Genomic DNA, 226,417 nt, shown 5'->3' on the forward strand with positions numbered 1-226,417 from the left:
ATGCTTAATGTAATTTAAATGTGTTTTTGAAACACTGATGGAACATTTCTTTGCAGATTTTTTTTTAATCCCAGTCTCATACACACACTGTCTCACTAAATTCTGGTAAATATATTTTTACAAACACATTAGGTGAGTAATTGTTAATCATATAATTTTCAAAACAACAGTTATTTATGTCTGGAATTTCAAGACCTTTCCTTGATTTACAGTTTCAGTAGAATGAACTGTTCTTCTTTCAAAGCTTTGTGAAGAGAGACTAAGCATATAGTTAACATTTCAATAATATTCACAGAAGAATCCATAGTATGTAAAAAATGATTGTGTTTATTGCTGCCTCCCAAGCATTTCTTTTGTCTGCACCTGTACATGTGAGGATAGCACATTCTTTCAACTACACCTCCAGAAACTGCATTTCAATGTACAAATGGGGGACTGAAGGCAGTAATTTTGAGATTATTGCCACATTGCCAACAATAGTTAGAATCCAGACAGTTCTACTGCCTATGAAATGATTTAAAGAAGTAGAACATATGTTAAGAGTGTTACAATTTTGAATAATAAACAGTAAGAATGGGATGCATATTTCTTAGCAAAATTTAGGAGCCATCAATGTTTTTTTGGAATCCAGATAGGATACATCTTCTTGACTTTTAAAACAATCCACAAGCTTCTAACCAATGTCAATGTCTATTAAGTAGGGTTTTTTTTTGTCCCCCTGCATAAGAACATAAAACAAGTTCTATAAAGACCATAATGTGTATTTTATGATTACGGAGCACTTCAGTCAGATTACTAAGTAAGTAGCTGTAGGAAAAATAAGTGTTGATAAAGCCCTCATTTTGGCTTGGCAAAATTATTTAAAATTAAGTACTCAGAGGGATAACATTTGCTTAAATTACACATAATAGCTCCTACTTCAACTGATGAAAACATTCATTGCTGTTATCCCCATTTGAAAATTATATATATATTTATATTTATATGTATATCTCAAAATAGCCTTAACCCTTTGAGGATCATATTAGCAGCAAATCACAATTTAGACTAGGCTTCCCCAATCTGGTACTCTTCAAATGTGAAACGGGAATGCTTGGAAATTCTGAAAGGACAGTCCCACCACATCTGTGGGTGTCAGGCTGCAGAAGGCTAGTCTATACAGAAAACAAAGACCATCTCAAACATATAGGAAACTATTGTTCTAAAGATACCGTAAAATTCCTTTCTGGCATCTTTGTTAAGCAACTGATACAGACAAAAACCAAATGGAAAAATTGCACATGGTTTCAAGAATTGTCAAAATCTCAAAGGGTTAAGCCAAGACCTTCAACAGAAGTGATGTATTAAAAGGGTGAATTGGGTGAGCGAACAGTCTCAGATGAACTTGGTGAATAGTCTTCTGATTCAGAGTTGAGTTCAGGAGGTGGTGGCTGTGGCTTAAAACGTCCCCTCACATCCGGGTTGCGTCTTCGTCGGAAAACCTGCCTCTCCTTATCAAGAGCGGTGGTCTGGCAGGGGCATAAAATGAGAATAGATGAGATTAGGCTGTGCATGAAATAGCAAACCTGACTCTCATTTTTCCTCTTTTTCAAAGCAAACCTCAACCCAGGTCAAATTAACCCCACCCCACCCTCCACAATCACCAGGTTTGGCTAGTTTTGCAAGCTTTAATCCATTACATGACTCAATTCATATCAAAGTGCATAATCCAACCTATAAAGAGGCAGTGTGATCTCATCAAGCATGTACAGTATGAGTGCATGTCTCTGTATGGATGCCATATGTTAGACTTCTGGAAGCTATTAATTTTTTTCTTTGAATAATGGGTTCAGGTTTCAGGCAAGATGCAGACTAACCTGCTTTTTCAAATGAGGACTTGGTTCTGAATAGAAATTCAATGCAATTTAATCAAATGAGAGAAGTAAATATTTGCCAATGTTCAAAATAGTGAAAGTATTCATATAAATACATTGCTACAAACATTGGATTTTGATAGAACGATCAGACAAGAGAGGTGTTCTCAACATGCTTACTCCTCTCACAATGCTCTCACTACTCATTACTCCGCTTTCCCCTTTAACTCAGTCACTTGCACACACATTACAAAAGCACACAGACCATTTCTCCTTCCCATAAGTTTGCACTAGGTTTTCCTGTTGCTCTTTTTATACCTTTTCTAGCCAAACAAATTACTCTTCCCATTCTCTTCATCTCATGTTGGCCATGTCTCAGTGTGAATTAAATTGCTACCAAATTCCAGTGTGAGCTGGAATTTCTTGGGCGACAGGCTTAGTACTTGTTTTCTAGATCATTCCAGCTAGATTCTCCTCACCACTACCTATTTCCTATTTAAACATAGACACAGAGAGACTTTTGGAAAGACTTAAACTACATCTACAAAAATTCAAATAATCATTTAATAACCTGATATAATGTTGGCCCTAATAAGCATGTTTTCAATTTTCAGAGCCAGTCCAAGTTTTGTTAGTTTGGGATGTCTTTAAACATGCAGTCAGAGTCCCAAAATGTAATAAAAGCTGAAGATGGACAAAGTTTATAAAGCAAATGGATTCAGTTAAGCTAAATTGTTCCACTAATAGTTTTATAGTTAGAATATTTAAAGGACTGATAGAAAGTGGCAATAAAAGTTCATCTTTGGATCTTGGGGGAAAAAAGACAATACTAAACTTCAACTGCTATCATTTGCCAAAAGTTCTTTGTTTACAGTTGGTCCTTGGAAAAAGCCTAAAACGGTTTTCAAAGTTGTGCTTTAAAACCAACTTTATGATTATATTTTAATAGAAAGCAGAAGCCATTTGGAAACATATTCACATTACAGAGATAGAATTTACAGTATATAATTCTCTGTAACAAATGGAGAGAATGGCATACATTACTATTCTATGACATACAGATTTGCATTTAAAATATTTCTGTGCACAAAAGGAGTTCATTTAAAGATTGACTCACATCACATCATTTTTATATTGATCCCAGATTCATGAAAAATTCTTCCTTTCAGCAAGAAAGTCTAAATTAAAATCTCCACTACAATCCAGAATAACATTCTCCTGGTACAAGGATAAACAACTTTTTGTTTTGATTTTAAGGATGAATTAATCCTCATATTTCTATGTGATTGGGGTTCATATTGTTTAAATCAAAATCTTTTGCTCTTATGTCTAACTCAACCCTTTGTTTTTCTAGTTATCCAGATCAATAAGCAACCCACACATGAGAACTATAGCAAAATCACGATCTGTGACACATTCATGATGCAGGAGTAGTATATTAGTATTAATATGTTTGCAAAAAAGAAAAAAGATCCTGGTTCCTCTTTAGCATGATTTTGACTTATAATGAGAAGGAGGAGGAGTCTTCTATCTTCTAAGACAAAGGCTGGAATGGTAGAGAATATGAAGTTGTGTATGAGGGTTGGGAGACACTAGAAGAAAAGTTATGGAGCAATTACAAATTTCCTTTGGCACTATTAGCTTAAAAGATTGTTTATTCCTATATAAATCTTAATAAGCTCAGTTGAAAATTGATCCATCATGTAAGTGGCAGGCTTCCATGAAAGTGACAGCTATTGAAGTAGATGTTGAGACTTCAGATCCTCCTATTTTTCTATCTTTGCAAATCATACTTTTTTCCCAAGATGTCCTTACACCGTTTCATATACTGCCATATATATTGAAATTTCTCATCCAGTTTGTGGATGGATTTTTTTAAACTTTCTCTTCCCTGAGACCTATTTACTCTTTCTTCATATATTTATTTTGCAACTTTATCTTCATTTATTCTGTTGTACATAATAAATATACTTCAACATTCTTATTTTATACGAATAATTCATTTAGCAGATTTAACCTGCATTTTTCAACTCATAGACTTAGGTACCCCATTCTGATGGTTTCCCATGTTTATCCTGATGTATACAACAGTATGGGGTCCTTGCAACAAATCATATCATAGAAATATGCTTTTTTCTGCAAGCATCTGGATGTTTCATCATTTTCCCATCTTTTTCTACATTCTACCAAGATACACGTCATTCTACAATACAAATTCATTTACTTGCTCTACTTTTTCCATAATCTATGAATAACTACTTTATTTTTCTGGTAAGTACAACCTTACTGGACTTTGATTCATTACATGGCATGGGTCCAGAGTACCTTGGGGACCACCTGCTGCCGGCGTCAACTTCCCTCCGCCCTGTGCGTTCCCACAGAGGGCCTCCTCAGGGTGCCACCGGTCAGAGAATGTCGGCTGGTGGCCCCCAGGGGGAGGGCCTTCTCTGTGGGCGCTCCGGCTTTATGGAATCAGCTGCCGGTCGAGCTCCGGATGGCACCTGACCTTCGCTCCTTCCGACGCGGTCTGAAGACCCATCTATTTGAACAAGCTGACCTGGCCTGATGGGGGATATGGTGGGGTTTTAATGGGGATTTTTATATTGTTTTGATTGTTTTAGCTGGGCTACTATTTAATTCTTTTTTAATTTTTGTATTTTGTATTTTTTATATGTGCCCTGTTCACCGCCCTGAGTCCTTCGGGAAAAGGGCGGTATACAAATATAATTAAATAAATAAAATAATGATCAGGCTCCATTCTCTTCACTGAACTATAAAAGTTAGTATTTTCTGTAAAATATTCAGGTTCTCAGTCAACAACACAATACAAAGTACAGCCCTATTCTTATTCTCCAGTGAATGTACCTTCAATGTCATCAAGAGTAATCCTTATATGATTATCCATGAATATATTTAACAACTTAAATGGCCTCATACATCCTTGTCAAGATGGTAGAAAAACTAATTACTAACTTGGATAGAAACTGAGGAAAGGAAGACTAGATTTAATTACCTATCCTGTCAGGTGACCTAATGGCTATGATCGGAACTAGGCTACGCATGCCATTTGTGACACTAGTCTAGATTAAAAGCTAAATGAATCTAGGCATATTTTCCTATGAGTCATTCATACACTAAACATATACTGAAAGATCTAATATACTAAACAATTTATTTATTTTTCACAGAATTGCTGTGTGTTTCAAGAAAAATATAGAGAACTAACAATTCCAGGTAACAATTGATGTGGAAAATGTTTACAAAGACAACTAAGAAGCCTCTATTGATGTTCTCCAGCACCTAATTGACTTTGGCTGTTCTTGAAAATAATAAGCAGGGTCAGGTCTGGTCATTACTAAATATGACCACCAATAAATCCCAGGTCTTGAAGAAGATAGTAGAAAAACTGTTCCATTATTGTGAAAATATTCCTATAGGCACCATAAATTGCATCTGACTTTTTAAAAAACTTGCTTGAGGTAAGATTTCCAAAGTAAACAGAATATATTATTTTAGAATGATTTGCACCAGCTAATTGGTATCAAGCACAATTTGTAACACTGTTATTAAATTGTAAATCCCTGTCTTCAAGTGTAAGAATAATTGAACTACTCAGTAAAAGACAGGAAATAAATCTAACTAACAAATGAATAATAGCCTCCTAGAGTCTTTTGGAGTGGGGAGGCTATAATACATCTAATAAGTAAATAATAAATACTTTTTTTTACTTCATGCATGTCCCCATGGCAATTAATACTAAATAACCTACAGTGGTACCTCAGTATTCAACTGCTTTAAAACTCATTGAATTTGGTACTTGATACATTTTGACACAGAAATGTTGTCCCAGTACTCGTTTGTTTGGTACTTGATCTGCTGTGATTGGAAGAGGTAGATGTCCATGGAGAACAGACAGAAAGTCAGCCATGCCAGGAAGGTCATTGCAAAAGGAAGCAGAGGACGACCGCAGAGGACAGACAGGAAGTTAGCCTTGTTGGGAAGATTGCTGACATAGGAAAAGGGACAGATAGGAAGTCCTTCCTGGCCAAAACAAAGGGTCATGAGGTAAGTCATGTGGTTTGTTTAGTACTTGTTTTTACTACTGTTTGTGCCTTCCAGAATTAATTAACAAGTGCTGAGGTACCGCTGTATTCCAAATTCCATCAGTATGTGAGATTATATTGACATAAGTAAGATAATAGAGCTTGATCAATTAATTAGTTAGAATAAAAGATACTGTGTATAATACTATAGTATATACCAAGAAGGGTTCATGAAACTTCCACACTCAAATCTATATAATGTTATTCAGTTCTACTAATGTTAAGTTCCAAACATACTTTATCATTGTCTCTGTCAGCATAAAACTAAATGGCAGTTTTCTCACCATTGTTCTTTCCTTTTTTTTTCTTTTGAAAGAAGCAATGTTCCCATTTAAATTCTGGCAGGATATAAAGCTAAGATTTTCTTCCTTTTTATTTCATCATATTCATATCTTTTAAATGGGGAACTTAAGGAATGTGATTTGACAAAAACACTCTAGCTTTATAGATTGAAGCTCAACATAATATCTTCATCGTTTTATTATGATTACACCATCTACTAGACCTATAATTATTTCATTATATATTAATCAATCCAAATGTTGTTATGTAATAGAGAAAGCATTGTACTTCTGTATAGATTCCCTTACTATATGAGTATTACACATTTGATGATATCAATGAATAAAATACACTTGCAAGGACTGGTTTTTTTTTTTAAAAAGAATGCACTCGTTTTTAAGGTTTCCTCCCCAAAATGAAAATACTAGAATATCCAAGTTAAATTAACATTTATATGTTAAATAAATATCATGAAATGATTAAACATGCTGGCTAAGGAATTATGCGAGTTGAAATCCACTCATCTTAAAGCTGCTGAAGCTGAGATCTGATCTGTATTTATTTTATTTTATTTTTATTAAATTTATATACCACCCTATTCCGGAGGACTCAGGGCGGTGTACAGGGAAGATTAAAACAAACATACAAAAATTAAAATCAGATTAAAACAATTAATTAAATAAAGTCCCCAAAATTTAAAACTAAAGCCTAATAAAAATTAAAACCCCCCAGCCTGGGCCAGACAGCTCAAAGAGCCAAGTTTTCAGGTCCCTGCGGAATGAGCGAAGGTCGGGGGCAGTCCTAAGTTCCATGGGGAGCTGGTTCCATAGGGCCGGCGCGCTCACAGAGAATGCAAGGTGTAGGAAATACATGACTGATTATAATATAATATTTTAGGCTGTTTTTCTTTGGAGGACCTGACTTTTTCTTTCTTAATGCCATTCATTTTCTCTTTTTAAAAGCTTTCTTCATCTATCTGTATGCTTCAGAAAAAGCATAACTTCCAGTGTAACATTATTTCTGCTGTTGTTTATTATAATGTGCATACTTGTTCCCATTACTGATGTTAAAAACAATTTACAATATATCATTAATATGTGATAATATAAGCTATACTGTATATAGTTTATCTATTATGAATAAATCAAATAAAAAATTAATTATGGTCCAAGACAGAACCCAATAAAAAGATCAGCATGCAATACAATAACTATACAAATGAAATTTTAAAATAGCAAGAAAATCCTAAAATGATTAGCAGCTAAGGAGTTAATAACATGCGGGAGGAACCAGATAGCTTCTATAGTTATGGATAAGAAGTTTTCAATCTTCTTAGATATTTCTGAGGGGCGGTCACCCAGGAGAAGGGTAATAGCCTCCTGTTCACAATGGCAATTAGAATTGTTAACAATTGGAAGTATTAAACTTGATGGCAATCTATAATGGGCATTTTAATAGCACATGTAAGACAGATTCCACCTCTGAGTCTGAATAGAAAAAAATTGGCCCTCATATGGAAGGCTTATATTAGCTAACATCCTAATAACACCCCAATTTGGCTAAAATAAATAATCTCCTTTGTAATGTTAACAAAATATCTATTGATAGTCCAGGGAGAAGGAACAGAAGATTTTGGTTCTGTCATTTTGGATATCTAGGTCCCAAATCCTCTGCTTTGCTAAGGTCAGGGTTTTACCTAGTATATAAACAATATTATAAATTATATAAACTATATTACTATTTATAGTTCGTAATAGCAAAAAAGCAGACCCTACAACAAACACACACACATCTCATATATGAACTCACAGAGACAAGTGCATAAATGTATTTGCATACACAAATACAGACACACATGATTAAACATGTTGCTTAAAAAAAAAGAAAAGGCAACAAACAAACCCCAGAATAAAAATACAGTACAGAAAATTTCTGATGGAAACATCAGAATCAAACTTTTTAAAAATACTGTACTATACTTTTGTTCTGGGGGGTTTTTTTTGGCCTTTCACTGACTGAGCAATGGTACCAATTATTTTGATCTACTGCATATGTACAGTGTAACCCATTAATGACCAGTTTTCCAGTGTATATATATTAAAAAGTCATTGGTCAAGACCATACAAATAATCTGTAAACTGAATCAAAAGCCAGCATGGACACCATGCCATGTACAGTCTTCATATTAATTTTTAAATAGTTCTTTCTATTCATAATTTTATAGTATTTTGAGCTACATACAGTATATTGCCTAGATATATGCTAATCTTTGAATGTTATCCTTTTCACGTCTTAACTGATCTGATAAGATGGGTTTCATAATTCCTCTAAAGCAATAGACAGCATATATTTTATATGAATACATTTATTCATATCTCACACACTTTTGGATACATTGGTTATGGTACTATTGATATATTCCTGTGGACAGAGATTCAACTACTTAGTGGAAGTTGGAGATGAAAGTATTTAAAAACTAATACAATTTTATTTTTGTACCTGCTCCTCCCCCTTCATGGATTACTGCCTTGTCGTGGCGAAGGGGCTTGCGTAATTCAATGAAGCTATGAGCTATGCCGTGCAGGGCCACCCAAGACGGACAGGTCATAGCTGAGAGTTCTGACAAAACGTGATCCACTGGAGAAGGAAATGGCAACCCACTCCAGTATCTTTGCCATGAAAACCCTATGGACAGTACCAAAAGGCAAAACGATATGACGCTGGAAGATGAGCCCCTCAGGTCAGAAGGCGTCCAATATGCTACTGGGGAAGAGCAGAGGGCTAGTACTAGTAGCGCCAGAAAGAATGAAGCGACTGGGCCAAAGCCGAAAGGACGCTCAGCTGTGGATATGTCTGGTGGTGAAAGGAAAGTCCGATGCTGTAAAGATTTTTTCTCCATAGGAACCTGGAATGTAAGATCCATGAATCAAGGAAAGCTGGACGTGGTCAAACAAGAGATGACAAGACTGAACATCGACATCTTAGGTATCAGCGAACTAAAATGGACAGGAATGGGTGAATTTAATTCAGATGACCATCAGGTATACTACTGCGGGCAAGAATCCCTCAGAAGAAATGGAGTAGCCTTCATAGTCAATAAAAGAGTAGGAAAATCAATACTGGGATACAATCCTCAAAATGACAGAATGATCTCAGTTCGAATCCAAGGCAAACCATTCAATATCACAGTAGTCCAAGTCTATGCCCCAACCACCAGTGCTGAAGAGGATGAAATTGACCGGTTCTATGAAGCCCTACAGCACCTTATAGAAGTAACACCAAAAAATGATGTCCTTATCATCATGGGGGATTGGAATGCTAAAGTAGGAAGCCAAAAGATAACTGGAATAACAGGCAAGTTTGGCCTTGGAGTACAAAATGAAGCAGGGCACAGGCTGATAGAATTTTGTCAAGAGAATACGATGGTCATAGCAAACACTCTTTTCCAACAACCCAAGAGACGGCTCTACACATGGACATCACCAGACGGTCAACACAGAAATCAGATTGACTATATGCTCTGCAGCCAAAGATGGAGAAGCTCTATACAGTCGGTAAAAACAAGACCAGGAGCTGACTGTGGCTCAGACCATGAGCTTCTCCTTGCAAAGTTTAGGCTTAAACTGAAGAAAGTAGGGAAAAGCACTAGGCCACTCAGGTATGAATTAAATCATATCCCTGTTGAATATACAGTAGAGGTGACAAATAGATTTAAGGAATTAGATCTGATAGACAGAGTGCCTGAAGAACTATGGACAGAGGTTCGCGACATTGTACAACAGGTAGCAACCAAAACTATCCCAAAGAAAAAGAAATGCAAGAAAGCAAAATGGCTGTCTGAGGAAGCTTTGCAAATAGCTGAGGAAAGGAGGGAAGCGAAAGGCAAGGGAGAAAAACATAGATATGCCCAATTGAATGCAGAATTCCAGAGAATAGCTAGAAGAGATAAGAATGCCTTCTTAAATGAACAGTGCAAAGAAATAGAAGAAAACAATAGAATAGGGAGGACCAGAGATCTTTTCAAGAAAATTGGAGAGATGAAGGGAACGTTTAATGCAAAAATGGGCATGATAAAGGACCAAAATGGCAGGGACCTAACAGAGGCAGAAGAGATTAAGAAGAGGTGGCAAAATTACACAGAAGAACTATACAAGAATGAGCTTAACGTCCCAGATAATCACAATGATGTGGTCACTGACCTCGAGCCAGACATCCTAGAATGTGAGGTGAAGTGGGCCTTAGAAAAGCTGAGCAACAACAAAGCTAGTGGAGGTGACAGTATTCCAGCTGAGCTATTCAAAATCTTAAAAGACAGTGCAGTAAAAGTGCTACACTCAATTTGCCAGCAAATTTGGAAAACTCAACAGTGGCCACAGGATTGGAAAAGATCAGTTTACATTCCAATTCCAAAGAAAGGCAGTGCCAAAGAATGTTCAAACTACCGCACCATTGCACTCATTTCTCATGCTAGTAAAGTCATGCTTAAAATCCTACAAGCTAGACTTCAGCAGTATGTGGATCGAGAACTACCAGAAGTACAGGCAGGATTTCGAAGAGGCAGAGGAACTAGAGATCAAATTGCCAACATACGCTGGATCAAATAGATGGGGAAGAAATGGAGGTAGTGACAGATTTTGTTTTCCTGGGCTCCAAGATCACTGCAGATGGGGACTGTAGCCAAGAAATTAAAAGACGCTTGCTCCTGGGGAGGAAAGCCATGGCAAATCTAGACAGCACACTAAAAAGCAGAGACATCACCCTGTCAACAAAAGTGCGTATAGTCAAGGCTATGGTCTTCCCAGTTGCAATGTATGGCAGTGAAAGTTGGACCATAAGAAAGGCTGAGCGCCAAAGAATTGAGGCCTTTGAACTATGGTGCTGGAGAAGACTCCTGCGAGTCCCTTGGACTGCAAGGCGATCAAACCGGTCAGTCCTAGAGGAGATCAATCCTGACTGCTCTTTAGAAGGCCAGATCCTGAAGCTAAAACTCAAGTACTTTGGCCACCTAATGAGAAGGAAGGACTCACTGGAGAAGAGCCTAATGCTGGGAAAGATCGAGGGCAATAGAAGAAGGGGACGACAGAGAATGAGGTGGCTGGATGGAGTCACTGAAGCAGTGGGCGTGAGCTTGAATGGACTCCAGAAGATGGCGGAGGACAGGAAGGCCTGGAGGAATGTTGTCCATAGGGTCGCGATGGGTCGGACACGACTTCGCAGCTAACAACAACCTGCTCCTCAAAGCTAGAAACTGCAAGAGACATCACCATCAGAAAACCTCTCCAAATAATGTTTTCTAACATTATGATTATGTATCTTTTTGCATTTTAAATACACAGTGTTCTAAATAGAAAATTTCAATTAGGGGAAGGGATAAAAGCATTTCCAATCAACATATTGTGCTTTAATTAGTGAATCTGGAATTTTTAATTCATCTGTATGAATTCACATCTAAATATTCCTTCTGATATAAAACTGTTATCCCAATTTATTCTTTACATAAAAATCTGGTATACTTAGTATGCAACACATGATCAATCTATATGTGTATAGGAAGTAGTAAAGCAAACGTTTAAATCATAGTTACCAAAAATGCAGTAATTTCTATTAATTTTGTTTGGTATTACCAGCAGTCTTGATAGTCAAATAAACATATTTAGTCTTGAATTTTCCAAGCAAGTATGCATAATCTAATGCATGCAATTATATAAATGCTGATTAAAGATTTTAAATATTATGACATATAGATATGATTTTGAATAGAATAGAAACTGAATATATACTTCAAGAAGGCATCCATTCAACTTTTTCTTCTTATAAAAATCAATTTCTTGGACACAAGAAAGGTTATTTTTCTAAAGGTTGGAAAAATTGCAACCTAATCCAGACATTTTAATTAAAATATGTAGAGGGAATATCTAATTTACTGTAAATGCTTGCATTGACTACTGCCATAATTATATCAATAAAGGTTAGATCTGCATAATCTGGACAAGTCTTCTACAGAACTGAAAGCAATTCCTTGAACATAAAAATATTTGTCAATATTTAGTTCATTTTACTGAGTCTTTTCAACAGTTACAAAAACTCATTTTTATAAAGTTACCAAAATGTATAAAAACTGAACATCAATAAATATCATATATACTAGATACTGTATTCATCTTTGTAGTAAAATAATGCATCATTGCAGATAACACCTATTTTCAATTGAACAAGAATTCTTAGTCACAATCCTACCACATAATAAAAGGTGATGTACTAAAGAGAGAGGTAGATTCATGCAATATCATTTTTATCCACTTCTTTTAAAACGGAGTAACAAAAATGTGCATACTTTGAAAACACAAGCTAACCAGAGCACATACAATGCATTATATTTCATTGAACAGGGTAAAGCTTCTCAATACTATGTCATGTCAATGCATTGTTCATTCTAAGATAAGGATTGTGGTTGGGAAGGGGAAATTTAAAATGACAGTATATAATTTTGTATCTCAGAGACAAAAAATGAATATAAATGTAGTTCTATATGTATTGATATCCTGTTGCCATTTCATAGGTAGAAAAAGAAAGAACACAGGATATTAAATGACTTAAAAACTGTTAACATAAAATAAAATATTGCGTGAACATTTCATTTTTCTGTATACACTGTCCTTTTAACTATAGGGAGCAGTTGATACTGAGCATGTGCAATGAAGAATAAGCTTGCAATGTCAGTGTGAATAATGGGTGAAGAAAGGGAATGAAGGGTGTGGCATCTCGATCAAGATTCAAATGAAACTGATAAAGCAGCATATGGACTGGGTAACAAATAAAAAAAAATGTTTATTCACTGAAGTAACTGGTTAATGGAGACTGCCAGCACGTTGCCATGGAAACACTGACTGTTGGAGCTGTACCATCTCATACCTTATCCAATACATTCCTGGTTGTTGGTAGTAGTCCAAAGACCCTGATCTCTTGATGGTAAACCCGTGGTCCAGCTGAGCAGAGAGAAATGGGCAACTCAGTGGATCGATATTGTGCTAGAGAATTAAGACCTCCAGACCAAAACTGTTCCTTATTTATTAGTGCATATTTATTTTCCAGTTTCACATGGTAGTACGCTAACATTTTAAAAATAAAATAAAAATAAAAACTACATATTGGAAATGGGAAAAAAGAGAAAATAAACAAATAATGAAGAAGAATCCTAGACAAATAATTTATCTGGCTAAATTAGTATCTTGTTTATTAATGACTACATAGTGCACTTATTTCAACTTGAAACAGTAATTGGTTTGAAGATAAACAAGATAGGGCTATTTAAGGCATCATGTAAGGTTTTCCCATTTTATAATTAAGATTTTGTGAACAGTTTTGTTCTCAGTATTTCTTGATTTTTTTATAAATCACAATAGCCATCTCTATAACCAAATAGATTAGATTTTCACAGATCAAAATCACGCTGCTTCATATTGATGAAAATGTATAAATATGAAAAGATAACATTTTGACATTCCCACCAATCTTGTTGGTTTGAAAAAAGAGACTTTGATCTAAAATACAAAGAAAAATGCTAGATAACTGTATTTTACTACAGTCTACATTTTAATCTTTTAAAAATGTATAAATTATCAGAATTCAAAGTACAATCTTAATTTATTAATTTGGGAGGAGCATGTTTCTTGAAACTCAAAGAAAAAGAAACTATTCCATTTAATTTCATTGATTAAATGGAATAACAAAAGGGTGATTTTATTCTTTATTAAACAATACTTTCCATTGTGTGTAGCAGGGCACCACATAATAAGTAATTAAAAGCTATTTTAGTGCAGGTAGTTCTTCAGATACAGAAAGGGGAACAAGGCATATTATACAGTTGAGTACTTGAAAATGTTTTAACATTCACATACACATGCAGAAAAGAGAACAAAGATAGATCCCTTTTGTGTTTATGTATGCTTTGTTAGAGTGACATAAGGCCAGAAGTTTACAATTTAAATTACAAGAGGCAGCTTGAAACAGCTCCAAAAAATCAGTTATTTAGTTGTTGCAGTATGCATTCTGACTTTGAATCCAGATCATAAAGAAAATAATGTTTATTTTCTTTCATCAACTTTTTTCTTATGTAGAATACTTTAAAACACCCCAAATGATTGAAGACTTCCAGCTAAACTGATGGCCTTATATTGTATCTAGTACTATATCCAAGATCTGCTGCTGCCATCTATTGTTGTCTGAGGGCAATGCACTAATAACATTGAACAGCCAATGTCTAGGAATTTCAAAACAAAATATTTTATTAAACTGTAATTACTTGAGTGGAGAAAAAAATATTGGCTTGTATCCCTTTTTTAAATCAGCATTTTAAGTACTCAAAATCAACAACACTAATCAAATTATAAATAACATATAGTTGGAAGTTAAAAAAAATCAAATAAATTCTTTGCTCAAATTAGATTTAGGCGCCAATGAAAAGTACAATTCACAAGCCACTTAAGGCTGCAGAATTGGGGTAGCTCACACATATAAGCTCTTTGCACCTGAGTTGCATCCAGTGTAAGAGAGGAGTAGGAGTAGGAGTAGGAGTAGGAGTAGGAGTAGGAGTAGGAAGAAGAAGAAGAAGAAGAAGAAGAAGAAGAAGAAGAAGAAGAAGAAGAAGAAGAAGAAGAAGAAGAAGAAGAAGAAGAAGAAGAAGAAGAAGAAGAAGAATTTGTTCCATCACAACTCCATCACAACTGAGTCCTTTTGGACAATCATCTGGGATTATGGTAACCCCAGCAGAACATGTGTTTCTGTGTGAGAGAAAGAGAGAGAGGGAGGGAGGGAAAGAAACAGACAGACAGACACACTCAGTCTTCTACCTTCATTCAGCTTACATCATAGATTCTGTGTATTTCCTACATTTTTATTGCCTTCTACAAGAAAAAAAGGAAGGAGAAATGCCTTCTCCAACTACTCCAGCAGTATCTTTTGTTGCTGGCAATTGCATCTATCTAATAGGACCAAGTGCTGACAGCATAATGTATCTATTTTTTTTATCTACCTAAGGTAAAGACATTTCCCTTTGTGATAGAAGGAGCAGGAGAGCAGATGAACAGTCTCCAAGTCTTCAAAAGGTTATCTGAAGGGACTTGTGATAGGAAAGATGCTCACTGAGTATTAAGCTGTACCTCAACTTTTGCAAACTCTCTCTGTTGGATTCTTTTGGAATTATGTAAACAGAGGACCCTAGCCCTCAAAGATGCGCTGGTTCAAGAATGAAAAATCTGATGAACAGTTATTCTGAAAATGCATAACTCTTAAGCTCCCTTACTTGTATGGAAAAAAAGCTTGGAAAGACAAAAGGGAAATCCTGATGGATCTGGAAAAGGTCCATCTAAATCCCAAATTCTGTGTGTCATAGTGATTAGTTTAGAAAGTTTAGAAATATGGACAATTACAGTCCCCTACCCTGGGCTTAGTGTTTGCGAAGGAATCCGGTCCAAATTTCCAGGACGCTGTGCATTCCAGAGGGGCAAAAGGCAGCACAGTTAAGAGTTGTCTGCTTTAGTTTGGCAAGATTGATGCCAGGCTCCAAAACCCAAGACAAATATACTGTATTGAGATTCTTTTAGGCAGTGTCCTTTACCTATACATAGAAATCCAGTCAAAATAAAGCAGACAACCTGCACCACAAACCATATATTCTGGGAACTATTAACTATTAACTTTGCTGACTCTTGCTCCTCTGGAATGCACTCCTTTCCTCCTGGGAATCGAGATCACATTTCATCACGCTGCAAGACCACCAGAAAATTCCAGCTCTGTAGAGAAAAATATGTAGGCAAATGTGTTCTGTGTCTGTATACAGGCACATATTTTGGTTTTTAAATAATGTTCATAGATGTGTTCATGAACTGAATTTTGCTCAATTCAAAAAAGTCTTGATTTTATCGTTCTAAGATCTGGAAAGAGTATTTAGTCATCAAGATTGATCTACTGATAGTTAGATTTGTCATGAATTAGTGCATTCCCATTGGTGGTGATTACACCTGATTGCAACAACTTCCATAACTGAACTAGGCATGTTTATTGAATTTTAAAACAATGTAAAAATATATGTAAATTTAATCTACCAAGTGAAAATGTTTAATTGACTGACCATTCTTTAAGTGGCTGTAGTAACTATAGAGGACAGAAGAAAGATTCAGTACTAAGACAACAATCTTATAAATAAAGCTTGGTTTGTGTCAGATGGCCCACCCACCCCACTTGATTCACACAAAAATACAAGGGGTGGGGAGAGGAGAAGTATATTCAGAGTTGCAAGATTCTGTTACTACAGATGTTCTAGTAAAACTGTTCAGTGACTCTAGTCTACCTTACAGGGCTGATGTAGCTGAAGGGTTCAGCTTAAAAAAAATAAAATTGCAATCAAGGCGAAACTTTAATAGCGGATTCCTGCACTAAAGAGGGCTTGGGTACAGATAGTCTCTAAGATCCTCTAGGATCAAAATTTAAAAATGGAATGTTATTGTGGAAGCCAGTGAGTCTTACATGATCCAATATTTGTTCTGATTTTCACTCTTAATCAAATAAGCTTTGGTTGGACAGAAGCATGATATAATGTAAGCCTAGAAGCTATGGTTTACACTAGCTTTACTTTATTTTTTGGAGCATTTAGCTCTTCTTTAAAACCATTTCCAAAATGTTGCTTACCAGTTTAAATTGATATTTGTATTAATATATAATTTATTATTCTTTTAATGTTATTCAGTCAATCAAACTAACAGAACGATTTTCCAGACACAATTGCAGATTCTAATTTCCAGCTATATGGACCACTAGCTGACTAGTTTCCTCATCTTTGGAATTTTTGTGATGCGGGAGCCAGATGTTATTCTATGGCATTCAAATCCTGTGCTGGAAATTCAACTCATGGACCTTCACATTTTAAATGACTATATAAATAGTGCAGTAGCTTTAGCAGCTATCTAGGTCCTGGTATTAGGTGGCTGCAGAAAGAGCTATAGAGAGGCTTTCAGAATGCTATATGCAACCCAGCTTGCCTTAAGCTTTGTGAGTTGAAAGACATCAGGGTTATATTATGTCATGCCTCTATCTGTCTACCTATGCCTGATTACCTATTTACCACTTGGTAGTCAATGTAATTAAAAAAATGCCACAGGATATATATTGTATAAAAATAGAGGGAAGTGGAAGTCATGTAAAATCCCATACATTGGATTGTATTTACCATTCTGAGAATTGCAGGTCATATATTTTCATTATATTTGTTTTTTCTTCTTTTCATCAATACATGGTACTTGCAAGCCTCAAAAATAATTTACTTTCATAGGTAAAAAAGGAAACTCAAAAAAATCAAAGCAAACTTAGATGTTGTTGTGTCTGCTTGAAAGCAACATATATAATTGGATCTTAGTTCACCCAATATAGTTCAACCAATCACAATAAGGAAAATAAATTGGACTGCAACTCACTAGTATACAATACTATCACCCTGTTAATTTTTTTAAAAAAGGGCTCATTTGTTTTCATTAATTTCAAAACAGGAGAATGTTATTAATCAACTCTGTAGGGCAATACCACTTCCCTGTGAGTCTTTCAAGACATCTGTTAAACCCTAATTACTAGCTCTCCTCTTTAGTAACTACAGACATCACAAGGCAGCAGTTAAGTCACTACTTTGAAATACTCAGAGAAAACAGTGACAAATTGCTAGAAAGTCCTCACAGTATTGAAGCAATTACTTCTTATTTTAAAGCATTTTTTCAGTCTAATCAAAGAGTGTAAAGAAAATAGTTTACTGATGCTGCTGTCTTTATCTATTTATTGAAAATATAACCTCAGAGAAAAGATTATATTAGCCTTGGTTACACGGCATGGCACAGAGAGAGAAATTTCATTTAAGAATCTGAAAAGTAATAATAATAATAATAAGTGGATGTTTAGAAACCTATTTGTTCAAGAAAATGTGAACAAGCTATTAATATTTAATATGCATTTGCATAAATGGCAGATGAAGTGATAAGTGCCTAAATATCAACATCAACAGTACTCAAGCAAAGTTTGTCATTGTATTTTCCCTTTAAATGTCTACCCCTGACAGAGGGAATAGAAGAGTGATGTGAATATGCCATCAAACCCACAAAAATGCCAACCACTTTTCATTTTTAAAAGATAATTTTCTTTGAAAATCTTTCATTTTTCCAGTGTCAAGAGGAATTGGGTAAAATGAACTTCTACAAAATCTGTAAAGAAAAGCAAAAGCAACTCTAAGCAGCTGCTATACAATTTCAAAGTTCATGTTAAAAATGTCAGAAGTATGTTCGCTTTTACTTTGGGGTTTCAGAGAGGGGAAATGATTAAAAAAAACAGATTTAAAGGCTGGGTTGATTGAAAAAGGCGGACAGTTTATTATCAGACTAATAGTGGTAATGGTGCTGTATATTAATATATAGCGTATGTGTTTTGGGATGCCATAAGCAGCTCTGGCTTCTTAATGTGTACACATGTAGTGATGTAGATATATGGCAATCTTTAAATATAAGAATCTAAGTATAAAGCTACCTATACTTTTGTGTAAGACATTTTAATGAAAGACCCTCTTTCATTAAGCCAGTATTATGAAGAAGATGGAATTTGCAGTAGGAATTGACCTTCCCACCCACTCCAGAATACCACTTTCGGTGAACTTCAGGAGAAGAGAAAGCTTTAGACACTTTTGATCAGTAAATAAAATTAAATGATTGTAGTGTAAGCTTTTGAACTACTTTAATAATGTTTATATAATATGCCTATAGTGTTCCAGACTTCATTTTATAATGGATGATGTTATAGGGTCCTTGGTGCTCTCTGAACTTGGTAGTTTTCTTGCAGACATTTCATTACCAAGCTAGGTAACATCATCAGTTTGGTAATGAAACATCTGCAAGAAAACTGCCAGGTTAGAGAGCACCAAGGACCCCACATTTCACCCCTAAGCTACAAATATTATCTTCTATCCAATAATATTATGTTGTATGGTAAATAATTTGTCCTTTATTTTTATATTATTTTATGAGTGCCATTCTTTTGTGGAAAAAAAATTAGAATGGCAAACCTTGTATTTGTAAAGAGAATGAATACACCACCACATTTAAAGCAAATGGGGAAGCCTTATGGATAGAGAAGGCAGTATTTAGATTTCATATATTCAGCAAGCCCTTTCTAAGCCTATATCCAAGCTTCAGTACTACATTTAGTTTCCTTCCTGGATTAGGTTGTGCTTAATTATAAGTAGTCCTTGACTTAGCAACCATTTGTAATCACCTTCCTGGTTCTGAAGTTCCAACGGTCACCCCTGTGGTCACATGATCTCATGTCAATTGTTTGGCAACTGGCCCACACTTACAGTTATTTAAAGTGTCCCAAAGTCATGTGACCATATTTTACCATATTTTTGCCAAAAACTGTCATTTATTTTTGGGTTTTGGTAAAACTGGCCCATAGCAAACAATTGGTTTGCTTAATGAATGTGGCATTCACTTAACGACCACCCAAAAAAGGTCATACAATTGGGTTGGTCATGTGGGTGATCTGTTTTAAGATCATCATGATTTATAATCATAATGGGCAGGCTCCATTAAGGTCATAATTGAAGCCCTACTTGTATTGCATTTACGGTATATCCATTTTAGGAGCTGTGGTGGCACAGTGGCTAGAATGCAATATTGCAGGCTAACTCTGCCCATAGCCAGGAGTTCAATCCTGACCAGTTCAAGGTTGACTCAGCCTTTAATTCTTCCAAAGTTGGTAAAATGAGGGCCTAGATTGTTGGGGGCAATATGCTGACATTGTAAATTGCTCAGTGAGTGCTGTAAAGCACTATGGAGCAGTATATAAATCTAAGTGCTACTGCTATCTGACATTTTTGTTGAAGGTTCAGGGTAGCATACATGATGGACTACAGTCCTCATAGAAACATTTTAAATATTACAATATATGGATACATACAGAACAGTACATTTGAATTGGATTTGAAACATTAATAAATATTTTATTGCTACTGACATTGTATTGTAAAGTTGATGAAAATTAGAGTGGTTTGTGAGTGTTATCTAGCAAAAATGTATAACCAACATTTTAAAACAGTTAAATGAAACTGCAGGGCTTTTGTTCAAATTTATAATGAACCAAAGAAATGGGTAATTATAGAATAATGTAAGCCCAATAGCAAATTGATAAGGTGCCAGAATAACATAGTGCTAAACACAATGCAAAGATCTGTGTATTTCTTTATTCTTATAGAAGTTTTTATTCTCAATGAGAAGCTGCAGTGCAATACCTTTTCTTATTTAGAATATTTGAGCTACCAAAAAGAATAAATTTTACTGCAAATATTGCAAATTAAATTTTAAAATAAAAGAAAAGTAAACACAATAAAGAAGGCAAAAATGGGTGCAAAAAGCACTAGCAAAGCATTCTGAAGAGTTTTAAGAACTATGAAAACAGTGCAGAGTAGAGGAACTGAGCGGTACATCTCACGGGCAAGCGTGCTGGCAGTCCAAATGAAAAGAGTTTCAGCTGGACAGTTAAGCATACACCTGGCAATGCATACAATGGGATGTTTTAGTTGTGGGAAAGCTATGGTAGTTTTCCTATTAAAAAAACAAAAAAATATTGACGATATGTTAGATGATGACATTAACATAATAGGAACAATAAAGTCCAAATCTAAGAAAAACATGACAAATTATCTTCCATGGTAAGGAGGGTGAATTTGCCAATTCTGCCAACTGAGTTGTTTTTACTTCTGCTGACTTAAAATCAGCCTCTGACTAATACAACAGCTACCCAAAGTGTGCCACTTACAATTTATGATTGTAACATCTACAATTTAGTGAAGCTAGGGAAGAGACACTGATCAGTCTAATGTGGTAAATGAGCATGTTCAATGAATCATTATGATGTTTCTGTTTAAAGCATGGTTCAGGGAGGCATAATTATGGAAGGAAGCTTAAAATGTAGGCAGACTTAAAGAAAAAAAGATGGGAACATTAAAAAAATTGACCACTCCATTATATTTATTGGTAGAAATGTATATCTTGCATATGTTTGAGTGATCAACAAATACTAATCACTTCACTATTATTAAATGTATGTTTTAAATATACAGTATATATTCTTGGCAAAGGGTCAAAGTGAACCTGGTTCATTTCCATTTGCACTATGATATACAGATGATAACGGTATGTTAAACAAGTCTCATAATCTCTCATACTATGTCCTGTTGTACAGCTGCAGCATATTGAAAGACTTATGTTGACTCTATTTAAATCTCAGGCCACTTTAATTTCTGCCCAGAGGGAACCACTCAGTCAAATTGTGTGCAAAATAAAGCTATTTAAAACTGAATAAAATTCACGAGTATACTTTAAATGTATCCTAGAATATAAAAGGGAATACAGTAATAAATTGATCTCTATCCATGTCCACTCTATGGATTTATGATGACTTGGTCGGTCTGTCTGTCTGTCTGTCTGTCTGTCTGTCTGTCTGTCTGTCTGTCTGTCTGTCTATCTATCTATCTATCTATCTATCTATCTATCTATCTATCTATCTATCTATCTATGTCATACTAAGTCATCATAAACCTATTTGGTGTCCTTAAAAATGGAATTCATTATGGCTATTACAGTTTTACTAGAGGTAGGGAAAATCCTAAAATTGCTCAGGCAAGAAAATTTTAGGTTAGACCAGTATCCTGATCTTCACTTGGGTTGACAGTGCAGGTACCAATCTTTCAAACACAGAACACTGCATGGATTAGCCTTGTATGGCATAGCAAAACTGGAAGCCTTTGTAGTTATCTGCATGAGCCAATTCAGATAATATGGCCAAACTGAATTAAGTAGGCAACCATATCTATGTCCAAAATGGCTGCATTTCTTTATACTAGATATGCTTATTTTGTTCTCTTGCTTATAATTGGGATGTGATTTTTTTTCTTTCCATGAAATGTTCTTTAAATGTTCATCTCAGCGAATGTGTGTTGAATTTTTTCTCCTCATAAGGACTGATTTTCAATAAGAAATATGTATGCTGCCTAGCAGCTTAGTTTGATGAAGCAATTAAAAAGTGTGATCTCCCAATGATGGGATAATGGAATATCTGTTTTTCACTGCAATTAAAATTGAACATATTAATTGAACATGGGGGAGACGTCCTCAAAAAAACCCCATCATTTTATAAATATGGAGGAAAACGATGCATTGCAGATGCTTACTACTATAACAGAAACTCCGGCAGCTGTGCTGTTGGGCTTCGGGCCTGTGTTGAAATGTTTTTTAATCTTCCCAGCTACTGACAACTGATGCTCATTTTCTGGAAGGCCATCATCCTACAAAACAAACAACAGTAGTTCATTTCAGGACTTCAGCAATTTTGTGATTATTTTTCCAAAATTATTGTGTCCCAAAGATTTTTAATTTGCAGAAATATAATTAATTTTGTAAATGCGTACTTTACAATTTGCTAACCTTTATCATCAACTAAGAACTCCTGAATAAAATCCTATCTGAAGTTACCAAAGTATTATAACTCTTAAATATAATCACGTTTTCCACTATGACTTACTGCTTAACTTTAGTAATATGCCTGAAGATAACCAAAAAAACAAGGCATAGTAATTTCAATTGTTTGGGGCACTTTCATACACCAAAAAATAGCCCAAGGAATCTCGATAACATTATTATTTCATGAACCATATAGATTTTTAGAATGACTCCACATTTTCTGTGAGACCATTTTAAAACCCTTTTAAAAATGTATTTTGAAGACCAGGCATTATAACTTCATTTATTTATACAACTTTTAATCAACATAGAAATTGTAAAAAAAAATCTTGATTAGGAACTTCCATATTCTTGTACTTACAACCAAAGTGTTTTTTTTTAAAGCAATGTTTTCTAAGCTATTTTGGACATAATGTGTTTTATTTCTTTCAGCAGTTTAAAGACCTTTGAAATGCTGAATTCACAATTAAAATTATTATATTTCACAAAAAGGTACTGTACTGTAACTAAAAGTTCTGGTATATCTTTGACTGCAACATAAGCAGTAAATTATAATGAAATGATTAAGAGAAATCTAAAGTTTGTTTACATCCCTTCATCCAAAATCAGAGGTATTCCAGGCAGAAACTGATTTCAGAAATGTCAGAAGCTTTAGTTTTTGAGTAAAATAGAATTGAAAATGTCTGTTTTCCAATAACTAGCAGCGCAGTTAGGCTTCTCTCACTGAAACTAAAATGGAACTATTTGTCCCCCTATACCACAGGTCTGCAACCCGTGCCTCCGGAGCCACATGCGGCTCTTTCAGCCGCCCCCTGCGGCTCCCAGTCCTCTGCCATGTGCAGTCCAAAAAAAAGTGGGACTAAAAAAGTTCAACCAATCAATTCAAATATGCAGGGTAGGTGCATATCTCGCCTTGGCTCCACTCTTCAGTCAAACCCTGTTCTGCGCATGCGCGCATGTACGTGCATGCGCACACAGTTTTTGCGGCTCCCAGTTTTTCCTTTTGTGAGTGAACCGGTTCCGAGTGGCTCTTTCACTGTTTCAGGTTGCTGACCCCTGCCCTATACAGTTGCCTTATGCACCAACATAGCAGCACAGTAATTTCGGCAAATCTGAATTGATCTTTTGCAGCATTCACAAGCTGTGCATACAAAGTCCAGCCATATGTTGTATTATCATTTTTGCACGATAATATTAATGACTCATAATTGTAATGACACTAGGAATCAATATAGTGATTTTAAGATGTGCTCTTGAATCACTCTAAATTTTGAAAATATTAAAAGGATCATAAATAAAAGGTACATAATGTTCCTTCCTAGTTACTAAATAAATCGAGGAGAAAAATCAGACTTGTATCACTGATGTCAGTAACAATTTTGACATTGGAATTTTAGGCTGCACTCTGTTTCTTTTGGTTATCTCACAGTATGGAACTCTATGAAGCTTTTTCAAATTTAAACATTGGCAAAGATGGATTTAATTTTTCAATATTTTCAGGTTTATTTAAGTTTTACTTTTTAGTTAAAGAAGTTCAGAATTAATTTCATCTTTGACTCAACTTGAAAATAATTATGTGATTTTTCTGAAATCTGGAAGGTATTGAGTTCCTTTTTGGTCAGTTGGACTACTTGCACTTAATGCTGCAAATATATACATAGAATTTTCTGACGTAGACCTAATTTGCAGGCTTTTAAATCAACATTTGAGATAGTGAGATGAGTGGCATATAAATTTAATAAATTAATTCAATAAATAAATATTCTATTATGAGAAATTGGAACAAGTTTATAAAATGTACATTCATGTGAATTTTAGAATAATGAATAATGAGTGTCAGTATTCTGATTTTGTGAGAGTAGAAGCTCAGTTTAATTTCATAAAAATGAGGCTAATATAACAGGAAGTTTTACTTTGTAAATACTGATAAAAATAATAATGATTCAATGTAACCACCCTTCAATTTAGAAATGGGAACTTATATAATGTAGATTTGTATTATTTCAAGGTGAAATAACTTTAGACTCATCACTGCTGAGTAAAGATGTATATATTTTGTTTGACTATATAATAAAAAAACCCTTCAAGACATCAGCAATGATGAATCTTTCATGTAATAATAATAATAATAATAATTTAATTTTTATACCGCCCTTCTCCCGAAGGACTCAGGGCGGTGTACAGGGCAATACAATAAAATACAATATATAAAAATTAAAAGAAATATTAAATACAGTAGCCCAATTAAATAGATTAATACAAAATGTTAAAATACCCCTAAACCCATCAGACCAGGCTGGCTTGTTCAAATAAATATGTTTTTAGGTCACGTCAGAAGGAGCGAAGGTCGGGAGCCATCCGGAGCTCCACCGGTAAATGGTTCCAAAGGTCTGGCGCACCCACAGAGAACACCCTCCCCCTGGGGGCCGCCAGTCGACACTCTTTGACCGACGGCACCCTAAGGAGGCCCTCTCTGTGGGAGTGCACTGGACAAAGGGAAGTTGATGCTGGCAGCAGATGCTCCCGTAAGTAACCCGGACCCATGCCATTTAGGGCTTTATAGGTCGTAACCAGCACCTTGAATCTTACCCAGAGGACAACCGGAAGCCAATGCAGCTCACGGAGTAGAGGTGTTACATGGGAGTATCGGGAAGCCCCCACCACCACTCGCGCGGCTACATTCTGCATCAGCTGGAGCCTCCGAGTAGTCCTCAAGGGCAGCCCCATGTAGAGAGCATTGCAGTAGTCCAAATGGGAGGTCATGAGTGCATGAGTGACTGTGCACAAGGCATCCCGGTCTAGATAGGGCCACAACTGACGCACCAGGCGAACCTGAGCGAAGGCCCCCCTAGTCACAGCTCCTATATGATCATCCAAGGAGAGCTGTGAATCTAGGAGGACACCCAAGTTACGAGCCCTATCTACGGGGGGGGGGGTAGGCAAAAGAATTATTATATTATATGGGCAAATCTATGCCTGAATTGTAGCAATGCATATGTTTGATCCATCACAATTTGAATTAGCCTTTTTTTTATAGGCAAGGAAAATAATTTCTCAGCAATTTAATCAAATTATCTGGAGTGGTATTGGATATTCATTTCTTTCCCCCTTTTTTATGCAAGGCTCTCTCTCCTCTTCTGGTCAGTTTGATGCACTATTTTTTTATTTAAAAAATACAAACTTTAGAGCCCTATTAAGTTTTAAATTTAATGAAAAAATGTATCTTGATATGGCAGTTCCTTTATAACAAGTTTGTGAACTGGAATTGGCAAAACGTCAGAAAGTTAGTTACACTTTCTGAAGACACAACACCACACTGTGTCTGGCATATTCTTAAATGCATTTTCAGAATATATGCAGAGAAAGTTATTATTGGAAATAAGCCTACATTTTGCTATAATGTATAAAAATTTCATATTTCCAAAACAGCATTCCAGTTGATTTGACAAATAATGCAATAAAACACAGTGTGGCTAAAATAAAACAAGTAGCAACATTCACTTACATTAACCCATGGATGCTCAAGCACTTGCAAAGCTGAAAATCGCTGTTCTATATCTACTTGAAGCATCATAGTAATTAGTTCCTGTAAAATGAAAATATTATATACAGTAAGTTCATTCTAATAGGATACATTGGCTAAAGAATTTTTCAAAGATAAGAATAGCAAATACATTACTGAATATATTGAAAAAAGTAAGATAAAGGGTGAAATACATTCCAACCTTGCATTTTAATATATCAACTGATAACTCAGAAGTTTATGAAAAACAGAAGACTTAACCTAAAAGTTGGAAAATCAAAATTGTATTTGAATCTAAGCATGGTCAAATATATTTGTAAGAATATTTTATTATTAATATATACTAAATAATTCAGAAAATATTTTTCTAAATATCCAGAAAACATGCACATTAATTTCTCAAATCCTTATATTCAGTTCCAGAAAGTCTCCTGTAGAAAAGTATCAATTCCAGTATAATATTGCATTTTTTTATTTTTCATCTAATTATACAATTTTTCTAAAATCCAGGTTCTATTCCTGGGGACAACCAGACTTGGACAGAATCTTTGTTACCTGCCCTTGATATGAGTCATTCAAAGCTAAAATGATTTCCTTCTAGATACTATAATATTCATAATTTCCTTTGGCTTTAGAAAAGCTCAAGGGCTTATACATCCTTTGCATGCACTGAGGAACTATTTCCCCAAATTATAATACATTAGAATGTTATTTAAAGCATTGTTTATATCAATCAGGTATATATTAAGGTATATTACAAATATAGTATTAACTGTAACATTTCTTTAGTAATTCTGGAGATGTATAATCTAGTAACATGAACAATGCAGAGTATTCAGTTGCGGTGAAGAAGTATAGGAAGTAGATTTAGTAAACTATCAAAAGCATAGGAGTATTATTTAGAATCTATTTTAAACATGTATGGATTTTAAGATAGATAGATAGACAGACAGACAGACAGACAGACAAATAGATAGATAGAATAAAGATATGGGTGCACAAAGAAATGTTCTAAAGAAACAAAAAACATTTTGAATATACCTTTGCAGAGTCAGATACATTATCCCAATATGGAGATGGAAACTCTACTTGTCCCATCAAAATCTGATCAAAAAGAACTTCCTGGTCTTCTCCACTTCTGCATAACAAAGAAATAAAACTGTCATTCTCTCACTGCTCCTAATAAACTAAAGCCAAGCTTTTTAAAATGCTGCAAAACTATTTTTGTTATGCACTGCCATAAGTGGGGTTACTTGAGCAACATGAACACCAAATCAAATATTTATAAGAGTCACAGACCAGCATAAACTTGAATACCGAATTTGAAATGTAAGAAAAAGACAAAGAAATGAAAAAGAGAATAAAAAGAGAGTAAGAAAAGCCTCATAAAGCAGTCAGTTTTATATTGGAGTGATTTTGACATTTACAGTATAAGCCCTGCATATTTCTTGTTTCCGTTAAATACAGTTTACACTGTAGACAATTCTATTAACTTAGTACTGAAGTTTCTGTGAAAAAAGAGATTTTCCCCTAGTATGTAAGTCTTAGTAACAATATGTTCCTCTACTGCTATTTCATGTTTTACAAAGGGGAGGAGGCTAGCAGCCAATATTACACCCAGACAGGAAAAAAAAAAACCATATGGGCAACTGATAGAATAGAGATGCATTGTTAAGAGATGAATAGAAAATCATAATCCATACCCACGGAATGGAGGAAAACCACACAGCAGGATGTAAGTAATCACACCAGCTGCCCAGATGTCCACCTTCAGGCCATATCTAAAATTGATAAAGGATTATGGTTAGGAAACCAAGAATGTATGATCTAAGGGAAATAAAAGCAACAGAAAATGATATGCTGGCAAGGATCTTCATTAAATTAAATGATCTCATCTGAATAAAAGCTGTAGTCTATATCACAATTGTATCATATAAGGACAAACTTATAAATATAAGATATCAAAATTGAAATTCAGTATGGCTTCTATTTAAAAGATCATTGCTTAATCATATGAAAAATAAAAATAGCTGCCCATTGATTCTCTTCTACCAGGTGACACAAGAAGTTAGTTTACCCAGTTTCTGCAATTATTTCTGGAGCCACATAGGTGGGGGTTCCACAAACTGTGTAAAGAGGTCCATCTACTATAGTGGCCAGACCAAAATCTCCCAGTTTCAGAGACTTGCTTCCATCTTGGTGTTCATAGACCTGAAAACAAAAAATGTATTAGATTATGACAGAAATATGGTCTTCTCCAGTGAATTCATGTGTGAATCTGGAGTGAGGAAGAAAGACAAAGTAGTGTGGAGAGAGTGAAAAAGGATTGGAAACTAACCAGTTTTCAGTTTAATGAATATCAACCATGAGACAAAATATTGTAACTAAAATATAGGAGTCCAAAGATGGTACAATTTTAATGAACACAGTTTTAGTATGGGGTCATCCTCTAGAGACTGCTTCACTTTTCAATACTATCAGGACCTTATTATAGAGTTGAATGTTTCTATATGATGCACTGCCCATGAAAAAACAGAAGCAAGGACCTATTTATTTTCTAATTTTCCTTTTTCTTAAAAAGAAATAATAGAATTAGCTAAAAAGTACATAATTATAATAAAAAGGACATATATAAAAATTGGGCAGTTTACCAGATATAATGTACTAATAATTCATTTTTTTTAAAAAAAACTATTATCCCAGCACTCCTTTTCAGAATGTGCCATGTAATACTGGAAGATCCTATCTTTTTGTTATTGTTGTTAATTAACAAACCAAACCCTTAAAAACATTTTTGGACTAAGGAAAAATGATCATTTCAATCTCTTTTGTAGTTAAAATGTGACAGTAGGAATGGATGGAACATTTGGTTTTCACAGTCGGTTTTGTCTCATTTCTAGGTGAGTATTTAAAAGTAATATTTTTTAAAAAAAATCTATAGATTTTTAAAAATACATTTTAAATCTATAGATTAAAAATATTAAATCTACAGATTTAAAAATATAAAGTTTTCTTAAGTACTAAACTTAATCTTTTTAAATCTATAGATTTAATATTTTTAAATCTGTTGTGGCACAGGGTTGGTTTTTTTAAAACTTGTCATAGGTCATGGAAGTTTTTATAGCATATTTGAAAATTTTCCATAAAAGGATAGGTGTTGAATAAATCACACAGTAAATCACACAGAAAAAAGTGCAGCTGCCATGTGCTTATAGGGGAAGCCATTTCTATCCACTGTTGTAAAATGTTACTATGAAACATTTCATGAAAGTAAGGATTACCTGTGGGAAAAATATGGGTAGTACCCTAGGATTAGGATTAATATATATCTTCATTTCCACTCTTACACAAAGGACACAGAAGACTATAAATTTTATTTTCTAAAAATGTAACATCTACTGTTGAACCATCATACAAAATGAGATGAATATAGATTATGGAATACAGCACATTTCAATGTACAATTGTCAGGAACTAAACTTGATCTTCAAATATCCCATTTGAAATAGAGGAATTAACATTTGTCAGTGTGCATGGCAAGGATATATGCTCTATGCTTTTCCCTTGAAAATACCAGAGGAACTTACAGAAGAGTCATAATGAAAAGAGGAGGAACTGAGGTGTATTGGATATGTTCATCACCTTGAATTATTTTTTTAAAAATGATAAAGGTGGAATATAAATGAACAAACAAACAAATAAACAAATATTTAATTTAATATACCGGTAATTCTTGACCACATATTTTGCTTGAGTAGATAGGCCAAAGGCTATTTTAAGCTTATTTGCTTGGACATAATTTGTCTATCAAATATTAGTCGTTGAGAATAAGAGGCAGACAGAGCTTAGCTTTTTCACACTTTGTTGTTAGCTGCGAAGTCGTGTCCGACTCATCGCGACCCTATGGACAAGGTTCCTCCAGGCCTTCCTGTCCTCTACCATCTTCTGGAGTCCACTTAAGCTCACGCCTAATGCTTCAGTGACTCCATCCAGCCACCTCATTCTCTGTCGTCCCTTTCTTCTATTGCCCTCAATCTTTCCCAGCATGAGGCTCTTCTCCAGTGAGTCCTTCCTTCTCATTAGGTGGCCAAAGTATTTGAGTTTTAGCCTCAGGGTCTGGCCTTCTAAAGACCAATCAGGGTTGATCTCCTCTAGGACTGAGCAGTTTGATTGCCTTGCAGTCCAAGGGACTCGCAGGAGTCTTCTCCAGCACCATAGTTCAAAGGCCTCAATTCTTTGGCACTCAGCCTTTTTTATGGTCCAGCTTTCACTGCCATACATTGCAACTGGGAAGACCATAGCCTTGACTATACGCACTTTTGTTGTCAGGGTGATGTCTCTGCTTTTTAGTGTGCTGTCTAGATTTGCCATTGCTTTCCTCCCGAGGAGCAAGCATCTTTTAATTTCTTGGCTAAAGTCCCCATCTGCAGTGATCTTGGAGCCCAGGAAAATAAAATCTGTCACTACCTCAATTTCTTCCCCATCTATTTGCCAGGAATTGAGAGGGCCGGATGCCATGATCTTCGTTTTCTTAATGTTAAGTTTCAACCCAAGTTTTGCACTCTCCTTCTTCACCCGCAACAAGAGGCTCTTTAGTTCTTCTTCACTTTCTGCCATTAGAGTGGTATCATCTGCATATCTTAGGTTGTTGATATTTCTTCCAGCAATCTTAATTCCAACTTTTGATTCCTCTAACCCTGCCTTTCTCATGATGTGCTCTGCATATAAGTTAAATAGGCAGAGCGACAGTATACAGCCTTGCCGGACTCCTTTCCCAATTTTGAACCAATCAGTGGTTCCGTGTCCAGTTCTCACTGTTGCTTCTTGGCCCACATATAGGTTTCTCAAGAGATAAATACAATGCTCTGGTACGCCCATCTCTTTAAGAACTTGCCACATTTTGTTATGATCCACACAATCAAAGGCTTTAGCATATTCAATGAAGCAGAAGTAGATGTTTTTCTGGAACTCCCTAGCTTTCTCCATGATCCAACGTATGTTGGCAATTTGATCTCTAGTTCCTCTGCCTCTTCGAAATCCTGCCTGTACTTCTGGTAGTTCTCGGTCCACATACTGCTGGAGTCTAGCTTGTAGGATTTTAAGCATAACTTTACTAGCATGAGAAATGAGTGCAATGGTGCGGTAGTTTGAACATACTTTGGCACTGCCTTTCTTTGGAATTGGAATGTAAACTGATCTTTTCCAATCCTGTGGCCACTGTTGAGTTTTCCAAATTTGCTGGCAAATTGAGTGTAGCACTTTTACTGCATCGTCTTTTAAGATTTTGAATAGCTCAGCTGGAATACTGTCACCTCCACTAGTTTTGTTGTTGCTCAGCTTTTCTAAGGCCCACTTCACTTCACATTTTAGGATGTCTGGCTCGAGGTCAGTGACTACCTCATTGTGATTATCAGGGACATTAAGCTCATTCTTGTATAGTTCTTCTGTGTAATTTTGCCACCTCTTCTTAATCTCTTCTGCCTCTGTTAGGTCCCTGCCATTTTGGTCCTTTATCATGCCCATTTTTGCATGAAATGTTCTCTTCATCTCTCCAATTTTCTTGAAAAGATCTCTGGTCCTCCCTATTCTATTGTTTTCTTCTATTTCTTTGCACTGTTCATTTAAGAAGGCATTCTTATCTCTTCTAGCTATTCTCTGGAATTCTGCATTCAATTGGGCGTATCTTTCTTTTTCTCCCTTGCCTTTCGCTTCCCTCCTTTCCTCAGCTATTTGCAAAGCTTCCTCAGACAACCATTTTGCTTTCTTGCATTTCTTTTTCTTTGGGATGGTTTTGGTTGCTACCTGTTGTACAATGTTGCGAACCTCTGTCCATAGTTCTTCAGGCACTCTGTCTATCAGATATCTATCAGATCTAATTCCTTAAATCTATTTGTCACCTCTACTGTCTATTCAACAGGGATATGATTTAATTCATACCTGAGTGGCCTAGTGCTTTTTCCTACTTTCTTCAGTTTAAGCTTAAATTTTGCAATGAGAAGCTCATGGTCTGAGCCACAGTCAGCTCCTGGTCTTGTTTTTACTGACTGTATAGAGCTCCTCCATCTTTGGCTGCAGAGCATATAGTCAATATGATTTCTGTGTTGACCGTCTGGTGATGTCCATGTGTAGAGCTGTCTCTTGGGTTGTTGAAAAAGAGTGTTTGCTATGACCATCGTATTCTCTTGACAAAATTCTATCAGCCTGTGCCCTGCTTCATTTTGTATTCCAAGGCCAAACTTGCCTGTTATTCTGGTTATCTTTTGGCTTCCTACTTTAGCATTCCAATCCCCCATGATGATAAGGACATCATTTTTTCGTTTTAGTTCTATAAGGTGCTGTAGGGCTTCATAGAACTGGTCAATTTCATCCTCTTCAGCACTGATGGTTGGGGCATAGACTTGGACTACTGTGATATTGAATGGTTTGCCTTGGATTCGAACTGAGATCATTCTGTCATTTTGAGGATTGTATCCCAGTATTGCTTTTCCTACTCTTTTATTGACTATGAAGGCTACTCCATTTCTTCTGAGGGATTCTTGCCCGCAGTAGTATACCTGATGGTCATCTGAATTAAATTCACCCATTCCTGTCCATTTTAGTTCGCTGATACCTAAGATGTCGATGTTCAGTCTTGTCATCTCTTTTTTGACCACGTCCAGCTTTCCTTGATTTATGGATCTTACATTCCAGGTTCCTATGGAGAAAAAATCTTTACAGCATCGGACTTTCCTTTCACCACCAGACACATCCACAGCTGAGCGTCCTTTTGGCTTTGGCCCAGTCGCTTCATTCTTTCTGGCGCTACTAGTACTAGCCCTCTGCTCTTCCCCAGTAGCATTTTGGATGCCTTCTGACCTGAGGGGCTCATCTTCCAGCGTCATATCGTTTTGCCTTTTGGTACTGTCCATAGGGTTTTCATGGCAAAGATACTGGAGTGGGTTGCCATTTCCTTCTCCAGTGGATCACGGTTTGTCAGAACTCTCTGCTATGACCTTTCCGTCTTGGGTAGCCCTGCACGGCATAGCTCATAGCTTCATTGAATTACGCAAGCCCCTTCACCACGACAAGGCAGTAATCCATGAAGGGGTTTTCACACTAATATATCCTTTAAGAATGGAATCCTATTGGTGACAGGATGTTGGACTTGATGCCTTTGGGCACCTCCCACTTCAATTATTCTACATTTTTAGGTCAGACGGATGTCAAGGAAGCTGTAAACTATTTTTCTAACAACATTGCCTCTTTTTATTTTCCTAGGACACTTTTTGTTTTAAACTGTTAGCAATGTAACAACCAAAACCATTTTAAGATCAGAGGCAAAGAGAAATAATGTTTCCTAATTTGTCTACAATAAAAATTACGCTCTTATTACAGATCACTACATTATCAAATATATATTCTGAAGTGGCAAGATTTTTAAATATAGAAATTTACTATTCCCTCCAGTTAACTTATAACAAATTCATGAGACTGGAATTTGTCTTTAGAAAGCATGCTATCAAATTTTCAACACAAAATAATGGCAATATCAAAATGTATAAGGAAAAAGAAATACAATTGCCGCTGTAGTTAAAACATATGTATATCTCTGGTTGCTAACTATTAGAACTAAGGAGAAATTTCCTGACAGTTAGAACAATTAATCAGTGGAACAACCTGCCTCCAGAAGCTGTGAATGCTCTAACACTGGAAGTTTTTAAGAAGAGACTGGACAGACATTTGCCTGAAATGGTATAGGGCAGGGGTCGGCAACCTAAAAAAGAAAAAGAGCCACTGGGAACCGGTTCCATCACAAATTAAAAAAAGAGGGAGCCGCGTGCGTGTGTCCATGCACGCGCATGCGCAAAAAGGTTTTTTTGCGCATGCGCGGACGCACGCGGCTGCCATTTTTTTAAAAATGAGATGGAACCGGTTCCCGGTTGCCCGATGGCGACGGCCCGTCTGCAAAGCTGCCGCTTTCGGCAGCTTTGCAGACGGGCCGTGGCAGCTTCCTCAAAGAGCGGCGCCCCTGCCCATTCCGAGAGGTGCGCGCGCACCTCTCCGAACGACCGGAGGTGCACGCGCACCTCCCCAAACCTTTGGGGAGGTGCGCGCGTACCTCCGTGCGAAGGGGCAGCGGCGCCGCTCTTTGAGGAAGAGGGCAGGGGCGCCGCTCTTTGAGGAAGCTGCCGCGGCCCGTCTGCTAAGCTGCCGCTTTCGGCAGCTTCACAGACGGGCCGCGGCAGCTTCCTGAAAGAGCGGCACCGCTGCCCGTTCGCGCGGAGGTACGCGCGCACCTCCCCAAAGGTTTGGGGAGGTGCGCGCGCACCTCCGGTCGTTCGGAGAGGTGCGCGCGCACCTCTCGGAATGGGCAGGGGCGCCGCTCTTTGAGGAAGCTGCCGCGGCCCGTCTGCTAAGCTGCCGCTTTCGGCAGCTTCACAGACGGGCCGCGGCAGCTTCCTCAAAGAGCGGCACCGCTGCCCGTTTGCGCGGAGGTGCGCGCGCACCTCCGGTCGTTCGGAGAGGTGCGCGCGCACCTCTCGGAATGGGCAGGGGCGCCGCTCTTTGAGGAAGCTGCCGCGGCCCGTCTGCTAAGCTGCCGCTTTCGGCAGCTTCACAGACGGGCCGCGGCAGCTTCCTCAAAGAGCGGCACCGCTGCCCATTCGCGCGGAGGTACGCGCGCACCTCTCCAAAGGTTTGGGGAGGTGCGCGCGCACCTCCGCCCATTCGGGGAGGTGCGCGTGCACCTCTCCAAATGGGCGGTGCCACTCTCCATTTGGAGAGGTGCGCGCGCACCACTGCCCGTTGGAAGAGGTGCGCGCGCACCGGGCGGCTGGGAGCCGCAAGAGACGGCTCAAAGAGCCGCATGCGGCTCCGGAGCCGCAGGTTGCCGACCTGTGGTATAGGGTTTCCTGTCTGGGCAGGGGGTTGGACTAGATGACCTCCAAGGTTCCTTCCAACTTTGTTGTTGTTGTTGTTATGTTTACTGATTATCAGATCTACTACTATGCTACTATTTATTTCTCAACATTTTTAATAACGCCTCAGATATTTAGCAATGACTTTCAGGGGACATCTAATGAATCTTACAAAATGTTTCTCTTGGCCATTACTTCTTAATAAATAGTTTTAGATAGTTTCATTAAAGTTTCTGTGTTGTGGGGATTAATGGAAACTATAAAGGAAAATCTTTGGAATCTGAATCATAATTTCATTAGTTTATGAAGTACCAACTAAAAGAATTCATAGTTTCTATGGCTGATATTTTTCCTAAAGATTTTAAAAAAGAAAACTTTGAATGAGAAATGTAAATATTAATATTTTTTCCTTTAAATATATAACAAATATAATGAGGAAGACAATATGGCATGTCCTAATCCTTTCACATGCCATAATCCAAGGTTTGTCAGATATGCTGCGACTACAACTCCCAAAATTCCTTGCCAGTATGGCAATACTTACTGGAGAATGAAAGAACTTGCTATCTGATGGATATCAGATTGAATACTATAACCTCAGCAAGAAAGATTAAAACATAAAATTAAGGCTGAAATAAGAAACAGTAATAGATTCACTATCTGCCTTGTCATGAACAAAGAATGTAAATGATCATTTAAAGTTCATCTTAGTCAGAAAGCAAGGTCTTTACAAATTCTATTTTCCTTTGAGCCCTGAAGGCCAATTAAAGAGATGTGGATTAGTGTAAATTACTCACTATGTAGTGCTTTCACTGTTTTAGCTAAGCAATAAAACAGTGTAATTGTACAGCACTAATTGAATCCAGCTACATATAATTGTGTGCTACCATATGTATCCTATTATTCTAAAGGCTATCCATATTTTCTAAGCTGTTCTGTGATCACTGCAGATGGCAGCAGTCAGAGAGGTTGTTCTCCTGGGCTTATTACATGGCTATAAAGCTATCCCATGATTTGACAAAATAATCACACTAAATAGTAGCAATTATGGAAAAATGTTCCAATTAAAATGGGAAAACTGAACTTTCCAAATGAAGTGAGCATAGACTATTACAATAAACAATAAACATTCCAATTTTCTACAGCAGCTAAAAGCTTATTGATTAATGCATTATTGTGAAATATAATTTAGTAATCTCTACTGTAGCGATTCCCTGTTTTTTTAAGAACTGGACACACTACACCATAGAGTTTAACCATACAAAATGTGCAGCTACAGCACACAGCTATTGTAACACACATCTTTCTCGTTGCTCTGGGTTAATTTCATCCTCCTAGCCTTTGAAAGTTAATGTAGCCATGCAAATAAGAATTTATTATTTTATAATAAAGAAAACTCTTAATGTTCGTAAAGTGGCATGCAACCTTTGCCTCCTTCCAAAATTCTTGCACTTGTTGGAATTAGGTGCTGTCTCAACCTGATTGTTCCTCTTCTAGATGCTGCTGAGTGCCAGGCCCACTTCTAAGCCAAGCTCTAGGCAGGAATCACACTACAATGGGCAGTTTACCATAGTTTATGGGCAACTGACTGACAGTTCACTTGCTGGCTTGTAATATTCCTAGAGGCCACTTCCTACTTGTTCAACTTTCTGTTGTCTTCTTCTCCTTCTCTCCCATACCTCCACGCTTTTATAGGCTAAGAACCTGGGTGGGGTGAGGCTACCTAAGGATGTCACCAAGTTTCTAAAAAATATCAGGGTGTGGCTCAGTTAGCCAGACACTGAAAATGCCCAGTTGAACGCTTGTGAGTAAACTCTGAGTGGGAGAGCGAATTAATAATTCCATCTCCTTTCGAGTTTCTCAGACTGTAAACTTTTACCACCCTTTGGAAGAAAGAATAAGCTGAACCTACTCTTGGGGAAGCAGGGGTGGAAAGCATTTCTGCCTGGTTGCAGCTGTTTTCCCCAAAAGCAGACAGTAAATTCAGCTTCATTCTCTCACATATACCAAAATCTATTAACCACTGTCTATGTTCAGATCAAAATCTTCCAGAGTTTAAGAGTGAAGGATAACTAGAGATATTTTAGGATCTCGGTCAGTGGCACACTGACCCACCCCAATCTTAGTTTCTACAAAAAGGATACTAACTTGTGTTCTAACCATCACAGTTTCCCTTGGTGATGAAGAACTAAAATTAAGGACATTCAGAAGGAGGTGGTGCTACTTACATTTTAACTGCATATTACAGAGCATTTAAAACCAATATTCTGAAGCAAACTTGAAAATGATCTCAAAGTTACACAATCATTAAAATATGTAACAGCTAACAGTCCAGTTGCTTCATTTTTCACTATTTCTAATTTCATAATGTTTTCCAAAGAAAGGCTCATTGGAATACATTGCAATATCATATGTATAAAAGATAGCAACTCCCACCATAGAAATAATAAAGACTTGAAATGGAATGGAAGAAAACAGGCACTAATTTTCTTTTTTTTCTTAAAGTCTGGATTTCATTGTACATGTGGAAAAGTGTTCTGTACCAGCCTGCTACCGGCCCTGCAGAAAAGGCAGGGACACAACCCCTTTACAAACGGCAAGAGGCTGGAATTACGCCTGCCAAATTTATTCACATAAAACAGAGCAAGACAAGACACCAACCATAAAACACAAGCTAAGAAGCAGGAACAATCCAAGAGGTTGCCTTCAGCAAACCAGCCCTCCCACACATTCCCCTTAAATACAGTTCAGGGCGTGGCCTCTCTGTGCCTCCTTCCGAGGTGCCCCATTGCCTTCCTCTGTTTACTCCTGACTGACTGCCTCCTGCGTCGGGCGTCCTTGAACAGGGCCAGCTGTGGGTCATCTTCATCCACGCTGTCAGGCTCACACAGCTGGGTCTGCATCGTGATCAGATGAGAGGGGCCTTGCTGGGGGCTCTCATCAAGCTGTCCAATCCCCTCAGCAAGCTCTTCAACACCCCCCTCCTCCTCCTCTGAGTCGTCCGACCCAACTGCTGAACCCACAGGCTGACCCTGAATCACAACAAAAAGTTCCTTGGTACCCATCAAACACCCAGCTCTACAATAGTTCTAAACCAACCAAAGTCATTTGAGTTGCGGCATATAAACGTTGATAATGATAAGTACTATTTTAATTTTAATGAATGGGCTGATATATTGGGGTGTGAGAATGACTTGAGAACAGAAGAGATGCAGTCTGGGCAATGGTCAGACAAAAAATAACTGAGCCCAAATAAGGAATGGGTTTGTAACAAACATCTCAAAAGGGGCCTTCCCTAGTTGTAAAGGTAATGGGGGAGGGATGTAGTTTCATATTTTAAAAAAATATTATACAGTAAAGATAGAACTGGTACTCCTGGGTATGTTTCTTGTCTGGATTACCTCGCAAAGCTGGCATTAACCTTGCAAGTCCTGTCTCCATCTCTTACTTGCAGGCACACCCTAAGCACACCTTAGGGACTAAGATGGGCCTTGGCTCAATCCAGTAAGGCATTTTTTAATTCTAATTCTGAAAACTATTTTAGGCTGAAAGTACCCATAAACATTTGTCTGAAATTTGAGATAGGTGATTGATAGATGACTGCTATGAATTATATGTATCAAAATTTCTATCACTACTTAAGGTTCTACTTACCAGCAGGTTTTCAGGTTTGATATCCCTGTGAACAATGTTCAAGCTATGAAGGTATTTGATAGCACTGGCCAGATTGTACAGCATCCCACTGGCATCCCTTTCTGTATACTTATTTGTGGAGGTAATAGCATCAAAAAGATCTCCTCCCTGTAGTAAAATGAATGTAACATATTAGTATATTCCACTATGATTCAGGAGAAGATTCATAATGATCAATAGCATCATTTTCTTTCAGGATATCTTAGAATTCCCATTCTTAAAGAAAGGAATGAAATCTCTAGTGGACATTCTATATAACTATAAATGATGAGATTAACTCAAAGTATTCACAGTCTACTCTAGAAAGAAGTACATTTCAACTGTTCTTGGGAATCATTTCAGATTGCTGTTGATGGTAACAATTCAGTAAAATTCTTATACTACAAGTTCACATTACTTTAAACAATAAAATACATAGCGTAAAACTTTCACCAACAGTTAGAAAGGGGAAAGGAAATTGGGTTGTAAGAAGGTAAAAGTAAAATATTTAAAATAAATAGGGAAAGGGTGGTATCCTGTTAAGACCCTAATGCATGGCTTCCTAGACTCTTCAACTTATTGACTCCTCATGAAGCTTCAGATTGGTTTTATTATTTTTTTTATTAAATTTGTTTGCCACCCATCTCATCACAAGGCAACTCAGATTGTTCACTAACCCCCAAACAATAATAAAAATAATTTAATAAATACCACTTAATAAATAGTACTACAACTGCTACTAATTGTACCAATAGTAACAGGTGTCTATTCCAAAACACTAAATAGGTGATTTACAACTCCAAAACCATTGGATACCCACCACTTGAATACCCACCGGCAATGACAAAATCACCATCAGTCAACTGCAAAAGGCAGCTTTACTTAGAACAGCTTACTTATTGTGACAATACCTTTAATACCATCAAACAGCATCTATCTATCCCAGGTCCTTCAGAAGGACTCAATAAGTGGATAAAAAAGGCAAATCCAATTTAAACCATAATCACATGAACACCTGAAATAGTCCCATAAAGCCTAGAGGGACAATGTTGTTCACTTTGGGGAACCCTGCCCTAATGTGTTAATTTTGCAAGTAATCTAATTGGGTATAATTCAACATTTTACTTAGCAACTCTTCAACGTCTCAATTTCAGTCATATTATGCTTTTAACAGCTTATCCACTATTAGCTAGTTAATGATACTGTTTGATTTCATCACTAAGATTGCACTTTTCTGGAAACAAGACAAACTGGAAACAGCACTTAATTTTTTTTTAAAAAAAATTAAAAAGGGATGGGGTAAGATGGAAGAACAATCATTATCACCTTCTACCATAAGGCACTGACATCCAGAAGTACAATAACCAATTACTTATTTACTAGCTTCCAAAAGAAATGCTATAATATTCCCTTTCTCATGGGAAATTGAAGTTAGATCCTTTGAACAGCAGGAAGAAACCCTATCATAAATCATGCTTGTTAAAATAAATAGGGCAATGCAGGGCTTGCATAATAATTTAGTCCCAGTACATACAATGGCAGCTTGCCAGTCACTATGTCCTCTCACCTTTTCGTAAGTCCTACTTGCAATATGTTTTTATTTATATTTATGAAATGCATTTTTCACATTTAAGGACAGAAAGATATGCCTGAGATGAAAAAAGAATGTATCTGCAGCAATAAGACCCACTTAGATTATGCTTGTTGTGACCAATGAAAGCATAATGTTATTGACTAAAGTTTGACATGCCAGTAGTTTTCTTCTCTTGAGAACATTTGCCATTTGAGAATTTAATTTGCATGTTAAGCCTTCAAAAAGCAGCCCATAGCAGATGGTTACTCAGCTGTAAATGGGAATAGTGGATGGATTATTCAACAAGCTTCCAAGAATACTTGCCTTACTATTTGAAAAAGAAACATATAATAAGATTTATTCAATTTTAAACAGATAGCATGGCATGGTATTTCCTTTTGGGGCAGGCACAAGTACACAAAGCACAGAAAGGGAATACAAAATAGTAAGGCATAAAAGTGAAATGCATAAGAAAATAAAATATAGCTAAATCTAGTTTACACCAATGGCATTCACTATACCTCTCCATATTTTTCCATTCTTGCAGAGAGGAAAACCAGGAACTTATTCATTAGGAAAGGAAAGGAAATTCTTAATTCCAATAAAGCATACCAAGCATGCATATCTTTTTTAAGAATCCAATTTGTTCTGTGAAATAGTATAGGGAAATGTATATGCCTTAGATCACATAGCAGCTTTCACTTCATAGGATTTAGAGTTAAAAAGAACCACAAGAATGATCTAATGGAGTTTCAAGCAGATATTTTTGTCTCCTAGCTATCTCCTTCCATTTCTCTGTCCTTTTTTTATTACTGTGTGCACAAAACAACAATCCCATACAGTGACAAGGCTCCAATCACCTGCTGCCTTCCAGCAACTCTCCCATCTGAAGTCTTCCCTTGAGAACTACCCACCAAATGATTAAAGGAAACTGCTTTAAATACTATCAACACTTTCATTAGCACACAACACTAAATCTTTTACAGGTGTACAAATCTCTTCCTGATTTTTCTTTTGCCACTTATCAATCCAGATGGCATCATAAACAGTTACCTTTCAGGTAGAACTTCCCAAGTATTCTTTGGTGGCTTTGAAAAAAGGGGATCTATGTTCCTAACTGATAGTAATTGAGTCCTTAGCTACATACATAACTTCAGACATCTGCAAAGGTTCAGCAGGGATATAGATTAGAAAGTCAACATAGTTATCAGTGCTGGGTAGATCAATTCTTATTCTCTGTGCCAGGGAATACTCTCAGGTTTAAGGAAACATGTGACAATCAAGAAGGCTAACTCCATTTCCACAGAGCCTTTACATTATTAGCAGATTTGCCAGCACAGCTGGAGTGTGACTCTCCTCATCAGGATACAGATGAGAGAGTGAATTTAAAACAGGCCAAGTAGAATCCCAGTTCCCTGTTTGAAAGTTCACCTCTGTACAATTGTAAGGGAAATAATTTTCCTGCTTAATGTAATTTCTAGTGTACCTGGCAATCTTTTCACAAGCAGAGACTCTGTTTTCAAGCCTATATTGGTATCCTCAAAAGATGGTTTACTTATTTATGCGTCAGATGAGGAGAGCACATCTTTCTCCTTCTGTCCTGGCCACTTTTTACAGAGGCACAGTTGAAAGCGTTTTAACAAACTGCAGCACTGTTTGGTTTGGTGGTAGCAGAGCCTCAGATAGAAGGTCCATACAGAGAGTGGTAAGGACAGCTGAGAAGATTATAGAAAGCTGCTTCCCATGATTCAGAATACTACTAGAACTACTAGATTCTGTAACAGCTTCGTTCCTTATGCCATCCATCTTGTAAATTTGCAGGATTCTTTTTTCTCATCATGTATATGCATACATCCGAACTAGACTGTATTGTTTCTCTGTCATATATGTGTGTGTATGTGGGTATATGCATAATTTTTGTCATGTTTATGTAGTGTATATTGGAGGTGGTTATCCTTTAAGAGATGAATGCAACCAAATTTCATTTTAATGTATACTGCTTGGTGTACATTTAAAGTGACAATGAAGTTTGTTCTGTTCTGTTCTGTTCTGTTCCGTTCCGTTCCCTTCCATTCCTACAGCCATCTCAACAAGTGAGTCTGGGTGGCATACATCATAAGACATTAAAACAATTATAACACAACAAAACAGAGTTGGAGTGATCCTGATATCTTAAGGGAGAATATTCCACAGGCCAGGGGTTATGGCAGAGAAAACACATTTCCTGGTTCCCACCAGCCAACATTCTTTGGCTGATGGAACCCACAGTATGCCCAACTTGCCTGATCAAATTGTACAGGTAGACAACTGGAGAAGATAATCTGGCCCCAAAACATGAAGGGCTTTAAAGATGATAACCAGGACCTTGAATTGCACCCGGTAACACACCGGAAACTGATATACTTACAAAACAGTAATGTTATTGCTGTTCACTCATTTTGAAATCAATGCAATTTGCCATCTATTCACTCTCGGTCACATCTATTCTTATTTTTTTAACACATACACTTTTTAAAATCTGCTTTCCCATTCAAGTATTTTTGTACTTTCTCCTATTACACCATAACTTTCATTTTCATATAACAATATGAGCAGAAAAATGCTCTTACACACATACATTTTAGCTTCTTTCAACAAACACGAATTCCTTATAATAAACTACAAACTACCCCTACATTTCTATAAATGTTTATAACTTATTTCATTCATCTCTCCATCTTTAATAAAGTTTCTATTGAGGAATAGTAGATCTTTTTTTGCTCCATGTTCATATATATACTATTTCTCTATATTTCACAGTTCTCTATATAAAGAGGGTTTTCTCCACTTGTCAGCTGCCCGGGAGCTGAAGCTAAATAAACCTCTGAAACCCAGCCTGCCGCCTCCCTCTGATCATTTGCTGAACAATCCACCTGGCGACGAGGATGGGATCCCGGTACAACAGAGCTAGTCACTGAGCTAAGTCACGACCAGAAGGAGTTTCAATCCCTCCAGCCGCTCAAGTCACTGCTGAAGTCGCTGGCTGAGGGCAAAGGAAACCTTCTATAGCTCGAACGGTACCGCGGACCCAGACTATGGCCAACCTCGGACACATCAGGGAGTTCGACGTCCGGCACCCCGAGGGATGGGAGTCGCACTGGGGGCAGGTCGAGGGGTACCTCGTCGTGAACAAAATCACAGAAGACTGGCACAAGGCCACGGCACTACTCTGCCTCAGCCGACCGGCCGTCTACAACATCGCTGTAGGACTCTGCAGCCCGGACCCGGTCGCCACAATTCCATATGCTGAGCTGACTGAACACCTCAGCAAGCATTTTATGCCCAGACGGTCAGAATTGTACTGGCGGCTCCACTTCGCTCGCCGATGCCAGCAACCGGGCAAAACATCCACCGCATTCATCGCGGGGATCGCCACACCGCCCGCACATGCCAATTTCCGGACCTGGAGGATTGCATCAGAGACCAAATCATCGCCGGACTACTGAATGAACAGCTTCAGCGGAAATTGGTGACTAAGCCCACAATGGATCTCGCAGAACTCACTCTGGAGATCATGGCGTATGAGGACAGTCATCGGGAAGACTCCTCTGCATTCGAAGGCAGCCCCAGCGGTTCAGTCCATCAGTTCTGGGAGCCCGACAACGAATCCCCTGAGACCAACACCGGTGTGGACGCAATCATTCCCCGATCCAACAGAATGGCTGCCGGCCGCGAGGGGAACCGCAGACTGACCAAGCCAGGGGGCGCCAGCCAAAAAGCCATCCCTTCAGGACCAAGGGGCAGGTGGGCCAGCTGTGGCGGAGCCCACGCCAGAGCCACCTGCCATTTCAGAAACGCCAAGTGCCACGGATGTGGGAAGACTGGGCATATCCGCTCTGTGTGCCGCAGCCAAAACCAGGACACCCTCCATGAACGTGAGGAAATTCTGTCAGGTAGGACCAAGTTTCCCTTCCCACCCCGAAAAACCTCTCAGCCCTCCGTATTATCCATCCTCGCCAGACAGAAGCCCCTCACAATCCACCACTTACAACCCAAAATCAAAATCTGGGTCAAGGTCCAGGGGGTCCCATGTGAGATGGAAGTGGACTCAGGGTCCTCCGTCTCCATAATGTCCTGGGACACTCTCCAGAAAATCAGATCTAAAGGCAAACGCCGCATTTCCCTACAGCCTTCCCGAATCTTACTCGCTGATTTTCAGGGCGCTCCCATAAGTTTAAAGGGGCAGGCCAAGTTGAAAATAGAATTTAAAAAGTTTCAGGGATACCTTTCGGCTCAGATCACCGAAGGACCCAGGGCCAACCTCATTGGCTTCGACTGGTTCGAGGCCCTGGGCATCCGCCTAGAAGGAACTAACCGTATCCAGTCTCAAACCCTAGAAAACGTCTGCCAGATGTTTGCTGATGTTTTCAATGGGACACTAGGCAGGTACACAGCCCCCCCTGTAGACCTCAAGCTCAAACTGGAGGTCGGTCCTATCAGAATTAAACCCAGGAGAGTCCCCTTTGCCTTAAAACAAAAGATAGAAACTGAATTAGACTGCCTAGTGGCTTTAGGGGTCCTGGAACCCACTGACGGGGGAACCTGGGAAACGCCAATCATAACACCGGTCAAACCCAATGGGGACGTGAGGATCTGCGCTGATTATAAGGCCACCCTCAACCTCGCATTGAACCCCCACGTGTACCCAGTCCCAGCAGTTAAGGACGTCCTATCCGAAATTGGCTCCAGCTCCATTTTCGCAAAACTCGATTTGGCGCATGCGTTTCTCCAGCTACCTGTCACTAAGGAAACAGCTGACGCCCAAACCATCGTCACACACCACGGGGCCTTCAAGGTAACCAGCCTCCAATTCGGAATTTCAGTGGCTCCTGGCATTTTCCAGGAAGTCATGGAGAGAACCCTGAAAGGGATTCCAGGGGTTTGCCCCTACTTCGATGACGTCCTCATCGCAGGGGAAACCGAGAGCACATTAGCAGCCAGACTGCAAGAAGTACTAACCAGATTCCACAGAGCAGGCTTAAAACTTAAACGTGAAAAATGCTCCATAGGGCTTCCGTCCACGGAATTCCTGGGCTACAAAATTGACTCTCAGGGGATTCACCCCACAAACTCCAAAATCCTAGCCATCAGGGCCGCCCCGACCCCTAAAAACAAGACGGAGCTCCAGGCTTTCCTGGGGCTCTTGAATTTCTATCATGCCTTCCTACCCAGGAAGGCAACCATAGCAGAACCCCTCCATAGGTTACTTGACAAAGGGGCAGCATGGCAGTGGACGGTAGTCCACGACAATAGTTTCAAAACCCTCAAAATGATGCTGTCCAGCAATGCAACCATTTCCCACTACCAAGAGAATAAACCCCTCTGCATAGCCTGCGACGCGTCCCCATATGGGATCGGAGCAGTCCTGAGCCACCTACTAAGCGACGGAACACAGGCGCCGGTCGCCTATTATTCCAGGACCCTCTCCAAAGCCGAAAGGAACTACGCCCAGATCGACAAGGAGGCTCTGGCAATCATGGCGGGCATCAAAAAATTCCATGATTACCTTTATGGCCGCCCCTTCATAATATTCACTGACCATAAGCCATTGCTAGGGTTATTCATCTGGGACCGTCAAACTCCCCAAATTCTGTCCCCCAGAATGCTGCGTTGGACAACGTTCCTTTCGGCTTATTCCTATCAATTAATTTACAAACCAGGGCGACAAATGTGCCACGCTGACGGCCTCAGCAGGCTGCCCCTACCCCTCGTAGACCCAGCAGGTAACATCTTAGCCATCCAGGAGCTCCTGGAATGCCCGCTAACTGTGAAGGACATCGCTGTCGCAACCACCAGAGACAAAACCCTCAGCAGGGTACTGGCATGGGTACATTCTGGGTGGCAATCCATCTGCCCTGGCACTGAATTCCAGCCATATTTCACTAGACGTAATGAACTAACTTCGCACCTGGGTTGCATACTCTGGGGCTGCAGAGTGATAGTGCCACCCATTCACAAACTCAGAGTCCTGCACACGTTGCACGAGGGGCACCCTGGCATCGTAAAGATGAAAGCCCTGGCCCGTAGTTATGTTTGGTGGCCAGCAATCGATAAAGACATTGAAACACACATAGCTGGCTGCTATTTATGCCAGCAGTCCCGACCAGTTCAACCCCAATCCCCCATTCACAAATGGGAAACCACCCAAAATCCCTGGGCCCGGGTCCACATTGACTTCACTGGCCCCTTCCAGGGGCAGGTTTTCCTCATCATAGTAGACAGTTATTCCAAGTGGTTGGAGGTTCTCCCGGTTGCCAGCACAACAACGGCCGCCACCATCCGGGCTCTCAGGGGAATCTTCGCAACACATGGCCTCCCCGATGTTTTAATCTCCGACAACGGCCCTCAATTTACCTCTCGTGAATTTCAGATCTTCATGAGGAACAACTGTATTAGGCATGCCACGTCGGCCCCCTTCCACCCTTCGTCCAACGGCCTTGCAGAGGTTATGGTGAGGGCCACCAAAGATGCCTTCCGGAAGATCATTGCGGGAGATTGGCACCGACACCTGGCACAGTTCCTCCTGGCTCACCATGTTACACCCTGCTCCACCACCGGGAAGTCTCCTGCGGAACTGCAATGGGGCCGCCGACTGGTGACAAGGCTGGACAGACTTCCCCCCGACAGACCAGCAGTCGAAATAGTCACCAACACCCCTCCAAGGACATTCACCCATGGACAAAACGTCTGGACTAGGGACTATGGGGGAAGGGATAAATGGATACAAGGAGTCATTCTGGATTAAACTGGCCCCTTATCCTACACGGTGGACATCGGGAAGGGACTTGTCCTCCGCAGACATGCAGACCAGCTCCGGTCTAGGTCACTTCCAAACCTTCCCCTGCGCCCACCCCCCGAGGATCCCGAACCGTTCAGCAGCAATGCCCCAAGCAAACCGCAATCGCCCCAGGACATACAACCCCCACCTTTGCCACCCTCAGAAGTAACACCGACGGTACCGAGCATCGAAGAGGAGGGGACCCTCCTCCGCCGCTCCAGCAGGACCAGACGGCCCCCCACCTACCTCGCTGACTTTGACTGGGCAGGAAGCACGCCAACGTCCAACAGCCCCGTTAAAAATGTTTGTTCTGACAGTTCAGTTAAAAGTATTGTTAAGGGTCTCAAATCAGGGGGAAAGGGGTGTTACATACCGATGCTCAGAGTTAACCGGGGAATCCCTAAACGCGGCAGCCGTTGACAGTTGACAGCTGTCAAAAGGCTGCCGGAAGAAGTCACGCATGCGCACGAGCCATCAGGCAGCCGTTGACAGTGACAGCTGTCAAAAGGGCTGCCGGGAGCATTTACGCATGCGCCAGGACCGATCCAGCTGACAACCGGCGAGCTGTCAGAACGCCGGTTTCCAAACAGGTCCACCAGCCAGCCGGCCAGTCAGCTGGCGGATTCCCCAAACTAGCCGTGCAAGCGCAGCCACCCGGGAGCTGTCAAGCTGCCGGTAGGTCATTGGTCGCCGCCCTAGCAGCGGGAGAATACGGTTCCCTGATTGGTTAAAACGTTTGACAGTTCTCTATATAAAGAGGGTTTTCTCCACTTGTCAACTGCCCGGGAGCTGAAGCTAAATAAACCTCTGAAACCCAGCCTGCCGCCTCCCTCTCATCATTCGCCGAACAATCCAATTAGAAATCTGGTAAATGGCTAACAAACTAAGCAGAAGCAGGCAAACGTTCACCTATACTCACTTTTACAAGTTCCATGACAAGATACAATTCAGTGGGCATATCCATTTCCTCAATCAGGAGAACAATGTTGGGATGTTTGACCCGTCTTAAAATAGAAACTTCATTCTGAATCATGTGTTCCTGCATAAAAGGAGAATATATGTATATATATAAAGAGAATGGAACAAAACCAAATAGTTGCTCTAGAACCTTTGACTTATTTAATGGGGTAAGTTGTTATAATTTGTCATGACTGTAGATGCCATACACTAAATAAAATCGATATATTCAACTTCTGGTTTTCTTGGCAGAGGTGGTTTGCCAATACCTTGTTTCTAAGGCTGAAAGAGATACTGACTGACCCAAAATCCCCTCACTAGCCTCTCTGCCTAGGGCGGGACTAGAACCCATGGCCTGCTACTTTCCAATCCATTGCCTTAATCACTATACTAAACTGAACTCCTTTAATGGGGCATCCAGGTGCATAATGGACATATGAAACTCAGTATTCATTAAGCATTTTTAAAACCCATATAAATTAATGCATGTCAATGACTGTGCTGAGGCTGAGAAAATGAATATCAAAAGTAAAACAGACAGCAATCATAGGAAAAAGATTTAAACTTGCAAGTACTTTATTTAGATCTAAGCTTGCTTATATTTAACATATTCTGAGTATTTGTCTTTTATTATGCCTGTAAAGAATTACACTTCCAATCTTTTACTTCAAACATTATATAAAACAAATAATATTTTCCCAAGCAAAAAAGGAAATAACTGCATTTTTTTAGACATTTTAGCTATTAATATTATTCTTCTTAGGATTTCTTCAAGCCATCATATTACGCCCTGACCTCTCATCCTTACTAAACTGAACATCTTGTTGCTTTTATGTCAGGTTTGTCAAGTTGCATAGTTTTGTAGAACAATTTTAAAAGTTGCCTTTAATCCCTAGTGAAAATTCTAAACGGTTTGGGACCAAACTAGCCAAATAACCATTTTTCTGCATATAATTCTGCCTGAGAATCAAGATCTATCTCAGGGCCCCTCTAGATTCTTACATAATGGCAATACATGAAAGGGATTTTTCTGTGGCAGCTTCCCACATCCCATGCATCTGCCCCAAGATCTATATTGCTTCTTCATTGCTTGTTTTACAATATGGTAGTCTTTTTTAAAAAAAATCAAAATATTTGAGTCCTCCAGAATATTTTAGAGACCACGAATCCAGACGTTTGTTGATACATTTCCTATCCAGTTAAAACATCTGTGAGTAGTTTAGAAGAAGAATAACACATACACCAATCACATCAAATCAAGATTCAACAATAAATATAAAATGGCAGCCCATCAGTCATAAGTCAAATTATCTTTTTATAAAACTCTGAAATCTTGGCTATTTCCTCCATGAATTTGGGTCAGGAGGGTAGGTAATGCATTCATCATTCTAAGGTCCCATTTATCTTGGGCAGCACTGATCATTGCTTTTATTGTTGGATTTTAATCTTTCTATGCCAATCAGACTCACTGTTGTGAGATGGGAAGTGTCAGCCTTACTAGGTAGACCAGGCTTGGCCAGGTAAGCTAATTCTATTTTATTGTAAAACTACAATAATAGAATCTTGCAAACCTGAAAGTACAATTCTCCTCCCTTCTCCTCTACAGTTAGGGAGGGTTTCATCTGAGCCTCTTGCCCCACCCACTATCCAGCTGCAGGATATTCTGTCTCTTATGTGATTATTCCCTTGGCAACTTCTTCTCACTGAGCTGATGAAGTGTTCAAAAAAGTTCACATGTAGCCAAGCTCATATTTCAGGGACTCCTATCCATTTCGTCAATTTCCACATGGCCAAATAACTCTAAGATAACATCACAAGAGATGATTCACGTCATCACATCAGATTCTGTCCAATTGATATGTAACTCTGAGTCAATGTAAGCTATTTTTTCCACCAAGAACCTTGTGAATATGTCACAGTGCCCTGCCAGATCCTTGTTCCATCTGTTGTTCACTAAATATTGGACAACATTTTTTAAAATTAACCACTAAATTGGAGTGACTGCAGATTTGATCTAATTCAAAAACTGAACATATGATGCTCCACTGTGGATCTCGACACTTACCTTTCCTCTGCATTTACTTTTTTTAATGATTTTCAGGGCATATTCTCTAGCAGTTGACCTAACAACATTCAGAAGGAAGAAACAGATTAAATTCACTTACCCAATTGTGACAACATTTTACAATTTAACACATAACCTGAGATTATTTTGCAGAGCAGCCTAAATGTGCACCTTAATAGAAATGGCTAGAAAATCTCCAGCAGAAAATAAGGAACTTTTTAGAGTTTCTATTTTGTTACTGCTGTGAAACATGAAGGGATAATGATATTGATTTAAATAATATAATTGCTAATAGAAATGGAAACATTAAAGATTAAAATGAAGTTTAAATTCAATATTTAAAGCAAAGGCTTAGGAAAAATAAGAAGTCCACACACGTTTTATCATATTGCAGCATTGCTCAAAAAAAAAAAGAAAAGAAAAGAAAAGAAAAAAAGAGAAGAAAAGAAAAGAAAAGAAAAGAAAAGAAAAGAAAAGAAAAGAAAAGAAAAGAAAAGAAAAGAAAAGAAAAGAAAAGAAAAAGCATATCTCCCTGAGCAAGGAATCATTTCCCCCACTAGAGGGCTTCTTGGCATACTATAAGTTACTCAGAAATAAGAGTATCAAAAAGCTATCTTTATATAGATTACCATTTGGAATCCTCTTTCTCCTCCCCCCACATATTTAAAATCCTAGGCTTGCATGTTCAACTTTTTTTTTAATAATTCAGATTTTATGGTATTATCAGTTCTAGTGGTACCAAAATATAGTAAAGGTAAAGGTTCCCCCGCACATGCGTGCTAGTCGTTTCCGACTCTAGGGGCTGGTGCTCATCTCCGTTTCAAAGCCGAAGAGCCAGCGCTTCTCCGAGGACGTCTCTGTGGTCATGTGGCCAGCATGACTAGATGCCAAAGGCGCATGGAATGCTGTTACCTTCCCACCGTAGTGGTCCCTATTTTTCTACTTGCATTTTTACATGCTTTTGAACTGCTAGGTTGGCAGAAGCTGGGACGAGTAACAGGGGCTCACTCTGTTACGCAGCACTCAGGATTCGACCCGCCAAACTGCCGACCTTCTGATCGACAAGCTCAGCGTCCTAACCCACTGAGCCACCGCGTCCCTTACCAAAATATATGCAGATGCTATTTTGTTCTTTGTCTCATTAAGCAATAATAAACTCAGCATTGTCCATTCAACCTCCTTTCTTTACTTTCTGTCACCTTAAAACATTACACTTCAGATGTGCTCAAATATATGACAAAACTACAGTAGGATAACCTGAGCTTACACAATTCCCGTCAGTGTCCAGCAAAGACATATACAGTATTTTCTTTTTCTTTTTTCTTTGTCAAACCATTTGTTAAACTACAACATGAAGCTTAGAGTACTGGGCTTAAATCTCTGGGAACACAGCTTCATCCCTGACTCAGCCCAAGTTATTCTAAAGGAGACAGATCCTTCCCCATAGATTGATAGGCACCAGTAGAAGAGAAGAATATGGAAGCTGCCTTGAACATCTTCAAGGAAAGAAAGAATGAAATGCAATAAATCAATATTACCCAATCCCTGAACTGGAACTGAATAACTTTTTATTTAATTATACACTAATTTATACTGTTTAGATAATTCTGGAAAAGAACACGTTTCATTTGTCTGAGATTGCATTGGTTGCTTGTGATAGACATGGTTTATCCCATCAGGCCAGGATGCTTTTGCATATAGCAGCTAGTTCCTACACATAAACTCCTGCCTACAGAAGGGCCTGTGTATGCCAACAGCTGATGCGCAGGAAATTCTTCTGACATTACCAAAATGCTCCTAAAGGGAGAAAGTGGGATTTCTCCCCAAAATTCCTTCTTTACCAAACAGTTGATGGAAAAAGAGCTATTTTCTGTTGAGTTGAACCTCAACATGTCATGTTTTATATATTATAACCAGTGCAGCATACAAAGACTACTGCAGGTAACAGCTGCAGCAGAGATTTGAAAGTCAGAACCAAAAAAGTTATGTTAAGGAAGGATTTTTTTTGTTCTGTTTTCAAGATACTTACTGTGCCCGCATATATATGAAGCTTTTTAAACAGCATTGTTTATCAAAAAACATACATGTCCCATAAGATCAAACTATAGAAAGAATAGTCAAGAATGATAAAAAATAAAAGCATTTCATTTATAGATAAATTCTAAATAACTTTTCTTCATAGGCCTAACTGGAGTCTTCTTGTTGTTGTTGTTCATATGTACTTAGGGCACTACTTTGTTATGTATCATCTGTAAATAGTGATATGATCTAGGAATAGTCTAACATTAGGAAACACTTTAACAGTAATAAGCAAAAGAACTCGCTCACCTTTCTATACATTCTTTTACAATGGCAAAATTTCCATCTCCTATAGTCCGGCCAACTTTATACCTCTCAGCTATTGAGACTGGAACCTGGAAGCCTTCATCCAACACTTCTGAAAAGAATTGTTAGTAAGCTTTATTTGTGGGAAAAGCAACACATATGTGACATATAATGCATATTTTACCTATGTATACAGCTTCAGACAATTGAAAACGTCCAGAAACAGCATTTTGCAAAACAGAGAAACCGTGTTGCTGATACTGTCAGAAAGTTTCACAATATTAAATGTTAAACTGATGGATGCTGGACCCACACTTACACGTTGCTTGTATGATTTATCTCATACACATTGGTGATCAACTCACAGACGTCCTATTTCATCTCAATGTGGGATTAGTTCAACACACCATAATTAAGTCTACCTACAAAAGAAGTCTAACATTCAAGCACTTATTTTATTACATCATGTAAGCTGAGAGCAACACTTGCTCATGTGATAATTCCTATTTTCCTCCTTTTGTATAAAATATGTAGTTTTTAAACGAGTGTTCCCCATAATGTCACTAACAAATTCAACCTGGAAAACCAGATGATTACAGTTAAATCAAGAGAGAGGAAAAAGAGGTTATATTTATTGTATTTTAGCAGCAATTAGAGAATAATTATTCTTCATATATTTTTAAAAAGCTCAAGCCACATACCTTCACTTAAATGAACCATGTTTAGCTTTTTCTAACCATAACAGCTCTCTGCTTACTTTTAATCCTTTAAAATACTGCTCCACAATCAGTGGAATAATTGAACTGTCAGATAAATTCTTGTTTTGTTTTCATTAAGCAGTTCTTTCTCAATTTGATTAAAGAGAATTTTCTTTAATAAATTGAAATATAAGGGCCACAACTCAGCTTCTGGGGAAAATTGGAGGCTGCAAAACAGATGGAGCCACAGCAAGACAAGGCTGCATTGGGGGTTTCTCTATTTTTAGCTTTTTAGCATGCCTATAATAAGGCTTACATTTACACACTGTTTTCCACCTCAAAAAAGCCTAGCAATTGCGCCATCCATTTTAAGTAACCATAGAACTATTTTATTTATTAACTTTACTGTGATTCTGGGGAGCATTCAATATGAAAAATTTAAAATAAAACAATCCATGCAATAAAATTATTTAGAAATAAACAGCTACTATCTTACAAATCAGTTAACCCAAAAGGAGTCTGACACCCATTATTTATTTATTATTATTACATTTAAATACCGCCCTTTCCCGAAGGACTCAGGGTGGTTTACAGGGTGATTAAAAAACCAAGATACAAAAGTGAAAAAAACAAAATAAAAAAAATTATATTTGTCCCTGCATAAATAAAACCCCAGTTAAAATAAGATTAATCCTCAGCCTGGGCCAGAGAGCTCGAAGAGCCAGGTCTTCAGGCCCCGGCGGAATGAATGGAGGTTGGGGGCAGTCCTCAGCTCCACTGGCAGCTGGTTCCAAAGGGCAGGCGCCCCCACTGAGAAGGCCCTATCCCTGGGTGTTACCCGCCGGCAATCTCTTACCGGTGGTACCCTGAGAAGACCCTCCCTGTGGGAGCGCACTGGACGAAGGGAACGTGATGCCGGCAGCAGGTGTTCCCTCAGATATCCCGGACCCAAGCCATTTAGGGCTTTATAGGTCATCACCAGCACCTTGAATCTCACCCGGAGGGCAACCGGAAGCCAATGCAGCTCGCGGAGTAGAGATGTTACATGGGAGTATCGGGAAACCCCCATCACAACTCGCGCGGCCGCATTCTGCACCAGCTGAAGCCTCCGAGTGGTCCTCAAGGGCAGCCCCATGTAGAGAGTGTTGCAGTAGTCTAAACGGGAGGTCACGAGCGCATGAGTGACTGTGCGTAGGGCATCTCGGTCCAGATAGGGTCGCAACTGATGCACCAGGCGAACCTGGGCAAAAGCCCCCCTGGTCACGGCTCCTATATGGTCTTCAAAATTGAGTCATGAATCCAGGAGGATGCCCAAGTTGCGAGCCCTATCAACGGGGGGTAACACCTCACCCCCCATCGTTAGAGATGGAATAGTCTGGTTGACCCGAGATGCCGATATGCACAGCCACTCAGTCTTGACGGGATTGAGACGAAGCCTGTTTCTCCCCATCCAGACCTGGACCGCCTCCAGGCACCGGGACATCACGGCGTGGGCATCGATGGGTTGGTTCGGGGTGGAAAGAAAAAGTTGGGTATCATCAGCGTACTGATGATACCCCACCCCAAAACCACGAATGATCTCACCCAGTGGCTTCATATAGATGTTGAACAGGAGGGGCGAGAGAACCGACCCCTGAGGAACTCCACAAATGAGAGGCCTCGGGGCAGATCTCTGCCCTCCTGTCAACACCGACTGCGAACGGCCCAGGAGATAGGAGGAGAACCACCGTAAAACCTAAGGTTGGAAAAAGAACCAAATCCTGAGGGCACATTTAAATAAGGTTAGCCTGGGGACTGTGCAAACATTTGGAAAAATATCAGTGCAGAAGCCAGACGCTACATCAGTTTCTTGGCTCCCATTGAATGGTATTGCTTATCAATGGGATCTAGAGCATGCTGCTGAATCATATAAGATGGACAGCAACTATGGAACACAGGTGGTTCCTCCAATAACCAAGCTCTGTGCCATGAATAGCTTTATAAGAGATAACCAGCACATTGAAATGTACTGAGTGCAGTTTCCACAGTAAAGGTGTTGCATAGATCCAAAGTTGCCTGTGTTGTTGTGTTCTGGATCATCTGCACTTTCTGAGTGGTCTTCACGTGTAGTTTGAAATATTCACTGAATATCACCAGCAGACTGATGATACCTGATATCAAACTCACCCATGTTTTACTCACTCCAACTTTGAAATTATTTCTAAACAAAAAAGAAATTCAAAAAAAATTCTCAAGGAAAATGTGATTTCCTGCACTTTTTAAAAATTGCAAGATGGCTAAGTTATGTGCACATATTTCTTGAGTTTGTTGATTTAAATTTGTTATGGCTGCCAATTTTAGTAGATTCTGATCATCATACAAAATCTTACATTCATTTCATAGTATAGTATTCTTCCAACAGTTTACAGTTTACAGCTTCCAGCATCAAGCTGAATGGCTTTGATTACGAAGGCTATTGGTGTATGGTCAGAAGATCTGAAAGGCCAGTTTGGGGACAAATCATTTTGAAGAAGGACTATCTGTGTGGTCACTAAAAGACAACCCCAGCTTAATGGCATAAAACCAACCAGTCAATTTATGAGTTCTCATATCTCAATTCATTTTCAAAAGAAGACATAACAAGGCAAATCTTCCTATTGGTTAACCAAGAAAGAGCCCTGTCTTTGAGAAATTGGTGAATAATTTCTTCTTATTCTGAAAAATTTAGTGAAATAACCCACCCAATTTCTCTGACAACCAACATGATGAATTTCAAATAATTATTTATGCTAGCTTGAGATTAGATGCCAAACAAACTTTAAGAATGCGGTTAAGGGAGGGACAAGGTATGTTACGGGAAAGATTCCTATATCCAGGGAAAGGAAGAAGCATGAGAAACAGATTCAAGAGTAATTTACCCTTAATTATACTAGACAAAAATTGTGCAGAAAAATTACTTGGCAGGATTTCAAGATTAATGTCATGCTCAGGGAGATTTATAAACTTAGCAAAAAAAAAAGAACCACTTGGATTTCTGAATTCTTCGATTTATTGCTTGTAAAAATAATAATTTAAAACCTACAGCTTTCTGCTATGCTATGTAGCATAGCCTATTTAGTGTATATAGAATATTTCAGCCCTTTTTTGGGAGATAGACCCAAAAAATGATCAAATGTTAATGTAATTATAAAAACAAAAGCTATCACAACTGCCACCTGCTTATCGAGTAGGAGCTGTGAGTCCAGGAGGGATCCTAGGTTGCCTGCTGGGTCTGTTTAAGGCAGTGCAACACATCCAGAACAAAAAATGGCCTAGTCGTAGAATTGGCAGGTCTCCAAACCCAAAATCATTCAGTCTGCCAGGGTTCAGCTGAAGGCTGGTTTTCCAGTCCCTCACAGCCTGCAGGCAATGGGATAGGAAGTTCGTGGCTTTGCTTAATTTGCTGAGATAGAGATACAGAATTGACTATCATCAGCATACTGATGATATCTCACTGCATGGCAATGGATGAGCTGACTCAGTAGTTTTATATAGGTGTTAAATAGTAAGGGGAAGAGTACCGAACTCTGTGGCACCCACATAAACCAACACAACACTATGTGGCCCACTCAATTCTCTGAACTGATCTAGAAATATACTGTGGTCAAAGGTATTGAAAGCCACAAAGAAGCCAAGAAGGGCAAGGATGGATGCACAAGCTCTTGTCACACTCTCAACAGAGATCATCCCAAAGTGTGCCATTTCCATTTTATACTCAGGACTGAATCCCAACTAAGAGAGATCCAGATAATCCATTTCTTCCAAGTGCCTCTGAAGCTCTGCAATCACCTTTTCAATCACCTTTCCCAAAAGGGGAAGCTAGATGCTGAATGAAAATTGTGGTGTCCAACAATAGCTTCTTCAGAACCTATAAAGAGGTGAACCAAGTTCTCTTTAAGAGGCAAAGGAATAACTCACTCAAAGAAGAATAATCATTGCTAGGACCCACTTTAACTTTATTTATAGAAACAGGATGTGTCCACTGCTGAAAGTAAATTTCAACTGAAGTGGCACATAAGCCCAATTGATAAATAAATAATATAGACATCTTTTTTAAATTTTAAATCTCAAATGCATACATGTCTACATTTCTTTAGTGTGTAGAAAAGAAGTAATAATTGCTTGAGCCAGGGTCAGCAACTAAACAGAAAATCCACAAGGACTGAAAAAGAAATGTTCATAGCATTTAAGGGTCTGCTACAAATAAGAATTTCTCTGGCAGAATCTCAGAATAGATTTTTCTCTGGAGTTTGACTTATACATCATAAGAAAATTATAAATAGCAATAATATACTCATGCTCACCTTAGACACTGGAAGAAGCCTGAAATTATATAGAATTCACTAGCAAATAAAAATGACTTAGCAGCACAGAAAAAAAGGAAAGGTTAAATGCAAATCCTCAACAGAATATACTTATTTCTAAAGAAATAGCCATTTTTCTTAAACTTAAACTTCCTTTCATTTAGTTGGAAATCCCTTTTTTGCTAGAAATTCCAGCCTTAATCTGAACCACTACAAAATAACATTGACCCTCTTATCCCAGTTTCAGCCCATAGCTTCTCCCCCACTTTCTATTTCTATTTCTGCTTCTACCTTTTCAAAAGAGTCAATTCTTCTCTCCCTAGAAAATTTCTCTCCCATTCTGGGCTACATTATTTATTGATTTGTGGATGAACAAGAACCATGCCTGAACTATGAATGAGGATTATTGATGTTTGCAGTCAATGAATAATCCAAACTAGGCTGCAGACTAACATTCACAATAGTTCAGTTCAGTTCACATGAAATTATGATATAATCCTTCATATTTGTGGCATGTATACAAAAGGTTTAGGCAATAACTAATTAACTTTCAAACCACAGCAATTAAAACCTCTATAAACAATCTGAACTACAAAATTAACCAAACAATATATATATATTTTGTCAAGGACATGTACTCTCATACTTAAGTATATAATATACAGTTGGAATATTTTGACTATTGGAAAAATGGAAAATGGCTATGAAAGTATATGATTATTCAGCAATACATGGATGCTAAAGACAGTTTAATACAAAACATCAATTCTGCCCTAATATCAATAATCTTTCTTTAACTTTTAGAGGCAATAAATCATAGAGACCTTTGTATTATCACCTTTTAAACAGAGAGGCATTTTATCTACTTATATTACCTTCAGCAGGCCCATCGGTTTCATCCATCGAACTGCAGACTTTGGTAGAGGCTAATGAGGTAGAGGAACCACTGTGCTGAGAGCTCTGAAAAATATAGAATTGGATTGGATAAAGATAATTAAATATGGTTCCAAGAAAGCAAATTATAACAAAAAACACTTAGAGAGACTTCTTGATAGATGATTTGAAATGGTTTTTTTTAAAAAAAATGGTCCTAAAACATTCTATTCTTGAATACCTTCCAAAACCATTTTCAATTTACTGCTTATTATGTAAAAACCTGCTGTGTAACGTTTTCTTTCCTTGTTAGCCTCATCATTTTTTTAATAATTCAGAACATCTCTGTTAAAATGCTCTATCATTGAAAATGTATTGCTCTGTTTCTCTGAGTAATCCATCATTTAGGATTTGAGGTGTTAGTCACCAGTACAGGTTCTTCTGCTTTCTTACCTGTAAAGTGTGCTACATGAATGACTCACCATAGCAGAAAAAAATGCTTATTCAAAAGGCCTGGAGGAAAATGTTAATGTTTCCCATGCCTTCTTCATAAGCAAGAGATGTGCCAAGAGCCATTAACAAATTTCAAGTAAAAAAGAGATTTTGTATTCTCAGCTTATTTGTATATAGCCTTCTAATATCATTATGGTATCTTCCCAGTCCTTGAACAATGTAATAAATTTTAACATAATACCTGGATATGCAACAAAGAAGCTGATAGTCAGGAAGCCAACAGCAGGCCAAGCAAACTATTATTTACCATATTTTTCCATCTATAATACACACCCTCGTATAAGATGCTGTAGCATGCGAGTTCCAAGCTTACAGCAAACAAAGTCAATGCTGGGAGCAACCATCTCCCAGCGCTCTAAATAGATGCTTCCCAGCCGCGGCCCCCCCCACCTAACCAGCATCCAGCATGATGAGCATGCATAGTCAATTCACAGAAGCAGCCTTCCAACCCTGGTAAACAAACCGGTGTGAGCACCAGCATGACAGCAAGGGAAGGGAAGCAAAATCAGGTTTTAAATTCCCCACCATTTCTCTGCGCTGATCAGTTGTTTGGCGGAGCACCAAACAGCTGAGACGGCAAATCTGGAAGTTTGGCCAGCCAACAATCTTCCCCCTCCCCCCTCCTATTAGTGGCAAGCCCACAGGGTCTTGACACCTCCACCAGGTGGCATGGCAATGGCATGTAAAGAACCCACATAGGCATGCCCTGGGCTGCGGAGGTTACCATTATTTTTTCGTGTATAAGACACTGCACTTGTATAAGATGCACCGTATTTTTGAACAGGGTGTTTGCAGGAAAAAATAGCGTCTTATACACGGAAAAATATGGTAGTTTGCATTTCTGTTAGCAAGATCTTGATTGGGAATTAATGCTTTGTCTGGACTTATCTATTATATATTTAATTTGGTACCAATGTATTTTAATATAAATGTGGGGTTTTTCCATTATCTATATTCTGTTTGTATCAAGTGCTCAGAGAATGTCGATTGGTGGCCCTCAGGGGGAGGGCATTCTCTGTGGGCACGCCAGACCTGTGGAACCGCTTGCCAGTTGAGCTCCGGATGGTCCGCGACCTTCGCTCCTTCCGGCGCGATTTAAAAACTTATTTATTTGAACAATCTGGCCTGGTCTGATGGGTTTGGGGTTGGATTTAGTTTTAACACACTTTTATTATTGTATTATATTGGGCATAATTATTTAATTCCTTTTAACTCTTTTTTAACTTTTGTATTTACATTTTGATATTTATTGCCCTGTACACCGCCCTGAGTCCTTCGGGAGAAGGGCGGTATAAAAATTTAATAAATAAAAATAAATAAAAATAAAATATGTAAATGGTTTCATAAATGTATTTCCTCTCTCTCTCTCTGTGTGCATGTATATATGTATGTATCACAATGGTTGGTCCCAGACACAGGACAAATCTCTCTCTCTCTCTCTCTCTCTCTCTCTCTCTCTCACACACACACACACACACACACACACACACACACACACACACACACACACATATATATATATATATATATATATATATATATATATATATATATATATATATATATATATATATATATGGGTTTTTCCCCACATAGAATTGGAGGTATCAGGGCAAGAACGAAGAACGAAGCTGAAGTCACCAGCCTGAGAATGACGGATGAGATTTCGTCAAAACGTTGCCCTGATACCTCCAATTCTACGTGGGGAAAAACCCGAATGACCAAAGATCTACATACAAACACCCGCGAAAACCTTTTTCTTCAAATCTTGGGTTTGACAGTGAATTAATCTGGCAGCTTCATGTCCCTTCCCTTTTCAAAGCTTTTCATTTGTATATTTGATTAAAATATTTCCCTTATTCTCACCTAGAGGATGACAGGTGTATTATTTTTTATAGCTAGCTCACATAAGTTTATATTCTTTGAAGAAGCAACATAATATCTGAGCATGGACTGCAAAGCTCCCCAAAACCACAGAGATTAAAAATTGTAAAGTTTTCTGTATCTGCTTGCTACCATCTAGTGGTATTTCTAAGGTCCAGAAACTGCAGTCCTAATAATAATGCTTCTTATATCAAATTCCCTTTGTTTTACTAAATAAGGATATTATCAATAGATTCTTAGCTAAGGAATTAAATTAAAGATATTTTTGTGCAACTACTTAAGAATCAGAGACAATTATAGTACAAAAGAAGGTAAAAATCTGTTCAGTGTATTCTTACTGTAATCTTTTGACCCATGCCTTATAAGAACTTCTAGAGTTACATTCATTATGCCTTAATCTCTATAACTGTTATGACTAATTTCTTCTTGTGAAAGGAAAATGTTACTTATCGCTGCCTTCTCATTTCTACTTTTCAGTGACAACACTGAACTTCATTTATTCAACATACAATATTAACAGATGGCTGCCAACATGTTTCTTGAAACAGTCCATGAACTGCAGAAGGCTCCCCAGTGGCCAAATGAGCCGAGTCAAAGAGTTATTCTAAAGATTGGCTCCAGTAGTATGATAAGAATATACAGGCCTTGCCCAAATGCAACATATTCTCCAATTCATTATTTCCAAACGTAGTTGCCCAAAGACTGAGAGTTCATGAAAGTTGAAGTCCAACACATCCAAAGAACATCAGGTTTAAAAATTCTCTACTGCTCTGATACTTTTATAATATTGGTAAGAGATAAAACAAAGCAGTGGAAAGACCTTCCCAGACTACTAAAGATATGTGAGCATCAAACTCTCATGATAACAATGAACCTTTTCCTTGGTTTTGCACAAAGAAAACAGATATTTTGCTGCCTGGTGGGAATGTACCAAATAAATTGAACATTTGTATTGAAAGTCTACAGCAGACATGTCAAACACAAGGCCCGGGGGCCAGATCCGGCCCGCGAAGTGGTTTTATGTGGCCCACGAAGCCATCCTGGAAACAGTGAGGGAATGCCCCCCGCTGCCTTGGCCCTGGCCCAGAGACCCTCCTCCTGCCAGAGAGCCTCAGATCTGTCCCACTCCTGCCCGAGCCCCCATAGGCACCCTTGATGCCAACGATGTAGAGCTGGCCACGCCCATCCAGTAGGCTATACACACTCTAGACACGCCCATCCAGTAGGCCACGCCCACCCAGGCCACGCCCACCCGACCCCCTGAGGGCAACCGCAATGCTGATGTGGCCCTCAATGAAATTGAGTTTGACACCCCTGGTCTACAGTAAAATCCCAGCAGAGAAGATATCTGATATTACCATGCAGTTTCAAAGTAGAAAGACATAAATTTCAAGTTTGCATATATTTATTTCTGTGTTTGCTTCAGTATATTATTTTAAAATAATATACATCATAATGTAATAAATGTCATTTATAAATGTCATTTATAATGGTGATATAGCTCTATTTTATTTAGATCACTTTACAAAATGGACTTCACAGATTTTTAATTTTAAGGGGAAAAACTGAATAACATTTAAAAATCAGATTACCCTGTGATCTTTGATTTCGGTGTACAGTTACTTTTCAACAGTATTAATAATAGAAACTTTCATATAAAACTTTTGATTTTTTAAAAATATGGAGTTATTTAAATATTCACACTGATTACTGACTCTTATTAATTTAGGCACATGCATGCCTAACATCTGAAGATCATCATCTATAATAATATGGTTGTCTTTACATAGAATCATTGAATTGGGAATGACCTAAAAGGTCATCAAATCCAATCCTTGGTATACTCCATTCCTGATGCATAACAATGAAGATTCTAAAAATCTCCAGTGAAGGGGAGCAAACCACTTCATATAGGAATTTATTACTGTCAAGAATTTTTTTATAATATCTAACCTATATCCTAATCCTTGAAGTATCATTCCATTAGTTCTTCTCTTACCATCTGCAGCAAGTGAGAATAAGTCCAAACCCTTTACAATAGAATTTAGTGTAGCTCATGATTATTTAATTGTTTCCACCAGTGCTTTTTTTGTAAAAGAAGAAGGTGCCGGAACTCACACATGTCGTACAACCCGCCTTGCCTACCCTACAAGGTTCCATCCAAAAAAGGTGCCGGAACTCCATTCTGAGTGTTCTATGAGGAAAAAAAAAGCCCTGGTTTCCACCAAGACATAAAGAGGATTGCTTGTCAATAAAGTTATATTTTTATCCAGAAAGTACATAGAAAAATTTCTCATTTACTTACATTTCCATCAGGTCATATGGTGATTGCAGCAGAATTTCTAAAATTTTCTTACTAAATTATTGCCCCCTACCAAAATAATACCACTATTTGGTTGAGTGAGTTTTATCTGATTTGTATTAAAATTTATCTTAGAGCTTTATCTTGCAGTTTTCATTATTTTCAGATAGTTACAAAAATGAGCTGTATTTCATTCAAAAAAAGACTCATACAAAAGGCATTCAATTACCCCAAAGAGCAACTGAAAGCCATTCTTATTCAAGGGTTCAGGAAAAATGCTTTTGTCCCTAAAACATAAAATCTGTATTCATTTATAATATTAAGCAGAGGAAAAATAGCATAAAATAAGATTAATGTAAATAGATTAGTAGATAGTTTTCTCACTTGTTTAAAGCAAATAATGGAATTTCAGAATGTTCCTGCTCAATAATAGTGTGATGAAGGATAAACCAAAGATAAATGGCTGTGGATTATTAATATATTTAATAATGTTTACACTGTGAATTCCACCGAGTTTGGTGGATACACAATTATATTTACATGTGATGTCAGCTTTAGTATGGTAAGGTCAACTTTAATTTAATGTTCCATTATTCTTCTAAATAGATTCATAAATTTGTTATAACCCAATGCATCTTTAAGGCTGGGAACTTTTCTGAAACCTACAGTATTTGCATAATACCAAAGATGGGAGCAAGCAATATCTAGTCACATAACTTCCTGCTTAAACTTTAATTCCCCCAACCCAGCAATAATTTATTAAGATTTGGGCTGAAGATATTACAAAAATATAAAAAAGAACAAAGGAATAATTTAAAAAATTAGGGATAAAAATTAGCAAGCCATGGTTTGTTCTTTATAACTTTGGATTACTACTTTGAGTCAGTCCTGGTGACTGCTTGGACTAGTCCCTGTAGCTTTCTTGGCAAGGTTTTTCAGAGGTTATTTACCATTGCTTCCTATATAAGGCTAAGAGTGAGTGACAGCCCCAAGGTCACCCAGCTGACTTTGTGCCCAAAGAAAGATTAGAGCTCACAATATCAAGTTTGATGTCTTAAATCAGTATATCAAACTGGCTCACTAAAATAAAGGTAAAGGTAAAGGTTCCCCCACACATGCATGCTAGTCGTTTCCGACTCTAGGGGCCGGTGCTCATCTCCGTTTCAAAGCCGAAGAGCCAGCGCTTGTCCGAGGACGTCTCCGTGGTCATGTGGCCGGCATGACTAGACGCCAAAGGCGCACGGAACGCTGTTACCTTCCCACCGTAGTGGTCCCTATTTTTCTACTTGCATTTTTTACGTGCTTTCGAACTGCTAGGTGAGCAGAAGCTGGGACAAGTAACAGGCGCTCACTCTGCTACGCGGCACTCGGGATTCGACCCGCCAAACTGCCGACCTTCTGATCGACAAGCTCAGCGTCCTAACCCACTGAGCCACCGCGTCCCTTCACTAAAATAAATACTAACATTTTCAAGTAAACACGTATTTTGCTTAAAACACATACTACAATCGTGGTGTTTTCATTTTTTTATTCCTGATAGTTTGAAAATCTTAATACACCCATTATTTCAGAGTTCAATATAATTCATTTTTATCTCAGTAATACTTAATATCTGCTCCTGGATCAAAAGCAGAACTCAAATACATGCTTTCCTGAGCGCTGCTTCCTTTAGATCTTCAACTTAAAAATGGAAATTGGAGAAACACGACTACACATGTTCTTCTCTTCTGCCCTAGTTAGACTACTTAGTACATTCAGGGGAAAAGCCTAGACAAAGTTTCATAGGCCATTTGATTTAGAATAGGGGACGGATGTATTTAATGAATGGAATAGCTTCATCATCTTAAACTTCAATTAATTAATTTTAGGATTTGATCTCAAATTATATTTCTATCTGACACAAAGAAATGTTATCTGAAAATATTTTGACCAAACCTAAATGCATATAGTATTTAGAAATACATCCAGTTAGGTGCATAATTATGCACAGTTTAGTCTCTTAATCACCTTTGCTCCTTATGCAAACCACAGCATTTCTGAAAAATATTTTCCATCCTAAATAATCAATACTTTCTTGCATCAGTAAAAAACAAAAAACACAGCCCAGTTTATGTGAATATTTACCTATACTAAGTAAGTACACTTCTTAAACATTTAGTTCCCATCTTGGAGAAAACTATCTTGATCCATGTTAGTATAATTTGATGCTACTTTTCTGTAGAACTCAAATACGTATTTTATAGACATTATCTGGTGATCCAGTATAAACTGAATTTATACTTGTTATACTTAAGAGTATAACCACCAAAACCAGTTGATGCACTCAAGGTGATTACACTTGTCTCTACCCGTTTCTGCTTGATTCAAAGGAATGAAACAATTATTTCTTAAATATCAAGTAAGAACAAGTACTTGCATGGGAAATTTTATGAGTTTTCTTGAGCATGAACTTCCATTAAATGTGTTCTTATACGGGCTCAAAGAAAAAGGTCCCAGGCCTTAGGGAAGTTGTACTGAATTTCCTTAGTTTGTATCATTGAATTTAGTAAGATATTGCCATTTCATTCATTTTTTTCAGTTTATTTTTGCTCTTTGCATTTATGAAATTCAGTCCTATGCAAACCGTACATGTTATTGCCATTTCTGTCACTCTTGTGCTTTTAATTTCTATTTATTGGATGAGGGTGAAGGTAGGTCATGATATATCTCAAAGTTTGAAGGACATTTAAATCTTTCTCTTAATGATTATTTCATATTTATGGAACTGTAATTCATGCTGCATCACTACAACAGGACAAACATTCTGGACTGTTACTGTGAAGTCATACACACTATACTTCAACAGAGTTGTATATCACAATAGGATTACTAAAGAAAAAAAAGATAATTCCAGAACAAAAAGGCTTGGTGGAAACTGAAGCACTCAATATAAATGGCAAGTCTAAATTTTAATTCAGTCTGCACCATTTGAAATGTCATCACCGTTAAACAAACTTTAAGAGGAAGTTCTTGTTTCAGTTTCTGGCCACCTGGCCACTTTTATGGCACACCTACATTAAAGAAAGTAGCTGCATAAAAGCAGGATTTGATCTGTAAGTACTTCACTTCCAGATCAGCTTAATTTAACAGATGGTCAACATACCACCATTACTCTGTGATGGAAAAGGAAGATCAGCACTATAGGGTTTCAAGCACATTTTACTGAAAGTTTTGTTCTGCAGTTCATTGGTAAATATTTTAAATGGATAACCTCAGTAATAGTCCTCAGGCTGAAAGTACATCAGTGCATACTAGTGCTTTAAGCATAGAAATTAATATATGCTGAAGATCTTTCTTCTGTTCTATTTGCAGCTTTAAGGGAGCTGTTTATGTCTGATGTATCACAGAAAAAAAGGTTGTAAATCAGAATGCCTATGATTTTGCCCAATATTTTTCCATAATATTTGTTATTGGGAAATAAAAATGATTGTCAGATTAACTTTAACCAAGGTTTTGTGTTTTCCAAAGCCTGCAAACTTATAACATTTACATTGCCTCATTGTGAAAAAACATTGGAGCCAGGGACATACATTTAAGGCCATTTCATATTCAGACTGAATATTCAGGCAATTTAAGTGTGCTTTGGGGAAAGAAAAACTAGCAAACTGCAGTAATCATACAGTATTGAATTTCTCATCTTTTAAAAATGCCAACTCCTAACATACACAAAGTTGAAGCCAGGGGATTCAATAAACAAGCTATATGAAAATACCCTTTAAAATATATTGTAAAGGGCAGTGAAGCAGTGTTGTCTATGGTGAGCAACATGATATTTTGGTAGTTTTCAGGTAAGATAACTCTTCCAGTTATCTTTATTTTGTAAAAAGCAGATGTCAAGTTCACATAAAGTGACAATCAGGACAGTAGGTTAATGCATAGATGAAAATGAAGGAACATGATTTTGTTTGTAACACATTTTTATTCAGAAAGTTTCACTATATCTCAGGGCTATATAGTTTCATTATATCTCAGGTAGAAGCAAAGCAGATGCTAAGGCAGAAGATGTTGGTATCATGACCAGAATGCAAATATTTTTTCTTTAATATGCTATTATTTTACATTTATTACCAGGAAAGGGGAGATATAGTTTTGCAGTTGATTGATAGATGAAACAATCAAGATAATTTTTAACCTTTTATTTTCTACTTTCAGTTACTTAAATTTCTTCAAGCTACAGAAAAAGAAACTCAATTTTGTGTCATGATTCACCGGGATTTCTGGGATCCTTGATGCTCTCTGTGCTTGATTGTTTCCTGATGTTGTTGTAGTGCTGATGTTACCTAGTTTGGTAATGAAATATCTGCAAGAAAACAAGGAAGCTCAGAAAACAGCAAGGATCCCACAGTTCAACCCTGAGCTACAAATATTCTCTTCTATCTGTCTCTGATATGTACAAGCTCAACAATATTTTGTATGTACTACAATAACTTACTATGGTTCATTACTCCAGTATATCAATTCAAGAATCAGCCAGGGGTTTGTAATGGCTGCAAAAGTTGATGAGTTAGCCGAGATGGCTAAATTGACTGCTTTGATTAAAGAAAAAAAAACAAAATTACTTTTGTTTCTACTTGGAAACTGCTTTTGGACTTTGTGCTTGAGGTGGGGGAAAAATGAAACTTTGATTTGGGGCTTTACTGATTATATAGGTTTGTTGTTATAGAAGTGGCTAGCTTATATTACTATGTAAAAGTAAAACATTGAGGTTTGATGCTATTATCTTATTCTACTGCACCAAAGGGAGTCAAAAGACAACACCTTTTCTTCTTTCCCTTTGCCCTAGACCAGGGGTAGGCAACCTCGGCTCTTTTATGACTCATGGACTTCAACTCCCAGAATTCCTGAGTCAGCTATGCTATGCTGACTGAGGAATTCTGGGAGTTGAAGTCCATGAGTCATAAAAGAGCCGAGGTTGCCTACCCCTGCCCTAGTCTGTTCCCTTCCCTTTTTCCTCCCTTACTTTCCCATTATTTTCTTTGGTATTTTTGTATTTTATGTTATAAACTAATAAAACATGAGTTAAAAAAAAGAAAAAAGAATCAGCCAGCATAATAATGGGATTTACATAACTTACAAATAAAGAAAAGCTTACAGTTCCAAACTAGGGTACACACATATGTGTTGCTTTTGCTGTCTAGGAAGGGAAAAGTTGGGATTTATTTATTTGCTTAATATCATTGCTATTGAAAAAGGAAAAAATAAATCTGTATATTTATTTAATACATTTTTGCTTTTCTTTTCTTTACCTAAGCTTCCAGATTCTTTTTTTTAATTCCTAGAATTCTCCAATGCTGTACTGTCTCTGTCAGCCACACTATATTCAGGTAGCTACTAATCAATATTTGCAGAATCAGGAAATGTCAATTTCAAGTGAATTGTTAAAATCAGGAAAAGAAGGAAATGTTTAATCTATCACAGCTAACTACTAGAGAATTTTGTATTTGTCTGAACATTATAATTATCATAATCAGAATGCTGAGATACTGAATTTCCATATATCATTTGTTTGGATTTACTTTTTACTTATTTTTTATTAACTAACTTTTTAAATTGTGTGTAATATTTAAACTATATGTATGTGATTAATGAGATAATTTTAATTCCTAGTAGCAATAACCAGGGCTCCTTTGAACATTTTAACAATAAACAAAAGATGCTAATATTACAAATTTTGTGGAGGCAAAATACAATAACTGAGGAGGGCAGAAAAATCACTTACGTTTTGGAAACATGTCTGGTAATTGAAGCCCATGCATCTTAAACCTGCCAAGATTGAGAATCATTGACATAAATCTACCATTCAGAAAAAAACCCTATAAAATATTCTCCAACTTCAAGGTTTCCTCTCTCAGCATTCACACCTTACATTGCCTGTATAGCTTCTTGTGCATAAGGAAAGGGAAAGTGATCTTGAATTAAATGATATTCTAAAGGTCAAGTTTTATTTTTGAACTTTTTCACAGTAATGTATGAATTCAACTGCCCTCTGGTTCTATTTCCCCCTCTCAAAACTCCAAACCAGTTATTCCTTCACCAAACAGAAATGACTTTTTAAAATATAGCTCCAGTCTCCAAGCTAATATGAAGTCCTTAGCTCATATCTGGTAGCACCCACAACATAACCCGTATGAGACTCACTAATTTTTGCTTAAACAATATGAGCTTCATTATTTCAACAAAAATGGGTATTTTAAAATATGGCTCCATGTTCTTTCATATAAATAAGCTTTCGACATCCAAGTTGCCTGAAAATATAGCTAAGATCTGAAAAGTATTTTTTTTCTATAGACAGAAATGGAACTTCTACTATTTGAACTATATCATGTTCATGAAAAATACCAATTTGTTTTTATTTTTCCATTTTCATTTTACAATATTCTGGTTAAAAGTGAAGGCTTTAAAATCATGTGATTTAATCTGTGCACTTTCTGTTTATTGATAATAAATATGGTAATGCTGCTAGTTCTTGAGAAACTAAAAATACATTTTGAAAAAAGATCTTGAGAATTCTAAAAATAGATTACCTTTTGGATAATCGTGTTTTGGCATTGTAGACTGTTGTTTAACAATCACATAATTTGATTGTTTAATTAAAGTGCAGAAACACAAGTAATCTTCCAGATCGTACATATCATGTTGCTATGATGATTATCAAAACATGAACACTCTATAACTTTTTTTAAAAAAAACAACAACTTCTAAATTGATTCCTATTTGAATTAAAAAGTAAAATCATTGTTTTACTAATTTCTTCTCTTGTGGAGTAGAGATAATTAATGTCAAAATAAGAGGCTCTCAATGTTAATTTTCAAGTACTATTTCAGGTACTAGAATCTATATGAAAATAAAAATTTTCGCAGATCATGTTACTTTTTTCTATTTTAGGTATAATAATCTTTTATAAAGCTATGGTAATTTCTATTAGCAAAAATCTTTAAGTGTACAACAATAAAAAAACTGTGTAGACTTCAGCACAGTTTTTTAAATGGTTCTAGTGGCACAAATTACATAAAGTATTTTACATAAATATTTAAACAGATGTTTAACAGCGCAAGAGCTATGTTCTATTGTTTATTACACCAAAATATCATATTATAATATATATTATGCTATCCATGGATCTTATGTTGTCTATTGTCTTATCATGACTTTATTTATGTCTTTAATAGAATTGCGCATATTTTTAGTTTAAGTCAAATGAAGGATATTTTACACTAAGATTATAAAGGGAAGATAAATGCTAGTAAGTTAGAATACATCTGTATATTAAAATGAAATATTTTACTTGCTACGGAAAATACTGTTTTTAATAAAATACATTGGAGAAATCTAGGTTGAAGATATAATCTCTTGTTTATATGGTTCTTTTTTTTTAAAAAAAAGGAAAAATATTTTCTTAGTGAAAAAATACATTACATTGTAAATAGTTCATTTTAAATGTTGCTATAAACTTCTAACCCTGAAGTGTTGTACAACCCCCACAACTCATACCCCATTCAGTTTATACCAGCTCTTGTAAATAATTGTACAGTAAATCCATTTCTTTTAGTGAGAAGGAACTTTGCTAAAAACTTGCCAATGAAAGGGAAACTTTATCCAAAATAGGTCTTCCTTCTTAGAAAGCATTACAAACTTTCTATAGCTCTCTCAGAAAATGTGCAAATATTGTTTTTCTATATGGGTTTCTTTATCTAGATGTGAGCTATAATCTAATGCTAGTAAGAGCAGAATAGATGTTGCCTCTGCTCGGGACTCTCCTAGGACTTTTGTGCCACAACTCCGTTTTGGTTCCATGACCCTACAAAGAAGTCTTCTGAAAAACACCCAACATACAGGAATAAAGAGATCAGATAGTTCCCGTGTATAAATACCTCTTCACTTAGTGAAGGTGGATTAGTAATTTATGCGATACTGTTTTCTCAAGGAAAATTAATAGAAACCTATATGGATCCCTCTAACATCTAATGTAATGTGTCAATGTCTTTGTATTGAATTATTTTCATGTACTGATGAACAATTCATTTTGCTGGGTTGTTGTTGTTTTTGCTCTTAAATTAACATTATGGATTTAGAAATAATATATAGTACTTTAGTGAATTATATGAAATAAAATGTGACAGAAACCCAACAGGAGTTCATACTGTGCAAATAAACATGTTAAAGTATCATGTGATTTTAAAAACTAAATTAATCTAAAGTATGAAATAGATGTTTCTGAATACTAAGTTGTTGGATTATATGACTATGGTGTAATTCTGTTCATATAAAATGACAAAAGATATGAAGAAGCTTCTTTGACTGGGAATGCTATCTGTTTAAAAAGAGTGGTGTTTAGACAATATTCTAAAAACTTAAAGAGTCCCTTAGAAAATTCTCAGGAGTTCATCAATCAATAGAATGAGAACAGCTGCCAGTACTCTTGAAATCCAACTACAGAAACTATTGCAGCCCAGTAATTTTGGCAGCTGCACAAATATATTTTCCCATGTCATGATTTTGTGATAGACCACAAGTTCTTGAGATGTAGAAGGCCTAGGATACTCACAAATGTTCATTTTTCTAAACGTCTTCCTGAGAATTTATATCACAAGATTGTGGTAGTAATGTGGCACTAAAATATTAATTATCTATCACTAACTTTAAAATTAATTAATGTATATTGAAAAGGCTACTACATGTGCAAAATACTTTTGATATCACTTTTATGTACGGTATGTTTCTTAATTTGCAGCAGTATTTCCCAACCGTGGCAACTTTTAAATGTGTGTACTCCTCAACTTGTAGAATTCTTAGCAATGGCTATCAGTTAATTGAAGTTCACATATTAGGTTTCCAGTTCAGCCCTCTGCTATTTTGAGCTGCTGCACTATCAGCCCCTTCTACCACAAAGATCCTGCAGGAGAAGGGCAGTATGGGCAACCGTGGAATCTGGCAGGGTGAGAACTATGAACCACAAACACAAAGCTTTTGCTCTGTCCCTGAATAACAGATACCATGCCCTTGCTGACCTTAATAGGGACACTAAGGAGACAGGTCAAAATAGTTGGGATGATGATAACTCAAATAAGCAGGGGATTGTGGTCTGAGATGAAGAACTTGTTTTGGACAGGGGAAAGTATGAATCAGGAATTACACGTCAGTCATGCAAGAAGAGCAAGACATCCAAAAAAAGAAGCCAACTTCTCGTTGGTGATTCAATTACAAGGGATGTAAATCTAGGAAAGGATACAGAGGTTTTGAAAGAGGTCAGGTGTCTTCCAGGTGCTACTGCCATCAGGGACAAGAAGTGTATTTTTAAGATAGTCAAGAATATCAGCAAGGAGTCTGATGTGGATGCTATTGTACATCTTGGCACTAACGATCTGTCCCAAAAAGATGTACTCTCTGTGTAAAATGACTTCCAGAGCTTGGGGCAGGAACTTAGCAGGATAGGCTGTACGCTTACTTTTTCAGAGGTTTTACCAGTGTATAAGGAGCAAAATGGAAAAGGCCAGCATATAGCAGAATTCAATATGTGGCTAAAGGAGTGATGTAAAGGGGAAGATTTTGGTTATATTAGTCACGATGTCTGCAGGTAGTCCAATGAAAAAGTGTACAAAAGAGATGGCTTGCATCCATCAAAGAAAGGGACTGAGTTACTTTGCAATAAATTCAGTTTTTTCTGGAGGAATATTTAAAGTAAACAATGGGGACAGTGAATTAATTAACTCTAATCAAACAAGTGGTAAGAAAATAGGAGAACTCAGGCACCACACAGTTTATGTAGAAAGTAAACACAGGGTCACTCATAAAGGACTCAACTGTCTATCCACCAATGCACAGAGCATGAGCAACAAACATAGTGAATTAGAAATTCAGGTAAATGAGGGCAGATATGATATTGTTGCCATTATGGAAACTTGGTGGGATGAAACCCACAAATGGAATACACAGCTATAGGGATTTAAATTATTTAAAAGAAACAGACCAAATAAAAAGGAGGTGGAGTTGCTCTGTATATTTATTTATTTATTTATTTTAATTCCATTTATATCCCGCCCTTCTCCGAAGACTCAGGGCGGCTTACAAGCTTAGCAGTATAAGAAATAACTACATCTCTACAGAAATAGAGCACAATGATGAAAACTGTCTTGAATGCATTTGGGTCAATATAAAAGGGGGAAAATGACATTGCCATAGGTGTATAATATAGGCCACCCAGCCAAACAGAGGTAATAGAAGAACTTTTTGCTAGTCACTTAACGAAGGTCTGTAGGAAGCACATCACAATAGTAATGTGGGACTTTAATTACCCTGACATCAACTGGGAGACAAACTCTGCACCAAGTGGAAGATCAAACAGATTCCTGACAAACCTAGCAGACAACTCTGTCTCCCAAAAAGTAGAGAAGGGAACTGGGGGATCAGCCATATTGGACTTAATTCTCACTAACAGAGATGAAATGATGGAAGTTGTTGAAACTATAGGAACCTTTGGGGGGGGAGTGATCATACAATATTGGAATTCAACATTATGCAAGCATAAGCAATAGTGTTGTGATTCAGGGTCAGCCTGTGGGTTCGGCATTTGGGTCGGATGATTCAGAGGAGGAGGAGGGGGGTGTTGGAGAGGTTGATGAGGGGGTTGGAGAGCTTGCTGATGAGAGCCCTCAGCCAGGCCCCTCCCACCTAGTCACGACGCAGACCCATCTGTGTGAGCCTGACAGCGTGGATGAAGATGACCCACAGCTGGCCCTGTTCAAGGACGCCCGACACAGGAGGCAGTCAATCAGGAGTAAACAGAGGAAGGCAATGGGGCACCTCAGAAGGAGGCAGAGAGAAGCCACGCCCTGAACTGTATAAAAGGGGAATGCGTGGGAGGGCTGGTTTGCTGAAGGCAACCGCTTGAATAGCTCCTGTTTCATGGTTCGTGTCTTGTTCTGTTTGCTTTTGTGTCCATAAATTTGGCAGGCTTAGTTCCAGCCTCTTGCCTTCTTGTAAAAGGAGTTGTCCCTGCCTTTTCTGCAGGGCCAGTAGCAGGCTGGTACAGAACAAATAGAACACAGTCAAACTAGAGTCTTGGACTTTAAGAGAGCTAATTTCAACAAACTTCGAGACAGTTTGGGAAGGATTCCATGGACGAGAATCCTCAAGGGGAAAACAACTCAAGAAGCTTTGGAAATTTTGAAAAGTGAGATTATAAAAGCCCAGTCTAGCACAATATCAATGAAGAAGAAAAATAACAGCTGTCAAAAGAAACCAGCATGGCTGCATAAGGAACTCTCTGATAAATTGAAAACCAAAAAGGACAAGAATAAAAAGTGGAAAGAGGGGCACATAACTAACGTAGAATATCAGCAAATATCCTGAGCCTGCAAAGATGAAGTGAGGAAAGCTAAGGCTCAAAATGAACTAAGGCTTGCGACAAAAGTCAACAATAAGAAACAAAGCTTATTTCAACATGAAAAAAACAAGAAAAAAGTTAAGGAAATGATTGGTCCACTACTGGGAGAAAGTAGCAAGAACACCTTCAACAAGCAACAGGGAGAAAGCAGAACTACTCAACTCGTTTTTTGTATCTGTATTTACACAAAGGGGGAAAAAAACTAGTCCAACCTATCAAAAACAGTACCATAAAAAACAGATTAGAAACAGAAGTTAAGATAGGCAAGAAAATAGTAAGTGAGCACCTGTCCAGCCTAGACGAGTTCAAATCACCAGGACAAGATGGACTACACCCCAAGGTTCTGAAGGAACTGGCAGATGTGATCTCAGAACCACTGAACTATATTTTTCAAAGATCCTGAAGCACTGAGGAACTACCAAAGGACTAGAAAAGAGCTGATGTAGTTCCCATCTTCAAAAAAGGGGAAAAATGAATCCAGGAAACTGCAGACCTATCAGCCTGAACTCAATGCCTGGGAAGATCTTGGAAAAGATAATCAAGCAATGAATCAACAAACACCTAGAGGCAAACAAAGTCATTAACCAAAGCCAACATGGGTTTGTCAAAAACAGATCATGCCAATCTTATTGCATTCTTTGACCAAGTGACAAAAATACTGAACCAGAGGAATGGTGTGGATATAATTTACTTGGACTTCAGTAAGGCATTTGATAAAGTAGACCACAACCTGCTACTTGATAAGATAGAAAAATGTGGGTTAGAGAGTATCACCACTAGATGGATTCATAGCTGGCTGACCAGCCGTACTGAACTGCATCTACATGGAGGGAAGTGTGCAGTGGGGTGAAAAGAGTAAAGTTCTACATTTAGGCAAGAAAAACCAAATGCATAGGTATAGTATAGGTGATACCTTGCTCAATAGTAGTAACCAGGGCTCTTTTTCTCATAGAACGCTCAGAACGGCGTTCCGGCACCTTTTTTTGGAAGGAAAAAAAGCTCCCTCTGAAAAGCCTATTGCAGGGCTAGGCAGTCTTGGCCCTTTTTTTGTGACTCGTGGACTTCAACTCCCAGAAATCCTGAGCCAGCCATGCTGAAGGGAAAGAGAGAGGTTTCCAAGTTGAGCCATGCTGGCTTAGGAATTCTGGGAGTTGAAGTCCTTGAGTCATAAAAGAGCCTGCACTAGAGGAGGACATTAAAATTATTTACAGGGTTACTTCTTTAGGAACTAAACTTTTAGAATCGAAAACAGCTAATTCAAAAAAGCCAACAGGAAAGAACCTCACATTTTTCATCTGCTTCTGTCTTTTGGAAGGTAAAATTAGATAACAAAATAATCTATTTCCTATGCTAACATCTCTGCAATGAAATCAATAAAGGTAACAGGAAAGAAATGAGAAACAGGCCTTCAGATGGCTCAAATCGAAGGAAATGAGATCCGTACAGGCTAATTTAAAAGTGAGAGGGTAAGAAGGGCCAAGTGTGAACAGGTTGCTTAGCAACCTGCTTAAACAATCTCTGTAACTTTCAGCTCCCGGTGCCTTGCCTTTTTTAAGCTGGGAAGTTGAAAAAAAAGGCTAAAAAGAAGGCAATAGAGTGCTATCAAGGAAAATGTATAGATATAGCCAGCAGACATTTAGGGAACCTTTATTTTTAATACACTGTTCAAATTTTGTTTTAATGCCATGGTGATACACAATCAAATGTAGTCAGTCTTTTTTTTTTAATCCCAAAGCATCTGTTCGTTAAATACAGTATAACAAAGTTTTGGATGATGGAATTATTTTTTATCTAAGGATAACTAATGATAACAGCTCTTAAATCTGTTATTTTATTTTTGCACAAAAAATTGTATAATTTGCATTTGCATTCATTTACAAATAGAATATGTTGTTAAAATGTATTGGTGTTGAAATAATTAGTGCATATACCTAAAACCAGTTTATTGCATTTGGCAATTGTACTAAAAAAAATCTCATTGTCAACCAATATAATTCATTTAATTTGAAATCAAGTGAAAAATTGATTTAAATTATTTTATTAAAACAAATTAATGGCAATTCTTTTATAAGAAGTTGCCTCAAACAGACTTCCGGTGGCGGCGCGGCGCCGGAGACAGCCCTTTCGGGCTGCCCGCGGCTCAGCTGTGTTATTTCCACCCGAAACAGCGCCGATCAGCTGTTCGGGTGGATTTGAAGCCCCCTCCTCGGGAGAAGAGGAGGGGGTGAGCCCTCAGGTAGGGGTTGAGTTCTCCGGGGCCGCCTGAGCTTAAAGCTTGGGCGGCTGAAGGATCGAACTCCCCCGTAGCCTGGGCTGCTCCCAGCTGGTCAGCGTCTCTGCTCCGTGATTTCTGGAGCGGAGCCAGGCGTTTGCGACCACCCCTGCCAGAAGGAAAGACTATGGAATAAAAGGAGCAGGCAGAGCGGTACAGGAGGAAAAGGTGAAGAGGATTTTCATTGCTGCTTTCTAGCTTAATGGATTTTATAAATTTAAAAGTGAAAGTGCGTAGTAAGTGAAAGTAAAGATGGTGGCTAAATCTCTCCCAAAAGCTCTTTGGAGTGCTGGAACTTCTCCGGTGCAGCATTCATCATTGCAAGCGTTGTTTCTTCCTGATGTATTGACACCGAAGGATTTACAAGATGCTCTTGGAAAATTTGCCCAGGTAATTCTGGAAGCAATGGGTGATAAATTTGCAAAGATGGAGGAGAAGTTGGAGAAATTGGAGGAGAGAATAGAAGAGAGGATGGAAGAGAAGTTCAGAGTGATGAAGGTAGACATTTTGTCTTCAGTGTATAGAGTGGCTGAATGTGTGGAAGATTTGGATGAAAAAGTGGAAGATTTGACTCAAAAAAATGCCATATTAGAAGCAAAAGTACTGGAAAATGAAGATTTAAGAGACAAAATGGACAAAGAATTGAGTCTTGCTCAATATTACCAGATGCAGTACGCTGTTAGAATCAGAGGTTTAAAAGAGAATATTAAGGAAGATCTAAAGCAGCTGATTTCTGAGGCTTTGGAAGTAGTATTGAGGCAGCCAGCATCTGAAATAAAGGGAGGCATGGATAAAGTGTTTCGTGTGAATTCATGGATTGCCAGACAGAGAAAGCTACCTAGAGATGTGGTGGTTTATTTTGCAAAGAGGGAAATTAGAGACGAAGTTATTCAAGCTGCTTATGGTACTAAAGTCGTGATTGCTGATCAAGAAGTTTTGGTTCTAAAAGAAATTCCTCCAAAGATTTTAAGGAGAAGGAAGGATTTTACATTTGTAGTGCAAGAGCTCAAGCAACGAGATATAAGGTTCAGATGGGAGATTCCAGTTGGGTTGATGGTGATGCATGAAGGTAAAAGGTACCGTTTGGCTACTGTGATGCAGGTGCGTGATTTTTACAATAACGTTTTAAAAGCAACCCCATTATCATTTTTGGAAGCTGCAAAGGGATCTGGAGAAGGAGAACACCAAGAGGCTGAAGATGGACAGACAGAGGAGAATGGTGCTGGAGGAGACCAAGCTACAACTTCTTTGGATGATTCTAGAGAGCAGAGGGAGACGCGTGCTGCTTTAAAACGATCAAAAAAAAAATAAAAGAATAAGATCAGCAGAAGTCTATGGAATTTCTAAAATGTATTTACAGCCAAGTAGTGGGAGGAGCATGGCCTAAAAAAGATAGTCCTATTTAAGCAAAAGATGCTTTTAGTTGGATTATATGCTCCTAATCAACAACAAGTTGACTTTTTTAGTTTATTTCATACAAAGTTTACCTAGTTGGATTATAAAATTTTTATTTTTATGGGGGATTGGAATGGTGTTTTGGATGTACAGATGGACAAGGCTGGAGCTTTTAAGCGCGGCCCAAGTCATGCTAGACTGTCTAAATCCTATTTTGAAATGAAGGATGACTTGGAACTGCGAGATATTTGGCGTGAAAGACATTCGCATGAAAAGGATTATACTTTTTTTTCTGACAGACATCAATCTTTTTTCAGGATCGACTTTATTTTGTTGACTAATGACTTTTTTTTTAAGGATTAAGAAGGTAAAGATATGGGCAAGAACTATTTCTGATCATAGCCCAGTTTGGCTAGAGATTTATAAGGAGAATAGAGATAGGCGCTCATGGCGCGTAAATGAGAATTTGTTTAGAAACCAGAGAAATGTGGAAGAATGTAAACAGTGGATGAAGGTTTTTTTTTTTTTTTGAAATTTATATGAATAAGGGCACCTCTATGGATATGGTTTGGGATGCTAGCAAGGCCTATTTGAGAGGGGTGTTGATATATATGAACAATAAACATAGATGTGCTGTGGAAGCTAGGAGGGAAGAATTGGAGAATGAAATGAAGGAAAAAGAAAAGGCTTTGATTTTGAATTTAGAGGTTGTGAAGTCTAAGGAGGCTATTAAACTGTTAAGAGGAATGGATTGAGTATATCCAGAACAAATATGGGACTAAGAAGTTTCATGTAGTATTTGAATAAGTCTTCCTTTCTTTTTTTTTCTGTTTCTTTTTATATATTCTATATTAATAGTGTTTGTAGTTATCCTATGTGAGCTAGAGAGTGATAGATTTTAGAGTCTATGGTTGTTAGCATATGGTTGTTTATGATTCTTTCTTTGTTTTTTATACCTTGTACTCAGCTCTGGGAAGTCGGGGGGGTGGGGTGGGGAGGGGGGGAGGGGTAAGGAGGGAGGGATAGGGGAGGGGTAGGGGGGACTGTCAAAGATAAAATGTATGATAAAACTTTTCAATATAAAAAAAGAAGTTGCCTCAAACAAAATGAGTTTGACATGCCTGCTCTAGATAGTTGAATGCTCCAAAATAAATTCTAGACCAGGCCTGTACATGCAGCCTACCAAGCACCCTTGGACAGAGCACAGACTTTAAAAAAAATAATAATAAAATCACCACCACTGCCCTGAAAGTCATGTTGCCTAGTGCCTCCATGGCTTACCATGACCACGAACTCCAACACTGTAGATGCTCCTCTAGTCACCAAATCATTGATTAGCCCACCAGCATTACTTTGCAGACCACAAAGATTTTTAATTTATCAGTGTGGGCCTTTCCCTTCTACACGTTGCACAGACCTCTTCTAGATTTTCCTCTTGCCTTTCTGAGTTAACTCCTTGGTCTGTCATTGAGCAAGAATTGACTTTGTAGGGAAGCATATTATCATTTGATGTATATTTAAGATATGTTCTACCTTTATTTACCGATTATATAATATTTGTATGCAATCCACATGGCGAGGTTTGGGGCAACTTACAATATTTTTAAAATCATAAGATTTAAACATAAAAGCAGGGCTTTCTTTCTCATAGAACGCTCAGAATGGCATTCCGGCACCCTTTTTTGCACACACACAAAAAAAGCTTTTGCACAAGATATGCTACTCCCTCTATTGGCTTTCAAAAGCCTATTGGCTTTCAAAAGCCAATAGGAATTGCTGCTGAGCGTACCAAAAGACCTGGCCAGCAAACGTTCCACCGGCAAGTTGTCTGTAGCAAAGGCGAGTTGGCAGGAACTTTGCATCCCTCCCTGCTACCCAACTACAGCATCTTAACTAGGTAAGTAAGAGAGGACAAGGAGTGGGAGGTGGGTTCTGCGGAGTCCATGTGCACTCCTTCCTTGTGCTCACCCGTGTCAGCCAGGCTGGTGGCCTACCTGGTGCTGGAACTGTGCCACCGTCACCTCTCCCTGCATTCCTAAGTGGTCACCCTGCATCGCCTGGCCCGCACCGCCTCTGCCTACCGCCCCGCACATCCCTGCCATATAGAGCAGGCTCCGCTGCTCCCACAGCACCAGCTGCGCTGGCTACGGCCCTGGGGGGGAGCCTGCCACCAACAACCCTCGCACCCATGACCGCAGCAGTGCTGCCCCCCCCACCTCCTGCACCCGCCAAGATGACAGTTCCAGCACCTTTTATTTTTTTTTTAGAAAAAAAGCACTGGTAGTAACTGTGAGAGTCATCTTGGAGTCCTAGTTGACAATCACTTAAATATGAGCCAGCAATGTGCTGCAGCTACCAAAAAAGCCAACACAGTGCTAGGCTGTATTAACAGAGGGATAGAATCAAGATCACATGAAATGTTAATACCACTTTACAATGTCTTGGTAAGGCCACATTTGGAATACTGCATCCAGTTTTGGTCACCACAATGTAAAAATGATGTTGAGACTCTAGAAAGAGTACAGAGAAGAGCAAGAAAGATGATCAGGGGCCTGGAGGCTAAAACATATAAGGAACGATTGCTGGAATTGGGTATGTCTAGTTTAATGAAGATAAGGACAAGGGGTGACATGATATCAGTGTTCCAATATCTAAGGGGTTGCCACAAATAAGAGGGAGTCAAGCTATTCTCCAAAGCACCTGAAGGCAAGAGAAGAAGCAATGGATGGAACCAAAGAGAGCAGCAATTTTTGACCTTTCCAGACAACTTTTGACATGCGAAGTCAGTGGGGGAAGTTGGATTTGCTTAATGACCACATGATTTGCTGAACAATTATAAAATCAAGTGCCACTCACTTAACATAGACATGGAAGTTCCAGTCCCAATTGTGGTTGTAAGTTGAGGGCTGCCTATATCAGCAAAAATGCAGAGCTGTCAAAGCTCACTCTATTCCTACTTTGCCTGGAGAAGCCAACAGCTGACTTACCAAGCAAAGTAGAAGGAACAAAGATCCAGCATCTTTGGATTGCCACACCCATGGCCAAGCAAAGAGAAGATGAGGGAGAGAACCTCAGAGTTCATGTTGACAATGTTCCTATTTTTCATGCAGAAGTGGGTGCAAAATGGAAGCATTTTTCAAAATTTGCTACAGCTTTGCATGGGTAACCTCTAGGGCTAGCCATTTATCAAAATGTCCCATCAATCAATCAACCTTCATTTTTTTATTTATATTCATTAGTAAGGAATTCCTTGTGTCACCATTTTATGGAGATTGCAATATCAGAACACATGCTAGATTAAGAAACTTGGTATCAAGCGTTTCACTTGGCCATCTTCAAACCTTGCATTTTCTTACCCTCTGTTTCCGCAAGCTTCCTGGGCTAGTAGGAGAAGGGCTTGGAGACTTCCCAGAACGGGGAGTAGAAAGCTGACTTCCAGGTGTTCCATTAACTAGAGAAACATAAAAACAGACAAGAAAACATGGGTTTGGACCTGGCACCACTATAATTAAACACCAAAAAACATATTGCTCACATTAGCCAACACTTTAGTTTGCCCTTTGCAGTCTGAAGTCATAATAAGAATTAAGTAAAGATGCTCTGAAGCAATTAACCACTATAATGTGGGTTCCTCTGTATTCAATTGGTATACATTTTACTTAATAAGTGATTGGCCAATTTGTATTCAATCTGTAGCCACAATGAAATTAAAAGCATTGTCTTCAACTCTGGACTGCTTACCCATGCAAAAATATATATGAATAATTATATTTGCTCTTTAAAAAACCCTTTAACAATTGGTCTCTTCCCCTCCTTTTGAGAGATGAGATGTTTTATTGTTATTTTTTTTATAAATATCAAATTATTGCATTATATTAAAAGGACATTTATTACTACTGATTCTAAATTGGAACTGTTGGAAATATTTCTGTGTGATACATTTGACCTAGGCATTAACTTATCTGGGACTCTTTCATTTATAAGATCACTCACTCATCCTTTCATAGTTGCCTTCATAAAAATGAGAGACTTCTAAACTGTTGCTATATTCTCTACAATTCCTTCCTACTTACATAACATTTGCCTTAACATTTAATACAAAAACTTCACAGCTGTAAAATAGAAAACGTAGGCAAATAATGCTAACATTGCTCTGAAAAGACAGGACACACAGACACAGGCACACACACACACACACACACACACACGCTATATTATAAAATGTCTTTTCAAACATGCTATTGCTAGGTCACAATTATATTATATATCATCCATAAAAAAGCAGTAACCAGCAGACATCCAAATTCTCTAGCACTGATATTTCCACCCGTGATACTAATAAGGCATTGAACTTACCTTCTATGAGTTCTAACATGGAAACAGACTTATTTTTAATCTGATAAAGCCAAGCAGGAAAATATTTGCCTTTTGTACTACACTCAGGCACTGGCAGAAACAGGAAGTGTTAGGATTAGTCAAGGGTTGCCAAAGCAGCTAACAGAGAGAGCTGAATAAAATGCCGGATTCATAAGCTAAAGCTTTTTCTGCGTAAGGCTGACGTCTTCCGAGCAGCAGTAGGAGGTGTAGGTGCTGTCTTAGGGGCTATATCAAAGGTATCAATACACAAGGATGCTGAGCAACTGCAACCCTCACTCTCTTCTGCCAAGCCCCCATAGCCTTATATGCTGCTGCACACTGAATCATAATGAAGTGCCTTTGGGAACAATATACCAAATTACTCATCTGAAAATCACAATAATAATAATAATAATTTTTATCAAAGCTTAGCTGACTGGTAGCCTCCGAATTGCTACTCCCAGTAGAAATTTTAAAATATTGCCAGATGGGAAGGATATTTTTCTTTCCCATCTGCCAACAATGCACACTGATAAATATTCTGCCTGGTTACCTAGATGATGTGTTCCTTATTCAGCTCAGACACAAAAAAGCACTTTGTGGAATGATAATTAACTATTACAATACTGTTATGTTAAATTTGTCTTTGGAAGCTTCTTTTTTGCACATTGGATTAGAATAGGAAAGTTATAGCAGTAGCACAAAGGTAGGAAACCCGTAGTCCTAGAGATGTAATAATCCTAGCCAATAAACCTTAGCAGCCCTAGCCAAGAGCTCAGGAACATCTGGAGGCCAAAATGATCTTAAACTTTGAATTGGTTCTTAAATTCAATTACTATTACAGCAGAAAGGCTTAACATTAAATTTAAAAAAATCAGCTGTTTAAATCATGTGAACCTTTGGAAAAATTTTGGTGAATTAATGCCAAAGACATTTGCTTGTGAATTACCACTCATTCATCAATAACATTATCAGTGGGGTGTGCTTGGACATGGATAATCTATAAGAGATAACAGTGTATTCTAAGGGAGGAAGACTGGCACTAATGTTGCCAACAACACATTACTGCTAGCATGATTAATTGCTTTGCCTCTAGATCATTTTTGATTAGAATTATGACTATAGCACAAATTTGCATTGGACTTCTATTTGATTACTGTTTCCCTAAACACTTGTTTAACTTTCAAGCAAAAGCAATAGTTTAGAGATAGAATTTTAAATGCTAAACCCTCTTTCTGTTATCTCTAGTTCAAAAAAGTTAAAAACTTTTCAACTTGTAGCAGAAGGAAAGTTCTACAAGTGTAAACAATAATAGACTTCCGGTGGCGACGCGGCGCCGAAGACAGCCGGCTCCGGGCTGTCCGCTTCGCAGCTGTGTTTATCCACCTAAAACAGCGCCGATCAGCTGTTTAGGTGGATTTGAAGCCCCCTCCTCGGGAGAAGAGGAGGGGGTGAGGCCACAGGTAGGGGTTGAGCTCTCTGGGGCCGCCTGAGCTGTAAGTTTGGGCGGCTGAAGGATTGAGCCCCCCCGAAGCCTGGGTTGCTCTGAGCTGCGCAGCGTCTCTGCTCCGTGAATTTTGGAGCGGAGCCAGGCGCTAGCAACCACCCCTGCCAGAAGGAAAGACTTTCGAATAACAAGGTGCAGGCAGAGCGGTACAGGAGGTCAAGGTGAAGTGGACTTTTACTTTTACTCCCTGGCTCAATGGATTTTTTAGCTTTAAAGTGAAAGTACGCAATAAGTGAAAGTTGGGCAAGATGGCGGCCAAATCTTCTTCTAAAGTTCTTCGGAGTGCGGGAACTTCCCCGGTGCAACAGACATCGTTGCAAGCTTTGCTTCCTCCTGCACCTCCTGTGGCATTGACGCTTAAGGACTTACAAGATGCTTTTGCAAAGCAATCCCAGGTAATGTCAGAAATGATGGATGATAAGATGGTAAAGCTGGAGGAGAAACTGGAGAAATTGGAGGAGAGGATGGAAGAGAAGTTTAGTGCAATGGAGGAGAGGATGGAAGAGAAGTTCAGTGCAATGAGGGTAGACATTTTGTCTACAATTGAAAGCGTGGCTGAATGTGTGCAACGTTTGGACGAAAAAGTGGAGGATCTTAGTCAAAAGAACTCTATATTAGAAGTAAAGGTACTGGAGAATGAAAATTTAAGGGATAAAATGGACGGAGAATTGAGCCTTGTCCAATACCATCAGATGCAGTATGCTATTAGAATCAGGGGCTTAAAAGAGAATCCTAAAGAAGACTTAAAGCAGCTGATTTCTGAGGCTTTGGAAGCAGTATTGGGCCAGCCAGCATCTGAAATAGAGGAAAGCATGGATAAAATTTTTCGTGTTAATTCATGGATTGCAAGGCAGAGGAAGATACCTAGAGATGTGGTGGTCTATTTTACAAAGAGAGCAACTAGAGATGAAGTTATTCAAGCTGCTTATGATACTAAGGTTGTGGTTGCTGAGCAAGAAGTCCTGGTTCTAAAAGAGATTCCTCCAAAGATTTTAAGGAGAAGGAAAGATTTTGCATTTCTTGCACAGGAACTTAAGCAACGTGATATCAAGTTTAGATGGGAGATTCCAGTCGGATTGGTGGTGATGCACGAAGGTAAAAGATATCGTCTGGTTACCGTGGCTCAGGCGCGTGATTTCTACAGCAATGTTTTAAAAGCAACCCCTCTATCACTCTTGGAAGCTGCAAAGGGATCTGGAGAGGGAAAATCTCAAGATGCTGAAGGGGGACAGACAGAGGAGAATGGTGCTGGAGGGGATCAAATTACAGTTTCATCGGTTGTTGCTGGAGAGCAGAGGTTGACGCGTGCCGCTTTAAGATGAGCAAGACAAGTACAAGAGCAAGATCAGCAGAAGTTTATGGAACTTTCAAAGCGTACTTACAGTGAAGCTGTGGGAGGAGCGCGGCCCAAAGAAGTTGCAGGGGCCATTGAAGATGTGCTCCAAAAGCTTCGGGGCGCCAAGCATGGCGACTAAATTTCTAACTTGGAATGTCAATGGATTAAACTCACCACAGAAAAGAAAGAAAGTTTTTCACTATTTAAAGCAATTTAAGATTGATGTTATATGTTTGCAAGAAACGCATATTAGGGTTATGGACCAAAAGTATTTATCGAACTCAAGGTTGGGCACGCAATTTGTTGCCTCTGCGATGAATAAGAAAAATGGAGTGGTTGTCTACGTTAAAAGTACTCTAACAGCGGAACTAATTGAAGTAGATAAGCAAGGAAGATATGTTATGATAGATTTGCTGTTAGAAGGTAAAAAAACGCTTCTAGTTGGACTGTATGCTCCTAATCAACAACAAGCTGATTTTTTTAGTTTACTTCACACAAAGGTTACCCAATTGGATTACAAATCGTTTATTTTTATGGGGGATTGGAATGGTGTTTTGGACGTACAGATGGATAAGGCTGGTTCTTTTAAGTGTGTTCCGAGTCATGCCAGATTGCCTAAATCTTTTTTCGAAATGAAGGACGATTTGGAACTGCGAGATATTTGGCGTGACACTCATCTACATGAAAAGGATTATACTTTTTTTTCTGACAGACATCAATCTTTTTCCAGGATTGATTTTATTTTGCTGACTAATGATTTTTTTTCTAGGATTAAGAAGGTAAAGATCTGTGCAAGAACTATTTCTGACCATAGTCCAGTTTGGTTAGAGATCAATAAGGACAATAGGGATAGGCGCTCATGGCGCGTAAATGAGAATTTGTTTAGAAATCAGAGAAATGTGGAAGAATGTAAACAGCAGATGAAGGATTTCTTTGAAATTAATATGAATAAGGATACCTCTATGGACATGGTTTGGGATGCTAGCAAGGCCTACATGAGAGGGGTGCTGATATATATGAATAATAAATGCAGACGTACTTTGGAAGTTAGAAGGAAAGAACTGGAGAATGAAATTAGGGAAAAAGAAAAGGCCCTAATCGTGAACCCATTGGATGTGAAGACTAAGGAGGTTATTAACCTATTAAGAGGACAATTTGATAAGTTGATGGCTGCTCAAGTGGCAACCAATTTACGGTTTGCTAGGCATAATACTTTTTGCAATGCTAATAAGCCAGGTAGATGGCTAGCTTACAGACTAAGGAAAAAGCAAAGGGCTTCTAATATAGATAAAATTGAATATAAGGGAAAGGTTGTGTTTCAACAGGATCTTATTAAGGAAGCTTTTGTGGATTTTTATTCTAAATTATATGCTAAGGAGAAGATTAATGAAAAAGACATTGATGTATATTTGGAGAATGCTAGCATCCCGGTTCTTACGCAAGCACAAAAGGAGGAGATTAATCAATTGATAACAGAAGAAGAAATTCTTATAGCAATTAAGGAATTGAAGGTGGATAAAGCGCCAGGTACGGATGGTTTGACTGCGGCTTATTACAAAAATTTACAACTGGAGTTGTTAAAGCCGTTAAAGGAACTGTTCCAGACAATTCAGAGAGGGGGAAAGGTGCCTCCGTCTTGGAGAACTGCTTTTATCTCTTTGATTCCAAAGGAAGATCAAGATGCTACTCAAGTAAAAAACTATAGACCGATATCACTTTTAAATACAGATTACAAGATATTTGCTAAGGTGTTGGCTAACAGATTGATGCGGGTTCTGCAACAGGTGATTCATGGGGATCAAACTGGGTTTATTAGTGGTAGGCAAATGAAAAATAACGTGAGGCATATAGTTGATGTGATAGAGTTTTTGGAGAGGAACAACCAGATCCCTGCGGCGCTAATTTTTCTAGATGCTGAAAAAGCTTTTGATCAATTGAATTGGCAATTTTTGTTGAAAGTTCTAGATAAAATGAATTTTGGGGATAAATTTTTGCAACCAATTAGGGCATTATATCAAAAACAAACTGCCCGAATAATAGTTAACAATAGTTTGACTGAAGCATGTAATATTGAGAAGGGCACAAGGCAAGGGTGTCCATTATCGCCTTTATTATTTGTGTTAACATTGGAGATATTATTGGTAAAAATACGGAATTCGGAAAGAATTAAGGGTATACAAATTAGAGATCAGGATTATAGATTGAGAGCATTCGCAGATGATCTGGTTGTTACAGTGACCCAGCCGGAGAACTCTGTTGTGGACCTGATGGAGATAATAATGCAATACGGGAAGGTTTCTGGATTTAAAGTTAATGCACAAAAAACTAAAATTCTGGCCAAAAATATGACAGTATCGCAAAAGGCTCTTTTAGAAGGATTAACTGGATTTGAGATTGCTAAAAGGGTCAAATATTTGGGGGTGTTTTTGTCACCCTCTAATACAAAGTTATATAAAAATAACTATGAAAAATTATGGGGAAAAATTCAAAAAGAAATGGAGAGTTGGGAAAAATTGCAATTGTCTTTGCTGGGAAGAATCGCAGCAGTGAAAATGAATGTCCTGCCTAAATTTCTATTCTTATTTCAAATGATACCGGTTCTTAAAAAAGATTCTAATTTGGAAGAATGGCAACGGGGTATCAATAAATTTGTTTGGGCAGGGAAAAGGCCACGAGTTAAACTTAAGATTATGCAAGATACTCGTGAAAGAGGTGGACTCAAAATGCCTAATCTTAAATTATATTATGAAGCTGCTGCGTTATCAGGAATAAGTGATTGGATTAATTTGACACAAGAGAGATTATTAAATCTTGAGGGCCACGACTTGTTATTTGGCTGGCATGCATATTTGTTGTATGATAAGAAGGTAGATAATGTATTTAAAGTGCATATTCTAAGACAGGCATTGTTGAGAGTTTGGAAGAAGTATAGACATAAGTTAGACTGCAAGATGCCATTGTGGGCAATTCCAAAACACGCAATAGAAAACATAAACGTTGGTTTCAAGCATGATGTGACTACGTATAAGGAGATTTTAAGCTTGGAAAGAAGTGCCTGGTGTTTAAAGCCGTATAATCTCTTGCGAGATGAGAAGATTGTTCAAACTTGGTTTCAATATACTCAGTTACGGGCCAGGTGGAAAGAAGATCAGAAAACTGGTTTTGCAATGACTGACGAAAATTTGATAAAGCAAATTAGAAATCAGGGTCCAGCACATATCAAACGAATATATCTTGCACTGACAGAAATTGACTCAGAAACAGAACTTGTTAAAGATTGTATGATAAAATGGGCCCAGAATATCCAAGAAGTTATTACAATGGACACGTGGGAAAAGATCTGGGTGAGGAACGTAAAATTTACACAAGCTCAAAACCTAAGAGAGAACTTTTATAAAATGTTTTATAGATGGCATTTAGATCCTAAAAAGCTTGCAAGTATGTATCCGAATTATCAGCCAAAATGCTGGAGGTGTGGTGGCGAAGATGCAACATATTTTCACATATGGTGGACCTGCAAAAAGGTTAAGGCTTTTTGGATAAAAATTTGGTGGAATATGCAGAAGATCTTCAAGCAAAGGATAAAGTTTTGTCTGCAATTGTTTTTGTTGGGTATAATTACAGATGCTACTGTTGTGGACACTAAGTTGATGTTGAATTTAATTACAGCAGCAAGACTTTTAATAGGTCAATATTGGAAGAAGGAGGAACTGCCGACTATAGAAGAATGGACTTTAAAGGTTTCTGACCTGGCGGAAATGGCAAAGATCTCGGCTTATTTGAAAGATCATTCGCAAGAACGTTATATTATGGAGTGGAAAAAATGGATTGAATATATCCAGAACAAATATGGGACTAAAATGTTTCATTTAGCATTTGAATAAGTCTTCCTTTCTATTTTCTTTTCTTTTTATATGTATATTAGTATTGCTTGTAGTTATCTTATATGAGCTAGAGAGTGATAGATTTAAGAATTTATTGTTGGTAGCATATGGATGTTTATGATTGTTCTTTGTTTTTATACCTTGTACTTAGCTCTGGGAAGTCGGGGGGGGAAGGGGGGGAGGGGTAGGGAGGGATAGGTAGGGGTGGGGGGAAGGGGGGGATGGTTAAAGATAAAATGTATTTTAAAACTTTTCAATAAAAAAGTGTAAACAATAATAAATTAATTGAAATAAAAGAATGATTCACTATTTCCCGCTGCCTGCTCCATCCATCTGATTTTATTTGTGAAACTAATAATGACCTCCCCTTCATGGATTACTGCCTTGTCATGGTGAAGGGGCTTGCATAATTCAATGAAGCTATGAGCTATGCCATGCAGGGCCACCCAAGACGGAAAGGTCATAGCAGAGAGTTCTGACAAAACGTGATCCACTGGAGAAGGAAATGGCAAACCACTCCAGTATCTTTGCCATGAAAACCCTATGGACAGTACCAAAAGGCAAAACGATATGACGCTGGAAGATGAGCCCCTCAGGTCGGAAGGCGTCCAATATGCTACTGGGGAAGAGCAGAGGGCTAGTACTAGTAGCACCAGAAAGAATGAAGCGACTGGGCCAAAGCCGAAAGGACGCTCAGCTGTGGATATGTCTGGTGGTGAAAGGAAAGTCCGATGCTGTAAAGATTTTTTCTCCATAGGAACCTGGAATGTAAGATCCATGAATCAAGGCAAGCTGGACTTGGTCAAACAAGAGATGACAAGACTAAACATCGACATCTTAGGTATCAGCGAACTAAAATGGACAGGAATGGGTGAATTTAATTCAGATGACCATCAGGTATACTACTGCGGGCAAGAATCCCTCAGAAGAAATGGAGTAGCCTTCATAGTCAATAAAAGAGTAGGAAAAGCAATACTGGGATACAATCCTCAAAATGACAGAATGATCTCAGTTTGAATCCAAGGCAAACCATTCAATATCACAGTAGTCCAAGTCTATGCCCCAACCACCGGTGCTGAAGAGGATGAAATTGACCGGTTCTATGAAGCCCTACAGCACCTTATAGAACTAACACCAAAAAATGATGTCCTTATCATCATGGGGGATTGGAATGCTAAAGTAGGAAGCCAAAAGATAACTGGAATAACAGGCAAGTTTGGCCTTGGAGTTCAAAATGAAGCAGGGCACAGACTGATAGAATTTTGTCAAGAGAATACGATGGTCATAGCAAACACTCTTTTCCAACAACCCAAGAGACGGCTTTACACATGGACATCACCAGACGGTCAACACAGAAATCAGATTGACTATATGCTCTGCAGCCAAAGATGGAGAAGCTCTATACAGTCAGTAAAAGCAAGACCAGGAGCTGACTGTGGCTCAGACCATGAGCTTCTTGTTGCAAAGTTTAGGCTTAAATTAAAGAAAGTAGGGAAAAGTGCTAGGCCAGTCAGGTATGAATTAAATCATATCCCTATTCAATATACAGTAGAGGTGACAAATAGATTTAAGGAATTAGATCTGATAGACAGAGTGCCTGAAGAACTATGGACAGAGGTTCGCAACATTGTACAACAGGTAGCAACCAAAACCATCCCAAAGAAAAAGAAATTCAAGAAAGCAAAATGGCTGTCTGAGGAAGCTTTGCAAATAGCTGAGGAAAGGAGGGAAGCGAAAGGCAAGGGAGAAAAAGAAAGATATGCCCAATTAAATGCAGAATTCCAAAGAATAGCTAGAAGAGATAAGAATGCCTTCTTAAATGAACAATGCAAAGAAATAGAAGAAAACAATAGAATACGAAGGACCAGAGATCTTTTCAAGAAAATTGGAGAGATGAAAGGAACATTTCATGCAAAAATGGGCATGATAAAGGACCAAAATGGCAGGGACCTAACAGAGGCAGAAGAGATTAAGAAGAGGTGGCAAAATTACACAGAGGAACTATACAAGAATGAGCTTAACGTCCCTGATATTCACAATGAGGTGGTCACTGACCTCGAGCCAGACATCCTAGAATGTGAAGTGAAGTGGGCCTTAGAAAAGCTGAGCAACAACAAAGCTAGTGGAGGTGACAGTATTCCAGCTGAGCTATTCAAAATCTTAAAAGACGATGCAGTAAAAGTGCTACACTCAATTTGCCAGCAAATTTGGAAAACTCAACAGTGGCCACAGGATTGGAAAAGATCAGTTTACATTCCAATTCCAAAGAAAGGCAGTGCCAAAGAATGTTCAAACTATTGCACCATTGCACTCATTTCTCATGCTAGTAAAGTTATGCTTAAAATTCTACAAGCTAGACTCCAGCAGTATGTGGATCGAGAACTACCAGAAGTACAGGCAGGATTTCGAAGAGGCAGAGGAACTAGAGATCAAATTGCTAACATACACTGGATCATGGAGAAAGCTAGAGAGTTCCAGAAAAACATCTACTTTTGCTTCATTGACTATGCTAAAGCCTTTGATTGTGTGGATCATAACAAACTATGGCAAGTCCTTAAAGAGATGGGCATACCAGACCATCTTATTTGTCTTTTGAGAAACCTATATGCGGGCCAAGAAGCAACAGTGAGAACTGGACACGGAACCACTGATTGGTTCAAAATTGGGAAAGGAGTCCGGCAAGGCTGTATACTGTCACCTTGCCTATTTAACTTATATGCAGAGCACATCATGAGAAAGGCAGGGCTAGATGAATCAAAAGTTGGAATTAAGATTGCCGGAAGAAACATCAACAACCTAAGATATGCAGATGATACCACTCTAATGGCAGAAAGTGAAGAGGAACTAAAGAGCCTCTTGTTGCGAGTGAAGAAGGAGAGTGCAAAACTTGGGTTGAAACTAAACATTAAGAAAACGAAGATCATGGCATCCGGCCCTCTCAATTCCTGGCAAATAGATGGGTTAGAAATGGAGGTAGTGACAGATTTTATTTTCCTGGGCTCCAAGATCACTGCAGATGGGGACTGTAGCCAAGAAATTAAGAGACGCTTGCTCCTTGGGAGGAAAGCCATGGCAAATCTAGACAGCACACTAAAAAGCAGAGACATCACCCTGTCAACAAAAGTACGTATAGTCAAGGCTATGGTCTTCCCAGTTGCAATGTATGGCAGTGAAAGCTGGACCATAAGAAAGGCTGAGTGCCAAAGAATTGAAGCCTTTGAACTATGGTGCTGGAGAAGACTCCTGCGAGTTCCTTGGACTGCAAGGCAATCAAACCGGTCAGTCCTAGAGGAGATCAACCCTGACTGCTCTTTAGAAGGCCAGATCCTGAAGCTAAAACTCAAATACTTTGGCCACCTAATGAGAAGGAAGGACTCACTGGAGAAGAGCCTAATGCTGGGAAAGATTGAGGGCAATAGAAGAAGGGGACGACAGAGAATGAGGTGGCTGGATGGAGTCACTGAAGCAGTAGGCGTGAGCTTAAATGGACTCCAGAGGATGGTAGAGGACAGGAAGGCCTGGAGGAACATTGTCCATAGGGTCGCGATGGGTTGGACACGACTTCGCAACTAACAACAACAACAATAATGACCTAATGGAAATGAACACCCTTCTTTCCAAAATGATATAACTCCATAGGATACAGAAGATGCCATGTTGCTAATATTGTTATTAAATGTCACCCTCACCCAAGACACTGACGAAGTTACAGTACAGAAATTACTGATGAGGTACAAAAAATCAGGGGAAGCGAAATACTGGATTTTGGCTTGTTGTGTTTTTCTATATTCTACAAAAGCAACTTTTCCTGCACTGGAAGATCAGGATTCAATTGACTATGCAGACAATGTAGCAGAAGTTGAAGTTTTGTCTTTTGTTTGATTTTTGAAAACCTGTTGGACAATTTTTCTCTTACATAAAGGATTGGTATAACAATAATGATAAAAATAGTTGGAGAAAGAATTAGAGAAAAGGGTGATTTATTACTCTACAGAACTTATATTGGTTTATTGGCATAATAGTCTTGTCTGGATCTTGAAATTTTAGCATTAAAGCGTTGGAAGGGAATAATGGATCATACACATTTAGAACTAGAGCTGGAATCTCCAGCTCCACCCCTTCCATAGTCCATGTAAAAGTTAAAGTATTCATAATCTATGCCTCTCCAACTTCTGTGTGAATGCATTCAGTAAATGAAAGTTGATCATCTCTCTGGAAGATTTCACTATCAAACTTCTCTTGAATTGAAATAAGGAAAAAGTTAAAACATTTCCAGGCATATATAATTACAGTATAACTAATCAATTTAAACAGGATAAAATGTAAAGCTTTCCTGATAAAGCTTGTGATACTTTAGCTAGGCACATTTCTATCAGGTCTTATGAAGTGCAATCTTTCTCATATTAGAAATTTAACACCAGACCATTTGGACAACATGCTCTCAGAAACAAGTTCTTTCTTGTCAACACCAGTTGCAAGGTCTGTCAGTCACATGCTATATTCTTCTTTCTCTTTTCGATTATTTTAATATAATTAGTTGAAAATACCATGTGAGCTCTTAGGTTCTTAAGTATCCTTCCTAAGGTGAAATAGTTCTAGGTATTTCTGATACTCGATCCAGTTCTACAGGTATAATTCATTTTAGCATATTGCCACAGCAAGTCTAATATTAATATAAAAAACCCCAAGAAAGCAGGAGGCAGTTTGAGATTAATGTCATTTACTAATAGCATATTCCTTAACTTGTAGATAGGTTGTTCTCAGGATTCAGTGGCAGAGGTCTAGTTCAAAGAAGTGGTCACAACTAAGACTGAGGATCCTGGTAAAGGGTTTGGAATATACAATAGAAATTCTTAGCAAGCTCAAATAAGAATTTGGGGCCATGCACTTTGCTTTTTGGTTTTATTGCTATTTCAGTAATAAAAATGAGAACACAGGGAGAAACGCATGTGCTTCTTAGGTAAGCTTCCATTATGAAATCCTTCCAGACAAATAAGATTTCCTTTGCTGTGCTGTGTTAATAAAAAAAGAATAAAATAAAATCACATGAGATGTCTTGGGCACTGTATCATGGATCAAATCCTTTTAACCACTGAAGTCTTCATGACAGTTTATGATAAGAAGGTTTTTCACATTCACACCATCATCACTCTATATAGAAAATTAGATGCAAAATACAGATAGTCCTTGACTTACAACAGTTCATTTAATGACGGTTGCCAGGATTGGGTATGTCTAGTCTAATGAAGAGAAGGACAAGGGGGGACATGATAGCAGTGTTCCAATATCTCAGGGGCTGCCACAAGGAAGAGGGAGTCAAACTATTCTCCAAAGCACCTGAAGGCAGGACAAGAAGCAATGGATGGAAACTAACCAAATAGAGAAGCAACCTAGAACTAAGGAGAAACTTCCTGACAGTTAGAACAATTAACCAGTGGAACAACCTGCCTCCAGAGGTGGTGAATGCTCCAACACTGGAAGTTTTTAAGAAGAGACTGGACAGCCATTTGTCTGAAATGGTATAGGATTTCCTGCTTGAGCAGGGGGTTGGACTAGATGACCTCTAAGGTCCCTTCCAACTCAATTATTATTTTTATTGTTATTTACTATTTGAAGTTACAATGGCACTGAAAAAAGTAACTTATGACCATTTTTCACACTTATGATCATTGCAGCATCCCCATGGTCATGTGATTTACATTTGGGTGCTTGACAACCGGTTCATATTTATGATGGTTGCAGTATCGCAGGATCATGTGATCACTGTTTGTGACCTTATGGCAAGTAGAGTCCATGGGAAAGCCAGATTCACTTAACAGAGTTGTTACTAATTTGACAACTGCAGTGATTGTGCAAAAAAGTGGCAAGAAAAGTCATAAAATGGGGCAAAACTCACTTAACTCACTTAAATATACAAATTAAATTATTAAATTAAATTAAATTAAATTATTAAATTATTAAATTAAATTATTAAATTAAATTAAATTAAATTAAATTAAATTAAATGTTTCACTTAGTAGCATAAATTTTGGGCTCAATTGTGGTGGTAAATCGAGGACTACCTGTATGTCCTTATGGTAAACAGGCCCTATGTATAAACTATAATGAGCAAACCTGATCACTCTCAGTATTAAACCTGAAATCCTCCTGTACCATCTCTGAGACCTCCTAACTAATTCAGAAATATAGAGTACACAATATAGCAGGAAATTCCTTTTCTTTCCCAAACATCTACTTTAAACCACTCAAAGGGATAAAGGATCAGAGGAGCATCCCATAGCACCTCTCCCTAAAAACTGATATACAACCACAAAACTTTCCTCTATTAAAACTTTTAGACCATTAAAATAAGGAAAAAGTATACCTATTCTATCTCCTACCACCAGTTTACCTTCAAAGAATTTAATTACACAAAGAGTTTGCTGAATAAGGATTTTAAATATTTGGGACAAAGCACAGTTTGTTTCCTAAATTTTATTCCAGTTACAATATTCGTACAGTACATAGACTTCAATTCATTGGTGAGATAAAATACTTTTGATTATTTGACAATCCAATCCGCAGTAGGCAAGAAATACTTCTTATTCTCCATTTTGAAAATGAAATATATTTGAGCCAACTACTAAGTACATATATTTAACCACATTTAAATAATTATGATAGCCAAGGAGTTACCTGCTACTTAGTCAAGAATGTATGCAGGATGTTACCTGAGCTGGTGGATGCTGGAGATTTGCTTCGTCGGGATGGACCTGGACTTTTAGTGGTGCTCCGACGTGGTGTTGAAGCTATTTTGGTATAGGAAGTAGATTTCACTACACGACATTCTGAAAGTTAGACAAATAGCATTCCATTAGTACTCTGAACAGCATTCTTATTTCTGCCTCAATATGATTTATAGAAAAAAAGATCTTGAAAGTATTCCTTGCTGTCCTTTATAAAAGAATGGAAATCAAAGGCCATGACTTTCCCCGGCTTCTGTTGTGCAATCCAGATGACATTGCTGGCATAATTACCAAAATTCAAACTTTCTTTAAAGGATCCTAGAAGGATCAACTTGAAAATGAAAGCATTTGAAACAACTCTGCTGCAGATAAATGCACACAGGCACATAATGTGTCTCCTAGTCCTCCATTTCATCATTCGGCTTTGCAGCCATGTGTGAAGTTCAGCCAAGTATATCTGAAAGGATGTCTCTGAAATTTATTTCCATATCAAGGAGGACATATAAGTAATGAAAGCCCCTGGCATGTCTGTCACACAATATTTTAAGAAAAATACAATGTGTTTATTTTTCCTACATAATTTGATGAATGGCCGCTCACAATAAAACTCACAATGTGTATCTCAGGCAGGACTAGACTGTTTTAGATTTTCATAACAGATGATGAAAATCAAGGAGGAAATAAAATTGCCCTCCCACTTGGGAACGACTCTGTGTCTACAAATGTGCAGAAAGCCACACATCTGCAAAATGGATCTTTGGCAAACTTGAAGAAATCAAGTTCACATGAAAGCCGATAGAATGTAGTGATAAAATATTTGTCCAATAGAGGACTGAATGAAAAAAATGTATTTGGGGAAATGGATCCAAGTGAGTCACTTGAAAAAGTTATAAAATATAAAGTTTACTTTTGGGCAGGTATGCAGAGATCCTTCTTGTCTGGTCCTTACAAGATCTCTGGTTCAGGTGGTTCAGATTCCACTTTGAACCCTTGACATCTACACCAGCTAAGGGCTGTGACAGTTTGTTTGTTTGTTTAGTATATGATGAGAATGTGGCAGAAGAGAAGTAAACTTATATACACGTTCCATGTAATTATATTTAAAGCTTCTATGGGGCTATGATGTCCAATTCGGCTATCCAGGCAATCACCTCGGCCGTTGCTTCATGCAGATACTCTAAGAAACCAGAGAATGCACATCATTGGCAATCTTGCACGATATGTTTAATAGAGGGTTGTGACAGTGATTCATCCTTAATACGTTGCCTTAGATCACTGGGCCAGATGGTTAGGTAAGCTCTGCTGGTAATACCTAATTGGGAGTATTGTTTTGATTTGGAGCATCAAGATTTAAATAGTTAAGTATCAAGTTAAATTTTTATGCCATCCAGAGACATAGTTGTAGATGGTCATATAAATCATTTAAATAAATAAAAAGAGTAAATAGACAAATAATTAGATAATTAAAGTGACCTTAATTGTTAACTGTGGAGGGTATTATCATGTTTCCTTTACTAGTGTCAAATCAGTTTCTGGTCCAAATGCAACTGATTACCATCCATTCCTTCAACAGGGCAAAATTCATTCAGATGGTCTGCCCTTATGGACTCAACTAGTTTCAAGCGGGTGCTTGGATATTTCCTCAGTAATCTAGTTGGTGATGGGCCTGGTTTATCATTCAGAAGAAGTGGCACTTAGGGCCATTGATGAAATTGCTTTTCAGCAGTTTCTCTTTGCCAGCTGATCATAAATATCTATTTTATTTTGGGATTTCTCTTCTGGAAAGCATTTGGGGTATGACACCACCAATTTTTTTGTCATTTTAGGTATTTTATTTTTGAATTGTTACAGGTTTTGTGTTTTGCTTTTTATGGCAAGCCATTATGAAAGAATGTAGACCTGACCTTGGGAATGGGCAAAGAATGAGCAAACAATTAAGGAGGATTTTGAGAAGAAAATATTTAGTCTGAGAAAGAGGAAGGTATAACAAAGAAACTCAAAATAATCCTTTCTTTATTTTGTTTGTTATAAGATGAAACAGAGAGAAACTCTAACATGTTATCAAGATTTTGTTGTTCTTAGAATCTCTGCTATGTCTATTTCAGAACCTTCTATATCTCAAAGGGTTGACTTCAGTCTCAAAAAAACCCCTCTTTCACTGGAGAGGCATCAGGCCTAGGGTTTCCAGAGAACTGAACAGGCACAGGAGAACATGAACAATTCAAAAGGAGGACACACTAACTATTTAACTTTCTTGATATTGGTGACAAAAAACACAATGAAAAACAGTGAAACAAAGTATTTATGCCTATCTGTATATTAAATTACTTTCTCCAGCATCAGACAGACTCATTTTTCAAATGCAGAAATGTATTAGAGATTAGGAGGCAAATGCCTTCAGTTTGTAGCTTGTTAAGGTAACAACAACAATAATAATAAGTTGGAAGGGATCCTGGAGGTCATCTAGTTCAACCCCCTGCTCAGGCAGGAAACCCTATACCATTTCAGACAAATGGCTGTCCAGTCTCTTCTTAAAAACTTCCAGTGTTGGAGCATTGTTAATTTAAGGCAATAGCACATGCAGGTTTGAGGGTACTAATTAAAGTCACAGAACACAGCTTGCTAACTTGTGGCTAGCATTTATTAGGAAAGGGCTGTGCTGCAGAGGAAAGCTGCTGAGGAATAGATTTCTTATAGATATAGCTAGTCCTAGAGTTACAACTGGTCATTTTATGTATTCCCCTCCCATGCATTGTAAATAGTTGCACTATTCCCCCATTCCCCCCTCCCCCCCATGGCCACATGTTGGGCAGGTCAGCTTTAAGACCCTTTGGGTCATAAATGGGGTGCTCTGCATTTATATGATCATTATTCCTGATGTTCTTCATTGGTTTCTGGCATTTTTGCTAGTTTCTGTCAAAAAACATTCATTCAAATGAATGGGTCCACTTAATAATTGTAGCATGTGCTTAACAATCACCACAAAAAAGCCAAAATACTACTTCCAGTCACAGGGGTGTTTCTAATTACAACCATAATGACTTACAACCAGATTTCGGTCAAATTATGGTCATAGGTCAAAGACTATCTGTACTCAAAAAGCCAGATGATATTTGATGTCAGGATTATGCCTGCTAGACAGGAGACTTGAGAACAAACAAAGGACAAAACAAAACAAAATGTCTGCCTTTTGCCAGACATTGGTAACCCCAATCGGACCTCGAACATGATGACTTATCTTTGAAGTGCCCTGCTATTATTACAACATCAACAACAGTTGGATACACAACTGACAAACATGTGCAACTACAGGGTAAGAAAGAAACTCAAAATAACCCCACCTTGATTTTTTGATTGGTATAATTGGAAGTGGAGAGGAACTCTGACAATTCTTCCAGATTCTGTTATTCTATATCTCAACAATAAAAAGCATTGCTGGAATTCCTGATACGCTTGTTTCCTGTCCTGGCCTAGAAACAGCTGAGTCTGTTTAGATCAATGTTTCTCAACCTTGACAACTTAAAGATGTGTGGACTTCAACTCCCAGAAATCCTCTAGCCTGCATGAAGTTGAAGGGAGTTAAAGTGCACACATCTTAAAGTTGTCAAAACTGAGAAATGAGAATTGTGTATTTCCTTTTGCAGAATCCACAAAGGCAGAATGAAATAAAAAATACCTAATAATATTACAGTATCAGTTAAGCCTCCAAAAGCAGTTTAAAAGACTAAGTTAAAAGGTATGCTTTCCAAGTCTTTCCTAAAAGCAGAGACTGGGGGCCAATCTTAACTTGGAGAGAATACATCTAGAAATCAAGATTTATGTAGAAGAAGCTCAACCAGCTAACAAGAAGGCATGGTGTTTAGAGGAAGTACCTAAGGGAAAAACTTTAAGAAAACACCAATAATTTTATATTAAACAAAAAAAATATTGGGTCACAAAATTATACAAAAGCTGAAATATATCGTTCAAGAACTTCAGAATCCAGGTTGCCTTTTGTAATTTTCTAAGCATCACAAAAGTCAACCTGGTTTCTGAAGTTCTTGAACGATATATTTCAGCTTTTGTATAATTTTTTGTGAACCAATATGTCTTTATTTAACATAAAATTGCCTAGGCTAGATATGTATAATATGTTTTATAGGCTATAAGGAATGTTCTTAATTAGTTTTTAATTATACATTCAGTGACATATAGCAGAATGAAGCAACTTGATGTGTGCAGCATGAGAAGGAAAGAACAACTAAAACTTGGATCTGAATAAAGACCTGAAGAGGGCCAACTCTTGGGATATTTAAAATGGCCAGAATGTCCTCCATGGCTTCCTTCTGCACAAGCTTCTTTTTTTAAGGCCCGTTCCTGAAAATTTCTTCTCGTCACATTTTGTGCCAACACAATTTTTATCCACTGGGCAAAAATTCAAATGATCTACATAATCTTTGAAATATATACATTGATATCACAATATACAAAAGAGTATATTAAAATTCAGCACATTAAATTTAAAACACATAAATATACTATTTCCCATGAAAAGTATAGGATATCTGCCAATAGTCATCCTTTCACTGTTTGCTAATCTAATATAAACAAACTTTATAGTCACAAGCCCAATGTGGACTATTTTTTGGATACTAAACCTAAACTTAGTTGTCATTTTCTCTTTCTTTTATATTGCCTAAGGAAGAATACCAAGGCACTCTAAAATTGGAGAGTTTGCATAGTATTCTGCTTTTTAGCAGGTCCCGGTAAATAACATTGCCCTAATTTCACTTTATTCAAGCTAAAACGTTAAATGTTCCTTTTCTTATTTTTCTTGGCAGCAAATTCAGATATGAGATCATTAATGACATTCTCCTTCCAGGAGTCCACTCTACAGTGTGAATAGATAATGATAGTCTTGATTGCAGCACTGGGAAAAGTAATTTATTTTTAATCAATTACAATTTGGAGAAATTTCTTTGTCCTTCACAATTTGAAATGGAAACATATAAAGATGAAATGCTATTACAATATTTACAAAAGTTTTAATTAATTTCCAATACTATATTTTAATATTATGGATAGTTTAGAAGCATTTTTCCATTTGCTTATTATATAAGAGAAATGTAAAGTATTTTAGTTTTAAGGGAAGAGAAGTTTGGGCATTTTAAAAAATCATCAGTATCCATCTCAACGAATCCAAATTCTGGGTGGTCTGGTCCAGTTTGACAAAAAAAAAGCCACATGGGAATAAAAGAGTGTTTCTTCAGCTCAATGGTAAGTCCTTTGTATACTTTTATATGTTTCCACCTTGAAAGTATATCATCGGTACAAATTTTTCAACTTTAATGTAACAGGAAATTTAGCTGGTAGAAATTTAATTCATCTCCCAGATCCTTTAATAAGATTGGAAACTAACTTAATAAGCTACATATTAGTTAACTATTCAGGTAAAACAAGAACACCAAGGCTCAATAAATGAAGTGGGTGGTTGGAGGAACCCAAAATATTGAAATAATTTTTGATACTTTTATTCTAATTTGTTAGCCAATAACCCCATTCAAAAAAATAATAATCTGATCGTTTCAAATAATGAATCATACTTGCATGGAGGCTTCTGCCCCCACAGACTCTGGCAATTGCCCCCATACCCATGCCCTTTCAAATAGGTTCTCTGAGGTAATTTCAACCATATGGGGCAGTCTAGGACAAAGGAGATGTTACACAAGAGAGTATTTTCAAATCAGAGGAATAAGCCATCAAATGGAATGCTCAACTACGGTATATTGTCCCATTCTGTGAAGGATTCTAAATACAACTGAATATTATTTTAGAAGTGCTACAGAGAATTTAATTTGGCCAATACTGTTGTCACAGAAGAATATTTAAAGTGGAAGAGAAAGTTTTATACATTCTGCTTTCCTATTTTAACATAATTAATGTATGTTTAAGAGTTCTGACTCGGGTGGGAAATAGTTTTTCTTCCTACCACAAACCTCAAGCTCATGTTATTAGTTCCATCACCCTTGTTCACAGGGTCTGGCTGGGTTTATTCGCCATCTTGATGCCATGGGCCGATAATATCCATGCGGCTGTCTCAGATACTCCATTAATATATGGGAGTGTCGTCCAAATGGCAATTGTGGATCTATTATCAATTGGTCGCAATTCAAGCCACCGGCATGATGGTGGCGAAATTTAAGGAATGGACAGGTATCTCTACCAGGTATGTATACAGAACGGATATTCGGTAGATTTTATTTGATGCTGCTGCCGTATGTATGTATGTATGTATGTATGTATGTATGTATGTATATGTACAGACACACACAACCTGCTATATATACCCCAATGAACCGTAGTGTGAACTTCAGCTTAAATTAATTTGATAGCCTGCAGAAAAGGCTTCAGTGAGTACTTTGTCACTAAGAACATTTATCAACTTATCAAGTCACGGAATTTGCTTCCTTGGAAAATGTATCTGGTTCCTTCTCTCTTGCCAGTGGAAAAGAATCAGAGCTGCTCCTTTCACCAGCCCCTTAGAATTGTTTTTATCTTCGCATATTTTACTTATAACTGTTTCTTTTCTTTTACTGTTATTAGTCGCCTTACTGGAAAGCCAGAAAATGAAGATCAAGATCTCATAAGATCAGGTTTAATTTGACTTGGTTGGACCAGCATGGAGACTTTCCATCATCACCTTGCACAAATAGCCTTTCCTAGTCAGAAGGTGCCAGTTTCATGTCCCAGTGCTAAAGCACCTGAAAAATAGCAGGAAGGGGTTAATTTCATTGAGAGGTGCTTTTGATGGTAGCACATCAAAAAGTCTGGCATTGCCAGTTGAACAGATAGTAGCGGTGGAAAATGGTTTTATCTTAAATCTTGGGTTCTATTGCCAGTCAAAATAAATAGTACATAGGTTGGCTTGGACATCATGGCAAGTCATATTTCACAATGCTTTGCAAACTACAGTGATTGCCCAAGATAGTTAAACCTATCAAATTTTGGCTTAATTTGTAAAACAGTAATACATTGACTTATTATACAGTAATTCTCATTCAGTAACTAGCTCATTTAAGAGCCATTCACAATTGTGATGATTATGAAAAAATAACTTTGGGACTTGCATTTATGACCTTTGCAGGTGTGCAAAACAAAGGAAAGCTGAAATAAGATCATAAGCAAACATGTAATAGAACCTGATAATGCAGTCCTTTCAGCAGTCCCAAAAAGGTTCTTCACTCATTTGCACTCTGATTCAGGTGACTCTGAGGATATAGATAAATCCCCAAGTGGCCTCAATGACTTTCACAATGCTAATGATCAAATGAATACAAAGAATATAAATTCTTCCTTCCCTACCAGTTAGTTAGAACTGAGGAAGCTTCTAGGATGATAAGTAAAATGTTTTCAAAGGGGGAAAAAACCAAGAAAGTCTAGTTGCCTTTTAAGGAAAAAAAGCACCTTTGGGACTATCTGTAAGTCAAGTTCACATACTGCTCTGCCATTACCAATGAATAATGAACAGGTGATTACTTGGTATTACTGATTTTGTAGATATCTAAGCAACTTATCACTTTAATGGCCTGTTAAAATCTTGCCTTGCTTTGTTCTTACAAACTTCCACTTTTCTCTTGATTTTTCTCTTGATTATTTTATGTTTAAACCCTCTTTGGTTTAACAAAAAACTCAATTCTTTCTTAAAGTGGACTTTTTTTTACTAATTTGGTTTTGACTGTAACTTTAATATGTCCTTATCTCCACATTTAATTAATCTTGTTTATCCTGTCAGTTGCTACCTGGCTCTTGTCTGGCTTTTATTTCTGTAAAGCTTGTTCAAATCTTTCTTACCAGAGGGAGATAAAGGACTATATGACTGCATGCAGTCATATTTATGAAAACAACTACAAATAATAAATATTTCTTGCACAGCAGTTTAGGATTTATATAAGATATGCTCCTGCAAAATATGCAACATTCTAAACTGTTCTTAAACTGCTGACTTTATAAGAAATGTACATTTGAGTGAAATCACTGAAAAATATTACCTATTAAAAGATGAAACATTTGGTACAGGCAACAGATAGAGAACACACAAAGATTAAAATAGGGTTCACCAGTAACATAAAAATAATGAGAACAGCAACATTAGAGAGGAACACTTTACAATTCCTTAGAATGTGCACAGAGACACAATACTGAAATTTCATCTGAACTGTTCTCTTCAGAAGAAGAAGAAGAAGAAGAAGAAGAAGAAGAAGAAGAAGAAGAAGAAGAAGAAGAAGAAGAAGAAGAAGAAGAAGAAGAAGAAGAAGAAGAAGAAGAAGTTGGAAGGGACCTTGGAGGTCATCTAGTCCAACCCCCTGCTCAGGCAGGAAACCCTATACCATTTCAGGCAAATGGCTGTCCAGTATATTCTTAAAAACTTCCAGTGTTGGAGCATTCACCACTTCTGGAGGCAGGTTGTTCCACTGGTTAATTGTTCTAACTGTCAGGAAGTTTCTCCTTAGTTCTAGGTTGCTTCTCTCCTTGACTAGTTTCCATCCATTGTTTCTTGTCCTGCTTTCAGGTGCTTTGGAGAATAGCTTGATTCCCTCTTCTTTGTGGCAGTCCCTGAGATATTGCAACACTGCTATCATGTCACCCCTCACCCTTCTCTTTGTTAAACTACACATACCCAATTCCAGCAAACGTTCCCTATATGTTTTAGCCTCCAGTCCCCTAATCATCTTTGTTGCTCTTCTCTGTACCCTTTTTAGAGTCTCGACATCTTTTTTACATCGTGGTGACCAAAACTGGATGCAGTATTCCAGGTGTGGCCTTACCAAAGCATTGTAAAGTGGTATTAGTACTTCATGTGATCTTGATTCTGTCCCTCTGTTAATGCAGCCTAGCACTGTGTTGGCTTTTTTGGCAGCTGCAGCACACTGCTGGCTCATATTGAAGTGATTGTCCACTAGGACTCAGAGATCCCTCTCACAGTTACTCCCTCTCACAGTTACTACTATTGAGCAAGGTACCACCTACATGTGCATTTGATTTTTCCTGCCTAAATGTAGAACCTTATATTTTTCACCATTGAATTTCATTTTGTCAGATAGCGCCCAGTGTTCAAGTCTGTCCAGATCCTCCTGTATTTTAAGCCTATCTTCTGGAGTAATGGCTATTCCTGCCAGCTTGGTGTTGTCTGCAAATTTGATGAGTTTCCCATCTATCCCCTCATCCAAATCATTGATGAAGATGTTGAAGAGCACTGGGTCCAGAACAGAGCCCTGGGGCACCCCACTACAGACTTCCTTCCATGTAGATGCAGTTCCATTGAGGACCACACGCTGAGTACGGCCTGTCAGCCAGCTACGAATCCATCTGGTGGTGATGCTATCTAACCCACATTTTTCTATCTTATCAAGTAGTAGGTTGTGATCTACTTTATCAAATGCCTTACTGAAGTCCAAGTAAATTATATCTACAGCATTCCTCTGGTCCACTAATTTTGTCACTTGGTCAAAAAATGTAATAAGATTTGTCTGGCATGATCTGTTTTTGACAAACCCATGTTGACTTTTAGTGATGACTTTGTTTGCATCAAGGTATTCGCTGATTTGTTGTTTGATTATCTTTTCCAGAATCTTCCCAGGTATTGAGGTCAGGCTGATAGGTCTGTAATTTCCTGGATCTATTTTTTCCCTTTTTTGAAGATGGGAACTACATCAGCTCTCTTCCAGTCCTCTGGTAGTTCCTCAGTGCTCCAGGATCTTTGAAAAATATAGTTCAGTGGTTCTGAGATCACATCTGCCAGTTCCTTGAGAACTTTGCGGTGTAATCCATCTGGTCCTGGTGATTTGAACTTGTCTAGGCTGGACAGGTGTTCACTTACCATTTTTTTGCCTATCTTAACTTGCGTTTCTATTCTGTTTTTTATGGCACTGGTTTTGGTAGTTTGGACTGTTTTTCCCCTTTAATGGAATGAAATCTTGATAAGGAAATTGAATGCAGATTTGATTTCCTCCATTACCACCCTCCTTCTATGGACAACAAAAAAACACACCACTTATTTGTAAACATGGATCAGAACCTGTCACTGGGCATCCGCTAAATTAAAACCTAATCCTAAGCATCTCCTGCTTTTTTCTGTGACAGGGGTTAATTTTTGGAATTGCCTCAAGGATATTGAAAACTGATTTCTCACAGATGAAGACAGTTTCTTGGCTCTGAAAACATGTGAGCTATAAAGATAAACCACTGAGAAGATCAAAAATGTTCTCTCTTATTGAAAAATCATTTAATTGTAAGCGTTAGGATGCATTTTTGCTACTGTTGGGATGTCATCTATAATAGAGCAATAATTTTTCAGTGTCTGAAGGGCAATAAGAAATAGATTGCTTAGGAATAGAATACAGTCAAACTAGAGTCCTGGACTTTAAGAGAGCTAATTTCAATAAACTTAGAGAGAGCTTGGGAAGAATTCCATGGATGAGAATCCTAAAGGGGAAAACAACTCAAGAAGCTTGGGAAATTTTGAAAAGAGAGATAATAAAAGCCCAGTCTAGCACAATACTAACAAAGAGGAAAAATAACAGCTCTCAAAAGAAACCAGCATGGCTGCATAAAGAACTCTCTGATAAATTGAAAGATAAAAAGGGCAAATATAGAAAGTGGTAAGAGGGGCACATAACTAAGTCAGAATATCAGCAAATAGCCCGAGCCTGCAAAGATGAAGTGAGGAAAGCTAAGGTTCAAAATGAACTAAGGCTTGCGACCAAAGTCAAAAATAACAAAAAAAAGCTTCTTTCAACATGTAAAAACAAGAAAAAAGTAAAGGAAATGATTGGTCCATTAGTGGGTGAAAGTGGCAAGAAGGTGACAAGCAACAGAGAGAAAGCAGAACTCCTTAACTCATTTTTTGCATCTGTCTTTACACAAAGGGAAAAAACAGACCAATCTATCAAAAATAGTGCCATAAAAAACTGAATAAAAACACAAGTTAAGATAGGCAAGAAAATGGTAAGTGAGCACCTGTCCAGCCTAAATGAGTTCAAATCACCAGGCCCAGATGGATTACACCCCAAAGTTCTCAAGGAACTGGTGGATGTGATCTCAGAACCACTGAAGTATATCTTTCAAAGATCCTGAAGAACTGAGGAACTACCAGAGGACTGGAAAAGAGCTGATGTAGTTCCCATCTTCAAAAAAGGGGAAAAATGGATCCAGGAAATTACAGACCTATCAGCCTGACCTCAATACCTGGGGAGATGCTGGAAAAGATAATCAAACAACGAATCAGTGAGCATCTAGAGGCAAACAAAATCATTATTACAAGCCAACACGGGTTTGTCAAAAACAGATCATGCCAGACAAATCTTATTGCATTCTTTGACCAAGTGACAAAATTACGGTAGTGGACCAGAGGGATGCTGTGGATATAATTTACTTCAGTAAGGCATTTGATAAAGTAGATCACAACCTACTACTTGATAAGATAGAAAAATGTGGGTTAGATAGCATCACCACCAGATGGATTCGTAGCTGGCTGACCAGCCATACTCAGCATGTGGTCCTCAATGGAACCACATCTACGTGGAGGGAAATGTGTAGTGGGGTGCCCCAGGGCTCTGTTCTGGGCCCAGTACTCTTCAACATCTACATCAATGATTTGGATGAGGGGATAGATGGGGAACTCATCAAATTTGCAGACGACACCAAGCTGGCAGGAATAGCCAACACTCCAGAAGACAGGCTTAAGATACAGGAGGGTCTGGACAGACTTGAACACTGGGCACTATCTAACAAAATGAAATTCAATGGTGAAAAATATAAGGTTCTACATTTAGGCAGGAAAAATCAAATGCACATGTATAGTATAGGTGGTACCTTGCTCAATAGTAGTAACTGTGAGAGGGATCTCGGAGTCCTAGTAGACAACCACTTCAATATGAGCCAGCAGTGTGCTGCAGCTGCCAAAAAAAGCCAACACAGTGCTAGGCTGCATTAACAGAGGGATAGAATCAAGATCAAGTGAAGTACTAATACCACTTTACAATGCTTTGGTAAGGCCACACCTGGAATACTGCATCCAGTTTTGGTCACCACGATGTAAAAAAGATGTCGAGACTCTAGAAAGGGTACAGAGAAGAGCAACAAAGATGATTAGGGGACTGGAGGCTAAAACATATAGGGAACGGCTGCTGGAATTGGGTATGTGTAGTTTAATGAAGAGAAGGATTAGGGGTGACATGATAGCAGTGTTGCAATATCTCAGGGACTGCCACAAACAAGAGGGAGTCAAGCTATTCTCCAAAGTGCCCGAAGGCAGGACAAGAAACAATAGATGGAAACTAATTAAGGAGAAAAGCAAACTAGAACTAAGGAGAAACTTCCTGACAGTTAGAACAATTAACCAGTGGAACAACCTGCCACCAGAAGCTGTGAATGCTCCAACACTAGAAGTTTTTAAGAAGAGACTGGACAGCCATTTGCCTGAAATGGTATAGGGTTTCCTCCCTGAGCAGGGGGTTGGACTAGATGACCTCCAAGGTCCCTTCCAACTTTACTATTATGATTATGATTATGAATGCACAACTTGGTTTTCAGTTGCTATGAAATATGGAATACTTTCTCCACATTTAAGCATTTTTAAAAGAAGGATTTCAATTAAAATATATTACCATTGCATTTTTATATTTCTGGACACACTATCATTGTCTAGTCACTAGTGCCAACAGAAAAATTCTTAAAACTAATGCTACGTTTATGAATATTAAGTTATGGATAGGATAGGACTAACAAACTGGGTTGCAAAAACTCAATCACTAGACACCGATAATATAAGGTATTTGTTTTTATTTTGGTACGACCTATTGGTTATCTGGATTTGTAACACTTGTTGTAGGAATGATTCCAGACTTAACTATATTTAATTTCCCCCCCCCCCCAATTTAATTGTGTCAAATTCTCAGAGACTGCCTGGATAAGTCCCTATAGTTTTCTTGGCAAGAATTCCAAAACTAATTTGCCATTGCTTCCTTCCTAGGAATGAGAAAAAGTGATTGGCCCAAAAGGTCACCCAGCTGGCTTTGTATCCAAAGTGGACTAGAACTTGCCACCTCACAGTTTGTAGCCTGATGCCTTAACCACTATACCAAGCGAGCTCTCTATAGTTAAATTAGATGACTTTCAATCAACAGGACTTGATTTGTCTCACTGATTACAATGGATCCAACCAAGGTTCATAGGTTAAAAAAACCGTTTACACAAATGTTGAAGAGTCCCAGTCATTCATGTAGAAATGTCTGGAAGCTGAATCATGACAACTGGACTTATTTTATTGTTGGTTTGAGATGTTTCATCCAAGCAACTTCTTCAGTCTGAACAAGTTAGTTAGGAGAATTTAAGTAGATGGAGAGGTGTTGGAATCTACCACTCTTAGCATTCTTAGGGGTATTTCTGCAGCAAATTCAGGGTTTCTTCCCTAAATGTGTGACAATATGTTGAAGAAAATTCTCAGTCATATAGGTACAATTGGGAGTTGAATCATGCAACTTTGAGCTTTATATTTATGTTTATATAAATCTTCTACTCACTGAAGCATTATAAGCTAGTAAATTATAATCATTGGTTTTGAAAGCATATTCAAGCTAATATCTACATTTGTTATAGTGAATATTTTTTCTGTGTAGAAGATGTCAGAGGTACCTGGAATTCATCCCAAATTTCAATTAATGAGTTCTACATTCTGACCTAGAAAAAGTTTTAGTTACAAAATCAGTGGGAACTGCTTATCTCCATGACTTCAGTTATGACTAATTCTTTTTAAATAAAGGTTTTGAGTCTTTTAAAATATGGAGATTTCTGATATAAAAGTTGGAGTTCAGAGCAGGTTGAAACTAGAATCCAACATTAAGGTTCTAGAATCACTTATATTTTCCAGCTTTAAAAGTATAAAGTGCATGTACAATAACGAAAGAGAAACTACATTAATTCGTTACACATCTATAAATGACTCAACCCCCCCCCCCAAATCAGCCAAACTAAATCAACCAGTCAATCACAATAAGTCAGGATACGTGAAAAGATGTAAATTATGTTTTCTGGCCAGTTAACAACCATATATAGTAACCTGGATCCTATGAATTTTCAAAGATACTTTAGGTTTTAAAAGAGCATTTTTTAAAAGATTGGTAATGTTGTACTTAAATACTTAATGTTTGGGAGCCTCCCCAGTGGCGTAGCGTGGGTTGTCAGCACCCGGGGCAAGGCAAGTAATTTGTGCCCCCTAACCCGTGGATTTTAGCACTCGAGTCTCTTCCACTAGATTAGTTAAAGAAACCCTTACCCCCTAAGCACATGTATTGTTTGTTGCACTGTCCCTCCCCCAGATAGTCCCTCGCTCTCTCTCCGCACCGCACCGCACGCCTGGCACCCCCCCTCCACAGTGGGCGGCGACCCGGCGGCTCGGATCGGATTCGCACAGCCAGCACTGCAGTGAGAGAGAGTGAGTGAGCCAGGCAGGGGCAGAGAGCTGCGAGTGCGAGCGTGCCCCCTCAGATGTTGCGCCCGGTGCGGCCAGCCCCCCCTGCACCCCCCACGCTACGCCACTGAGCCTCCCAGAATTGTCTGAAAGATGGGTGGCTATATTAATATTTTAAATAAATAAGAATAAATTATTTCAGCCTTAAAACTTTAAAATGACATAATCCTCTCAAAACACTGGTTCATTTATTCATTTTTCTTTATTTTTGTCATACATTTAATTTAGATATCTATTTCTCAAATTATTAGATTTGTATAAAAATTGAAGTAAATTTTAATATTGGAGCATATATAAAATTATGTGCTATAAAGAGAACATTTAAATCTGAAAGGAAATCATAGAAAGTTTTGTAGTAAACTAAAAATTAATGAATTAATAAAATTGGCAATTAATAAAATTGCAAACTTTTAGCTGGGATTACAGTATATCAAAACTCCTACCCAAATTTAGGATTCATTCTCAGAGAAATTACCTGATTTAAATAAGTATCTGAATCGGTCTTACTAATGAAGGATTATGCTTTAATTGTACTTTACTATAGTGTACCAAATACAATTATTTCCAGGGAGTAATAAAAAGGGTGTATAAACTCAATTGACTCTAGTCAATAGATGCACCAGATTTATAAAATGGATCAATTCCAAATCAAGTATTCATCTGCTTATTTTTTAATTGCTTCACAGCTTGTTTCATATGCAGGATTTTTTTTGTTTAAATTACTGCTTTGCAATGTTTTTCATTTGATTAAATATAGGTCCCAAACTGAAGAAAGAGGAAATAAATATCTGTCCTTCTTGAGGGGCAATTTTAGTTGAATACAAACTGGACCCAAGAAGGTTCAAATTCTTTTCCATAATATACAATTATGGAATGAGCAGATTAATACACATAAATCTAGTCCATAACTTGAATCAAAATTTTCAAAGGGTTAAATCAGAAATCTGATAAGGTATATTAAAGAGCTGAAAAAAATAATAATTGTTTCAGATGAAACCAGAATAATTCAGCTTGATAATACCATTTTATATATGAGACTCTTTCATGGAAAAGGATGTATGAAACAGACTCAGTCTCTAAATTTGAGCACATACATTTTTAGTGTTTTTAATTATTGGTGTGATTTTTTAAATATCCAGATGTTGCTGAGGCATTTTAGAATTAAAGCAGTAGCAGCTTGTGTGTGTGTGTGTGTGTGTGTGTGTGTGAGTGAGTGAGTGAGTGAGTGTGTGTGTATATACACCTGCTTTTTAGAGACAGATATTTGAGTTCAGGGAAATTATTGGAATGTATTTTAAGTTTATCCCATTTAGAAAAATATTTTTTCTGTGATTTTAGCTTTTATCAGTGTTTCCTTTTGTATTTTTTTAACACACACACCTTTTTAATAGCTTTTTTTCATGATTAACTTTTCAAAATTTATGTCAGCCAAGTTTATTTTTATTTCCTTCAGCCTATGGAAATATTGGTCTCTGCAAGTACAAGTTTCTTTTTCTCTTCTTAGAGTTTTAACTCTATACAATGTATTTTTTACTTTTATAAAATATAAAAAGGCTTTATTTACACTTAATAAATTGGGCAATTTAAAACCTGTTGTTGCTTATTCAAAAGCTCATATTCTTCCATAAGAGGTAGAATGGTTTGGTGGTGGGTTAGCTAAATATAAAAGGGTGGAAATTTGAAATCTGCTACAGTTAAGTAGTTTGTATTGACAAATGTTTACAATTTGTGATGGGACATGAAATTACTGACCCACTAATTTTTCTTTATATCAGTCATTGAAAGGAAAGGAAAGGGAAAGAAACAAAAGCAATCCCTACTATGTAAAAATAATTTATATTTAAATTTTAAATTTAATAATTTAAAAAGTGAAAAGCAATGATAATTTGTTTTTAATTTTAATGAAGGAAAGCTTTTGCTGAATAATTTCCAGAAGACATAATTCTTTTAAATCATTTCTTTATCTGGATTCTTATACTTGGTGAAAAAGAAATTCCAGCCAAAAACTTTCCAAAATTTGTGAGAAGCTTTACTGTGTTCTGTAGCTCCATCTAATCAATGAGTAAAAAGATAGAAGAGTGCTATGTCAGATGCTATTTCAGATATTCATTTTAATTACTTCACACCATAACTATGTCAAAATTTGCTGCAATGCAGGAGAAAATTGAGGAAAGAAACAAAGCAATAAAACAGACTGTGCTAATACATCTGTTTCCAGATGAGAGTCATTCAATTCAGCACATAATAAAAGTAGAGAAAGGCCTCCCCTGCAAACGATTTGAAAAAATCCCAGGGATAAAGGCTAGTTGAAATAAACACCAGTCCCACAAAAAATCTGTATTATGAATGCAAATAACTTGACATATCTTCATTATACTGAGAGTGTTTAAATCCAAAATGCATACAGTAAATGAACTGCACAAACAGTGATGTATGGAAGAGAGGAACCTGCCAAATGAACAAAATTCAAGCCTCCTACTTCAACACCCAACCTCTCTCTGTTGGATGAAAATCTGCAGCCAAAGAGTAAATTAATCTTCTAATTCCATAAGGTTGCAATCTTACAAGGATACTATCATCTTACAATCAATCAGAACAGCCACAGCAGTGAAGAAAATAGCGCAGGTGGTTAAGCTTTTGATTTCCTTTTGTTGTGAAGATCCATGTCTTCATTTTAATGAAAAGATTTCCCTTTGCCATCATCTTTGCAGTAAGGCAAAAATAATTTCATACTTAATACAGGATCTTGGAGAGCAACTAGAAATATATCCGAGTTTCATCACATCACACAAAATTGTCACTTATTTCTAGCTTTGCAGATTTTTCTAAAAATTCAAAACTCATGTATATCAGAAATTTGTTTCACTTTAAATATTCAGCAGTAATCCTTTAAATTTCACAAAGTCCGAAAGCCAGGCTGTCTGCCTGCCTGCCTTCCTTTTTCTAAAATATTTTATAGCAAGGGGCTGGCTGTCATTGACATAATAAAGGATATTTCTTTTTTTATCGTATTCTAAAATTATACACACACACACACACACACATATATATATACACATACATATATATACATATATATACATATATATATATATATATATATATATATATATATATATATATATATACATACATACATATATATATGATTACTGTAGCCATCTGCACATATTCAATGCATTCCTTTTAAAAAAAATTGGAAATGGTTTTGACACTTCCTACTACAGGTAGTCTTCACTTAATGAACATAACTGGAGCAAAGCAATTCCATTGCTAAGGGACACAGATGTTAACCGAGACATCATGCAAGCATGACTTGTGATTTCCCTACTGGCTTCTCCATGAACTCTGCCTATTGGAAGCTGGCTGTAAAGTGCACAAATGGCAATCCTGATACTGAGAGAATGCTATGATGGTCGTAAGTGTGACAATCGGGCATAAAGTTCCTTTTTCAGCACCATCATCATGACTTCAAATTGTCACTAAACAGTGCAGTTGTTAAGACAGTCCTTGTTTGGTGACAATTGGGACCAGTAACTTGGTTGTTAAGCAAAGTGGTCACTAAGTGAAACTGCAACTGTGCTTATAATCTGACTTTAGTTTTTCTTTGCTTTACAGGCCTGAGAATATTAAGAATGTGAAGATTGGCTGAATGGTTACTTTTCCATCACTGTTATACCTGAGAACAGTTGCTAAATGAGGTGGTCACTAAACAAGAACTATCTGCATCTTTGTAATTCAACTTCCATAATCAGGTAGGATTGCAAGCTAAAGTTTTAGCCATACAGGTGAAACTCAAAAAATTAGAATATCGTGCAAAAGTTCATTTATTTCAGTAATGCAAGTTAAAAGGGGAAAGTAATATATGAGATAGACCACAGGTCCTCTGCCATGTGCAGTCCAAAAAAAAAAGTGGGACTAAAAAAGTCCAAACAATCAATTCAAATATGCAGGGTAGGTGCATATCTTGCCTTGGCTCCACTCTTCAGTCAAACCCTGTTCTGCGCATGCGCGCATGTACGCACATGTGCACACATTTTTTGCGGCTCCCAGTTTTTCCTTTTGTGAGGGAACCGGTTCTGAGTGGCTCTTTCACTGTTTCAGGTTGCTGACCCCTGAGATAGACGCATTACATCCAAAGCAAGATAGTTCAAGCCGTGATTTGTCATAATTGTGATGATTATGGCGTACAGCTCATGAAAACCCCAAATCCACAATCTCAGAAAATTAGAATATTACATGCAATCAATAAAACAAGGAGTGTACATAGAACAATATCGGACCTCTGAAAAGTATAAGCATGCATATGTACTCAGTACTTGGTTTGAGCCCCTTTTGCAGCAATTACTGCCTCAATGCGGCGTGGCATGGAAGCTATCAGCCTGTGGCACTGCTGAGGTATTATGGAAGACCAAGATGCTTCAATAGCGGCCTTCAGCTCTTCTGCATTGTTCGGTCTCATGCAGTGGCGTAGCGTGGGGGGTGCAGGGGGGGCGGGCCGCACCGGGCGCAACATCTGGGGGGGGCGCGCTCGCACTGAGCTGCTCAGGGAGCCCCAAGGGCTGCACAGAGTCGGCTTGGCTCCGCTCTCGAGCTGCTCTTTCTTGCAAAGCGAAACGAGTCCGGCAGGTGAGATGGGCGGCCACATAAACTGAATAAAATAAATAGAAGCGCCCAACTCTCCGCCCAGGCTCAGGCCAACCGCAAGCGCCCCGCAGGCGCCCCGGCAGGCTTGGCCGAGCGAAGACGGACCCGCCGGCCGGCTGGCCTAGCTTCGTGCGCATGCGTGGCTTTATTTAGCGGGGCTCACGTGCGAGCTTGAATGCAGCGTCTCTTGCAGGTCGGAGCCCCGCCCAGCTGCCCTCGAGAGGGACCCGGAAGCATCCCGCATGCGCGCGACTCTTCTTGGAAAGTCTACGCCGCTGCGGGGCGCATCTTTTCGGCAGTGCCATGACATCACCGGGTTAGGGGGCGCAAATTGCCCCGGGTGCTGACAACCCACGCTACGCCACTGGTCTCATGTCTCTCATCTTTCTCTTGGCAATGACCCATAGATTCTCTATGGGGTTCAGGTCAGGCGAGTTTGCTTGCCAATCAAGCACACAATCAAGTAATCCCACGGTCATTGAACCAGGTTTTGGTGCTTTTGGCAGTGTGGGCAGGTGCCAAGTCCTGCTGGAAAATGAAGTCAGCATCCCCATAAAGCTCATCTGTGGAAGGAAGCATGAAGTGCTCCAAAATCTCCTGGTAGACGGCTGTGTTGACCCTGGACTTAATGAAGCACAGTGGACCAACACCAGCAGATGACATGGCTCCCCAAATCAACACAGACTGTGGAAACTTCACACTGGACTTCAAGCATCTTGCAGTGTGTGCCTCTCCATTCTTCCTCCAGACTCTGGGTCCTTGGTTTCCAAATGAGATGCAAAAGTTGCTCTCATCAGAAAAGAGGACTTTGGACCACTGAGCAACAGACCAGGTCTGTTTTTCTTTAGCCCAGGTAAGACGCTTCTGACGTTGTTTGTTGTTCAGGAGCAGCTTGACAAGAGGAATACGACATTTGAAGCCCATGTCCAGGATCCGTCTGTGTGTGGTGGCTCTTGATGCACTGAGTCCAGCCTTAGTCCACTCCTTGTGAAAGTCCCCAACACTTTTGAATGGCCTTTTCCTGACAATCCTCTCCAGGCTGCGGTCATCCCTGCTGCTTGTGCACCTTTTTCTTCCACACTTTTCCCTTCCACACACCTTTCTATTTAATGTGCTTTGATACAGCACTTTGGGAACATCCAACTTCTTTTGCAATTACCTTTTGAGGCTTTCCCTCCTTATGGAGGGTGTCAATGATGGTTTTCTGCACAACTGTCAGGTCAGCAGTCTTCCCCATGATTCCTACTGAACCAGACTGAGAGACCATTTAAAGGCTCAGGAACCCTTTGCAGGTTTTATGGCTTAACTAGCTGATTAGAGTGGGAAACTTTGAGCCTAGAATATTGCACCTTTTCACAATATTCTAATTTTCTGAGATTGTGGATTTGGGGTTTTCATGAGTTGTAAGCCATAATCATCACAATTATGACAAATCATGGCTTGAACTATCTTGATTTGCATATAATGAGTCTATCTCATACATTAGTTTCCCCTTTTAAGTTGCATTACTGAAATAAATGAACTTTTGCACAATATTCTAATTTTTTGAGTTTCACCTGTACAACTTGTCTAATTAATGAAACTGCTTTCAGAAGAGGTAGAATCATACAATAGCAGCAAATATATGTATTTCTAGTTGCATTAAATGGAATGGATACAGTTAATCAATAAATTCTGATTAACAAGGGTCTTTTTTCTTGCAGAATAACCTCAATAAATTATTAAATTATTGTCCTTTTTTTATTTGCAGAATTGCCATTCTACCTGGAGAATGCTCTACACACACACACACACACACACACACACACACACTTCCCTGTTCAGTAATTTTAAAGAAAGGAGAAATTCTCCATGGGAATAATCTTTTGAGCAACCTATGCTTCAGTGTGCTTTAATTTGAATTTATTCTTTAAAAAAGGCTTCTCAAATCTATTGCATGTGTTATGTTACAACATTCTGGGAGTTCTAGTTCTGACATATCTGCAAGGCACCATATAGGATAAAGAAAAGAAGAAATAGGGGTGACATGATAGCAGTATTCCAGTATTTGAGAAGCTGCCACAAAGAAGAGGGGGTCAAACAATGGTTGGAAAGTGATCAAAGAGAGAAGCAACCTGGAATTAAGGAGAAAGTTCCTAACAGTGAGGACAATTAACCGGTGGAACAGCTTGCCTTCAGAAGCCGTGGATGCTCTATCACTGGAATTTTTTAAGAAGAGACTGGACAGTGACTTCTCTGAGATGGTATAGGTTCTCTTGCTTGAGCTGGGGGCTAGACTAGAAGACCGCTAAGGTCTCTTCCAGATTCTATTATTCTATTCTATTCTATTCTATTCTATTCTATTCTATTCTATTCTATTCTATTCTATTCTATTCTATTCTATTCTATTCTATTCTATTCTATTCTATTTATTCATAGACATCAAACTTATCACATCCTTATAGCAATGGAATTCCCTTTACAGTGAATAGTAGCCATTCACATTACCGATTAGTTTAGAAAATGGGAATAAATATTCATTGCATGCATGATTCCAAGCACGATTCCAGTATCTGATTCATTTGCCAATTTGATCACATCCATGTTGTCAAAGGAAGAGTCAGCTCTGAGTAACATTTTTTGTAAAAACAAACCCTCCACCCTTTCTGTGCATATGTGAACATCATTCACTGCCAATTACCTTGCATAAAAAGTGATACCAGTATCCTAATGTCCGTCTCAAGACTGTGCACCAGAACGTTAGCATTTTGCAATTGGTGATGTAGTCTGGTTTTCTTTGGCCAGAGAAATGTGGTAAATATTAAGCACAGTTTCTTAAAAGGCACCAGAACTGGCCTAAGGTGAGGACCAGGGATTTGCAAACAAAAATGTTCTCAAAATTTATTTATTTATTTGGATTTATATACCGCCCCTCTCCAAAGGGACTCACATCACATCCCCAGGATGTGATGAAAAAGATATTTTGGAGGTGGGGGGAGTTAAATATCAAACTGCATGAATTTAGGGGACAGCTTAAAACATGGGTGTCAAACTCGCCACGTCATGTGACGTGTCATGACATATTGCAACTCTTTTTGCATTGCCGGTAATGGGATGGGCACGGCTCCGGTATGATGAAACCGGCCCGCGGGCCAGTTGTAGCATTAGCAACTCTTCCTTAGATTTTGTATTATGTCATGTTCGTCCTCTTTGCCTCCCCTTGTGTTAACTATTGGGACCATGATGTCATGAATATTGCAGGTAGGATAAGACCCTATAATGGCATCAAGAGAGAAAATATGAGGAAATACTTCAACAAAAAATATGGCTCCATTGTTACTTGCTTACTATCGAACAATATAGTACAGAAAATATTTTGAAGAGGCTTTTTTAGGAATTGCTTTTTAAATGGCTATTTTAAAAAATATTTCTTTGCTGTTTTTTTTATTTTGAACAAAGGAAGCAAATGTAGGCTAAACTGCACAGCAGTGCTCCCTAAACTCAGCGAGCCTGTGTGTTCAATTTCTCTTTAATTTAATTAGCATTTGCATCTATTTTGGTAATATTTGTTTAGAAAGCGTCACAACACCTTGATTAAAAGTTAGAATGCATCAGACGAGTGCATTAATTTGAATAAAAGAAACAATTACATAGAGCTGCATTTTCTAGTTGTGGGATTCATATTGCAAGTTGACTTAATACTAAAAGATACTGGATTCTGACAACTGTGCAGCCAAAATCAGAATTGATTTTTAATCATTTATGACATATATTAAGTTCAAAAACAGTACTAAATCAGTTTGGCTTCTTAGCATAACTTTGCACAGCATGGCCAAACACGTTTTTAGAAATAATCTATTCTGTCCAGGTATTGTCTTTTAATTGACCTTTATCTAAATTGTTCACAGATTTCAACCCTCACCTCCATGCACTGGTTTGTTGAGACTGAGATGATAATTAGAACTGTGGCATTCTTAACTGTTAGCCCATGTGCCTGCAAGGGATTGTTCATATATTTCATTTTTCTCTTAATTAATGTGCTGGCATGTAAAAAAATAATTTAAAGTAAACAGAGGCCTGTTTTACGTACATGCAGTGTCACTTGTCTACACTGAATTCTCTTGAATTACACAATAAAAGAAGTAATTTATATTCACAATTTGAACTGCTGACCTACTGAAAATTTCCACAACCCTAGTAATTTACCCATTAAAAACCAATGTAAAATATAGTTTACAAGGATCTATAATTATTTTGGGATTTTAAAAATCCAAATTGCATGAAATGGGGCATGAAGTGATAATAAGAACATAGTCCAGAGGAAAAGCTCTCTTTTGAAACCAGTTTTTGCGAAATTCAGAGTTTTATTAATGGGACATTTCCTTTCAATTCAAATATTCAAGCCCTGGTCATCTCATGTCTGAATTAATGTGCTCTACACAGGGCTACCTTGAGGAGAATTCAGAAGCCACAACTGGTGCAGAGTGCAATGGTGCAAGCAGTTTTGGGGGGCATTAGAATGACCTATATTACACTGCTCTTCTGGGAGGTGCACTAGCTGCCAGTTTGCTTCCAGGTGACAAAGGTGTTGACTATCACCCTTAAAGCCCTACATGCCATGAGTCCAGGCTATTTGAAGAACCATCTTATCCCAATGGAATTGGCCTGCTCCACCTGTGCCGGCAGAGAAATTATGCTGAGGATCTCATCAGTCAAGGAATTCCAGCTGGTAGGGTCCAGGAGGAGAGCCTTCTCTGTCATGGCCCCATCCAATTGGAGCATCTTGTCCCATGAGGTAAGATTGACTCCTACCCTCCTGACATTTTGCAAAAGCCTGAAGACCTGGCTCTGCCAGTTGGCTTGGGGCCCAAATGGGGGAGAATCACACTTCAGGGATTTGATGACCCATTAGCAGATCCCACCTTCCTTGTACATTCTGTTCCTATCCTCCTCATCTTTTATTTAATAAAATAAAATTTAATAAAATAAAATAACTATGATTTAGGATTAAGAGTTACTGATGAATGAGAAGTAATTTTAAACTGTCAAATCTAATCCTCTGCATATTGCAGGATTAAATGAAAACTTCCTAATCAATAGGTATCCAGCCTTTGTTTGAAGGCATGGAGCAAAGAATACACTATCTCTTTAGATTATAGATTAATCTATTTCTGTTGCTAGGAATACCTTCCTAGCATTTAATTCTGGATCCTGTAATATAAGATACTTACTGGGTATCTGTATTCCAAGGTGTTAGAAAATCTGTTTTTCTGTATGATATTTCAGATATTTGAAAGTGATCCACCTACAATCATCTTGGAGTACAGGCAATTTTCATTTTACAACCACAATTTGTACCAGCAATTCAATTGTTAAATGAAGCAGTCTCTAAGGGAAACCATGACTATGTTTATTATCTTATTTCATCTTTCTCTTGCCTTACAGATAGGCAAAGGTCATAAATGTAAGGATTGGTTGCAAAGTTACATTTTCATCAAAGAATTGCTAAACGAGGCAATTGATAAACAAGTATATGTGGTTCCTTACTTATTTTAGGATTTAGTTTCTAATATGCAGATCATTCTTGTTGCCCTTATCCAAGTTTCTTCAAACAATTTTTGGTTGATCAGAGGGATATGTACCCTTTTTTTATACTGTACTTAAGCTAGTATTTCTTGAGTTTATACAACTGTTCAGTAATATGTATTTTGATATTCCACAACACACTATGGAAAATCAGTAGTGTGGTTTATTCAATAAAGTAGAATTAAACTATTTAGCATAACACATAAAGCTGATATTGTGCCAACAATAACAACAATATGGCCACCACACTTTGTCATAAAATTATTGAACAGTATGATAAACAGTGATGGGGAAAATGCCCTGGGATATTCAAAAAGGCTATACTGCTTGACATACTCTATTTAAAGCTGGTTTGTGGTTTTTATTGTTGAACTTGATTTTTTTCTTATTGCGGTCCTCTCAGAAATTCAGGCTGCTTTCTGAACATCATGTTTTCCTGATATGCTTCCCAGCTCATGAAATTAAGCACTTTCCTTATTAGATAATAACTGGGTAGCCAAAGATGACTCATCTTGGCAAAAGGTCAACAGAAAAACAGATCTGACATCTCAAATGCCATTTCAAATCTAAATTGAATACAACAAAACAAAATAAAGAATCAACTTCATTATAATATGGAACTTATGTATTAAGTTTGTAATATGAGGTTTAAATGCAGTCATGCCTTGAAAGTTACTCCCAGAATTATAATGTTTCCATCAGCTCTTGTACACCATAAATATCTTTTTAAAATTTCATTTATACTATTACAAATAGAAGAATGTAGCAGACACAGTTCTCTCAGGAAGAAGATGAGATCATATAAGGATAATCATCCAAGTAACAAAAATATAAAGCAAGTGCCAATTGTACAAGGGCCAATAGCATCTTATGTGGCAATCTTTCCAATTCACTTTGTTTTAGGGAAAGCATCAATCTTACAACTACCTGCTTCTCACAAAATGTCAAAATGTGAACTGGGTAGCAATATAATCCTTGACAAAATGTTTGAGTAAGTAGAAAAAAATACCTTCAGGATGACCTTTTCCATAGAATTTGAATGAATAGAATATTAGTGAAAGAAAGTAAGCACAATATGCTCTATGCATTAAAGACAATAACTTATATGGTACCTTGCATCTCTCTACTTACATTTTTGTACCCCTTCTGTACTTAAAACCTCAAGACTGCACTGTAAAAATGTGATGGCCTAACCATACTTTAATGGTGTAATCCAGACATGTCAAACACAAGGCCCGGGGGCCAGATCCGTCCCACGAAGTGGTTTCATGTGGCCCCCGAAGCCATCCTGGAAACAGTGAGGGAACGGTCCCCACTGCCTTGGCCCTGGCCCAGAGACCCTCCTTCTGCCAGAGACCCCCAGATCTGTCCCACTCCTGCCCAGGCCCCCCATGATGCCAATGTTGTAGAGCTGGCCATGCCCCCCGAGGGCAACCATGATGCTGATGTGGCCCTCAGTGAAATTGAGTTTGACACCCCTGGTGTAATCAGAGTCATCCCCGCCATTTTTCAAAAGGTGCAGAGTAGAGACATCAAGCCTCCATGAGGCTCAAAGGAATTATTTTACACCTTAAACCCCTTATCAATAGGGATTAGAACTGAAAAGGAATTTCCCCATCTAGAATTTGTACACATTGTACAATCCTACATGTTAAATGTTAAATTTAATTGACCATTTTTCCTACTTTTTATACATGATTTTTTTCTTTTTCTTTGTTAGAGTTGAATGTATGTTTTTGTTTTGTTTCATTTTGTTTGTTTTACTATTCTGTATTTCATTCTCTATGATAAAATAATAAATTATAAAAAAAGAATTTGTACACATTTATGGTAGCATATAAAGGTAACCCATAAATAAATGGAATTAAAAATTGGAAATACAATTTTAAATTGTAAAGACTAAAAATAGTTTGCTGACCATAATTGAAAGAGTATAGGGAAATAAGAATGTTGTACTCAAAGTTACAGTTTATTGTATCTTTTGTCTATTAGCATCCAAAAAGATAGTTAATGCAGTAGGATCATAAATGAAATAGACATATAATAGACATACAATAGATACATAAACAACATTTTTTTAGTTTGATTTTCAAAACTGGTATTAACCCATCAAAGTAGGCCAGGCCAAGAAGCAAACGTGGCGGGATTGTGGAAATGCTCTTTATTGTAGTAAGACAGAACTTTGAAAGAAGTTCAAGTCTATATAGTCAAGTGATCTAATTGTGGTCCTTGGCCATGTATTTATGATGGTTATAGCATTCCCAGGTTGTTATTGACATTGACATCCCAGCCAGTTTCTGACTAGTAAAGTCAAAGAGCAAAGCCAGATTCACTTAATGACTATGTGATACATTGAACAAGTGATTTACTTAACAATCATAGCAAAAAAGGTTGTTAAATCAGGCACAACTCACTTAATAGTCACTTTGCTTAGCAGCAGAAATTCTGGTCCCAATTGTGGTTGTTAAATGAAGGACTACCTGTACTGAACAATTAAAGTGGGGTTTTTCTCCCCAGCCTCTTCACTTTCTCAAGACTGACTAATCTTTTGTCAAAGCACACGGCTTAATGGTTTACTCACATCTTTCCAGGGTCAGTTCTACAGGCCTCTACACTAGTTTTCTTAAGTTCTTGTTCTTACAGCCTGTAGTGCTTTGATTGGTGATAATGTTTCAAAGGCAGTGTCCCATTCAATAAGTTTTTGATTAGCTTTGAAAAACACTTTAATTTTAAATGGGCCATAGCAGTACCTTTAATCAGTTAATTAGCACACCTATGTTTTTAGATGGCAGCTATAATTGTTTCAATACAGAATGGGATGGATCACCTTTCTTCCCTACCAATTGAGAAAAACAGGAGAGTCATGGAGGATAAGAAAGGAGAATAAAACAGCAGCAATGGAGGACTTTTAGGGCTCCATTTACTCTTTCTTATTGTGACTATCACCTATTCATGAACTCCTGCATGATCAACATTTAGGCAAAAGACTCTTCAACCAATTCCTTGTGATAGCAAATATCAAGAATCTAAGCTTTAGGCCACTGGGCGTTTTAATTACTGAGAAAAAACTAGGTGCAGTCTCTAAGAAATGATCTTCAGAAGTTTCTATTGTATGGCTGGTATTGCATCCAACCCAAAAGAAGAAAGTTTATAGCAGTAGCAATAGCAATAGCAATTAGATTTATATATCGCTTCACAGTGCTTTACAGCCCTCTTTAAGTGGTTTATAGAGTCAGCATATTGCCCCCAACAATCTGGGTCCTCATTTTACTGTCTTCGGAAAGATGGAAGGCTGAGTCAACCTTGGATCGAACTGCTGGCAGTCAGCAGAATTAGCCTGCAATACTTCATTCTAATCACTGTGCCACCCCATATTTAGGACCAGTTTGATTTCCAGCTTGGCAATGCTGGAAATCTATGTTTTTATTTATCGTTTTGAATATAAAGGTAAAAGCAGATGTTGAAAATTTGCTGTGCTGAATGTTGCTATTAGTGCCGCGTAGTATAATTATTCTTCTGAAATAGAAATGCAATTCAAGCTGGCTAGGCATTCCATGAATTCATCCCATCTGAAAGGCATCAGTTTGGGAAAGAGTTGCCAACAGCACTTCACAATTTATTATTTAAATGCCCTTCAGGATATTCAGGAAGCAGAGCCACGTTTCACAGGACAACACTCTGGGTATATTAGTGTATCTCTCAGGAAAATAAACGTTGAATTCTCCTAACTCTATATCTCTATCCTAGTCTCCAAGTAGCTTCTAGCTGTGTAGATTTTTATTCATTTTATTTTAGGTTATTAATCAATTTCAGTATTAATAGGTTTTGAAACAGTTTTCCAGTAAGGCTTTTGTGAGTCCTCTCAGCTGCTGTATTGTACTTTGTTTTCAAAAGATTTTCCACTATTTAAAAAGCAGTTAATGAATATTAAGAAGAAATATATTATCCTCAAATGCCTCCAGGAAAGTTTTGCACTTTCTAAAAGTGAATGAATTATGGATTTTGAATAAGTTTTCTGTCAAAAAGATACTTTCATTAAAGAAAAAATGGATTTTGAATAATTAAATTATTGTCAAAAAGATATTGCCATTATAGAAAAATGTGTGGACATTTTTGAAGAAAAATCTGTCCTCACACAGAGGTTTCGAACATATATTGTCAGTCTAAGCAAGAAAGATAGGGTATCATTTGTTGTTTAACTTAACAACAAAAACTCATTCAGCCTTAATTTTAATTCATTTAATGATAAGACTTCCATTGTCTTCTTTTCAAACTGAAGAACAAAGACAGATCTGAGACTTCAGATGCAGTGAAGAATAAAATGGAAGTTCGGTAAATGCAATCAAAGAACGATATTCCCATGTGTAATTTGTTTGGGCTCTGGTTTCTCCAGAGAAATTGGGAAGATTTTAGTCATAGGAAATAAGATAACAACAAATATGAATGATTAAGCATAGAGTCATGGGACAATCTAATTCTGTTAGAGCATGTACTTTCCATGCAAAAAGTGTAGACTCCAATTGCCAACTTCTCTAGAAAGGACCAGAAAAACTCTTCATCTGAGACTATTAAAAAAACATTGTCAGACAATACACTACAAAATGGATTGATTTCACCTAGCTTCACTGTGCTGTAAAATTGAAGTGTTGGCAACAAATTCCCAGAAATTTGTACATAAATGATGTGTTGTTGCAAAAATACATATACCGTACCTCTTCAATGTATCAACAAAGGGAAATTCTAGTACCTGAATTGAAGTAATAAGAGGGAAGGAGCCTCTTTCTTCTGATGACAGGATTGACAAAGGATTTATCTCACAGGTCAAGTAAACTCAAAACGTAAAGGTTACAGCATTAGAAAAGAAATAAATAGATGAAACGATACATCACATGAAACTGGATATACAGTTAAGGGTTGCTTCATCAAAAGGCAAAGATTCTTTCTCTTGTTGCTTATCAATTTGTGTTTATTAAGCCCCATCAAACCACTCTAGAAAAGGGCTTTGGTCACATCAACACAGCAACAATAGCCAAAGCAACGATAAGCAAAACATAATCTAAGCCCAAAACAAGAAGGTATATATAAAAGTCTCAAACAACCTCCTAAATCACATAAGAAGTGGTAAAATATAATCAAACTTGCAATATTCTGTTATTGTAGTCTGTCTTAATAAAAGTAGTTTTAAATTTCTATGAAGTTTATTCCTGCTCTGGTCTACATCAGGGGCTGAAATGGGCCCATCCCACTGGGGTGTCCTTTTTGCAATGATGCTTATGATGAGAGAACAGCCCATTCAGGATGCCTTCTTGGAAGATGAAAAGCTTCTTGATCCTGGCTGAGTTGCTTTGGGTGGTGAACTAAAACAGGGTTAGGGTGGTGGCAAGAGTTTTTGGTGTGGATGCAAAAGCCATTAAATAAAAGCTTTGGTGAATGGGATTAATCCATTGCAGGCAGGCTAATGAAGGCTCCCCATATCCAGGCAGAGCACAACTGAGTACAACCCCCTCAAATTTGTTTGCAATTCTCCAGGAAAATCATATTCCCAGTTTGAGATATGCTGGACTAGTAAAAATAGCATGGGACGACAGTGCAAGCTAATCAGCTGAACGCCTGTCAGTCTCTTAGTTACAAAATAAAAAAAAATCTTCTTACACTAGAATAACTCCTTACATTACAGTCCCATCTTAGAGCTGAGATATATCTGGATACCATCTTTGGAAAAAATAAAATAAGGCGAGTCAAGGTTCTGGCTTCACTTCTCTTTTCTAAGCAGAATCCATTCTTGAATCAAAGGGTTAAGTTACATTAAGGCATGACCTTCACGGGTACCCTGGGAAAATCCTTTTGTTGCTATATAATCATTAAAAAAATTAAAAGCTACCCAAGTAGATCCCAATCTTCTTATTCTCTACAAGCCACTGCCCTTGGCATGCCTTTATATTGAAAGAAAAGAAAAACCACTTCAGAGTCCCATACAGTGACTCATGTAATGGCTCATTTGCCAGATCTTGTTATAGAAAGATAATGCACTAATTAATCATGTTGTATTTGGTACAGATTGCAGGTTTCTGACATCTGAGAACTGACTCCCTTGTTAAAATCAGCAATAATGTAGGAGATTTTTCATATGCCTAATGATGGTTTTGTACCAAGAAGGTTCCTTCCCCTGATGCAGGGTGGTGAACAAACCAGCTTCCAGAGCACAGTCAAAAAACTATTTAACCAGTGTTCCATAAATCACCACAGATGGATCTTATTTCTCCTTCCTCTCTGCTTCAGTAATCAAGGTTGGAAAAGACTGGTGGTTAAATATGACACTTCTGATGTATTACATTTTGAAAAAGAAATAAGATTTTCCTGGCACCGTGTCAGCTGCCAGTCAGAGTGTACCAAGAAATGTTGGCACCAGGGAAACTCGGCTCAAGATAGCAAATTAAGATGACATGAGATATTCCAATATTTCTGTCTCAGAATAATCAGGTACTATTCATCTATTTTAATAACAGTACGGATTTCTTTGGTTTTTGTACAGTAATTTGGTGTAAAGGTTATGTGTATGTTATACAGATGTGACAGTTATGGATCTCCAACTAGGCTGCCTTTAATAATATAAACAAATGCACATAGAAGGATGTAATATTAGCAAAGCTTGATCAAACAATATTGCCCAACATCCTACTTTCACAATGGCTGATATCCCTATGATTTATTCTACCCACTAGAGACATCTAATCACTTATATTGAAGTCACAATAGAGCAATCATCCCCTACTATCATTATTAAACAGTTTTATTAAATAGTTTTGTCTTAATTTTTTTTAGCTATCATAAAGAACCTGGTACCATTTTTGATTTGCTGAAATTTCAAGTCTCTGAATTGAACTCTTCCCCCAACAAAGTAATTCCAGTAGCTATCTTAATAGGTAGATGTTAGTCCACATATCTGAAAGATGTCTAGGCTAGAAAAAACCTGTTTGTACTTTTGAACCAAAAATCTTGGGATCAGTCCTATGACTCTGTTCTGACACAATCTTTCTGGTTTCATTTAATTAATGCCTATTTGTAAGGACTTTGAAGGTAACATGGGAGGATTGTGGTACTCTTAATAAGGCTTAATTTAATTCTCTTGTCCCAAAGTGTTGTCATTCCAACAGAAAAGAATATATGTAGCTCAGGATTCAGTGGTGGAGTTCTTGGCACGCTCTGAGCTTAGCTGTTTGCTTGATGGGTGGCTACATCAATTTAAGCAAAAAAAATAAATTTAATCATAAATACATAAATTAAGCAACTAGGTAATATAATCAGCACCAGTGAGTGTAGGGTCTGCTGCTTGTTTATACATAGTAGCTTGCTAGACTAGAACACATCCTCTCCAGCAGCCAATCCTCTGATAAACAGGCATCAACAGCAGATAAACAATTGTACAGGAAACAATGCTCTAATCAAGGAACCACCAAGGAGAAAACTTCACCCCCATCATAGCTGGCAGAACAAGCTACTCCATATAAAGAGACAGCAAATCCATTCATTCACATTGATGATATTACCTACTTGGGTAATAAAACATCTGGTCCACAATGGAACTGCATCTACATGGAAGGAAGTGTGTAGTGAGGTGCCCCAGGGCTCTGTTCTGGGCCCAGTGCTCTTCAACATCTTCATCAACGATTTGGATGAGGGGATAGATGGGGAACTCATCAAATTTGCAGACGACACCAAGCTGGCAGGAATAGCCAATACTCCAGAAGATAGGCTTAAGATACAGGGGGATCTGGACAGACTCGAACACTGGGCACTATCTAACAAAATGAAATTCAATGGTGAAAAATATAAGGTTCCACATTTAGGCAGGAAAAATCAAATGCACAGGTATAGTATAGGTGGTACCTTGCTCAATAGTAGTAACTGTGAGAGGGATCTCGGAATCCTAGTGGATAATCACTTCAATATGAGCCAGCAGTGTGCTGCAGCTGCCAAAAAAGCCAACACAGTACTAGGCTGCATTAACAGAGGGACAGAATCAAGATCACGTGAAGAACTAATACCACTTTACAATGCCTTGGTAAGGCCACACCTGGAATACTGCATCCAGTTTTGGTCACCACAATGTAAAAAAGATATTGAGACTCTAGAAAGAGTACAGAGAAGAGCAAGAAAGATGATCAGGGGCCTGGAGGCTAAAACATATAAGGAACGATTGCTGGAATTGGGTATGTGTAGTTTAATGAAGAGAAGGGTGAGGGGTGACATGATAGCAATGTTCCAATATCTCAGGGGCTACCACAAAGAAGAGGGAGTCAAGCTATTCTCCAAAGCACCTGAAAGCAGGACAAGAAGCAATGGATGGAAACTAATCAAGGAGAAAAGCAACCTAGAACTAAGGAGAAAGTTCCTGACAGTTAGAACAATTAACCAGTGGAACAACCTGCTTCCAGAAGTGGTGAATGCTCCAACACTGGAAGTATTTAAGAAGAAACTGGACAGCCATTTGTCTGAAATGGTATAGGGTTTCCTGCCCGAGTAGGGGCTTGGACTAGATGACCTCCAAGGTCCCTTCCAACTACTACTTCTTCTTCTTCTTCTTCTTCTTCATTATTATTATTATTATTATTATTATTATTATTATTATTATTATTATTATTATTATCATTATTATTATTATTAATTATTATTATTATTATTATTATTATTATTACTATTATTGCTATTATTACTATTACTATTATTATTATCTCCAAGCGAGCAACCAAGTACAGAGGGCTCGACATCATCGTTCATATGGATATAACTGGGAAATTCAAACATATCATAAAATTACTATCATATATTATAATGAACAAAAATATTTCCTTACCACTTTCATCTAGCAAGAAGTCATCCTGGTAACGAAATTTTTCAGGGCCACATGCAATAAATATGTCATCATCACCAAAAAAATCCTGAAGGCACACCACCTGCAATATGAAAATCATGTAATTATTATTCCAAGATATGCCTTACATAAAATATTACATTAAAATATTTTACTACTGAACATTGCATAAGACCTCCAAAATCTTCTCTATCACCTTTCACCTTGTTTACATTAGAAAAGTCTGAAGCTGAAAGTTTCATCTCTTCATGAAGAAAGCGGCAGGATTCCAAGTAATAAAAAAGAAGGTTTAAGGCAGATTGATTTTGCAAAGATATTTTGCAAAAGTGCAGCAAAGTGCTAGTAATTATCATTTTGTTTCATAAAGAATATATTTTTAAAGTAAAATTAACAAAATGAGAGTTGCTAAGCACCTGCCAAGTCAATCATCCGCTAACTGTAAGATTTTTTTAAAAATAATAATAATAAAAAATCAAAGTCTGGTGGGTGGTTATTACCTACGCTTAACTGCAAGGCCTGTGGGTTCTACCCACAGTTGTATTATAGCATCCAAGTGATCGAAGGAAGAAATTCCTTGTATCCGGTGTTTCCTTTTATACTTGTGAATTGGATATATGAGTAGGAGATGTGTAAGAGAGAGTGTGGGGCATCCTAGTTTGGGACTCTTTCACACATCTTCACAAGCATATAAAGATGAGAAAGTGAAATGGGTTTTTGTCAGCCTTGGCAACTTTAAGATGTCACTTCAACACCCAGAATTCCCCAACCAGCATTGTTATGATTTTTTATCATCATTCACTAGCCTCAGCTCATGCCAATGAGGAGGAAAATGGTGAACAGCAAAAGAAGTCAATGTATCTTTGCAAAAAGTGAAAACAATAAAAAGAAACAAAACTTGAACATACAAGAAATGTACAGGAAATGAAAAAGTTGAGTAGATCACAGTGAGACAAAGAAATTGAACTGTAGAGTTGCTGTGAGGGAAGAAAAAGTTAGAAAAATGAGCTAAAAGTGACAGAATGAAATTGAAGAGCGCAAAATTCTTTAGTTGTGAAGTAAACGTCAAATGCACTAGTAAAAATTAGTGGGTACCTGACTTGGTAACAGTACTTGGAATATTAGATGAACTGCAAAGAAAATATGAGACAGCAATCTCAAAGGTGCTTTTTGGAGGAGGAGGAGGAGGAGGAGGAGGAGGAGGAGGAGGAAAGATGATTTCATTTCTCATTTAAGAAGCTTCATCAGTTCTGATGAAGGGGGATAGAAGGATAGGTTGTAATAGGATGGTGGAGGAGTCATCTGGTCATTAGCACTCTCAGAGAGCTGTTGAGGGGTTACATGTGCCCTCAGGATCACCTGAAACAGGTGCAATTAGTTGTAGGAACTTTAGTTGTGGAACTGCTGCAAGGGCTGCATTGTAAACTGGACTTTTAGAAAAAGAGACGGCCATTGGGTTGACATAGGGGATAAAAGAATCCATCTATGTTAGAACTGAACACCCTCCCTCAAGAGATGGGGAGGAATAAGACACCATCTATTTCCAGTTGTTTTGTCACATAGTCAGCCAGATGTTCAGACTGAATTTGGCATTTTTATCCACCTATCAAATCTTTCCCAAGGACCTGAAACAAGACAGATGTGGATATTTGATGGTGTTAGTGGTATGGTTGCAGAATGTATATTTATGTATATATTTATGTTATTTTAAAAAAATATTTATTCAGTTTTTTGTAGTTGTTAAAATTGTTAGCCATCTTCACTTTAATCTCAGAGCTGGAATACATACATGCATACTTTGCAGACTGTCAATTATATTTTAAAACCTTTGAACATGGAAAGGTTACAGACAGGAATCATTGGCCCTATTAATATATCTTTGCTATTTATTTGCTGACATGATGTTCAGTTCAGCCATACTTTTGTTCTGCAAATCATCCTGCAAAAAGACCATAGTATCCGCTGGATGTTTTCCATATCCAGAATTTGTTCTCTGCAATGTTTGATGTATTTCACCAAAGAAAGTCAGATTTTGTTTTCCACAAAAGGAATTCATGTGAAATAGCTTAAATCTAAACTAAAATATTTTTTTAAAAAACCTAAAGCACTTGTAATCATAACAATTCTTCTAAAGTTGCACCATATGTCCAGAAAGAGATCAGCTGTATATTATCTCTCAAAATTACCAAGGCAGCTGACTGACTCATTCTCTCAAATTAACTAGATCACACATTTCCTCCCTATTGTGTTTGACTCAGTCTTTTATTCACATACCCCACTTCATTTATTTGTTATTACACAAGTGTGTTGCTACAAAAAATGATAAAATACATTTGCTGCAGATAAATCTGTCCTTTCCCTTCTTAATTTTTTGGCCCAAATTGCAAGACAAGGATTTAGGCAAAACCCATGGAATGTATCCACATTTTACATGTAAAAGAAACAACTGCAGAATATATTTTTTTGTGGGGGGAGAAATCTCCATGGTGATATTCACATCATTAAGCTGCAAAAGTTTTTTCAATTAAGCAAAAGTCTTCCTTTTTTAAAGATTGGAACAAATGAGATAGCTTTACAAAGTCGTGCTCTGTAAATGAGTAACAGGCTCCATCTCAGCTGAGAAACCATACAGCAACTACTCTATAGTAGATGTCAATTAAATCCCTGGATCCTAGAAATCACATTGACATTGTTGCTTAGTTTATACAGTAAAGGTAAAGGTAAAGGTTCCCCCGCACATGCGTGCTAGTCGTTTCCGACTCTAGGGGCCGGTGCTCATCTCCGTTTCAAAGCCGAAGAGGAGTACAGTAGTTTATACAGTAACCTCAGTTTAAACTAGATTCCCAGCTAAAACAAGCACGGGCAAAGTATGAAACTGCACAAGAGGTTCCATGCCCAATGCACATGTTGTAATAAAGCATTAGGAGAATAGTGGTTCAGGAGATGCAGCTTTTCACTTGCGTCCTATACTGTACTGGTTCCTTGCTATAAATAATTTCTCAGTTTAATACTGAAATGAATGGCAAAACCATATTTCATGTGGCTGATTGTATTTTTATTCATCTCAACTATTATTTAACATAGTAAATAACCACTCTATTTTGGAAAGGTAATAACAAGTATCATTTCACTTTTTTTTAAAAAAAAAGGTTTAAAGTTGCCAATCACCCTGGAAAAGAGTAGGGCATGATCTAGAAGAATATGGTCATTCCCAGGGCTTTTTTTCTCATAGAACGCTCAGAACGGAGTTCCGGCACCTTTTTTGGATGGAACCTTGTAGGGTAGGCAAGGTGGGTTGTATCACATGTGTGAGTTCCGGCACCTTTTTCTTTTACAAAAAAAGCACTGGTCATTCCTGTTCTGGAAATACAGTTATTTCTACTCCTAAAGTCTCCCTCTCCATTTACAGAACATCATGATAAACCACTTAAACCAAGAATTATTGTACCGTAAATACAATTAGTTTATCACTTGGGGGGGAGGAGCCTGTCTCAAGGAAAGAACAATTTCAGATCCAGCAAGGAATTGCTTAGGAATTCCTCTGATATAGGGGCATAGTAATGGTAATGTTCTTTCTTCTGCAGTACTATAATTTTTATTTCCTATCTTTGTACTGTTATTGACACATATTATTGTAAGATCTTGTATATGTATTAGGCGTGAATCCCAGACCTAATCTACCTGAAAGAAATTCTTCTTATCTCTGGATTTCATTAAGTCACCCCACATAAACAATTTAGCAATCTCCAGCTATGCCTTTAACAATTTAAATGTAAAACGTCAACTAGGACATCACAAATGTGAGTGGCGGCAACACCTCTCTTGTTAACCAGGGCAAAACTGTAGCTTCTGATCCCAAATTATAGGAGTACTGTGTCTTCCATGGTTAGGTTGCTGGGTTGGAGGTTAGCAAACCCACATTCGAGACCCACGTGCTACTAGGTATCTTCACTCCAGCTCCTGCCATGGATGTGAAAGGAGCAATGGGTGATGTCACTGGCCAATCCTTTCAAACCGGAAGCACCTCAACCCTTCCGACAAGTGCAATGCGATCCCAAATTTGCACAAGTGTTTGTACTTTGATTGCTTCCTGACTTATGCTGGAGATGATGAGGACTACAAATAGTTTTAAAAAATGTTTGCAAACAGAATTTAAAATACATGTGCTCAGCCTCAATTACTAAGGCTGCATAACTCCTGGACTTAAGCAAGCATTCCTGCTTCCTTTAACAGTGCTACTGAATTGAAATTATTAATCTGAAACACAATAATGACATTACTTTCACCTGGTCAACCTTGGAACATAAATAGTATTAGACCTGGTTAACATTCGGATGGGATATTTTCAAGGAATTCCTAGGTTATTGGCCAGTGTAGACTAGAAAAAGATTCCAGAAGAAAACAATGGCAAAGTGCTAGATTTCTCCAAAGTAAAACAAATGAACATACTGTATCCATGAAATCACCAGGAATCTAGTTCACATTGAGGGATTCTTGATATGAATGATGTAACTTGTAATGAATTAATGCAGTCTGGCCCCCAGATACCTGTTGGAGTATGCTCCTTGGCATGACAAGTCTAGCCCTTGGCACAAAATTGTGTATGTTAAGAGTTTATCTTGCTTTTCTCCCTGAAAGTTAGATAACGAGTGAAAGAAATAAATCCTGACTTAACAACAGAAAATATATAATAGAATGAAGGGTAAACTATAGACCTATAGTACTGTATACATTGCCATATGTAATTGCTAAATTTTAACTTACTAAGCATTAAAGCATTTTGATGCCATTTATCTAAGAATAATAGCAATATGGGCTATGATTCATCTTTTGATTGCCTCCTGCAGCTGCAGGTATTCCATCAGTGAAGATTCTCAAGCAAGATTGGACAGCCATTTGCCCAGTCTCAGGATTCTTGCCTGGGCAGTGGTTAGATTTGAAGAATTCCAGGTCCTTCCTAGTCCTATGATTCTATCATTCTAAATTGGCTTAAGCTGACTTTTAGAAAACTTCACATTTCAATTGTTTCTCTATGGGAACCCCACTTAATATTTTTTGTAATTCTGGTAGATGTAAAATCTAGTAAAACTTTCCGCTACACATCTGCCTTCAATGATGTTCCACAAAGTGCTTGCAATCAGAATGAGGTCAATAAAAGGGCTGTTACAAAAGTAACAGATTCTGGGTTCTGCCCACAAATGTAGCTTATGCTCTTTGTATTGTTGTTACAGAAACGGCAAATGGTTGTTATAAAACTTTAACAAATAGGACTCCCAATAGTGAGTCATTTGGTTATGTCCTTCACGAAGTTCCTCTGCATTATGGGGAAACTAAAACCAGGCCTGGTGTCTTAAAGAATGCTCACTTTATTGTAATTTAATAGTCAAGCAACTTGGCAATTTATCAACATATGGCTGTGTGGCTGAGATTTCACACACCTAAACAATAAAAGTGGAAGGAAGGACAAAATACCACATTGCTACGGGATAATATTTCAACACAATCTGTTCTGGAATACATTTGCTATAACAGCACACAGCACTACAGTATAGACTGGGCACTGCTAATATTTCTGAATTGGAGATATTAACATTTTCTTCCATTTCCATGTTTTATCCTCTGCCAGATTTACAGATTTAAGAGAAGAACAAGACTGCCATTTCGTGGCCAGACCCCTAAACTGATTAAACCCTGCTATTCAAATCAATATTTCTCCACAAAACGTTAATAAAATTACTTCCTTTCATATAATAGCACATAATAAAATTAAACATGAATATTCACTTTTACATGGGGTCCACCTGTTTCATCACCTAAAACTGACCAGTTTTAAATATGCATTAATCTTACATTCCAAGACATTTATGAATATTTAGAAGAGAGTAAATCTACTCAAGAAGGGACGCGGTGGCTCAGTGGGTTAGGACGCTGAGCTTGTCAATCGGAAGGTTGGCAGTTTGGCGGGTCGAATCCCGAGTGCCGCGTAGCAGAGTGAGCGCCTGTTACTCGTCCCAGCTTCTGCCAACCTAGCAGTTCGAAAGCACGTAAAAATGCAAGTAGAAAAATAGGGACCACTGCAGTGGGAAGGTAACAGCGTTCCGTGCGCCTTTGGCGTCTAGTCATGCCGGCCACATGACCATGGAGACGTCCTCAGACAAGCGCTGGCTCTTCGGCTTTGAAACGGAGATGAGCACCGGCCCCTAGAGTCGGAAACGACTAGCACGCATGTGCGGGGGAACCTTTACCTTTACCTTTTACCTAAATCTACTCAAAATACAAATACGTCTGTATCTAATCTACAATCTTTAAGTCTGGACTTGCAAACAGTATTCTTAGCTTCTTCAGCTTAAAAACAGAAGTTTAACTGCTATATTACCCTTTTAAGTTTTTTTTTTCAGGTTCAGTTTGCTCCAGAAACTCAGAACAGTGAACAATTAATGCTTAAATGTTACATGTCTGAAGCAATTAATTTTAAAGTAACTTTGCAATTTGTTTGTCATATGCTTTGAAAATATGGTCTCATATTAAGAAATTATCATCATCATCATCATAATGTTGGAAGGGACCTTGAAGGTCATCTAGTCCAACCCCCTGCTCAGGCAGGAAACCCTATCCCATTTTGGACAAATGGCTGTCCAGTCTCTTAAAAAATTCCAGTGTTGGAGCATTCACAGCTTCTGGAGACAGGTTGTTCCACTGGTTAATTGTTCTAACTGTCAGGAAGTTTCTCCTTAGTTCTAGGTTGCTTCTCTCCTTGATTAGTTTCCATCCATTGCTTCTTGTCCTGCCTTCGGGCACTTTGGAGAATAGCCTGACTCCCTCTTCTTTGTGGCAGTCTCTGAGATCTTGGAACACTGCTATCATGTCACCCCTAGTCCTTCTCTTCATTAAACTAGACATACCCAATTCCAGCAGCCATTCCTTATGTTTTAGCCTCCAGTCCCCTAATCAACTTTGTTGCTCTTCTCTGTACTCTTTGCAGAGTCTCAATATCTTTTTTACATCGTGGTGACCAAAACAGGATGCAGTATTCCAAGTGTGGTTTTACCAAGGCATTGTAAAGTGGTATTAATACTTCACATGATCTTGATTCTATCCCTCTGTTAATGCAACCTAGCACTGTGTTGGCTTTTTTGGCAGCTGCAGCACACTGCTGGCTCATATTTAAGTGATTTCTTTGAAGTTATTAGCAGCTGTATATCACTGTTGGTGTCTTTAATTGTACTGCCTAAATTGGATAATGTTATAACTGCAATATTAGTCAACAATGACTTGAAAGTACTAAAAAATAAAATAAAATAAAATAAAATAAAAAATATATATCTTTTAATATATTATTTTTTGGGAAGGTTTCGTCTCAGGTACCAAGGGATACCCATATGTTTAACTGATAGCAGAAACATTAAACCAAAGCATTAAAACTGAATAATTTAATTTCTCAAGGCAACTTTTTTCTACAAGGAAAACGTGATCTTTCACACATTCCTTATTATTAAACATTTTTTTAAATGTACAAATAGAAGCTCTGTTTGATAAGTACAGATTTTGCCTGAAAATTTTCAGTGAAAAATCCAGAAATTAATGTTTTGGTATGACAACATGGGGAACTTTACCAGTTTGCTTTTTGATAAATAAATATTTTACTAGCTATTTTGTGAACCACTAACATTTTATGATGAGCTGTTCCCCAAAACTTTCAAAATCAGGAGTCCTGAAGCACCTTTTCAGATGAACAAATCTTATTAAAAGATAGTATGGCTACTCCATTGCTGTGAATCATAATTATAGTTAGTTTTCTATATGGGAATTCATATAAATTAATTTTGTACGTGTGTATGTATATGTACATGTAAAATATATTTAGCTGTATAATTATTTAGTAATTTCTTATTTACAAATGATATGATCGTATCTTTAGTCCTAATTCTATTCCAGGTCTGGAAACCCTTGAGCAGCTAGTAAAATTAATTTTGGCATGTTACATACCTAATATGGTATGCAAAAAATAATTAAGTTTATAAAAGGGCCAGAAGTTAGAATTCCTGCAAAATGTTTAAAATCTCCTAGGTAAAGGACTGTATTTAAGAATCATTTTGTCAGAGAATGAGGTGGCTGGATGGAATCAATGAAGCAGTAGGCGTGAACTTAAATGGACTCCAGAAGATGGTAGAGGACAGGAAGGCCTGGAGGAACGTGGTCCATGGGGTCGCGATGGGTCGGACACGACTTTGCAACTAACAACAAATCATTCTGTCAACAGAATATTTATGTTTATGTAATTCCTTTAATTCTGAACTTGTCATTCAATATTTCGATACTGTTTTATAGCATTTCATTAGTCAAGTGCTGATTAATTTTTTATAATTTTATATTTCCTATATTTTATTTTTTTAAAAATTTTGTCTAGATTACTGTTTTATTCCTTCTTTGGACTCTTCCAGATTTCAGTATATTTCACTCTTCAGGCTTTGTCAATATATTTTCTATAATCTGCCTCATCTAAGCCAAAATTGTATTTTCAAATATATTAAACTATATTTCTAATACTTAAGTCCTTCTATTATTATACTATTTGACTGCATTATTTTTCTTCTTAGCTATTATTTTTTAGTTATTAAAGTCTATTTTGTCCTTTGTAATATTTTACTTTCCCACAAGGTGGCAGTGCAAACTAAAAAAATCCACCACTTATTAGCGGACTATATGTAAACAGTATATGTAAACAGAGTATACAGTATACATCTCTCAAGTGAATGCCTTCTAAATAGGGGGGCCCTTCATTAAAATATTTGTTAAAATATTTATATAAAAATAAAACAAAAATTTCAAAAATGTTAATAGTTCTATATAACATTGTTTAGCAAAAAAAGAGAAGGGGAAGAATTTTTCAATAGCATATGTCTGATATTGATTCTGGAATATCTGCAAATATTCACTACTGCAAACTGTTTCAGCTACATTGATTTTGTTTTCAATATATAGAATTCTGGGGGTGCAGCTAGCCAAAAAATAAGCAGTTGCTTTTAATGATTTCAACACAGAGATGTTATTTGTACAGTGCCAAGTGCCCAAATTGCACTGGGTGCCGGGTGCCCGGTGGATGTGGCCCATTGGGTGGGTGTGGCCCATTGGGTGGGTGTGGTTACTTTGGTGGGCGTGGCTGCGGGGTAACACAGAGATCTTTTTTTTCCTTCGAAAAGTTGAAATTGATTGATTGATTGAACATTTTTTTTTGTACACAGCGGCAGAGGCCTAAAGCGAAAAGGTTCTATAAAACCCAGCTGAAGGCGCACGTGCCCAGAGAGAGGGCTCTACGTGCCATAGGTTCGCCACCATGGTACTATAGAATTAGTTTTCTTATTTAATTCTATCTCCCCCTTAGCTTCTCTTCTCTCAGCTTCCATTCTGCCAGGCATCCCAAAATTATATCATGTTCAACAGAGAGAATTTCAGGAGAAACAACAATTGCCTATTTTCTCTTAACCACCAGTGTAGTCTGTCCATTATGACAACCAAACAAAGTTGTAGATTTAAAACCAAACTGAAATGGGTCAAATAAGTAATCTCTACCAGAAACATATGAAGTTGATATGCTAGCACCCATTGATAAAATATATTGAAAAGAAGCCTTAGTGAGAATTAGGGCATGTTTTCATTAAAAGGTCTCATTATCCTTCTCATATGTTTGATAGTCTTTTTTTTTTTTTTGCAAAACTGATTTCGCTACAATCCTTATTCACTCACCACATATATAAATAAGAAAGGGCAAGGGTCAAAGATATGTGTGGGACAATAACATTTTTTCTCCAAGAATCCAATCCATATCCTTGGGCTATGTAAACATGTTACTGGCTAAACAGAAGCCAAATTTACATCTACTGGATTTGTACCACTTTGTACCAAAGTGGTTCAGGTATGAATTTTGGTGTAATCTCAGATTTGTAGTTAATATTCTTTCTATTGGTTTACCTGAATCATTATAAAGTTGTTAAATACAGAAGGCCAGATTCTGATAAATTAACCTCACTTGTTGCTTTCTGGGGTTGATTAGAAGCCTTTGAATGGTTGGAATACGTTTTCATGAACCAGCTACCAATGCACCTGCCATTAGCAATGTGCAAATCCCATTTGATCATCATCATCATCATCAAAACTTTGGTTTCCTGAATCATGGACTGCATTTCCTACACGAAGGGCTCTTGGCAAGGGATGGGCTGCATCTCACGAAAACAGGGGAAAATGTACTCGGAAAAAGACTGGCCCAACTCATCAGGAGGGCTTTAAACTAAAATTGAGGGGGAAGGGTGACCAATCTTTAGAATCTCTTGAACCCAAAACCAGTCATAAATCCCAAGAAAACAAATGAAACAATGAGGCGGACAGAGATGAGAAAGAAGAAAAACTCAAACAACATTCAGGAGATGCAGGAAACATACTCATGGACAGGCATAAAAGCCTTAAATGCTTATATACAAATGCTCAAAGCTTGGGGAACAAACAGGGCAAAGTAGAAGTACACGAGGGAATGACATAGTTCGCATTACAGAAACCTGGTGGGGCGAAACCCATGAATGTAATGGACTGATGGATGGATATAAATTGTTCAAAAGAAACAGCTCTACTAAGAGAACACCACATAACTACAGAAATGCACATGATCAAAGGTAAAATCTCTCCAGAATGTATATGGATCAATATAAAAGAGGAAAAAAGTGACATTGCCATAGGTGTATATTACAGGCCACCCGATCAATCAGAAGAAATAGATGAACTCTTTGCCAACCAGTTAACAAATGTATGTAAGTAGTAATGGGAGACTTCAACTAACCAGGTATCAACTGGGAGACAAACTCTGCAGCGAGTGGGAGATCAAACAGATTCCTAACCAACCTAGCTGACAACTTTGTCATCTAAAAGGAGGAGAAGGGAACTAGACGTAAAGCTATATTGAACATAATTCTTACTAATAGAGAAGAAGTGATAGAGGGAGTTGAAGTTGCCGGAACCTTGGGTGAAAGGAACCACATCATACTGGAATTTATTATAATAAAAACACTAGCAATAGTAAACAATCCAACCAGTGTCTTAAACTTCAAAAGAGCTAATTTTAACAAACTCAGAGAGAACCTAGGAAAGATTCTGTGGGTGAAAATCCTAAAGGGGAAAACAACCCAAGAAGCGTGGGAAACTCAGAAAAATGTGATTATGAAAGTCCAGACCAACACAATACCACTGAAAAAGAAAAACAAGAAATTCAAGAAGAAACCAGCATGGCTGCACAAAGATCTCTCTGACAAATTGAAACACAAAAAGGACAAATACAAAAAATGGAAAGAGGGGCACATAACTAAGGCCGATTATCAGCAGACAGCCAGAACATGCAGAGGAAGTCAGGAAAGCAAAGGCTCAGAACAAACAAAGACTTGCAACAGAAATCAAGGATAATAAAAAAAAAGTTTCTTCCAACATATTAACAACCACAAGAAAAAAGTTAAGAAAACTGTAAGTCCACTAAAGAGAGAAGATGGCAAGAAAATAACAGGCAACATGGAGAAAGCAGAGCTGCTTAATTCATTCTTTGTATCAGTCTTCACACAAAAAGAAACTACAGTCCAACATACCAAAAAAACCATTGCAAAAGACAAAACTAGAAACAAAAATTAAAATAATCAGAAAAATGGTAAGAGAACACATATCCGACCTTGACGAATATAAATCACCGGGACCTGACAGACTACATTCCAGAGTTCTGAAGGAGCTGGCAGATGTTATCTCAGAACCATTGCACCATATCTTTCATAAATCGTGAAGTACTGGGGAAGTACCCGAGGATTGGAAAAGGGCTGATGTGGTCCCCATCTTCAAGAAAGGGGGGGGGGAAATGGACCCAGGAAACTATAGACCAATCAGTCTAACATCAATACCTGGGAAGATCCTAGAAAAGATAATCAAAAAACCGATCTGCAAACAACTAGATGCAAACAAAATTATAACTAGTAGCCAGCACGGATTTGTTAAAAACAGATCATGCCAAACCAATCTTATCTCATTCTTTGATAAAGTGACTAAAGTAGTAGACCAGTGAAATGCTGTGGATGTAGTATACTTAGATTTCAGTAAGGCATTTGATAAAGCAGATCACAACCTACTCCTTGGTTAGTTGGAAAAAGGTGGAATAAACAACATCACCACCAAATGGATCAGTAGCTGGCTGGCAAACCCAGCAGTGGGGCACCACAAGCTTCCATCTTAAGCCCAGTACTCTTCAATATCTTCATAAATGACTTAGATGAAGGAATTTAAGAGGAACTCATCTAATTTGCAGATGACACTAAACTTGCAGGAGTGTTCAACACCGCAGAAGACAAACTCAGGATCCAAAAAGATCTTGACAAACTTGAACAATGGGCCCTATGCAACAAAATGAGTTTCAATGTGGAGAAAAGCACAGGTTTACATTTAGGCAGGAAAAATCAAGGGTCAAAGTGCAGATTAGGCGAGACCTGGCTTAAAAACAGTAACTGTGAGAGGGACCTTGGAGTCCTAGTGGACGATCACTTAACCATGAACCACAGCGTGCAGCAGCTGCCAAAAAAAAGCTAATACAATCCTGGGTTGGTATTGCTTTCTAAAACCCTAGTAAGACCACACCTGGAATACTGCAGCCAGTTTTGGTCACCATATCACAAAAAAGATGTTGAGTTTGGAAAAAATTCAGAGAAGAGGAACAAGGATGATCAAAGGCCTGGAGACTAAAACATACGAAGAATGGCTGCAGGACTTGGTTTGGCTAGATTAAAGAAAAGAAGAAATAGGGGTGACATGATAGCAGTATTCCAATATTTGAGAAGCTGCCACAAAGAAGAAGGGGTCAAATTATTCTCCAAAGCACCAGAGGGCAAGACAAGAAACAATGGTTGGTAACTGATTAAAGAGAGAAGCAACCTGGAATTAAGGAGAAACTTCCTGACAGTGAGGACAATTAATCAGTGGAACAGCTTGCCTTCAGATGTTGTAGGTGCTTCACCACTGGAGATTTTTAAGAAGAGGTTAGACAGTCACTTGTCTGAGATGGTATAGGTTCTCCTGTTTGAGCGCGGGGGGGAGGGGAGCTGGACTAGAAGACATCCAAGGTCCCATTCTATTCTATTCTATTCTATTCTATTCTATTCTATTCTATTCTATTCTATTCTATTCTATTCTATTCTATTCTATTCTATTCTATTCTATTCTATTCTATTCTATTCTATTCTAAACTTTTTTTTTAAAAAAAAGTTAATTTAGCAAAATTAGTTTTGAGAAATTAAGCTTGTCCTTTGCAATCAAAATTCAGATTTGCTTTAAAAGTAAAGTCTTAGCCTTTTCTGAACCTTTCAAGTCAATATCACATTGACAGGTTAATATTTGTCAAACATCTTACAGATTAATCTATAACGTGTATTGCCTAAGTCTCTTCTTTTTACGGAGATGGAAGACTCAGCAACTAGTTATTTTCTTGCTAAAACATTAAGCCAGAGTATCTTGACAAGTAGCTGTTTCCATGGAGATGGCAAATGAATATTATCCACGTTACAGTGAGCTCCTGATTTCATCTTGAGCCATTAACCAACAAGCCATAACTCATTTATTATTCATTTGCAGGAAGGAAATGGATAAACCCTGAACAGTACAGCAGATTATTGTGGGAAAAACAAAAATTCATTAGATTCAAGTAATCACTTTTTATTAAAATAAATTACATTTCTCAAGCAAGACTAATGCATGCTGAACAATGCCAAAGAAAGTTTTAAAGATCACTTTTAATATCAGATCCACTTTAAAAGCCTAAGGAACTGATATAATATAGAAATATATTTCTGAGCTGGATTTTAGTTTGAGTGTTTAGTTTCCATTTCTGATCCAGAACAGATTGGATGCCCACATAAAATTTCATTATGTTGCTCTTTTGAGATTCAGTATTCAAATTTAATACACAGTATATTAATATTAGTGTAAGTCTGTGCATGTTATCAGTAGCTTCAAGTTGTTCCTGACTTTTTTTTAAAAAATGCATGAACAACCCAGATGACTTTTAGTAATATTACAGTAGTGTATGTTCTCCTGTGCCAAGGGAATATTTCAGTCTTACTGCCATCAGTTTTCAATCTTCTAGAATAATTAGGAATTGTTTGAATAAAACATCTCAATTCATGATTATAATATGTGTGTGTCACAATGTTACAGTTTTGACTGACAGACTCTCATTTAGGCTCATCTCTAAGGAAGATTTTTTCCGTATTTCTGCATATTTACAAGAATATAATAGTTTCTCTAATCTATTACCCATCCAGATGTTTTTAGTGTAACTTCAGCCATACTGACTGGCAATTCTGGTAACTGTATAAGCATCTAAACTACCGTATTTTCCGGCGTATAAGAAGACTGGGCGTATAAGACGACCCCCGACTTTTGAGAGGATTTTCAAGATTTTTCGTCTTATACGCCGGAAAATACTTACATGCCAGTTACCAAGTGTCCAACACAAACCCGATTCAGACCCGTCTGATGCAGATGGTGCAAAGCCCTGCCAGTTCCCGCCCGACGCCGGACGGCTCCGCCGGTGCTGCCTCAAGAGGGAAGGGCGTGAGGCGCCTGCCACGGCTCCCCGAGGACTCCTTAGCAGCCGGGGAGCACATGCATGCGCAGGACTGCCCTGCCAGCTCCCGCCTGACGCCAGCCTGCCTGCTTCCTCCACAGTGAGAGGGGAGGGCGTGCCTTCCCGGGCTCGTCAACTTGCAGCCAAGCCAGAACCGAAAGGGGCTTTTCCTTCCACCCACCCTTTGGAATAAACGCAAGAGTTCCTGGGGTCTGGCGTTTGCAAGGGGGAGGGGAAGGGGCTTAGAGGCTCTTGGGGGTGGGAAGGGAGAGTCACGTTGGAGGGGGGACTGGACTAAGGAGGCTTGAAGTTGCTTTGCAAGAATGGGGGCGCTTGATTTATGTACTATTTTCCGGTGTATAAGACGACTGGGCATATAAGATGACCCCCCAACTTTTGAGAAGATTTTCATGGGTTAAAAAGTCATCTTATACACCGGAAAATACGGTATAGTTTCTTCTAAGAGCTTCTATTCTTCATAAAACCTTGATGTTACCAAGAAAAATACCAGGAACTCAAAATGTTATCCAAACTTTCCTTTGTAAGACTAAAACATGGATTATTTGGAAGAAATCTACAATCATTCTTTGGTTCTTGAAAGGCCATTCACCAACACTCAGTTTAAACAGATTATCCATATGTCTTTTAAAAATTGCTGATTAAAAGCTAATCTTATACATAGTTGGTTTAATGAAATGCAAAGTGTATGTGTATTTATATTACCACAGTGACCACATTTTATTTCTTGAAGATTAGTCTGACCTAATATTTTTCTCACTTGTTAACAAATAAAATGTTTAACAGTAGCTTAATGGCTTAATGGTAATCTTGGTGTATGTTGCCAAACATACAATGAGGTTAAAAATATTTTCAGCAACTGCCTCATTTAGCTTTATAACACACAAACTTCAAAAAAATGTTAAAAACAAAGAATATTATGTAATCTTTGATGAATCAATTAGTGAAGGTAACTCAAAAACAATCACCTGAGGGAATGAATTTCACAGCTCAGAAGGATAGAGAAAAAATTTTCATTAATAGTCCTTCACTTTCTGATTCCACATCAAGACAAATTTGTAACAAAACTGGTAAGTCTATTAAATAAATAAAGTCTGTTAAATAAACTGGCAAGTTTATTAAATAAAAAACTTGAATTATTTCTAAACAATTTAGTGGCAACAGTACAGTCATTCACCTGTTGGTGTGATATTATTTTGGTATTTTGCACCAATTAAACATGTAACAATATGTAACAAATGTTTTGTTCCTGATTCTGTAGATCACATTCTAAAACATCTTGTCTATTAGAAAAGCAGTAGAACAGACATGTCAAACAGAAGGCCCGGGGGCCAGATCCACCCCACAAAGTGGTTTCATGTGGCCCGCAAACCCATCCTGGAAACAATGAGGGAACGTCCCCCTCTGCCTTGGCCCTGGCCCAGGCCGGCAGGGAGCCAATGTACAATTTTGTGGTGGCCATCTATGCTGAAACACATTCAGTCTTAGCTCCACAAGGCCATCTGGAAACAACGAGGGACCAGCCCCTGCCATGTCGGCCCTGCCCACTGGGCGTGTGCTGGCGAGGTATCACCCTTTGTGAGGAATGAAGAAGTGCACCATCGCCTGGAACTGGGCAGCACATGGCCCTGCCTACTTTGGGCAGGCTAGGGGCTGGGCAGCGTTGCACTTCTCTTCAGATTCATGCCCCCCGGCTCAGCCTCTCAGCACTGTGAGGAGAGCACCCTGCTGCCTTCCAAAACCAGGCAAGTTGGGGGGTGGGCAGCAATGTGCAGGTAACATTGACTCTCATGCTGTTCACAGTATCCCCTTCCCCAGAGCCCACCAAGCTGGATATGTGAAGTAGGCAAAGGCCATGTGCTGGCCACTTCTAGGCAATGGTGCATTTCTTTATTCCTCACAAAGGATGACACTTCCCCAGCTGCGTTTCTTGCCGGTTTTTCTCCCTCCCTCATCTCAAATATTTTCCCACCACTTGAAGGAAGGAAGGAAGGAAGGAAGGAAGGAAGGAAGGAAGGAGAGGGAGGGTCTGAGGGAAGTCCTGCCTTAGTCCTTCCCTGCTGCCTTTTCACCATCCCCTTGCCCCTTCCTCCTGGCCTATCCTGGGGTGTCTCCCATCCTATTGCTAAGGAAGCTTTGGATACAAAGCCAGGTCTCCTCACATGGAGAGGGAGTGGGCCTCCCTCTTGACTTTGCCCTTGTACCCATCATGAGCAACCTGGCTAAGGAGAGCAAGCACAGCAGCAGCAGCCTTGAGGAGGAAGTAAGTGCAGCTGGGTGCCCCCTTGGGGAAGTGGGGCTGGGCTTAGTGCTGTGGGTGCTTGAGGGCTGGGCTGGGCATTTGACTTCTGCGCCACCATCCAGCCCCTCCCCCCACATGGCCTGAGGAACAGTGAGGCTCTTCCAGTTGAACATGCCTTGGCACTTGCCCCAGTCCCATCTCCTTCTGCCAGAGACCTTCAGATCTGTCCCATTCCTGCCCAGGCCCCCATAGGCACCTTTGACGTGAACGATGTAGAGCTGGCCATGCCCACCCAGTAGGCCACACGCACTCCAGCCACACCCACCCAGTAGGCCACCCCCCCACCCCCCCCGAGGGCAACCGCAATGCTGGTGCGGCCCTCAATGAAATTGAGTTTGACACCCCTGCAGTAGAATGTATAGAAAACGTCATGAATGGGTGACATATTTCAGTTATGCTTATATATTGAGGAGTCTTTGATGGACAATATGTAGGACAGACAGGCAAAAGACTAGCAAAACATATCCATGATTACCAATTAACAGTCAGAATACATGATGAAAACTCAATCTCACAACACATGGACAAACTCAGCCATAGTTTCAGCTGGGAAACTGTCAGCATACTAGACCAATCTAAATCCAAAAATGCTAGGGAATTCCTAGAAGCTTGGCATTCAGAAATAACCATCCATAGAACATACATATATATACATATATGCAACATTTAAAAGAAACAATAAAAAGCTAAGAAGAAAACAAATAGCAATAGCACTTAGACTCGTCATTTTACCGACTTTGTAAAGATGGAAGGTTGAATCAACTTTGTGCCTGTCAGGATCAAACTCCAGACTGAATATATCCTCTCCAGCAGCCCAGATAAGTAGAGATTAACACAAGGCAAACAATGAAGCAGAAAACAATACTTTAATCAAGGAACTGCCACTGAGTTCCCACCAAAACTGACATTGTACACTCACTTCCTCTGTTGATGTTACCTATTTGCATAACAAAATATCTGCAAGCAAATAGCCAAGTCAAGAGCAGAACTACATATATTCTCTTTTATTGGAACTTAATTCCTTCTTGGGCATTTTTTTTGTTCCAAACCAATCAAACATTAGAAAATAAGCACAGTAACTCTTCAAAAAGAGAATATCAAATCAAATTTAATGTAAAGAGTAAAGTGGCAAAAGAAAGCTCAAGTATGAAAATGGACTAGATCAGATCCATAGTTGCAAAAGAGGTCAAAATATTTTAATTCAATCACATACACATGATAGCACTTATTGACTTGGTTGATCTCAAAAAACAAAACAAAACAATAATGATACGAGATTGGTCCAGGTTAGTATTCAGAAAATAAACCACTATGTGAAATCCTGTGGTGGTAGGATAAAACTGAAAAAAATATCTCCAAAAAGAGGCAAATTACTGCTGTATTTTACGAAGAAAATTACTCCTCAGCTTTTTATCAGCCTGTCACAATTCTTAAATTTATTTCATGGAATTTAAAGTTTTAAAAAAAATAGTATATAAAAACTTTCTTAGAAGAAGAATGTTCTGGTAGAAAAGCATATGAAAAGCATCTTGTTTTGCCAGAGTGAACAACTGAAAGCTTTGGGAGATTCAAAGAACAAACGGAAGATACATACATTACCAATTAATTTTCACTATAGGGATAACAGAACATTGCTATTGATGTTTAGAATCTATTTCACAGGAAGTGCAATAGAATATTGATGCTGCAAACAGAATGTCAGCAGTGAGGATTTTCATAGATTGCCATTTTCTCCTTCCATCATTAAAGGGAAGATCCAACTGCAGTTAAGTGCATTGAGTGGGGAAAAGTCAACCAAGTGTGGCTGGTAGCACTCAGCAAAATCCTTGCAGAATACTGTTCACCAAGGGACTCATAATAGCAGAGTGCCTCCTACCACAAATGTTGTCAGCTCTTTCACTAAAGCAAAGCCAGACTGCCAGAATATCACTTTAACAGGTCTTTGAATTTGGTGGGTTCTGTTATTAGAGCTCATTCAAAGACACTCTGCAACATTTAAAATGAAGAACCCATTCATGAACGTATTTTGCACTGCAGCCAAAAATGATTAGCCATATTCTGGCAAATGCTGAATACTGGTACTCTCTTGATTGCAAGAAAGGCAAATTTACAGTCTTAACATGATTAAACTGATGCTGGATAACAACTGATACAACACTAGAATGTCAAGCAGACTGATCGGCATGAGGTTTGATCCACGGAACGAGACAGCCAAAAGAACATAATTTGCCTGCTGGTATGACAGATGAATGGATTGTGTGAGGGCTTAGGTGAAGAAATTACATCTAAGAATGATGAATCCAACAAAGAAATCTGCTCAATGAGATCTCCAATATTGAAAAAGTAATATATTACTTTACAAGGACACACAATCAGAATATAAAATGGGATTAGCATGAATCAAAGAAAACTTGATATTTCTGAAGAAAAAATGAAATCTACAATATTGGATGTTGCTAAAATAAATGAATTTCAGTAGATTGGAAGGGCCTATTTAAATTTAGATTATTTATTTTATTTTATTTTATTATTTATTTTATCACATTTATATACCGCCCTTTCCCGAAGGACTCAGGGCGGTTTACAGGGTGATTAAAAAACAAAGATACAAAAGTTAAAAACAGATTAAAAAAAAGAATTATATTCATCCCTGCATAGTAAAACCCCAGTTAAAATTAAGATTAAAGCTAAAATTAGAATTCTCAGCCTGGGCCAGAGAGCTCGAAGAGCCAGGTCTTCAGGTCCCGTCGGAATGAACAGAGGTCGGGGGCAGTCCTCAGCTCCACTGGCAGCTGGTTCCAAAGGGCAGGCGCACCCACTGAGAAGGCCCTATCCCTGGGTGTTACCCGCCGGCAATCTCTTACCGGTGGCACCCTGAGAAGACCCTCCCTGTGGGAGCGCACTGGACGAAGGGAGCTTGATGCTGGCAGCAGGTGTTCCCTCAGATATCCCGGACCCAAGCCATTTAGGGCTTTATAGGTCATCACCAGCACCTTGAATCTCACCTGGAGGGCAACCGGGCGCCAATGCAGCTCGCGGAGTAGAGGTGTTACATGGGAGTATTGGGAAACCCCCATCACAACTCGCGCGGCCGCATTCTGCACCAGCTGAAGCCTCCGAGTGGTCCTCAAGGGCAGCCCCATGTAGACAGCATTGCAGTAGTCTAAACGGGAGGTCACGAGCACATGAGTGACTGTGCATAGGGCATCTCAGTCCAGATAGGGTCGCAACTGGCACACCAGGCGAACCTGGGCAAAAGCCCCCCTGGTCACGGCTCCTATATGGTCTTCAAAATTGAGTCGTGAATCCAGGAGGACACCCAAGTTGCGAGCCCTATCAACGGGGGGTAACACCTCACCCCCCATCGTTAGAGATGGAATAGTCTGGTTGACCCGAGATGCCGATATGCACAGCCACTCAGTCAGATTATATGGTATATGAGTCAAGGCATGCGTTTATATGAAAAAAGAAAGCAGATATTATACTGAAATAGGATATTGCTAAGTATGCTTATGCAAATGATCCACAAAAAGACAGGAGAGTAGCTTCCGGATGGTAAGGCGATGCCGGAGGCAGCCATTTCTTGGCTGTCAGCCTCGCAGCTCCGTAGAGCCGCCGAAAACAGCGTCGATCAGCTGTTCGGCGGCTTGGAAGCCCCCACCTCGGGAGAAGAGGAGGGGGTGAGCGTCCAGGTAGGGGTAGAGCTCTCCGGGGCCGCCAGAACTTAGAGTTTTGGTGGTGGAAGGATTGAGCCCCCCCGAAGCCTGGGCATGCTCCGGACTGCAAGGCGTCTCTGCTCCGGGTTTTTTGGAGCAGAACAGGGTGTTTGCAACCATCCCTGCTAGAAAGGAAGAGCTTATGAGAAAGAGGACGCAGGCAGAGCGATGCAGGAGATTTTGGTGAAGATGATGTTTTGATCTTTAACTCAATGGACTTTGCTGAATCTGCATGTGAAAGTGAGTAGTTAACAATAGAGGGTGAAAATGGCGACTATATCTTCTAAAGTTCCTGCCCTGAGGCAGCAGTCTTCGGCGAAAACTTTATTGTCCTCTGCATCTGAATCTGTATCAGCTTTTACAGTAAAAGATTTGCAGAGTTTGCTCCAAGAAACTATGGAAAAGCAAATGCAACAATTTGTTGAGATAATGGAGAAAAAGTTGGAGGAGAAGTTTACAGAGAAATTAGCAGAAATGAGAGCAGACATCACATCTGCAACGTTAAATCTGGCTAAAAGCATTGAGATTTTGGATGAAAAAGTGGAAGATCTTGTTCAAAATGATACTAGAATGGAAGCCAAAATGACAGAAACTGAAAATATGATAGCGGAAATGGATTATGATTTGATTTCGACACAGTATTTTCAGATGGAGCTTGCTTTGAGAATCAGAGGCCTAAAAGAAAATCCTAAGGAAAATTTGACGAAAATGGTTTCTGAGGTTTTGGAAGGGGTGTTGGAGCGACCAGCAGATGAAATAATGGAAGATATAGATAAAATCTTCTGTGTTAATTCGTGGATTGCAAGACAAAGGAAATTACCCAGAGATGTGGTGGTTTATTTCACAAAGAGAAAGATTAGAAATGAAGTTATCCAGGCCTCCTATAATATTGATTTTGTAATGGATGAGCAAAAAGTTTTGATTTTAAAAGAGATTCCTGCAAGAATTTTAAGAAAAAGGAAGGAATTTGCCTTTTTGACACAAGAATTGAGACGACGTGATATTAAGTTTAGATGGCAAATACCAGAGGGGATGGTGGTGACTCATGAAGGTACGAGGCATTGTCTTACCACGGTGGTTCAGGCACGTGACTTTTACAGTAATGTTTTAAAAGCAGTCCCCATATCGTCTTTGGAGTCTACAAAGAAAAAAGGTGACAGAGAGCCTCAACGTTCCAGAGAGAATCCACAAGATGTTGAAGGGTTAACGCAGACAGATGTGAAAGTTACAGGAGTGGGTCAAATTTCATCACCACGGGAGAAGGCCAGAAATTGGAAGAGGTGTGCTGTTTCTGGAAGAATGAAGCAAACCTGAGGATTTAGTTGCATAATTGCTAGAGATAATAATGTAATAAGGATGCTAGAAGGATTAAGTATGTGGGGATTCATTTTTCACCCTTATAAAATAATTATATAATATTTTGTGTTGCTTTAGTTTGAAGATGATTATGAAAATTTAATTGGGAAGATTTGTAGTAGTGTTTATTGATATTCTGTAGGTTATGCTTTGTTATTTGGATGGAAAGTTTTAAGCCTGGAAGGTAGTGTATGGTATTTTAAGTTGTATAATATATTAGGAGAAGGAAAGGTTGTATTAATTTGGTTTTAGTATGTTAAAGTCTAGTTGGATAGAAGAATAGTTTTATAAAACTGATATAAATTGTTTTATGTGTGATTGAAATTAATTTGTAATACTTTTATGGGCAATATTGGAGTAGGTAATAGAATATAAGAATATAAGAATGATGTGATTATATAAAAAAAATTTTTAAGTTTGGAAGTAATCTATGGTATTTTAATTTGTATAATATATTAGGATAATATGAATTTAAGGTATTATTTTGTATTTGAATAATCATTGATATGATATATATATATGTATGTTTGGAATTTACCTATATGAGTTAAAGTTTGATAGTTTGAATAGCTTAGGATTGTTTGCGTAAGTTAGATCATGATTGTTTGTTTGTATTTTTATACCCTGTGTTTTGGTATTAGATTGGAAAGTATTATTTTGTATTTGTATAATTATTGATATGATATATATATATATGTTTGGAGTTTTCTTATATGAGTTAAAGTTTGGTAGTTTAAATAGTTTAGGATTGTTTGCATAAGTTAGATTATGATTGTATTTTTATACCCTGTATTTTGCTCTGGGAAGCCGGGGGGGGGAGGGGAAAGGGAGGGAGGGTTTGGGGTGGGTGGGGGAGGGGGAAGAGGGTGGGGGGAGGGGGTTGGGAGGGTTTTTTTTTCTTTTTTGGTTTGCTAAAGATAAAATGTATTGTAAAACTGTTTAATAAAAAAAAGACAGGAGAGTATCTATTATATTATGCAGGGGTCCCCAACCCCCATATGTGGACTGGCACTGGTCCACAGCATGCCAGAAACTGGGCCATGCAAACAAGCGAAGCCCCATCTGTGGGATGCAGGCAGCACACAAAACATGCCCCCCCCCCAAAAAAAGTTATTTTCACAGAACCGGTCCCTGGTGCCCAAAAGGTTGGGGGCCGCTGACATAATGCATAAACAAGGAAGCTACAGCAAATGGCAAGAGGTGCAATGATGTGCAATTGGAATGAAAAATTTGGAAAAATGGAGAAATCTGGAATTACTGGAAGAATCACTTATTACAGATTCCACTGCAAAGAAAACTGCTTATTGCCACTATCTTGTCCAAGCAATATAAATGCAAACTATACAAATAGGCATCATCAGATAGATAACATATAATTAAATAGACTATATAATAGGATAATCCCATAACATCTTATTGTTTATATTTATATTTCCTCACTATATATGTCAGGAAGCCACAGAGGACATGTGAAACTGACTAGCTCCAGGTTGGCAAATATATTCCATGCTGAATATATATTAACGGAAACTGACTGAAAAAGATAAGCATGGTTTTATAATTGTAGAAAGATACATCAATAATTTGTGCTATGCTGACATCACTCTATAGCCAGAAATGCAAAGGATCTGCAAGATCTACTAATAAAAGGAGCTGTCAGGCATGAGAGACCAAGTCCACGTGTGAAGGTCTAATTAAACTGATTTATCACTAAAAGGCTTATGCATAAGTATCTTCTCAATTACAATTAGCATAGCTTGGAGTTACGGAATTCAAGGTGGCCTGGACTTGTGGCTACCTAGGGATTCTAGGCTGAACTCACTTTTAATTCCATCCTCAGGTTCTGCTCCTCCTCCTCTATAGGAGCATAGTGCAGTTGTTAATTCAATGCAATTGTAAACATTCAGGTTATGCTAAGCCTGGCCACAGTGAATATTTCACAGAAAAATCTACAAATGATCATAATTTATGCATCCCTGATTAGTGCTAAAATCCCTGCAATATCACTCAGAACTATATTACAGAAGTGTAATGATAAATTACATTACACATCATTTCCTTGACATTAGGGATTCCTTGTCACTTGTAGTATGTAAATGAATGATATGTTACAAGCACATGAAACTATGAAGAACCTCACAGTGCTAATGTGTTATCATTTTACTTAGAGCTGTCTCTTCTCTGAGATATGGGACCAACAATCACATTTGATGGTGACTTTCTACTACTTGCGATCAGTTCATCAGTTCAGTGCATAAAAAGAGACCTGCGGTTTGCTGGCTTACAGCAGTCAATTTTCTTAGACTGTCAAGACCAGCGTTTATCTCTAATTTATATATAGCAACTTCTACCCCCCTCCTTTCCCACACTGACTAGTTGTCAGTCTGACAGTTGGAACCAATTGCCTTCAACAATGGAAGATGTTCTTCCCACTCATTTCTTCCAGAAAAGATTTCCCACCTAGTTTAGGACAAGAGAAGGCTTCATAGTGGTTGACAATGATCTTGCTCCGAGATTAATTTTTGCCTGATGAAAACAGGCATAATGTAGTCAAAACACAGTGCAGGATAAAAGTCACTCTCGTTTAAAGATAAGAGGTTTTGGATATGAAACTAAGAAATATTTTAGACGTTAAGAGAAGTAATCACAAACTGTAGTTCTTATGCCTTTTGATTTATGTATTTTATTTTCTTTATGCCTGCTGACTGCTCTATTTGATCACAATCATTAGACACAGGACAGAGCTGCTAATAAGAGATAAAAATAGATGTACTGATTTGGTTTGGCTTGGTTTGTGCCACAATCAGACAATCTTGGCAGTTCACAATTAAACATCCAACATAAATTATAGAAATAATAAAAACTATAACCAAATCGCCTCTAAAAACCAATGGCATAATTTTATTTTCCAAAAGGTCTCCAAAATAATTTGAGTTTCTAAAAACTGACAGAAAGAAGACCAGATTGCAGCCATATTTTTGGAGAGAGGCTATTCCATGGTGCAAAACACAGAGTACCAATAAGTGTTAGGGGTACTGCATTTATGTTTATCCACATAGGCACAACATGAGGGAGAGCAGAAATGCACACATTATGGAAATGAATACAGACATTGACTTCCAACTTCCTCCGCTGCAGTAGAATGAAGCATTAACATTAAAATGTCTTTTTTTCCTTTTTCCCTCCTCCCCCTCACTTTACTTTCCCTTTTCCCTCCCTATTGTGCCCTACTATTTGCTTTGTATTTTGTATTTTACTCTATCATCTAATAAAATGTATAACGGAAAAAACCTAACAACAACAAAAAAGGAAATGAATACAGGTAGTCCTCGACTTACAACCACAACTGAGCCCAAAAATTCTGTTGTATTAGTGAGACATTTGTTAAGTGGGTTTTGTCCTATTTTACGACCTTTCTTGCCAAAGTTGTTAAATGAATCACTACAGTTAATAAGTTAGTAACATGATTGTTAAGTGAATCTGGCTTCCCCATTGATTTTGCTTGTCCAAAATTTGCAAAAGGGGATCACATGAGCTTGGGACACAGCAACAGTCATAAGAATGAACCAGCTGCCAAGCATCTGAATTTTGATCATATGATCATAGGGATGCTACAAAGATTGTAAATGTGAAAAATGATCATAAGTCACTTTTTTCAGTGCCATAACTTTGAACAATCACTAAATGAACTGTTGAAAGTTGAGGACTACCTGGATTCCACACCCAGGCATCTATATAGGAGATTTCAATAGCCACCATACCCAATGGAGATATATGCTTAATGATACTAACGGCGAGACCCTCTGTGAATGGGCAGAGCAGAACAACCTATACCTAGTTTTTGATGCTAAAGACCGAGGTACTTTTAAATCAGCTGCATGGAAGAAAGAGTATAACCCTGACTTATGTTTTGCTACACAAGATAAAACCAAACCTGTACCTGCCTCTCGGCAAGTGCTACCAACCTTCCCCCATAGCCAACATAGACCTATTATCATTAAGACAGGAATAAAGATGCCTATTATCAGATCTATACCCCGACCAAGGTGGAACCTGAAGATGGCCAACTGGGAAACGTTTATGATGGACCTTGAGAACACAATAGGACGTATCCCGGCAGTTAGTAAAAGCTACTATCGCTTTGTCGGAGCAATCAGGTCATCGGCTAAAAGATCCATCCCACATGGCTTCCGCAAGGAATATATCCCAGGATGGAATGAAACCTGCAAAAACCTATACCAAAAACATCTAGAGAATGGTGATGCTGAGATATCCGATGAACTTCTTCATAATCTTGACCTGGCACGCAGGCAGAAATGGGAGCAAACTACATCTGGACTAGACTTTAAACACTCAAGCAGGAAGGCATGGAGCCTACTGAAAAAATTGGGAGGAGACCAACTAGCTCAACGCAAACAACAAGAGGTTACTCCAGATCAAGTAGCAACTCGAATTGTCAACTTAACTAGAGTACCCCATGATAAGAAACATACTAAATTAGTGAAAAGAGAACTAAAGCACTTAAAAACTTTGTGCTCGCCTAGCCAGGAATATGCTCGACCCTTCCAAGTGGCTGAAATAGATACTGCCCTGAAGAATGTCAAAGCTGGAAAATCGCACAAGAGAATGGCTGGCAAAATTCTACACAGATATCCTAACTTCCAGTAAGCTCCCTCCAGAATTTAAGAGAACCAAGGTAATCGGCATATTAAAACCTGGAAAAGAAAGCAACAAGCCAGAAAACTATCGCCCCATTGCTCTGTTAAGTGTTTGTTATAAACTACTTGAAAGGTTGATACTTAACAGAATTGGACAGAAAATTAACGAACAAATACCGATTGAACAGGCTGGGTTTAGATCTTATCGGAGCTGTGCAGATCAAGTCCTTAGTCTTACTAGCCACATTGAAAGCAGCTATCAGAATAAATTGAAAACATCTGTTGTATTTGTGGATCTCACAGCAGCATATGATACAGTGTGGAGGGATGGTCTATTAAGCAAATTCCTCCACGCTGTCCCTTGTAGGACCATGGGCCGCCTAATAACATGCTCTCAGCAAGGACCTTTCAAGTCATCATGGGCGATAAAATTAGTAAGCAAAGACATCTGAATAATGGATTCCCTCAGGGCTCTGTATTGGCCCCATCCTTATTCAACTTATATATTTCCGATATACCACCCACACTATCAACAAAGTTCTCTTATGCTGATGACTTGGCATTAGCATATAGCCACAAGGACATCAAAGTTACAGAAGGTGTACTTACAGCTGACCTTACAACTCTGAGCACATACTTCCACCAATGGAGGTTAATCCCAAGCGTAAGTAAGACAGTGACATCATGTTTCCACCTTAATAATAAAATGGCAAAAAGAGAACTCAATGTATACCTAAATAACAAATTGCTCCCATATGAGGCAACTCCAAAATATCTGGGGATCACCTTAGACAGGACCCTGTCTTTTAAAAAACATATTCAGAATATGGCTGCCAAGGTTAACAGCAGAAACAACATTCTGCAAAAACTATGCAGAACAACTTGGGGAGCTTCAGCTCCAACTCTTCAATGCGCAGCCCTTGGGCTTTGCTACTCTGTAGCGGAATACTGAGCACCTGTATGGATAAACAGCTCACATACAAGACTTGTTGATGTTCAACTCAACCATACGATGAGATTAGTTACTGGGTGCATAAAATCTACACCTATTCACTGGCTACCAGTTCTTAGCCACATACTTCCCCCGCACTTACGACGACAAGAAGCTCTCATTCTGGAGTATAGTAAGATCCTGGTAAACTCCTCTCTACCCATTCATGCCTATACCTCTGATCTCTTAAGATGTTGATTAAAGTCAAGAAATCCACCACTCCCCACAGCGCTTAAGCTGCTGGCTGAACATCAGAGCACTATACAAAAGTGGCAGAAGCATGGAGTAGCTATACCTCCCAAGATATTTCTGAGCATATTAATCCTAATAGTATACCTCCAGGATTTTTTTTTTAATCCCATTTATATCCCGCCCTTCTCTGAAGACTCAGGGCGGCTTACAATCTAAAGCACAATGTGCTTAGCAATAGCCTTCATTCTATGTATATACCTGCTTATTAGGGTTTTCGGGGGGGGGCCAAGCAGCATTTTTACAAAGTCAGCTTATTGCCCCCAACAATCTGGCTCCTCATTTTACCTACCTTGGAAGAATGGAAGGCTGAGTCAACCTTGAGCCTGGTGGGATGCGAACCTGCACTAATTGCAGGCAGCTGGTGTTACTTAAGGAGGCATTAGCCCACTGCTTCACCCACTCTACCCCGACACATATGGGTGACATACAATAGAATTAGAACAACTCATGGGGTGTGTGCTGATTCTCTGTATAAATGGGGAAAGACACCTTCAGCACAATGTGATTGCGGGGCTCCCCGACAGACTATCCAACATATAGTGAGGGAATGCACTAATAGAAGATACCCAGGAGATTTTAAGGACTTCCTCTGTGTAACAACGGCAGCTACTAACTGGATCTCCAAACTCGAAATTAAACTCTGAAATGTTATTTCTGTTTTTCTCTTAGGTTTTATAATTGCTTCTTTTTTTAAAAAAATGTTTGAACTGTTCTAACTTGTAAATATGAAGTGCTTTTAATTCTGTTTGTGACCAGCCATACACTAAATAAATAATAAATGAGGACTACCTGTACACAGAAAAAAAGTATGTATACTAACACCTTAATTAGATCCTGAAGAAAAAGCACAGACCTGTTGTCAAACACATGCAGACACAGCTTGTGAGAGTAGAAATGTGCACAAGCAGATAACATACGTACACATACCCAGAACAGAACCTACATGCAGGTGCAATATATGGACAGAACAGGAAAACACACGTACACACACCATATTACAAACAGAAATAAACACCTCTGCCTCCTATGGCTACTGCAAGAAATGAGGGAATAGTTTCCCCTTGGTGGTCTGCTTACAATGAAACATAAGGGCAAGGGACCCAATATGGATCAGCATCTTAGGTAGGAAATTAAGAGATATTTGTTTATCCCTGTTGGTTCCAGTCCAGGCTAGGGTTTTGTACAGTCTGTCTTACAGGTACATGGGTTTAAAAGCTCTGACTACATGAAAATTTCAGTCTTTATCATACTGCTACTTTTATTTGTTCTGCAAACCCAGAAGGTGCTAATGATTCTTGGATCATTATTGATACACGAATTCTTGGACTATATCCACTATAACTAATTACACTAAACAGCCAAGGTGGAAATAAGTACTTTTAACCAGTTGTCTCCTTTCCATACTATAAACGAAACAAGTTAATCAATGCAATCAGCAAGGTTTCTACATTTGCAGAAATTGTTGAGACTCAGACAACAGCTGGTACAAAAACTATTTAGCAGAAAGGACAGGTGAAAAGAAGAATGTAGACAGCAAAAGGAAATAACTTTGGAAACTGCATAACTGACATCTCAGTGGTAAATCTCAGTTGCTTGCTTCACATGTCACAATCAGCCATAATATGGTTAATTTGGTTTTGAGTCAGTATGAACTGTTTTATGGTTTGTTGTTATATGAGAAGCAAACCAGTACAGCATGGTTGTTTGCTTACTCGAAGTGGGAAATTAGCCACTGCAGTGAATCAGAGCAACTTGCAGGACACTCTAATTAAAAATAAAATTTTGTTATGAAAATAAATTCACTTGGCATAGCTTATATATGCAGCTGTCTCAGGAATATCTGCAGGGTGACTGTAAAAAAAAGAAAAGCAGGATAACCCATTGCACACATGCACACAAATAGATTTTACAATTTTATAATCAAATGAGCACACAAGGGGGGGTTAATTGTTGCATCGATTACATTATAGCACCACTACAAATTTGTACTTTCCAGCTAACAAAAAGAAAAAAAATCACTACACCAATAATTTGTTGACATATTTTTTTAATTAGACTTCTGGACTTTTGCAGTATTATTACACAGGAATAAAATGAAATATTCTAAGGAAATTATTTAACAGTCACAATCACATTTTTTTGTATTGACAATAACTAATAAGATATTTTGATTGACAAAGGACCATGGAAACTTATTTATATTAAAAATCAAAAGTATAATTTGGCTGGATCCTGAGGGTAACATTCAGGACGTCTCAACCAAGGAGAGGGACCAATGGGGAAGGACACAATGGAACCCATTGAGACACATACCATTTATCACATCATCTTTTGTTCGCACATGTAAAAAAACATAATAGTCACTGGCTGGCTGGGCACATATACACATAAATCCATTTTTACAATGTATTTCATGATGCTACTTTTCAATGATAGCTTTCAAAAGAAGTTCCCCTCTGCCAAGATTTAAAACAATCTTAGAATCCTTACAGTCTGAGTTGCCAACATTCATTCATTGGTGCACTTTTAGAATCTTAAGATTCTGGGCACAAGAACTAACTATAAAAGCAAACCTAAGTGTAAGCATAAGGAAAAAAAGATGGTCACTCCAATTTTTTATCCCAGGCCAACAGTTGCTGAAAAAAAATACTGCAAACTCAGAAAATTGCAGTGGCTTGGAAAGTTCTCAGTAATTTAGGATGAAAAGATGTAGCCTTACTTAAAAAAGTCCAACCTTGTCTCAATTATCTATGCAGTAGTGACAGTGAAGCTACAATATATTACTGTTAAGTACTCTGTTGATACATCTATTCAGAAGCTGCATAATTTGCAAGCTAGTGCATATCATTTCTTTCCTGTTACCTTTATTGATTTCATTGCAGAGATGTTAACATAGAAAATAGATTATTTTGTTATCTAATTTTACCTTCCAAAAGCCAGATGCAGATGCAGATGAAAAATGTGAGGTTCTTTCCTGTTGGCTTTTTTTTTTGAATTAGCTGTTTTAGATTCTAAAAGTTTAGTTCCTAAAGAAGTAACCTTGTAAATAATTTTAATGTCCTCCTCTAGTGTAGGGTAGGCAACCTTGGCTCTTTTATGACTCAAGGACTTCAACTCCCCGAATTCCTGAGCCAGCATGGCTCAGCTTGGAAACCTCTCTCTTTCCCCTCAGCGTGGCTGGCTCAGGATTTCTGGGAGTTGAAATCCACGAGTCATAAAAAAGAGCCAAGATTGCCTATCCCTGCAATAGGCTTTCGAAAGCCAATAGAGGAAGCTTTTTTTGCCAAAAAAAAAAAAAGGTGCTGGAACGCCGTTCTGAGAGTTCTATGAGAAAAAAAGCCCTGGTTTTGGGGAAGAAATCCTTCTAACTATTCTTGGTGCTTTGAAATTATTTGTAGAAGACAGCTATTGCCCCAGAAGTGAATGAAGATTGAGGTTGGCACTGCTTGGCGCTAAAGATAAGATAAATAGATGATAGACAGACATGTTTAGGGGATGATTTATTCTTCCTCTCCTTCTACTCATTGTTGACATCTGGCAACTACCTGAATACTCCTTGCAGTTCCTTGGCAAGATTTCAGAAGTGGTTTACCACTGAGAGTGACTACTCTAAGGTCACCAACCTGGCTGTCTACATACGGCAGGACTAGACCCACAGCCTCCTGGTTTTTAACCTATATTTTAACCACTACACCTAGCTGGTTCTAAGTCAGACATGTCAAACTCGCAATGTCATGTGACATCACGCAACGTATCAGGACAGTTTTGCCATTGCTGGCAATGGGGTGGCCGTGGCTTCCAGATGACACGTCTGGCCTGCAGGCCGGCAGTTTGACACCCCTGCTCTAAGTGGATCAATAAAGACACATATTTTCTTAAGTATATAAATGAGGACAAGTTGTATTTTTGCTTGATATAAATCTGGTTACCTATGTAAAATATGAGAAGGGTGAATATATCTCACACACATGCAAAGGGCATTTGCCCTGTTAATTGCACTTCCAACATCTTGTCTTTTTACACATACACACATGCACAAACACACACAGACACACACACACACCAGGAGACACTACTGCCTTGTCTTCTTGTTTCTAACTTTGGTAGTTCCCAGTTCCAGATGTGTTGATCAAACTTTGAATATTGTATCTAATTCTTGCCATCACACATGAAAAAGGATTCACACAAATGGACAATTCAGAAAAGGGCAATCAAGATGATCAGGGAACCAGAACCCCAAACTTGGAGGAACTTAAGAATTCAAAATGTTGTACTTTGAGAAAAAATGGCTAAGGAAGAATATGATAGCATTCTACAGTTACCCAATAGTATGTCACATAATAGATCAGTTGTCTCATATTTCACAGTGGAACATAAGGAGTAATGGATTTAAGTTTCAGGAAGGTAAATTCTGACTGAATATTCCGTGTAACTCTCTAACATTAGTTTGACAATGGAACCAAGTAACCTAAGGACAGTTAAGTCCTCTTCACTGGACATGTTCAAGAAGAGGCTAGACAGTATATTTTGATTTAAATTCCTTCATTGAGCAAGTGTTTGGACTTGATAGCCCAATGACCCTTCAAACTCTACTGTTTTATGATTCTATGCTAGGAAATCTTTCTATATGAATCCCATTGAAATTAATGTGCTGTTCTGTTCACTGCAATTTGGCCATCAGAATCATCTTCAAAATGTACAGTATTTAATTTATATACTAAAGAATCTAAATATTTTATATATTTAGAAATAATAACAGCAAAGACTATGAATATCTAATAATGTCAGCAGCATCTAACATTCAACCAATCAGTTTTCTATTCTAGGATTGTACAGTTGTCCTTGTGGGAACCCAAACTTCTCGGCTATGGTCAGAAAACTTATACCCATCCAATGGCATGGATGCCATTGATCCATGGCATCAACAATGTTAATTGTACCCAACAAATATTTTAGCTCTAACTTGGCACACAAAACTAGCAGCTGCTCAAAGGGAAAAATTGTACTACAAAGTTGCTAACATTTTTTATACAGAAATATGCAGCAATAGAGATCCATTGGGCTACTTTTTCCAAATTATGATACGGTAATTTAAAAAAAAGGGAATAGAGTTATACGTACATGTTAAATATTTTAATTTAATGTATAAACTGAGCATCCAGAAGTAACATCAAAATGAAAGAAGAATATATTTTGCTGGTTTCTCTTCTCATTATCTATCATTAGTACTTCCCCTTGTTTTACTTATTGTATTTTTATTCTGCATTTAGCACTTTTATAGGTAACTCAAGGCAGCAAACCAACATAATAGAGCCTTGGTGGAGCAGTGGGCTAATGCCTCCTGAAGTAACACCAGCTGCCTGCAATTAGTGCAGGTTCGCATCCCACCAGGCTCAAGGTTGACTCAGCCTTCCATCCTTCCGGGGTAGGTAAAATGAGGACCCAGATTGTTGGGGGCAATTAAGCTGACTTTGTAATAATGCCGCTTGGGGGGTGTATGAAAGCCCTAATAAGCAGGCATATACATAGAATGAAGACTACTGCTAAGCTTGTAAGCCGCCCTGAGTCTTCGGAGAAGGGTGGGATATAAATGGAATTAAAATAAATAAATAAAATAAAAATAATATTCCTTCTTCCTTCTATTTCACCACAACAACAACCCTGTGAGGTTAGTTGGGCTATGAGAAAGTAACTGGCCCAAAGTCACCCAGCTAGCTTACTTGTCTAAAGCAGAAGTAGAATTCACAGTCTTCTGGTTTCTAGGCCACTTTAACAACTACATCAAACTGGATCTCTTTAAAATTTGTTGGACAAATATTTGTCAAATCTATTATTTGTTCATAAGATAGACAGCTTCTGCTAGAATCAATTCATCAATGAAGCAATTAAGATATTGCCAAGGCTGAAGTTCCCATTTGACCAGGTGCACTCTAAATAATGTTGGTTTTTTCACTATCTTTCAGCCCAACCGATTCATGGAATTATTGTAAATGAGGATGTCCTTTTGAGGTTGTAAAGAAAATGAAGTTGTGGTTGTTACATCTGAATGGCAACAAAGTTCATCTCCATTCTAAAAAACAGTCCTGAAAAGTATAATTTGAGAGCAAAGAAGAATCAGAATATTTCAAATGCTTCAGAAATTCATTAGTTGGTCTTGAATAAATAATTCAGTTTGAATTCCATTTATCTCACAAGTAGCAATTGTATAGTTAGATCAACAAAACCAAACTGGATTTTTATTATAGTGGTAGGAATAAGAGAGGTACCAAAGTAATCCATTAACAGATGAAATTTCTTTTTCCCTCTGCTAGAATGCCAATGCAAATCACACATAGATAGCCATCAATTACTTTAATGAAAACAGTAACTCATCTAATGTGTCCAAACTGCAGATTGCAATGCAGTTAACAGTTGCAAAAACCCTGAAAAAAAGGAACCTTGGGGATCCCATGGGAACCCTGCATGAAACTTATATTGGGTTTAGATCGGGGTAGGCAACGTCGGCTCTTTTATGACTCATGGACTTCAACTCCCAGAATTCCTGAGCCAGCTTGGCTGGCTCAGGAATTCTGGGAGTTGAAGTCCTTGAGTCATAAAAGAGCCGAGGTTGCCTACCCCTGGTTTAGATGGATGTTCTCCTGAAACCTTTATTTTCTTTCTTTTTTTAAAAGTTTTTAACAGTTGTAACTTGGTTTTAATTATTTCCCAGTCATGTTCAGTAAGATGGGCAGCCGTAGAAATCTGTTATATAAATATGCTTATCAGAATTTAAGTTATACATGCCATTCAGTGTCTTTCATGTGATATGGGAACCTATACAAATATGATAAATAACCAGTTTTGACTTTGAGAGCCCATCCAATATACAGATATATATGATTTACACAAGTTTGCTATTATCAACTCAATGTGTGTGAAATACTGCACATCTAACAGTGAATGCTGTACATGATGTACTATTACAGTTTGGTTATATTTTGTTGAGATTAATTTTGGCTCTGTGTGAATTCTTAAAACCGGTGATACTGTGGGAAGGATTTTGACAGAATTTTTCCTTTCTAATCTTGTGGTATGTGCACAAGATTATATGCCATGGGGAAATGAAAAAAAGAAAAGAAATCCAGCACATAGATATACTTCCAGAATAATCACTTTGTTTTTGGTATTTTTATAGAAAGATGATATTTCTTCCTCTAGAGCTAGCGTGAATTGATGCTAGATACTTTTGTTTTACTCTTCTAAAAAACCCTATTTAAATAGTGATTGGCCTTTTAACAATTTTTATATTTTGGAATCTTTATAAACCAAGTTTATATAGAATGCATTCCGTTTTTAACTTGATTAGAAAACTGGGCATTCAATATGTGAATTCAACCACTGAATTCCTCCATCTCAGTATAAGCATTTAATTATTTAAGCATTTAGAATCTCAGCTACACTGATATCAGTTGCTTAGAGGTTTTAGAGAAGACACATGCTTTAGGGGAAAAAAGCCTAAACATATAGCATTACTGAATCTGATAAAATAATAATGATGTGGGAAAGAAAGGAGGTATTATGCCATAAAATATTTTGTGAGTTTATTAATTCTGGTTTCAGAGTACTTCATATTCATTTTAAGGCAATATCCTCAAAAAGCTTTCCTGGGACTTTTTATTTATTTATAAAAATAGCTTTTTTAAAAAAATTAAAAGTTGATTTATATCATCAAATTGAAATACATAGAATAAGTACATGTACATAGAGTTGGGACCAAATCCATCCATTTTTCCTGCTTATCCATATTTGACAGATGTTCACGTTATGTTAAGATGTATCTATATTCCTCATGTAAAAAAGATAAAGATATGAGAAGATAAAGTTTACATAGACTATCCTTTAGAAGTATAGAGTTTCACATAATCTTAAATCATGGATTAAGACCATGAGACAATAAGTTTACATAGACTAAAGATATGAGAAGATAAGTTTACATAGACTATCCTTTAGAAGTATAGAGTTTCACATAATCTTAAATCATGGATTAAGACTATGTGGAGATTTAGCATATAGAAACAGCACTTGTGTGCTAGGTACGTAAGCATTTGATAAAGCATCAGTAAAAATAATGGACCTTAAGCAATATGACACAACATTTGATTCATGGCGCTAGTACAACTTTATTCCTTATTATATCTCTTCTGAGTGTTTAATGTATATATTTTGAATATTTAAAAATTTAAAAATGGTGTCTGCATATGTGAAGAACATCTGGGCTTGTCCACCAGGACCCTGAAAAATCTTCTGTATATAATATCATGTTCAAAAATTCATATACACAATACAAAACAAATTGCCCAGTTTAATGTAATGATGATCTTGGAAAAGCACCTAAGAATATGCACTTCTTCCCTCTCAGATGTTGGAAGGCTTTCCATCTTCCAACTTTTACCGGCATTGATTAGAAAAAATACTGAAAAGTAGAAAAGGCTGAGCAGAAATAAAACTTCAGTTGCATTCATGGAAATGATGCCCTTTATCAAGAAATAAAGTAAAACTTTGTGTCTAAATGATATAACGTTCTCCCTAGCAGGCAGTTTCCTATAGCACTGATCAGATCTGTTTTATTTCAAAACCACTCACCCAGAATTCTGACTTCTAAACAGACCTGTCTATCCTTAAAATGCAATTTGATGCTTGTGGGAAAAAGAAGCTATAAACTAAAGTATACCATTTTGCCCTGCTGGATTGTACTTCTCTGAAGTTTTTTCATTTGCAAATGTGTTATCATCTGACTAGATAACTTGCTATGATCTCAGAGAAATGACTCTTGCTAGCCATATCACCTTCTGCCTAACATTTGCAGAATGCTACTGCTTCCATTACCTTTTTATTGGGGCACAGGGTGCCGTATTATTAGTATCTTGACGATACCCAGATATACATCTCCACCCCTAGCCAACTGAGTATTGATCCAGTGTCTGGAGGGAAGTTGTTCCCAGTTATATATCTACATATTGTTACATTGTCCATATTATTTCACTTACAGTATATATTGCTTTTCAGACATATATTGCTTTTCATAAAAAATGTATTTACAGATTAAAAAATAACCACAAAAATGATAGGGCATGGTTATTAAGGACATAATAGCTATAGTGTATTTATATATAAAAGTTTAAATTGTAAAATAATGCCAAAGCAAACATACAATATCGGGTATATATATGAAGTTTCTCTATAGAGAAATCAACTTCAAAGTTGGTTCCAAAAGAAATAATTGTAAATGGCTGAAAAGTGTCCTTATTTTAAGGAATCTTTATTATTTGTCCCTATAGGAACAAGCATGGATCCATTATTAAAATAATGTTTGCCACAACAAGCTAGTCTGTAAGTGTACTTTGTTTGATTTTAACTTAGTATGTTGTACAAATTCATCCATTGGTTTTTATAAGCCATAATTTATGATTTAGCATATTGCATGAACACATCAGAATGAAAATGTATTCCTCTACAATATCAACCACCAAAATTTTATGTTAATTTATTAATGATCCATCACAGTGGAGAGCTTATTCCCAAGAAACAAATCAAAGGTAACATATAGAAATAGTGTCATACAATGTCAGTTTGACCTTATGAAATTATAAAAATAATGATTAGTTGTAAAATATCAGAAGTAATACACAATATAAGAAACGGTAAAATATTTGTTGTCACACATATATGAATCCTACATTATGATGGCTTTCATAGTAAACTTGCACATGTTGATCCAGGTAGTCATGTATTTATGAAGCCAAATGTATAATAATTGTTAATAATCATAGTAATTATTTTAAGATTTAAATCCAACATAAGTTTCAATTTTAAAAAATGCTATTCAAAAAATTCACACATTAAAAAAAAAATCCTTTTGCCACCTTTGTATGCTTCACTAATTTTCCTACTCTTTCATTATATACAATTTGATCAATTATATTCTCGATTCACTCAGAGCCAAGATCACCACACAAAGGCTCTCACACTTTGGCCAGGTCAGGTGAGCTGACTCACTTAAAAAGGCAATCATGCTGGGAGTGATCAATGGAAAAAAGAGAAGGGGCCAACTTAGTACCTGTGGTCTGGACATAATAAAAGATGACACTGTTATGACCATGGCAGAGCTGAAGGATGCGGTACGAGACAGATGGGCATGGAGAGTGCTGCTCCACAGAGTGGCTGAGAATCGGACATGACTGAATGACTGATGACGACAATGATTCTCAATTCATTCCTTTTCCATTTCCACCTATCTATTCATGACACCTGCCACCTCTCACAATAGGTTTTCTCCATTTCATTAAAATTGGTACACAATATTTATTTTATATGTATGTGTGCATGTCTGTGTATGTGTGTTTGTGTGTACACACACACACACACACACACAGAGAGAGAGAAGAGAGAATACTGGCAATGTGTAAGATACAACTAAAGTAATGTTTCCTAAATCCTTTCTGAAAACTTGAATGTACTGCAAACAATTTTAGCTCTCAGAGGAGAACATTCCAGAGTTTGGAAAATGCAGAAGACACAAATTAATGAGTTGCCATTAGTTGTACGTATATTTCCAACTGAGGTGGCTCTCAAAAAGGCCTGTCCTGCAACTGGACAAGCTTGTAATGAAACAAGTAACACCACTGGACTTAGCAAAACTCTGCACCATTTAAAACTTTGAAAGACAAAGACTAAGTTTTTAAATTTGCACAGAGAAAGCAGTTCTCAATTATCAGCCAAACACTATAGATCTTTTTATTAGATACTTACTACTGCGTAATATAGAAATTTAGTTAATACATGATATCCTTTTATATTTATTTTCTGACATTTGTTCTTCAGAAGAACAGGATCAACTTTACCTACACTCAGTTACCTGAGTAAGAACATTTGTCAAACTTAGCAATTTATGTTTTTCAGCCAGTGTCAAAAAAAAACTTATGTGGACTCAAGCTTACTCTGACCTAAGAAGGGGAAATTGTCAATATGCTTGGGGAAATATGCTTCGTGAGATTTGCAGCAAGCAAATTGGCATTGACAGCAATGAATTATTAAAATACTGGTAAAAGCAAGAGCAGCAAGGATTGTTCACTTGTGATCTCTCTTGGGTTGGGTTGCTATTCAAAATTCTGTCTGAGCATTTGAAAATGAAGATTATTCACCCTGACAAAGCAGGAGAAGATTATTTTAAAAATCCCTAAATGCTGCCAGCTAAGCCATTTCAATTGTGACATGGACATTACATAGAACTGTTAACATGGACATTACATAGAACTGTTAAAATCAAGGCACACTCTGGAAGACCACAAAACTCTGCCAGAATTGCTTGCAAACTGGTCAGGTCTGCAAAATAAAAGCGACAAATCTTCACAAACAATCTAAAAAGCAAAGAGAACTGTCCACAATATCACATTGTTTATTAGCTAATGATCAGCATGGAAGAACTGTCAAAAGTAAACCATTTCTCCAACCTTGCTACAGAAGAAATTGTCTAAAGAATGCAAAAGAAAACACCTAACAACCCTGAAATATTTTAGAATCAAGTCCGTAGGACTGAAATATATATTTATTTTTATTATTATTATTATTATTCATGAAACTCAGTCAACTGAACACTCAAACTGACTGGAAATAATGGTTGACATGGGTTGCTGCCAGCATCCTAGGTATCAACCAGGTATCTCCTGAAAATGTAAGATGATGATGATGATTATTACCGTTACTATTATTATTATTATATTCAGTTACATCTACATATACAAGATACATTTGGAGAAAGAGATGTGAAGCATTTGAACATTTGCCAATTGTTTAGCATGCCAAGGACACAGGAAAAGCATGGGTAAAAGCACGAATAAATTCAAAATACATAATGGGTACCTCTAGGTCTCGCTGAATAGGTACTGATGACTCAGTAACTTTAAGCCATATCCTTCTTTGCTGTTCTGTCTACAATGACTCTACATAGAACTTCATTTAACTGTCCTTGAAAAAATTTTCAGACAAGGAATGAGTTTTATTTACCCCTGCTTCTTTCAGAAAACGATTCAAAAATATTCTCCCATGTGGTTGAATGTTGTACCACATTCAGTAGTACAACCAAATAGCAGAACATACTATTAACTTGAATATTTATATATGTACCACTTACTAAATTACAATATGTTATCCAGAATCTTATTTATTTTTTGATCCTGTTACCCTCATTTGTTTTTCTGTTATTCATATACCGTATATACTTGAGTATAAGCCGACTCGAGTATAAGCCGAGACCCCCAATTTCACCCCCAAAAACTGGAAAAAGTTGGTGACTCGAGTATAAGCCGATCCACCATTCTGCAAGCCTCCGCCGCCGGCGGCGGAGGCTGGATCCGCTCTCTGCAAGCCTCTGCCGCCAGCAGAGGCTCGATCCGCCATTTTGCAAGCCTGAATACACAGGAATACCCTGTGTGGCCACGGCTCTCTGGGAAGCCCTGGCTGTCCGCTTCCTCGCTCCACGTTGCCATTCGGGGCCCGCGCGTTCCCCGGGCAAATCGCGGCGCCCAGCAGGCGAGGAAACACGCCCGCTCCAGTCGCCCCCCCTTCCCTCAGGAGACGCGAAGCAAGTGACCGCCCGGAGCTTACCGAGGACTTGCTTCGGTGCTTCCAGGATCGCGCGCACCTCTCCCAAGCCGCCGCTGTCCGGAGACCTGCCGAAGTTTGGGGAGGTTTGGGGAGGTGCGCGCGCACCTCCCCAAACCTCCCCAAACGTCGGCAGGTCTCCGGACCTCCGTGCCCTGCCTGCATGCTTCTTTCCGCTGCGGAAAGAAGCAGACCTCCGCGCTCTGCTTGCCTGCTTCTTTCCGCTGCGGAAAGAAGCAGACCTCCGTGCCCTGCCTGCCTGCTTCTTTCCGCTGCGGAACAAAGCAGCCTGAACGAAGCAGGCTGCTTCTTTCCGCTGCGGAAAGAAGCAGCCTGCCTGCTTCTTTCCGCTGCGGAACGAAGCAGCCTGCCTGTTTCTTTCCGCTGCGGAACGAAGCAGCCTGAACGAAGCAGGCTGCTTCTTTCCGCTGCGGAAAGAAGCAGCCTGCCTGCTTCTTTCCGCTGCGGAACGAAGCAGCCTGCCTGCTTCTTTCCGCTGCGGAACGAAGCAGCCTGAACGAAGCAGGCTGCTTCTTTCCGCTGCGGAAAGAAGCAGCCTTCTTTCCGCAGCGGAAAGAAGCAGCCTGCTTCGTTCAGGCTGCTTCGTTCCGCAGCGGAAAGAAGCAGGCAGGCTGCTTCGTTCCGCAGCGGAAAGAAGCAGTCAGGCTGCTTCGTTCCGCAGCGGAAAGAAGCAGGCAGGCTGCTTCTTTCCGCTGCGGAAAGAAGGCTGCTTCTTTCCGCAGCGGAAAGAAGCAGCCTGCTTCGTTCAGGCTGCTTCGTTCTGCAGCGGAAAGAAGCAGGCAGGCTGCTTCTTTCCGCTGCGGAAAGAAGGCTGCTTCTTTCCGCAGTGGAAAGAAGCAGCCTGCTTCGTTCAGGCTGCTTCCTTCGTTCCGCAGCGGAAAGAAGCAGGCAGGCTGCTTCTTTCCGCTGCGGAAAGAAGCAGCCTGCTTCGTTCAGGCTGCTTTGTTCCGCAGCGGAAAGAAGCAGGCAGGCTGCTTCTTTCCGCTGCGGAAAGAAGGCTGCTTCTTTCCGCAGTGGAAAGAAGCAGCCTGCTTCGTTCAGGCTGCTTCGTTCCGCAGCGGAAAGAAGCAGGCAGGCTGCTTCGTTCCACAGCGGAAAGAAGCAGGCAGGCTGCTTCTTTCCGCTGCGGAAAGAAGGCTGCTTCTTTCCGCAGCGGAAAGAAGCAGCCTGCTTCGTTCAGGCTGCTTCGAGCAGAGGCTCGATCCGCCATTTTGCAAGCCTGAATACACAGGAATACCCTGTGTGGCCACGGCTCTCTGGGAAGCCCTGGCTGTCCGCTTCCTCGCTCCACGTTGCCATTCGGGGCCCGCGCGTTCCCCGGGCAAATCGCGGCGCCCAGCAGGCGAGGAAACACGCCCGCTCCAGTCGCCCCCCCTTCCCTCAGGAGACGCGAAGCAAGTGACCGCCCGGAGCTTACCGAGGACTTGCTTCGGTGCTTCCAGGATCGCGCGCACCTCTCCCAAGCCGCCGCTGTCCGGAGACCTGCCGAAGTTTGGGGAGGTTTGGGGAGGTGCGCGCGCACCTCCCCAAACCTCCCCAAACGTCGGCAGGTCTCCGGACCTCCGTGCCCTGCCTGCATGCTTCTTTCCGCTGCGGAAAGAAGCAGACCTCCGCGCTCTGCTTGCCTGCTTCTTTCCGCTGCGGAAAGAAGCAGACCTCCGTGCCCTGCCTGCCTGCTTCTTTCCGCTGCGGAACAAAGCAGCCTGAACGAAGCAGGCTGCTTCTTTCCGCTGCGGAAAGAAGCAGCCTGCCTGCTTCTTTCCGCTGCGGAACGAAGCAGCCTGCCTGTTTCTTTCCGCTGCGGAACGAAGCAGCCTGAACGAAGCAGGCTGCTTCTTTCCGCTGCGGAAAGAAGCAGCCTGCCTGCTTCTTTCCGCTGCGGAACGAAGCAGCCTGCCTGCTTCTTTCCGCTGCGGAACGAAGCAGCCTGAACGAAGCAGGCTGCTTCTTTCCGCTGCGGAAAGAAGCAGCCTTCTTTCCGCAGCGGAAAGAAGCAGCCTGCTTCGTTCAGGCTGCTTCGTTCCGCAGCGGAAAGAAGCAGGCAGGCTGCTTCGTTCCGCAGCGGAAAGAAGCAGTCAGGCTGCTTCGTTCCGCAGCGGAAAGAAGCAGGCAGGCTGCTTCTTTCCGCTGCGGAAAGAAGGCTGCTTCTTTCCGCAGCGGAAAGAAGCAGCCTGCTTCGTTCAGGCTGCTTCGTTCTGCAGCGGAAAGAAGCAGGCAGGCTGCTTCTTTCCGCTGCGGAAAGAAGGCTGCTTCTTTCCGCAGTGGAAAGAAGCAGCCTGCTTCGTTCAGGCTGCTTCGTTCCGCAGCGGAAAGAAGCAGGCAGGCTGCTTCGTTCCGCAGCGGAAAGAAGCAGGCAGGCTGCTTCTTTCCGCTGCGGAAAGAAGCAGCCTGCTTCGTTCAGGCTGCTTTGTTCCGCAGCGGAAAGAAGCAGGCAGGCTGCTTCTTTCCGCTGCGGAAAGAAGGCTGCTTCTTTCCGCAGTGGAAAGAAGCAGCCTGCTTCGTTCAGGCTGCTTCGTTCCGCAGCGGAAAGAAGCAGGCAGGCTGCTTCGTTCCACAGCGGAAAGAAGCAGGCAGGCTGCTTCTTTCCGCTGCGGAAAGAAGGCTGCTTCTTTCCGCAGCGGAAAGAAGCAGCCTGCTTCGTTCAGGCTGCTTCGTTCTGCAGCGGAAAGAAGCAGGCAGGCTGCTTCTTTCCGCTGCGGAAAGAAGGCTGCTTCTTTCCGCAGTGGAAAGAAGCAGCCTGCTTCGTTCAGGCTGCTTCGTTCCGCAGCGGAAAGAAGCAGGCAGGCTGCTTCATTGCGCAGTGGAAAGAAGCAGGCAGGCTGCTTCTTTCCGCTGCGGAAAGAAGGCTGCTTCTTTCCGCAGCGGAAAGAAGCAGCCTGCTTCGTTCAGGCTGCTTCGTTCCGCAGCGGAAAGAAGCAGGCAGGCTGCTTCGTTCCGCAGCGGAAAGAAGCAGGCAGGCTGCTTCGTTCCGCAGCGGAAAGAAGCAGGCAGGCTGCTTCTTTCCGCTGCGGAAAGAAGGCTGCTTCTTTCTGCAGTGGAAAGAAGCAGCCTGCTTCGTTCAGGCTGCTTCGTTCCGCAGCGGAAAGAAGCAGGCAGGCTGCTTCGTTCCGCAGCAGAAAGAAGCAGGCAGGCTGCTTCTTTCCGCTGCGGAAAGAAGGCTGCTTCTTTCCGCAGTGGAAAGAAGCAGCCTGCTTCGTTCAGGCTGCTTCGTTCCGCTGCGGAAAGAAGCAGGCAGGCTGCTTCTTTCCGCAGCGGAAAGAAGCAGCCTGCTTCGTTCAGGCTGCTTTGTTCCGCAGTGGAAAGAAGCAGGCAGGCTGCTTCGTTCCGCAGCGGAAAGAAGCAGGCAGGCTGCTTCTTTCCGCTGCGGAAAGAAGGCTGCTTCTTTCCGCAGCGGAAAGAAGCAGCCTGCTTCGTTCAGGCTGCTTCGTTCCGCAGCGGAAAGAAGCAGGCAGGCTGCTTCGTTCCGCAGCGGAAAGAAGCAGGCAGGCTGCTTCTTTCCGCTGCGGAAAGAAGGCTGCTTCTTTCCGCAGCGGAAAGAAGCAGCCTGCTTCGTTCAGGCTGCTTCGTTCTGCAGCGGAAAGAAGCAGGCAGGCTGCTTCTTTCCGCTGCGGAAAGAAGGCTGCTTCTTTCCGCAGCGGAAAGAAGCAGCCTGCTTCGTTCAGGCTGCTTCGTTCTGCAGCGGAAAGAAGCAGGCAGGCTGCTTCTTTCCGCTGCGGAAAGAAGGCTGCTTCTTTCCGCAGCGGAAAGAAGCAGCCTGCTTCGTTCAGGCTGCTTCGTTCCGCAGCGGAAAGAAGCAGGCAGGCTGCTTCTTTCCGCTGCGGAAAGGAGGCTGCTTCGGAGACGAGGTCTAGAGAGCGGTTGGAGATCCAGCCGATCCGAACCCGACCGATTGCAGTTAAGAACCTTCATAAGGTCTTATCTTGCGGCGATAAGGACGGCGAAGTCTAACTACTTTGCCGCCCTTATCGCGTCCGCAGATAATCGCCCGGCCGCCCTGTTTAGGGTGACTCGCTCCCTCCTTAACCAGGAGGTGAGGGAGGATCCCTTGCAGGGACGAGCCGAGGAGTTTAGTCATCATCTGACGGACAAAATCGCTCGGATCCGGACCGGCTTGGACTCTGACTGGGCAGAGTCTGATGTGGAGGAATCAGGCGGTCTTGAGCACGTTATCTGGACTGAGTTCGACCCTGTTTCCCCTGATGATGTGGACAGGATCATGGGGAGACTGAGCTCCACCACCTGTTTGTTGGATCCGTGCCCCTCCTGGCTAGCTTATGCGGCTCGGGAGGGAACACGAGGCTGGTTCCATGCAGTAATAACTGCTTCTTTGAAGGAGGGTGTCTTCCCTGCCGCCTTGAAGGAGGCGGTGGTGAGACCCCTCCTCAAGAAGCCTGCTTTGGACCCGGCTGTTTTAAACAACTATCGTCCAGTCTCCAACCTTCGCTTCCTGGCGAAGGTTGTTGAGAGTGTGGTGGCGCATCAGCTCCCTCTGTTCCTGGAGGAAACTGATTATCTGGACCCGTACCAATCGGGCTTCAGGCCTGGACACAGCACGGAGACGGCATTGGTCGCGCTGGTGAATGATCTCTGGAGGGCTAGGGACAGGGGTTGCTCCTCTGTCCTGGTCCTATTAGACCTCTCAGCGGCTTTCGATACCATCGACCATGGTATCCTGCTGCGGCGTCTCAGGGGGCTGGGAGTGGGAGGCACCGTTTTACGGTGGTTCTCCTCCTACCTCCGGGGCCGCTCGCAGTCGGTGTTGACAGGAGGGCAGAGATCCGCCCCGAGGTCTCTCATTTGTGGAGTTCCTCAGGGGTCGGTTCTCTCGCCCCTCCTGTTCAACATCTACATGAAGCCGCTGGGCGAGATCATTCGTGGTTTTGGGGTGGGGTATCACCAGTACGCTGATGATACCCAACTTTTTCTTTCCACCCCGAACCAACCCAGTGATGCCCTCTCCGTGATGTCCCGGTGCCTGGAGGCGGTTCAGGTCTGGATGGGGAGAAACAGGCTTCGTCTCAATCCCGCCAAGACTGAGTGGCTGTGCATATCGGCGTCTCGGGTTAACCAAGTTATTCCACCTCTAACGATGGGGGGTGAGGTGTTACCCCCCGTTGATAGGGCTCGCAACTTGGGCGTCCTCCTGGATTCACGGCTCAATTTTGAAGATCACATAGGAGCCGTGACCAGGGGGGCTTTTGCACAGGTTCGCCTGGTGCGCCAGTTGCGCCCCTATCTGGACCGAGACGCCCTACGCACAGTCACTCATGCGCTTGTGACCTCCCGTCTGGACTACTGCAACGCTCTCTACATGGGGCTGCCCTTGAAGACCACTCGGAGGCTTCAACTGGTGCAGAATGCGGCCGCGCGAGTTGTAATGGGGGTTTCCCGATACTCCCATGTAACACCTCTACTCCGCGAGCTGCATTGGCTTCCGGTTGCCCTCCGGGTGAAATTCAAGGTGCTGGTTATCACCTATAAAGCCCTACATGGCCTGGGTCCGGGTTATTTGAGGGAACACCTGCTGCCGGCATCAAATGCCCTTCGCCCAGTGCGCTCCCACAGGGAGGGTCTGCTCAGGGTTCCGCCGGTGAGAGATTGCCGGCGGGTGACACCCAGGGATAGGGCCTTCTCGGTGGGAGCGCCTGCCCTCTGGAACCAGCTGCCGGTAGAGCTGAGGACTGCTCCTGACCTCCGATCATTCCGCCGGGGCCTGAAGACCTGGCTCTTTGAGCTCTCGGGCCCAGGCTGAGGAGAAAATTTTAACTGGGGTTTTAATCTACAGGGTGAATTTAATGCTTTTTTTAATTGGTTTTAACTTTTGTATGTTTCGATTTTAATTCCCTGTAAACCGCCCTGAGTCCTCAGGGAAAGGGCGGTATACAAATGCAAATATTAAATTAAATTAAATTAAATTAAATTAATTAAATTATTAGCATTTACATGCCTTAAAACTGATATTTGATACACATTTAGTAAATGTGCTAAGGATACAAATTAATTTACTTGCTCTGAGTTTTAAACTAGATTTTTTATTAGTTAGTGGGCACAAAATTTGGAGTGAATTTGAAGAGACATTATCATAGCCAACCATTTTACACTAGACCAGGGGTAGGCAACCTTGGCTCTTTTATGACTCGTGGACTTCAACTCCCAGAATTCCTGAGCCAGAATGGCTGGCTCAGGAATTCTGGGAGTTGAAGTCCATGAGTCATAAAAGAGCCAAGTTGCCTACCCCTGCACTAGACCACCATTGACCAATGTAAGTAAAAAGCTGCTCCTTGTAGCATTCCTTTTTGCCAGATATCTTTCATCTGAAATTGATCAAATACACACCTGCATTTAGCCTTTCCTATGATTCACCAATATATTCAAGCCTGCTGGTAAATTTTTAGAACTAGTTAAAATGCAAGCCCTGTTTCAATTCAAATCTCTCTGAATCTGCATAATTAAAACCTTTAATTAGGCAACTGTTTATACAGAAGGGAGAAGTTGCTTTTTATAGAACTGAAGCTCTTCCCAATGCAGATAAGCTCATCATAAAGGTCAGCTATTAATTTTGTGAGAACTGCTTGCCATTTCATCATCTGAAAGAATATATTTGTGAATTAAAATTTTAATTATAGCAACAGTTGAACTTACCTCATTTTTCATGAAAATGGACTTAGGGAAACACCGACTTTTTTTCTGTCATATTGTTTGAACATATTTTGGGAAATATAGTGCAGTATTTCATCAATTCATCTGGGTTTTTTCATTAGACAAAACACATCTGTTTGCAGATTTAGACATTCTTAATGGGAATTTTGAGCTATATGATTTTCTTCTGTCCATTCACAAAGATAAAAAACTAAAGATAATGGCTGTTTTTACAATTAAATAAACTGTATAGAAATATTCAGGAATAGGGAAGAATTCAAGGAAATGTATCCTCTTCTTCTGAGTAACATTTCTTAGATCATTTCCAGAAATCATTTTATTTAGCAAGCATACATCAGCTTATACTGAAATATTCAAACAAAAATTCTTTCTATGAAGACAAATTTGCTTATGAACAAACAACTGGAATATTAATTTTGGTTTAAAATTCGAACCTGCCATATACCGTATATCAGAAATTAAACATAATTTTCTATTTGGACTCCAGTGCCTTAGGCAAAAGTCTAATCCTTTTTGTTTAAACTGAAAATGCCAGTACTCAATATGGAGATGTGAATGTTGGTATGCAAGGCATCACTTCTGGCTTTGGATTACATTCATTCATTTGGAAATGTAAAGTTCATATCAGGAAGAACAGGTAGTTCTTAGTTAATGACAGTAATTGGGACCAGAATATCTGATACGAAGTGATGAAGTTGTAACTACAACATTATGTGACCACATCACTTAGTGAGTGTTACATCTTCTTACAATTTCCTGCTTGCTTACAACTAGCAACGGAAGCTGGCAGGAAGTGGCAAGTCCCAGGTAGCTTGCAAGCAGTCTGGCAGGCAGGTAAACGGCTACTGAGTGCAAGAGGGGATGGTGAGGCATGGCTCAAGCATGGGGTGGCCTGTTTGAAGGTGGGTTAAAGGTACATGAGAGCAAGCACAATGGAAATGAAGGACTCAGAGTAGCTAGTTCAGGATGCGCATGGGTGAATGATGTGCAAGCACAATGGGCTTGGGCTGGCTGCCTGCTGCAGGATGTGCAAGCAACTAGTGAGGGACAGCATAATGCGGTGGGGCTTAGGGTGGTTGCTTCTCTATGGAGGTGGAGTGGTTTGTATGTAATGTAGTTGATTGTTAGAATTAAAATTGTTGGCCTATTTATTGCTTAGTAGTTAATTAACTCAGGCTTCCTTAAAGTTTAAAAAACTGCTACCTTGTCACTGTGATTTTTACTTGGAAGAATTTATTGATCCATCATCTTATTAGAATCATGTTCTATAGCTGTACATTTTTAAAGCTACCAAATTAAATATAAACTCCAAAAGAAGTTTCTAGGCATAACTGCAAATCAATATTAAAATAAATTTAAGATATCCAGTTTGATGAAAAGGGTGTTGGAATTGACCCAATGGAATAGAGCCCAGTTTTCCTAATAGTTTTGGATCAGACATATCGGTAATTAGCATTACCAATTTTGAAAAAACCACTACCACAAATATAAGAGCAAATATAGTTTAGTTGAGAAACCTGGCTTTGGGAAAGTTTGTACTGTTTAAATGTACTATACTACAATTATTGGTTATATAGGGCATAAAAAGGTGGAAAAATTGAAGTATCTTGTTTCCTTTCTTATTTTATAAGTGAAAACAAGGTTTGCTGCTGGGAAAGGTATCTTAATATTATAATAACTGATTTTAATATATAGTGAGACTTTATTTTTTTCAAATAATTTTACAGTGTATAACATCATTTGAAATTATTTTTTAAAATAAGGCTCCTTTCAATTTATTAATCCTGGATATAAATTTCTGAAACAAAGTAAAAGTCGTATTATTAGCAAATTACATTAATTCTGCAAAAAAACCTCAAGCACTTTCCCTTTGAAGAAATCACTCCTCAGGCTTTTTATGCATAAATTTTACATTGGGCTTCCAAATAAAAGAACCAGACAAACTCTACCCTAACTACTAACAATGCCAAGGCATAAACATTGCAGATACAAACTTTTATTAATTGAAGAAAGGTAAGTCTTTGTGGTCATCTGCCTAGACCAGGGCTTTTCAACCAGTGGTATGGGTACCACCTGTGGTACATTGGCACCTGGCAGGTGGTACGCGACCATCCTAGAAAAGTGGTAGCAGGGGAGGGGAATGAGCTGAACCAGTGCCAGTACCGCACAAGCCTGAGCGAGAGATGGCTGGAGCTGTAGGGCTATCAGGGCTCAGCGGAAGCGCTAGGATCAACGCTTCTTTGGGACTGTGAGGGCTCAGTGGAAGCACCAGGATCAGCACCAGGCTCTAGCTGGAGCTCGGCACTGATCCTGGTGCTTCTGAGCCCAGAAGAAGCACCGATCAGCTGGAATGTTGCAGCATCTCCAGGGTCTTGTGATTTACATTCAGATGCTTGGCAACTGATTCATATTTATGACGGTCACAGTGTCACAGTGTCATGTGAAGTAACCAAAACCTGCTGCAACCACCCAGCAGATGGGGGGAATAAAAACCAAACACCCCCTCACCCCACCCCCGCTGCCAATCCTCAACAGAAATGCTCGCAACAATGAAAACCTCGGACAGGAGGAAGAGCACCGCTGTGTGGGCAGGCAGGTGTCTTGCTCGGCTGTGGCTTGGGGGTGCACTTTTTTCAGTGCCATTGTAACAGTCACTAAGCAAACTGTTGTAAGTTGAGGACTACCTGTACTTCATCACTTTTTCCCCCTTTTTTTGGTCATCAAGTTTTTGACACCTTGCTAGGCGACTGGTGATACTTGGATATTGCCATATCCTAAAAGTGGTACAATGGGTGAAAAGGTTGAAAAGCCCTGGCCTAGACTAAAATTAAAAGCAGCAAACTTATTTCTTCTGTGTATTCAAAGAAAATTTCTAGATAGAATTTAAGAATTCTTAATTAACTACAGCAAGGGTATCAAACTGCCGGCCCACGGGTCGGTTGCATCATGCAGAGGCCGTACCCACCCCAGCTCTGGCAATGCAAAAAAAGTCACGATACGTCGTGATACATCACGACCTGGCGAGTTTGACACCCATGAAATACAGTATTGCTGATTTGACATTAAGATACTTAGATCTCAATACATCAAATGAATCTCTGTTTAAAGACCACTAGTACAGTAGTCGTAAAATTGATCTAGCTATTTTGGGAAAAAGACAGGGAAGTCTTCTGGAAATTTACATACAGGGGTCAAATTGTCTATAGTATTAGCATTAGTATTGTAAATATACTGAATATATTTATGCATGTCAATTTTTGTTAGGCTTCTAAAGTTCTGAATCCTTGTAAACAAAGATTGTTTCTCTTCTGCTTCCTGGACAAAATTTTCAAGTGCAGTTTAGTATTAAGGCAAATCTTGTTTTTTATTTATTCACCATTAGTACTTTTCTAAAATATTAAGAGTTTCAGAGAAGATGCAAGCATTCATAGCCTCATCTTCTTCCATTTTCAGCAGATTTTTCCACAGCTGATATTGTATAAATGCTGGATTAGTGGAACAGCATAATACAATAGACCCTTGCATACTTTCTTCCTTGTAATGAAAAACAAAAAAACAAAAGCACCACAGTCCAGTAACTCACTTAACATATCAACTATTTCTTTAAAGATTCACAATCATTAAAACCAAGAATTACAAGTTTTGGAAATTAACAAAGATCAGACTAGCAGTTATAAAGCGATTCAAAATCAAAATCTAGATTTGTAATTTAAATGTTAACTACAATTTGGGAGAGACAGATAAAAAAGGATTTAATTTTCTAAACACTTGCATGAAAATAGATTTTAAACTAAATTAAACTGAAACACTTTTTCCTCCATGCCCTCACTTCAAGATCAATTAACACACGCTTGCTTGATCTTCTACAATAATGCAACAGCGTTAGAGGGCAATTTAGAAGAGTTTCCAGCAATGCCTCAGAGGAAACAAACTTACAAGACTAGGACACTAGGACAACAAAATATTGTTGAAATCAGAAGTCAATATGTGCACTACATTCAAGATGAAGCATAAAACTCACCATGCTAAACATCTTTTAATTAAAGGAAGCATGTGTGTGGGCTTTCAATTCTCATTAGGGCTTTCACAGCTTTGGACTTAGATCTCTTACTAGCTGATTTTAAAAGACATTCCTTACCCATAGCCACACACAGCCACACAAACACACACACACAGAAAAATTAGCTTCCATTGGCATGGCTGTGGGGAAGGGAATGGGGCAGTTCAAAACTCAGAAACTGGGATTTGAATCTCATGAATATGAAATACACGATGATCCTTTTATTTTAATGTATTTGATGCATATGACATCCACATTTCACAGTACAACATGTGTATTATTGTCTAGCTTACCATAGGGCCAATTTTAAGAAGCCAAATCTGTTAAATATCGGGATCTTGGAGGCATTGACGAGGCGAAGGTGAAAGTAACAGAACATTTATTAGGTTAACACAGAAGCAGCTCTAACAGCCGCCTTGACATCTATTTATACGGACTGCCGATAGGTGGCAGCCAATGAAATAAATTAAAGCAATTCTCCACCCAAAAAATACAAGCTTGCAAACTTGCAGACAGGCAATTAACTTTCAGACAACACAGCCGTTATTCAATTATAACGGCCCATATAATTTACTTCAATACATAACAAAATTCACCAAGATTCTTAGCCAACAGAAGCTTTATAATGAAGGTTTCCTTATCTTCTAGAAAAAAACATTTTTTTTCTTTTCTGTTATTTATCTGAGGTGTTGAAAAATCAACGCAGCTTTAAATGATTATTGTTCTTTAGAGTTGGCTTTTTTCTATATCTTGTTCAGAAGTTTAAGGAAGAAAAGATAATCAGCTGAATCAAAGATGGCAGAATGCCCAAGAAGAATGACAAAAATCTGAAGTTTTACTAAGTTTTGGTATTTATTCCCAATTTCTTTGGTTTTGCCACAAAGCAGCCGTTAGATTCTTTCCCTGTAAGTCTTCGTTTCAGTGCTAACTGGACTATTGTCAAGCAAACAGAATCTGAAGCACAACTGACAGAACTTATTTGTGTTGTAAGGACATGGTTGCATATTATCAATACAGATAATAGACAATTAAGGCAAATGTATTTGTATATTGAAAGATTTATTCTTCCTCAGAGGCTAGCTTGATGTCAGTGTTTCATACAGAGGGGGTAACATTCAAAATAAGTTCTTCAACTTTGTTGGAATAGTGTAATGATGCTACATATGTTGAGTGTACATCTACACTCCAAGAGAGAGCTATAAAATTGTCTGATCATACAAATTATCCCTTATTGATGGGGTTGAACTGCACTAGCTTCCTCTCTACTGTAAACCATAGCAAATATTAAAAGAGGAAAGGCCTAGAGAATACAACGTCAGATATTTATGTTAATATAGACTCCCTCAAGTCAAGCTCAGTTCCAGGTGACCACATAGATATCTCCATTTTGTTTTCTTGGCCATAGTAGAAAAGTGGATTGCCATCACCACCTTTTAAAATTTCCTTTAGATTTCAAGTACTAACCAGAGACTGATAAAGTGGTTATTTTTAAAAGGAAATAGTTGACAATGCAATGCAATGTTGACCCAGTCTGTTTATTTTTTCTTTACTTTTAAATCTAACCTACCATAGCAAAGTCAACTGAGCTGTAATAGATTATAAATTATAAATGGATTTGATCTTAACTGTGCAATAACAATCATATGTGCTGGCATCATTATAAGTCTTTAGTTTTATTCCCATGCAAAATTATAGAAAACAATATTGATTTAATCATGAAACATGATTTCAATAATCCAAAACAATATCAGAATTGATTCATAGTAATCATTATTTATATTCCAAAAATGCATTATATCTGATCTCAGTGTAAGCTAGGTCTCACTTGCGTAAGTTAAATATTGAATTTAAATCCAGCATTCACATGTTTGACAACTCTCAATCTCATCTCAGGCTGCATGCAACACAATCCCCAGCACACATTACTGTCTTATACAAATCCAACCAATGTCTCCTTGAGATGTATTGGATCAGTCAAAGCTCCACAATGCTTATTTACCAAGGAGATAACAGGAAAGAGGCTTATACCGTCAAAAAATATTCTAAACGTTTTAAATTTTTAATAAGATTTTACTCCTGGAAACTACTTGCACAAGTCCATAGATGCAGGGGTGTCAAACTGCTGGCCCGTGGGCTGGATGCATCATTCCGAAACCGCACCCACCCCATTGCCAGCAATGGATAAAAAGTCCCGATAAGTCATGACATGTCACGTGACGTTGCGAGTTTCACGCCCCTGCCATAGTGTTTTCTCAGCAATATTTTCAGAAATAGCTTGTCATTGCTTCTTCCTATAACTAGAATGAATGAATGGCTAAGGTCATGCAGCTGCTTTCCTGCCTAAAGCAGAAACAGAACTTCTCTGCTCATTGTCTAGCATTTAACCACTAGACCAAACTGGCTCTCTTTTGCCTTTGAGTCAAATTTGACTCTTAGCAACTGCAAGGACAAGTGCATTCAGACTGCTAGGCAACTTTTCCAGAAGTAGTTTGCCAGTGCCTTCTTCCTAGAGCTCAGTGTGTGACTGGCCAGTCACTCAGCAGGCTTCCATGCCTAAGGTAGGACTACAATTCTTTTACCACTAGACCAAACCAGATCTTATGTTCCATGTTAGAAGCTATATGCCACGATTTAAAAAAAACATTCTATAGCATATATTTTTTCTCTCAGAAATTAGATTATTTTATACATCATCCCCATTCTCCACTGCTTACAAACTATTGTGCCAAATACAGAATTTCACACCACTGTGGAAACCTTCTATGAAACTCAGCAGTTTGGGACAGTTCATTTTGACAATTTTTACACCTGAAATTTCTAGAGGCAAAATTGTTATTTGAATATAGGCATTTGGATATATTTCTTTATTTGGGGCAGTTGAGTAATATTAAAATCTTCCATTAATTTATAGTGCCAAGAACCAAACCATTGGGTAGCAGGAGCAAGCTTGCAATCCTTTGTGCTGCAAAACATAGTTCCTTAGCAACCACTGAAGACAACTGTGTTTCCAAGGAAATCTCTAAGACATTTATCAAATGTAAAAGAAAAAAGCAACAGCATAGAAAATCACACATGAAGACCTTCTAACCTCATTTTTATTGCATGCAATTTAATTATTCTCATCAATTAACAAAAATCATGTTGGGTATGAAAGATACTTTTGACTTACTAAAAATATTGTTTTATAATAAACATCCCCTAATATTAAATTACACATATATAGGCACAAAATATTTTGTTTCTTGCAGCATCTGAACTCAGGGCAGCTTTAGATGTGAATTAATAATCTCAACAACTTTAGGATGCATGGACTTCAACTCCCAGAATTCCTCAGCTAGTAGTTGAAGTCCCTCCATCTTAGAGCTGCTGACATTGAGAGACAGTGCCTTAAAAGGACTTATTTAATGGAATTTCGGGCTTCTAACAGGCAATCTCTGCCTGCATTTGAAAACTTCTTTCTGAAGTTTCTAATTATAAGTTATGAAAATTACCAATACATGACAACATAGTGATATAGAAAGTGTTAACTTTTTTCTACCTTGCAGGGTCATCTGGATTTTTGCAACCTAAAGATGGTATTAAAATGTCAAGATAACCTTTCACCACTGCTGCCTATAACAAAATAATCTTGTGGTAAATTGGCCTGCAGCCATTGTTGGCCTTTTAGACAGGATTGTGTGTGTGTGTGTATGTGTGTCCAAGGGTTGAATGCTTTATTGAAAAATTCTGTCAAGCTTTACTGAGTTATGTTGCTGAAAATGTACAAATAGGGGCTTCAATAGTATAATGCAAGGGTGTCAAACTGCCGGCCCGTGGGCCGGTTTCATCATACTGAAGCTGCGCCCACCCCATTGCCGGAATGCAAAAAGAGTCGTGATATGTCGCGACATGTCATGTGACGTGGCGAGTTTGACACCCGTGGTATAATGCATGTTATGCTTTAGCCATAGTATATGTGAAGCCAGTCAATTGTGGTATCATAAACAAACAAACAAATAAATAAATAAATGCATTTTATGAAGCAATCAATATTTAAATACTATTGTTCAAACCACTAACAAATACACACAGATACACACATTGTTAGTGTTGTTTGTTTTTTTTTTTGTGTGTGTGTAGATAGGTAGGTAAGCATAGCATGTACTTTTACTATGTGTCTTCTCATTTATCTCTGCCACTATGAATGAAACAGAGCAGGACATTCCTACTGTTCCAATCTTGTACTAAATAATTCCTTAATCCTGGAAGAACTTTTAATAATCCCCTCATCTGGACGAATATAACTGAAAATATGCTAGTGCTGGGTAGAACTTAGTTTAACCTTAACCCAGTGTAAAGGTTAATCCTTCTGAATATTTGGATATGTTGATTTTTTTTAAGGTTAGAGAAATTCATTTTGTGTTGTGTACTCTCGTATACTGGGAGCAATCTATAATACTACAGATCTATAGCAGCAACAACTTTGACTACCAAAGGATAGTTTTTACTATACTACCTGCACTATAAGATATGTCTTAACATCAAAAATAAACACAGTTCACAGAACTTTTCATTAAGAAAACTGGGAACAGTTTTGCCTATTTTCCTATATCTGAAAACCTTCTAGAATGTGAAGTAAAGCCAGAGGAAGAGGGAGTTAGAGACAAATTTGCAGAAAGTAAAGCTTGGGTCCAAGCCATTGGATTACCATAAAAAGTCAAACTCTTTTCTCAAATGCAGTACCCTGGACTGGATAAGCTATCCAAAACAAGCATGACTAATGCTGAATGAGGCATAACTATTGCCTCTTGTGTCTTAAAAACCATGGTTTCATTAATGTAAATTAAGCTACCTTCACCGTTTTTCACATGCATACAGTATTTGCCTGTAGCCATTTAGTCTACACTTATCTCAATAAATGGTTTGGTAGGAAAAAATAAAGTAATTGTGCTGCTTTTTTTATGGAAACGCTACAGAGGAAGCCAAATTACAACAAAATTGGTAAGGCATTCCTAGAACACATTAAAGTTCAAACTTTTCACCAAGTTAGTAAAAGCAGCAGTATCAAGCTGACACTGTAAAACTGCCTTTTAATTGACTCCATCTCTTAGCAATTTCCATGTCAGATTGCTTTCAACAACCATATCCAAGCCGTGCTGACTCTGAGAATACAAATCTCCAAGGAAGCACAAATCACATACATTTGAATTCTCAAGCTTCAGAGCTGACTAGGCATTTCAAGCAATATTTTAAATGCATTCCTTCCTGAAGATAGTTTTCTGGATTCCTCTAGATGTTTACCAGAAAAAAAGGATGCTGACATAAGAAATATGTTTGAAAAACATGGCTGTAACAGTTGAAGTGAATGATAATCCATTTTGTACAAGAAGCTGGATAATATCATCTCTCTTCTGTTCTCCTTCACTACCTGATGTTATTGCTTTGAATGCTGAAGTGCTCTTAAACATTAAGTTGCAAACATAGCAGACTGTCATATTAGATTTACTCACATGTGGACTCACCTAGCAGCTGTCATTTTTTCCTTAGTGATTTATATAATATTTTCAATATGCAACTCTTTCAAATAAAGTTTGGAAATTAAAATGTTGCAAAATGCTTCTTTTCATATTTTAAAGGACACTGTCTATTCTGAAGGAGACATGTCAATTATAGGGAAGTTATTTATATATTTTCATGGGCCTCAAAATTGACAAATGAACCTCTATTTCAAATTCTAACTTGCAAAGATGGTAGTCTTTAGAAATAGGATCCTTTCCTTCACGTTCCCAATATTGTGAAATGCATTTATAACCTCTATTACTTAGCCAGTGGCTTACTTTCAGCGGCTACTTTTTTAAAAAGTCTACTTTTTCTAAATAAGAGGACTTCTATAGCCAAAATGAGCCAAAATGTAATCAACAGCCTTGCATAAACTACCTTTATATACTAGGTTGTATAACTTTATGTATTAGTTTTTGGAGAGAAAACTGAGAAGCAATCTACTTTTTCTTTAAATCAAACGAATTAGAGATTTCTCTAAGAACTTCTCATAGATTACAACAAAATTATAAAGAAATTGGGCACATCTTGTTCATTTTCAGCCACAGAAAACGCCATTAGTACTGTTGGAAGTCTACAATCATCATTACAAGCAAACTGGAAACAGAGGGAGTTTAATCTTTTAAAGATGCCTTGGTAAGGCCACATCCAGTTTTGGTCACCATGATTTTAAAAAGATGTTGAGACTCTGGAAAGAGTACAGAGAAGAGCAACAAAGATGATTAGAGATCTGGAGACTAAAACATATAAGGAACGGCTGCTGGAATTGGGTATGTCTAGTTTAATGAAGAGAAGGACGAGGGGGGACATGATAACAGTGTTCCAATATCTCAGGGGCTGCCACAAAGAAGAGGGAGGCAAGCTATTCTCCAAAGCGCCTGAAAGCAGGACAAGAAGCAACGGGTGGAAACTAATCAAGGAGAGAAGCAACCTAGAACTAAGGAGAAACTTCCTGACAGAACAATTAACCAGTGGAACAACCTGCTTCCAGAAGCTGTGAATGCTCCAACACTGGAAGTTTTTAAGAAGAGACTGGATAGCCATTTGTCTGAAATGGTATAGGGTTTCCTGCCTGAGCAGAGGGTTGGACTAGATGACCTCCAAGGTCCCTTTCAACTTTACTATTATGATTATGATTAAGATCAGAAAAGGCCCTAAAAACTGTCATCTTGGCTGCACTCTATGCCAGCTATAGCTTGCAAATACTCTTCAAGGATAGCCCTAGGTAAAACATCTTGCAATAATCCAAGCGTGAGTTGGCCAGGGCTTAAGTGACTGAGTGCAGGGACTCTTCATCCAAGAAAGAGTTCAACTGGTACACAATATCACCTTGGATATAGGCTCCCCTAGCCACATTTGCCACTTCCTCTTCAAGTAGTCTTCATATTGCTCTTATTCTCCATTTCATTTTGAAGTCCTAGAATGTCCTTTATATAAATGCCATTTTTTTTCCTACCATGTAGGGAACTTCAGTGTGATTCAATGTTGTTCAGTTTTTTGCAGGAATTTCTGTTTATTGGGACACCATGAACTATTTAAAATGAATCACTGAATTTATTTTGATCTGCATTTTGAAATGTTATGTGATAGTGCAACTTGGATTTGATTATATTGGGGGAAATGAGGAATTTATCCTTATTCACAACTTACATGTACTTATATATGAATACTGCTGAATTCAAGAGGATTATCTTCTTTTTGATTGCACTTACATAAAACTACAATATGTTAAAAGAGAGAGTGACAAGATTTCTTTGGCTTTTGATAGCATTCATAGAGCAGTATTTTGGCTGTAACACAACATTGTCTCTAGCCACTGTAGTGCAATCATTTACATACCTTTCTCAAAGCCAAATACAGTCTTAATTGTCAGTATTCCTACAGTTAGGAAGTTAGGGTAGCTTTATGAAAGGTTTCGCCCTATCCTATTAATTATAGGGCATGGTTTATTATAGTATATATAATCATGGTCTTAAGTCTTGAGCCTAAACACTTCACTACCAAATTCACTTTACTTGTAAAGGATCTATTCAAATGTTAGCACAGTGCATAGAATGACACTTCTCACCACCAATCCCACATATTCCCACATGACCTGTTATCTGTTATGAAAGCCAGTTTGGTGTAGTGGTTAATGCATCAGGCTAGAAACTGAGAGACAGTGAGTTATAGTCCCACCTTAGGCATGAAGTCAGCTACGTGACAGGCCTGTCACTTTCTCTCATCCCTAGGAAGGAGGCAGTGGCACACTACTTCTGAAAAACCTTGCCAAGAAAACTACAGGGAACTGCCGAAACTTATCCAGGCAATCTCTGAGAACTGGAAAAGAATCAATAGTAGGAAACAAGTTATCGATTATATATAGCACTGATTATGTGACATAAAGTTAACTCATAGTGTTGAGTGTTAGCAATGATTCCCACTGTATTTCAGTCCATCCAACTTGCTGCTGGTCATCCATTAATGGTTTGGAAAGAACCATTGTGTGCAGGTCAAATGGCATTTGTATGATACCTATATACAAATCAGCCCTAATAGAATGTAGGAAATAGAAAAGAGAGACTTTCCCAATGTCATTTACAGCAGAGACAGGGCAACCTGAAGCCAATTAATTACATTCAGCCCATAAATTCTTTTTTTGTTTTGTAGCCTTTGGATCCTTCTACCAGATTGGGCCACCAAAATTTATTAGGGAATGTTTACTTTTCTTAAGAGAATAAAAAGTAAAATTCTGTAAATATACTAAGCTTTATAAACATTTAACATACCTGTTTTTTTAATCTACTATCTCTAAAACCAAGATGTTGAGTTTATTCTCTAGCTGTAAAACATTGCCTTCCTTTATCACTTTATCTATTCTATTCCAATAAACATGCTATTTTATCAGAAAGAAAAATAAATCAGATTTGGTTTCCAGTAATGACAAAGAAAGGTTATTACTGCCTAAATCAGAATGCTTCTCCATCTAGACCAGGGGTGTCAAACCTGCAACGTCACGTGACATGTCATGATGTATCACAACTTTTTTCCATTGTCAACAATGGGGTGGGCGCAGTTTTGCCATGACGCATCTGGCCCGTGGGCCGGCAGTTTGACACCCCTGATCTTAGGCCAATACAATCTCCTCTAACTAGCATTATCTCCAGGTCTCCCTTGCTGAATTATTATTTTAACTATTGATATCAAACAATTTGGATTGCCTGCACTCAAAGTATCTCCTTTAATGTTTGGTCTTTCACCAATACAGTTCAAATATTGTTTTGATATTTAAAAGAGCAGTGCAACAAGAAAGAAGATATCTTGCACTTACTGTTTCCCTTTTTGTGCTTAATATTTGATCAATGTGTTAAACAGCAATGAGATGTAATTTAGTATGTTTATCTATTTAATAAGGAGATTAATATTGAGGGTACCAATAAGCTACATACAGCTTACAATTTCCTTTAATGCTTTAATGCTTACCAAGTCATAGGATATGAACTGAAAGCATAGAGAACAGAGATGCAATTTTGTATTTAAATTTCATGAATAAAGGTTTTTTTCCAAACTGATTTGTACTATTCATTATAACATCTTTTCTTTGTGACTGACACTATTCGCATCAAGACATATGGACTGTATTGCTTCCAAGCAATGTCCATAGTGCTGAGCTTTTATTCATAATTTAGCATTTATATATTTTATCACCTGGAATCACATACACTAGCTTTCCCAACCTGATGGTTATCTTTCACTAAGACGTGATCAGTTACTATATTTATTTATTTATTTTATTTGTATACCGCCCTTCTCCCGAAGGACTCAGGGCGGTGAACAGGGCAGTATATGTTAAAAGACAAAATACAAAAATTAAAAGAGATTAAACAAAATGCCCACAATTCTTACAATAAGTTAAAACACATTAAAATAAGTTAAAACACATTAATAAAACCCAACCCCATCCCATCAGGCCAGGCCAGCTTGTTCGAAGAGGTAAGTCTTTAGATCGCGCCGGAAGGAGCGGAGGTCGGGCACCATCCGGAGCTCAACCGGAAGATGGTTCCATAAATCCGGCACGCCCACAGAGAACGCCCTCCCCCTGGGGACCACCAGTCAACATTCTTTGACCGGTGGCACCCTGAGGAGGCCCTCTCTGTGGGAGCGAACTGGGCGGAGGGAGGTTGATGCCGGCCGCAGGTGATCCCTAAGGTATTCCGGACCCATGCCATGTAGGGCTTTGTATGTCATTACCAACACCTTGAATCTCACCCGGAAGACAACTGGAAGCCAATGCAGCTCGCGGAGCAGAGGTGTAACATGGGAGTATCGGGAAACTCCCAACACAACTCTCGCGGCTGCATTCTGTACCAGTTGGAGTCTCCGAGTGGTCTTCAAGGGCTGCCCCATGTATATGAATTGGGGATGATGACAGCTAATAGTGCACAATATCTTGCCAGATGGTTTAAACACAACACAAAACAAAGCCATAAATTATTCAGGATGTAAATTTTGGAAGGATCACTTTTTTATATCATAGGGAATTTATAATCTACCTTTCAATTTAGAAACAGATAATTCTGAGCCTTTATCATCATAGAAAGCACTACAGTGAACAAGTGCCTTTCCTCTAGGTCATCTCACTTATCTGAAGTTCATAGAGAATAAGCTTTTTAGGCCACAATGTTGTGTAACAGAATGTTATGCTCAATAAAGGACATATTTTGCCAATAACTTTTGGGGTTTTTTAGAATGCTTTATTCATGATATGCATGCAGCTGTCCTTTTTCTGTCCTACTGCAGGAAGATAATTCAGCATATAGGGTGGCCTTACATTTTGTCCATAATCACCTCATTTTTAAAATCCCTTTTTCTCTGCAACACACACCACACCCACAATACTTGGTATAAGGAAAAGGTTTCTATTGGCATCAGTAGACATTTTTGGACCTTTTTAAAGTATGTTTTTAAAACCTGTGTAGATTTTGAGATTCAGAAAATAAAACAACTGAGGAACAGAGACAGGAAAGTTAATGTAATTTATATGCTACAGCAGGGGTCTTCAAACTTGGCCCTTTTATGACTTGTGGACTTCAACTCCCAGAATTCCTCAGCCAGGCACACTGGCTGAGGAATTCTGGGAGTTGAAGTCCACAAGTCATAAAAGGGCCAGGTTTGAAGACGCCTGTGCTACAGAATTAACATATAGTTCATCCCACTATTCCTTTACTAGATTTGTTGACCATAGGGTTGTTGTTTTCCTATCATCTTGAACAATGTGCTTGCTGCTTTGAGGATTTTGTCCTAAAGGAGAGTTGACTCTCTTGATGCTAAACAACTATTCACTGTTAAAAAGCTGTTTATGGATACATTTGAAAAGAAGTTCACATATATAATCTGAAAGAAGCCTAATTTGTTATTTCTGGTTTGAAACTTTAGCCACGCGTGTCTGTAAATTAATCAATAATGCCACCTCCTCTTTTAATCAAAAGTATGACTTACTACTCGATTATTGGCCTTGGGGTCCTTCCAGTCTGTCAGCTTCAAAAAAAAAATGACTGCTTAACTCAAGTTGAAAAGACAATTAAAACAATTCAGACTGAGTTTGATTTTCCATTTGCTTGATGGAATATCTTAATATTATTATGCCCTAAAGCCTCAAAGGCAATACTTCCAAGCTGTAGGACTTAACAGAAAAATCAGATACTTCATAAACAAAGAATTATGGATGCCAGGGCACCAATATGTTCTATGGGATGATATATTCTGTTTCTTGTCCTGCCTATCATTTTTGAACCTCATGACCCTGTTGAAAGTCAGGGTCTTATAAACCACTATTTCACACTGATTTGAATGTTTACTTCAAATTCGTAATTCAAATTTCAAGGCTATGGTAAAACTTACTGAAATTTTTACTAGTATTAATCTACAGATTTTTTAACTTTAAAGGTTAGATGAAAGATGGAAACAACAGTAGAAAAGTATCTTTTAATGACTTTTGAAATTTACAAGTTCTAGAACCAAAGTAAAAGGTGCCTTATGACCTCAGACTATTGATATATCTAACCATATTATGTTAACAGAATAATTGAGAATCAAACCAGAGATGTATGAAGTGCAAACTGCCAGCATTCTTTTTGGTGTCCCTAGAACCCAACTAGGAGGTTGGGAAAATGTTTGAACATGTTTAACAGTCATAAAAAATAAAAAATAAAATATTTAAAGAAAAATTGCTCATTTTTCAAGTAGCTCACCCCCCCCCAGCAAGCCATGTGACACTCAGTGCACTCAAATTAATGGAAGTTACATACCTCTGGATTAGTATCTTATATGTGCATTGAAAATTCAAAAGTCATAAGGCCAATTATTAATCAGTCATAATAAAACACTACAAACTTTATTCTTGCATTTGGATTTAAAAGGAGATTAATTGTACAGGAGTTTTGCTCCTCATAAAACAAAAGTATATTTTCTATCAAGAACATTTTAAGATATCTAAATCCAGTCTAGGTAATCTGCAATATGGCATATTAGTTGTTCTGGGGATTTTCTAGATACTGCGTTGAGCCAGAGGTAGAAATGTAACTATATGCAGAAGTGGAACAAATTTTTGAATTTATTATGAATTTCTTCTCTTTAATCATGCACAGTATGAAAAACAAGAAAAAAAACTCAGTACTTCAAATGTTATATAAGAAAAAAAATGATTCTGGTCAAGAAAATGGAACATCAGTTATTTAATCCAAATAGAAATCATTGACTTTCTGTATGAATACATACAAGCTGACCAAGAATTAAATCATTGCCTAAGTTTTTTGCTTGATAAGTGCCTTTGTTTACTCACCGGACATAGCAGTCTCTGTTCAAGACAAAGAGATGTAACTTTCTCCCATTCCTTTGCCTGCTACGATTAAGCAGCAGAGCCTTTTACTTTAGCAGGGCATAATAAAGAAGTCTCATGAGAAATGTTTTACAGCTCAAGCAGTGAAAATTTTTGAAGAGTTTTGAAAACTAAGTTGTGCTCTCGACTTTGATCTAAATTTATTTCCTTAGAAAAAATGAAATTGACTGTCCTGTTCCTACAAACCCTGGTTATTTCTCACCGAATTCAGGTTGAATAGAACTTTGCATGAACTGCATTTCGGCACAGTACTTAAGAACTTATGAACCACTAGAGACAACAGATGTAGAGTTAGCAAAGAGAGTCTGCATTTCAATCTCGTTTTGACTACTTTGCATTTTGTATACAGCAGGTCTCCTATTGGATAGATTGATACTCTTAGGGCTTTCATCCCTTCCTTCGCCATCACTTCTTCTGTCCCTGACCTTTGCAATTCAGATTTTCACTTAAGTGATTTTTTTTCTTCTCCACAAATGGAGAAGAGCACAGCATAGGCTCTTAGTTGTAGAAAGATTTAAGTAATTCAAGTGTTACTTTCATGCAAACATCAGCCTCAGGAAAGATTTATTTAAAAATGGATACTTTTCTAAAACTTTAAAACTTATGCTCCTAATTTTAGTGGTTTTCTCTATACGGCTCTGTTATGATAATGCTATTTTATTTACATAAACAGGTATTTGGGCTAAGAAGCACTATCTTAGTAACCCCAAAATCTATATTTGTATGTAATGTTTTATTTGATAGCTTAAAGAATTCTCTTACCTGTTTCCCATCCAGTGTGTAAAGACGCTTAACTACTCCTGAATCAAGTTTGATGGCATCAGTAATATCAGTGAGAACCTGCTCAAATGAATGTGCTGTTTTTTTGTTAAGAAGAATCCGTACTGCTTTGCGTGGCTTCACACCACTCCTGATGATTGTGACCAGTTTAGGTCTAATGAAATCCTTGTTCTCCTTTGAATCTGAAGGGCTACCTTTGGCCGTGGCTAGAGAGGGCACTGAACGAGAAGTTGAGGTGGTCTTAACATTTACAGACCAATTTGGATTTACATTCTTTGTGTACTCCAGCTTCTTAAAAGGCTCTATTGAACCACACACATAGCTCTCTCCTGAAAAAAAGAGAGAAAAGGATGGGTGGGTAGAAAGAATTACAAATCATTAATTCAGGCATATAGAGTTTTTTCTATAATCATTCAAGTCACTTCCTAAAGATTCTCTTCAATGACAGTGAAGACATGCTATTACTCCAAGGTCTTTAGTTACCAGATTTGGGGGAAAATGGTCTAGCTTGCACAGCATGCTACACTTTGCCTTTACTGAATAAACCACAGTTGTCAGATGGTGCTAAACTTCCGGAGAAAAAAGGAGAAACCTGCCCCACTTTACATTGGGGAGGACTGTGTGCAGAGAGTTTCCTCCTTTAAATTTCTGGGAGTCTACCTCTGTGAAGATCTGACCTGGAAAGTTAATACAACCCAGGTGGCTAGAAAGGCCCAACAGAGGCTTCACTTTCTCAGGGTCTTGCGGAAGAACAGGGTAGAACGATGGCTAATGACCCTCTTTTACCGGTCTACTATAGAGAGCGTCCTCTCGTATGGTATTGTGGTTTGGTATGCTGGTCTGACAGCCGCAGATAGGAAAGTATTACAGAGGGTGGTGAGTACAGCACAAGACATTGTGGGCTGTCCCCTGACACCACTGGATGACATCGCCAGGGCTCGTTGCCTTGGAAGAGTGAGGAAAATTCTCAGGGATGACTCACACCCTGGACAGTATCTCTTTACTCTCCTACCATCGGATAGGATATATAGGAGTATAGCCAGCCGCACCAACAGGCTGAAAAACAGCTTTTATCCGTGGGCTGTTAGGCTTTTGAATGGGAAATAATTTTTATAAACTTTATGCAGAATTGACTTGCGAGGCCGGTGTGTAGTGCAATTAGTTCACATGGTGTAATAAGATGGAGGGTTTGTTGTCGCTGTGAGTTGGGGGGTGGGAGCACGAAGGGAGGCTCAGCTAATCTCAATGTATACATGGTTGTACTTTGACAATAAAGGTTCATTCATTCATACAACTCTTAAGCCAAAATGGAATAGACCACCTAATGTTGCATTAATTCAGTCATCTAGAAAAATTAGACATTTTGAAAAAGAAAATGCAGACATCACAATAGTCAAAAGCGATGGAATCCCACTATTTGTGGGCAGAAAATCCTAAAATTACTTTACAGATCATGTTGTCAGGTGCAAACAGCCAGACTCATGGCTGAAGAGTTCAACTAGCTGTTTACTGCTCAAGCTTATAACACAGGAATCTTCTCAGACTGACAGTTTGCACCTAGGTAAGACTAGAAAAGGCTCAACATTCAAGGGGGATCAGACATTGCCCTCTTGTGCCCATGTAGGGAATCCAGACTAATTCCCCATTTGACTTTTCCCTCTGACTCAACGAGTCTCTCTCCTACAAATATATACATATGCAGCTCCAAAAAAGAAATTCTAGCATTTTTAACATTTGTCTGAGGAGGCAAATTGGAGGCAGGTAGATAAAATGACTGGAGCTACTGTTATTTCTTCTAATTTCTGTTGTAGAATTGCCTGCAACGTTTGACAAAGAAAATTAATCTGCTTAGGAGATACATCGTTTAATGGAAAGAAAGTTTTAGCCCCAATGCATTTACAAGAAAACAGACATTTCTGTAGTAGAATATGAAGGTTCTTTTTAAAGTAGTTTGTTCTGGAAAAAAATATAGTACATCTTAAGGGTCAAAAGACAAAGCACAGTAATGATTTGCAAATGATTAAACAGGACATATTCTCTTTAATCTACATTGCCATGTAATATTTTTAGTATCAACCACAAGGTCAGGAACCACAAAGTGTTCTTTCCTTGTATTTATTTATTTATTTATTATTTTATTTTATTACATTTATATACCGCCCTTTCCCGAAGGACTCTGGGCGGTTTACAGGGTAATTAAAAAACAAAGATACAAAAGTTAAAAACAGATTAAAAAAATTATATTCGTCCCTGCATAAGTAAAACCCCAGTTAAAATTAAGATTAAAGCTAAAATTAGAATTCTCAGCCTGGGCCAGAGAGCTCAAAGAGCCAGGTCTTCAGGTCCCGTCGGAATGAATGGAGGTCAGGGGCAGTCCTCAGCTCCACTGGCACCTGGTTCCAAAGGGCAGGCGCACCCACTGAGAAGGCCCTATCCCTGGGTGTCGTCCGCCGGCAATCTCTTACCGGTGGCACCCTGAGAAGACCCTCCCTGTTTGAGCGCACTGGACGAAGGGAGCTTGATGCTGGCAGCAGGTGTTCCCTCAGATATCCCGGACTCAAGCCATTTAGGGCTTTATAGGTCATCACCAGCACCTTGAATCTCACCCGGAGGGCAACCGGGAGCCAATGCAGCTCGCGGAGTAGAGGTGTTACATGGGAGTATCGGGAAACCCCCATCACAACTCACGCGGCCGCATTCTGCACCAGCTGAAGCCTCCGAGTGGTCCTCAAGGGCAGCCCCATGTAGAGAGCATTGCAGTAGTCTAAACGGGAGGTCACGAGCGCATGAGTGACTGTGCGTAGGGCATCTCGGTCCAGATAGGGTCGCAACTGGCGCACCAGGCGAACCTGGGCAAAAGCCCCCCGGTCACGGCTCCTATATAGTCTTCAAAATTGAGTCATGAATCCAGGAGGACGCCCAAGTTGCGAGCCCTATGAACGGGGGGTAACACCTCACCCCCCATCGTTAGAGATGGAATAGTCTGGTTAACCCAAGATGCCGATATGCACAGCCACTCAGTCTTGGCGGGATTCAGACGAAGCCTGTTTCTCCCCATCCAGACCTGGACCGCCTCCAGGCAATGGGACATCACGGCGAGGGCATCGCTGGGTTGGTTCGGGGTGGAAAGAAAAAGTTGGGTATCATCAGCGTACTGATGATACCCCACCCCGAAACCACAAATGATCTCACCCAGCGGCTTCATATAGATGTTGAACAGGAGGGGCGAGAGAACCGACCCCTGAGGAACTCCACAAATGAGAGGCCTCGGGGCGGATCTCTGCCCTCCCGTCAACACCGACTGCGAACGGCCCAGGAGATAGGAGAACCACCGTAAAACGGTGCCTCCCACTCCCAACCCCCTGAGACGCCGCAGTAGGATACCATGGTCGATGGTATCAAAAGCCGCTGAGAGATCTAATAGGACCAGGACAGAGGAACAACCCCTGTCCAGAGCCCTCCAGAGATCATTTACCAGCGCGACCAATGCCGTCTCCATGCTGTATCCGGGCCTGAAACCCGATTGGTACGGGTCCAGATAATCAGTTTCCTCCAGGAACAGAGGAAGCTGATGCGCCACCACACTCTCAACAACCTTCACCAAAAAGCGAAGGTTGGAGACTGGACGATAGTTATTTAAAACAGCCGGGTCCAGGGCAGGCTTCTTGAGGAGGGGTCTCACCACCGCCTCCTTCAAGGCGGCAGGGAAGACACCCTCTTTCAAAGAAGCAGTTATTACTGCCTGGAACCAGCCTCGTGTCTCCTCCCGGGCCGCATAAACTAGCCAGGAGGGGCACGGATCCAACAAACAGGTGGTGGTGCTCAGCCTCCTCATGATCCTGTCCACATCATCAGGGGAAACAGTATGCTGTTCCAAACTTCATTAATGTTCAAGCATTTTGTTTTTCAGTAAAAATGTTTCCTAAATGTTGTGATATTGATACCCTACAGTGCTCTTCAAAGCAATTAAATTGCCCGATAATGAACATCTTATTTTATCCCACTAAATGAAATTGTTTGCTATCACTAGATTATATTGACAATAAAATGGTTGAATTTAGGCTTCTTTTCAACACTTCTCAAAGATTCTAAAATAAAAGTTTATTTTTCATATTTGCTTTTATTATTAGTGCTCAAGTGGCCAAATCACTGTAGATTCCTAAAATCCAACAACTGCCCTAATTCAGGAGCGACATCCTACATATAGACTTAAGATTCTTCAGCAGTACATGATCAATCAGCTGCAGAAAGAATCAGCCATTGGTTTTAAAGCAGATATAATTATCCCCTCCCAACTTTCATGTAAACATTGAACAAAATGCACCTATACAGGATCTTCATTGGGGGACTGCACTTTTTAGGAATAGGAAGAATAGTTTATTTTACTGCTTGTCAGTTTTATGGGTTTATAGTACTGCTCTTCCCTTAATTTAATGGAACTCAAACAGGGGTCACCAGAAATTAAAGGTGAGGAGACAGAATCAAAAGCTTTCTTAAAATCATGATCAGAGGGCACAACTTCCTCTAGTTTTTTCCTCTTTTGTTTTGCCTGCACAAGTTAAAAGGCAGCAGTCATGGTACTGCAAAGTTTGAGAAATCCTGGAAAATATAAATTAAAATGTAATATCAAAAGTAAGACGCACAATGATTTTTTATCCAATCCCAACTTGAATGAAGCCATTTTATTTTGGGGAGGGAAAAATACATTTACTTATCCCTGAAGGGCTGTTTCAGAACCCCTGCCTTCATATATGCCAAGTGCCAAGTCTTATAGGCCTTTAGAAGTCAACCTCTGAATACCACCTAGGAGCAAAATGTATGTATTAGAATCTGCAGCATGTGGGTTTCCACCTCCAATCAAGATAAAATCAATGTTCAGTAAAAGAAGCACAATCATCTAAGCTAAAATCCCAAACAAGAATATATATATATATATTGGATGTACATTTCATACAAGCTACAAATATATAATGAATATAATATTTTAAAAGCTGAAAATTCATTGAAGGAGAGGGAACTTGGAGTCCTATTAGACAATCACTTACATAAGAGCCAGCAGTGTGCTACAGCCACCAAAAAAGCCAATGAAATCCTAGGCTGCCTAAACAGAGAGATATAATGAAGATCATGTGAAATATTAGTATCACTTTATAACGCCTTGGTAAGACCACACTTGGAATACTGCATCCAGTTCTGGTCACCACAATATTAAAAAAGAGACTCTTGGGAGGGTGCAGGGAAGAACAACAAAGGTGATTAGGGGCTTGGAGGCTAAAACATATGAAGAACAGTTGCAGGAATAGGATATGTCTTGTCTAGTAAAAAGAAGGACTAGGGGTGACATGATATGCCAATATTTGAGGGGCTGCCACAAAGAAGAGAGAGTCTACTTGATTTCCAAAGCAGCAGAAGGCAAGACAAGAAGCAATGGATGGAAACTAATCAAGGAGAGAAGCAATCTAGAGCTCCTCAGTGTTAGGGGAAATTTTCTGACAATGAGAACAATCAACCAGTAGAACAGCTTGCCTTCAAAAGTAGTGGTTGCTCCATCACTGGAGGCTTTTAAGAAGAGACTGGACAGCTATTTGTCTGAAATGGTATAGAGTCTCCTGCTTGAGCAGAGGGTTGGACTAGAAGACTTCCAAGGCCCTTCTAACTCTGATGATGCTCTGTGTTCTCTGTATATACATAGAATAAATAATCTTTGAATAGATTTAATATTTAGCAGAAACTGTTCTTTAAATCACAGTACACTTAACTGATATGTAACATTAACTCTTCACTCACTTTTTTTGCATATCAACACTGAAAAAGTTAACAGAACTTTGGCACAGAAAAAAAATGCAAAAGAGAGTGACCTAAAACTCTTTTGTTTAAGTGAGCGGGGACAAAAGATAATGTCCTAAAAAGTTGCTGACAAAAAAAAGGGTGTGTTGTGAGAGACATTATGCTGTGAGTAATCTGAATAATTGCTTCCTAAAAATAGGAGCAATAAATGGCAGCCAGTATCCAAGGAGCAAGCTCACAACACAAATAAGCAGGGAAGGGTAATTGCAGAGTGGGTTCAGAGTGGGTTCAGTGCTTACCCATTTTTAACTCGAAGTAAACAATGTAAATTTAGCTAATCTGAGAATGTAACAAACAAAAATAAACTCTTGCCTGCTTAAATAGTGGTTAACAGAGCTTGAGAATGGATGGAGGAATGGAGGGATGGATGGAGAGATACAGAGATGAAGAGATGGAAGAGAGAGAGAGACAGAGACAGAGACAGAGACAGAATACTATACAAGAGAACACAGTATTTACAACTAGCCTTCAAGAAGGCAAAAAAAAAAATCACAATAGTGAAGATTCACTATTATAAAGAACAGAGACAAATGTATATTAGCCAGATCTACCAGCTCATGCAGATTATTGGCTGATACAACCATGGATTAAGGATGTAACAAAACTATTTCCAATTTCTATTAAATCCATTGTTAATTACCACCTCCTGCTAATCTCTGTGGGAACCAATGATACTGCTGACAACAGCTACAACATATATCATTTGAAAATTAGAAAGTTCTAGAATCTTGATGTTTTTATTTATTGTTCCAAACCATAGAACAGAGATAAAGAAATAATACTACGGAATTGCCAACATACACTGGATCATGGAGAAAGCTAAGGAGTTCCAGAAAAACATCTACTCCTGCTTCATTGACTATGCTAAAGCCTTAGGTTGTGTGGATCACAACAAATTGTGGCAAATTCTTGAAGAGATGGGAGTACCAGACCATCTTATTTGTCTCTTGAGAAACCTATATGCGGGTCAAGAAGCAACAGTGAGAACTGGACATGGAACCACTGATTGGTTCAAAATTGGGAAAGGAGTCTTGGAAGGCTGTATACTATAGCCCTGCCTATTTAACTTATATGAAAGGCAGGGGTAGATGAATCAAAAGTTGGAATTAAGATTTCTGGGAGAAATATCAACAACCTAAGATATGCAGATGATACCACTCTAATGGCAGAAAGTGAAGAGGAACTAAAGAGCCTCTTGTTGCAGGTGAAGAAGGAGAGTGCAAAACTTGGGTTGAAACTTAACATTAAAAAAACCAAGATCATGGCATCTGGCCCTCTCAATTCCTGGCAAATAGATGGGGAAGAAATGGAGGTAGTGACAGATTTTATTTTCCTGGGCTCCAAGATCACTGCAGATGGGGACTGCAGCCAAGAAATTAAAAGACGCTTACTCCTGGGGAGAAAAGCCATGGCAAATCTAGACAGCATGCTAAAAAGAAGAGACATCACCCTGCCAACAAAAGTGCATATAGTCAAGGCCATGGTTTTCCCAGTTGCAATGTATGGTTGTGAAAGTTGTTAACCATAAGAAAGGCTAAGCACCAAAGAATTGAGGCCTTTGAATTATGGTGCTGGAGAAGACTCCTGTGAGTCCCTTGGACTACAAGGCAATCAAACCGGTCAGTCCTAGAGGAGATCAACCCTGACTGCTCTTTAGAAGGCCAGATCCTGAAGTTGAAACTCAAATACTTGGACCACCTAATGAGAAGAAAGGACTCACTGGAGAAGAGCCTAATGCTGGGAAAGATTGAGGGCAATAGAAGAAAGGGATGGCAGAGAATGAGGTGGCTGGATGGAGTCACTGAAGCAGTAGACGTGAACTTAAATGGACTCCAGAAGATGGTAGAGGACAGGAAGGCCTGGAGGAACGTTGTCCCTGGGGTCGCGATGGGTTGGACACGACTTCGCAACTAATAACAACTATGGAAGACAGATTGACTTCAAAAATAAGGTAGACAGGGGATATTTTGTTTCTGAAATCAAGGTCTGAATTACAAAAACCATTGGTAGACTGCTGGTAAAAATGGATTTGTGAGGTTGGAGACAAAAATACTAAAGAATCACCCTCAGATACAAGACAGCAGACTAGAAGAAAAGAGAAATACTGTTCTAATAAAACCTCCTGAACCAAATAGTGAAAGATCAGAAGGTTCATTGGCTGTGGTTTCAAACCATCCTAATCTTTAAAGTATGTAAAATAAAGGTGAACCTGAATTGTTGGTACAAGAACACAAGCATGATTTAATGACAAAGCAGAATTGAATTTAACTGTTGAATGTAAGTAACAGAAAACATTTATAGTGAGAGAGTTGTTCCAATATCTCCTGTGGTTTGACTCTAGAAATAAAATCAAGGGTCTATTTGAAGCCTATGGATATTACAAATTCATGTTATGCATGATATAATTTTAATCAGGGTTTTGCACAAATGATCTGATCCAGAGTTGCCTGACCCTAACAACTTCTTGTTGCTCACTCTATCAAACCAATCTAATAATTTCCAAGTCTTGTACAGAGCTTACTGATAATACCTAGTAACTTATTTGGTGTATTGCTAGATCAGTCTGTCCCTTCTTTTAAAGAGCAGAATAATAATTACATGCTCAACTCTTTATAGATATTAACCAGGAACACTATATGTTCAAAAGGGAAAAGAAGAGTTGGGAGTACACCTTTTAATGTTGGTTTTTAGAAGCTCAAGAGGTATAAAATCTCAAATGATGCTTTCCCTATGTTTGACAATATTATGAAATTAGTAGTTCTTGAGTAGCTAGGAAACATATTATGAAATTAGTAGTTTTTGAGTAGCTAGGAAACAATGGAATACTGAAAATACTTCCACTAAGAGGGGAGCCAGTGACTCTGTCGGAACAAGGAGGTAGGAAACAAGCTCCTCAGAATTCTTCTCTGGTGCAAGGAGATGATGTCAAAATTAATTACAAGAATCCTTCCTGTGGTTTAAAATTCTGTAAAAAATAGATGAAGATTTTGAAACTAAGTGTAAAAAACCTTCCCATGGGAAAATGTTGATTAAACAAAAAAAAAAACATTAGAGGGAACTCTGAATTTGAGCACTTAGAAGGAACCAGAAAATACAGTACTATTGATAAAGGAAAAGAGACTCACTAATACACATGAAGCAAAATATGGAAGAATTTATGAATATTTGGGAACAATGCACTCAAAAGTTATTTTTAAGGCTACCTGCTATCATTATAATGGGGAATTAAAAATGCTACATTATAAGAATTATATGGAAAAAGATGCAGGACTGGATTTACAAATGAAACTGGCTGATGTTCTAGTAATTAAAAGGGACATATAAATAACAAATCAGAAGAATGACATGGATGTTTTTCTTACCTTGGACTTACAAAAGATGTGTTAAGCAAATGAAGAGATTTTTTTTTGATAAGTGAAAAGAAATCAGCTTTGGGACATTTTAAACAGATTAAATGTCAAGCTTCTTAAAAACAAAAGGAAAGAATATAAAGTTGGCTTATTTGATTAAGGTAAAAATATTTGTGTTGATGTTTCTTGTAGCTCTTAATGGACCTGATTAGGGCTGAATGACGAGAATTTAATAGTTTATGAATAAGAGATAAAATATAGGAAGAAGGAATTTTAGTGTTAGTATCAGAGAAGGTGAAAAGTTATTGAAATTGTTTGTACTTGTCCAGTTGAAAGGCGAAGTCATTTCGCTATACATCTTTATTTTTTTTATTTTTCTGCATTTTTTTTATTTTGCATCAGTTTATTTCTGTTATCTGTAAACTTTTATTAAAAATATTATGAAAAAAATGAGATTAGTACTTTATGAAAATAGAACTGAAAGTTAATCTAGCAGGACATCTGGATGAGACCTAGATTCTGATATACAGTAGGAATTAACTACGGTACAAGTATAGTAGAAACATAATTCCTAAACTGCAGCTGATATAACCTGATGATTTATCAAAGTCTCTGTATCATTTTAAACTGCTTCTAATAGGTGCTAGAAAACCATAGAATTTCTCCATCAAGCACCAGGATTTGCTCTTGCAAGGTCTCTACTAAATGTTCTTTTTTTAATCCTTACCAGTGTTTTAAACTGTTTTTGCTCCTGCAGATAAAATGTTAATGTAATGGGGTGCCCACTTAGTTTTTATTACTTGTTTTATTAAATTCCCTTTAGCCCTTACGTATTCACAGTTAAACCAGTATTTTGATATAATTATTAAAACTCAGGCTTTGCTGTGAAATTTTTAAATGGATCCTGCAAAACTGGATTAATACATTGTTAAAATATTGGAGACAGATTCATTGCCTCTTAGGATATAAGAACTTAGGGAATTATTAGGGAAATCCCTAAGAAAGTATTATCATTAGTTTTTCATCAAATGGGAAGAAAAATCTAAGTTCAGTCTTGAAACTCTAATCTGAATTGGATGAAAAGTTGGAGGGAGTTCTTAATAAGCATGTAGATGACAAAAGTGGGTACAGTAACTAATAGCTTAGAAGACAAATATGCAAAAGAAATGGGCTGAAAATAACTAAATGAAATTTAACAGAATCAGATGTAAAGCTCTTGACTTGGGAAACAAATTAAATAGGCACAGTATAGGAAGATGGCTATCTATCTTGCTGATCATTTTTGTGAAAGATTTTGAAATACTAAGTGCTTACAAACCAGTATAGTGAAAAAACAAATTAAATTTTAGGTTAAATAAAAAGAATACTCTTTCCAAATTCCAGAAAATAATAGTTCCACTTTATTTTGCTCTGGTCATTCCATGGAATAGGTTCAGAGAATAACATGAGGATGATTACTGACTAGAATCAAAGTTTCAAGAAGAAAAGTGTAAGAATTTGAAATGTTAAACCTTGAAAAGAGAAGCTTTAAATTAATGGTAACTTTGTTTACTTGTTCAGGAATGATAACTGCCCAAGATATATCCAGGAAAGAATGATTTAATTTTCCACTCATTATATATATGAATTTAGATAGAATTTTGTTCAGCCAAACCTGAGAGCTATACAAATCAGAAAGATATTATATGCATTTACTTTGCCATGAGATTTTTACAAAATCGGGTAAGTGGCCAGATAAATATAACAGCTTAATAAAACCAAGAACTGGGCAAAAAATGCCATTAAAAGCTATGAAGCAATAGGTCATATAGTCATATATGGCCATATAGAAAGAAGATTCAGTAAGAATATACATGGCATTACTATTTGAATCATGTACAATGCATACTAGTATTACTAAACTGAAATCTCAGATTCCATGCTCAATGAAGTTGTTAAAAAACAAACAGAGAATATATCACCTTCCAGAAGTTGATGAATTATAGTCTTCATGAATACATATCAGCATGACTAATAACAAGGGCTTCTTGAAGCTGAGGTTAACCATATCTGGAGCCAGAGGCTTCTGCCTCTGTTTTAAAAATATACAAGTAGACAAACAACAATCTTATATCAACTTGGAAATAAGTTCTGCTATTGTTTAAAACTTTATTCCCAACTGCTTTATGTAAGAAGTTTAGAAATTGCTTATGCAATAAGAAAAATCCACAAATAACTTCGGTAAAACCAAAATAGGAAGGCTTCCTTGTTAAATGTAATTATAGAAACTGGCATACACCCAGTATCTGAATTCACAAGTTAGATATCTTTATGTTTAAAGGAGAGGAAGGTAACATAGGATGTTAAAAAATAGCTACCCTGGAAGAATCAACTCTTCACAAAATGACTGCCACAAAATGGTGGTTTCAGTCATTCACCAGAAGGCAAAGAGCTTGTTTCCTGATCCCTCAAATTATTAATTTTGTGCGTGTTTGTGTAAACAAGAGAGCATTTTTCCATACAAAGCATTCAGCTGCAACTAAACAGTATTTTCATTTTCAAACAGTGTCCATGGGAATTATTTTGAAAATAATAATGTTGAAAGCCAGAGCTTACTTGTGTGGCTGCTATCCATTTATTTATTTCTTTGAAGAAAGAGAAAATCAGGTGGGACAGGAAGCTGAGCCAGCGTTAGATATGTTCATAAATATCATTTTATGTGGAAAAACTCCTTGAGCTATGACTCATGTACTGCTGTTTCCTCCAATAAAGACCAAAATGAGGCCCAAAAGGATAGAGAAGCTGTACGTGTTATACTCATTACTATACCATAATTTCTCTTATATCTGATATAAACACATTAATGCTCTTATCAGTGTGGCTAAAACAATACCTCCCCCCCCCCAATATAAAGGCAGAAAAGTTCAGCAAGCCTAGAAATCTTTAGGTCTGCTCAATCTTTTCCCAAGTGAAGGAGGAGCAGGATGCTCAGTAACCACAAAAGATTGCTGCTTTGAGACAAAAGGAGGGATGAAATGGAGAATCATAAAGGAGATCATGAACAGAATAATTGAACAATTTACATGGGGACATTTTGGTTCAAATCTCCCTGGTACTCTTGCTTAAAAACTGACCTTCCACAAGTTGGTCTAAAGTGGTAATCTTCTTTGCTCCATCAATAGTGTAGATGGTTCTCACACCTTGGGGCAGATTGACATTATCAGACAAAGTTCGGGTCAGGTCAGCCAGCAAGGCTTCATAAGATCTAAAGCGATCAGGAGATATGGCATATACAATCCCTTTGAAATATCGGTCCCCATTGCGATAGAAACGGACTTTTTTGGCTTTCTTCTCAGAGCTGAGGGTTTGTAGGGTGCGGGTTCGATAGAAACTGCAGTGGGCACTATGGGTCGGGCTAGGGAGCCCATTCACCCGTGACCCTCGGCTATACCGCTGTGCTTTGTCACGCTCATCAAAGTGTTCCAGCTCCATATCTCGCCCAAAGGACATTTTCAGAGATAATCTGGAAAATGGGGGAAAAGAACAAAGGAGAAGCTTATCAATATAGCTATAATTAAATAGTTGCTTTATTAAAACAGGATAGCAAGGAGTTTTCAATAACCACAGAATCTCTCCAATTCTTTCAAGAATGCTAGCTAAGAGAACCAGTGGCTAACATTAACTACTTTAATTTTGGGATGATCTTTTTTGCCCTCCAAATATGAGTTAAAGACAATAATTTTCTCTGACATTAAATAATCTATTTTTCTCCCTCCAGACAACCTAATCTTTTCTCCATTACCTTTATTGGATGACCATATATTAGTATTTGAGATTATTAAATAGGATTTTCAAACCTAACTGAAGGACACAAATTCCTCATTCTGTTGAGCCAAAGACTTATCCAGCTAATTGATCTGTAACATCATCAATGCACAGATTTAATTCCAGTGATGCAGTGCCTAGGTTTCTTCAAGGTAATTATGTAATAGAAATATTAATAGGTTGCCACTTTTTTGGACTTCAAAGTAAACTTTCATAACTGAAAAAGTGAAAGTCACCTAGAAGTTGGTACATCCAGCCATTTGTGTAGCAAAACATTAAGGCGAGCAACTATACAACACCAGCAAGATGGCAAAAAGGTTAGGACCCTTTTGAGGACTCTCAAAATTTCCCAATCAGCATGGCTATTGCTGAGAACTATGTGAACTAAAGTCCAAATATCTATAGAGCTTGGGGAATGCTGCCCTATACATTGTGTAGTTTTAAAACGTTACAGTATTAATTCCTATATCACTAAAATACCCAGAAGTACAATGCAGCTCTTTAAAAAATCAACAAGAACATACATTTCAAAATAATCCACCACACTAGTGTTCCATTCTTTTCTAAGACTTCTTTTAAAATCTGTGTTCTTTTTCCCATCCCATTACACTCCATTTCTACTACATAAATTATTTTCCTTCTCCACTGAAAAGGCTACATTGCCCAATCTATTATGCATGGATAAATTTAGCATCCCAGGCTTCTGCCTCTTGATCAGAATAAACATACTGAATTACAGATACTGTTATTTAAATCCTGACTTTCCTGTTAGTAGTTAGTTAAAATGAATGAGATTTTTCCTATACAAACCCAACTGACAAAGCAAGGTGACTAACATTGTCTACCATCAATTTAATAGAAGTAATCATTTGTTTTTCCTTTACTGTAATTCTATTACGTTGGGATTGCATTGAAGCTAAAACATGTCTACTCAAAAATAAATTCCATGAATGAGATTAACTCATTCCCAGAATAGTATGTAAAGGACTGTCTCTATATTAGATGATTAAGGCTTAATATAGATAACCTCTAGGGACATTTTTTAAATTGTCTTAGAGCAGTACAGGTGCTAGGTACACACATCAACTTGGAGTGGTTACTAATTCAAAACCCTTATTATAAGAATATGAAATCCATATTTCTCAATAGGATTGTGCTTCCAATGAAGAATTTGCAACTCTGCGGATTTTCCTGGACTCACAGTTTCCGAGTGAACAACAGATGGAATGAGTGACAGCACTACCTTTATCCAGATTCACTAGTTTTTCTAGTTATGGCTTGAACAAAAAATTCTGAGGATAGTTAAACCTTGTCTATTTTCACCAACCTGAGCATGGAGTTCTGTAATTCATTTTGCACAGTGCTAACTTTAAACTTTAAATCTAGACAGCACACTAAAAAGCAGAGACATCACCCTGCCAACAAAAGCGTGTATAGTCAAGGCTATGGTCTTCCCAGTTGCAATGTAAGGCTGTGTAAGTTGGACCATAAGAAAGGCTGAGCACCAAAGAATTGAGGCCTTTGAACTATGGTGCTGGAGAAGACTCCTGCAAGTCCCTTGGACTGCAAGGCGATCAAACCGGTCAGTCCTAGAGGAGATCAACCCTGACTGTTCTTTAGAAGGCCAGATCCTGAAGTTGAAACTCGAATACTTTGGCCACCTAATGAGAAGGAAGGACTCACTGGAGAAGAGCCTAATGCTGGGAAAGGTTGAGGGCAAGAGAAGAAGGGGACGACAGAGAATGAGGTGGCTGGATGGAGTCACTGAAGCAGTAGGCGTGAGCTTAAATGGGCTCCAGAAGATGGTAGAGCAGGGCTTTTCAACCGGTGGTATGGGTATCACCTGCAGTACATTGGCACCTGGCAGGTGGTACGCGACCATCCTAGAAAAGTGGTAGCAGGGGAGGGGAATGAGCTGAACTGGTGGCAGCACTGCACAGGCCTGAGCAAGAGATGGCTGGAGCTGCAGGTCTGTCAGGGCTCAGCGGAAGCGCCAGGATCAGTGCTTCTTCGGGGCTGTCAGGGCTCAGTGGAAGCACCAGGATCAGCGCCAGGCTCCAGCTGGAGCTCGGTGCTGATCCTGGCACTTCTGCTGAGCCCAGAAGAAGCACCAATCAGCTGGAATGCTGCAGCATCTCCAGGGTCTTGTGATTTACATTCAGATGCTTGGCAACTGATTCATATTTATGACTGTCACAGTGTCCCAGGGTTATGTGAAGTGACCAATACCTGCTGTAACCACCCAGCAGACGGGGGGGAATAAAAACCAAACACACTCCCACTCCACCCCTGCTGCCAATCCTCAACAGAAATGCTCACAACAATGAAAACCTTGGACAGGAGGAAAAGTGCTGCCAGGCAGGCAGGCAGGTGTCTTGCTCGGCTGTGGCTTGCGGGGCACTTTTTTCAGTGCCATTGTAACTTCGAACAGTCACTAACCGAACTGTTGTAAGTCGAGAACTACCTGTACTTCATCACTTTTTTCCTTTTTTTTTGGTCATCAAGTTTTTGACACCTTGCTAGGCGACTGGTGGTACTCGGATATTGCCATATCCTAAAAGTGGTACAATGGGTGAAAAGGTTAAAAAGCCCTGTGGTAGAGGAAAGGAAGGCCTGGAGGAACATTGTCCATGGGATCGCGATGGGTCGGACACGACTTTGCAACTAACAACAACTTTAAAGACCCATCTGCAGACTTCAGCTGATGCAAAATATCTGATTGGAGAATTGTGGTATTGTCACATGACACCATTTTTAGAGGAAATGGATTAAATCCGGTTATTACCTATATGTCTTAGAACTGGAGTATCTCTCAGACAATTGCTGCTTACCTAACTTGGCTGAACAGAGTACCTTCTCCCACTTATCAAGAGCTGCATTGGAAAGGGTGTTCTCTGGAGGGCATCCCCTCCTACAGAATAACTTGTCCAAGGTAAAGGCAGCTCCAACTTTCACGAGATTTTGCAGATTTGTACAAAACAGTTATTTTAGAGGACCTTTAGTCCATATGATGAAATTTTAGCCCCTGGTCTTGGCACAATATTTTTATTATTTTGTGATCCCAACCTCTCACTACATTAATGTATTACCACTTTTATTTGTACTCAGCTTACAACCTTTAGCATTAAGCATATATCACAATTATATACATAAACTCCCTATATTGGAGCTCCCTTTGAGCTCTTGGTCAATCTCATTTAATAGCTAGGTTCAAACCATACATGAGCCATGATTTATTGAATAAAGCATAATTGTTTGTCAAAGCTAAACAAATTATATTATGACTTAGCACAGTGTGTGCCTCAGGATATTATGATCTTATTCTAGCTGAGTGTATCCCTTCTGATTCCAGAAAAGTCTTCAATATGCAAGGTTTCAGCCTGGGAATTTTTTATGCAAAGCGTCACCACCATGACCCTGAACAACAGTGAGAAAATATTGACAAGCAAACATATCCTGCAGCATAGTGCTTCAACTGTCTATTCTTAGTTCACTGCAGAATGATTAATAGGACAAGACTTCAATTCTAAACATATTTACTAGGAAAGAACAGTTTTATAAGTATACACATATAAGTATACACATATAATGTTACTTTGGAAGAAATAGCAACAGCAATAGCACTTAGACTTATATACCTCTCCATAGTGTTTACAGCACTCTCGGAATGGTTTACACCAGGGGTGTCAAACTCAATTTCATTGAGGGCCGCATCAACATTGCGGTTGCCCTCAGGAGGCCGGGTGGGTGTGGCCTGGGTGGGCCTGGCCTACTGGGTGGGCATGGCTAGAGTGCATATGGCCTACTGGGTGGGCGTGGCCAGCTCTACATCGTTCGCATCAAGGGTGCCTATGGGGTCCTGGGCAGGAGTGGGACAGATCTGAGGGTCTCTGGCAGGAGGAGGGTCTCTGGGCCAGGGCCAACGCAGCGGGGGCCGTTCCCTCACTGTTTCCAGGATGGCTTCGCGGGCCACATGAAACCACTTTGTGGGCCGCATCCGGCCCCCGGGCCTTGTGTTTGACATGTCTGGTTTACACAATCATCATATTGCCCCCAACAGTCTGGGTCTTCATTTTACTGACCTCAAAAGAATGGAAGACTGAGTCAACCTTGAGCCAGTCAGGATCGAACTCCTGGTTGTGGGTAGAGTTTACCTACAATACTGCATTCTAGCCCCTGCATCACCATATCATTTATTTATTGAATCAAATTTAGAAAGGAGCACAGTGGCTTGTGTGGTTAGGATGTTGGGTAGGAGATTAGCAAGCCCACGTTTGAGATCCGAGTGCTGCTGTGGGATGGGATTGTGCTCCTGTCCTTTGCTCAGCTCCTGCCAAGGACATCAAAGGAGTCCCCAATTGGGCATCTCCCAGGCAATAGTGATGTCATCAGTTAATCCTTTCAACCCGGAAGCACCTCGGTCCTTCTGACATGAGTGCTATGCTATCAAACTTAGAGACCACCCATCTCACTCATAGAGTGACACACATAATGCTTATCTGCTTGTATGAATTTTTTTATATCATGCTTATATGAATTTTTCAATCTCATCTCTTTCTTTGTGAATAGAAAAACATTTAAATATTCATCTTATGAAATATGCATATTCAACGTGGCAGTATCATGAAGGAAAAGCTTAGAACTCAGTTCTATTCTATGCATAAATTAAGCTTGGATACACTACAGCCTATTTCTAAATCAACAGGTAAAAAATGAAGCTAGTAAATGCAAAAATAGCACCAAAGATCTGTAATATATAAATCTAATTTGATAGTGGTTTATCATTCTACTTTCCAATCAAAACAGGAAAAAAAATAGCAGAACAAGGCCTCCTACTAATAATTAGGGAACAGTTACGTATATATCGGTGATCGGAAAAGGCAGAAAAATAAAACATATTAAGAATTTCAAAATATTTGTCAAAAAAAATCTCATTTCAACAACATCTATTTTCAGGCACTTTATAATTACACTTAAAATTATAGGTTTTCCTATCTTCCACATGTAGAAATTACAATGCAGTCTTACTTTTAACATTAGATGAGAACCCAATTTAAACCCAATTGCACACCATTTTTTTTCACCTAAAGTGGGCATCATAAACCACAATAAAAATATAGCAGAAACATACCATTAGATAAAATCACAATATCATTTGCTTTAGCTTAGCATTATATTAAGCCGGACATTGCAATTTATAAAGCATGACTTAGTGCTGTGTTAAATCAGCCAGTTGTGACTTTTTCAATGGACTAAAGCTACAAAAAATATAAGTAATTTAATACAACTTGCAAATTATGCCATTTACTTCTCTCATAATAAACACAAGCTGGGTATAGAAAGGTCTGGATGTGCAGTTATTTGTCCTTGTGTACATCCACAGTCCACTTCTGAAGAGTGAACAAAGCTATCATTGCACCAAACTGATTCTCTTGACAATTACTCCTTCAAAATGTATCAGTAGGAATCACTGTAAAGGGGAAAAATTCCCTGTTGCTGATTTCCAGTAGCATGAATAGAAAGAGAATTTTTAGCCACCAGGAAGCTTACTCCAGATATTACATTAGAAAAACATGCGGTCTTGAGTTCCTGCTAGACTCTTGGCTAGAACCTTTAACTGACTTTGGTGTATTTGCCAGTTGTAGCCATTCTTAGAGTAGAGGGGACTGAAAACAGTGACTCGTGCCTTTGTCGTCTTTCAGACTATGCAGTTTGCTCTATTTGATGATGTTCTTAAAATTTAACCAGAACCTGCAATTGGCACAGAATGCATCTACTTACTTCCTGGCCAATGCTAACTGGTTCAGCAGAATTAACACCTATTCTACAAGACCTGCACTGATTGTCATTGGGCTTTCAGGCCTAATTCATAGTGCAGGCTGCTATGTATAAGGCTGGTATTCTTGCTACCTTTGGGGTCATCTTTTCCAAAGTAGGATCTGTCCACCTTACATTATCTACCTAGGACACAATGCTCTAGTCTAGGTTCTGTCCTTCAAGAGAAGGATGAGAATTTGTCACTTTTAGGGGCTGCCCTTCCCTGTGAAACAGCTTACACTTTGAGGTAAGGAAGCAATTGAAGACCTTTCTTTTTGCTGGACTTTGTGTGGTAGGGAGTTTGGGAGAGAGCACCAGATTTTTGATTTTAAAAGATTCTTTTAAAAATATGGGCATCTTTAATATATGACTGTAAATCATCTTGAATCATTTGAGTAGGCTACATATAAATAATTGTAAATACGTTATGTGAGTAGAAAAGTGCCCAAATAGAATGGTCAATGGCCTCCTAGCTTGATGGGACTACTATTCCATAATTGGTATTACTAACTAGGAGTTCTAGATATTATCTGGAGATCAGTTTAAAAGGATTGTTTAGGTAAGATAGGGAAATATATCTCTCCAAATGTTATTAAATCATCATTCCAATGTTCAATCATCACTATGCCAACTAAACTAGTTCAACATTATTTTGAGGGCTATCTATTCTTCATATTTTTATCATCTTTTTGAGTCTGATTAAAGGAACTCATTAATACAATTGCTACAAATAAACCTAAGATAAAGATACCCTCAAATTCAACTCGACTTCATCCATGCAGTTTTCTTGGCAGCATTGTGAGAATGATTTGCAATTGCATTCTCGGGCATTTTCCCAACTTTCTAATCTAGCTTCAGAACTAATGACGCTAGAACCTTTAGAGAGAAGAACAAGGCTGGAGTTACATATACTAACTTATAAACCACAGTTTACAAATCATAATGTCTGGGTTCAAGCAAGATGCTATATCATGGTATGAGTTAATGTACTATGTGAAGTCAGCCAAAGATCATTTAGAAGTCTTGTCCTCTTAAAATTGGAAGTTCATGTTGACTTAATGTGAATGTACTATTATCTTGAATTAGGCAATGAGCTATACATACTAGTACACTGGGATTTTCTATTTTTAGTTTCAAAAGTAAAACTACAATTTGAAGTCCTATCTAATCAAAGATGATAATGAGATGTAACAATAACTATGACACAGCAATTATGTTGTGTCTGGAGACTGAAGGGCCAGGTAAAGCCAAAATCAAACCAATAGTATTTTCAAATTCCAAGGAGGAGATTATATAGAATACATATAACATTAGAAAGGCATTACAGCTATCATTTCAAGCTATAGTACTGAAAATGTATTCTGCAAAGCAAGTAAAACTAAAGATTCGATTTACAGATTTGAAAAGGTCATGAAAGTCATAGGGGGAATCTTTGCTTTAGTATGAATCATATCATTCAAAAGGGTCTCCTAAAATGGAATCAAGATACCATTCTACCACAGCACACCTATTCATTTGTGAAATTCTGTGCATCACACAAGAAGACAAGCAACAATCCCTAATGTTCTTAAACCAGAGTAGAACCAAAGATTTAGACAAATTTAATCCCAATAATAGCATTTAAAGCCAACAAGGTGTTTTTTAAAAAAAATTCATGTGATTTATCAGTCTTCATTCTGATCACAGGTTACTGAACACACCCTGTAGAGTGTCTGGTACCCACCATTCACACCATATACATATATTACAGATTTCACACCCTGCAAATGTGGGTGGTGATTTCATAAATCTATCAAATGCAAACCCAAATATATGGCACAGATCAGCAACAAATCATTCAGAGGCACTGAACAATAGACAGACATATCTTCAGTTATATAATAGGATTGTTTTATTTAAGGCACCCTTTAAAATGTGGCGCAAAGGCTTTAAATATAGACTAGGAAGACACGTGGACCACCTAGATACAGGGAAAGAAAATACATTTTCTGGCCAATTAATTGGAGAAGAAAAGAATTATTTTTGCACTTTTTTTAAAAAAAAAGTGTCATTATTTGCCCCCGTGTTACCAGATGGGACACGTTTTCCTTGTTTCTGCCTGCCCATTTCTAAAACCTGCTGCAGCTATCCATGCCTAGCTTAAGTCTGCTTCTGTCAAGCTTCAAATAGGCGCAGACACATTTTTCAGCTGAATATATCTGTTCCATTACTAGATGAAGCAATTTAAAATTAAGATTCAACCCCTTTGCTTCGCACAGGAACTATCCACACAATGAAATCTTCCCTCGTTGATCCAGAGGAAACCACCATCACTAGCTCCATCTCTTTGCTTTAAACCAGCCAACCTAAAATGGTGCTAAAATTACACAGCACTACCTCCACGCTGCGGGAGGCAGGGGGAGAAAGCCCCCCCCCCAGCAGCCTCCCCCAAGCCTCATTCTTCCAAGACACGCATCCTTAAACAATGGGGACAGGTATGTGAAACACCCGCGCATGTTTTCCACACCAAGCCTCTGCCTGCCTTACGAGCATGCAGCTAAGGTGGAAGGGAACCCGAGCCGATTCTGGCTGCCTTTCTGCTATGAATGGGGCGGGGAACAGCTCTGAAACTATCGCAAACGCTTACCTGTGCCTTGAAAATTTCAAGTCGTGGTCTCGCCGCGACTGCAAGCAATTGGACCTGTTTGCTGCAAAAGGGGTGGGTACCTCAAAAGACAAAGCCCAGCTTCCACTGCCACCAGCAGTCCTATGCTACCCGACTACTTAGCTTGGCAAGTGCGGCTGGCTGCCCTAAGGAAGGCTTCAACTGGCTTTGGCTTTGTTGTGCGGCTCCGCCTGTCTCCTTTTCTCCGCCGGCTGAATTTGCTGCTGAGCTTTTTTTCCTACAGCTGCTTCGCCTTTCTTCAGCCGCTGACGGGAGCGATTTGCATTAGCCCGTCCCTCCTGAAATGCGGTTCTTCACACCAGGCTGGGCAAATCTAGCACGCTGCATCTGCCAGAGGGCGGTGCCTGCGCCTCCGCCCTTATTCTCCCCCGCTTCTCTTCGGGAGGAAACGTTAGAGACCCCGAGGAACCGGGATCACGGCAAGCGTTTTCCCCACCCGCTTTCCACCCGGTTTGGCCCCTCTGCACCATAACCTGGTTCCTGCTCGTTTGGAAGTGATGCCATTTAAATAATAGGTCTTACTGCTTAAGTAAGCAGGCATTGAACCCACTTACTTAGGAGTAAGCTATATTCTTCAAGCCTTACTTAAGGAGATGTTTACCCAGGGTTAGTTTAATCATAGTTTACCCACCTTTCTAGGTTTGCATGAGACACGGAACCAAGAACCACAGGGCTGGGTTAAAAAGCATGCTAAGCTGTCACATACTTGCCCAGTTTGTGGTTCATTATGCTGTGCAAAGATACTGTGTTTTACTACCATAACTAGGCCATGATTTATGCATCCTTCACTTGCTAGTTTCCACGTTACAGAATACCAACCTGCTTCAAAATACAGAGAACAGTTAGGAAAGAGGGCAATCTGTCCAACAAGTATTGGGGGTTCTCTACTTTATTTCATGGTTTGTGACATCTAGGGAGAGTGAAGACACAAAGTGGGTAAATTCTCTGAATTAAATAATAATTGTGTAATCCCAAACTGTTCCAGTAAGATTAAAGTGAATGATAAAGACAAGACTCCATTGTCAAGTTTGACTCGTAAAGTCTATGAGTTTCATTTTTGCAAAAATATGGAAGTGTTTGCCATGTCTTCAAGGACTTTTGGGGGGAGGGGGGCAGGGGGTTCACTCTATAGACCGGTTTATAGTCTGGGTCCTAAGTACTTACCAGTAACAGCCCTACTGGGGTGGCCCTCTTTAGCTTTTTTTCAAGATCAGCCCAGTTAACTAGACGCTGCCATCTAGTGTGGTAAGCTAATAGTATCAAGTCCTGACTGAACATCTTTTTTTACAGTCTAAAACAGGGGTGTCGGTCTGGTTGCATCATAGAGAGGGCACCCCTACCCCAGCTCTGGCAATACAAAAAAAGTCACGATACGTCACAACACGTCACATGATACTGTGAGTTTGACACCCGTGGTCTAAAAGATAAATAATTTGAATGCAAGGCAGGGATAATCTGAGCTCCAATCTGACTCCACTCTAATCTGACTCCACTGGATCTGCAATTTTTGCTCCAACAAGAATTCAGTTCATAAAAAGGAGCTCTTCACTATTGCATATAGTATAAAGAAACTTGCCCAGAAATTTGAAATCAAGACAGATACGGGGTCTAAGCCTCTAGAACAGGGCTTTTCAACCAGTGGTATGGGTAACACCTTTGGTACATTGGCACGTGGCAGGTGGTATGTGACCATCCTAGAAAAGTGGTAGCGGGGGAGGGGAATGAGCTGAACCGGTGGCAGCACCGCACAAGCCTGAGCAAGAGACAGCTGGAGCTGCAGGGCTGTCAGAGCTCAGCGGAAGTGCTCGGCGCTGATCCTGGCGCTTCTGCTGAGCCCAGAAGAAGCGCCGATCAGCTGGAATGTTGCAGCATCTCCAGGGTCTTGTGATTTACATTCAGATGCTTGGCAACTGATTCATATTTATGACGGTCACAGTGTCCCAGGGTCATGTGAAGTGACCAAAACCTGCTGCAACCACCCAGCAGACGGGGGGGGGGGGAATAAAAACCAAACACACCCCCACTCCACCCCTGCTGCCAATCCTCAACAGAAATGCTCACAACAATGAAAACCTTGGACAGGAGGAAAAGTGCTGCCAGGCAGGCAGGCAGGTGTCTTGCTTGGCTGTGGCTTGCGGGGCACTTTTTTCAGTGCCATTGTAACTTCGAACAGTCACTAACCGAACTGTTGTAAGTCGAGAACTACCTGTACTTCATCACTTTTTTCCTTTTTTTTTTTTTTGGTCATCAAGTTTTTGACACCTTGCTAGGCGACTGGTGGTACTCAGATATTGCCATATCCTAAAAGTGGTACAATGGGTGAAAAGGTTGAAAAGCCCTGCTCCAGAACTCATTCTGCCAGCATCAAGCTCCCTTCGTCCAGTGCGCTCCCACAGGGAGGGTCTTCTCAGGGTGCCACCGGTAAAAGATTGCCGGCGGGTAACACCCAGGGGTAGGGCCTTCTCAGTAGGTGCGCCTGCCCTCTGGAACCAGCTGCCCGTGGAGCTGAGGACTGCCCCTGACCTCAGTTCATTCCGCCGGGACCTGAAGACCTGGCTCTTCAAGCTCTCTGGCCCAGGCTGAGAATTTTAATTCTAATTTTAATTGGGGTTTTTTACTTTTTCAGGGACTGTTATAATGTTTTTAATTGTTTTTAATTTTTGTATTTCTTGTTTTAATTACCCTGTTAACCGCCCTGAGTCCTTCGGGAAAGGGCGGTATACAAATCCAATTAAATAAATAAATAAAATAAATTTTCCCCCAGCATTTATCAAATTGCTTTCCTTACCTCATAGTTCTACTGCATAAATTCCACTTATTTTAGAGATAAATTAAATAAGGTATACAGGTAAACTTTGACTTACAACAGTTCATTTAGTGACCGTTCAAAGTTATGACTGCAGTGACCTATGACTGTTTTCACATTTATAACCATTACAGCATCCCCATGGTCATTTGATCAAAATTGGCAGTTGGTTCATACTTATGGTAGTTGCAATGTCCCAGAGTCATGTAATCAGCTTTTGCAACCTTTTGACAGCTAAGTCAATGGGGGAGCCAGATTCACTTAACAACCATGTTACTAACATAATAACTGCAATGATTCACTTAACAATTGTGGCAGGAAAGGTTGTAAAATGGGGCAAAACTCAATTAACAAATATCTCAGTTAGCAACATAAATTTTGGACTCAATTGTGGTCGTAAGTCGAGGACTTATCTGTATACTGCTTATTATCCCATCCCGCTTCTAGTTTATTTATTTCCCACCTTTATTATTTTTACAAATAACTCAAGGCTGCAAACGTATCCCGTATAAGCTTCCTCTTCCTATTTCCTCCACAACAAGAAGTTGTGAAGTGAGTTGGGCTAAGAGTGAGTGACTGGCCCAAAGTCAGCCAGCTGGCTTCCATGGCTAAGGCAAGACTTGAAATTGAAATATAGCATCTTGATCCAAATTCTATGTTGAAGGTGGTTAGGGAACCTAATCCCTAACTTCAGATGCACTTTTTTAAAAAATAGTGCTGATTGAAGGTTTAATGCGTGACTTTTTCTTAAAAGGAGCACTGGGGCAAGGATTCTAGTCTACAGATAGTGGTGTCTAGCTTGTCCTTTCTGCTGATACATTTTTTTAAAAAAAAAACTGAGTTATCAATTTCTCCCTTAATCCCTCATATACCCATTCGACACAAGTCAGTTAAAGACCTGACAATATTGTATGTATGTACTTTCTTTTAGAGTTTGTGTCTTGTTTATTGTGTGCCAACCAAGTCTATTTGACTACTTCATCATTCAGTGTATTGTTCAAATCCTGACAATAAGTTAATTCTAGAATCCATGTTTTTTGTTCTCTGAATGCAGCCACTGGGATCTTCCTGCTTTCTCCTATCAAGATGCTCTGCAGTCATTTTAGCTCCTTCGGTGGCTTTCTCTAGTCCTCTATAATAATGCGAGTACAATGGGAGTAGGATTCAAGGATTAGGCTGACACCTCAGAGAATGGAAAACAAATTGAAATCCAGTTTGAATGGGTTCTGTTCCTCAATTATGGCCCTTTAAATGTTGTTTTGGATGCCTGTGGGAAGTCAGTCCCCCTGCCCCAGAGAAGGGAATATTTTGGAGAATATTAAAGGATCTTCAAAGGATCTTAAAGGCGGAAAAGCAGGCCCAGTTTTTCTTAAGCTCTGTAGAAATGCAGATTTGATAATCCCATTCAGAAAGATTGAGGACCCATTCATGAGCAAATACTATGTGCAGAAGCCCATTCAAGACAGGATCTTTCAAAATCCCTTGGAGCCAACAACAGAGGGATAGGATTAGAACCAGCAACCCCTCACCCAAACACCCAAACACCCAACACAGGACATAGTCATCAGCCACAGCCTCAGAGAAGCAGAACATGACCTTTAGGACATAATAGGATTAAGCAACCACCATTAGAATACCAAAAGGGCACCCCTCAGGTCAAAGTTCATTGCACAGGAACAGGAACAACCTCAAACAGGAACAACTCGAAACACAAAAGCCCAAGAACCACCACTCCCAGTTCCATTTTGTCAGTCACCCCAGAAACATGCTGTGTCACTGAAGTTTCTGGCAACTCAATAAACTGGACCTTCTTTCCTAAAGCAGACTCCATTTTCTTATTCCTGGCTTGGACTGGACCTGAAGATTTTTCTGTCAACATGCCAATAATAAAAAATTACACTCCAAGCACACTACGTATTCAGAGTTTGGCTGGGGGGAAAAAATCCTTTCTGTTGCTTTCTAATCCTACCCAGGGGTCATTGTGGCCAGTTTGAACTCTTGGAGTCTGGGAAGACCTAGAAGTGAGGTATCTGGGAAGGGAGGATAACAAAAGCAGTAGTGGGTGGTTGCATGTAAACTCCACCCCTTTTGTGGAGGCAGAACATTACAGAGTAATGCATTAAGAGGCAGAACTTACAGAGTAATGCTACTTTCATTTCAGCAAGATTCTGTCTTGAAGGTCCTCCCCTAAGAAACAGCAATTTTATTGTGTTTATTGTGTTCAGTGTTTTTAAATTATAAATACAAATTTATAGAATCATTTTTATAGCTGGCTTAGATGAGTGTATTTTATGCTGCTGGTTTACATTTAATACTGTCACTATGTGAATTTTTTCCTGAAGGGCAGCATCTGTGAAAGAGTTTTGAAAGAAAATGCTATGGATTATATATATATAGATATGTGGCTTTCCTAAATTATGCAGGACACATTGATTTCATACGTTGGTATAAAGAATTCTAGCTAGAATGGGTATGGAAGAATGGTTTCCAGGGCCTGGACCACCTTTGTTCTGGCTGTCTGCTCTTTTAACAGCTGTTGAATAAATGAACATTGTTTTGTGCAACTGACAGCTATTCTGTATCCAAAATGCAGATCTAAAGCTTTAAGAGTGCTGCTTTTTCCCCTAGTTCTGTTGACAGAATTTTGGCATGTCTGTTTTCCTTATGGATTGTTGTTCTCTTCTTTTTATTGTAAAAGTTTGAAGAAGAATTGCCACATTACACAGAACAACCACATAAATCAGGAGAAATATTGGCTTGCCTTTGGATGCTAAATTCCATGAAGCCAGGAATTGAAACCATAATGGCAGAAGAAAGAAAACAGACGTATCCCTGACCAAACAACTGGATAATTTTCAGCAACTTTTAAGACCAAGCAAATGGTTCTCTCTTGAAGAAATAAATTCAGCAGGAGCCTTTGTCAGAAATTATATTCCTTGAATGTAAGCAACATGCTGAAAGAGTAATTAGCAGGTCTCATTATAAGCCCATCTTGAATGGGCTTAGCCCAGCTAAATGGATGGTAGTGGACATTACATTTGTTCCTTGGGCTGACCAAAAATATGGATGGGATGAAATAATAAATAAAAAGTAAAAATAAAAGTTTTATTAAGGAATAGGATAGAAAGCTTTACTGCTTCTTAAACTACATCTTGAAGAGAGAAAGAATAGGAAGTTCCTTTGACTCTTAAAGAGAGACTCATTTAGAAACAGATAATAATGACTGGTCCCATCATGTATCTCTCACCAATGATTCATAAGTGCAAGTAGATGTTACAATCTCCAATATTCACTCATTCTTCTGTTAAAATATACACATTGGGTATGTCTCTTGCTATAAATCAAAGCACAACTTGTGTGAACTTAGTCATAAGCTGTTTCCTGAGTAGTCTATGGCAGAACAAAGCACATATTATCATAATGTATTAATCCACGAATGCAATACTAATTACTACACTATATTTTACAGTGGTGGTTGTTTCATGTGGAGTCAGTAAATACAATAAAAGACCTCCCTGTGCAAAAGCCTTTTTTTTCCAGAGAGAGAAAATACAAGTACAGGAACAGGAAATGCATCACAGGAACAATAGAGATGAATCATAGAGTAGCAACATGACCTAGGAAACAAATGCAATAGAGATGAATGATAAAGCTGCGTATAAGGTAAACATAACACCCATAACATCTTCCCCTTTTCATGTTAACCAAACAACATTATGAAATTTTGGATGAGAACCAGTAACAACACTTCCTAAAAGTTGAGTCTGTTGGGTGGTTGCGAATGTCTGCCACTACAGGTGAAGACTGGCCCTTTTTGTACTAAGAGTTTCTCCGATCTCACTGAGGTTGCTGGGCTCTTCTCACCATTTACTGGGACGTTCTGCCTTTGACTGCGGTCAGGTATACCAGCTCGCTCAGGACTGTTATTAGCATTGGTCTTTGGCATCAGTACTGTGCATTCCCTATTGCCAGTGGGTAAGCGTGGCCAGTAATACCAGGGGAGTCTGGCCTGTCCACTGAATATGGAGAGTCAGGCAGCTCAGCCACACGCAGATCCATCCGATTGTGATGATAGAGGGTTCCATCAATGTCCACTAGATAGGAGCATGGTACCACCTGTTGTAAACAGATACCCATTTCCCAGCGACCTGTTTGATCTCCAGGCAGCAGTTTCATATGGACTTGTTCCCCAATATTCAATTCTGGCAAATCTCTGGCTGATTTGTCATATCTTGCCTTGAATAATTCTCTCTTAAGCCGTAACTTTTCTGGGACACCTTGTATCACACAGGGCTCAAGCAACTTATTTGCCACTGGTAAGGAGGTCTTTAGTCTCCTTGACATCAGTCTATGTGCTGGACTACTACTGTCCATGCCCTCGGTTGGAGTATTTCTCCAATGTAGAATGGCCTTCCATAGATCTTTTATCATCACTTTGCGCTTTGTTGCATAAATTCTTAACAATCTTCACAGCTGATTCAGCTTTGCCATTAGCTTGTGGATGACATGGTGAGGAAGTCACATGCTCAAACTCCCACTCAGCGGCAAATTTCCTAAACTGTAGGCTTGCAAACTGAGGGCCATTATCAGAGATCACTTTATCTGGTTGGCCATGACGTGCAAACTGAGCCTTGCATCTCTTAATGGTAGTTTCAGCAGACAAGTCAGGAAGAAGTTCAATTTCCCAAAAGTCTGAATAATGATCAGCTAGTATCAGGTACTCTTTTCCTGCATAATTGAACAAATCTATACTGATGATCTGCCAAAGATGTGAGGGTATCTCATGTGACATCATGGTTTCTTTTTGTTGCAAATGTGCCTATTCATTGCAAGTGGGACAATTGCTAACAAAGTCTTTGATTTTGCCTTGTATGTTAAGCCAGCAAAGAGTATCACAAGCTTTTGTCTCGCATGCTTTACCCCCAATGCCGCTTGAGTGTATGCGCAATAACATCTCTGCTCTCAGTGACTTTTGCACTATGACTCTTGGGACCTTGTACAAGATACCATCTTGTATGCTAATCTCATCTCTGAAGGACCAATATTCCCTCACAATTGCAGGAACTGCCTCCTTCTCATCTGGCAACCCACTCAGAACGATAGCCTTCAGTGCCTGTAAAGCTGCATCAGCATCTGTGTGCTGCTTGAGCTGATGTAACCAAGGATTTTGAGGGGTGAATCTCAACATTGTGTAACTCAGCCAGAATGGTGAACTGCATCAAACCCAGACACTCACACGTTGATCCAGACAATAGTGGTTTCTGATCGGCTTCCACAATCTCAAATTCAAGTTTGTGGATACCCGCACATATGTTGCATTCTGTTTGGAAAAGTCCCAATGATTCCATTACTTCTCCTGAATATAACTTCAGTTTGGTGCTACTAGGCTGAAGAGTGTCCCAGGTGCCAGTTTCACTTTGTCCTTTAAACTCATGACATCACATGTTGCACTCAAGTCCAGTTGGCAGGGTTGGATTATATTGTTTAATCTGAGATTTATGAGCCATTTTTGCCCTTAGAGTTTAAAGCACCAATGCATTCTTTTGTGTAAACCACATTGGTGGTAAAGAAGTGTGCATCCTCAGGATCTAACATTTGCTCAATTGTGTGCAGCATCATTGCTTCCATTTTACTTGAGAGACACACTGGTGCAAAATGATTTGGTCTCCCAGATGGTCTGCAGGTTTTCCCATATGCAAGACACTGCTCTTTCTCTCATACATACACACTGCCACAGTACTTGCATGATACTGGTTTGCTCCCAGGTGAGTTGTGTAGATGAATTTTGTGCTGATGCTTGTGCTGGTGGTTCTTCATGCTTTCTGTTGTTTGGAGGCTGTATTGACACTGCCAATCTGTTTATCCTGCTCCAAGACTCTCAACTGTTTGTCTATAACTTCTGTGGTACGACATATCTCAATTGCTGCTTGTAAGCTTAAATCATGTTCCCTCAAAAGGCGGCGGCGTTGCTTTCACTAGTTACCCAGAACTATTTTATCACAAATAAGTTTGTCTCTCAGAGAGCCATAATCACAGCTTGCAGCTTTTTCTCTTAGCTGTGTGAGAAAACTGTCTATTGCTTCACCTTCTTCATGCTTACAATTGTCAAATATATATCTCTCATATATGACATTTTAGAGGGTCTGGAAAAGACTTCTAAGACAACTAGGATGGCTTTAATATCACTCTTTTGCTCCTCTGTAAGGGCTAAATTATGCTTGTAAACTTGGAGGCATTCGCTGCCCATAAGTCTTCTCAATGTGGCTGCCTGCAGTGCTGCCGGTTTGTCAGTTAAGGTTGTGGCTAGGGAGTAATCCTCAATCTCTGCTCTGAAGTTGGCCCAGTTATTGCTGCAATCTCCATTTACCCTCATTGCCTCAGGCAGGGGTATGCTGAGCAGTTGCCACGATGCTGGTTTTCTTGTTTCAAATGCTCGGCTTCCAGGACAGGGATACAAGCGCTAGACTGGCATACATCAAATGTGTGGAGACAGCACAAATTCAGATGCTTCAGATGTTTCAAGTGGAGTCATTAAATGCAATACAAGGCCTCACTGTGCAAAAGCCATCTTTTTTCAGAGAGAATACAACTACAGGAACAGGAAATGCATCACAAGAACAACAGAGACAAATTATAGGGTAGCAATATGACACATGAAACTAATACAATAGAGATGAATGATAGAGCTGCATATAAGGTAAACATAACAGCCATAACAGTGGTTTGCTTATTGGCTTATTGAATTAACAAGAAGCCTCAGGGATATTACCATAGTAATATTTCACAATATAGTGCCAAGGTTTTCTGATATTTTAACAGCCAAAACTCCAAGATGGGAAGTGGATGGATAGGTGGTGGTATTGATTTTATGAGAAACTCTGGATGTGATTGATGGGTGATGGCAACAATATTAAGAGAGATCTTGGATGGGATCAAATTCTCTGCTCCCTAAGTAAATAGGTGTGCATGTTTCTATTTGAAATTGAAATCTAAACATGTTTGGTGTGCTGCTATCATATTGCTATCAGTAGCTGGACCATAAAAAAGGCTGAGTGCCAAAAAATTGAGGCCTTTGAACTATGGTGCTGGAGAAGACTCCTGCGAGTCCCTTGGACTGCAAGATCAAACCGGTCAGTCCTAGAGGAGATCAACCCTGACTGCTCTTTAGAAGGCCAGATCCTGAAGCTAAAACTCAAATACTTTGGCCACCTAATGAGAAGGAAGGACTCAGGAAAAGAGTCTAATGCTGGGAAAGATTGAGGGCAATAGAAGAAGGGGACAACAGAGAATGAGGTGGCTGGATGGAGTCACTGAAGCAGTAGGTGTGAGCTTAAATGGACTCCAGAAGATGGTAGAGGACAGGAAGGCCTGGAGAACATTGTCCATAGGGTCGCGATGGGTCGGACACAACTTCGCAGCTAACAACAACAACAAGCTGGAAATCTTTGTGAGCTTCTGCACCTTATAGTCAAACTGATTTTGGATGCCCATCCAACATCCTTCACCTTATTAGTGATTTCAATCTCCATTCCCTTAGCATAAGTTCTGAAATAGTTCAGGAGTTCACGATTTCCATGACACAAGCGGTCCTCTCACTATTTATATCTGGCCAAACATCCAAGCGATCATATGTTTAGCTGATTAGTTGGTTCATGGTTTCAGAACAGAGAATATTTTTATTTCATGGTTGGCTTACTTTCTGGTTATAGTTCTCTCTAAAAGGGTTCAAATTATTTAGGAGTATTTGTACAAGGACCTTATTGGTCCAAGTTGTTTCCAACAAGCACTTGAATGGTTTTTCAAGCAATTTACAGGACTGTTTTCCCATGCACTGGTTATCTCTTGAATTCAGAAACAAATGGGGGCTTAGTGGATGAGGAAGGCTCTTTAGCCTAGCTTGCGCCTTGTTACTTACAATTTTACAGAAAAATCTTTCTT

General features: G+C 38.6%; 1 protein-coding gene across 4 annotated transcripts; it reads right to left on the reverse strand.

Annotated features, from left to right (window-relative positions):
• Positions 1-1,343: 1,343 nt before the first annotated feature.
• On the reverse strand, positions 1,344-206,876 carry DCLK1 (doublecortin like kinase 1; the record flags this gene model as incomplete). 4 transcript variants are annotated; one of them, XM_081327266.1, is made up of 17 exons in its annotated part: positions 1,451-1,508; positions 13,151-13,224; positions 22,494-22,607; positions 26,288-26,368; positions 27,347-27,443; positions 28,009-28,086; positions 28,383-28,516; positions 38,857-39,003; positions 48,184-48,303; positions 50,287-50,344; positions 52,615-52,723; positions 58,507-58,591; positions 81,649-81,743; positions 96,086-96,202; positions 129,673-129,772; positions 194,173-194,519; positions 206,501-206,876. In XM_081327266.1, 17 exons carry the CDS (start codon positions 206,874-206,876, stop codon positions 1,451-1,453), a joined length of 2,190 nt encoding a protein of 729 aa, XP_081183392.1. The 4 variants fall into 4 exon arrangements, with proteins under 4 accessions (XP_081183391.1, XP_081183393.1, XP_081183392.1 ...); XM_081327265.1 differs by lacking the exon at positions 13,151-13,224 and having other exon boundaries at positions 1,344-1,508; XM_081327268.1 differs by lacking the exons at positions 96,086-96,202; positions 129,673-129,772; positions 194,173-194,519; positions 206,501-206,876 and adding an exon at positions 82,649-82,667.
• Positions 206,877-226,417: the final 19,541 nt, after the last annotated feature.

The sequence above is a fragment of the Vipera berus genome, assembly GCF_964194415.1.
Source record: "Vipera berus genome assembly, chromosome: 4".
Taxonomy (NCBI): domain Eukaryota; kingdom Metazoa; phylum Chordata; class Lepidosauria; order Squamata; family Viperidae; genus Vipera; species Vipera berus.